General features: G+C 47.1%; 1 protein-coding gene across 3 annotated transcripts; it reads right to left on the bottom strand.

Moving 5' to 3' along the window:
- Positions 1 to 53,623: 53,623 nt before the first annotated feature.
- LOC146771208 (N-fatty-acyl-amino acid synthase/hydrolase PM20D1-like) lies at positions 53,624 to 261,561 on the bottom strand. 3 transcript variants are annotated; one of them, XM_085640295.1, is made up of 14 exons: positions 261,490 to 261,561; positions 261,191 to 261,390; positions 243,400 to 243,486; positions 242,599 to 242,831; positions 227,467 to 227,553; positions 226,619 to 226,752; positions 184,921 to 185,040; positions 169,963 to 170,038; positions 143,408 to 143,469; positions 142,145 to 142,223; positions 140,504 to 140,575; positions 103,240 to 103,405; positions 56,235 to 56,334; positions 53,624 to 55,076 (listed from the first exon to the last, which is right to left on the bottom strand). In XM_085640295.1, exons 2-14 carry the CDS (start codon positions 261,375 to 261,377, stop codon positions 54,947 to 54,949), a joined length of 1,533 nt encoding a protein of 510 aa, XP_085496421.1. In that variant the 5' UTR covers positions 261,378 to 261,390; positions 261,490 to 261,561; the 3' UTR covers positions 53,624 to 54,946. The 3 variants fall into 3 exon arrangements, with proteins under 3 accessions (XP_085496421.1, XP_085496420.1, XP_085496422.1); XM_085640294.1 differs by having other exon boundaries at positions 261,478 to 261,553; XM_085640296.1 differs by lacking the exon at positions 227,467 to 227,553 and having other exon boundaries at positions 261,191 to 261,522.
- Between the last annotated feature and the right edge of the window lie 26,797 nt (positions 261,562 to 288,358).

Here is a 288,358-nt window from a genome sequence, read left to right as displayed (position 1 = left end):
GCCATAAGTTGGCAGGGTATGCTCAGACGTGAGTCCCTTGCTCACTTTGCCACTGGATTCAAGCAAGCCTGGCCGAAGACGGCTGAAATACCAGAAACCCGTCCTAGGAAGCTTGTTTCCGGTCCAGGGAAGGCATGGCTTGGCAGTTCGGGCTGGACTGTTCCCATGAGACACAGGGTCAGACTGATTTGCATATGGCCATGTGTGAACTGGGGTGGCAGAGTGGGCTAAAGAACGGTGATGGATCAAACCCACATCTGTTGACTGGGTGTGAGTGTTTGATTGGTTGTGATGAACCGTCCATCACCACCCCCTTTTGTACCGCTTTGTTCGCCATAAGTTGGCAGGGTATGCTCAGACGTGAGTCCCTTGCTCACTTTGCCACTGGATTCAAGCAAGCCTGGCTGAAGACAGCTGAAATGCCAGAAACCGGTCCTAGGAAGCTTGTTTCCGGTCCAGGGAAGGCATGGCTTGGCAGTTCGGGCTGGACTGTTCCCATGAGGCACAGGGTCAGACTGATTTGCATATGGCAATGTCTGAACTGGGGTGGCAGAGTGGGCTAAAGAACGGTGATGGATCAAACCCAGATCTGTTGACTGGTTGTGAGTGTTTGATTGGTTCTGATGCTCCGTCCATCACCACCCCCTTTTGTACCGCTTTGTTCGCCATAAGTTGGCAGGGTATGCTCAGACGTGAGTCCCTTGCTCACTTTGCCACTGGATTCAAGCAAGCCTGGCTGAAGACGGCTGAAATGCCAGAAACCCGTCCTAGGAAGCTTGTTTCCGGTCCAGGGAAGGCATGGCTTGGCAGTTCGGGCTGGACTGTTCCCATGAGGCACAGGGTCAGACTGATTTGCATATGGACATGTGTGATTACTGGGGTGGCAGAGTGGGCTAAAGAACGGTGATGGATCAAACCCAGATCTGTTGACTGGGTGTGAGTGTTTGATTGGTTCTGATGCTCCGTCCATCACCACCCCCTTTTGTACCGCTTTGTTCGCCATAAGTTGGCAGGGTATGCTCAGACATGAGTCCCTTGCTCACTTTGCCACCGGATTCAAGCAAGCCTGGCCGAAGACGGCTGAAATGCCAGAAACCCGTCCTAGGAAGCTTGTTTCCGGTCCAGGGAAGGCATGGCTTGGCAGTTCGGGCTGGACTGTTCCCATGAGGCACAGGGTCAGACTGATTTGCATATGGCCATGTGTGAACTGGGGTGGCAGAGTGGGCTAAAGAACGGTGATGGATCAAACCCAGATCTGTTGACTGGGTGTGAGTGTTTGATTGGTTCTGATGCTCCGTCCATCACCACCCCCTTTTGTACCGCTTTGTTCGCCATAAGTTGGCAGGGTATGCTCAGACGTGAGTCCCTTGCTCACTTTGCCACTGGATTCAAGCAAGCCTGGCTGAAGACGGCTGAAATGCCAGAAAACGGTCCTAGGAAGCTTGTTTCCGGTCCAGGGAAAGCATGGCTTGGCAGTTCGGGCTGGACTGTTCCCATTCGGCACAGGCTCAGACTGATTTGCATATGGCCATGTCTGAACTGGGGTGGCAGAGTGGGCTAAAGAACGGTGATGGATCAAAGCCACATCTGTTGACTGGGTGTGAGTGTTTGATTGGTTCTGATGCTCCGTCCATCACCACCCCCTTTTGTACCGCTTTGTTCGCCATAAGTGGCAGGGTATGCTCAGATGTGAGTCCCTTGCTCACTTTGCCACTGGATTCAAGCAAGCCTGGCTGAAGACAGCTGAAATGCCAGAAACCGGTCCTAGGAAGCTTGTTTCCGGTCCAGGGAAGGCATGGCTTGGCAGTTCGGGCTGGACTGTTCCCATGAGGCACAGGGTCAGACTGATTTGCATATGGCAATGTCTGAAATGGGGTGGCAGAGTGGGCTAAAGAATGGTGATGGATCAAACCCAGATCTGTTGACTGGTTGTGAGTGTTTGATTGGTTCTGATGCTCCGTCCATCACTACCCCCTTTTGTACCGCTTTGTTCGCCATAAGTTGGCAGGGTATGCTCAGACGTGAGTCCCTTGCTCACTTTGCCACTGGATTCAAGCAAGCCTGGCCGAAGACGGCTGAAATGCCAGAAACCCGTCCTAGGAAGCTTGTTTCCGGTCCAGGGAAGGCATGGCTTGGCAGTTCGGGCTGGACTGTTCCCATGAGGCACAGGGTCAGACTGATTTGCATATGGCCATGTGTGAACTGGGGTGGCAGAGTGGGCTAAAGAACGGTGATGGATCAAACCCAGATCTGTTGACTGGGTGTGAGTGTTTGATTGGTTCTGATGCTCCGTCCATCACCACCCCCTTTTGTACCGCTTTGTTCGCCATAAGTTGGCAGGGTATACTCAGACGTGAGTCCCTTGCTCACTTTGCCACTGGATTCAAGCAAGCCTGGCTGAAGACGGCTGAAATGCCAGAAAATGGTTCTAGGAAGCTTGTTTCCGGTCCAGGGAAAGCATGGCTTGGCAGTTCGGGCTGGACTGTTCCCATTAGGCACAGGCTCAGACTGATTTGCATATGGCCATGTCTGAACTGGGGTGGCAGAGTGTGCTAAAGAACGGTGATGGATCAAACCCACATCTGTTGACTGGTTGTGAGTGTTTGATTGGTTCTGATGAACCGTCCATCACCACCCCCTTTTGTACCGCTTTGTTCGCCATAAGTTGGCAGGGTATGCTCAGACGTGAGTCCCTTGCTCACTTTGCCACTGGATTCAAGCAAGCCTGGCTGAAGACAGCTGAAATGCCAGAAACCGGTCCTAGGAAGCTTGTTTCCGGTCCAGGGAAGGCATGGCTTGGCAGTTCGGGCTGGACTGTTCCCATGAGGCACAGGGTCAGACTGATTTGCATATGGCAATGTCTGAACTGGGGTGGCAGAGTGGGCTAAAGAACGGTGATGGATCAAACCCAGATCTGTTGACTGGTTGTGAGTGTTTGATTGGTTCTGATGCTCCGCCCATCACCACCCCCTTTTGTACCGCTTTGTTCGCCATAAGTTGGCAGGGTATGCTCAGACGTGAGTCCCTTGCTCACTTTGCCATTGGATTCAAGCAAGCCTGGCCGAAGACGGCTGAAATACCAGAAACCCGTCCTAGGAAGCTTGTTTCCGGTCCAGGGAAGGCATGGCTTGGCAGTTCGGGCTGGACTGTTCCCATGAGGCACAGGGTCAGACTGATTTGCATATGGCCATGTGTGAACTGGGGTGGCAGAGTGGGCTAAAGAACGGTGATGGATCAAACCCACATCTGTTGACTGGTTGTGAGTGTTTGATTGGTTCTGATGCTCCGTCCATCACCACCCCCTTTTGTACCGCTTTGTTCGCCATAAGTTGGCAGGGTATGCTCAGACGTGAGTCCCTTGCTCACTTTGCCACTGGATTCAAGCAAGCCTGGCCGAAGACGGCTGAAATACCAGAAACCCGTCCTAGGAAGCTTGTTTCCGGTCCAGGGAAGGCATGGCTTGGCAGTTCGGGCTGGACTGTTCCCATGAGACACAGGGTCAGACTGATTTGCATATGGCCATGTGTGAACTGGGGTGGCAGAGTGGGCTAAAGAACGGTGATGGATCAAACCCACATCTGTTGACTGGGTGTGAGTGTTTGATTGGTTGTGATGAACCGTCCATCACCACCCCCTTTTGTACCGCTTTGTTCGCCATAAGTTGGCAGGGTATGCTCAGACGTGAGTCCCTTGCTCACTTTGCCACTGGATTCAAGCAAGCCTGGCTGAAGACAGCTGAAATGCCAGAAACCGGTCCTAGGAAGCTTGTTTCCGGTCCAGGGAAGGCATGGCTTGGCAGTTCGGGCTGGACTGTTCCCATGAGGCACAGGGTCAGACTGATTTGCATATGGCAATGTCTGAACTGGGGTGGCAGAGTGGGCTAAAGAACGGTGATGGATCAAACCCAGATCTGTTGACTGGTTGTGAGTGTTTGATTGGTTCTGATGCTCCGTCCATCACCACCCCCTTTTGTACCGCTTTGTTCGCCATAAGTTGGCAGGGTATGCTCAGACGTGAGTCCCTTGCTCACTTTGCCACTGGATTCAAGCAAGCCTGGCTGAAGACGGCTGAAATGCCAGAAACCCGTCCTAGGAAGCTTGTTTCCGGTCCAGGGAAGGCATGGCTTGGCAGTTCGGGCTGGACTGTTCCCATGAGGCACAGGGTCAGACTGATTTGCATATGGCCATGTGTGAACTGGGGTGGCAGAGTGGGCTAAAGAACGGTGATGGATCAAACCCAGATCTGTTGACTGGGTGTGAGTGTTTGATTGGTTCTGATGCTCCGTCCATCACCACCCCCTTTTGTACCGCTTTGTTCGCCATAAGTTGGCAGGGTATGCTCAGACGTGAGTCCCTTGCTCACTTTGCCACTGGATTCAAGCAAGCCTGGCTGAAGACGGCTGAAATGCCAGAAAACGGTCCTAGGAAGCTTGTTTCCGGTCCAGGGAAAGCATGGCTTGGCAGTTCGGGCTGGACTGTTCCCATTCGGCACAGGCTCAGACTGATTTGCATATGGCCATGTCTGAACTGGGGTGGCAGAGTGGGCTAAAGAACGGTGATGGATCAAAGCCACATCTGTTGACTGGGTGTGAGTGTTTGATTGGTTCTGATGCTCCGTCCATCACCACCCCCTTTTGTACCGCTTTGTTCGCCATAAGTGGCAGGGTATGCTCAGATGTGAGTCCCTTGCTCACTTTGCCACTGGATTCAAGCAAGCCTGGCTGAAGACAGCTGAAATGCCAGAAACCGGTCCTAGGAAGCTTGTTTCCGGTCCAGGGAAGGCATGGCTTGGCAGTTCGGGCTGGACTGTTCCCATGAGGCACAGGGTCAGACTGATTTGCATATGGCAATGTCTGAAATGGGGTGGCAGAGTGGGCTAAAGAATGGTGATGGATCAAACCCAGATCTGTTGACTGGTTGTGAGTGTTTGATTGGTTCTGATGCTCCGTCCATCACTACCCCCTTTTGTACCGCTTTGTTCGCCATAAGTTGGCAGGGTATGCTCAGACGTGAGTCCCTTGCTCACTTTGCCACTGGATTCAAGCAAGCCTGGCCGAAGACGGCTGAAATGCCAGAAACCCGTCCTAGGAAGCTTGTTTGCGGTCCAGGGAAGGCATGGCTTGGCAGTTCGGGCTGGACTGTTCCCATGAGGCACAGGGTCAGACTGATTTGCATATGGCCATGTGTGAACTGGGGTGGCAGAGTGGGCTAAAGAACGGTGATGGATCAAACCCAGATCTGTTGACTGGGTGTGAGTGTTTGATTGGTTCTGATGCTCCGTCCATCACCACCCCCTTTTGTACCGCTTTGTTCGCCATAAGTTGGCAGGGTATGCTCAGACGTGAGTCCCTTGCTCACTTTGCCACCGGATTCAAGCAAGCCTGGCCGAAGACGGCTGAAATGCCAGAAACCCGTCCTAGGAAGCTTGTTTCCGGTCCAGGGAAGGCATGGCTTGGCAGTTCGGGCTGGACTGTTCCCATGAGGCACAGGGTCAGACTGATTTGCATATGGCCATGTGTGAACTGGGGTGGCAGAGTGGGCTAAAGAACGGTGATGGATCAAACCCAGATCTGTTGACTGGGTGTGAGTGTTTGATGGGTTCTGATGCTGCATCCATCACCACCCCCTTTTGTACCGCTTTGTTCGCCATAAGTTGGCAGGGTATGCTCAGACGTGAGTCCCTTGCTCACTTTGCCACTGGATTCCAGCAAGCCTGGCTGAAGACGGCTGAAATGCCAGAAACCGGTCCTAGGAAGCTTGTTTCCGGTCCAGGGAAAGCATGGCTTGGCAGTTCGGGCTGGACTGTTCCCATTAGGCACAGGCTCAGACTGATTTGCATATGGCCATGTCTGAACTGGGGTGGCAGAGTGGGCTAAAGAACGGTGATGGATCAAACCCACATCTGTTGACTGGGTGTGAGTGTTTGATTGGTTCTGATGCTCCGTCCATCACCACCCCCTTTTGTACCGCTTTGTTCGCCATAAGTGGCAGGGTATGCTCAGACGTAAGTCCCTTGCTCACTTTGCCACTGGATTCAAGCAAGCCTGGCTGAAGACAGCTGAAATGCCAGAAACCGGTCCTAGGAAGCTTGTTTCCGGTCCAGGGAAGGCATGGCTTGGCAGTTCGGGCTGGACTGTTCCCATGAGGCACAGGGTCAGACTGATTTGCATATGGCAATGTCTGAACTGGGGTGGCAGAGTGGGCTAAAGAACGGTGATGGATCAAACCCAGATCTGTTGACTGGTTGTGAGTGTTTGATTGGTTCTGATGCTCCGTCCATCACCACCCCCTTTTGTACCGCTTTGTTCGCCATAAGTTGGCAGGGTATGCTCAGACGTGAGTCCCTTGCTCACTTTGCCACTGGATTCAAGCAAGCCTGGCCGAAGACGGCTGAAATACCAGAAACCCGTCCTAGGAAGCTTGTTTCCGGTCCAGGGAAGGCATGGCTTGGCAGTTCGGGCTGGACTGTTCCCATGAGACACAGGGTCAGACTGATTTGCATATGGCCATGTGTGAACTGGGGTGGCAGAGTGGGCTAAAGAACGGTGATGGATCAAACCCACATCTGTTGACTGGGTGTGAGTGTTTGATTGGTTCTGATGAACCGTCCATCACCACCCCCTTTTGTACCGCTTTGTTCGCCATAAGTTGGCAGGGTATGCTCAGACGTGAGCCCCTTGCTCACTTTGCCACTGGATTCAAGCAGGCCTGGCTGAAGACAGCTGAAATGCCAGAAACCGGTCCTAGGAAGCTTGTTTCCGGTCCAGGGAAGGCATGGCTTGGCAGTTCGGGCTGGACTGTTCCCATGAGGCACAGGGTCAGACTGATTTGCATATGGCAATGTCTGAACTGGGGTGGCAGAGTGGGCTAAAGAACGGTGATGGATCAAACCCAGATCTGTTGACTGGTTGTGAGTGTTTGATTGGTTCTGATGCTCCGTCCATCACCACCCCCTTTTGTACCGCTTTGTTCGCCATAAGTTGGCAGGGTATGCTCAGACGTGAGTCCCTTGCTCACTTTGCCACTGGATTCAAGCAAGCCTGGCTGAAGACGGCTGAAATGCCAGAAACCCGTCCTAGGAAGCTTGTTTCCGGTCCAGGGAAGGCATGGCTTGGCAGTTCGGGCTGGACTGTTCCCATGAGGCACAGGGTCAGACTGATTTGCATATGGCCATGTGTGAACTGGGGTGGCAGAGTGGGCTAAAGAACGGTGATGGATCAAACCCAGATCTGTTGACTGGGTGTGAGTGTTTGATTGGTTCTGATGCTCCGTCCATCACCACCCCCTTTTGAACCGCTTTGTTCGCCATAAGTTGGCAGGGTATGCTCAGACATGAGTCCCTTGCTCACTTTGCCACCGGATTCAAGCAAGCCTGGCCGAAGACGGCTGAAATGCCAGAAACCCGTCCTAGGAAGCTTGTTTCCGGTCCAGGGAAGGCATGGCTTGGCAGTTCGGGCTGGACTGTTCCCATGAGACACAGGGTCAGACTGATTTGCATATGGCCATGTGTGAACTGGGGTGGCAGAGTGGGCTAAAGAACGGTGATGGATCAAACCCACATCTGTTGACTGGGTGTGAGTGTTTGATTGGTTCTGATGAACCGTCCATCACCACCCCCTTTTGTACCGCTTTGTTCGCCATAAGTTGGCAGGGTATGCTCAGACGTGAGTCCCTTGCTCACTTTGCCACTGGATTCAAGCAAGCCTGGCTGAAGACAGCTGAAATGCCAGAAACCGGTCCTAGGAAGCTTGTTTCCGGTCCAGGGAAGGCATGGCTTGGCAGTTCGGGCTGGACTGTTCCCATGAGGCACAGGGTCAGACTGATTTGCATATGGCAATGTCTGAACTGGGGTGGCAGAGTGGGCTAAAGAACGGTGATGGATCAAACCCAGATCTGTTGACTGGTTGTGAGTGTTTGATTGGTTCTGATGCTCCGTCCATCACCACCCCCTTTTGTACCGCTTTGTTCGCCATAAGTTGGCAGGGTATGCTCAGACGTGAGTCCCTTGCTCACTTTGCCACTGGATTCAAGCAAGCCTGGCTGAAGACGGCTGAAATGCCAGAAACCCGTCCTAGGAAGCTTGTTTCCGGTCCAGGGAAGGCATGGCTTGGCAGTTCGGGCTGGACTGTTCCCATGAGGCACAGGGTCAGACTGATTTGCATATGGCCATGTGTGAACTGGGGTGGCAGAGTGGGCTAAAGAACGGTGATGGATCAAACCCAGATCTGTTGACTGGGTGTAAGTGTTTGATTGGTTCTGATGCTCCGTCCATCACCACCCCCTTTTGTACCGCTTTGTTCGCCAAAAGTTGGCAGGGTATGCTCAGACATGAGTCCCTTGCTCACTTTGCCACCGGATTCAAGCAAGCCTGGCCGAAGACGGCTGAAATGCCAGAAACCCGTCCTAGGAAGCTTGTTTCCGGTCCAGGGAAGGCATGGCTTGGCAGTTCGGGCTGGACTGTTCCCATGAGGCACAGGGTCAGACTGATTTGCATATGGCAATGTCTGAACTGGGGTGGCAGAGTGGGCTAAAGAACGGTGATGGATCAAACCCAGATCTGTTGACTGGTTGTGAGTGTTTGATTGGTTCTGATGCTCCGTCCATCACCACCCCCTTTTGTACCGCTTTGTGCGCCATAAGTTGGCAGGGTATGCTCAGACGTGAGTCCCTTCCTCACTTTGCCACTGGATTCAAGCATGCCTGGCTGAAGACGGCTGAAATGCCAGAAACCGGTCCTAGGAAGCTTTTTTCCGGTCCAGGGAAGGCATGGCTTGGCAGTTCGGGCTGGACTGTTCCCATGAGGCACAGGGTCAGACTGATTTGCATATGGCCATGTCTGAACTGGGGTGGCAGAGTGGGCTAAAGAACGGTGATGGATCAAACCCAGATCTGTTGACTGGGTGTGAGTGTTTGATTGGTTCTGATGCTCCGTCCATCACCACCCCCTTTTGTACCGCTTTGTTCGCCATAAGTTGGCAGGGTATGCTCAGACGTGAGTCCCTTGCTCACTTTGCCACTGCATTCAAGCAAGCCTGGCTGAAGACGGCTGAAATGCCAGAAACCGGTCCTAGGAAGCTTGTTTCCGGTCCAGGGAAGGAATGGCTTGGCAGTTCCAGCTGGACTGTTCCCATGAGGCACAGGGTCAGACTGATTTGAATATGGCCATGTCTGAACTGGGGTGGCAGAGTGGGCTAAAGAACGGTGATGGATCAAACCCAGATCTGTTGACTGGGTGTCAGTGTTTGATTGGTTCTGATGCTCCGTCCATCACCACCCCCTTTTGTACCTCTTTGTTCGCCATAAGTTGGCAGGGTATGCTCAGACGCGAGTCCCTTGCTCACTTTGCCACTGGATTCAAGCAAGCCAGGCTGAAGACGGCTGAAATGCCAGAAACCGGTCCTAGGAAGCTTGTTTCCGGTCCAGGGAAGGCATGGCTTGGCAGTTCGGGCTGGACTGTTCCCATGAGGCACAGGGTCAGACTGATTTGCATATGGCCATGTGTGTTTACTGGGGTGGCAGAGTGGGCTAAAGAACGGTGATGGATCAAACCCAGATCTGTTGACTGGGTGTGAGTGTTTGATTGGTTCTGATGCTCCGTCCATCACCACCCCCTTTTGTACCGCTTTGTTCGCCATAAGTTGGCAGGGTATGCTCAGAGGTGAGTCCCTTGCTCACTTTGCCACCGGATTCAAGCAAGCCTGGCCGAAGACGGCTGAAATGCCAGAAACCCGTCCTAGGAAGCTTGTTTCCGGTCCAGGGAAGGCATGGCTTGGCAGTTCGGGCCGGACTGTTCCCATGAGGCACAGGGTCAGACTGATTTGCATATGGCCATGTGTGAACTGGGGTGGCAGAGTGGGCTAAAGAACGGTGATGGATCAAACCCAGATCTGTTGACTGGGTGTGAGTGTTTGATTGGTTCTGATGCTCCGTCCATCACCACCCCCTTTTGTACCGCTTTGTTCGCCATAAGTTGGCAGGGTATGCTCAGACGTGAGTCCCTTGCTCACTTTGCCACTGGATTCCAGCAAGCCTGGCTGAAGACGGCTGAAATGCCAGAAACCGGTCCTAGGAAGCTTGTTTCCGGTCCAGTGAAAGCATGGCTTGGCAGTTCGGGCTGGACTGTTCCCATTAGGCACAGGCTCAGACTGATTTGCATATGGCCATGTCTGAACTGGGGTGGCAGAGTGGGCTAAAGAACGGTGATGGATCAAACCCACATCTGTTGACTGGGTGTGAGTGTTTGATTGGTTCTGATGCTCCGTCCATCACCACCCCCTTTTGTACCGCTTTGTTCGCCATAAGTGGCAGGGTATGCTCAGACGTGAGTCCCTTGCTCACTTTGCCACTGGATTCAAGCAAGCCTGGCTGAAGACAGCTGAAATGCCAGAAACCGGTCCTAGGAAGCTTGTTTCCGGTCCAGGAAAGGCATGGCTTGGCAGTTCGGGCTGGACTGTTCCCATGAGGCACAGGGTCAGACTGATTTGCATATGGCAATGTCTGAACTGGGGTGGCAGAGTGGGCTAAAGAACGGTGATGGATCAAACCCAGATCTGTTGACTGGGTGTGAGTGTTTGATTGGTTCTGATGCTCCGTCCATCACCACCCCCTTTTGTACCGCTTTGTTCGCCATAAGTTGGCAGGGTATGCTCAGACGTGAGTCCCTTGCTCACTTTGCCACTGGATTCAAGCAAGCCTGGCCGAAGACGGCTGAAATACCAGAAACCCGTCCTAGGAAGCTTGTTTCCGGTCCAGGGAAGGCATGGCTTGGCAGTTCGGGCTGGACTGTTCCCATGAGACACAGGGTCAGACTGATTTGCATATGGCCATGTGTGAACTGGGGTGGCAGAGTGGGCTAAAGAACGGTGATGGATCAAACCCACATCTGTTGACTGGGTGTGAGTGTTTGATTGGTTGTGATGAACCGTCCATCACCACCCCCTTTTGTACCGCTTTGTTCGCCATAAGTTGGCAGGGTATGCTCAGACGTGAGTCCCTTGCTCACTTTGCCACTGGATTCAAGCAAGCCTGGCTGAAGACAGCTGAAATGCCAGAAACCGGTCCTAGGAAGCTTGTTTCCGGTCCAGGGAAGGCATGGCTTGGCAGTTCGGGCTGGACTGTTCCCATGAGGCACAGGGTCAGACTGATTTGCATATGGCAATGTCTGAACTGGGGTGGCAGAGTGGACTAAAGAACGGTGATGGATCAAACCCAGATCTGTTGACTGGTTGTGAGTGTTTGATTGGTTCTGATGCTCCGTCCATCACCACCCCCTTTTGTACCGCTTTGTTCGCCATAAGTTGGCAGGGTATGCTCAGACGTGAGTCCCTTGCTCACTTTGCCACTGGATTCAAGCAAGCCTGGCTGAAGACGGCTGAAATGCCAGAAACCCGTCCTAGGAAGCTTGTTTCCGGTCCAGGGAAGGCATGGCTTGGCAGTTCGGGCTGGACTGTTCCCATGAGGCACAGGGTCAGACTGATTTGCATATGGACATGTGTGATTACTGGGGTGGCAGAGTGGGCTAAAGAACGGTGATGGATCAAACCCAGATCTGTTGACTGGGTGTGAGTGTTTGATTGGTTCTGATGCTCCGTCCATCACCACCCCCTTTTGTACCGCTTTGTTCGCCATAAGTTGGCAGGGTATGCTCAGACATGAGTCCCTTGCTCACTTTGCCACCGGATTCAAGCAAGCCTGGCCGAAGACGGCTGAAATGCCAGAAACCCGTCCTAGGAAGCTTGTTTCCGGTCCAGGGAAGGCATGGCTTGGCAGTTCGGGCTGGACTGTTCCCATGAGGCACAGGGTCAGACTGATTTGCATATGGCCATGTGTGAACTGGGGTGGCAGAGTGGGCTAAAGAACGGTGATGGATCAAACCCAGATCTGTTGACTGGGTGTGAGTGTTTGATTGGTTCTGATGCTCCGTCCATCACCACCCCCTTTTGTACCGCTTTGTTCGCCATAAGTTGGCAGGGTATGCTCAGACGTGAGTCCCTTGCTCACTTTGCCACTGGATTCAAGCAAGCCTGGCTGAAGACGGCTGAAATGCCAGAAAACGGTCCTAGGAAGCTTGTTTCCGGTCCAGGGAAAGCATGGCTTGGCAGTTCGGGCTGGACTGTTCCCATTCGGCACAGGCTCAGACTGATTTGCATATGGCCATGTCTGAACTGGGGTGGCAGAGTGGGCTAAAGAACGGTGATGGATCAAAGCCACATCTGTTGACTGGGTGTGAGTGTTTGATTGGTTCTGATGCTCCGTCCATCACCACCCCCTTTTGTACCGCTTTGTTCGCCATAAGTGGCAGGGTATGCTCAGATGTGAGTCCCTTGCTCACTTTGCCACTGGATTCAAGCAAGCCTGGCTGAAGACAGCTGAAATGCCAGAAACCGGTCCTAGGAAGCTTGTTTCCGGTCCAGGGAAGGCATGGCTTGGCAGTTCGGGCTGGACTGTTCCCATGAGGCACAGGGTCAGACTGATTTGCATATGGCAATGTCTGAAATGGGGTGGCAGAGTGGGCTAAAGAATGGTGATGGATCAAACCCAGATCTGTTGACTGGTTGTGAGTGTTTGATTGGTTCTGATGCTCCGTCCATCACTACCCCCTTTTGTACCGCTTTGTTCGCCATAAGTTGGCAGGGTATGCTCAGACGTGAGTCCCTTGCTCACTTTGCCACTGGATTCAAGCAAGCCTGGCCGAAGACGGCTGAAATGCCAGAAACCCGTCCTAGGAAGCTTGTTTCCGGTCCAGGGAAGGCATGGCTTGGCAGTTCGGGCTGGACTGTTCCCATGAGGCACAGGGTCAGACTGATTTGCATATGGCCATGTGTGAACTGGGGTGGCAGAGTGGGCTAAAGAACGGTGATGGATCAAACCCAGATCTGTTGACTGGGTGTGAGTGTTTGATTGGTTCTGATGCTCCGTCCATCACCACCCCCTTTTGTACCGCTTTGTTCGCCATAAGTTGGCAGGGTATACTCAGACGTGAGTCCCTTGCTCACTTTGCCACTGGATTCAAGCAAGCCTGGCTGAAGACGGCTGAAATGCCAGAAAACGGTTCTAGGAAGCTTGTTTCCGGTCCAGGGAAAGCATGGCTTGGCAGTTCGGGCTGGACTGTTCCCATTAGGCACAGGCTCAGACTGATTTGCATATGGCCATGTCTGAACTGGGGTGGCAGAGTGTGCTAAAGAACGGTGATGGATCAAACCCACATCTGTTGACTGGTTGTGAGTGTTTGATTGGTTCTGATGAACCGTCCATCACCACCCCCTTTTGTACCGCTTTGTTCGCCATAAGTTGGCAGGGTATGCTCAGACGTGAGTCCCTTGCTCACTTTGCCACTGGATTCAAGCAAGCCTGGCTGAAGACAGCTGAAATGCCAGAAACCGGTCCTAGGAAGCTTGTTTCCGGTCCAGGGAAGGCATGGCTTGGCAGTTCGGGCTGGACTGTTCCCATGAGGCACAGGGTCAGACTGATTTGCATATGGCAATGTCTGAACTGGGGTGGCAGAGTGGGCTAAAGAACGGTGATGGATCAAACCCAGATCTGTTGACTGGTTGTGAGTGTTTGATTGGTTCTGATGCTCCGCCCATCACCACCCCCTTTTGTACCGCTTTGTTCGCCATAAGTTGGCAGGGTATGCTCAGACGTGAGTCCCTTGCTCACTTTGCCATTGGATTCAAGCAAGCCTGGCCGAAGACGGCTGAAATACCAGAAACCCGTCCTAGGAAGCTTGTTTCCGGTCCAGGGAAGGCATGGCTTGGCAGTTCGGGCTGGACTGTTCCCATGAGGCACAGGGTCAGACTGATTTGCATATGGCCATGTGTGAACTGGGGTGGCAGAGTGGGCTAAAGAACGGTGATGGATCAAACCCACATCTGTTGACTGGTTGTGAGTGTTTGATTGGTTCTGATGCTCCGTCCATCACCACCCCCTTTTGTACCGCTTTGTTCGCCATAAGTTGGCAGGGTATGCTCAGACGTGAGTCCCTTGCTCACTTTGCCACTGGATTCAAGCAAGCCTGGCCGAAGACGGCTGAAATACCAGAAACCCGTCCTAGGAAGCTTGTTTCCGGTCCAGGGAAGGCATGGCTTGGCAGTTCGGGCTGGACTGTTCCCATGAGGCACAGGGTCAGACTGATTTGCATATGGCCATGTGTGAACTGGGGTGGCAGAGTGGGCTAAAGAACGGTGATGGATCAAACCCAGATCTGTTGACTGGGTGTGAGTGTTTGATTGGTTCTGATGCTCCGTCCATCACCACCCCCTTTTGTACCGCTTTGTTCGCCATAAGTTGGCAGGGTATGCTCAGACATGAGTCCCTTGCTCACTTTGCCACCGGATTCAAGCAAGCCTGGCCGAAGACGGCTGAAATGCCAGAAACCCGTCCTAGGAAGCTTGTTTCCGGTCCAGGGAAGGCATGGCTTGGCAGTTCGGGCTGGACTGTTCCCATGAGGCACAGGGTCAGACTGATTTGCATATGGCCATGTGTGAACTGGGGTGGCAGAGTGGGCTAAAGAACGGTGATGGATCAAACCCAGATCTGTTGACTGGGTGTGAGTGTTTGATTGGTTCTGATGCTCCGTCCATCACCACCCCCTTTTGTACCGCTTTGTTCGCCATAAGTTGGCAGGGTATGCTCAGACGTGAGTCCCTTGCTCACTTTGCCACTGGATTCAAGCAAGCCTGGCTAAAGACGGCTGAAATGCCAGAAAACGGTCCTAGGAAGCTTGTTTCCGGTCCAGGGAAAGCATGGCTTGGCAGTTCGGGCTGGACTGTTCCCATTCGGCACAGGCTCAGACTGATTTGCATATGGCCATGTCTGAACTGGGGTGGCAGAGTGGGCTAAAGAACGGTGATGGATCAAAGCCACATCTGTTGACTGGGTGTGAGTGTTTGATTGGTTCTGATGCTCCGTCCATCACCACCCCCTTTTGTACCGCTTTGTTCGCCATAAGTGGCAGGGTATGCTCAGATGTGAGTCCCTTGCTCACTTTGCCACTGGATTCAAGCAAGCCTGGCTGAAGACAGCTGAAATGCCAGAAACCGGTCCTAGGAAGCTTGTTTCCGGTCCAGGGAAGGCATGGCTTGGCAGTTCGGGCTGGACTGTTCCCATGAGGCACAGGGTCAGACTGATTTGCATATGGCAATGTCTGAAATGGGGTGGCAGAGTGGGCTAAAGAATGGTGATGGATCAAACCCAGATCTGTTGACTGGTTGTGAGTGTTTGATTGGTTCTGATGCTCCGTCCATCACTACCCCCTTTTGTACCGCTTTGTTCGCCATAAGTTGGCAGGGTATGCTCAGACGTGAGTCCCTTGCTCACTTTGCCACTGGATTCAAGCAAGCCTGGCCGAAGACGGCTGAAATGCCAGAAACCCGTCCTAGGAAGCTTGTTTCCGGCCCAGGGAAGGCATGGCTTGGCAGTTCGGGCTGGACTGTTCCCATGAGGCACAGGGTCAGACTGATTTGCATATGGCCATGTGTGAACTGGGGTGGCAGAGTGGGCTAAAGAACGGTGATGGATCAAACCCAGATCTGTTGACTGGGTGTGAGTGTTTGATTGGTTCTGATGCTCCGTCCATCACCACCCCCTTTTGTACCGCTTTGTTCGCCATAAGTTGGCAGGGTATGCTCAGACGTGAGTCCCTTGCTCACTTTGCCACTGGATTCAAGCAAGCCTGGCTGAAGACGGCTGAAATGCCAGAAACCGGTTCTAGGAAGCTTGTTTCCGGTCCAGGGAAAGCATGGCTTGGCAGTTCGGGCTGGACTGTTCCCATTAGGCACAGGCTCAGACTGATTTGCATATGGCCATGTCTGAACTGGGGTGGCAGAGTGTGCTAAAGAACGGTGATGGATCAAACCCACATCTGTTGACTGGTTGTGAGTGTTTGATTGGTTCTGATGAACCGTCCATCACCACCCCCTTTTGTACCGCTTTGTTCGCCATAAGTTGGCAGGGTATGCTCAGACGTGAGTCCCTTGCTCACTTTGCCACTGGATTCAAGCAAGCCTGGCTGAAGACAGCTGAAATGCCAGAAACCGGTCCTAGGAAGCTTGTTTCCGGTCCAGGGAAGGCATGGCTTGGCAGTTCGGGCTGGACTGTTCCCATGAGGCACAGGGTCAGACTGATTTGCATATGGCAATGTCTGAACTGGGGTGGCAGAGTGGGCTAAAGAACGGTGATGGATCAAACCCAGATCTGTTGACTGGTTGTGAGTGTTTGATTGGTTCTGATGCTCCGCCCATCACCACCCCCTTTTGTACCGCTTTGTTCGCCATAAGTTGGCAGGGTATGCTCAGACGTGAGTCCCTTGCTCACTTTGCCACTGGATTCAAGCAAGCCTGGCCGAAGACGGCTGAAATACCAGAAACCCGTCCTAGGAAGCTTGTTTCCGGTCCAGGGAAGGCATGGCTTGGCAGTTCGGGCTGGACTGTTCCCATGAGGCACAGGGTCAGACTGATTTGCATATGGCCATGTGTGAACTGGGGTGGCAGAGTGGGCTAAAGAACGGTGATGGATCAAACCCACATCTGTTGACTGGTTGTGAGTGTTTGATTGGTTCTGATGCTCCGTCCATCACCACCCCCTTTTGTACCGCTTTGTTCGCCATAAGTTGGCAGGGTATGCTCAGACGTGAGTCCCTTGCTCACTTTGCCACTGGATTCAAGCAAGCCTGGCCGAAGACGGCTGAAATACCAGAAACCCGTCCTAGGAAGCTTGTTTCCGGTCCAGGGAAGGCATGGCTTGGCAGTTCGGGCTGGACTGTTCCCATGAGGCACAGGGTCAGACTGATTTGCATATGGCCATGTGTGAACTGGGGTGGCAGAGTGGGCTAAAGAACGGTGATGGATCAAACCCACATCTGTTGACTGGGTGTGAGTGTTTGATTGGTTCTGATGAACCGTCCATCACCACCCCCTTTTGTACCGCTTTGTTCGCCATAAGTTGGCAGGGTATGCTCAGACGTGAGTCCCTTGCTCACTTTGCCACTGGATTCAAGCAAGCCTGGCTGAAGACAGCTGAAATGCCAGAAACCGGTCCTAGGAAGCTTGTTTCCGGTCCAGGGAAAGCATGGCTTGGCAGTTCGGGCTGGACTGTTCCCATGAGGCACAGGGTCAGACTGATTTGCATATGGCAATGTCTGAACTGGGGTGGCAGAGTGGGCTAAAGAACGGTGATGGATCAAACCCAGATCTGTTGACTGGTTGTGAGTGTTTGATTGGTTCTGATGCTCCGTCCATCACCACCCCCTTTTGTACCGCTTTGTTCGCCATAAGTTGGCAGGGTATGCTCAGACGTGAGTCCCTTGCTCACTTTGCCACTGGATTCAAGCAAGCCTGGCTGAAGACGGCTGAAATGCCAGAAACCCGTCCTAGGAAGCTTGTTTCCGGTCCAGGGAAGGCATGGCTTGGCAGTTCGGGCTGGACTGTTCCCATGAGGCACAGGGTCAGACTGATTTGCATATGGCCATGTGTGAACTGGGGTGGCAGAGTGGGCTAAAGAACGGTGATGGATCAAACCCAGATCTGTTGACTGGGTGTGAGTGTTTGATTGGTTCTGATGCTCCGTCCATCACCACCCCCTTTTGTACCGCTTTGTTCGCCATAAGTTGGCAGGGTATGCTCAGACATGAGTCCCTTGCTCACTTTGCCACCGGATTCAAGCAAGCCTGGCCGAAGACGGCTGAAATGCCAGAAACCCGTCCTAGGAAGCTTGTTTCCGGTCCAGGGAAGGCATGGCTTGGCAGTTCGGGCTGGACTGTTCCCATGAGGCACAGGGTCAGACTGATTTGCATATGGCCATGTGTGAACTTGGGTGGCAGAGTGGGCTAAAGAACGGTGATGGATCAAACCCAGATCTGTTGACTGGGTGTGAGTGTTTGATTGGTTCTGATGCTCCGTCCATCACCACCCCCTTTTGTACCGCTTTGTTCGCAATAAGTTGGCAGGGTATGCTCAGACGTGAGTCCCTTGCTCACTTTGCCACTGGATTCAAGCAAGCCTGGCTGAAGACGGCTGAAATGCCAGAAACCGGTCCTAGGAAGCTTGTTTCCGGTCCAGAGAAGGCATGGCTTGGCAGTTCGGGCTGGACTGTTCCCATGAGGCACAGGGTCAGACTGATTTGCATATGGTCATGTCTGAACTGGGGTGGCAGAGTGGGCTAAAGAACGGTGATGGATCAAACCCAGATCTGTTGACTGGGTGTGAGTGTTTGATGGGTTCTGATGCTGCATCCATCACCACCCCCTTTTGTACCGCTTTGTTCGCCATAAGTTGGCAGGGTATGCTCAGACGTGAGTCCCTTGCTCACTTTGCCACTGGATTCAAGCAAGCCTGGCTGAAGACGGCTGAAATGCCAGAAACAGGTCCTAGGAAGCTTGTTTCCGGTCCAGGGAAGGCATGGCTTGGCAGTTCGGGCTGGACTGTTCCCATGAGGCACAGGGTGTAACGGTGACCAGTCCACGGGATCGGATTGATGAATGAGGGGTCCACCTCTTGATCTAACCAAGCCTACTAGCCGTAATGGCACAGGTCAGCAGAAGGATCAAGTGGGAGAAGGAAAGGAAGGGAACAGCTGGGAGGGAGATCTGAAATGAGAAAAAGCAGAACATATAATGGTAAACATCGCCTTTAGACACACATAGTAGACAAACGCCTGTGCTCTAGGCCATGCCCGGTTCAAAAACCCCCTATACCTGTAAAGGAAAAGAATCATCCATTCAGTGATGGCGGTAGTAAACTAAAGTTAAGAGGTGGCGGACTTGTGGGCGATTAAGCGTGGGGTAGTTCTGCAGTAATGAGAAAAACAATTATCAGGCCCGCATGCACAATCCTACTCTCTTTTACTCATGCCCTGAAGTCTGGCCCGGCACCTACCCTCCTTGAGACTCCACCGTTCCACACAGGGGTAGAGCGTAGCCCTCTACCACTTGTACCAACCCCTGTTAAAGATAGAGTCGGAGAAACACCATTAGACTTTACTGTTACACTGTTACTTCACATTCACAGCAAGCCACCAGCATTCAATCGCATTGCTCTTCCCCTTGAGTGCTACTGTGACATGTAGCTGAACCTTAAGTGCTTCTAACAAACGAGGCTGTGTTTGCCCCTATACCATGTGTTATCCAAGGTCTGCGGTTATCCTGTCGTGACAGACAGAACTCCGTGTATCTGAGAGGCCTTTTGAACTATCACTGGCGATGCGCCCCCACCGGCCGACAATGCAGGCCGATCATATCCTGAGCGCCAAATAACCAGTAACCAAGAACCTCAGGGATTGTCTCTCTCTCCCCGCCTGCCGAAAATGCGGGCCGATCAAATCCAATGAGTATTAATTGTATTACCCAAGACTAACGCCAGCCTCCAGACGAGCGTCTGCTCCCCAACGGAGGTTGGCACCAAGACACGAACAAGAAGTGGTGCAAGTACCCTTACCGGACCAGGAGTACTGGGACCTTGACCTGCATCGGACGCGAGCTCTTCTGCAACAGAGAATTTCCGACAGCGTGCGGAAGCCGACTTCCTGCTTTATGCGTCTTCTCGCGAAGTCTTGTGTGACGCACTAGGCCTTCTGGGATGTGTAGTTCCTGGCTGTGCGGCGAACGGTCGGCACCGTTTCTCAGCGTGCGCTCGCCAAGACGAAACATGACAGTACATCCTTCCCTCACCACGAGCGCACCTAAGGTCCGGGTTTCAAAGGATGGGCACGATGAAAGGCCGCCACCAAACGCGCAGCATGAATGCCCAATGCCGGTTCCCACGAATTTTCTTCAGGGCCATAACCTTTCCACGCCACCAAATACCACAATTTCCGGCGGCGGAACTTAGAATCCAACACCGTCTGGACTTCGTATTCCACTTCACTCTCCACCAGAACCGGAGGAGGCGGCCTCCGGATAAGTGCCTTAGATGGTTTCAATAAGGACACGTGAAACACCGGATGGATGCGCAGATGCGCCGGAAGTTTCAGTTTTACCGCCACCGGACTAATCCATTTCACAATCCGGTACGGCCCAATGAATCGGGGGTTAAACACACTATGTTTTCGAAAGTGAATATTCCTTGTGGACAACCAAACCGTGTCTCCGGCACAATACAAGGGCCCCTGCCGCCGGTGTTTGTCAGCCGCGGCCTTATAACGCAACTTAACCGCTCGGAGATGTTCCTGTGCCTGGGTCAGAGTCTCCTGTATATGGGCCACCCTTTTGGACACTTCCGGGAGGGTGTGATCCATAACTGGATTAACGAAAGGAAGAAACCGCGGATGGTGTCCATAGTTGCAATAGAAAGGGGAAGAGTCAGTCGAACTGTGCTTGGCGTTATTATAGGCTATCTCCGCCAGCCACAAATAATCCACCCAGTTGTTCAAACTAACGTCCACGTAACAGCGGAGATATTGCTTCAGTGATTGATTAAGACGCTCCGTCTGACCGTCAGTCTGTGGATGAAAGCTGGTGGATAGAGCAGTGCTGATATGGAGGGCGGAGCACCATTTCCTCCAAAACTGTGCCGTAAATTGCGACCCCCTGTCTGATACTATTACACTAGGCAATCCGTGCAGACGTACCACATTCACCATCAGCAATCCTGCCAAGTGGCCAGCTGTAGGCACCTGTTTACAGACAATGAAGTGCCCCATCTTTGTCAAAAAGTCAATAACTACCATTATGGTTGTACACCCCTGATCCATGGGTAACCCAACTATAAAATCCACGGAAATGTGGTCCCATGGCTTCGTAGGTGTGGGAAGGGGTTGAAGCAACCCCTGTGGACGTCTACGGTCCGATTTCATTGCGGCACACGTGGCACAGGAGGACACCCAATTCAGAACATCCGCTCTCACTGATGGCCACCAGAACTGTCTCGTGATGTGGTCCCTGGACTTGTCCACCCCAAGGTGCCCAGCACTGGGGGATGCGTGACACCACAGGAAGACTTGTTTCCTCAAACGCACCGTGGGAATCAACAGGCGGTTATTCCGTATGGGGAACCCCCATGGAGATGCCATTCCGGGTGATAGCGAAGCCAGGTCTTCCAGCCGGCCGATGCCACCCCTCTTTGAACGCCTTGGAGGAAGGCGTCAGGTTGTATGGCTCCTATCACTTATCCCTTGGCAATGATACTGTCCACCGGAGCCCCCTCCTGTCTCTTGGCGGACGTTTGGCGCGTGAGAGCATCAGCCTTCCGGTTCTCCGCTCCGGGCCGGTAGGTGATGACAAAATGGAAGCCGGAGAAAAACAACATCCAACGTAGCTGTCGGGGAGTAAGATGTCTGGCTGCGGTCATGAACTGTAAGTTCCTGTGGTCGGTATAAACCGTTACCACATGTCTGGCTCCCATAAGGAAATTTCTCCATTCCCCGAAGGCCACCTTAATGGCCAGGAGCTCCTTTTCGGCTATCGGATAATTTTTTTCTCGGCCGCGTTAAGCTTCCTGGACATGTATGCCACCGGGTGGAGCTGCCCAGTGGTGGTATGCCTCTGCGATAAAATGGCGCCCACGGCGTCGTCCGAGGCATCAGCCTCCACCACGAATGGTTTGTCAGGGTCTGGGTGCGAGAGGATGGGAGCGGTGACAAAAGCTGTTTTCAAAGCCTCAAAAGCCCGGTGTGCGGACTCGTCCCAAACAAACCGCTGCGATTTCCTCAACAACTGAGTCAGAGGGGCCACCAGCTTGGAGAATTGATGGATAAACCTCCGATAAAAGTTGGCAAAGCCTATGAAACACTGCACGTCACGAACGTTTCGAGGAGGTGGCCAGTCCTTCACTGCTGTGACCCTACGTTCCGCCATCTCCTGGCCAGCTGGACTTAGAATAACCCCCAGGAACTCCACAGTGCGGACGTGAAAATCGCACTTGCTCAACTTACAGAAGAGGTTGTGCTCTTGTAATATTCCGAGCACCGTTTTCACATGTTGAACGTGAGAGTCTTCATCATTTGAATACACCAGGATGTCGTCTATGTAAACCACAACATAGTGGTCCAGGATGTGCCGCAGAACGTCATTGAGGAAATATTGGAACGCCGCCGGGGCATTACACAGCCCGAACGGCATTACCAAATATTCAAACAACCCATAGCGGGTTTTGAAAGTGGTCTTCCACTCATCGCCCTGTCTCATGCGAACCAGGTGGTACGCCCCTTTAAGGTCCAACTTGGTGAAAATAGTCGCCTTTTAGACCTGTTCCAATAATACGCTGATCAGAGGCAGCGGGTACCGATTTTTTACGGTAATTGCGTTCAAGGCCCTGTGGTCCACACAGGCCCGCAACTCACCGTTGGCCTTAGGGATAAAGAATAGAGGGGAAGCGGCAGGGGATTTGGACGGGCGCATAAAGCCCAATCCCAAGAGTTTGTCCAAATATTCTCGTAGATATTGCGTTTCGGGTTCCGTCAGAGCATAAATCAGACCGCTTGGAACCACCGCCCCCGGAACCAGGTCTATCTGACAATCATATTGTCTGTGGGGTGGCAACTCTTCGGCTTTAATTTCGCTGAACACCAATTTGTACTGCTGATAGACCTCTGGTAGCTGGACGTCCTTTTCTGCGGCGGTGGCAATTATTGAGCCCTGAGCAAAGGCTAGGGATGGTTCCTCAGGAATGTCATGACAGTGTTTCAGACAGTATAAGGAAGACATGTGCACTGTTTTAGCCGCCCTATCGATCACTGGGTTGTGTCGCTGCAACCAGGACAACCCAAATATGATCCCATATTGTGGAGCTTGTATGATACTAAATACGACCTGTTCTTTATGGGAGTCCCCATAGAAGACCTCTATGCTTTCTGTGTTGAAGCCAATGGGACCCGTACACAATCGTCTGCCATCAACGGCGTACACTTCCTCAGGTTTTTCTTTGGCCACTAAGTGAATGCCTTTACGTTGTGTCTCTCCTATATCCATGAACATGCCCGTAGCCCCGGAGTCTACCATTGCGGACATCCGGATTCTCTCAGACGCTACTTTCAACTCCACCTGTATTACTAAATGGCCCCTAGCTAACGTGTCTCCTCCGGCCAGAGAAGGGATATACGCCGGACTCCAAGAAACCCCTTCGTCTTTCTTCGAGCCTACTAGTTTTCTGAAGCCGCCTCCACGATAGCGATAGCTAATCGGGGGTTGCGAAATTGACTTGACTTCGGCTTCACTGGACACTCTCTCACAAAGTGTCCTCTCTTGCTGCAATATAAACAAAGACCCTGCTTGCGGCGGGCTTCCTTTTCGTTGAAGGTCAAAGCTGTGCTTACAGCCCCAATGTCCATAGGTTCACTGGAAGACGAAGGGCTCATATGGGTGGCCTTCTGTCTTTCATGAGTTTGCGGGTATTTATCCTTCCGCACCCCCTTCCTTTCACTCAGCCGATGGCCTAACCGGAGCACCAAGTTAATCAAATCCTCACATGAGGAAGGTTGGGGATCTATCTGGGCTATGACATCTTTACGGTCTTCCTGTAACCCCTGATGAAACAGGGCAGCCTGTTTGCTTTCAGGCCACTTGGTCTCGGCCACCAGCCGTTGAAAGGAATTCAGGTAGACAACTAATTTCTTATCACCCCGCCTTAGTTCTAGCAACTCCCTGTCCGCTGTATATGAGTCCGCTCGTCTATCGAACACCCTCAGGAATTCTGCCCTGAAGGCTTCCCAATCGTGCAGAAGGGGATTGTCACGATTCACTAACGGCACCGCCTATTGCGCCGCGTCCCCAGCTAAGTAAGAAATTAGAAACGCAACCTTTCCCTGATTCGTGGGGAAGGATTTGGGTTTACATGAGAAGTGAAGCATCACTTGTGTGAGAAACACCTGCACTGTGTCAGAACCCCCATGGTACCTTTCTGGGGAGGCTAGTGGGATTGATACAGGCATTTCCACCACTACAGCTGCGGTCGGCCCTGCCACCGGGCCTATGGTAAACGGGTTTCTCTGGATACTATCTAGCCTCGCTCGTAAATCAGCGGCCTCCTGTCGTGAGGCAGCTAATTCTCCCTGAATGGTAGCCAAGACGGCTATCACATCTTCAAGAGTGGCCATGCTCAACACAACCCGACCGGGAGGACCGAATTTCGTGGGGCGGAAATTCTGTAACGGTGACCAGTCCTCAGGATCGGATTGATGAATGAGGGGTCCACCTCTTGATCTAACCAAGCCTACTTGCCGTAATGGCACAGGTCAGCGGAAGGATCAAGTGGGGGAAGGAAAGGAAGGGAACAGCTGGGAGGGAGATCTGAAATGAGAAAAAGCAGAACATATAATGGTAAACATCGCCTTTAGGCACACATAGTAGACAAACGCCCGTGCTCTAGGCCATGCCCGGTTCAAAAAACCCCTATACCTGTAAAGGAAAAGAATCATCCATTCAGTGATGGCGGTAGTAAACTAAAGTTGAGGGGTGGCGGAATTGTGGGCGATTTTGCGTGGGGTAGTTCTGCAGTAATTAGAAAAACAATTATCAAGCCCGCATGCACAATCCTACTCTCTTTTACTCATGCCCTGAAGTCTGGCCCGGCACCTACCCTCCTCGAGACTCTACCGTTCCTCACAGGGGTAGAGCGTAGCCCTCTACCACTCGTACTAACCCCTGTTAAAGATAGAGTCGGAGAAACACCATTAGACTTTACTGTTACACTGTTACTTCACATTCACAGCAAGCCACCAGCATTCAATCGCATCGCTCTTCCCCTTGAGTGCTACTGTGACATGTAGCTGAACCTTAAGTGCTTCTTACAAACAAGGCTGTGTTTGCCCCTATACCATGTGTTATCCAAGGTCTGCGGTTATCCTGTCGTGACAGACAGAACTCCGTGTATCTGAGAGGCCTTTTGAACTATCACTGGCGTTGCACCCCCGCCGGCCGACAATGCAGGCCGATCATATCCTGAGCGCCAAATAACCAGTAACCAAGAACCTCAGGGATTGTCTCTCTCTCCCCGCCTGCCGAAAATGCGGGCCGATCAAATCCAATGAGTTTTAAGTGTATTACCCAAGACTAACGCCAGCCTCCGCATGAGCGTCTGCTCCCCAACGGAGGTTGGCACCAAGACACGAACAAGAAGTGGTGCAAGCACCCTTACCGGACCAGGTGTACTGGGACCTTGACCTGCATCGGACGCGAGCTCTTCTGCAACAGAGAATTTCCGACAGCGTGCGGAAGCCGACTTTCTGCTACATGCGTCTTCTCGCGAAGTCTCGCGTGACGCGCTAGGCCTTCTGGGTTGTGTAGTTCCTGGCTGCGCGGCGAACGGTCGGCACCATTTCTCAGCGTGCGCTCGCCAAGACGAAACATGACACAGGGTCAGACTGATTTGCATATGGCCATGTCTGAACTGGGGTGGCAGAGTGGGCTAAAGAACGGTGATGGATCAAACCCAGATCTGTTGACTGGGTGTGAGTGTTTGATTGGTTCTGATGCTCCGTCCATCACCATCCCCTTTTGTGCCACTTTGTTCGCCATAAGTTCGCAGGGTATGCTCAGACGTGAGTCCCTTGCTCACTTTGCCACCGGATTCAAGCAAGCCTGGCCGAAGACGGCTGAAATGCCAGAAACCGGTCCTAGGAAGCTTGTTTCCGGTCCAGGGAAGGCATGCCTTGGCAGTTCGGGCTGGACTGTTCCCATGAGGCACAGGGTCAGACTGATTTGCAAATGGCCATGTGTGAACTGGGGTGGCAGAGTGGGCTAAAGAACGGTGATGGATCAAATCCAGATCTGTTGACTGGGTGTGAGTGTTTGATTGGTTCTGATGCTCCGTCCATCACCACCCCCTTTTGTACCGCTTTGTTCGCCATACGTTGGCAGGGTATGCTCAGACGTGAGTCCCTTCCTCACTTTGCCACTGGATTCAAGCAAGCCTGGCTGAAGACGGCTGAAATGCTAGAAACCGGTCCTACGAAGCTTGTTTCCGGTCCAGGGAAGGCATGGCTTGGCAGTTCAGGCTGGACTGTTCCAATGAGGCACAGGGTCAGACTGATTTGCATATGGCCATGTCTGAACTGGGGTGGCAGAGTGGGCTAAAGAATGGTGATGGATCATACCCAGATCTGTTGACTCGGTGTGAGTGTTGGATTGGTTCTGATGCTCCGTCCATCACCACCCCCTTTTGTACCGCTTTGTTCGCCATAAGTTGGCAGGGTATGCTCAGACGTGAGTCCCTTGCTCACTTTGCCACTGGATTCAAGCAAGCCTGGCTGAATACGGCTGAAATGCCAGAAACCGGTCCTAAGAAACCTTTTACGCCAGCAGGAAGTCAGACGAGCCAGTCCAACTGGGACGGCTCTAAAAGAGAAAAGTGTACGTCACTGAATGCTCTTTTCCAATGGCTGGCCACCGTTTAGCATAAACGGTGACGCCAGCCAATGGAAAAGTGGTGCGGGGCTTAAACCCCGCTAGTGAAAGCTACCCAAAAAACATAAAATCTCGCCAGCGAGACTGCGCATGTGCGCAGCCTACGCTAGCCGAGAGCTAAAAAGTGGTATAAGAACCACAACTGGAATAGGCACTAGGCCTATTGCCTCTAGAATCGCTGAACCACCCAGGGTAGTGATACAGGGGACCCACGGGAGCTGTACGCAGTGTGAAAACACAACCGTGGGTTCCTATTATCTTCTATGGGCAATGTCGCGGTTGGAAATTTAAAGATTAGGGACACTTCTAATCGAGTCTGGACCAAACCCTTTTGGACTTCAGAAGTTCTAGGGCTAGCACCCACGAGAGTACCGGAGTCCTCGAGTTACCTCACCCAGGGATGCCGGGTGTATAGGTGTCTTTTGGTGTCGGGTCGCGTCGTCGATTCCAATGGAAGCCTGCCATGAACTGCTGCTGCCGTTAAGAGGAGAAGTGTCCGAAGAGATCCAAGTCTGGATCTAGGATGTAAGGAACCTGAAAGCAGAGGGGACAGAGTCTGGGTCACTAGCCAGTGACCGAGGGCAGGATGGACCAATGCCCACAGATGTCGGGTGCTTCAGGTGAGTTGATGGGTGTCTTGACTCTTCAGCCACGAGGTCCAGGAGATGTCGGCGAAGTCCACGAGCCGGATTTGAGCTGTCCCATGAAGTCTGTTGAGTGCTGCGGTGTCAGTGACCAGAAAGGACCCAACAAGCCTTGGCAACGGCAAGTCATTGGAAATCAGAGAAAGGACTGCGGTGCAGACCAGGCAGGTCTGAGGGACTCACCCAGCGAGGGTAAGTCAGGGAACATCTGGAGCAACCAGGTAAGCCCAATTAGGAAAGGAGTCGCCTTCGTGGGGACCTGCTAGCCAATGGGTTAGTGATCGCGAAGGAGCCTCGTGCGATCGCACTTGAAGCTGGCCCACGGGTCACTCGTGGAGTGGAGGCCAACAATCTTCGGTGCAGGAGGTGCTCAAGGCTGGGGCTACTTGGAGCCCAAAGCACAACTTCGAGGAGGACCAGGAAGATAGGGGCTCATTTATGAGTCCCTCCGTCACTTTTGCGCCGCCGGTGCGTCACTTTTTGTGACGCATCAGCGGCGTAAAAACTGGACCTTGTTTCACCATATCTACAAAGTGACGCATCTAGGTAGATGCGTCACTTTGTAAACCCCTGCGCTATATTATACCTGCGTCAGGTATAATGTATGTTATGTTATATGTTCTTATATAGCGCACAGCTGCCCCAGCAAAGGGGCGTCCCGGCGCTCAGACAGGCAGAATAAAAAACACCCAGAACAACAAAACGGAAAAGAAAACAGAGAGCAGCGATAAGAATGATAGCCTATGTACTAAAGCTGCAGCCAGAGGGAAAAAGATATGTTTTAATAGCCTTCATGAACGTAAACAAGTCATCAAGGGCGCGGATATGAGCGGGTAGCGAGTTCCAAAGCCTAGCCGCCAGAAAGCGGAAGGAACGCCCTCCCGCTCTGCAGCGCTTGAACCGAGGAACTACTGCTAGATTTTGGCCAGATGACCTCAAACAGCGAGAGGGAACATAAGAAATGAGAAGATGCTCCAGGATCGGAGGGGAGGCCAGCTTAAGGATCTTAAAGGAGAGGCATAGAATCTTAAACTCGATCCTTTGAGCCATGGGCAGCCAGTGAAGCTTATGGATAGTTTCCTTCGCGGAGCAAAATCTAGGTAGGCCCACCAAGGCTCTGGCTGCCGCATTTTGGACTCGCTGCATCCGGATAACGTCCGCCTGATTGGCCCCAGCCAAGAGTGAACTCGCATAGTCAAGCCGTGAAAGTATGGTGGCCTGGATTATCAGTTGTCTAGTGGGGGCATCAAAGAATTTCAGGGTTGGCCTAAGCCCCCGCAAAACCCCAAAACATGCAGCAGCCACTTTTTTTGTATGTCCACAAAAACTGAGGGCAGAATCTAGCCAGACCCCCAGATTTTTAACCTCAGGAACCGGGATGGGTGCTGGACCCAACTCTGGGGGCCACCACTGATCGCCCCAGAGATTGCACTGTTTACCAATGATAAGGACTTCCGTCTTTTTAGCATTGAGTTGTAAACAGTTGGCCGTCATCCAGCCCGCTACTGCTGTTAGACCCTCCCTGAACCTAGGGGCCTCAGAGTCGGAATCCCCATTTAGTGCAACCGCCAACTGCGTGTCGTCCGCATAGGAAACCAGAGTCAGGCCCCACTGCTTGGAGACCGCAGCCAGCGGCTGCACATATAAGTTGAACAGCGTGGGGCTGAGTGCCGACCCCTGAGGAACTCCTTGTTCGATGGAATAGGATTTAGATTCAAAAGGAGGGGTAGCGACCCGGAAAGAGCGACCTGCTAAAAAGGACCGGAACCAATTCAGTGCTGAGCCAGAGATACCGGCCTCACCCAAGCGCTGCCGAAGTATCACATTTGAGACCGTGTCAAACGCTGCACTGAGGTCGAGTAGTACCAGTGCCACAGTTTGACCGGAATCAAGCACGGTGCGCAGATGTTCCGTCATTGCTAGAAGAGCAGTCTCCGTGCTGTGACCCGCTCGGAAACCATTCTGGGAAGGATCCAAGATATTAGCAGTTTGAAGATATTGGGTCAGAATTACATTGACATAAGCCTCCGCAACCTTGGAGATCCATGGGAGAAGAGAGATTGGATGATAATTCTCCAGTTTAAGGGGGTCCAAGGTGGGTTTCTTCAAAATAGGGGTGACATAGGCTAGTTTCCACTTAGTTGGTACAATCCCTGAGCACAATGAAAGATTGATAAGTTGGCGTACAGGGGGGAAACATAAAGCAGCTGAGTCTCCAAACTGCGCGGGTCTGAGCGGGTCTGCAGGGGACCCGGATTTAACTTTGGCTGCCAGCCTATTAAACTCGGCCTCTAAGATTCCCGGGAATGTAGATAGAGCAGCAATAGAGGTAGAAACGGGTCTCTGCCCTTCACCCTGAGGGGTGGTATTAGGAAAGGAGTGATAGATGGTATGCACCTTATCCAAAAAGAAATTGGCCAATTCCTCACAATGAGATGCAGAGCATATCTCAGCAGCTGAAGCTCTTTTAGCAGTCAGATCTTTAAGAACTTTAAAAATCAGCTTGGCAGGATTAGAGCTGCGTTTGAACTCCTGGGAGTAATAAGCCGCGCGGGCTCTGCAAATGGCTCTGTGGTATATTTTAATTTTATCAAGGTACAGTTTTTTTTTCTCAGCGTCATAAGTTTTTCGCCAGTCTCTTTCCGCTTTTTTGCATGTTTTTTTTAAAAGTAATAGGGAATCACCATACCATGGGCTGGGTTCAAAAGAGCGACATTTACCCCACGTAGCAGGAATTAAATAATCAAGAGCACGACATAACATAACATAACATAACATAACACGAGAAACCCATCCACAAAAGAGATCGTAGCCAGACTCGACATCATGAAAAGAGTCAAGTGGGTGTTCACTGAGCACCCGATGGAAGTCCTCGAGTTTCAGTTTCTTCCAAGGGCGTTTAAAGACAGACCTGTCTGAGTTGTAAAGGGAGGATTTTCAGTTACAAGGTTCAGAACCACCAAAGAATGGTCTGACCAGGCTACCGGGGAGGGGGGCAGAACCTTGGCCGCAGACAGATTAGTGAAAATGGGGTCCAGGATATGACCACCTATATGCGTAGGAAGAGTGACCATTTGTCTTAACTGCAGTGCCTCTAGATCTGCAAGAGTACTACTGATATCAGGAGTGTGGCAGAGATCGAAATGAAGATTGAGATCGCCAAGAATGGTGAAATTAGCCAAGCCTTTTGCGAGAGAGCTCACTATTTCAGGAAGAGCCTTTCTAAAGGTTTTATCGCTGCCAGGGGGTCTGTAGATCAGAAGCCCAGAGAAGGTGAGGGTTAATCGAGACAGAAAAGTGTGCACTCTCACAGCCATCTATAGTCACTTTCTTCCAAGTGCAGGGGTAGCATGATTTAACTACCATAGCAATACCCCCGCCCCTAGAGTTACGATTGTTCACGAAGATGGAATAGTGTTGCGGAATGGCCAGGTTCAATTCCACCATAGACTCATCATGAAGCCAAGTCTCAGTCATGCAAAAGATATCAGGGGCTTCAGCTATGATAAGGTCGTAAATAGCAGCGTGATGTTTGACCAATGATCTAACATTGAGGTTCCATATTTTAAGGATCCGGGGAGTTTGAGACTCGCTGGGCAAAGTGATCATGGGAAGGGTCTTACAAAGTGCTCTAATGGGAGTGGGGGAGCTAAGAACAAAATTACCACAAGGGCACCGGTAGGGACCGCACAGCGGGGCAAGAGGGGTGCACTCACAGGGCAGTAGAGTCTGCCAGATATTTAGTAGATCCTCTCTCTTGTAAGGACCGGCCCCGGTGACAATAGCTCCGTTCCCCCTTGCTCCTATCGCCTCCTTAGCGCTGACGGGCGCAGACGGGCAGGACTCTGGCACGACTCCGGCGCAGGGACGGCGCGTCCGCTGAACGCGTCCGCTGCGCGGGGCCATGCCTGTCCCCTTTTATGCGCAGCTAGAGCGCCACCGACCAGTAGCCCAAGCCAATATGGCCGCCGTTTACCCCTCGTCCCACGAAGCCGGTCTCTCAGCGTCGGTACTCGGCTGAGAGTAACCGGCAACGGGGGGGAGGGGGGGAGATGACTTTCCAGGAGCTTTAGCAGGTTTCCCCAACGAAAGGTAGAAAACCCACGCGCTAGCGCACACAAAGTCTCAGTGACACAAACAATTTTTAAAAATGCACAATGCACTACAGTAAAGTAAAAGGAAGATCTCCCGGCATCCGCCTCAGGAAAGAAATTGACAGACTGCCTAGTCAAACGCCGGGCTTCCGGGAGCCCCTTTTATGCGCAGCTAGAGCGCCACTGACCAGTAGCCCAAGCCAATATGGCCGCCGTTTACCCCTCGTCCCACGAAGCCGGTCTCTCAGCGTCGGTACTCGGCTGAGAGTAACCGGCAACAGGGGGGGGGGGGGGGGGGGGAAGATGACTTTCCAGGAGCTTTAGCAGGTTTCCCCAGCGAAAGGTAGAAAACCCACGCGCTAGCGCACACAAAGTATCAGTGACACAAACAATTTTTTAAAATGCACAATGCACTACAGTAAAGTAAAAGGAAGATCTCCCGGCATCCGCCTCAGGAGAGAAATTGACAGACTGCCTAGTCCCACGTAAGTAAGCATCGTAGAAGTGACGCAGTGAAATCTACGAGATTTCACTGCGCCACTTCTGGGGTGCAAATGTGTCAATATCTTGCGCCTGCCTCACAGCAGGCGTAAGACTGACGCAGGCCCGTTCACATGGGGCTTGCCCCATGTGAAAGGACACATTGCTACAGTTGCGTCACTTTCGTGACGAACTCCAGCAATGCGTCACTTTTGCGCCTACAGATACGCTAGAAATACTGACGTATCTGTGACTCCTTGCGACATGATGCGTCATACTGTAAATATGACGCATCATTGGAGTCGCAGGGAGGGCGCAGTGAAAAGTGACGCATCACTGTTTTCACGCAGTGATGCGTCACTTTTCATAAATGAGGCCCTTAGTGTTGCTGAAAAAGTTCACGGTGTCCAGGGGTCACGGTTCCACGTCACCCACGATAACAACGGGCCTCAGCTTTGCTGTGGACTCAGGGTAGCCTCGGGGAAGTCTGGAAATCCACCTCTGGGGATGCAGAGACTTCGGCGTCCGGCGGGAGCTTCAGAATTGCAGACCAGTCAGTTGCTTCTTTGGTGCCTGCCAAGCAGGGGAGTCACTCCTTGAACCCAAGGGAGATTTCTTCCATCTTCTAGTCAGGATAGAACGTTGATGGTCCAGGATGTACTTTGCAGAGTTACGTCCAGGGTAATCTAAAGTCCTATGGACTGGATTCCTAGACTTATACTAAGTTTAGGGGATGGACTAACTCTAAGGCCAAACCTATGGGTGGGCCAGGAAAGAGGGGTGGTTACACCCATTTCCTTTGTCCAGTTTCGCGCCAGAGCAGGGGCAGGTAGCCCCTGCAACCGGTTTGAACTGGAGTATGCACAGGGACACCAAGTGTGCCCCCAGTGCAGGACTTTAAAGCACCAGAGAGTGCTCCTGCCCAGCCCCAATACACATCAGCCTGTCTGGGGAGGTGGGGACACCTCCACTCGACAAGAAACCTATTGTCCAGGCCTCCCCTGCCGGAGTTTCGGTCAGCAGCAGGAGGCCAGACCCGTGTCTGTGGCAGAGGCATCCATTTTGTGATGCCAGGGCTCAGGAAAGTCCTACCGGGTTTAGCCAGTGTGAACATGTCTCTCCCTCTAGAAGGGTGGAATGCTACCCCCACCGCCAGGACTGGCGGGGGGGTAGTATTCCAAAGCGTTTGACACCAAACACGACATGTTTTGATGCAGCCATCCAAAGTTAGCATTTACCGCGAGGTTATAATGCACTTAATAGTATATGGTATGGCTGTATCACAGAACAGCCATAAGGAAGTATTTCTGAAAGCTGCAGAGGGGCTCAGCTCATGCTTGGGCACCCTCTCACATAAAACCAAGCACTCTGCCTTCAGGATTGTCAAGGCCTGCCATAGGAGTGGCTTATAGGTTTATATGTGTCTGTATAAGGTAGTGATATAGGTAGCCTATACCATTGTAAGGGGTGCAAGCACACCCTTACCCAGGCTGCAGTAGCAGACCTGTGCTGTCATTTTGGAGTGCTTCCCAGGGGTGGCATAATATATGCTGCAGCCCCTGGTAGGCCTCTGAGGTACCTATGCCCTAGGTACATAGTATACCATATACTAGGGTCTTATAAGGCACTCCTGAATCCAATTAGAAATGTACCTAATGTACATGCAAACCATTTTACAGAGAAAGCAGATAGACTGGGGCTCTGAATGGCAGGATCCCAGTCCAACTAAGTCATAAACCAGCAAAACACCAGGACAAAAGTGGGGGCAACCGTATAGTCAGATTCCACCTTCCTACAACCTGTATTTCTTCTCATATATCCTACAAATGCTGTTGGTTCTGATCCCCAGATACATTTATGCTACATATGCAGTATCTTTAATCAGACCATGTTTATTAATTTTTTCTTATATTTTATCATATTCATTGGTCTCACTAAACACAACACATCTCATAAAAAAGGCTACATGTACATTTTAATATTTCCTTCCATGTACTGCGACGGATATCTGTTTTTCACAAAAAAGAAAATGTCATATTTTACATAAAATCAGAATTGCCCCCATAACACTCCATTCACTCACTCATACATACGTACATACAAAGGCACTCCCTATCATACACTACATTCATACTATGACCCAGCATTCCACACATACACTGGACAAACAACAACGGAAAAGCAGTTTTGATTTTTATCTGTTGCAGCATTGTGGGCTAGAATCACTTTTCCAAAAATGGTCAAAGCGTGTTTCGGTGTGGGCATTGATTACATTCAACCACCTTCTTCAGGACCACACAACAATACAGATACTTCAAAAGGTGGTCGATTGGGGGGAATTGATCTTTACAGCACACTGCTGCTTATAGCTGACAGCCGGTCACACCAATGTCTGGTAGTATGACACCTCCACACTACTACTTAGGAGATGATCTTATTATTACCAACTCCTGACAGAATTCCTCAGGCCAGGATCCTTACAATTCTTTTTCTAGATGCACTCATGTTGCGTGTGAACTCCTGTGTTGCAGCTGGTGACAATTGTCACCTTCACCATACAACCTATGGGTCACACAGGCCATTTGAGGCAACCATATCCTCAACAAAATGGCACCAAACAACACCAGCTTCTATCACAGTAAGGCAACAAGGCAACGCAATCAAATTAGGAGTAAACAAAAGCCTTGACCATTGACCCCACAACCAAATTGACTTTAACGCAAGGTGACATATAAAAACTTCCCCTACACAGCGGACTCTCGCTTCCACACAAACAGACCAAACATACCAGGAAAGGGAAATCAGTTAAACTGTTGCTAAAGCAGGCCAAATTCGATTGAATGAGCCAGGTGCCGGCCAAAACACACACACCGAAACATGACAAAATCTCTCTCAAACTGACTGGGAAATCCTCCTTAGCTCACACTCACTTGGTCAGCACTTGAGGGTCAACACCAAAAGGATGCCCAACTGAGGCCTTCTCCAGAGTGTGCAGAGAAAACAGAACAACAAGCAGGCAAACACAGACACCAGCTCCCAGCACTACCCAAGCTGTGGAGGCGAATAGGAGGAGAATTGCCAAAGCTATAGAAGCAAGCATTGGCAAAGCCAATAGGTCTTGCCTATGTAAGAGCTATTGGCTTCGTCAATGTTTTAGTCATGTTGCACACCAGCGTGGCTGCTGCTCAGCATGCCTAAAGGTTAGTGGGGTAAAGGAGACTAGCATGTTGTGCCATTAAGTGGAATAGAGTGGAGTGTTATAGAGTGGCGTGGAGTGGTGTAGAGTTGAGTGGTGTGGATTGAAGTGAAGTGAAGTGTCATGGAGGAAGTAGAGCATTGTACAGTGGAAGGGCGTAAAGTGGAGTAGACTTGATTGGTGTAGAGTGTCAGAATAGAGTGTCGTGGAGTGGCATTGAGTTTTGTGGAGGGGTGTAGAGTGGAGTGGTGTAGAGAGTGTTGCATAGAGTGGAGTGGAATGTTGTAAAGTACAGTAGTGAAAAGCAAAGTAGATTGTCGTAGAGTGGGATAGAATGAAGTAGTGTAGGAGAGTGGAATTGCATAGAGTGAAGTAGAATGTTGTAGTGCCGAGTGGCGTAGAGAGGAGTGTCGGAGAGAAGTGGCGAATAGTGGGGTAGTGTGTTGTACAACAGTGTTGAGTAAAGTGGCATAGAGGGAGTTGCATAAAGCATCATAGAGTGGAATCATGATGTAAAGTGGCATAGAGATGTGAAGAGTGTTGTAGAGTGGAGTAGAAGGTCATAGAGTGGATTAGAGTTTAATGGAGTAGAGCATCATAGAGTGGAGTGTTGTAGAGTGGAATAGAGACACCTAGAGTGATGCATCATAAAGTACTGTGGTGTAGAGTAGATTGGCGTACCGGGCATTGGTTTTGAGTATAGTGTATTGACGAAGAGTAGAGTGGCGTAGAGTGCAGCAGCATAGAGTAGAGTGGTGCAGAGTAGAGTGCAGTGGCATAGCGTACAGTGGCATAATGTAGATTGTTTTAGAGTAAAGTAAAGTGTCATAGAGAGGAGTGGTGCACGGTAGAGTGCAGAGGTGTACAGTAAAGTAGCGTAAAGAACAGTGGCATGGAGTCCTGAACAGAGTGGTGTGGAATGATGCAGACTGTAGTGGCATAGAGTTGAGTGGTGCAGAGTAGAGTTCTGTCGCAGAGAGTAGAGTGGCGCAGAGAGAAGTGGTGTAGAGTACAGTGGTGGAGTGAAGAATAGAGTGGCATAAAGTGCAGTGACGTAGAACGTAATGGTGTAGAGTGGCAGACCATGCAGGGGCACAGAGTAGAGTGGTGTTGAGTTCTGTGGCAGAGACTGCAGTGGCACGGAGAAGAGTGGGGAAGAGTAGAGTGGCGCAGACAGCAGTGGCGCAGAGTAGAACAGTGTTGTAGAGTGCAGTGAACGGGAGCGCAACAGTGAAGAGTGGCGTAGCTTGCAGAGTGCAGTGGTGCAGATTAGAGTGGTGTTGAGTTTAGCTGTACAGAGTGCAGTCTAGCAGACTACAGTGGTGTAGAGTAGTGTGGTGTAGAGTAGAGTAAGAGAGGTGTAAAGAGGTGCAGAGTATATTGATGCAGAGTAGAGTGGCGTAGAGGGGTGCACATTGAAGTAGAGCAGAGTACAGTAGTGCAGAGTAGAATAGAGTGGCATAGGGTGCAGTGGTGTAGAGTGTTACAGAGTAGAGTATAGTGGCGTAGAGTACAGTGAAGTTGGTGTAGAGTGCATTGGTTTTGAGTAAAGGGATTTAGAGTGCATTGGCTACAGTGCAGAGGTTGAAAGTAGGGTGGCATAGAGGGCAGTGGTGAAGTTTAGAGTAGAACAGAGCAGAGTGCAGCAGCACAGAGACCGGTGGCATACAGTAAATTGTTTCAGTGTAGAGTGAAATGGCGTGGAGTGGAGTGGTGCGGTATAGAGTGAAGTGTAGAGTGAAGTAGCATAGAACAGTGACATAAAGAGAAGGGGTGCAGAGTAGAGTAGCATAGAGGGCAGTGGCATAGAGTAGATTGTAGAGTGAAGTGGCATGGAGTGGAGTGGTGCAGGATAGAGTTCAGTGGCATAGAGTAGTGGCATAGAGTGCACTGGCGTAGAGTGCAGTGTTGCAGAGTATACTGGCATAGAGTAAAGTGGTGCAGAGTAGAGTGGCACAGAGTGAAGTGGCGTAGAGTGTTGCATCAGATGCCAGCAGTGCTAAAGCCTGCCCTAATGGCCATTGTTTCAGTGGAACATGTTCACCTATTTCATTGTTGACAACACATGCATCCACCAAATAGTATAAAAACTATGTTTTGACATAAGCAGGATAATTACGGTTGTAGTGTAAATAATGCAATGGGTTTCTAGTCTCCTGTTTGTAGTTTTCAGGAAAACAGTAATCTGTGTTGTCTAGGTTTTTATGGCACGGTGCTGCTGTTAGCATTGTACATACTGAGGCTATTGCTCATTAAGTGTAGATGTGTAGGCCACACCTTTTGGCTTGCCATTGAGCTATTAATAAAAGGGTTTGGTACTCGGACTCGCTGACTGTAAGCAGAAGGACCATCAGACATTCACTAGAGGGTCACCTTAAGCAAAGGCTAACAGTGATTGGATAGAAAAACCTCAACATGAATATTTTAGTGCGTGCACCTCCTCCCTGCAGGCCTGTTAAAAGGTTATATTAAAGCCTCGTAAACTGCAGCATAGGAGGGGCACGAGCTGGCTCCATGGAGAGAGTCATCTGCATTCCTCTTGCTTTTCTATAAACGTTCTCACTTTGAACTCACAGAATAAAAAGTAAAGTCCAGGCTCCCTCGAAGACAGGGCCTGACATTTGGACTTGCACAGCAAATGTGACAAGATGAGAGCAAGATTTAAAAGTCTATTTGCAGTAAGTGAGATCTAGGAAGTATTAAGTAAAGAAGGTTTGGGCAAGGAAAGGAACAAGTCAAGCTGGACAGCCTACAACAAACAGCGCAAGCAAACAGAAAGCAAGGGAATGGGAGATACAAAACACAAAGCCAATGGTGAGCAATGGGAAGAATGCACTCCTAGGGAAGCGTTCTGAATGTTCTCAAGATGTCTTCAACGAACCGCCTACAAGGATCCGCAGCTTGAAGATACCACAGCAGGCAGAGCCAAAAGAAAGAGCTCTGCACCAGAACCAGGAAAGCTGGCTGCTGTCCTGGTGGGCTCAGTGGATGAGTTGGTGGCAGCAGTGAGGGCCGCAAGCAAAACTCTAAGCCCACACTTTTTAAAGTGGATGGGCCATGTCCTACTACTGCCACTGCCGCTAGGACACGCTAAGCACACTTTGACATACTTGCCTAGCATCAAAGGAGTCCAGGCTGGCAATTTTGCAGACACAGTATATTCCGGTGATGTTGGGACCCTGCTATAATGCGGTACAAAAGGGGGTGGTGATGGACGGAGTATCAGAACCAATCAAACACTCACACCCAGTCAACATGCCAGAAACCAGTCCTAGGAAGCTTGTTTCCGGTCCAGGGAAGGCATGGCTTGGCAGTTCAGGCTGGACTGTTCCCATGAGGCACAGGGTCAGACTGATTTGCATATGGCCATGTCTGAACTGGGGTGGCAGAGTGGGCTAAAGAATGGTGATGGATCAAACCCAGATCTGTTGACTGGGTGTGAGTGTTTGATTGGTTCTGATGCTCCGTCCATCACCACCCCCTTTTGTACCACCCTGCTATAATGTCAGTACGCCCCATAGCATTCTGTGTGTTAAGGAAGATTTCACTACTGTTGTCCTCTTTGTACCTTCGTTGTGTTGTGAAGCTTGGTCTACAACTTTCCACTACACAAAATACAAAACATTTCACGTTGGCAATGCTTGTTTTAATGCACAATGTGAATAAAACACTGAACCCTCACAAAAAATGTGAGCAGAGTTTACTTGTGGCTTTCGGTGTAGACTAGACAACTTTGTAAATTGTTTAGAGCATAACTGACCAATGGCTCTATATCATGCAGAACACTTTCTGCCAATTCTGTCATTTTAGCCGACAGTAGTTTGCACGCTGGCATATTAAGCCCACAATGACACAGTTAAAAGTGAAACTACAAGCCCCGCAGTGAAACATTGTTCGCTTTGAAGGCTGGAATGGCTGTTGGTGTCGGTGTCATATGTGTGACTTGGCAGACTTGTGAAATGAAAAATAAAATGCATTTCTTGACTTTATGCATTTTTTTATTGTAAGCTTTCAAGGGTTAACCAGCCTATTGCCAGCCTATTTTCCTTTCTAGTACATCTAAGCGAACACATGATATCCCTGTACATCTGTCCACTACCTCTGGACGCCCCGACACTTGTCCCGAGTTACCTGTTCCATGTTACATTGTTGTCACTCCTCCATGACCACGGCTGTACAATTCATTTACAACACAATAATGTATCTGGAAAATACAGGCAAACTCGTGTCCACATGACTTGGAAACTTATCTCTCCTCACTTGCCACCCACAGGTCCAGCCAGCGACTTCCCCGCCAGCACCAGTTCATCCACCCAAACTCCTTCAGAAAATAGACAAGGGAATAGAAACTACATCTGAATATACTCATGTCTCCTTTAACCTCTTCAGTGAAAATAGACACATGTATGAAATGACAAAGGTTCTTGTAGGGTCTTGGGATATAGAAACTACGGGGGCATCAGTGTGTGCTTCCAAATATTTTGAAGACCATTTTGAAGCCAGGCGTGTATGTGGATTTTTTTTGGCACAGTTTTTGAGGTGGTGCTGTCTAGTGTGGGGTCTAAGAGGTCAACTGGTTTGGAGCAGTGGTTGCTGCTGGTATTGGTTAGCTCTTAGATTTTGGAGGTGGTGGGGCCGATAGGCAGTCAGAGGTGCAATCTGACGTCAATCATCTTCCTTGGTCACTTAAGGACAATGGGGTGTCTGGGTGAGCCCTCCAAACAGGGTCTCTGGGCTGCTTGGTATAGGCATAACTGCTGTCTTGCACATGACCCCCTGAAATAGACCTGAAATTGACCTGATGGACCCTCTATGAATGGCTGTGTCTGTAACAAGCTGATGGTAGGAAGGCAGGTGAAGATTCCCTCAGGAATTGCCTTTTTAATGCAGGCTGACATTTGATGCAGGCACTCTAGGTTCTGGCATCAAGAGGGCTGGATGGCACTCTCTTGGAAGACAAGTGTGAAAAAGTGCCTCTTTTCACCTGGTTAGCTCCCACTTTTTGCCTGGTATTCGATGTGATTTTGGTTGTAGTTGCTAACCAGGTCCCCTGTGTCAGTGGTTCTTCCCTAAAGCATACCCACAATTGGCACTTCTGCCCCCTGTAAGTCCCTAGTAAGTGGTGCCCTGTGTACCTAGGGCCTGGAAGTTGAAGAGGGTCCCCTGAGACTCCCCTCACTAGGACCATGCCACTGCCCTTGCGTACATGCCCTTGTGAGGTAAAAAATGACAAAGTCGACATGGCTCCCTGCCTGGGTGCCATGCCAGCCAGCACTGCCAGTATGTATAGGTAAGTCACCCCTCTAGCAGGCCTTACATCCCTAAGGCAGGGTGAACTATACCACAGGTGAGGGCAGATCTGCATGAGTAGATATGCCCCACAATACTTAAGTCAATTATTCAATATTGTAAGTGCCAGGGAAGCCATAAGGAGTACATGGATGGAAACTCGAGTATCCCAGCACCATGATGGCTTCACCGAAACCAGGAGTGTTCAGTACCAAACAGCTCCTTGTAATACATCCACACTGATGCCAATGTGAGATTTATGAAAACATGTACTCAGAGGGACCTCAGAGGCACCACCTGAAAACCTACCGACCCTGGTGTGGGCACTGACTGACTTTAGGCTTCCAGGGTGGATAGACTCCCCCAGAATGGGCCAGTGCTCAAAGGGGAAGCTTCAAAGGCCTGCCGCCTTTGTAATGAGACATCCAGCCTCTGCTGCGAGCAGCAGATGGCAGCCCCCGGTTTACACCTCCACTTTGGGCAGGAATACTCAGAAGAAGGGTACCCACCTTTGCCAACTCCACCCTTCAGGTGGAGAAGGTGAAGTTAAGCACACTTTTCAGTCCCCTCCATCCTGAAGATGAGGGGACTCCTCCAATCAGGGCTAGGTCTATGGCCCCCTCCCACAGGAGGGTGGCATACTAGTGGGTATAGTCACCCCAGGTAAGTTGTCCATTTGCCCTACCTACTACTCCCCTAAAACACCACCTACATTTCAGGTGGCTCCCCAGACCTAGAAACTAGACTCCTGCAACATACGAAGAAGGATAAAGAAGACGCCATGCAGCACAGCCTGAAGACAATTACTGACTTGGCCCCAGCCTCAGTGGCCTGTCTCCAGCTTTAAAGACTCTGGAAAGAAGACAACGCCTGTCCTGTGGCCAGCGACTTCCAGAATCCTGAAGAAGCCAGCCTGCTCTTCATCAAAGACCAGATCTCCCAAGGACAGCGGCCCTGTCCAGACGAATCCAACTCCAAGGGCTCCGGATCCAGCTGGAACTGCAACTCTTGCCCACTCTGCACCTGACGGCCGAGTCCGAGTGGCTCACCTGTCCAGTGAAGTGTCCCCAGTGATCCTGACCTCGAATCCAGCATTGGCTGACCTCTCCGGAACTCCACGATGGCGCCAGTAGACTGAATCCAGAGGCTCTTGACGTTGAAAGGCACCCTGCACCCGAAGCCCCTGGGCCTTGGTGAGCTAAACCAACGGTCCCCCTAGATCTCTACTTACCTCTGCTGTCGATCTCCCTCCTGAAACCTCCGGTGCAACACCTGCAGCCTGTTTGTCGAAAGCAGAATCCAGCATTGGGATCATGATGCTAAATTTGCACCATGCAACCGGCCGCCCCTGTACCGCTGGTGGTTTATGTTGGTGCTGCTTTGTGGCCCCCTGTGCTTGACCTAACCCTCAAAGCTTGGGTCCTGCAACCAATTGACTAACCTGCAAGCAGTGTGGCTCCAAGTACCCCCAGTGTCCATTGAAACACATTGGGCCGAACTCCGATTTTGACCTCTGCAGCCGGCTGCCCCTGTGCTGCTGGTGGTGCAGTTTTGGTACTCACCTGACCTTTTGTCCTGAAGACTGAAACTCTAAGGGTAAAACTTACCCCGTATAACCGCATTATTGTTTTCCTCCGCATGGTTACATTGAACTGCTTCAAAATTGTTCTGTGTTGATTTTGGAAAGTGAAAAGTATTTTCAATTTAAAATGTACTTATCTTATTGCAAAGATCTTGGTCTTAAAATAAAGTTCAAACAAAGCTCATTTTTCCAAAATTGGTGTGAATCTCCTTTTTGAGTCATGTGCCCATTATTGGTCAATGTTGTGCAGTAAATATCATACACTCCTCTGTGTTAGGCCTAAGGCTGCTTGCCCACACTACCACTAATAGAGCAGTTTGGTTTTTACATTGAGCCCTGTAAACTTTTGGGGAACCCCTGAACTCCTAGTGGCATACCATATACAGAGCCAGCTTCCTAAAACAAGCAAGCACCAAATCCTTTAATCTCACTCTTAAATGTTAAGGCTGAATTCCTAGGAGGTCTCCAAAGACATTCAGCAGGAGTGGCTCAGAGTTCAACTCCCTGCAGGGCAGCTTTGGACATTTGATTTTCACTTATATTTGTGTACGTCAACAAATTAAATTTGGCCGTCAGCCACTACTGCATGCCAGCCAAAAAGTCCTTGGTTCTACAGAATCCACAGCCCCTGCACCCATGGTCCACCAGGCCTTATCAAACTCTTCGCAATAGGCACATCAGGTGTGAGCACCCTGTTGATTCCATGGAATGCACCACACCCTTTTACATTTGTTTGGTCATGCTTTAACTCAACATACTTTCTGTGATTCTTTCAGTATACCTTCCCTCAATCTGTCAGCAGGTTTTTATCTTACTAGAATATGTATCTGGGCAACCAGATTTTATGTAGGCAGCCTCTTATTTCAACACACATCCTTTTGCATTTCTTCCTTGCATCCCTAGGCCACCTTGTTAAAGATACATTACTTACATAACAAATAAGATATTTTACTTCTGGTAATACGCCATTAACTACTCCCTCCCTATGTCTTTCCATTTTTATCAGCCTATGGAACAACATGTCTGCTGGCAAGTTTAAGAAATATGTCGTATAGTACATTAAAGTGGGAAACATCCTTTAGGACAAAGCCGGATTCATGCTGTGCCTTCACAGCGCCGGCCATAGAACAAAAGCATCTTCAGCACACATTTGTTTGCACGCAAGTCGTTACAACGACTTGTTTTAGGGGTGGGGGGGCATTGGTGGAACTGAGTTGAAGCCCAACATCTTCTTTACTGTTGTGCAGACTGGTATTGGAATAGTAAATAAAGCTATTCCAAAATACAGTGCCCCCCCCCCCCAGACAAGTTGTTATAACGACTTGCGTGCAAAACAAATGCATGCTAAAGATGTGTTTGTTCTAATGACGACGTACAGAAGGCATATGTGCTAAACGCATGCGGAATACCGTTATACATTCCATTTAAGTTATACAACTGTAGTTTTGCAGCCAATCTTGCCAACTTCAATGAGACTTTGGTCAGGTCAAAATGAGCTAAAATATTCAAGAGAGGTACGTTGTCTGCCTTTAGCTCAAACCTAGTACGTGACATTATCAAAGATGCATGCCATGTAAAAGCATATTTGCTCTGAAAGCCTTCGGTTCTTTATGTGTTTGCAATTACTCACTTAATAGCCTGTTTGCTGGGAAAGCATTGCACCCACCCCTAAAGCACTTGTTCTCACCGTTTTGATGCTATCCCTGCTAATGTCAACCAGACCAATGCCTCCCCTTTAATGTCCTGAAAAGCAGACTCATGTCCCTACCCCTGTTTGCTATCTGCCTACTTCATCTTTAGTGTACGCTAGTTTACTAAATTTGCTGAAGGTTTTTCATAAGGTTGAGTGGTATTTAGCTTAGCGTTATCCTTTCACCAAATTCTATCTTTGCTTAAATCTGTGTTTAACTTTAACAGGACCAAGGTAACCAATCTCGTCTTGATGTGCATTTCTATGCTTTTTATCCCTTGATTATATACGGAAAGTAAACAATGTCCTTGTCATTCCAATATAAGGGATGCGTGATTCTCTGAAAAATGGAGACAAGTTTGCATCGTTTGCTATAACCTTGATTCTGTCATGAATGCTTTTATTTGTCAGAATTCAACATGGCGGCTCACCATCTGGTATGATGACCGCAGGAATAATGTACACAGCTTCATATCTCTGGCAGTGACATCAAATTAGTAATGCTTAGTAGATGGCAGGAAGCTCTAGGATCAAATATGGCCATTCAGGGATCTAATATCGACACACACAATTGCTCACTCTTACCTTGCTTGTGCCAAAGAAAAGCCTAACTTGGGCCCTTAATTAGTTTGGCAGAAGGGTTACCTCATTACAAATGTGATGGATATCCTATCCACCTTATTACACGTTCCTTGGTATATAATGGGGAGAACGGGATATCTGCCACGTTTGTGATGGAGTAACTCGTTCATCAAATTATAAATCAGTCCCTTGGTTTTCTTTATTATTCCCTAGTGTTGCAAAGTCATCCTGTGCCCTGGGTACCCCCAACTTTTTGCTGACTGGAACTGGTGGTAACTGACTCTGACTGACCCTGGGCTCTGCCTAACCAGGCCCAGGGCCAGTGCCAAGCTGAAAGGAACACATTAGATGTATATAATATGGCAGGGGATTGAAACTACCTAGAGGTCCCCGGTATCCTGGCGCATGGCAGTTTAGAGGCCAGCAGCTTTTCTGCACTTGCATGTGTGCTCTGCTGAAGCCTGGGGTCAGTTTAAAACCAGCCCTGGTTGCCAGGACTGCTTTTAAAAAGTAAAGAGCTGCTCAAATTCGACTTTGATGCTAGAAAACCTGGTTAAGGAAGATCTGCAATATTTCTGCAGATTCAGAACCCCTAAAGTCTCCCTTAGTTGCACATGGGGTGGGGGGTCCTGTAAAGATTAGGGAAATACTTATAAAATATGTTTTTATAAGCCCTGGTGCTAGAAAACTGACCCAAGTCATTTTCCCCATTGCAAACCCCTTGGCCCATAGGTTAACATGGTAGGAAGTTAAAGATTAATAAATATTGATAGGAGAGGACTAGCGGGACCATTCAAAGACTTCACAGAATGGTAGTAGTAAATCCAACAATATTATATTGTTGAATTTCTCCTAAAGTGTACATACAAGAAGTTATAAGACTTTCTTGTTTGTAGTCCAAATTCAGCCTTCCAGTGGTCTGCCCTGATTGGTCAGAGTTAAGTGGATTAGCCAGGCTGCTTTGAAGCGGTGATAAAGAACCACTCTACTGGGAGGGAAGTGTGCTGGTCTATAGGTATTCCAGGCAAGGAGGCAAACTATGCTCTTCAAAGGCAGAGGGGAGGCCTGGGTTTCAGTTTCACTTTGACACTCTTGACCCAGAGTCAGGGCTAGGCTTAAGGAAGGTATGTGCAGATGGTAGGGGGAGAGTCCATGGAAATAAGCCATCACAGGGGGTGTGTTTAGCCAGCTCTTACCTCCTTGCTGGAAAATCAGCCATTATGGATTTGGAAGAAGGATGCACTCTGGGACAACATAATGCCACACTCTGCCGGATGTGGTCATAACTATGAGGAGTTACCCTGCTTTCATTGGTCAGAAGTGACCTGTGGCTTGACCCAGAGAATTTTGACTAAGTATCTGAGACGGGGCAGAGCCCTCCAGATCTGCTGCTTGAAACTTACTTGAAGCAAGACGTGCCCTGCTGCGAAGTTATGCTGTGCAAAGACTTCTAAGGCCTGCCCTCTGAAAACTGCGCCATCTGAAAACTGCAGCCCTGTGGATTACCTTGCTACAAAAGGAATAAGAAGTAGACTCCCTGCAAGCTACAGGTTAACAGAGCTCACCTGGACATCCCCACAAAGAATCCCCAGCCTGAAGTACCAGTGGATTTGAAAGGGTTTTGTTCAAGTGGATTGCGGAATTGAAGTTTCACACTTTCAAGGACCCTCTTGGAGATTCCAGAACCTTGGACTGTGTGTTGGATACTTTGGAACCCGCAAGCAGAACTTCAGGAAGGAGTTCTAACTGGACCTAGCCTGCTGGAGAAGGCTACACAGTGGTGAGACATTCTCCAGAACCGTTTCTAAAGGTGTGTCCCTGTCAGAGAAAACGAAATGACTAAAAGGGGCGCTGTTGGTTTTCTAAGCACTAGAAAGTGACTAATCTTTAAAAATTCATAACTCTGTTTCCCTACAGTGGATTTGTTTCGTTTTGGTGTCATTTAAAAGATAAAAATATTATGTATTTTTATAAATTGGTGTTGGATTTTTATTTTGTGCTGTGTCTTAATTATTTACTGAAATGGTGTTTTTGAATGCTTTACATACCTGTCTTTGAAGTTAAGCCTGTCTGCTCGCAGCCACGTTACCAAGGGTTGAGCATAGGAATAATTTTCTGAGACCTATGCTGGGTCCTATTATGTGTTGGTGGCCTTATTGCCAGTGGCAGACCGACATTTGCCCCTACCAATAACCCACCTTCCAACATTTGGTGGCAGCGGTGGGATGTGGACTTGCATTTAAAAAGTACACCTTTCAGTGAATGATTTAAGATTATAAAAATCCTCTAAATTGCCTTAGAACAAAACTTTTGAGTTTGATTTTTGGAATTTGGACTAAACTGTTTTTAATCCATTGTTTTGATTTTTCCAAATTGTTTTAAGTCTGTTGTGCCTAGTTTTTTGTGACCCAAAACTAGGGAACCATGGAGCTGGACCTGGCTAAACTGTCCCAGTTTGCAGTGGGTGATCTTAGGTTACAGTGTAAGCTTAGGGGGCTGCCTGCTTCCAACAAGATTAAGAAGACAGCGTTGCTTAAGTCCCTAATGGCCTGGGCCTGGGCTGGGGTAGCTGAGGAGACGCAAGAGGGGTGGGAGGATGTTCCCCTCAACCTCACCCGAGAGAGGGGTGAGGATGAGACCTCTCCCATTGTGTCTAGTGTTAGCCAGGTGAATCAAGGTGGTGGTGGGAGTGGGGAAGGGTCCCTTACTCAGGTACCACTACTGTCCCTTGCAGAGAGACAGCTTCAGGCTCAATTAGCAAATTTTAAAGCTTGAGTCATTAAGTGTAATGTGATGTGATCAATGAAGACATTGTATTTTATTTTGTATACTGCCAAACGTTTATGGCCTATGGCATAGTAAAGTATTTATAAAGACATTGTATTCTTTTAGCACTAACTACGAACCTTTCCCTCACTCTCTCCATGCCCAGATGGTAGTGGTGCTGTGCTTTGTGTGGCTAGAGGCAGAATTTAATTTTGTGGTGCACCATGGTATGGATGGTTCGGAGCTTGGGGTTATTGTTGAAAAATGCTGTCAGGCTATTTACAAGCAAGGCATATTGGCTTATTGGTTGGAAGAGATGCCACTTCCACAAAGATGTGTGTATGTGGTTTCCAATGACTTCGTGCCTCGATGGCAGGGCTGTGGACTGCTGTTGGGCTCACTGGTTGATGTTAGTGCTTTGCACTGCTGGCCCCATTCCAAAACATCTCCATCGTCCCAAGGCTCATTGACCGCGCTGTACCCCTGGCACTCTGACTTGAAAGCAGTGCAACGTGGCACATCCCCAGAAGATTATCACATCAGATGAGCCGGTAAGGATAGTCGTTGGAAGACTTGCGAGGACAAAGTTCAAAAGATGCAATACTGACTCAGAGAGGAGAGCGCCCGGACCTACCGATCTTGGACCCTGAGTGTAGCAGCCAACACTACTTCCAGGATGGAACCCTGATTCCAATGCTCTCATTTACCGTGCCTCAGTAAGGCAAATGCTACTTACCAGTATGCATCTGTTCTTGGCATGTAGAGCTGCAGATCTACACACTGTGCATAGATCGCCATCTGGTGTTGGGCCCGGATCTTTGCAGTTGTTTTTCCTCTTGGAAAGTCTTTGGAAGTCACGAGGTATGTGACTCCTCCTTTGGATCGTATTGCGCATGGGCTTCGGCTCCATCCTCAGATTGTTTTTCGCCAGCAGGGAAAGATGGAGCGTAGTAATAACAGTGAAGATGCCCATGTGTGTTGCATCTAAATAAGATGAACTGGAACAGATAAAGGTAGCTGGGGACGTGGGTGGGCGTGTGTAGATCTGCAGCTCTACATGCCAAGAACAGATGCATACTGGTAAGTAGCATTTGCCGTTCGAGGCATATGAGCTGCAGATTACACACTGTGCATAGATTATATAGCAGTACCCATCCTTAGCGGCGACTACCCATATCTGTTGCAGTGGTTTGAAATAATGTTTTGAGTACAGCCTGGCCCACACTAGCCTGTTGCTTAGTTTGCACATCTACACAATAGTGTTTAGTGAAAGTGTGCGGTGCTGACCATGTAGCTGCTCCGCAGATATCATCTAATGGGATATTCCCTAGAAATGCCATTGAAATCCCTATTTTACGTGTAGAGTGGGCTTTAGGGGGAACGGATAGCGTTCGTTTTGCTTTGTGGTAGCAAATCTGAATGTATTTGACAATCCACCTAGCTATCCCCGACTTGGAGATGGGGTTGCCTTTGTGTGGTGGTGAGAAAGAGACAAACAGTTGTTTGGTCTTACGAAAAGGTTGTGTTCTCTCGATGTAGTAGAGTAAGGCTCGTTTGACATCTAATGTGTGAAGATCTCTTTCTGCAACGGTCTGTGGTTGCGAGAAGAATACTGGTAGTTCTACAGATTGGTTTAGGTGAAAAGGAGAAATGACTTTAGGGAGGAATTTTGGTTTAGTACGGAGAACAACCTTGTTATGGTGCATTTGGAGAAATGGTTCTTGAATGGTAAGTGCTTGTATCTCACTGACCCTTCTGAGGGAAGTGATGGCTACAAGAAAGGTGGTTTTCCATGTTAGTAATTGAAGTTCACAATCCATTTGTGTAGAGGTTCAAAAGGAGGCGCCATTAGTCTGGTGAGAACGATATTTAGGTTCCACACAGGTGAGGGTGGCACTCTGGGGGAATTATTCTTTTGAGGCCTTCCATGATGGCTTTAATGGCAGGTACTTTAAAAAGTGATAGATGTTGCCTGTTTTGTAGATAAGCTGCTATGGCTTCAAGGTGCAGTCTAATGGACGTATAGGCTAAATTGCATCTTTGTAGGTGTAGTAAATAGCCTATGATGTGTTGAATGGACACATCTAGGGGATTGATGGTATTGTTGTGACAATAGACAACAAAACGTTTCCACTTGGCTGCGTAGCACGCTCTAGTGGTGGGTTGCCTAGCTTCTTTAATGACGTTCATGCAGTCAGGGGGAAGATTTAGATAACCAAATTCTAGGATTTCAGGAGCAAGGTCGCAAGGTTGAGCTGAGCTGGGTCCGGGTGCCTGATCTCTCCATGGTTCTGGGTTAAGAGGTGTGGAAAGAGGTGTAACTTTTGGTGCGTTACTACAGATAGTTTCAGCAGTGTGGTGTACCACGGTTGTCTGGCCCACGTTGGAGCTACTAAGATTAGTGTGAGGGAGTGTTGTTGTAGTTTGCGCACCACTAATGGAATGAGTGGGAGAGGCGGAAAAGCGTATGCAAATCTGCCTGACCAGTTCATCCATATCACATTGCCTTTGAACAATGGGTGTGGATATCTGGCGGCGAAGCTTGGGCATTTGGCGTTTTCGTGGGTGGCGAAGAGGTCTATCTGTGGATGCCCCCACATTTGAAAGTACGGGTGAAGAACTTGTGGGTGGAGTTCCCACTCGTGGAGATGTTGTGTTTGTCTGCTGAGCAGATCTGCCATAGTGTTTTGGACTCCTGGGACATGTTGGGCTAGGAGAAAGATTTTCTGGGGTCAAGCCCATCTCCATATGCTTTGTGCTAGTTGACAGAGCTGTGGAGAGTGTGTGCCGCCTTGTTTTTGTATATAGTACATGGCTGTCATGTTGTCTGTGCGGACTAGGACTGCCTTGCCTGAAATCTGTGTTTGAAAGATTTTAGGGCAAAAAATATGGCTAGTAACTCCAGATGGTTGATGTGGAGTAACTTTTGTTGAGGTGTCCATCTGCCCTGCATGGTGTGATATAATAGGTGAGCTCCCCAGCCGGAGAGCGATGCGTCCGTGGTCAGTACTATCTGAGGAACCGGGTCCAGGAACGGTCGCCCTTTGGAAAGGTTTTTGGTGGTCCACCACTGCAGAGAGCGATGGGTACGACCGTCTACCAACACCAGATCTGTTAATTGACCCTGGGCCTGGTTCCATTGGCGCGCTAAGCACTCTTGGAGAGGACGCATCTGGAGTCTTGCGTGAGGTACTATGAATATGCAAGAGGCCATCATTCCTATTAGTTGCATGAACACTCGAGCTGGAAGAGAGTGTTGTGGCTGAAATTTTGCGCGTAGAGCTTGAATGCTTGCAATCCTGGCAGGACTGGGGTAGGCTAGCGCTCTTGAGGTGTCTATAGTGGCACCCAGATATTGTTTTACGTATGACGGTTGGAGATGCGTGGTTTACTTGGAAGCCGAGTTGGTGAAGTAGCTGGATAGTGGCGTGCGTGTGTTGTACACACTGGTTGTATGAACTGGCCTTTATTAGCCAGTCATCTAGGTATGGGAAGACATGGATGTGTTGTCTCCGCAGGTGTGCTGCCACTACTGCTAGGCACGTGGTGAATACTCGTGGTGCTGTGGTGACTCCAAATGGGAGTACTTTGAATTGGTAGTGTTGGCTTCCCACTACAAATCTGAGGAACTTCCTGTGAGCGTTGTGAACAGAAATGTGGAAATAGGCGTCTTTGAGGTCTAAAGTGGTCAGGAAATCATTGTGGGAGAGCAGTGGAAGTACTTGCTGAAGTGTTACCATGTGGAAATGGTCTGAGTGTATGTATCGGTTTAGGGTCCTGAGGTCTAGGATAGGCCGTAGAGTGTCGAACCCTTTTTGGTATGAGAAAATATAGGGAGTAGACCCCCAAATGTTGTTGGTAGGTAGGAACCCGTTCTATTGCCCCCTTTTGTAGGAGGGAGATTACCTCCTGCTGTAGTAGTGTTAGATGTTCCTGTGACATTGGGCGTTGTCGGGGTGGAATGTTTGGGGGGTAGATATTAGTTCTAGGCAGTAGCCTGAACTAATTATTTGTGTTACCCATTTGTCTGAGGTGATCGTAGTCCAGACAGGAAGGACATTTTGGAGTCTGCCCCCGACTGGAGAGGGATGGTCTGGGGGGAGTCATTGGGTAGGTGCGGAGGCAGAGCGGGCGGTGTTTGTCTTGCCTCTGCCTTTATGGTTGTTGCCTCTGTAGCCGCCTCTTTGATAACCCCTTGTAAAGGTGGATTGGGTAGGGGCCTTATATGAAGTGGAAGCGGAGTCAGAGGAGTAGCCTCTGGATGTGCCCCGAAAGGAAGAGCGGCGAAAGGAGCGCCTGGGAGGGTGTGATTGTAAGGCTCCCATAGATTTCGCTGTATCGGTGGCTTTTTACATTTTTTCTAGGGCCTCATCCACTTTTGGGCCAAACAGATGTTCCTGGTCAAAGGGGTGGTTCAGAAATGGAAGCTTGCACTTCTGGTTTAAAACCTGAAATCCTTAGCCAGGCATGGCGACGGAGGAGGATGCTGGTATTAATGGCTCTGGAGGCGGTGTCAGCTGCATCTAGGGCACAGCGGATGGAGGTATTGGTAATGGTTTTGCCCTCCTGAATTAACTCGTTTGCCCTATTTTTATATTTGTCAGGGAGGTGTTGCATTATGGCTTCTAGTTCGTCATAATGGGCCCTGTCGTATCTTGCCAGTAGCGCTTGTGTATTAGCGATGCGCCATATGTTGGCAGCTTGGGATGCAGTGCGCTTGCCCGATGCGTCCAGGAGTTTTGACTCTTTGTCAGGTGGTGGTGCTTCGCCTGACGCTTGGGAGTTTGCCCTCTTTTGTGCTGTAGACACTACTAGGGAATCTAGTGATGCTGGCACTCTGATGCAGGCGGGATCTGTAGGGGCGGCTTTATATTTTTTGTCTATGCGCGGGTTAATGTCCCTGGCTCTGACTGGGTCTTTAAAGACCTCCGGCGCGTGTTTTATAACTCCTTTGAGCATGGGCAGTATGGAGGTGGCCCTATGCGTGGTGTCAAAAGTATCGAGAAGGAAGTCCTCCTCCACGGGGTCGGTATGGAGATCCACCCCGTGATAGTGTGCAGCCCTTTGGAGTAAGTGGTTGTACCCTAATGAGTCTTCTGGTGGGGATGGTCTAGAAGGGTAGAGATCATCTTGTGGGCCGTTAGGAATGTCAGGGATGTTATAGTCGTCCCATGGGTCTGGGGAGCCTGTGGGAGTAGGGTCTCCTGTAGGTAGGTCATGGGGTACGTCCCCTATGTCATCATAGACAGCATCATTATCATCATCCGGAGAGGGTGTGGGGGGATGATGAGTTGGGGGGGAGAAGGAGAAGGAGGAGGTGGAGGAGGGGAAGGTGGAGGGGGTGGAGGAGGTGGTGAAGGCATTCTGAAAGGGGAGGTAGCAGAGTCCTTTATGGGGCAGGCTTTTCCAGCTGTCTTTTTGATGCTGAGCATCAAATGTTCGGTTTTGGGGTCCTTGATCAATGTCTTTTGCAATGGATCAGGCGTAAAAAGTTCTTCCGAGGGTGGTTTATCCTTCTGCGCCGAAGGCATTGGGGCCGTCGGTTTTCTTGTTTTAGAGTCTGCGCTAGTCCGCTGTTTGGAACTATGCAGCCTGGAAAGGGCTGTCTGTTTACTCGGTGCCAAGATGGTTTTCGGCTTGGAGATATCGGTGTCGGTGGCCTTGTGTTTTTTGCTCGGTTCCGGGGATGGTGTCGGTACCGAGAAGCTGGTTTTCGGCACAGAGTGTTTCGGTATGGAGCTCGGTGCCGAGGAAGAGGCCATTTTCTTTTTAGGTGTCGGTGCGGAGGAGTGTTCCTCGGCACCGACGGTGGGCTGGCTCGAGCCCGAGCTGCCGGAACACTTAATAGGCTTCTTTACCGGTCCCGAAGGCGTGGTGTGGGAAGCAGTGTATTTGGTCTTTCCTAGGCCTGGAGGCAAAGGCGTGACCGTAGCCTTTTTCGGCGCCGTGGAGGGTGTGGGGGGGGGGACTTCGGTACTCACGACCCTCTGTGCCGGAGTGATGTCCTTCACATCTGAATCGTCGGCTTCCGAGGCCCTCGTCGGTGTGCTGTCCTCCTGGAGCGTCGACGCCTTCCCCGAAAATGTCGTCTGGAATCGCCGTCGATGAGTGTGCCATAGTTCTTCGTGCCCTTCGGTCTCAAATGGTTTTCTTGGACCGGAAGGACTTGCACGCCGGACAGTCTCGAGCCACGTTTTCAGGGGAGAGGCAGAGGTTACATACTTCGTGAAGGCCGGTGTGGGGGAATTTGGACCCACATAGAGGGGATTTCTTAAAGGGCGTCCTTTCCATTAGCCAGGACCGGAGCTTGGGTAGGCCCGAAGGCCGTTGTCGACGACTGGAATCGAAGGTCTTGATTGATCAGAGCCGCCCCAAGTGTGGAGATCGCGATCGAAAACAATACCGCAAATTGGTGTGAGGATTGCGCGTCGATAGAAGAACTGGAGACTGTACGGAACCGGAGCGCGAAGATCACATCCGAGCCCGATGGCGGGAAAAAACAATCTGAGGATGGAGCCAAAGCCCATGCGCAATACGATCCAAAGGAGGAGTCACATACCTCGTGACTTCCAAAGACTTTCCAAGAGGAAAAACAACTGCAAACATCCGGGCCCAACACCAGATGGCGATCTATGCACAGTGTGTAATCTGCAGCTCACATGCCTCGAACACTGTTTTTAAAATAAATATTTCCAGCAACCTGTGAACTGCCCATTTTTCACTTTTGCCTGCATTTACAGTTCAGTGGTAATGGTGTACTGACTGAAATGGCTCTAGTACATCAATGACTACCTAAAACGACATCACTCATGCAGAAAATAATTGGGATTCCCAAATGCAAGACAATGGTGGCAATTATATGGCAAAATAAATAGTAGTATTGTGGCTGCAATTGATTCTACAATTTATCCTGAAATCTCTAAATGAAGAGCTAACTGTGGTGATAAAAGTAAGTGCAACAGTCAGAGGTAGTAGTTCGAAAGAGTATTTATCACAGTAAGTAGCGAGTAAAAAACTCAACATGAAAGCGTTGTGAGGCAACAGAGAGCACCTTTCAATTGCCCTGCTCAGTACAAAGTCCCTCAAAGATTTCACCTTACACCCCTAACATTCTGGCGTACAGCATTCCTTAAAGCTATACCGGTCATGGACTCCAAAGCCACCTCCCAAGCCCCCACATTAATATCCTCTGGTAACTAGTACTACAAATTTTACGTGGCGCCCTAAATGTGGCTCTAGGCGTGAGAGAAAGAGAGGGGGTATCTTTATATGCGGTACTGGTCGTTTTGCATGTCTTAAGACAACACTGATCAATGGAGGATATCTTATACTAGACTATATGTGGATGTACACACACAACCCACACACACACACTCAACCACACTCCCTCCCCTCAAATCATTCCACCTTGTACAATGGTACTTGTACATCAGAGACAATTTAAACCCCACTAAACCCGAGGAGTCTGCCTGATTCTTCAGCAGTCCTGCTGATGCCAGTTTTCTCATAAATTATTATAAAATTACATGAAATCTATCCACAGCTGGGGCACGATAAGAAATGTATTCTAGGATGAATACATTAGATAAGTATAATTCTTTAGAACAGTGTTCCTGAAATCAGTTTCATTAATGTGTGCTACCGGATACGCCGCTCCTTCGCCAGTTTCGTTCCTGGTTTTCCACTCTTACAGTACAAGCAGGTCTAGAGAATCCCTGGTCATTCCCTGCAATCTGTTCCAGAGAATTTCAGAGTCAAACCTTTTCTTTGGCTTTATTCATTTAGTCATAGCTTCCAATTGTCTCTCTGTAGACCCTATCCAGAGGGTACTCCTCTCCGGTTCTCCTCTGTTAAGTTGACAAATTTGCACCCTGTGATTGGGATGCCCTGTTTCAGGGTCTTAGGCAGTCACCTAAGGTATGCCTTTTTGTAATCTTTGATCGCTTGACCTGAGGAAGACTACTAGAATCACAATGGTTGTTCAGAAAGCTGGAACGAAGAGTTGTTGGTCCCACTGAGACGGAAGGTCAGGCTGTCGGTGTGAACGGTAAGTATCCTCAAATGGGACTCACTCATAGTTAGTCTACCTTGTAGAACACACCCAACTTTTAGCTCAACTTTCCATTTGCCAAAACGGGAACGGTTAGCAGGTGTTGACACCGATTTTCCATCTGAAAAACAATCAGGCTTCACATGAAAATGTCCAGGTAAATATGCACGACCAGGCACCAGGGCTTCATTCCAATGAATGAATCGCAGAGCGTGGGGTTTGCTCGGTGCCTGTAGGGTGGTTCAGAGCTCATGGGATTCACAATGTGGCATAGGCAGCACCTCAGTGTCAGCGTTTTGGATGAGCTGCAGGTAGAACTGCACCAGTAATTCATAGTTCTGCACCGAGATCCTCTCATTCAGGCCGTGAATCCTGCACCAGAAAGGACATGTTAGCGCTACATGCAATATTCTGCGAGCACAACAGAGAAGCGCTAAGCCAAATCAGCACCAAGCAGAGTCCAGAACAGCATAAAGAAGATCCTTCAGTAGAACAATGTGCCCCACAGGGCCCGTGCACAACAACCTCAGGCACGACCTTAGTCTAGAGCATCACAGTCAAGGAACATGTCCTCGAGGGACCGCATAGCTGCTGAAAATACCTTAGTCACCATCTCCAACCACACAGCAGGCTCCAAAGATCTCGAGTCATTGAGCATTAAGCAACACACAGCCCCTTTCAAAACAACAACAAAGGCCTAAATAAATCAGCAGTTCTAAGTCAAAGACAACCAAAAATGCCTCTATTCATTCATTATACTGGCATAGTCTGCAGGCACTCTAGTTCCTGAAAATCATTGTTGTATTTTTAAATGGGCCAATAACATTAGAGTTATCAACTATACCTTCAATAAATCATTTGATTGATGTAAAAGAAAATAACTTCTCTATAAAGTTTACCACGTGTATAACTGGCTAACTTAGTTTCTGGCTCTTTTATGCACTTGAGATATTGTGGCTGCGTCCGACCCAAGGGAGAATAAGATCAAATGTTCAAAAAGACAACACGAGTGGACAGTGCAGACAATATCAAAGTACCAGTCAAATGACAGACCTCACCCAGTTACTAGACCTAGTGATATGGAGAAGGAGTAACTGAATGAAGCATTAGTCAATGAATGATGAGACTTGTACATTGTTACCATGGAAATTTCATAATTTCTTGCAGCTTCCTGTCTAATTTTTGCTACCACTGTGGAATTCAGGCAGGTGACCTCAGAGATAAAGTGTGATTGGATCTTGTTGGAAGTTCCTGAGCAGCAAGGCAGTGCCACATTTTACTTGGAGGATATGGAGTTGAATTTGGTTGCCAGAGTTGAGGGACTCCTCTCTAACATAGTGCATATTTGCTTGCTAAGTTGCTTCGCAGGCCTTTCGCTTGACGGTGAGCCGGAGGATGTTAAAGCAGACTTCAGATCTTACAGGGAGATGATAGCGGGAGATTAGGACTCATGTCGTTACAATGGAGTAGCGTTAGTCATACATTGTTTTCACACCCGCCGTTCACTCCATAAGACCACACTATACTCACCGACTAATGTCTTCAGGTTTCAACCAGATTGGGCTGAACCGGTATATATGTTGAGTCAAGCGCACATAGTGGCGGCTGTCTGTGTTCCCAACACAAACTCCTACATGGAAATAAAAAATAAACTTGAAATAATGACTGATGAGCAGGCAAAAAAGAAACGGCATAAATGGTGAAACAAAGCAAATGTAAAATCAATTAAACCCAATTTGCATCTCTGCAAAAATACTCGCTCTAAATGAATGACCCACAGCACATGGCCGAACTCGGTGATAAATACAATCTAACTCCAAGTCTATTAAGCATCCCTGCATAGGTACTCTCTCTCTGATCCAATCACTGCATTGTTACTTTACCTCCTAGCCAATGACTGCATGCATTGGTTTTCCACTTCTCATCCAATCACGTTTAGTCTGATCCCATCACCTGAAACATTGCTGCTCTGTCTCCAAGAGAACCCACCTAGAATGTTACTATTCGACCCTCCAGCCAGTACAATACGGACTTCCCGATTGAGCTGCCAACAGAAGCATACCCATCATACTCTCATGCCAATCACAGTTTTGGAATGCTCCTTTCTGACCAAACCAGAATGCCCAGAATGCTGCCAAGTTCAGCATGGTCACATGGCTTCCAGACAATATCAAGCCATCTACATTGCTTTCTAGCAAATGGAAGTGTCACGTGGTTTTAGGCCACTCCCTATTTACAGTGCTAAGTTAGCTCAGTCATGTTAGCTGTTAGACAGCCATCTTGTTGCTTTTGCTGCCTTTGCACCCGACACTGTTGTTACATGTTATTCATTTGAGAAATGCAGACTTGCTCTTGTCTCAAGTGAATGTTATTTATACATCCTTAACAGTTGCTAGTGCCCTTGGTCTGTACATCGAGTAAAGAACTGTTCTAGGACACTAGACGGTGCCGGCTGATTGTGTTCAGGGTGATCGTACCACTGTTTAGTCATAACATGCACGCAGCTGCAAATACCAGAAAGTCGTAGGCTTTAATATTACAGCGCAGCATTTGTTAGAGCATTCGATAGAAGAGCTGTTGCAGAGAACACTGAGCTGATCCTGTGATGTGATACACCTGAGCTGATCTATACGGTATGGGGTCCCCTATGCAAGCCTATGAGACCTTCTAATAGTCTAAAAATATATTATTAGTTGCTAGAGAAAGGAGGGTGGTTGTTTTCCACTGTCATTACAATATGATCGCTCCTTTCATTTTCTATGGTATTGTAACAATGCTAATGGTAATGATCTTAACCATTTGTCTGCTTATGTTAGCCAAAGTACTGTATAACAGGACTCGAGGTTTATGAATAAATTCTTTAAACTTTACTGTGTCTTAGTTATTCTGTTGTGGACTGATATATAAGTGCAAACGGGTATTTCGGGTTCCCACCATTCCTGAGAATAACTAAGTCGCATGTTCTGGGTTGTCTATACATTGGGACCGCCGAGCTAAATCTCGGATAACGAATGTGACACTAAGCTAGTCGGATAAGGGGTTCTTAGTTCTGAGGGGAGTTTCTGGTACACCACAATTCTCTAAGGTTCTGGTTTCCTGCGCATAGTTCTGTGCATACGCAGAATCCCTACAACATGGCGCACCTAACGTTTGGTCTTAATATCTGAGATGTTTTAGTAGTGCTTTTATTAGTCCACAACGCCCTCACTCTGGTTTCCGGATAACGGGAGTGACGGTTTAACCTACCTAGGTTTTAGGCTATAGGTTCTTTCAAGCTTGATAATAAAAAAGGTTACACTAATCTAAGCCCAAGTGCTACTAAAGATCTCGTTGTATCTTCTTTTTCGTCCTAATGGCGGTAGAAATTCCCGCTCATAGTAGGGTGTCTCTACGTGCTCATTTGAGGACGTATGGGGTGCCTGATGACGGGATGGCAGTGGTGTTTGTCGTTAGTGCAAATGCCACTTACCCTTATGAGTTGTTTTACTCTTGGGTTACCTTTGAGGCTGTGGAAGATGTCGATAAAACGTTCCACAAATACACTGCTACGCAGGTGCCTCTTCATTATACCCCATATATGGCTTTAAAAATTCCTATTTCTACCTGGCAGCACACTATTTGGTTTAATGGCGCCCTCCCCCACACGGTCACCCCGGCGAGACTGGGTCCTTTGTCTATTGAAGGAGCTACTTGGCCGGTACTGGCCGGACATACACCTCATCCACGCTACCTGACGGTGGGTGTGGATAGCTTACGTATACTACACACAACCCTGATTACGGTCCATAGGGCTTTAGTGCAGTATGTGTCGCGCACTGTACAGGTGGGGGCACCTACAGTTGCGGGACACGGGGCTGATCACCATCATGCGGTGGTGATCAGTCCTGTAATGGTAAACGCGGTTGTTGGCAAGCGCCCCCAGAATAAGGATGAGTATCCTTATTGGCTTGCAGAGAAATTCGATCAACTAGAAGCCGTGTTTCCTAACACTAGTCCTGTGGAAAAACACAGGATACTCACTATTACTTTGCCGAAAGAACTAGTCCCGGACATTGTCGATTGTGACAATTGGGGCAAGGTCTTTGCCGCGACCTATTCGAAGTGCTTCGGCACTACGTCTATGTCGGTACTACCTTCCGTTATCAAAAAAGTCCAGGAGGATCATGGTGCGGAAGCAGCTATTGAGTTGGGAATGCGGCTTATCGACAGCTTCGATATAGTATGTTCCATGATTATGGGAAATCTCAAAGGAGATGCCATGCAGTTTCAAGTGGGAAACATGATGGCACTAATTGCGGATGAAGATAAGCTGAGGGAGTTTGGAAAAGTTATTGCAAAAGCCTATAAGATGGTTGGACGTAGTGCACTAGGCGTGAAACCCGTCATCAAAATTCCTGATGTAGTACAGCACACTAAAGTGAGTTCGTCTACAAAAGACGATAAACCCAACTTTCCGAAACAAAATTGGCGAGCTAAAAAACAAGATAAACAGCAACAGAAACAGGAGACTCGTCCTGCATCCCCTGTTCAGGCGTATGTTGAACGCACTTATGATTTGCGTGATCGTTCTCGTATTAAGTCACCTGATAGGTTTCAGGTTCCTGACCAGCGCTCTTCTCGTTCTTCACAGGAAACAGCGGCTTCACACTTTGGTGGAGGAGACCGTGGGAGAGGCCGGGGTGCTCAAGGACGAGACCAGCCCCGACAGGCGGACGGAAGAGGCAAGCAGGAGGATTCTGCACGTCCACGTCCTCCGTTTCAGACAAAGAAAGTTGCTGCTATCTCAGCGAAGTATGCCTCAGATGGTACGGACACAGCTTCTGAACATGAAATGGGCGCTGACGCTGCTAGACAGCGCGGCGGAAGTTACAGTAGTGCGGGGAGCACTGCGTCCATTTCTGGAGGCGACAGCAACTAAAATCTATGTAACAGTAGAAACTGCTGATACTCGCGTAGCCCCCCCTGAGAGATTATTTGACGTAGTCCTCAATATTGAGGGTGACATACAACGAAAAATTAACGCGGTATTTTGGGATAATCTGACGACCACCTATGATATACTATTGGCGGAGAAAGATTGGCCCCCGGCTTTCGTTCTAAACGCTCCAAGGGGGGAAGAAGTCATTCTTCCTTCTTTTGGACACGTGGTGCCCAAGGAGGAGTCTGGGAAGTTAGCCGAGGAGTGGGCACGGGTGCTAGCACCTGCGTTGTATCGTAATCAGGTGGGGTGGGATAAATGTTCTACCCTCCACGAAATTCCATTGCGGTCCGACCCCCAGCCTCAACCCCAATACCCTATGCGTCGAGAGGCTAGGTCTCACGTCGCGTCTATCCTTGAACAATTGGAATATCAGGGAGTAATTGAAACGTGTGTGTCACCAATGAATAATCCTTTATTCACTGTAACGAAGCCTGACGGGTCGTACCGCCTAGTTTTGGATTACCGGCACTTAAACTCGCACTGCCGGAATTGTGCGGTACAAAATACCCATAGTTCGGCTCTCGTAGATAGTCTTGTGAGAAAGAGGTTCAAAACCACACTCGACTTGTCCAATGGCTTTTATTGCCATAACATATCCCCTCATAGTTATGAATGGACCGCTTTTACTTCGGGTGGTAAACAAAAAGTGTTCAAAAGGCTTCCGATGGGCTATAAAAATAGTCCTGGGGTATTTGCTGCTCGTGTGGTCTCTCTCTTAGAGATGGTCGACCCGGAGGCATACTCGTACGTCGATGACATCTACTTAACAGACGACGAGTTGCTTCCACACCTTGCTCGCGTGGACAACATAATTACTATGTTTGCGGACTTTGGTTACAAGTTTAACTTTAAGAAGTCTCACATTGCAGAGTACACAGTTTTATTCTTGGGGTACGAACTCAACAATGAGGGCCGAGGCTTGGCTCCGCAGTTCCTTGAGAAATGCGCACGCCTTCGTATCCCTGCGACACTGAAACAACTACAATCATTGCTGGGCTTTCTGAATTTCGGTCGAACCTACATTCCTGATTATGCCCAGCGTATCAAGACACTATATGCCTTGGTGCAACCTACTTTTACCAAATCTTGCTGGCTGCCAGAGCATTCGGCTGCATTGCACTCTTTGCAGTCTGACCTTCTTACTGCGAAATATTTACAAACTCGTGATAACCACACAAACCTGGTCATAAGAATTGTACCGGGTGTGGAGGGGTTCACGTACTTAACATACAATGAAGGCGACACTGTCCCCATTGCTTACAAATCTCATTTATATACTTCGGCTGAAATGCGTTTCTCCACTGTCGAAAAGGTTTTGACAGCAGTTCAGATGGCTATCCTGAAAGAACGAGCGCTATCACAGGGGAAACGCATGATGGTGGTGACACCATTTCCTGCCCTAGAGGCAGTCACTAAAGCAAGTGTGCCGAATTCTAAAGCTTTGCATCCAAGGTGGATACAATGGGCGACCTCCTTAGCCTCGCCTGATGTCGAATACATCTTTGACGCAGGACTACAGACTCAGGAGAGTTTGGAGTATGAATTAGTTCATCCGGCTCCACTTACATTGCGCCCGTTGGAGGAGTTCCATTGTGTCATATACACTGATGGGTCCGCGCAGCCCGCAACTGGATCACGGCACGCTTATTCAGCATCTTGCGCAATTGTTGTTGGTGCTTTCGTGAATGGAGAATTCATACAGGATGCGGTGCATACGCAGACTTTGGGTGATTGTACCGCACAATTGGCGGAGCTTAGAGCTCTAGTGCTTGCACTGGAGTTTGCTGATTATAGAGTCACAACTCTAATAGTGAGTGATTCTTACTATTGTGTTCAATCTTACAACGACAATCTGATGTTTTGGATCGCGAATGGATTTCGTGATTCAAAAGGTAGCACAGTGAAGCATAAAACGCTTTGGGCTAGGGTGGCTGAACTAAAAGGCAGTCGACCCCTTGTGAATGTTATTCACAATCTTGGTCACCAACGAGTTGGCGTCCAGGCTGTCGGTAACAGTTTGGCTGACGAGGCAGCTAAAACAGCAGTGGCAACATACTTAGTAGCAGCAGTTACAAGATCCAAAAGTAAGATCGATGATGACATCTTGGCAGCCATTGCTGCTTCAGAGACTGGGACAAACTTCCCTAGGGGTTTCCCGTCTCGATACCATTATCACTTAAGTCCTGACAACGTCCCGTTAGTGAGGATAAATGATGTTGGGGATAGAGTTATTCCCAATTCGGACTGCAGGCCAGCTTTGGTACAAGCTGCGCACGAGGGTGTTGCGTCAGCGCACGCCGGAGTGTCCGCAACTGTGTCACTGTTGCAACAGCGTTATTGGTGGTACGGTTTGTACAAACATACGCGGACTTATGTCCTCAATTGTGGTATTTGCCAACAAATAAAGCCATCTACGGTGGCGCGTCCACCACAAACGCAGCTGCATATATCTAATCAACCACTAGCGTGTGTTTATTTAGATCACTGCGGTCCTTTTTCCTCAGACACTGCGTACGAGTATATCTTGGTTGCAGTAGATTCATGCACACGTTTTCTTTGGGTGTGGCCACACAGGAGTGCTGACGCCAGGACTGTTATCAAAGCATTGCGTGTCTTTATAGGGAGTTTTGCATGTGGCACCCTTCACTCTGATCAGGGCCCTGCGTTCGCCTCTAAGGCTTACAAAGAAGCTATGAAAAGTTTGGGGGTCCAAGTCAAATTTTCGTCTCCATACCGGCCTGAGGGCAATAGTGTTGTGGAACGAATGAACCGTGACCTAAAGCAATCATTGACAGCCAGGGTGTTAGGTACTGGCAAAAACTGGCTAGCCCATTTGTATGACGTCCAACGTGCACTTAATAATCTCCCTAGAAGGTCTCTGGGTGGGAGGACCCCGTACATGATGCTCTTCGGGGTTCGAATGTTTGTCCCAGACCTTGAGGGTCTAGACATGGCGGCGGCCGCCGCGCCTTTTGACTTAGATGACCACTGTAATGTCTTACAGAATCTTCAAGAAGCAAGAGACACTCTAGCAAAAGAGCACATATCCTCTGCGACCGAAGCTGGTCTTCAGATTCCGGTAGTCGGCTGGCTACCCAGAGTTGGTGATCTGGTCCGTGAGAAGGTGGAGAAGAAGAAGGAGTTTGGCCCCTCTTATCGTGCACCAGTGCCGGTGCTTGGAGTTGAGGGTACCCGTACAATTGTTTTGCCTCCACTTCCTGGTCACAGAGACAACAGGTACATTTCAGTTGACAATGTCAAGCTACACAGGGTGGCCGATTCTACATAGTCTGACACCTTCAGTTTCTTGCCCTTCAGTGATGCGCAGTTCTGTTGTGGTGCCACCATCTGACATCGTGCCTGAGGTTGCCATTGAAATGCAAGTACTTTCTGATTCTGCTGTATCACCTGCGAATGGTGATTTGCCTGATGATGCTGAGTATTCTTATCCTGCTGATGCTCTATTGCCCCTTTTGCATTCAACAGAAATTATCCAGTCTAATTCTTCCTTTGGAACTGAATCATTGACTTCCACTGCCCCTTCCAAATTTTCAAATTTTTTTGCCTGGTTCAAGAGACAATTTTTGGTTCCCCCCTGGATTTACATGTGGCTGGTGCTCATTTGCATTTTTTTGTTCATGTCCATTGGTTTTGTGGTGGTGTTTTTTAGGCTTATAAATGGACACTACCTGAATGAACGTTCTACAATTAGGTTAATTAATGGAACTTTGGCCCCACATTCATCGTCACACATCATGAAGAGGGACCAGACTTTTGTGAATATCACCGCCTGGCCTGTCCGTGATGGAATAGCATGGGATGCAGTTAAATTTCAAATTCATGGGCCCACGGAAGTGATTAATGTACCATCTGTATATCGTGTTTCTATGGGTGATGTGGTGAAACAGAACATTCGATCTGATGATTGGGATGTAAAAACCATAGAGACACTGTTTTCTGATTTGAAATACTATGCCGCGTTTGATGCTGAGGATTTGTATTTGAATACTGAAAACTATGCCGAGCAGTTTTGTTATCAACATTATGGTACTCATTTTCTTCATAGGGCTAACACATTTCGTAGTTTAGTCAACTTTACTCAGTGGGAACATTGCCCTGTCCCGATGATTGGTAGTTCAAAGACTTTGGTCAACAAATTTTCATATTTTTCAGATTTTGGTGTGTCCAATAATGCCTCCTTTTATTTTAAAATTAAGGACGAACCTATTTCAAAGGTGCGTTTGACACACACTAAATTGTTGTTTTCTAAGTCCTTTATGGACGATTTGGCAATTGGAGGGTATGAGGTTTGGAAAGATACTATTGATCTCAAATCGGTTTGGGGAACTAAGTCTTGGCAAGTACAAGGAACAGAAGCTTTACATCGTGCCTGCCTCATCCCAAACCACATGTTATTTTTAAATTCCACAATTTTTCAGACGACCTGTTTTGGATTGGCTATTTCTAAAAAATTAAATTCTCCCTCAATCCCGGATCTGAGTGCTTATCCTGGTTGGGAGAATCACACAGATCTGTCCCTTACAATGTTGCAGTCTTTTATTTCCAATACCACCTTCAATATTAGTGCGTTTGACCCTAAAGGTTGGTTGGTATGGCAGAGAAGTTTGGATGCCTGTCAACGTAGATTTTTGGGGTTGGTTCCCGGATACATACAGGATAGAGTAGACCCACGTTTTCTGTCCTCACACACTGTCACTACCTACTCGGTAGGTAAATTGTGCCAGACATGGCTGCAACATTCCACATTAGATTCTGTTAAAATTCACTTGTCACGTTTGCATGACAAAATAGATTTGAATGATTTTGTTAAAGGTCCAGCATTGGGAAGATCCAAAAGATGGGTGTATGCTGTTTACAACGAGGTTTGGAAGTTGTCGCAGATTGAGGCTGCTTCCAGACTCTGTGCTATTGACCAGGCCAATATGGAAAAGGTATTGGCAGTAATAGATAATAGTATTAATACCTTATCTTCGAGAATATATACATTAGATAACATTGTTTCATCTGTTGTAGATATTGTCCAGGAGGACGTGTCTGTGTTATATCATGGTCAAAGTCAATTACGATCGATTATGCAATTTGCTTGGACTTTGCAGACGTTAAAGGCGGGGAAAGTACCTTGGGATTACATGAATGTTTCTTCTTTATTCCGCCCATTTAATCTGACAGCAAAGCAGCAATTCATGTCCATGAAAGATGCTACGTATTCACTACTGCATATAGAAAAGTTGGAACCTTTGCCTTTTTCAGTGGCTGAGTCTGATTATGCAGTGTGGCTCATCCATGGGATGGTCACTCTCCCGATTTCTATGTATAGGTTTAGTTCGTGCATGAAACATTATGCTTTGGGCAGATATGAAAAACTTGGTTCTGCATTCTTGCATGAAGTGTGGTCTCTCCCATTTACATATCGATGTGAGAGGGACGGCAAAGAAGTTTATTTGAAGGGTGAGGAGTGTACTACTGCTCCTGATCATTCCGTAGTGTGTAGACATATCCAATTACATGGATCGTGTAATATGAATGCCCCTAATTTAGCTTGCGTATTGAAGGGCATTCCTGTGCCAGTTATAACGCCATCATTTACGCTGCTTGCTAATGGAAGTTATCTGCTTTTAAATAGTGAGGCTTGCTGTGGGATGTTAGCTGGTATTCCCTATATTGTTTCAGTTTCACGAAGGGTAATTTGCTGTAATAACGTGCTTTTCCCACCCCCGCAAGGCCGGCTGGATATATCCATCTGGCCGACGATTACAACCTTGAAAGCAGAGTTCAATAGGATGAGCAGAATAAGGGCTCTTTTGTCTCAAAAGGAGGTTGCGTTGACTTCGTCCCGTGAAACATTTCTCCTTCACGTGGCAAACACTCGCACCGAAGTTCAAGCTCTTTTGAATACTGACCTCCCCCTGCATTTTGGCACATTAATACACACTATCTTCAATGCTTCTTCCACGACTGGTCTGGTCCATTTTTTTAAAATTGTAGGCTCTGGCCTTGTGACGTCTTTCCAGTCTATCTTTGGTATAATACCAGCTATTTTTCATTCTATTTTTTCTGGTGTCTTTGGAGGGTTTCCTCTGATTCTCGCATTAATTGCTGGCATACTCCTGTTGGTCTGCGCTCTACGCTATGGATGCACGACTTGCGCTACTCGACCACGGATTCAGCCTGTTCCATCTGCGTAGCAGGATGTGGGAATCCTATGGGACTTTACCACTGGCTACCTTGAGTGTCGCTTATGGCTTATCCTTCAGGTTCCCATTTTTCACTTGTGTACAGCCTGTTTTTCACTGTCTCGAATGTCCATTCCAATGGGCTCTGGATATGTGTTTGTCAAACTTGGTGTCACCTGACCTGGATTTTGATCGACTGATGTATCCCTTAGTGGTTCATGAGTTTGACTGTTCTGGAGTCAGGTTTATGGCCTTGGGTGCGGCGCATGGAGTCCTTGGATTATGGGATATCGAGAAGGCAGCAGTTGACTTCCTGGCTCGAAGTTACATCGAGATGCCTGTTTCTTGTCCACGTGGAGTGCTTGATGCTCATTTCCCTGTGGAACACGTGTGTTCTTTTTCTTTGCTGAATTGGATGACAGACAATTTTGCGGATGACTCCAATGATTTTCTACTGGAAGCTGCGGCTGCATATGCTGCTTATACTTTTCTACATTGACAATTGTGCTCACAATGTGTGATGGTGAGTCATGTGGAGTTACATTTTTTTCTTTCCTCTCACAAACGATCGTTGACTTCTATGGACGATGGATTGTGTTTTTACATATTTTTCTCTTCGAATTTTTTTCCTCTCATTTTCTGAACTCACATTTCAAGCTCTTTAGTCTGCATCGTTGATCTTGAACTCTGCGTTCTGTTAACATATTCGCCCCTGGTTGCACCGTGGTTCGATCAAAGGGGGATGTCACGTGGTTTTAGGCCACTCCCTATTTACAGTGCTAAGTTAGCTCAGTCACGTTAGCTGTTAGACAGCCATCTTGTTGCTTTTGCTGCCTTTGCACCCGACACTGTTGTTACATGTTATTCATTTGAGAAATGCAGACTCGCTCTTGTCTCAAGTGAATGTTATTTATACATCCTTAACAGTTGCTAGTGCCCTTGGTCTGTACATCGAGTAAAGAACTGTTCTAGGACACTAGACGGTGCCGGCTGATTGTGTTCAGGGTGATCGTACCACTGTTTAGTCATAACATGCACGCAGCTGAAAATACCAGAAAGTCGTAGGCTTTAATATTACAGCGCAGCAGGTTTTTAGGGCATTCGATAGAAGAGCTGAAGCTGAGAACACTGAGCTGATCCTGTGATGTGATACACCTAAGCTGATCTATACGGTATGGGGTCCCCTATGCAAGCCTATGAGACCTTCTAATAGTCTAATAATATTTTATTAGTTGCTAGAGAAAGGAGGGTGGTTGTTTCCCACTGTCATTATTAATATGATAGCTCCTTTCGTTTTCTATGGTATTGTAACAATGCTAATGGTAATGATCTTAACCATTTGTCTGCTTATGTTAGCCAAAGTACTGTATAACAGGACTCGAGGTTTATGAATAAATTCTTTAAACTTTACTGTGTCTTAGTTATTCTGTTGTGGACTGATATATAAGTGCAAACGGGTATTTCGGGCTCCCACCATTCCTGAGAATAACTAAGTCACATGTTCTGGGTTGTCTATACATTGGGACCGCCGAGCTAAATCTCGGATAACGAATGTGACACTAAGCTAGTCGGATAAGGGGTTCTGAGGGGAGTTTCTGGTACACCACAATTCTCTAAGGTTCTGGTTTCCTGCGCATAGTTCTGTGCATACGCAGAATCCCTACAACAGAAGCAACGCTATGGTGCTTTTCAGACAAATGCTGCATGGTTAACTGCCTCTAACCCATCAAAATGTAACTAGAATGCCTCCAGCTGCAGTGTGCCTACCCTGGCATGATTGGCAGCAGTGGTGATATACCTTCCAGCCGCTCACCAAAGTTACCAAGCCACAAAGTCAGCTACAACATGAGTGCACTGACTCAGACTTTTTCATCTCAGTCTCTCCGCTCCAGTTCATTAATGCATGAACTCCCTTCACACTCTGCAGTCTAACATGTTTACCGTGCTCACAGTCCACTTATGCATGGCTACCCTACGTCTAGTCCATGACACCATTTCTATTTGCTAGGCCAATAAAGTGAAGTCGCCATTTAGGCTAGATTACCCTGTCCCCACTTCAAAAAAAGCATGGTTACTCGACGGCCGACCCAGAAAAGCATGGTTACTCGACGGCCGACCCAGAAAAGCATGGTTACTCGACGGCCGACCCAGAAAAGCATGGTTACTCGACGGCCGACCCAGAAAAGCATGGTTACTCGACGGCCGACCCAGAAAAGCATGGTTACTCGACGGCCGACCCAGAAAAGCAAGGTTACTCGACGGCCGACCCAGAAAAGCATGGTTACTCGACGGTACCCAGAAAAGCATGGTTACTCGACGGCCGACCCAGAAAAGCATGGTTACTCGATGGCCGACCCAGAAAAGCAAGGTTACTCGACGGCCGACCCAGAAAAGCAAGGTTACTCGACGGCCGACCCAGAAAAGCATGGTTACTCGACGGTACCCAGAAAAGCATGGTTACTCGACGGCCGACCCAGAAAAGCATGGTTACTCGACGGCCGACCCAGAAAAGCAAGGTTACTCGACGGCCGACCCAGAAAAGCATGGTTACTCGACGGCCGACCCAGAAAAGCATGGTTACTCGATGGCCGACCCAGAAAAGCATGGTTACTCGACGGCCGACCCAGAAAAGCATGGTTACTCTGTCCAGCAGTCAAATGAAATATGGTTATTGGTCTACTCCAGTTGAGAGCAGGGTTGCCACCAATGGTTGACTTGAGAATTTTCTGGTGTTCTCGGCATGGCTGATGCCAAGTCACTCTACAGAATCAGTCAATGTGGGCAAGATAGCAGGTCCACAAAATAGAGCCAATAAAGGCAGAAGTAACAGCCAGTCCTAGTAACAAGGGGGCATTTTCAGAGGCATTAGAACTTGCGCTTCTGCCTCTACGGTGGGAAATTTACTGCACATACGTGGACAGCTGCTTCCACACAAACTGAGGACCTGAGCATGTTTATTTATAACGTAACCAGGAAAGTGGGAAAACTGATCCTGGCTGCATACATAATACATGATTGGATTTCTTGTATTGACACTGCATGTTGTGCACTTGCAGCGCACAATATGCAATGTCAATAAAAGAGGTTATTAGTGGTCTCCGAAGTAGGCAACCGTTTTGCTTGCTCTTTGCACTAAGAACAATATTTTTTCTTCATTGAATATATTTCATTTTTTGCGAATAATGATGTTGCTAATCAATGAGCGCAAACACATATGAATGGGGCTCTTTCAAACTGCACTTTGTCTTGTCAGAGTCCACAAACCACCAGTAGAGGCCGCTCTTCCGCTCTGCCTGGCGCATTATTGTAATCAGTCACTAACTGAACAAGTGGACACAAGCTCTGAATATCAACACACACTTTGAATTAGAAGCGTTATTCATGTAGCTTTAGCAGGACTGCTGTGGCTACATATGACGCTAGTCAGTTGTAAAGCGTTTACTTGAATGTACCTCCAAAGCTGCTTCTGCACAATGACACACCAGCATCTTATGGGGGGGAGACACTTATTTCTGCTTTTTTTCAATTGTTGACACGGTCTACAAGTGAGAGTTGACTGACCATCGTCAGGGTGGGTGGTATGCTGCACTCGCAGCTTGCACAGGATAGTCCTCGTTTGAGTTCGGATGTAGGAAAAAGAAAACGCACAACTTTATTTTCATAACTAATTTAAGTGAAACTGCAAGGCTTCCTGGAAGCCCTGAATACAGCCTCACGCAGCACTGCTGGGGGTGTGAGGGGGTGTTCAGGCCCCGAGGTGTACAAGCAGGTCTAGAGGGAAAGGAGTGAGGGGTTTGGAGCACATGAACTGAACATGTGGGGGATTGGAACATGTAGACGTGGCGCAGAGCTCTGGATCCTGGAGGGCTGGCACAGCTATGTGGGAAGACCCCTCAGTATGTTTGAGGGCAATGGGCTGCTTTCACATCTGGAAGGAACTGTCAGGAGGAAACAGATCATTTTCCTACCGTCAGATGCATGATTTGCTGAGGCAGACCAATATTGGTGGAGGCCTAAACACATTAGGGACACAGCATGGGAACATTCATCCTTTGGTCCTAGTTTTGAAAATGAAGACCTCCAAAACCCCTGCTGGAGAGGGCCACTCTTCAGAGAACCCGGTACTGAACATTTTACGCAGTTGCTTTTAGCTCCGAGTCCTACCCTGACTGACAGAGTGAGGGTACAAATACACAGAGTGATGCATCACTGTCAGACAGGACAGCGCGGGGAGCTTGGGTCACATAGGCTGACTGCAGTGTGAGGAACCTCTACAATAGTGGAAGGCAATAGATGGCCCAGGGTTACATGGAGACATTTGGTGATAAACTGGGGACACTACCAAGGTTCATTGGGCACAGTCAGACGGCGTGAAGAGCTGGGGTCAGTGTGATGGACAGTATGAGGAAGGTGGGACGCTGGGCTGAAAGAGTGGGAAGCTTGCGTCACTGGCGTTCAGTGCGGACAGGCATGTGCAGTGCTAGTGAAAGAGCTGTGTTACAGGGACAGACCGCGCGAGGAGCTGGGCCAGCAGGCAAACAGCTCGAGAAGCTTGCACTGCTATAGAGAATCGACCTTTTAGGATGATGGTTGAGCACATTTCCTGCATGCCTAGGCCAGGGGCTGTATAACAGTAACTGCCCCGGGGGCGCAACGGGCGTTTGCACCCGCTTTGTGCAACCCCGGAGCACTTTCGTATTACAGAAGGGTGCACAGACGCTTGTGCGTTCCCTTCAGTGATACCAATAGCGCTGACGAAGTTAAAGCACCAGCTCTACCTTAAGGGGTGCGTTCCCTCATTTGGATAGGGGTGTGCCCTATGCAAATGAGGGGATTCCTTTGCTTTGCACCTACAGACGTAAGCGCAGAGGCAAAGAAGCTCTCAGGGGGCGCACCCTGAGTGCGCCCCGAGAGCAGCCCTCTGGAGGGGAGAAAGGGTGTCCTATGGATCCCCCAGACATCCCTGCAGGCGGGTGCAGTAACTGACTGCACCCGCCTGCAAGGGGGTCTCTAATCCCCTTTAAAAGTGCAGGCGGGTTGCCGTCTACACTGAAAACACGGAGTGGCTGCCAGCAGCTTCTCCGTATTTTCATATGAGCGCACTGCCCTGGGGGCAGAACGAGTTTGCGGCTGTCCTGGGGGCAGAACGAGTTTGCGGCTGTCCGGGGGGCAGAACGAGTTTGCGGCTGCCCTGGGGGCAGAACGAGTTTGCGGCTGTCCTGGGGGCAGAACGAGTTTGTGGCTGTCCTGGGGGCAGAACGAGTTTGCGGCTGTCCTGGGGGCAGAACGAGTTTGCGGCTGTCCTGGGGGCAGTGCATACATCGTAAGAGGGTGCATGGTCATTGTTTGCGCATTGCGCAAACAATGACAATGCGTAATACAGCCTCTGACGTTAATGAACACGGAGTCAATTCTCAGATCTGCATGTGAAGGAATTGAATTGAGGGTGCTTCGGTTAACATTACATGTTCTTGTTTGCTAACTGGAATGATAAGCGTCGAGCAGAGAAGTACAATGTGCTATATATATATGTTGCATGTTGAAAGAGTAGTTCTCTCTCAGTTTGAACCGGCCCCATTGGAGCATAATGAATAACCACATGTAAAGTGAGTCTGCCTGGGAGTCGGAGAAAGCTCTGGACCGCATTCTCTAAAAAATCCGAAAGAACAAAAGCTACTGAAATGTACTGCAGCTGCGAGACTAGTATAGCTCCTTCTATACAGTATTGTATCTCTGGCATCCAAGTAGTCCCTTTGGGCGTAAGCCACGACCTGTGAAATCCAGAAACGGGTGTGGTGCATGTGAATGAACTGGAAATGTGAAGGCGACGAACACAGTGGTAAGAGTTGGAAGCAGAAGGGATGCCACAGATAAAGAAGGAAACATGCTCAGACCCAGACAGGGAAGGGTACATGCTCGTCTGAGGTGCTGGTGGAAGCAGACATCTGCAAATGTGTCTGGCCAGCTCTCACACACTCCTGCATGGCACGTCAGTGAGGAAATAAAAGAAGGGGGAGCCAGAAAGAAGCCGTTTGTCAACTCCTGGGGCTTCCTCGCCTCCTTCGATCTCCAGGATGCATTTGATCTTTTTTCTGACCCGACTATCCCATTAGAAGTATCTTCCTTTTTGTGTGCATTGCAAACACTGGAAGTTCAGCATGCTCGTGTTCGCCCTCAAGTGCTCCAGTTGAGCTTTCACAAAGTTGCTGGCCTCTTTAGTGGAACAGCTTCACAATTTTGGGCTGAATGGTCATCCCTACATTGACTGGCTCGTACATGCACCCTCAGGGGACAAGATGTCACGCTAGGCCTCCTATCTGCTGTCTGTACCATGTGCAAGAATGTTACGATGACCGCTGGTTCTGCACCTGCACAATCTCTGGACCCCCAACTCAGCAGGCTTCAACAGTGTTTCCAGCCCCAGCCATGAACGAGGATGTAAACCAGTGGTGGCTGATTCATCAGAGCGCACCACTGGAGACATTCTATGCCCCCAAGGCACCACTGGAACAGGATGTATCAAAATGTCTTTGTAGTGGGTCAGAATTCTGAATAATGCCTCTGCATGGAGATGGCAGCAACTGACAGGTGGGAGATGTGGAGTTCCTACAGAGTGAAAAGTCTGGGGGAAAGAAGTTTTCCAAAGTCAGACTTACACCTAGTGAATGTAAAAGGACAAGGGAGGAGGGTCCCTTTAGGGTGGAACTGAAACCCTCACACACCCAGCAAGCTAGGTGTCATGCTTCATCATCTGGGTTTTGCTCCTCGTCGGGTCGGCGGTGCAATACCCGACGGGCACCCATATAGGGGCTCTTTGTCGGAGATCTTCTGTTCCCTGCCGTATGGTGCGTGCGTGTGAGGGCCCGTGTGTGTAGACGAATATGGTTAAAAAAGGTTGGTTGATCCGAAATAAGACTTTATTGGTTCAGTCAACCAGTAAAGTATATTGTGGTTTCTAATTCCTATAATGTCATTAGATGTGGGACATTGCTTTTTTGGTTTTAATCTTCCAAGTTGGACATAATCCTTCAGCGGTGAAGAGTTGTTTCTTGTGGAAAATCATAGTAGGACTTCCAGTTTTCATTCTTTATTTTCTTATGAATTCTACTGCTGTGTTTTCCAGTGTTTCCCAATTTGTGAACTTAGCCCAAGCTTACAAAAATGCATTGATATAGAGTCATGCAAAAACAACAGTTGATGGACAGAATGCAGAACAATGTCATACATTCACCCCAGTACAGAGATCTGGGCCTAAATCCATCGTTTTTTTGCTCACCGTGCCATTCCAGTTTGCACACAGCCATGTGCAAATCAGTCTTGACCCTGTGCCCCATGGGAACAGTCCAGCCCGAACTGCCAAGCCAGGTCCTCCCTGGACTGGAAACAAGCATCCGAGGACCGGTTTCGGGCTTTCAGCCCTCGTCAGCCAGGATAGCTTGATTCCAGTGGCATTGAGAGCACGGGACTCACGTCTGAGCATACCCGTCCCACTCGGGGTGACAAATGCAAAAACAACAGTTGATGGACAGAATGCAGAACAATGTCATACATTCACCCCAGTACAGAGATCTGGGCCTAAATCCATTGTTTTTTTGCTCACCATGCCGTTCCAGTTTGAACCCAGCCATATGCAAATCAGTCTTGACCCTGTGCCTTATGGGAACAGTCCAGCCCGAACTGCCAAGCCAGGTCCTCCCTGGACTGGAACCAAGCATCCTAGGACCGGTTTCGGGGTTTCACCCCTCTTCAGCCAGAATAGCTTGATTCCAGTGGCATGGAGAGCACGGGACCATGTCTAGGCTTACCCGTCCCACTCGGGGTGACAAATGCTAAAACAACAGTTGATGGACAGAATGTAGAACAATGATATAGAGTCATACACCTCTACACGCCTACCAAGCATCCTGCCATTCTGCATGTATTTGATCTGTGACGCGCAAGCATGTCGACAACCCCATTTCTCATAACAAGTACAACTGGTGAAGAAAGAACAGACAAACTTCAGGCGTAACATGTCAAAACAGCATACGCCTGACTTTCAAACTGAAGACAGTGAAGGACACTTGTGTATGGTGAGAGCCCAGAAGGGAGGGTGGGGATTTTCAATGCAGTCTGCTTAGGAGTCATAGGTTTCTTTAAATAGCATTTATGCTACAAACACAAGCGCACATTGGTTGTCTTCTGGGCGGTGCTGGAACTCTCCAAGCAAAGGTATGCTGGTCCTGCAGAGGATCTGTCACCAGAACCAAACCAGCAGAATGCATCTCTACACCCAGCGCTGGACACAACCAACACTGGCGTTGTGGCACATAAGCGCCTTTTAAGACTCCCTATCCTAAGCTGTGCACTGGGTTAGTATGAACTATGTTGTTCTTTGTATATCACATAATTTGTAATGTATGGTCTTTTGGCACTGCGAAAATGTCTCAATTTACCACTAACAAGCTGTCACATAAGTATATTGGTGAGGTGTGCATGTTTTTATTTGTACACAGCAGCTGCACACAATAAGGGAATGGTAAATCCTGCGCACGGGGCAGAGAACAGAAGAATCAAGTAAGGTCTGCCTTAAAAGTTTGTGGATGCCTATAGACTTCTGAGTTTCTTGCCCTTCAGCAACTCCTATTCCATGCCTTTCCACTCTGGAAATGGCCGAACATTTTCTCTTAACAAGGTCTGAAGTAACATGCCTTCCAGGGCAGGAAGGGGAATGGACCCCCAAAGTGTGTTGAGTCGTGTGGGAGGGCTTTCGCCACTGGGAACACTGCGTTTACCCCGGAGAAAGTAAACTGCATGTTCACAAGGCATAGTTGTACCCGGTGTATAACGAACGCTACATTGGGAACAATGGAGGTGTCGCATGACTGACACATTTTTCCAGGCATGCTACTGGGACTATTTGTAAAATTGCCAAAGGGTGTACATTCACACCGGTGAATGTCAAAATGTGTACAGGTTTAAATAGGACTTTTGTCAATCAGGCCAAAAGCGCTTTGCTCCAGAATCGTACAATCTGATAATGTGAAACCATGGTTTTATTATGGAGCAAACAGATTTCTTTTTACATTCACAGCTGTAACACTGTTTGAACTCCTATTATTTAACTTTTGCATCCCTTTCACCCTTCCCTTCATACAACACTGCAAAAATGCTATCCTAGTGGCAACAACACCCAGGTCCAACCCACTATGACCCCAAAGTACTGCACGCACATTGCCCACCCTCCCATTCCTTAAACCAGTGGTGTACAACCTGTGGAACGAGCAATATCTTTATTTCAATCAAAAATATATTTTAAAAAAATCGTTAAACCAAAGTGCATTTACATCCTTCGTAATTCTTCAAAGTGTCCTTCTTCCCTCAGATCTAACATTTCCATGATTCTCCTGGCGATCGCACTCACTGAGAAGTCCTGCCAACTAAGGTAGGTTAGAAGCTTCACCTGTCGGTGTACAGACCGATGGACTGGTCTTCACAGTCTAGGATTCTCCAACATGGCAGCTTCATACAGCGTGCTTCAGATACCATCTAAAAAAAAAAAGGCTTTGTATCGAACATCACTGGGTTGCCAGTTGTGTTGGGGAAGCAGCTACAGCACTCAGAAAACCATGGCAGATGGGGGTGCCTTTGAAGACTTCGGACCCAGACGCGGAGAGGATTTACTCTACTGCGGTATAGGCTTAATCATCCTGCCACAGAATGGGATCTTGCCTTGGTTCTAGGCACCAGATGGTGTCTTGTCCCTGAAGATTCTTCTTGACTTCAAGCCAAAAGGCTGAGTGAATTAGTGGCTTTGTCATTCATATAAGGCTTCCCATTTAAAGGTTTTATTCTCCAATCCTCTAGTTCTTTGTTTAGCCCCACAGTGAGCTCCACCCTTCCACGGGAGGAAGAATTATTTGTTCGCGGCCTTCTGTCCATTGCCTACTTCAGGCACCTGTTGGATATCTCTGGAGAAGTTGTGGTTATCGGTTTCAGTGTTTCCCATTCCAGAACAGTGAAGCGCTAGTCATTCATTTTGTACCTGGCAAGACAGAGGTGAAAACCACTTATTCTACAATAAATAGGTGTATGTGAACGGTCCCATGTTTGCCTACGACTAAAAAAATAAGCAAGCAGCGGCATGGCGGGTTCCAGGACAAAGACAGTTGGAGTCTCTCTTTCTCATATTTATTGGGGTGCTATACAACCCACCTCTGTCTACCTTTTTTCCTCCTTATAGACTTAATGCAGGGTCCAAATTGTCCCAACACAGTAATGTGATGTAAACAAGAGGTCTAGAGATCTACTTCTGTATCATCATATTTCGCTTTCTCATGACATTTAGAGACTTCAAAGCATCAAAGGCGCTCCTGATGAAGGCCCAGTGCTGGTGAAAAAACTGTGAAGAAATGAATAACAAAAACAGTGCACAATGTAAACAATCAGCCCAACCATACGGACTATTCTCATTGGAATCCACACTATGTTGAAGTTTACGACTGCAAAAAGTTGTGCATTGTATAAATGGTTGGGATCAGAAAGTCAACGTTTCGACCCCTAGGAACAATTTTTATGGGATCTTCCTCATTCCTCGGACAACACTGCCCATTGGAGAAGGTAATAGCAGGCACGCGCGCTATGCTGCTGGAATTATAATCTACAGCGCTGCTTATATTTTAAAAATACCGTTTTTGTATTTCGTTTGCTCTAAATTGTATTTTCCCCTGCTTTTAAGTCAATCTTTGTGTGCCCACATACTTGCACCTTAAATTGGGCCCCCCACCGCGCTTTTCGCGGATCTGTTTCATCGTTCCTCTTGCCTTCGAGTTTGGCGCCTGGTCGCCATCTTGGGGGTGGCGAGTAGCGAGTGTGCCACTTGTTTGAGCGCTCTAGCGCTCACTAGGACCACAGGTGAGCCCTACTTAATGCTCGCTATCTGCGCGCAGCGGTGACGCGCAGCGGTAGCGCCGGACTCGCGCCGGAGTCAAGCCAGAGTCCTGCCCGTCTGCGCCCGTCAGCGTCCTGGAGGCGATTGGAGCGGCGGGTAGGGTTCTAAACACCAGGGATGTGTCCCCCTGGGACACCAGTGTTGCATTATTCCCCTGGGGAACTTCGCTCTTTTGACACCCTGGTCACAGGCTGTCGCACTGTCTTTCCCGGACGCTATCGCGGGAAACTCTGCTGCCGCCCTAACCGCTCTCAGTTATCACGTCCCAACAATAACACCCTTAGTGTGGGTTATCGCTGCATGCTATTAAACACCAGGTCGGCGTGTAAACATGCGCAAGACATATTTGAGCTTCTAAATACAGTGAAGCCACTATATCTTATGCTTACTGAGACGTGGTGGGGTGAATTTTCCAACCCAGATGTCGCTACGGCAATCCCGCCTGATTATAACATCTTCAGGAAGGATAGAGCTAAGGGAAGGGGTGGTGGAGTGGCATTGGTGGTCAAGAAAGGCACGCCCTGTGCGATCCTGCCAGTGAAGGACATCCGAGGCTCGGAGACCCTCGCTTTTTCTATCACTTTGTCTCCACATCAATCTGTTAAGGGATTACTCGTGTATAGACCACCTGGTTCACCCGGTACGTTCTTTGAAGATCTGGACTCCGTGTTGTTGGGGCTGGCCCTGAAAGCAGAACATTGCATCGTGGCAGGGGATTTTAACTTTCGGATGGATGATCTGTCTGACCCTGCTGCCATCAAACTTTCTGAGGCTATGGCCCCGCTGGGACTGATTCCTCATTTGCAGGAGCCTACGCACGAGAAGGGGCACACTCTTGACCAGGTATTCTCGTCTTCCCCTCTCGAGGTGATTGAGATTATACCAGTACTATGGTCAGACCACTTGCTTGCCAAATTTACGATCAAAGGCACAGTTAAACCGGTGGCTGCCTTGGCACAGCAACAGGGTCGTGTCCATAGGGCATATCATCGTGTGACCCCAGAGATGCTGGCCCAGGCTGCTGTGGATCACCCATGTTCCCTCTCTGGCGATCTGGATAGGGACTTGGAGACCCTGCAAGCTTGGCTCCTAGACAGGCTGAATGATCTTGCCCCGGAACTGACACCCCGCCTGACACCGAAACGGGTCTCTGCGCCTTGGTTTACCGCAGCACTGTCGGCCACGCGGCAGCAGTGTAAGGTGGCCGAGAGAGCTTGGCGGGCGCAATATGATACTGTAGCCAAGCTGACCTATAAAACGGTGGTCAAGGCCTATCACCGGGACATTCGCCTGGAAAAAAAAGCATATCTAGCTAGGAGAATAGAAGCTGCTTCTAACTCCTGCAAGGAGATTTTCTCCATTGTGAGAGAATTTATTTCCCCATGGTCTAACACCTCGGACGAAAAACCGTCTGGTACCTGGGCTTCGGACCTTGCGGATTTCTTTACGAGCAAGATCCAACGCATACAGGATTCTTTTCCATCGCCTGGGCCCACGGGCCAGACTAATCCTGAGGCCATTTTATCCCCGCGGGCTTGGCCTGGTGTGACGCTGAGTGTGTTTCCTTCGCTCTCTGCCCCAGACTCTTTAGCACTAATGGGCAATCTCAAATCGGTCTGCTGCCGGCTCTCACGAAGATTGTGGAAAAGCACGTTCAGGTTGTGCTTTCCAATTTTCTTGAGACCAACGAGATCTTGCACGCCACCCAGTCGGGTTTTCGTCCCCATCTCAGCACAGAGACTGCGCTCCTTGAGGTCTCAGAAACCATTAAAGGGGTTCTGGACTCTGGGGGCAAAGCCATGCTGGTGATGTTGGACTTGTCGGCGGCGTTCGACACCGTCCCCCATGATGGCCTTCTCGTAAGACTCTTTGAGATAGGTCTGCGGGGGACGGTGCTCGGCTGGTTTTCCTCCTTTCTACCCGGCCGCCGGCAAACGGTCTGGGCCTCGCCAGATTCCGCCGTGATGCCGCCTCTGGGAGTCGGGGTCCCACAGGGCTCTATCTTGAGCCCGACCCTATTCAACATCTTCATGACCCCGTTGGCGGCATTGGTGGAGTCGTATGGGGCCCAGATCGTATCCTACGCCGACGACACCCAGCTCCTCTTCTCGTGTAAGAGAGGAGGAGACTTTGACGGGGAGAGTATCCGGGATTGCCTTGGGGCTGTTTTCCAATGGTTCCAACTGAACAGCCTCAAGTGCAATTCCGATGAGTCTGAGGTACTCTTCTTTGGGTGCGACACAGAGCCAGACTGGCAGGCCTGGTGGCCGATTAATATGTTTCCTCCGTCTTGCTCCTCCCAAGTCGCCAAGAATCTGGGGGTCAAGATGGATAAGGGGCTAACATTGAAATCCCAGATCCTCGGGGTGTCGGGCACCTGCTTCGGCATCCTTAGGATGCTGCGGAGGTTCCTTCCCCTGCTGTCTGAGGAGCATAGGAAACTGACAGTGCAGGCTCTGATCGGGTCCAGGTTGGATTATTCTAACATTCTTTACCTGGGCCTGCCAGAGTATTTGCTGCAGCGGCTTCAAGTGGTGCAGAACGCTGCTGCGAGAGCAATCTTTTAATTAAATAGACGGGCCAGTGCATCGGGCCTGTTGAAAACCTTGCATTGGCTCCCTATCCGGAAACGGATCGCCTTCAAGGCTCTGAATCTGGCCTACAAAGCTCTCCACGCGGTGGGAGCAAAGTATCTTCAAAAGAGACTGGTCTTCTATCAGCCGACCCGGTCTTTGAGGTCGGAATCCCTGTTTTTGGCGATTGTCCCGCGTGTGAAGAGAGCTCGCCTGGGAGGCCGCTCTTTTGGACTACTGGCGCCACAGTTGTGGAACTCTCTGCCGTTCACTCTGCGGGGAGCTACCAGCTTACTAGCTTTTAGAAAAGGCCTTAAAACCTGGCTGTTTACCCAGTAGCCTGTTTTTCCTGCATGTATTTGTCTGGCATTTTGTCCTTTTTTTTAATGGTGTTATGTTATTGTGTTGCAGCCCTCCTTTTCCAAAAAGCGCCGGGACACTCTTTTTGAGTAGCCGTGCGCTATACAAAAGAATGAATAACATAACATAACATAACATTGCACAGGATTTGGGGATCGAGTATGATGAATCACTAGAAAGTGGTTGGAAATTGAAATCAACTCCCCCCCTCCCCCAAAATGACAAAATAATGATTATAATGATGTGAAATACACACTCTGAGATGAGAACCCGATGCAGTTTAACCATAAAATTACCAATTTGAGTAAGCAACGGAGATTAGCCTCACGGTCTTTAGAGAACAACAATCAGAAATGCAGACAAGGGAGGAGCAGCAGTGGTGATGGATTATTGTAACTATGAAAAAGAAGCTCATAGACAGGAATCCTGTTATGAAACTGACAATATCATGACGGTTAAAAGAGAAGAGAAAAATCTGAAAGTGATGTTGACCAATTGGAAATTGACAGGGTTGTTGTCAGAGTAGGAGTATCGCTCTTTAAATATTTACTCTCCCAGAATTCAAGTGATATACGTCATTGGATAACCCACAAGACAGACCTATTGTCTCTTGTAATGGTTCTCTGACAGAAAGGGTGTCAGAATTCATAAATATCTTTATAGCCTCTTTGGTGAAAGATCTTCCCTCATATATAAGAGACACCACTGATTTTCATAACAGTATAAATAATATGCCACGGGAGAATGATTTACTTCTGGTGACAATGGATGTTAAAACTTTGTACACGAGTATTAAGCATGAAGATGGCCTTTTAAGTATGAATTATTTTCTATACAACGATCAGCTAATCCTCTGACTCCCAGTAATGTGTTGGAAATGGCTGAATTTGTACTAGGTAAAAAAATATATATTATGAGAAAGATTTGTTTCATCAAACAAGTGGGATTGCAATGGCTTCCCATTTTGTACCCTTGTAGGCCTCATTGTTTATCGGCTGGTTTGAGAAAGAGCATTTGAAAATAGAAGACCTTGTTTTGGAATACCAAGTTCTTTTATGGCTAGGGTTCATTGATTATATTTTTCAAATTTGGAAAAAGAATGAAGATGAATTGTATATATTTCAAAAGTGTTTGAACCACAATTCAATGAATGGGGAATTAATCTTAATCTAAGAAGCAAATCTTCTCCATGCGTCTATGAGATTTGTATCAGAGAAATTAGTATCAATAGTAGGGTTCACAGGAATCCCACATTAGTTAACAGCATACTGCACTATGACTCGGCTCATCCTATTCATCAAAACACTAATATTCCTCATGTTGAGCTTTTAGATGACGATTATAAGAAGGACGCAACAAATAACAGAAAACACTTTCTAGAAAGAGGTTATCAGGAGAACGTTTTGAAATAGGTCTTGCATAGGGTCAGTGATACTGCGAAAAATGACTTGCTGTACAAACACAAGGTTTCTTGGAAATCTAAAATTATATCTGATAAACGCTCAGAGAGATTTGTCACTTACTTTTAACAGTGAAAGTACCAGAGTTATTGAAATATGTTTAAGGAAAATCTAAAGTGACTTTCAAACTTGGTAAATCTTGATGAGAGGAGTACTTTATATACATGGATTTCACAAATGTGGAAATTGCATCTGTTGTCCACATACAGAAGGGAAAAAAAACTGTCTTTTGGGACTGTGAAAGGGTTAAGAGTTACCCGATTAAGGAAAGTTTAAATTGCAATAGTAATGAATGCATATATGTAATAACTTGTGCCTGTTTAAACAAGCATTTGCAATGCAATCGGTCTCACCATTGGGACCTTATATGTATTTAGCTATGCAGCACATTAGCCTGGGTGCTGAAACATCTACTGTTCTTTAACATGGAGGGAAAGTAAGCACCAAACTACGTGACACGCCAGCTATGGTAACACATGGAGAGAAATAGTGCCTTTCAGTAAGAAATGGTATAGTCCAAAGCTCTGTTTTTAATATAAAAGTAGGACCTTCGGTGGTCAGATCACTGAAAATACAAGATTTGAAAAAAATATTATTGTCTACGGGTGCTCATGGAAGACAATTTCTATGGATTGGAATCTAGAGAATGCTAAAGTGATTCTGGTATTTTACTGACCTCTGCTGGTCGGTTTCTAACAAGAAAGTTAAATAGAGGCAGTTGCCAGAAACATTTAAAAAAAGAAAGACACTCAGCAGAAAGCAATTCTGGTATTTTAGTGACATCTGCTGGTCGTTTTCTATCAAGACAGTTAAATAGAGGCAGTTGAACAGAAAGAAAGTCCGTAAGCGGAAGCAGACAAGTCCTAGGGATGATCTCCAGAGCCCACAAAGTACATACACAGATAAGTATATAATAAGTATATGCTAAAGTATATACAAGAGGTCTTGAATGCTCAACCTAACAAGCATTTGCAATGCATTAGGTCTCGCATTTACGCGAGTTTGAGTAATTGACATTGCAAATAACAATGCCTATTGGCATTGTCATTTACAATGCCAATAGCTTTAACTCGTGTAACTGCGAGACCTATTGCATTGCAAATGCTTGTTATCTTAAGTGTTTTAAGCCACGCCCTTAATTACATTGGCTACTCCCCTTTGAGAGACCCCCAGTTTTTTCATCCCACTTAAAGCCCTGCTTAACACTCATAAGGTCCCAAAGGCAAGACCTATTAGCTATGCCAATGCTTGTTTTTCAAAAATGCAGCCAGGAAGCTTCGCAGAAAGGTTTCATTTTTTCCAGTCAATGTTTTCGTTTTACAATGGAAAATAATTCTCACAACCTCCTTCTCTCAATGTAGATGTGTCAGTAAGTTTGCTACGTGGCGGATATTTCAATTACCTCTTCTGCAAAGTACCAAGGCATACATTTTGAAGCGATCTCGAAAGAACGTATTTCAGAAAACCAATATCGCCGAAGCCAACATACAGGCCTCCTACTTACTGCTCTTTTATATAATGTAGCGAACTGTAAAGCGAAGGTAGTACCTAAGGTCTTGATAAAGTAAATGTTTACTCTTCCTCGTAGTCCCTCCCACCTCTTCGCCTCAGAGCTGTGTGGCCGTAGTTTGAAAGTCTGGGCCAGAGGAGATGTAATCTAGCCTTGATTAAGAAACTCAAGTGTACCCCCAGCGGGTGAAGCGAAGATTTGCCTGCTAATGTCCTGTGAACCGATGCTAATGAGACCTTCAATATGTAAATCAGGGAGTTCAAAGGGGACTACGGGGTAGAGAAGCTGCGGGTGGCAGCTCGTCGCCGAGTGAGTGTATTACTGCCAATTATCAGGGTCTTCTGATAAACCATGCCTGCTGTAGGATATGAGCTCTGCAGACTGCCCTCCCAGGGCGGTGTCCAGCCCGGCGAGATAAAGCCCCAGAGTCAGGAGAGGGGCATTTGTGGAGCTTTTCTGGCGTAATGTCCAGAGCTGCCGTCTTCAGAGGGAGGGAGCCAAGTTCGAGTCTGGGCATGGGCTGTAACAAAACAATTAATGAGTCACTGTGTAACGTAACTGCTGCTCATGTAAAGCCCTCCAATACTTTGGGGTCGAGTTCGTGCGATATAAAACTGCAATTTTTTTTTTTTCTAAAAACAGAAGAACCATCCATCAAGGTGTCAGATGTGGCAACTTGGTCCCCTGATGTAGCGAAATGCACATACTGATGTTAATCTTCGTATGTGGGACACCGGGAGTAGACATCGAATTATCCTCCTATGGAGGAAGTGATAGGAGGTGCATACTGTATTAGGAGAGTCGTAAAAACGCTTTGTTATGATATAATAAAGCCAAGTCCCTAACAGCCTGTTGGACTGCGGTTGCTGCTCCAGAGTCATGTTTGCTGTACTGTGCAGACAACAGTGGCGTAATGCAAAACAAGCGCGCACTGAAGCTGACGAAGTGGGAGTGGGGGAGTGGGGGCGGGCACGCAGGCTGCCAAATGGTGCGCTGAAAGTGATCGCGATCGCGATCACATCACGGCGAAAGTGAAAGCAAACGAGTGCTTTCAGGCCTCCAAATGGTGCGCGCGCCCGGACGGTGCACATGCACTGTACTTTTGAAATATTGCGTCATCTATCGTTGTGTTGACTGGACAGTTTTAGTGAGCAGCATTGCTCACATGGCCAAGTACGCCGCAATATTGCATGAGTGTCAAAAGCACAGTATGTAATAATGTTAACATTAAAAGCTTATGATCCTGGCAAAACTTGTGCTGTGCAAATTCGCAATGTAGTTTAATGGCACGGCAAGATGCAAATGTCTTTGAGAGTCACAGTGTCAATATTGTGATTACGTATGAATTGCAAGAAAAGGGGGGATGGCAAAGAGGTTCTACATTATTCTTGGAATCTGAAGGAAATGTATAAATGCTGTAGGATTTATCCAGTAGGCTCCTGGCTGCCCTTGTAAGTCGGCAAGGATTCTCATAGTAGAAGCTGTCTGTGACTGACAGCAGTGGAGAAACAGACACATTGGTGAAGCAGACACTGCTCTCATGGGATGCTGCATGCTGCCCCTGATGCCCTCTCCGAAGAATTTATTTTGGCACTGCAACCCTCGTCCTTGCAAGTGTACAAATAGAAGTTTCCTCCCAGCAGGCCTTTTGGGCACTTGCAACACCAGCTCAAATTAAGCACTGCTTGCAAACATCCTCTGTGCTGGATTGATACATCCTGTAAAGACCAAATAAGTGGCTGTTCACGTCGCAATGCTTCGCTGTGATAACACCCGCCTAACAGTGTAGCTGTCATTGGTGCAGCAGGGGCAGTGCCACTGAGGTCCATAGTCTTGAGGGCCCTTTAAACCCTGTAAATGCTGTTGTATATTACTATCCCAACGGCAGTCAAAGTGGCTATTTTCCATGCTTCCACTAGGGCCTGTGGCATCCTCACTACGTTACAGACCCAGACAATAATACATCAGTCTCAACATGTTCCTTAAGAAGTGTTCGATGCTCGGGGGTTTCAGCCTCGCGCAAATTAACAAGCAGGCAGCAACCCTTTCTGTGCCAGGCAGTTGCACTCAACATTTTTTGCTTACCTTTATTTGAGAATGTGCGCTTCAGGAATGTGCTTTGTGGTGCACCACCATGTTTACTAGCACAACACAAATTCCATGTGTCACGAGATAAATTAACATATTTTGTTTTCATTTCACTGGTTGAAATTCCATTCTGAAATCTGTGGAAAGGCGTTTTGCTAGTTTCAGTTGCTGCACTGGGTTTTACAGCATTACGTATTGTATGCCCAGTAGGAAAATATAAGGGTAATTTTACAAGTTAACAAAAAAATATGTAGTAGAAAGGCACTGGCACGATAAACAGTTTAAAAATGCAAGCAACTCGATTTAGCTGGAAATGTCTTCATAGCAGATCTTTAGATGTTCAAAAACTCACATCCCAGAAAACATTCACACCAGGTGCAGAGAAATAAAACAAACTTGTATCGGTGTAGACTTGTGTTTAGATGAGAATATGTCAAAATAATATTTTTTCAGATTCTCTGTTAGACACAACTTAAATGTGCAACAGCTGCCGAAAATGTAATATTCGCATCTGCGTTTATCACAAACCCGGGTGTGTGCACAACTTAATGATTCGGCATAACAATGACTGAAATACGACGACAGCTGTGCAAACGACGGTGCACAAATCAGTGTTTGCATGACAGCATATTGTTTCTGACATGGCTCCTTGACGTGTGGCACATTTTCCACATGATGCACACGGACATGTACAAATTGTTCTTTTACCCCACCCGTGCACACGTCTAGAGGGGTTGAGAGGGGTGTCACCCTGGTCCACTGTATTCACCACCCCTCCACGGAATCAGGAGGAAAGCAGAAGTCAAGAACTGTCACAAAGAACTTGAAAATGGACCAACGCTCGACCCCATCCCAAAATAGATCGTGCAAACAGCAAAGCGCCTGTTTTGGGGAAAAAGTAGGATGGAACTGTGATATTTTTGTACATTATGTAACTAGGCCCTTCAGAAGCCTGGGAGGGGCAGGGGTCATTATTCTACAGGCCCCGTGCATGTTGAGAGCCCGTGTTCATACTGTATTAGGAGAGTCGTAAAAACGCTTTGTTATGATATAATAAAGCCAAGTCCCTAACAGCTTGTTGGACTGCGGTTGCTGCTCCAGAGTCATGTTTGCTGTACTGTGCAGACAACAGTGGCGTAATGCAAAACAAGCGCGCACTGAAGCTGACGAAGTGGGAGTGGGAGGGGGGAGTGGGGGCGGGCACACAGGCTGCCAAATGGTGCGCTGAAAGTGATCGCGATCGCGATCACATCACGGCTAAAGTGAAAGCAAACGAGTGCTTTCAGGCCTCCAAATGGTGCGCGCGCCCGGACGGCGCACATGCACTGTATTTGGAGGCCTGAAAAGCCACTGTTTGCACTTCCAAAACTCGCTTACTATAAGTCTCGCCAGAACAGCGCTAAAGCGCTGGTCAGGCGAGACCTAAAAATGATGTGGGGTCCACTATGAGACGGGTGAAAGAAAGATGGACGGAGCACCTAAGGACTTTGAAAAACCCAAAGGAGAGATACCCAATGTCTCTGCATCTTAAGTTTTCTGACTGTAAGGGTAAACTGGGATGGGTGGGTGAAAATCCAAAGAGATTGCATAGTCATCAATTTTAGCAACCCCCTGACTGTACAAGCAATTGCAGGCCAGTTTTTTAGCACCCATGCACCGCGCACTGAAGTCCGAGCTCATACTCTGGACTTTTTCTATCCAGGCAATCACATCCCGCCTTGGACTCCAGTACACAGGGCCCCAATAAATATATTCCAACCCTATAGCAGGTCAACCCCTTAGACCTCTTTCTAACATCCCAGTGGCAAACAGATATGGGCCCCTCAGGGAGGTGGATTGACTCGGGTTGCGCCACAACCCTAACATTGGGATGGGGGGGTTCAAGTGGGGGAGCAGGGGGTGAATACTAGTGGGCAACAGACACCGCATACCCACAGTAGCAACGAAGATGAACCAGGGGACCAACAGCTCTCATCTCTCTGGGGACCCTTAGATCATAACGAAATAGGTGTAGCTATGCATAATAATCAATCTTTAACTCCTCTGGATCATGTAACCCCTAGCCTAGCTAGGAGTGCCCCTACAACGGAAGAAGCTGAAGTAATCCCTATAGCTCAGCCAGCTGTTATCCGAAGTCCTAGTAACAACTGTCATGATGCACTTGGTGGCAATCCTTCCGCCGTTCATAAGCTAAGGATTCTATCATGGAACATCGCTGGAATAAAAAATAAACTTCACTGCCCAGATTGGGGACAGTTCGTTGGCACCCACGATGTGTGTATGTTTCAGGAGACTTGGGCAAGAGAGGATATAGTGAGGGGGGCTATGCAACCTTCAACGTGCAGGCCACCTCAGGGGGCAGAGGCAGACCCTCGGGGGGCTTATGCACCTGGGTTGCTACCCACCTGGATTGCACTGCGGTTCAGTTGAATACCGCATCCAACGATATCCAGTGTATTGTACTTTCCCCTCCAGCTTAAAACTTGCTCTTATTAACATCTATTCCTGTCCTGTAAACATCACACAGGTATCCCCGACCATAGACTTACTTAACACCTTCATCACTACAGCACCCCTGAATGCTAGCTTGATTATTGGGGGAGACCTTAACTGCCAATACAAGCCCCTGGCTGCCCCTACTGATGCCCCCTCTAGCGATGAGGATAGTCTTTGGCTAATCCCTGATCCTCAATTTCCACCGGCCTGGACTCCTCTGGTGCTCCAGATAAATGCAGTCTGACCAGCCAGGGAAGCTAACCTTTAACAGACCAGGACAATCTTCCCTGCTGGATTATATTTTAGTGGAGACAAGCATTTGGCGGTGGGTGGTCGACTTCGCTGTCATGCTAAGACTTTACAGTGATCATTACGCCCTGATAGTGGAGATGGAGCCTCCAGAACTTTACAATCCCACGACTATTGGCACCCTTGCAGGTACCAACTTAACACTTGCCAATATTCGAAGGAAAATCAGGTGGGGAAAACTCAAGCAGTCACCAGATAAGGCAGACGCATTATATTCTCTAGTCATCCCGTCCTTAATGGAAATGGAGTCGGCTGCTGGAACACTCAACAAACCATTAGTAGACTAGAGGCCCTGCATGAAGAACTGTCAACAAGCCTGACCAATATTTATAACCCTGTGACACATTCTAAGCCCAACAAGGCTACGAAGCAAGCCTCTTGCCGCAAGGCAAAGGGTGCCCTCATAGATGCCATTAAACATAAGGATAGATCCTTAATCAAATCAAGCAAGGCCGAGTATCCAGATAGTGTCAAGCTACCCAAGAAGAATTGGGGGCTTGAAAGGTGGGATGACATTAAGGCAGCACTCTTTAATAGGGACATGAAGAAGTTTTGGTCATTAGTGAGCGCAGACGGCAGTATAGAGAATTCAGCGTTAGAGCCAAACATCGCTGCATGCGCATGGAAGTTGCACTTCCAAGTTCTCTATTCTACTGAGGAACCCACAGAGCCCAAAGACGCAGCGTCTTTAGCAACTTTAGGAATCCCAATGAAGACCCCCAATGGATTACTCTCAAAGAAGTTTTCAACGTAATTAAGAAGCTCCCCCTAGGAAAGGCCCTTGGTTTAGATAAGATCCTTGGGGACTTATTCATGTAGGAACCTAACATCTGGGAACCCTAACTTTGGGCAATATTTAACGCTATTTTGTTAGGCATGAGGATCCTGGATACGTGGCTAGAGGCTGAAATCTTCCCAATCTTCAAGAAAGGCTCACCCCTCTTGCCCTCCAACTATAGGCCGATCAGCCTGATAGATGTCACCCAGAACTTGTTCGCCAGGATCCTCCTTGAGCGACTCCACTCTTGGATGGAAGAGAGTGAAGTTCTGAGTGCGCATCAGGCTGGGTTTCGGAAGAATATTTCCACCATTGATCAGCTCTTCAGGCTCCAACTATTATACTGGAAGACTGTGTCAATAGAACGTGGCAGCCTCTAGTTGATATTTGTTGACCTTAAATCGGCTTTCGATCTGGTCCCCCGAGCCAAACTGTGGGAGGTTCTTGAGCAGCTGGGTATCCCGCCCTACCTGTTGTCACTGATTATGCGATTGCATACAGGCAACTTTGCCCAAGTCAGATATGGGAAATCCGGAGAATTGACCCCCGCTTTCCAGTTAACAGTGGAGTGTGTGCTGGCCCCAACCCTGTTTTGCCTTTTTATTAACGCGCTGGTGGCCCAATTAAACGAAGTAGCGGACAATGACGCCCGAAGCTGGTGTAAGGTAGGGTGCCAGCAATGATGTTTGCGGACAACACTTTGCTGTTGTCTAAGTCCCCTAAGGGCATTCAAAGGATCCTGGACAGTTTCTCTTTATTTTGTAAAGATCGAGGGTTGGAGATTAATACAACAAAGACCAAATTCATAGTCTTCAACCCAGACAAAACATCTCGCCCAAACCCCTCTTTACATGGCACCTTGTTAGAGAGGGTGACTGTCTTTGAATACCTTGGTGTCACGTTGTCCAAAACGTTCGAATGGGGCCCACAACTAGACAAGGCAGGCTTGAGGCTAGCGCAGATGGTGGGGGGAATCACTAAAATCTTTAGGAATTCCCTATACAAACCGCCTGGCCCGGTTGCTGAAATATATAAAGTACAAGTAAGGAGTGCTGTAATGTACGGGGCGGAACTATGGGGTCACCGCCCTTCTGTCGGATTGGCCAAAATAGAGAACCAATTTATGAGAAAGCTCTTGGGCTTACCGCCTAGCACTCCCCTCATTCCCCTGCGCCTGAATCTAGGAATCAAACTCATTGCAGAGGAGATCGGACTAAGACCACTGACCTTCTGGTGCAGACTGCGGGCGACCCCTGAACTAGCATCTTACCAAACCGAACTCAAGGGGGTCCTGGGACTTTCGGGGGCTGGAAAATTGCCATGGTTCAAGTACATCAAAGACGCATGCACCAGAATAGGCATGCCTAACCTGTGGAGTAATCCCGAGGAGGTGTCCCCAATAATATCTCGACTTCAATTTGTAAGAGCATATAGATCGCTCAAACAAGTCGATCTGCAGGGGAACACCAAACTCGGGCACTTAACGGCTGATTTTCTTAACATGAAAGCAGAGTATCATTTTGAGCCTTTTCTGGATGATATACAGCCCTTTATGACTAGGAAGCTGTATATCCAGTTTAGAACAGGGACCCTCCCGGTTAATGCTTTTACGACTAAATGGTCAAAAGATCCCTCTGTTGGGTGTCCCGCTTGCAACAGTTGTGATGAGACCGACATTCATGTTCTTTTTTTTGCCCTGGCTACAAATCTGCCAGACGGCATTGGCTCATACCATTATGTAGAAACATGGGCTGTACACAGTGTTTGGAGGTGTATAGAATTCTAAGATCTGACACCCCGCCCCCATAGTTTTTTGCCGATTCCTTAATTCTATGTGGCACAGACGTAGGGCCTTTTTTAATACATCTCAGCAACTGTAAAAAATGTCCCCCGCACTCGTCGTTTTTAGTTTTAAAATTTATCTGGTTTTAATCATCCTCGTTTTTAACTGATGTAAAGATATTGAACAAACTAAAATGTTTCTCTGGCTATATTTTATAACCTGTTATCAATGAAATTTCATCTCTCGTCTTAATAGAGCTATATATGTATACGTATTTTTTTTACTTTTTATGGCCTCTGATGACCGAAATTGTTTGTTGAGAGAGTAAACTGGATGGCATATGATTTGTAGCTATTGAAAGCATGCATAAGCACAGAAAAGCAGAAAATAAAGGAGCAGAAATTGAGAGAGCGGGAAAGCGTTTGGATTTTTAAATTCAAATCTTTTACTCATGGTTTTAACAGGGATGAAGAGCAGCATTATTTTTTAAAGGCACATTGACTCTGTAATACTAGCCGTTCTGTTTGTACAGCTTTCTTCTCCAACTCATATTTCCATGGATACCATATCTAGGAAGCTCAGAGAGAGTTGACATTGCATTTTACATATTCATATCTTGTTCCCTATGACCCTCCCTTTTGATTACATATTCGGATTGACTGTTTGTTTTGATATGAGCATTTAAGATTTTAAGAATTAAATGTAGAGGGCAAAATATGCTATTATGTACTGATTTGGTTTTCTTTCAAGATGCTGAATATGCATACGAAGAACTGGTTATTGTGCTAAAGACCCACTGAACACATGTTGCAGGTACCACTTTTCCAGTCCATTGTTCCCTTTTGGTTGATATATGTATAGGGTTGGTGAAGAAAGCAAGGAATCCAGATGAGGAGCAGGTTAGCAATCTAGTCTATTGCTCTTGGAAGGTATCGTGATCAGTCCCAGAATTGCTCTGTGAATGGCAATATGAGGGAAGGGTTGTAATGTCATGTGAGGAATCTGCATAAGTATGTACACCACTTTATCAGAAGGCATTTATCATGCCTGCGAGTTGTGGAGTTGTGCATTTAATACTATCAGTTGGATCTAACTGGGTTGATTTGGAATATTTGGATGCTTGTTGTTATGAGATATGGGAGTCAGAATGCACATGTTACTCCGACATGCCGATTATAGGATCATATGCGTTTAAAAGTGGTGAGGTTGTGTTTTTTCTCTGCACTTTTAATGGGTTTTTATGGACTTTTAGGATACGGCCCCTTAGAAAATTGCTGCTGATTTATTTGTGTTGAACTAGAGTATACACAGAGAATGGTGATCTGTCATAACACTGGAGGCAACATTCTCCGCAATATCTCGATTTAATAAATCCAAGCGTTCTCTGATTTTATTTTTCATAGGTTACGAGTAGGGTGTTGTTGGATTTTAAGAAGGAATAGGATAAGTCCTTTTTGCTGGATAATCCTGATTCAAATTTCCTCACATTTGGTTTATTGGACATGGATCTTCCTAGTTGCTTTTTAGTTTTATGCATATATTAAGAAAAGTGGATTTAATAGATGTTCTTTTTGTTTCTTCAGTCTGGCAATAAAGCTACATAAAGTATTTTTTTCCTTTTATTGTTATATTGTCATGTGTTCCCTATATAGCTCACTGTTGTTTTCCCTATGTTAACCTAACTATGTACATTGTAAGCTGCATTCACTGTGCACATATTGCCAAATATTACTTTTACGTTTGTGCCACATTGTATTTTCACACATAGGCAGCACATGTTTTTGTATTTTGTTCCCTTCTTGGGATTTAGTCAGAACAGCTCATGCAAGGTCAAACATTATTGCTCCTTGCTATTCTCTGTGGTCGGACACTAGCACATAAACATAATAGCGAAACCCAGCTTCTGTTTTTGAACACACATGTTTTATCATATAACCTGGGACTTGTTGCTTGATAATACAGAGCGGAGGACTTGCAGGCAAAGACAAAGTCCTGAGACGAATGGGCTGTGTCAGCTGAGATGTAGAACATCCATCTATGTATGCCAAGGTGTGGGGTTCGTCATTAATCCCAGAGATCTATAAATCACTTTGCTTATATAGTGGCGGTGGGCTTAGGCAAATCTGTCAGCTAATATGACAGTGATTTTTATTGTATATGGTCTTTCAGTCATGCTAATGACATTACTGACCTGCATATATTTTCCAATTGTGGCACAATTATTGCATATTAGAGCATGATAGTTTCAATAAATATTATAAGCTTCCTTCATGCCTCTTTTCTATTTAAAAGGGGATGACCTGCAACCGCAATCCCTGGAAGAGTCGAGAGTGTTGTGTTCTGGGGTGTCAAATCACTTGCCTCTCTGGGAAGGTTAGGAGGGCAAGTGAGGCACTATCAGCTAGTCGGATTCGGGCCCATAGGTACTTATGCGGTATGGGGACTCAGTCCCTACATACTAACATTGTATGGTCCCATGCATAGTTCTGTTCCTTAGCAGAATCCCTGCAACAATACTGGATGGACAGGTAACCAAACACATTTTTTTTAATTGTCTTGCACATAACTTTATTTGAGCACATTATTAGAGGCTCAGTATAGTGAAAATGTATTTTCCACAACTTTTCAGAACTACTGTTATTTTAATATGAAGAGAAATGCAAAACTTCATGATGGAGTTTAACCACTTTATGTATCCGCACTTTCACACAAAATGAGGGTCATATAAACTATTATCAGAAATCATCTGAATGATCCTTTCTAGAAAGATCGATCATCCTGTCATAGATGCTTTAGAGCAGTGGTTCTTAACCTTTCGACTGGTGTGGACACCCAACGAATCATAACTGGAATAAAAGGAATCCAATGAGTCATTACTTGAAGCTGGAGTTCCCCCGACCTACGCAATTTCTTTGATTTGAACTTCAAAACAAACACAGAAATAAGTACACAACTAACAAAGTCTCAAATATGGAAATATTTTGTTTAATTCACAATCAAATATAGAAAAGGTATTTAAATGTTAATTTTGCTTATTATTTGTATAAACTTTGTTAATTTTAATTTATTAATTTTAATATTATTTCATTTTATAAAGCAGTCGCGGACCCCCTGGGGACCTCAGACCACAGGTTAAGAACCACTGCTTTAGAAAAACAGTCATGCAGTTCTACTTTCTATTCACTGTTTTTTTCTACTTGTTAATATTGGGTATTGTTCTTTAGCATGCCACAAAGTGACAGGTTTTGTCGGACAAAACACGGGATTGCTATCTTTACCTGTTCTTAGATTAACTTTGCTATGGATCTGTTCCCATGTTTTTGGTTCCAACATCATTTTGATACATTTCCTCTGATGGGGTTTTTCACAAATTATCCCTTTGTTTTCCAAGACTTATTTATAATGAATCATAGATAAATTGGTACCTCTTATCTCTTGAATAGTGAAATTATTTTCTTGAAATTGTATCAAAAGTGTTGTTTGTTAAAGTATTTTTTGCTTACCTTTCTTTTACCTTGTTACTAATGTGACATTTTTTTGTTCGGTATTTGTTGTTAATTCAAGCCCTGATGAAGTGAAATATGAATTTAAAATGTAAGCTGAACCAGTTGGGTTTTGGAAAATGCTACTTACCAGTATGCATCTGTTCTTGGCATGAAGAGCTGCAGATCCACACACTAGCATTAGATCGCCATCTGGTGTTGGGCTCGGATGCTTGCACCTTGTTGTTGTCTTGGAAGAAGTCTTTGTAGTCACGAGATAGGTGACTCCTCCCTTGGACGATAGTGCGCATGGGCATCAGCACCATCCTTAGATTGTTTTTCACCATAATGGAAAATGATGGAGTTAGTAGAAAGAAAAAGATGTCCATGTGTGTATATCTAAGTAAGATAGAACTGGAACAGATACAGGTCCCGGAGAGGTGGGTGGGCGTGTGTGGATCTGCAGCTCTACATGCCAAGAACAGATGCATACTGATGAGTAGCATTTTCCGTTCGAGGCATATGAGCTGCAGATCACACACTAGCATAGACTGTACAGCAGTAGCTCCCCTAGCGGTGGTCACCTGTATCGTTTGCAGTAGTTTGAAAGAGTTTTAAGAACAGCTTGGCCCACAGTAGCTTGTTGCTTGGCTTGCACGTCAACACAATAGTGTTTAGTGAAGGCGTGTGTTGTAGACCATGTTGCTGCCTTAAAGATGTCTTCTAGGGGAATGTTCCCTAAGAATGCCATGGAGGCCCCTAGTTTGCGTGTGGAGTGCGCTCTAGGGGGAATTGTCAACGTGCGTTTAGCATTTTGGTAGCATATTTGGATACATTTAACGATCCACCTTGCACTCCCAGCTTTGGAGATGGGGTTACCTTTATGCGGTGGGGAGAAAGCTACGAACAATTGTTTAGTCTTGCGAAAGGATTTAGTTCTGTCAATGTAATAAAGTAGGGCTCTTTTTACATCTAGGGTGTGTAGAGCTCTCTCTGCTATGGAGTCTGGGTTTTGAAAAAACACTGGTAACTCCACCGATTGGTTAAGATGAAATGGAGAGATGACTTTAGGAAGGAATTTTGGATTTGTTCTGAGAACCACATTGTTACGATGTATTTGTAAGAATGGTTCTTGTATGGTTAAAGCCTGGATCTCACTTACTCTTCTAAGAGAGGTGATTGCAATAAGGAAAGCTACTTTCCATGTGAGGAACTGCAATTCGCATTTATGTAGAGGTTCAAATGGGGGTCCCATGAGCCTAGTAAGAACAATATTTAGATTCCATACTGGAGAGGGTGGCAACCTGGGAGGAATGATTCTTTTCAGGCCCTCCATAAAGGCTTTAATTGCAGGGACTCTAAAAAGTGACAAGTGTTGTCTGTTTTGTAAATAAGCAGCAAGTGCTGCTAGATGTAAACGTATGGATGAATATGCTAGATTACATCTTTGCAAGTGTAGTAAGTAGCAAATGATGTCCAGGATGGAGGCATCCAGTGGATCAATATGGTTGTTAGTGCAGTAAATGGCAAATCTTTTCCATTTTGCAGCAGAGCAAGCTCTAGTAGTAGGGCGTCTGGCTTCTTTAATGATGTTCATACAGTCTGGTGGTAGGTTAAGGTAACCGAACTCTAGGACTTCAGGAGCCAGATCGCCAGATTCAGCTGACCTGGATCTGGATGTCTGATCTTTCCATGGTTCTGTTAACAAGGATGGGGACAGGCGTAGTTTTTAGTGTAGAACTAGTGAGAGTTCCAATAGTGTTGTGAACCACGGTTGGTGTACCCATGTGAGAGCTACAAGGATTAGTTTGAGAGACTGTTGCCGGAGCTTGCGTACCACTAGTGGAATCAGTGGTAGTGGCGGAAAAGCGTATGCAAATCTGCCTGACCAGTTCAACCATATCGCATTGCCCTTGGACAATGGGTGTGGAAACCTGGCGGCGAAGGTTGGGCATTTTGCGTTTGGGTGTGTGGCGAACAGATCTATGTCTGGTTGGCCCCACATTTGGAAAAATGGTAGAAGAACTTGGGGATGTCGTTCCCATTTGTGAATCTGCTGTGTCTGTCGACTTAATAGGTCCGCAATCTGATTGTGAACTCCTGGAAGGTGTTCCGCATGTAGGTATATATTTTGTGGTATGGCCCATCTCCAAATGTTCTGTGCGAGCTGGGACAGCTGCAGAGAATGTGTGCCTCCCTGTTTTTGTATGTAATACATGGCTGTCATGTTGTCCGTCCGGATCAGGACAGCTTTGTTTTGTAGATGTACTTGGAATGATTTTAATGCAAGAAATATTGCTAGTAGTTCCAGGTGATTGATGTGGAGCACTTTTTGTTGAGTGGTCCATTTGCCTTGAGTTGTATGCCCGAGGAGATGGGCTCCCCATCCTGTGAGTGATGCGTCTGTTGTGAGCACTATCTGTGGAACAGGTTTGAGGAACGGCCGCCCTTTGGATAAGTTTGTGGTGTTCCACCACTGCAGAGAGTGATGTGTGCGGCTGTCTACCAACACCAGATCTGTAAGTTGTCCTTGAGCCTGATTCCACTGATGTGTTAGACATTCCTGTAAGGGACGCATTTGAAGTCTTGCATAAGGTACAATAAAGATGCAAGATGCCATCATGCCTATGAGTTGCATGAACACTCTGGCTGGGAGAGAGTGTTGGGCCTGAAATTTTGGGGTGAGGGTTTGTTTACTGGCTATCCTGGCTGGACTGGGATATGCCAGAGCTGTGGAAGTGTTTATTGTGGCCCCTAGATATTGGAGTTTATGAGAGGGCCGGAGATGCGACTTCGTGTAGTTTAGTGTGAACCCCAAGTTGTGTAATGTTTGGATGGTTTGGTGAGTGTGTTGAACACATTGGTTGAATGACTTGGCTTTTAATTAGCCAGTCGTCCAGATATGTGAAGACATGGATCTGTTGTTTTCTCAAATGTGCTGCTACCACCTCAAGACATTTTATGAATACTCTGGGTGCGGTGGTGACTCTGAATGGAAGGACTTTGAACTGATAGTGTTGTCCGTCCACTACGAACCTTAGATACTTCCTGTGAGCAGGATGTATGGGAATGTGGAAGTAAGCGTCCTTGAGATCTAGTGTGGCAAGGAAGTTGCCTTGTTGCAACAGTGGGAGCACTTGTTGGAGAGTGATCATGTGAAAATGATCTGAGTGTATATACAGATTGAGGAGTCTGAGGTCGAGTATTGGTCCTAGAGTCCCGTCCATTTTGGGTATTAGGAAATACAGCAAGTAAACCCGTTCCTTCATGTGGTAAAGGAACAGGCTCTATTGCGTGCTTTTGAAGCAGTGAGAGAACTTCTTGTTTCAAGAGCGTGAGATGATCTGTGGACATTGGATGCTGCTTGGGTGGTATGTGTGGGGGGGTAGCTGTAAGTTCCAGGCAGTAACCATACTGGATAATCTGTCTTACCCACTTGTCTGTTGTGATGGAATTCTAGACAGGTAGAACGGTGATAATCTTCCCCCGACCGGAGTGGAATGGTCTGGGGGGAGTGGAGGGAAGTCACTGTTTTGTAGTAGGGGCGGTGCGAGTGTTGTTGTTACCTCGGCCTCTCCCTTTATTGTTATTTCCTCTGTATCCACCTCTAAAATATCCTCTATTGGGGGATGTTTGTGTAGTGGTTTTAAAGGAAGATGAGGTGTCTGTGCCCATGTTCTTGGAGGCTCCTCTGTAAAAGGAACGATGAAAGGAGCCACGTGTTTGCGGAGACTAACGCTCCCATGGACTTAGCAGTCTCTGTGTCTTTCTTCATTTTTTCAAGAGCAGTGTCTACAGCCGGGCCAAATAGTTGTTCTTGGTTGAACGGCTGGTTCAGGATGGTTGTCTTGACCTCTTGCTTAAAGCCTGAAATGCGCAGCCAGGCATGTCGTCTGAGGAGTATACTGGTATTGATGGATCTAGAGGCGGTGTCTGCTGCATCAAGTGCGCATTTAATTGACGCGTTTGATATTAGTTTGCCCTCTTGGATGAGATCATTTGCCTGAGTTTTGTATTGGTCAGGCAAATGCTGTAATAGGGTTTCCAGTTGGTCATAGTGGGCCCTATCATATCTAGCCAGCAGTGCTTGCGTATTGGCTATGCGCCAGTGATTGGCGGCCTGCGCAGCTACTCTTTTGCCAGATGCGTCCAGTAATTTGGATTCCTTATCTGGGGGTGGTGCATCCCCGGAGGTTTGTGAGTTGGCGCGCTTTCTAGCGTTGGAAACTACTAGAGAATCCAAAGGCAGTTGTCCCTTAATGTAAGCAGGATCTTCAGAAGCAGGTCTATATTTTGTATCTATCCTACGATTAAGAAACCTGGCACGTACGGGATCTTTGAACACGTCAGGGGCATGTTGACTCCTTTAATCATTGGTAATATTTGCACTGTTTTTTGGGACTGTTCAAATGTCCTCCTCTGCTGTGTCTGAGTGCATTTTCACACCGTGCAAAACGGCAGCCCTACTAAGCAATTGTCCAAAACTAATATTATCGTGGGAGGTCTGGTAAATCTATTGGGACAGTGTAATCCCAATCATCTTGTGGTGGGTCGTCTGGATCTGTGAATGGATCAGGGTCTCCCCCTGCCCCTAGGTCATCATCATCATCATCATCCTGTGGTAGTGTATGTGTTGGAGAAGTTACAGGCAGAGGTGGTGTAACAGATTTAAGGATAGGAAGGAGGTTAGAAGGACATAAAGGAGAAGAAGGAGGCATAGGTGATGTAGCAGAGTCCTTCTTCTTCACAGGCTCTGGAGGGGCATGTGCGGTGTCTAACTTCCTCTTCTTGCATGGCACAGCTGTGACATGTCCTGTTTTAGGATTAATATAGATCTTTTTCTGCTTAGGATCGATAAGATCCAGATGAAAAAGTTCCTCTTCCTCGATGACGCTTTCGGTGTCGATTTTTTCGGTTTCGAGCAGGGCTGTTGTTGAGTTTTATGCTCTTTGGCCTTAGGAGGCGTGGTAGAATCCTTCGGCTTCTCTTTCGGTTCCGAGGATTTCGGTTTCGGAGCCGAGGCGGGATCTTTAGGCTTAGAAGCGTTCAAAGCCGGTTTATCCACGGGTCTCGAGGTTTTCGAGGCCGGTTTGTCTTTTGAGGGAGTTGGAACCGATTTCGGAGCAGAGTGATCCTTTGGCTTCAGTGCTGAAGGTGCCGGTGGGACAATTATATGCGGTTTGCTCAGTCCCGAGCTACCGGAAGGCTTGTCTTTTTTCTTCAGAGCTGGGCACACAGGCGGGGCTTCTGAAGTGTGTTTTCGATCGCGACTGGGGCCAACAGGCGAAGTCTTGACCAGTGCCTTTTGTTTTGGTGATGGGGTTGGGGTATGGGCAGTAGTACTCACTCGTTTACCATGAGTGATGGGGTCATCTGAGTCTTCCGCCTCCGACATGATTTTGAGATCCTCAGAATCTTCTTCTGGGACATCCGGGCCTTCATCAAAGATGTCCTCTGGTTCTGGAGCTGATCTTTGTGCCATGAGGTGATGTCGAGCCCTTCGATCCCGAATAGTCTTCTTCGATCGAAAGGATCCGCAGGCTGGACAGCTTGACTTGTCGTGTTCTGGCAAGAGGCACAGGTTTCAGACCTTATGATGGTCACTGTGCGGGAACTTTGCACCACACTGGGGGCATTTCTTGAATGGCGTCCTTTCCATGAGCCGTAGGCCTTACGGCGTCGATAGGCCCAGTGGCCCGCATTGATGACTGGAATCGGGCCGATGAAAGGCGCGTCGAAGATATCGATGTTCGAAATCAATCCGAAGAGTTTGTGAAAATTTTGCTCGCCGAAATAGTTTGAAATGGAAGTTTTGAACCGGAGCGCAAAAGTTGCATCCGAACCCAATGGCGGAAAAAAACAATCTAAGGATGGAGTTGATGCCCATGCGCACTATCGGCCAAGGGAGGAGTCACCTATCTCGTGACTACAAAGACTTCTTCCAAGACAACAACAAGGTGCAAGCATCCGAGCCCAACACCAGATTGTGATCTAATGCTAGTGTGTGATTTGCAGCTCATATGCCTCGAATATAAACTTAGCAATAATAAACAATCATAAGTCTGACTGGATGTGTGAAGAACTCCATCTTTGAAATGAATCGATGGACCTCGAAACAACTGGTCTTTTACTGCCCATTTCTCGGTAGCTTTCCAACCCGTGCAGACCTAATGCTACCCGCTTGTTTCCATCTGCATTCTGCCGCTTTCATCCCTCACTCCCACTTATATTCCATCAAACAAGTGTGATCTGAGGTTCTAAATTAGAACTGTGTAGTGTTGCCCCTTCTGCATCACATGCTGCAGAGTTGATGGACAATATGCTGAATAAATCAAACATTCATCTCTAGTCAAGAGATCTGGGTTCTTTTGTTCACTACGCCACCCCAGTTTGGACCCAGCCCTATGTAAATCAGCCTTGACACTGTTCCTCATGGGAACAGTTCAGCCCAAACTGCCAAGCTGGGCCCTCCCTGGACCGGAAACAGGCTTTCTGGGACCGGTTTCGGGGCAACACTCGTCATCAGCCAGGCTAGCTTGAATCCAGTGGCACAGCGAGCATGGGACCCATATCTGGGCATACCCATCCCACTTAGGGCGAAAAATGCTGCGGCAACAAGTCATGGATGGAATCCTGAATAGATCAAATATTCACCCCCAGTCAAGAGATCTGTGTTAAATCCATCGTTCTTTTGCTCACTACGCCACCCCAGTTTGGACCCATATGCAAATCAGTCTTGACCCTGCTCCTTATGGGAACAGTCCAGTCCGAACTGCTAAGCTGTGTCCTCCCTCCCTGGACTGGAAACAAGCATACCGGGACCGGTTTTGGGGTATCACCCCTCATCAGCCAGGATCGCTTGAATCCAGTGGCAAAGTGAGCAAGGCACCCACGTCTGGGTATACCCTGCCAACTTAGGGCGAACAAAGCAAACACAAGGAGATGATGGACAGAGCGCTGAAACTTTTCAGACACTCACCCCAGTCACAGATCTGGGTTGAATCCATGATCGTTCTTTAGCTCACTTTGCCACCCCAGTTCAGACACAGCCATATGCAAATCAGTCTTGAACTGTCCCTCATGGGAACAGTCCAGCCCGAACTGCCAAGACAGGTCTACCCCGGTCCCGAAACAAGCATCCTGGGTCCGGTTTTAGGCTAACCCCCTCATCAGCCAGGCTAGCTTGAAATTAGTGGCTAAGTGAGCAAGGGACCCACGAACAAAGCAAACACAAGGAGATGATGGATGGAGCACTGAAACTTTTCAGACACTTACCCCCAGACACAGATCTGTGTTGAATCCATCATCATTCTTTAGCTCACTTTGTCACCCCTGTTCAGACCCAGCCATAAGCAAAGGGACCCACATCTGGGCATACCCATCCCACTTGGGGCGATAAATGCTGCTGCAAAAAATGATGGACAGAATGCTGAATAAATTAAACATTCTGCATCACAGCCCAGTCAACTCACACAGTAGCTGTGTGACACACTTTTTTTCTTTTAATCATCACATGGGCACTCAGTGAGGAGACACTATCACACATTGAGGTGAAAACCCACGCACATATTAGGTCTCCAGCTTAGGTGTGGATGCTCTGAACAGCTGGGCTCCAATTAAAACTTCGCCAAGGAATGGAAAGTCATTCCAGATGAGTTGCTTATTACTGTGGGAGAAGGCAGGTGGGACTGTTTGGGAGGTGATGGGAGGCCAAAACCCCACTGTCCAGGGGCCCTGTCCCTTCTCTCTATTATGCACTTTCAAAATTATTGTTTTCAGGCAATTTTGTGGCAATCCTGACAAAGGCGCATCCTCGCTCAAACAAGCGAAGAAGATTCAATTTCTGCCAATATTGGTTTTTATTGTGTTTTTAATATGTCGTTCATATATTGAAAAATATTGCCGATCTAAAGATTGTATTTCATAATATCGCAATTTGGATGTTTTTTTATGAATGAAGATCGTTTTATACTACTATTGAACTCAATTAATTGAAATTAAAAAACCTTTTTATTGCATTTCTTCCTTTTTGGTTCTTACACTGAGCTTACGTTTAGTTATTACTTATTTTGTCATAGTATAATGTTTGACAAGTTTATCATTGCCTAGGAATTTATTGTCGATTGGAGTTGCCTTCGTTGCCTTGCACTGCGCACTTTCAAGATTGTGATTGTAGTTTGCATTTCGTATGAAAAAGGCTTTACTGCTCCTTAATCTTTAATCTGGTGCCCCTTTGCACGTCCCCCTACGAAGGCCTCCATCTACTGCACTGTACTGCAATTACATTTATATAGTGCTTACTTCCCCTGATGAGGCGTCAAAGCACTTTATGGCAGGTAGCACGCTACTCCTAAATTCAAAGGTTAATGGTTAATCCAGTGGTTCTTCTTGATGGTTAATGGGATTAGTCATTTTCTCAAGGAAAGGCTTGCATGCATTTATTGTCTCCGTGGAAGATCACGTTAATGGCTGTTAGGTGTGAGTATTACATTGAGTTTGTGAAAATTGTTGGTGGAAAGCATAGAATGGTTAGCGGAGGTGAGTTACTGTTAAAATGCAGGGATATGTTTTCCAGGAAGGAGAGGTTATGATCTAGAGGATGAGGTGTGGGCTGTTTGTATAAATGCAATAAATGAGAGTAAAGCAGACAGGCATGCACCAGAGTAGGTAACACCTAGAGAGAGTAGATGTTGCAGAGAATGGAGAATGGGTAAGAAAAAATGGAGAAGGAACAATCATATCTTTTAAAGCAAAGTCAACAATTCATGCGAGGCTTTAGGAGTAAAGGGGGAGAAGGGTTTTAGGAAAGCATGTCATCTCGGATGTACCAACTGTCGAAGAAGGATAGGCGGCTGTCACATGTGGGAAGGTGCCAATAGCTGCAGCATCTTTGGGTTCTGTTTCACTCTCGACATTGTTGAATCTTTGTTCTTTGAAAAGTAACATTAACAGTAAACATTATTCCCAATGTTTTCAACTCTATACTCTGCTCTTTTTAACATTAGGTGCTATGCTATTAGGGAAGTCCTTTGGGTTTGACAGGCAAGATTTGGAGGAGTGAATCATCTCTGCGATTGGAAGTGATCCCTCCGTTAGGCCTGGTTCTCCCCTGATCTCAGGAAGGGGATTTTGTAAGGAGTTTGTGCTGATTTGATTCTCTTAGAGGGTAATACACGTGTAATCCCTAAATACAGATTCTTAATTTGATTTGTGTGATACTGTGTGACAGCCGTTCCCAAACATCTGTCAGACTGCTGCTGCAAAAGGACATTAGGGGGAGTAGAGTCAGAGAGGGTGGCAAAGTCCTGACATAGCTTTGTCCTTGCTCATCTTCAGACATGACCTATAGATTAGCCAAAATCAAATATCTGGCTAGAGCCAAATCCCAGCATGCTTTGCCTCAGTCACCTACAATGCCTGGGTTAATCTCCACTGATAAATCAGCAGCAACTGTGGGTTCGGGGGGGAAGAGATGATGGATGTGATCTGCTTTGTTTATCTTGAGTGGTAGTAGGAAGGGGTGATAGGCCTTATATCGGATGCGGTAACCGATTGTGAGCAAAGTAATAAGTGGAATGTGTCTGAACTTACCTGGAGCGAAGGGGATGTCAGAGAATACATCACGAATGGTCCGCCCTACAATTTGATATCCAAAAGACGTTTCATCATAGGGACTGACGGGAAGAGGTTCAAAGGCATTCTTAATAGTAATTTTCACTCTGTCATCACTGATGACGTGCTTCACAGTGTCAATTACCTAGAGAAAGAAAACAAGGTGAATAGGCTTTCCTTTCTTCAATATCTATTTGTTATCAATTCCAGTGGAGTTTTTTTCAGTGCTTTCAAAAACTATTACATTTTTTTTTTTTTAAAGTTATCAGGGTTTACACTTTTTGGTCCAAACAAAATTGCTGAGATTATGGTCTTTTCAATGCTTAGAGCGAAATGCCCTTTTTTCACCCGTTCATTCCTTTTGTAAATTATTACTAGTTCTTCCTTCTCCAAACTCACTGGTTCACACCCTTTCCTTAAATGTGTTCTTCCATGTAACTTTCATTATCTCACCTCTCTGCCAGTCTAAATTGTCAGTAATCAGATACCTCTTTTCAGCAGTCCAGTCCCAATTCATGATCAGTATGCGCATGAATGGAGATTTGGTGCCATTTCATTAAAACAGGAAAGATCTACTTTATAAAGATTTTCAACTCTGACATTAAATGTATGTAAACTGTGGTGTACTCTCTACTAGGTTATTGTACGCTAGTGTCACAATGTCCTGTTCTGTGGCTCTACATACCAAGAAAAAGCGGGACTAATAAATATATTATTTCTGATGGATCTAGGCCTATTTTTGCTGTACCTGGTCATAGGGTAGAAAACTGCTAGGATATTACTACTGTTAGCTATAACGACTTTGGTGACAAAAAACTGTGCTGTTATTTGAAGCAGCTGACGTAATAAAGCAATTTCATGAACTGCAGGATGTTTAGAGTCGCTCTCAAGTGCAGTTCACACAGGGTATGAAATCTATTGTACACTGTTGGCGTAGTGTCTGTGGATTGAGGTGTAATTGAAAGCCAGCACAAGGACCTCTTAGCACTGGTTTTTACCACTCATGTGGGTGGGCTTTGTTTCTTTGAAAGCAGTGCTGGGACTGTGTGCTCAAGGCACTTTAACTTTGTGTTCTGTGCAGTGTGTCTAGTTCCAGGGCATTTTCTATTGAGCAGGAAAGAGTTAATGAGCACAGTGCAATGTGTTTCCATGAATTGTAGTCCGCGTGCTTTGTACAGGCGACGTTGCCAAGTGGCGAGCCTTGCTTTGTCCTCATACATGTCAAGCTTCATTTCGACACTGAGGCAGTAGGAATGAGAGTTGAACTCAGTGATCATCTGGCTGCATCATGCACACATCCTACTTCACTGCACAGACTCAGAATAGGTTCTTACACCTGTTTATGCTTACATTGCTCTGACATTTTTCTGATATTGCATAGACTAGTAAACATGGAGCAGTGCGAGCGTCTTCATTTTCTGAGTGAATACACCAACTCATAGATGTTCAGCATTAATGTATGTGCTAAAAGCAGCATGGTTTCCCCAAAAACCAAGGCATGAACTTCGGTGCCTGCACATACGCAACGTAGATGTTCATGCTTTGGCCCCTAATCATTTTGAATATAGGCTGCAGCTGATATGGACATGCTCGTCACACCGCCACGATCTACACCTAACCAGTGGAGCGATGGGTGGACATCAATTCAGTAAGTACCCGCATGCACGGTGATTTTTGTTTCCACAATCCTGATGTGTGAGCTTTCAGATCCAAAACGTTGTCCTGCTCTCAGAAGAAGCGTAGCATCCTTTTGACATGGCCTTGATAGCAGCAAAACAATAGCAACGCATTGGAAACTCAAGAGGACCCATTGCGAGTAGATTGGTCATGGGCGGAGCGGACCACACTAATGGCCCTACGCTGCAGACATGATAAGGACTCCCCGTTGGACACATGGGACAACAATCTTGCTACCCGTTGAAGGTAAATTTAACATTCGACCCCCTTAAGATGGCTGCTTCATATACTGTGGATTACTTCATAAAACAAATATTAAGTGTTGTCAGTGATGCCCAATGGTTTACCCCGCCTTTTGATTACATACAATGCCTGCTTGCTGGGGTGTGGGGGGAGTGAAGAGGATACTGGTTTTGTTAACTTTTAGTTTCTCTTCATTCTCACTGGTTAGTGGAACTAGGACAAACTCGTTTTGGGCGCATTACATGTATGCTAGATACATGATACTAGCAGGCATGATTCTTATGGCATACACTGCTTTTGTTAATGCATATTATCATGGTCAATAAAAAATGAATAAAGAAAATCAAAAATAGCACCCTGGAGGTGGCACATGTCCTGAACTGAGAAACTATTCATATTCAGCTGCAAATCCTCTGGCCACTACACACCAACATGCAGTAACAGTGAACAGCAGCCATGTGAGGAGAGCCCTGCTTTAGAAACAGGGGTGGAAGTAGTTCCTGGTTGTCCTGAGACCATGTGGAAGGTCACTAGGGCATAACAATTACTTGCATGTGTCATAGTAGAAGCCCCAATGACTGGAAAGCTCTTGGGGGTAAGGGCTGCACTTATACTGATTGATCTCAGGGATGCAAAAATTCAGCAAACTCCTGTTTTCCAGTTTGTACCGATAAACAAACTATTCACACGACTCAATAAGCAGATCCACACCAATTTATAAAAATAACATGCATCTTTGTATGTGTATAGGGACCAGAATCAATACGATCAGGTAAGTCCGTTTTGCAAGTTAAATATTAAGCATTTTAAATTCAACACTTTTCAGAAGCTGCAATGTTATCCTATGGGAGGAAAAATAAGTACAGCATCCAGGTACAGTAGAGCCACTTACAAGACCAATCTCCGGGACTTAAGGTGAGTATCGGGCAAGGTCCAAGGCAGCACCAGCAGGTCAACTCCAGCGACACTGGGGCGGCCGGGTGCAGTGGTGCAATACAGCGTTGGGTGCCCAACATGAGCGAATGGGGATCGGTCCTCATGAAAAGAGGCTGCAAGTTTTGACTGGAAGACCAGTCGGGTTGACCCCAGAGGAGGGTTCAAGTCTTGCGATGCTAGGAGACGTCGGGACACTGGTGGTCCTAGTCTCCAAGTGCAAGAGCAGAGGTGTTTGAAATGTTGGGTTTCTTAGTCCATTAGCACTCGTGTTGGAGGGGGCCTGCAAACAGAGGCTGCATGCGACGTCAGGGAGTTCACGAGGGGTGAACCCAAAGTGGACTCAGCCTCCTGAGGACTTGGGGACCAATTGTACAGTTTTGGGAAAGAGATCTGGTAGGGGGGACCTGGTTAGTAGGAACCAAGTACACATCCGGCTAAAATCATATCAAATACCAGGCAAAAGTGGGGGTGACCATGCCAAAAAGAGGCACTTTGCTAGAGTCATTTTATTAATTTGTATTCTATTTTTATAATTCGGTTTGGGATTTTTATGGTTTTACATTCTGACTATCACTGTTTTGGTATTGCATAAATACTTTACGTATTGTCGTACGTTAGGCATATCTGCACTGTGCCATAGTGGATATTTACTAGGGGGTTGTGGGAAGGGTAAATAGTGATTTTAAGGTTTCACCCCGTCAAAGGTTGTGTAAAAGGTTGTGATTATTCCTTGAGGTGGGTAGTCACCTACACCAAATAATACAATTTCATACACTTTTAAATTCTGATCCGCAGGGTATCGGATTTGTTCGATAATTATTGCCTCTCCAGGCGGCCATTCATAATTAGAACAATAGTGCTTTGCCATTCATAAGATTCATAACACAAGGCATGAAATGTTGCATTCTGGTATCACATTCTATCTGTCTTTCAAAATGAATGCAGATGATCACCACATATGTGTGATTACCAGTACTGGGCTACTACTGTGATCTGCGTGTAACCCGCGGTATGTGTCTGAATTCCAGAAGGTATATCTCACCCTTTCCTCTTTCTGCAATTGATAAGACGGGTATCACTGACTTCACTATGGAACACTTGCTGTTTACAGAGCTGAAAATGGCAACAACTCCTCCTGGGAGTGCCGCATAAAACACAAGTTATTTGTTACATAATAAAACAATGAAACTGAGGGTTGCAATAAATAGGTAATATGATAGCTGGCTTCTGTGGCTTAATGGGTTAAAGAGCCCACTCCAGGGATCTGTGTTTGACACCAATCAATCATCAGATTTGTATAGAGTGGCTAATCACCTGTGAGGGTATCAGGGGCTGGCCACAGGTTCAAATCGTGGCAGATGCACTTACCATTTCATCCTTCTCAGGTGGATAAAATGAAAACTACTGAGTTGGGTAACAGCCGACATCCATTATCGGTCAGAAGAGTCAAGAGAGATACTCGGGCGACCATGCACTCTACAAATATGCCAGACATGTTTATGTTAACGATGAAACACCAAAAAGTGTCTGAAGTACTGAAACACAAGCTTTCTCCACAAAAAACAACAAAAGCAATGGTGCTATGTTCCATTACACAGATGGAATAGACATGTAATAAGGCCTCAGGTTTGGCACCTTGGCATGATCATGCACACGCCTGAACTGTGCTAGTTACCATGTTAGCTGGAACAGGAAAAACATCAGCATCCTAAATCTGCATGCAGTCGGATTACCCAGGGCAAGAGTATACCCACTTAGACCATGCAGGGAACATTTAAGTCCAAAAAGCACTACATTGCAAAATCTGGTTCTAGAGAGACTCCATCATTCGGAACAGCATTACCACAGAGGGACAGGGGACGCACCACAGGCCCTGAGGCTCACGCCAGAAACCAAGCCAGCAGGAACATGATGCTGGTAGTTGGCATCCCGAGCCTTTACAGCCTACTCAGACACCTATAAAGCTCGGAGCGGAGTGCTGGAGGGGAGCACCCTGGGCCCAGAAACCCAGCTAGGGAGTCATGCAGGTCTAAACTTACCTCTATCACTGGGTGCCCTGAGTATGCGGCAGTGAGCAGTGTGGTCTGAAGGAGCACCATGAGTTCTTAGCCTCTAGCCAGAGAGCCACGAATGTGTCCATCTGTAACACAACTGGTGCTCATGTAAAGTGCTCTGATACCTTTGGGTCTAGTTCGCGCTATATAGAACTGCATATTGTTTTTTTTTTTAATGCTTGCTTGCAGTGAGCATGGTGACCAACTTGCAACCTGCACTTCTTCTAGTTAGGTCGGCCATATTTCTGACTTTGTGCCCATGAACATCTGAAATGCAATTAATAGGATTGGAAATATAAATGTGTCACATAAGGGGTCCCCAATCTTTTCTGTAAGTAGAAGCTACTTCTGCTCAAGGAAAGTGCTCCTGGGCTACTAGCAAATGTTGTCTCTGTAAAATAGTGACAACATAAGTAAACATGACACTATGACCACACTAAGGAGGATTATCAGTAGTGACCCACAAGAATTCCAGGCATAGTTACCAGCAGAAATACCAGGAAACAGTTATCAATATTAAATGCCTTCATGTGACTAATGAAGTAACATTTAAATCATCACATGCCTTCTGGCACAAAGGAAACCACAGCCTTTTGTCTCACCAATTCAGGTTAGATTATTATTCTAATTTCAACTTTAAATGTGTTTTGGAATTGAACGTTTTGTTTATGTCAGCACATCCTTTCATGAAAATACACATTTTTCTATCAAATATCACTTTCAATTTGGGGCAAACAAACTGAATATTTCAGAGGAAAAGCCTTTTCTGAAAAAAAAAACAAGTTTTGCCTTCAAATATCCGTTTTCATTTTTAGGAAATACGCAGACCCCAAACATCAGTTTGTCATTTTCATTGAGCACATACATGTACAAATGCCTCTCATGGACAGATTCTGCCTTGAATGGCCAGATATTACAATCCTAGGCCATAGATGCTCATTATACGTCAAGTTTGCCCCTATTGCTCCAATAATGCCTACCATTGCACCAGAGCCTCAATTGGGACAAAGCTGAACACCATAACAGCCAGGATGCCCACTATATATCAGTAAGGGCCATTAATATGTTAGGGGTGGCCCCCATCATGTCAAAGCTGGCTAAAAGTAGGCCAGTCATACTCGTGTCAATGATGCCTGCCAGTATGCCACGACTAGATCATGAATGTCCAAAATAATCAAGGATGACGAATATTATGCCATTGGCACATTTATGACCTGAATGGCACAATTGTGCCAGAGATAAAACCCTTTTGATGGAGTCAAGCACACTCATTTGGGGGCCCTTAGCACCAAGCATAGCTTCCAGGAAGTGATATTGTTTATCAGGAAGGAGCACAATGTTAAACAGACACACACATACATTAATGCAGGAGGCGACTTTTACATTTCTCTGATCTGAATCCAAACCCTGTTCTCCTCACTTGGGCTGATCATGTACCCAACTAATACATTTTCACACTGGCTCTTGCAGTCCCACTTCAGTGGGTCAGCATTGGTTACTGCTCATGCTACTGTCGCCACTCTTCATTCATGGTTCATTATTGACACACTTGGTGCAACTGAAAGAGTGTAGTGAGGGCTGCGATTTAGATACATACATTGCTATGTTGGCATAAGCGCGTTAGATGTTAGAAAGCCATCTTGCCACTTTTGCTGCTTTTGCACACGACACTGCAGATACATGTTATTATTTGAAAACTGCTTGCTCGCCTTTTTCTTCACATGAGAACTGTCTGTTGTTCACATCCCTAGACGTGCGCTGCGACCTTGGTCTGAACATTGTGTAAAGAAACAGTCTGGGTCGCCAGACAATGCATGTTTTTGAGTTCAGGTTGATCGGCCCACTATTTAGCCATAACACGCACACAGCTGCAAATACCTGAAAGTCGAGTGCTTTTAATATTGCAGTCTGCATGCTTTACATACATTCTGAAGAAGAGCTTTCCCAGGAGCAGAGCACACCTGATCCTGTGATATGATTCAACTAAGCTGATCTTTACGGTATGGGGTTCCCCATTCAAGCCTAGAGACCTTCTATTAGTATAATAATACTAGTTTACTAGCGAAAGGAAGGTGGCTGTATTCCACTGTCATTTATACTACGATTTCTCCTTTCGTTTTCTATGGTATTGTAACAATGCTGATGGTTTTGATTTTAATCATTTGTCTGCTTATGTTAGCGAAAGTACTGCATCTTAGGACACGTAGTTTATAAAATAAACCTTTTAAACTTTACCGTGTCTCTGATTACTCTTGTTGTGGACTGATATGAGAATAATTACGAACAGTTATTTCTGATTCCCACCATTCCTGAGAGTACTCTAAGTCGCTTGTTCTGGGTTGTCTATACATTGGGACCTCAGATAGAATACGGATAATGAATGGGACACTGATGCAGGTCGGATAGGGGTTCTGAGGTGAGTTTTTGGGACACCACAATTCACTGAGGTCCTGGTTTCCTGCGCATAGTTCTGTGCATGAGCAGAATCCCTGCAACATGGCGCACCTAACGTTTGGTCTTTTGATTTGAAACGCCTTAGTAGTGCCTCTATTAGTCCATGACTCCCTCACTCTTGTTTCCGGATAACGGGAGTGACGGATTTTACCTACCTATTGCTAGCCTAATAGGTTCTTTCAAGCTTGTTAATTAAAAAGGTTTCTTATATTTATGAACCCTTGTGCTGCTGTAAAATCCATTGTTGTATTTCTCTGTGTCCTTATGGCGTTCGAAATTGCAGCACATAGCCATGCACCTCTGCGACGTCATTTGACACAGTATGGGGTACCGGACGATGGGATGGACGTTATTTTTGTGGTGAGTGCAGATGGCTCCTACCCTTATGAGTTGTTTTACTCTTGGGTGACGCTGCCAGCAGTGAATGCCGATGATAAGACGTTTCACTCGTTTACTCACACGAGGGTCCCAGTAAATTATACGCCATACAGGATGCTAGAGATTCCCCTTTCAGCCTGGCAGCATAGCATTTGGTTTAATGGTGCCCTTCCCCATGCGGTTGCACCGGCTAGACTCAGCCCTTTGTCAATTCCAGGGGCCACATGGCCGGTGCTGGCCGGATTTACGCCTCACCCCCGCTATTTGACTCTTGCGGTGGATGAGTTGCGTACGCTCCATACAACCCTCATTTCAGTATATAGGGCTTTGGTGCAATACGTCTCACGCAACGTGCAGGTGGGGGCACCTGCTGTTGCGGGACTACCAGCTGGTCATCCTGCGGTTATTAGCCCCGTCATAGTTAATTCGGTGATGGGCAAGCGCCCCTAGAATAAGGATGATTTACCTTATTGGCTTGCCTAGAAATTTGACCAACTGGAGGCAGTTTTTCCACACTCGACCGCTGTGCAGAAACACAGGATCCTCACCATTAGTTTGCCAAAACACTTAGTCCCAGAAGTGTCCGATTGTGACAACTGGGGTAAGGTTTTTGCCGTGGTCTATTCGAAGTGCTTTGGCACTCCGTCTATGGCTGTGCTTCCCTCCGTCATTAAACGTGTTCAAGATAACCACGGTCCGGAGGCGGCTGTAGAGTTGGGAATGCGGCTTGTCGGAGTGTTCGACGCAGTTGCCTCTCTCGTCCTTGGTAATCTCAAGGGAGATGCGGTACAATTCCAAGTGGCTAATGGCCTAGCCCGCGTCGATGAGCTCGATAAGCCAAAAGAGTTGCCTAAAATTATTGCGGAGGCTTATAGAACTATTGGCCGCAGTAGTTTAGGGGTTAAACCAACTATTGTCATTCCTAACTTAATCCAACAAACTAAGGTGAGCTCATCTGTTAAAGACGATTGTCCAACTTTTCCAAAACAGAATTGGTGGACAAAGAAACAGGGAAGGCAGCAACAGAAACAGGGGTCTCGTCCTGCGTCTCCCGTGCAGCCGACTAGTGAACACACATACGATATGGGCGATCGCACTAGTTTTGAGTCACCTGATAGATTTCAGGTCGCTGAACAACGTTCTCCTCGTTCTTCACAGGAAACATCGGCCTCGCAGTCCGGTGGCGGAGAATGTGGCAAGGGTCGGGGTGCCCAACAAGGACGTGAGCAACCCAGTCAGGCTGACGGTAAAGGCAAGCAAGACGAGTTTGCACGTCAACGTCCCCCGTTTCAGAAGAAGAAGGTTGCTGCTCTAACAGCGAGATATGCCACAGATAGTGCGGACACAGCTTCGGAACCTGACATGGGTGCTAACACTGCTCGACAGCGCAGCGGAGGTTACAGTAGTGCGGCAAGCACTACGTCCATATCTGGAGGCGACAGCAACTGACACGTTCATTACTGTAGAAACTGCTGACACTAGAGTGGCTCCCCCTGACAGACTATATGATATAGTCCTCTTAATTGAAGGTGACATACAACGTACTATTCAAGGGATTTTTGGGGATAATCTGACCTCTTCCTATGACATTCTTTTGGCGGAGGCAGACCGGCCCCCGGCTTTCATTTCAGATGCTCCTAGAGGGGAGGAGGTAATCCTCCCTTCCTTTGCGCACACAGTGCCAAAGGAACACGCTAAAAAGTTTGCCAAGGAGTGGGCTCAGGTGCTTGCTCCGGCTTTGTATCGTACTCAAGTAGGCTGGGATAAATTGTCCCCCAGCCATGAGATTCCATTACAATCTATGCCCCAGCCACAGCCCCAATATCCCATGCGTTGTGAATCTAGACCCCACGTCGCGGACATCCTTGAACAATTGGAATATCAAGGTGTTATTGAAACATGTGTGTCACCAATGAATAATCCTTTATTCACTGTAACAAACCTGATGGGTCTTACCGCCTAGTTTTGGATTACCGGCATTTAAACTCTCATTGCCGGACGTGCGCGGTACAGAATACCCACAGTTCTGCCCTCGTTGGTAGTATTGTGTGTAAAAGGTTTAAAACCACACTTGACATATCCAATGGCTTTTATAGCCATAACCTGTCCTCTATTAGTAGTCAGTGGACAGCGTTTACTTCAGGCGGCAAACAAAAACAGTTTAAGAGATTAGCCATGGGCTACAAAAACAGCCCTGGCGTCTTTGCCGCTCGTGTTGTCTCTCTGTTAGAGAGCATAGACCCTGATGCGTACTCGTATGTTGATGATATGTATCTCACGGACGATGAGTTGTGGCCGCATCTGTGTCGCGTTGATCGCATTATTGTTATGTTTGCAGACTTCGGTTACAAATTCAATTTTGCGAAGTCTCACATTGCAGAGTATACAGTGTTGTTTTTGGGCTACGAGCTCAACAATGAGGGTCGAGGATTGGCTCCTCACTTTCTGGAGAAGTGCGCATGCTTGCGTGCTCCAACAACACTGAAAAAATTACAGTCTTTGCTGGGCTTTCTGAATTTCGGTCGTATGTACATTCCCGATTATGCACAACCTACTTTTTCCAAAACGAGCTGGCTGCCAGAGCATTCAGCAATTTTGCAATCTTTGCAAGCTGATCTTCTTGCTTCAAAATACTTACTGACACGTGATAACCGCACTAACCTGGTAATAAGAATCGTGCCAGGTGCAGTGGGTTTCACGTACTTGACGTTCAATGAGGGCGACACCGTCCCCATTGCATACAAATCACACCTGTACACTTCGGCTGAACTGCGCTTTTCCTCTGTCGAAAAAGTTTTGACTGCGGTGCAGATGGCGATTCTTAAAGAACGAGCGCTGTCGCAAGGAAAACGCATGTTGGTGGTCACACCGTATCCTGCCCTAGAGGCAGTGGCGAAAGCAAGTGTACCCAATTCTAAAGCTTTGCATCCACGTTGGATACAATGGGCCACTTCCTTGACATCGCCCGATGTCGCCTATATCTTTGATGCCTCATTACAGACTCAGGAGTATTTACAGTATGAATTCATTCATCCTGCTCCTCTGTCTTTGCGCCCGCTCGAAGATTACCATTGTGGCATTTACACTGACGGTTCGGCGCAACCGGCGACTGGATCGAAACATGCCTATTCAGCAGCCTGTGCAATTGTGGCGGGTACTTTCGTAAATGGTGAATTCCAATCTGATGTCGTGCATACGCAGTCATTGGGTGATTGTACCGCGCAGTTGGCGGAGCTTCGTGCTCTGGTGCTTGCACTGGAATTTGCTGATCCTCGGGTCACTACTCTTATAGTAAGTGACTCATTTTAATGTGTTCAATCCTTCAACGACAATCTATTCTTTTGGTCTCAAAATGAGTATCGTGATTCCAAAGGTAGCACAATTAAGCATAAAATGCTTTGGGTTCGAGTGGCAGAACTTAAAGAACATCTGCCTCTCGTGAATGTAATTCACACTCTTGGGCACCAGCGAGTTGGTGTCCACACTGTAGGCAACAGCTTAGCTGACGAAATAGCGAAAACAGCAGTGGCGACATATCTAGTAGCAGCAGTTACAAGATCCAAAGTAAAGATCGATGATGACATCTTGGCAGCTATTGCTGCTACAGAGAAGGGAAGTAATTACCCGAGAGGTTTCCCTTCTCGTTACCATTATCACTTAAGTCCTGATAACGTCCCATTAGTGAGAATTAACGATGTTGGTGACAGATTGATTCCCAACGCGGACTGCAGACCATCCTTGATAACAGCAGCTCACGAGGGTATGGCCTCTGCCCACGCTGGCGTTGCAGCTACTGTTTCTCTGTAACAACAACGTTACAGGTGGCGCGGGTTATATAAACAGGCTCGCACTTATGTTCTCGATTGTGACATTTGCCAGCAGATTAAACCTTCAACTGCTGCGCGTCCACCGCAAACTCAGTTGTACATATCCAATAAACCACTTGGGGTGTTTTATTTGGATCACTGCGGTCCTTTCTCCTCTGATACTGCGTACAAGTATATCTTAGTTGCAGTGGATTCGGGCACACGTTTTCTGTGGGTATGGCCACAAAGGAGTGCTGATTCCCGTACCGTCATCAGAGATTTGCGTGTCTTTGTGGGAAGTTTTGCATGTGGTACCTTTCATTATGATCAGGGCCCTGCGTTCGCCTCTAAGGCGTACAAAGGCTCCATTGCTGCTACTCCTGAGGCGAAAAGCCGGGTGGTGTTCTGTACTCGTTTTTAAACCAGCTTGTGTACTGTATTTGTTTTTAAAATACTTGCCTGACTTGCACAATCCCTGATCCCACAACAGCTGATTATTAGCTGCTGGGACTCAGAAACCACTCGTTTCTTGGCGCCATTGACCGCCGAAGGGAGACGACAGCCACGCCCACTTCTTGTTGGCCACGCCCCCTCCGCAGACATAAATAGAGCGCGCTGCACTCGAACGCTGCTCCATTGCTGCTACTCCTGAGGCGAAAAGCCGGGAGGTGTTCTGTACTCGTTTTTAAACCTGCTTGTGTACTGTATTTGTTTTTAAAATACTTGCCTGACTTGCACAATCCCTGATCCCACAACAGCTGTTTATTAGCTGCTGGGACTCAGAAACCACTCGTTTCTTGGCGCCATTGACCGCCGAAGGGAGACGACAGCCACGCCCACTTCTTGTTGGCCACGCCCCCTCCGCAGACATAAATAGAGCGCGCTGCACTCGAACGCTGCTCCATTGCTGCTACTCCTGAGGCGAAAAGCCGGGAGGTGTTCTGTACTCGTTTTTAAACCTGCTTGTGTACTGTATTTATTTTTAAAATACTTGCCTGACTTGCACAATCCCTGATCCCACAACAGCTGATTATTAGCTGCTGGGACTCAGAAACCACTCGTTTCTTGGCGCCATTGACCGCCGAAGGGAGACGACAGCCACGCCCACTTCTTGTTGGCCACGCCCCCTCCGCAGACATAAATAGAGCGCGCTGCACTCGAACGCTGCTCCATTGCTGCTACTCCTGAGGCGAAAAGCCGGGAGGTGTTCTGTACTCGTTTTTAAACCTGCTTGTGTACTGTATTTGTTTTTAAAATACTTGCCTGACTTGCACAATCCCTGATCCCACAACAGCTGATTATTAGCTGCTGGGACTCAGAAACCACTCGTTTCTTGGCGCCATTGACCGCCGAAGGGAGACGACAGCCACGCCCACTTCTTGTTGGCCACGCCCCCTCCTACGCTACCCGTGACCACTATAAACTATGTGTCAATGTCGGAAGCACAGCGGACGAGCGCAGCGGGCACGCCGATTGCGCGCCGAAGGCGCGCTTAAGGCAAGCTTGTCTGCGACGAGGACGCGCCTAGCGCCACACACCCTGTCCGGCACAGCCCATCATCCCCCGGCTCCACTCGGGATGCTTTGCTCGACCTTCGAGGGTATGCGCATGAAGGTAAGCTCTCCTTTGAAGAGACTGCCTTTCCATTAACTGACTTCACACACAAGGACCTAACTGTAGGAGGCCTCTTGAACGTAAGATCCTTACCAAAACATGCCACCGAAATTAATCTTCTTATCGAGTCACACCATCTAGATGTACTCTTTTTAACCGAGACTTGGACACATGCAAACTGTGAGACCGACCTAGCAGCCGCCTGTCCGCTAAACTTTAACATTCTTCATCTTCCTAGACCCAAGGGCCGCGGTGGCGGAGTTGGCGTCATCCTCAAAGCCTCGTGGCAAACGAACAGCCTAGACATAGACCCGACACCTGGAATCGAGCTCTTTGGTCTGTCTATAAACCGCCATCAAGGAGATATCTTTACGGTAATCATCTGCTACCGTCCACCTGGGGCCTTTTCTCTCTTGCAACAGCAAGCCCTTCTCACGACCATCACCAACATGGCAACCTCTCACAGTAAACTAGTACTTCTAGGAGACTTTAACCTCTGGCCAAACGGCAGCCTAGACGCAGGTCTAGACAACCTTCGGCTGTCCTGTGATAGTGTAGGCCTCCAACAACTGATAAAGGACCCCACTCACTCCGCAGGCAACCGACTCGATCTTATCTTCTCGAGCCCAGGCCTAACCCAAATAGGCGACATCCTGCCTATGAGTTGGACAGACCACTCGCTCATCAAATTCTACATCAATAATGCCACAACAAGCAAAGCCAAATCTCACCCGCCCCCACAATTCTTGTACCGAAACTGGAAAGCGTTTGAAAAACTCAGCACCTCCACCAGAATCTTCGAGGTGGAGGACAGTTTCACCATTACCAATTCTGTGGAAGATAACTACAGATCCTTTAGGTCGAGAATCACCTCCCTTGCGGACTCTGCTGCCCCTCTTAAACTTTGTAAACCGAAAGGTAGAGCCTCGGCTCCCTGGTACAACGACTCTTTGAAAACCCTCAAATCAGCCTGCAAACAAGCTGAGAGAAAGTGGAGACACGGATACAGTAACATCAACAAAACCCTCTGGAAGAAGGCACTCCGTGACTACAAGTCCGCTATTGCAGAGAGTAAAGTGAACTACTACTGCTCCACCATTACCAATGCGGCTAACAGTCCAAAAAGTATATTTCAGATTCTGGACAATATCTTACACCCTGACTGCGTCAAAAACTCCATCCCCCCCTCTCAGTCCCTTTGTGATAGTCTCAATTTTATCAGTAAAAAACTGAGCTATCATTAATAACCTGGCAACGCCCCCGTCTTCCACTCTCTCCACCCTCTCCAAAATTAACCTCACTAACCCTGAATCTCTGAGGCCAACCTGTCCTCCCACGAATAAATTGCTGGCTTTCCCTCTTATTCCTCAAACAGAATTTGAAATAGTCGCACAGGGCATCACTTCCGGATTCCCCCTTGACCCTCTGCCACCGAAAATATGGAAAACCTGTGGGCTCCAACTATTTCACACCCTCCGATTGATTTGTAATCAATCCCTGAGCTGCGGCGTCGTTCCCCGCTCCTGGAAGCAAGCGCTTATAACCCAGCTGCTAAAGAAACCCACGCTAAACCCAGATTGTCTGTCCAACTTCCGCCCCATATCACTCCTGCCTTTCCCGGCGAAGGTGCTCGAACGCTGGGTCAGTAAATGCCTCTCAACCCACCTCGAGCAGCACCATTTTTTGGACGAATTCCAATTTGGGTTTCGCCCAGCCCATGGCACTGAAACCGCGGTGCTCACGGCCATGGAGGAGCTTCGAATGCGCGCAGACAGGGGCCAAGCCGTGGCCCTCATTTTACTTGACTTGTCTGCCGCATTCGATACGGTCAATCATAGGATCCTGCTCCAGCGGTTGAGAGCGGCAGGGATCGACGGCACGGCCCTGATCTGGTTTCACTCCTACCTCAGCGACAGAAAACAGGCTGTTTCCCTCCCCCCTTTCAATCGGTCTTCTCCCCGGTCCCTCACGGTGTCCCCCAGGGTTCCTCTATCAGTCCGATTCTTTTTAATGTTTACTTAAAACCTCTGGTCACGTTAATTAAGTCACACAACATGACCACAGTAAACTATGCGGACGATACACAGCTCCTTCTCTCGTGGGAAGGCGAAGACTCCATCCCCTTGCAAGCCTTCCATGACTGCCTACGAGACACGGCATGCTGGGTGCACCGGAACTCACTTCAGTTCAACTCCTCGAAAACCGAGGTGATGTACTGCCCTGCGAGTCGCATACCTCGCCCTCTGCCCGCTGAGTTCTGGCCCCCGGAAAACTCCAACAACCCCCTACCAGCTACCACCGTTCGCAACCTGGGCGTCATGCTCAACCATCAATTAAGCATGGAAACACAGGTTTCAAGAACAGTCGCAACTTGCTCTGGCCTTATGCGCTCACTGCGCAAAGTCTTGCCTCTACTTCCATCCTCCGCCAGAGTCTAGTAGTCAGGTGTACTATTCTTAGTTGCCTTGACTACTGCAACGCCCTGCTGCTTGAATCCCCTGCGACACTACTGGACAGACTCCAACGAGTCCAGTCGGCAGCAGCCAAACTGGCTCTGGGATGGACCAGGAGATCCTCGGCCACTGCCGCACTGGCCGAGTTGCATTGGCTGCCTTTGAGGCAACGCATTGCCTTCAAGGCCCTTTGCCTGGTCTTCAAGGCACTACATGGAATAGGACCCAGACCTCTTCAACGTCTGTTCTCCTGGTATACTCCCACCAGAACACTCAGGTCCACTACTGCCTGCCTCGCGAGAGTGCCCAGATGTAAGAAGGCCAGGATGGGAGGAAGATCGTTCCGAGTAGCTGCAGCCAAGCTATGGAACAGTCTACCTGTCGACATTCGCCATATCCCTCACCTCCTCCCATTCAGGAAACGTATCAAAACATGGCTCTTTCCCCTGTCCCTATAAAAAAAACCGGCCAGTTCCAGTTCACCCCCGTCAATAAACCACAAGAGTAGCTACCAGCGCCAGGATACCTGCCAGGTGACAGTCGCGCTTTATAAATATTTTAAATTCAATAAATAAATAAATAAGAAGCCATGAAAAATGTGGGGGTCCAAGTCAAATTTTCGTCTCCCTACCGACCTGAGGGTAATAGTGTGGTGGAGCGAATAAACCGTAACTTAAAGCAATCCTTGACAGCTAGGGTTTTATGCACTGGCCGGAACTTTTTAGCCCATTTGTATGACGTCCAAGGTGCACTTAATAATCTCCCTAGAAGGTCTGTGTGTGGGCGGACCCCATACATGATGCTCTTTGGCATAAAAATGTTTGTCCCGGACCTTGACGGTCTAGACATGGCGGCGCCTGCAGCACCCTTTGACGTAGATGATCACTGTGCTGTATTGCAGACTCTACAAGAAGCCAGAGACAGTCTCGCAAAGGAACATATGCCCTCCACATCTGATGCTGTGCTTCAAATTCCGGTAGTCGGCTGGCTACCTCGAGTTGGTGACCTGGTCCGTGAGAAGGTGGAGAACAAGAAGGAGTTCGGCCCTCTTATCGAGCCCCGGTTCCAGTGCTTGGCGTGCAGGATACAAGAACAGTCATTTTACCTCCACTTCCTGGTCGCAAGGATAACAGGTACTTCTCCATTGACAATGTCAAACTACAGCGAGTTTCTTGCCCTGCGATGCTGAGAAATTCTGTTTTGGTTCCGGCATCTACCACCATGTCTGATATTGCCATTGAGATGCATACGGTTACTGATCCTTTGATACTACCACCGGCTGGTGGTCCACCTGAAGATACTTAGTATGCTTATCCTGCAGATGTAACATTGCCTGTTTTACAATCAACCGCAGTTACCCAGTCCTGTTTCTCCTTTGACATTATCTCAATGACTTCCAATGCCCCGTCAAAGGTTTCTATTTTTGCTGTTTGGTTAAAACAACATTTTTTAATTCCCCCTTGGACTTACTTCTGGCTGATGCTCATATGTATTTTTCTGTTCATGTCCATTGGATTTGTAGTGGTATTTTTTCGTCTTGTGAATGGACACTACCTTAAAGAAAGATCTACAATTAGACTAATTGATGGAACTTTGGCCCCCCACTCCTCATCACACATCATGAAGAGGGACCAGACTTTTGTGAATATTACTGCCTGGCCAGTGTTAGATGGGATTACGTGGGATGCTGTTAAATTTCAAATTCATGGACCCACTGAGGTTATCAATGTACCAAATGTATTTCGTGTTTCTATGGGTGATTTAGTTAAACAAAACATCCGTTCTGATGATTGGGACGTTCAGGCCTTAGAGGCACTGTTTTCTGATTTGAAATATTATGCCGTATTTGATGCTGAGGATTTGTATTTAGATACTGCTAATTATGGTGAGCAGTTTTGCTATCAACATTATGGCAATCATTTCCTGCATAAAGCCAATAAGTTTCGAAATTTTGTACATTTTACCCAATGGGAACATTGTCCAACGCCAATGCTAGGCAGCTCCCCCACATTGGTGAACAAATTCACATATTTTTCTGATTTTAGTGTTTCAAATCCTGCCTCATTTTATTTTAAAGTGGCGGCTGAGTCTGCCTCGAAAATTAGGCTGACACACACTAAATTGTTATATTCCAAATCCTTTATGGATGATTTGTCAATCAAAGGTTATGATCTGTGGAAGGCTACTATTGATCTTAAATCGGTTTGGGATTCCAAACCGTGGCAGGTAGAGGAACAGAAGCTTCGCATCGTGCCTGCCTCATCCCGAACCACATGTTGTTCTTAAAATCAACAATCTTCCAGACCACCTGCTTTGGATTGGCTACTTCGAAAAAACTAAATTCTCCTCTACTCCGGATCTGGGTGCTTATCCAAATTGGGATAATCATACAGATCTGTCCCTCGGTGCATTGCAGTTATACATTACTAATACATCCTTCAATATTTCCAAGTTGCATTCTGAGCAATGGTTGACTTGGCAGACAAGTTCTGATTCCTGTCAACATCGTTTTCTGGGTTTGACACCTGGGTATACGCAGGTTCGCGTGGACCCTCGTTTTGAATCTTCTCATTCTGTAACTACCTACTCTGTAGGGAAGTAATCAATCAATCACTGCATTTGTAAAGCGCGCTACATACCCGAGAGGGTCTCAAGTCGCTGGGGAGGGGTGGGGGTGCTACTGGTCGAAGAGCCAGGTCTTGAGGAGTCTTCTGAAGGCCAGCAGGTCCTGGGTCTGTCGTAGGATGGTGGGGTGAGTGTTCCAGATCTTGGCGGCGAGGTAGGAGAAGGATCTGCCGCCGGCGGTGGTTTTTCGGATGCGGGGGACTGTGGCGAGGGCGAGGTTGGCTGAGCGGAGGCTTCGGGTGGGGGTGTGGAAGCTGAGTCGGTTGTTGAGGTAGGTGGGTCCGGTGTTGTGAAGTGATTTGTGTGCGTGGATCAGGAGCTTGAAGGTGATCCTTTTGTTGACGGGGAGCCAGTGCAGGCCTCTCAGGTGGAGTGTGATGTGGCTGCGGCGGGGGACGTCGAGGATGAGTCGGGCCGAGGCGTTCTGGATGCGTTGGAGTCGTCTCAGGAGCTTGTTTGTAGTTCCTGAGTAGAGGGCGTTCCCGTAGTCGAGTCTGTTGGTGATGAGGGCCTGGGTAACGGTTTTTCTCGTGTCGAGGGGGATCCATTTGAAGATCCTGCGGAGCATACGTAGGGTGTTGAAGCAGGACGCGGAGACGGCATTGACTTGCCTGGTCATGGAGAGAGTGGAGTCGAGGATGACCCCCAGGTTGCGTGCGTGGTCCGTGGGTTCCGGGGCTGTGCCTAGTGACGTGGGCCACCAAGAGTCGTCCCAGGCTGATGGGGTGGGTCCGAGAATGAGGACCTCCGTCTTGTCTGAGTTCAGCTTCAGTCTGCTGTCCTTCATCCAGTCGGCTACGGCCTTCATTCCTCTGTGGAGGTTAGCTTTGGCGGTGTGGGGATCTTCGGTGAGGGATATGATCAGCTGGGTGTCGTCGGCGTAGGAGATGATGTTGAGGTTGTGTTGTCATGCGACGTGGGCGAGGGGGGCCATGTAGATATTGAACAGCGTCGGGCTGAGGGAGTATCCCTGTGGGACGCCGCAGATGATCTAGGTGGTTTTGTAGCGGAAGGGTGGGAGGCGGACGCTCTGGGTTCTGCCGGAGAGGAAGGATGTGGTCCAGGCCAGGGCCTTCTCTTGGATACCGGCGTCATGGAGGCGTGCTGATAGGGTGCGGTGACAGACCGTGTCAAAGGCTGCTGATAGGTCCAGGAGGATGAGGGCGGCTGTTTCTCCTTTGTCCATCAGGGTCCGGATGTCATCAGTGGCAGCGATGAGGGCGGTCTCGGTGCTGTGGTTGCTGCGAAAACCGGATTGGGAAGGGTCGAGGATGTTGTTAACTTCGAGGTAGCGGGTCAGCTGTTTGTTGACAATCTTCTCGATCACTTTTGCCGGGAAAGGGAGGATTGCCAATCTTGGCTGCAACATTCCACCTTGGCATCTGTTAAACTTCATTTATCTAAATTACATGACAAACTAGATTTGACTGATTTTGTTAAGGGTCCTATGGGTGGCAGGTCCAAAAGATGGGTGTATGCTATTTATAACGAAGTTTAGAAGTTATCACAAATTGAAGCTGCTTCCAGATTGAGGCCTATTGATCAAGCCAATATGGAAAAAGTACTAGCTGTTATAGATAATAGCATTAACACCCTTTCTTTCAGAATTTACACTTTAGACAATATTGTTTCCTCTGTTGTTGATATTGTGCAGGATGATATGTCTGTTTTGCATCATGGTCAAAATCCATTGCGTTCTATAATGCAGTTTGCATGGACATTGCAAACGTTAAAGGCTGGGAAAGTCCCCTGGGACTATATGAATACATCATCTTTATTCCTTCCCTTTAATCTCACTGCAAAACAACAATTCATGTCCATGAAAGATGCGACATACTCAATACTGCATATTGAAAAGTTAGAACCTTTGCCTTTCTCTGTGGCCAAATTGAATTCCGCTGTGTGGCTTATCCACGGGTTAATCACATTGCCGTTTCCTTTGTTTAAATTCAGTTCATGCATGAAACATTATGCCCTAGGTAGATATGAACAACTGGGTACTGCCTTCCTTCATGAAGTTTGGTCACTCCCATTTACATACAGGTGCATGAGAGACGGTAAATAGGTCTATTTGAAGGGCGAGGAATGCACTTCCACACCTGATCACTCTGTAGGCACATTCAATTACATGGTGCATGCAATGTGCACGCTCCTAATTTAGCTTGCGTCCTGAAAGGGATTCCAGTGCCAGCTATTATACCATCTTTCACGCTGCTGGCTAACGGTAGATATTTGCTTTCAAATAATGAGGCTTGCTGCGGGATGCTAGTGGGAATTCCCTACATAGTGACTGTATCACAGAGAGTAGTCTGCTGTAAGAATGTCCTTTTCCCACCCTCGCATGGGCGGCTGGATGTATCCATCTGGCCTTCCATTCCAACCTTGAAAGCGGAGTTCAACAAGATGAGCAGAATAAGGGCTCTATTGTCTCAAAAAGAAGTCACACTGACTTGTTCCCGGGAAACATTTGTCCTTCACGTAGCAAATACGCGCACCGAGGTGCAGGCGCTTTTGAATACTGATCTCCCACTTCATTTTGGTGCCCTGATTCAAACTATCTTTAATGCCTCGTCAACAACTGGCTTGGCACATTTTTTCAAAATTGTGGGCTCCGGCCTCGTGACCTCCTTCCAAACAATTTTTGGTGTGATACCGGCATTTTTTCATTCTATTTTTTCCAGCGTCTTTGGCGGTCTCCCGGTGATTCTCGCCCTTGTGGCTGGGGTGCTGTTGTTGGTCTGCTTACTAAGCAATGGCTGCACAGTTTGTGTCACACAACAGCCTGTCCCGGCTGCTCTATCTTCGTAACCGGATGCTTGAATACTATGGAACATTACCACTGGCAACTTTGAGCATAGCCTATGGATTGTCTTTCCGGTTTTCCTACTTTACATGCGTACAACCTGTTTTTCATTGCCTAGATTGTCCATTCGAATGGGCTCTGGATTTGTGCTTGTCGAACTCGGTGTCTCCTGCCCCGGATTATGATCGACTAATGATTCCCTTAGTGGCTCATGAGTTGGACTGTTCTGGCGTCAGGATTATGGACTGTGGAGCGGCACATGGAGTCCTAGGGAATTGGAATGCAAGAGATATAGGGACCCCCTCTCAACAAAATACTTTTCCAGAAGGTCAGGGAGAAGAGGGGAGAATAAACAGCCTAACAAGTAATTCTCCCTCAAGACCTGTGTTCTAATTTCTTACATCTAAGTCAACATGGGCTAAACAACAAATAACACCAATTTACCACTTCAATTTATTTCTTTTACTCCTGTTTATTATATTTTTTAATATATTATCCTTTTTTTGTAAATATAATTATTTTCCACGTATAAATCAATCTTCATTTATGACATCATTATATTTTGCACATAATTTATGTCAATTCCCTCATACAAAATTTATTTTTCCAAAGCGAAACCCAGAAAGAGAACACTAACCATTCATACTATTCATTCATCCATCTACATACCATACACATCCTATAAATATCCTATACATAGATCTCAATAGTTGTCCCAGTTAACGCTTATTAGTTGTAAAACAGTCTTTATAGCCCCCAAGAGGGAGCTACTACAAAAATTGTAGGATTTCCAAAAAAGACTTGGTCAACGCGTTTTGGTGGCATAAAAAACGTAGAAACCACCTTCATCAGGACCCGCTATTTCTCATATCGTAGGTTCTCAAATTCTGGGATTTCCTAGAAAGATATATATATATAAAAGTGAAATTAATCACTAGCCACAAAAAAAATGTAATATACTCAATAAATTTAAAAAGACACCGATTGGACCAATTAATACATATAAACAATACCAAATAGTGTAATGTAAAGAGAGCCGGTTTAACCCTAAAAAGACCCCAGCATATAAAGTAATACATTAGGAATTGGGTTACCTAACAAAAAAGGATTTTTTTTTTAAAGAAAATAATTTAATCAATCTAGAAAAGGAAGTTGTCCATGTGGAAATATCCTATAATAACAAGGATATGTATCCAACATATGAATTGAGTATTATGATCTAACCCTAACATAGATTTAAAGGTAAAATACTTACTATTTGAGGGAGTAATATTGACCTAGAATGGTTTCTGTTATAGATATAGGGGATAATCACAGTTTCTTCTTTGTGTGACGCTATCCTGACAGGATAGGAATAAAAAGACAACATAAGGATAATTGTATTTATATATCTGACTTTCATTTTCCTATTGTAATCTCTCTAAATCTTTCTTGTAATTCGACACAGTATTGACATACCCTCAGAAAGCGCCTCCAACGTCGTCCTACTCGTAAGGGAAAACCACGATACATCCGGTATTTATTCAGAGGTATTCCATATATCTTTGTAAAAGAGTTATTATATTCTGCATTACCACCTATCTTCCACTATGAAGGGCTTCCTTGCTATACTCTATCTCCAAGAATGGAAATTATACTGATCATAAGTACCTTTGAGTAATATATCTTATCAAGGTCACAAAGGTGTTCCTATTTCATCTGTATCCAATTCTGGAAAGGACCCCGGACCAGGTACACGATTTTTAAAATTCTTCGTAGTGTCCCTATAGCAATAAAAGTGCAAAAAAATAGATATATATTTAGCAAAAAAGTCCTAGGGGGCAGACAATAACAATTATACGCTGCTCAACAGAGACTACTAACCAAAATCTTTGCCGGCAAGAGTAAGACAGAGAGCAAAAGATTCCTAGGAAGCAGGCACCATGATTTATATGCTGCTCAACACGGATTTCTACCAAATTTATTCCCGGACGGGTTCCCAATCACAGTCTCTTAGAGATAAATATTACCAATCCCAATATCTAACAAAAAAACACCCAGGCTAGGTCAAGAAAAAGTCCGAAGTTCATCCGAAAGACAATCACAGAGTCCAACCTATTCCCTCCTGACTCACCATCTTTTAAGACATCTCGGACCTTCAATCACAACGTTGGCGTCATCGGTTCGTCTTCCCGTAGGTTCGCGAGACTTTACCCAATTGCATGTCTCTATTTATACCATTGCGGTCTACCACGATACGCGACCATAATTGCTAAAGCAGCTTCACCTGTTGGTTCCATAGTCACTGACGACAGACCAACTACTTGTACTACTGCAAGCGCCATCTTTGAAGAGTGTGTTTCATATCGTAATACCCCATTCCGAGTTGACAAAATAACTTAAGTTTGTACACGACAACCCACAAAAATGACGAGCCATCTACCAAATTGTCCGCAAACGGTATCTTAAGTAAAAATATCCATTAATACCATTTTAATCAATACCGTTCCACATGCATATTTAGTTAAGTCACGTGACCTATTAATTTCGTAGAAACTAATTGAAGACTCAGTACCTCTACCACTATACACATCATCCAAAACAAATATGTTACGAATCGGATCCCGCACGAAAGGCCACCACGAGGACCCAACCTGCTTAAGATCGTCCAAAAGGACGACAGACTCTTTGCTGAAATAATACCAGCGCCATCTTGAGTGAGTGTATAACCAGTTGTCACTACTGAGAAATGTTTCTACAACGTTCAAAAGGCCACAAAGATGAATTTTTGTATATCCAAACCCACAACGCTAAATTTCCATAGGTAAAGCAAAGTAAGAAAAACAATAGACCAACCAAATCATCTCTACCCAAATGCCTAATACATTTAAAAAATGTGTGAACACATATATATACCCCAAATCATGCATACACCCCCAAAAAAGGAAAATTAAACAAACTTTCTGAAAATACAAACGACAGTACTATCTATCATTAAAGAAGGACAGTTGAGCTTACAGTTAGATCCTATGATGAAAAGATATTTTCAAATGTGTAAACTTTACTGACTAACTTGCAAAGACCCAAATAATATCTACAAGAAAACTCATTATTACTGTTCATACCAATAGTGTATACAAAATTACAAAACAGAACCATAGACCAAAAACGGCCAGCCGCCCGTTATCTAGTTGTCAGGAAACGCTATGGGCAAATCACTTGCCAACACCATAGCAATGTGGCTCACAGCTCAATAGACAAGCATCAGCTAATATCTCAAGATAGCATTAGTAGTACCACACTTGGAACTCACCATGGTTGGGTGATATTCCATTGGATTTCCTCTTTTAGACCATGCTTCACACTGTTAAGAGTGAAGATCCAAAAGTCTCTCTCCTCTTTCGCAGAATTTCCATAGGAATCCCTACTTGGCCTTGTACTTTCTCAAGAATACACCATTTAATATCTTTTTCCGTGTGGTGTTTAATGAGAAAGTGTTGGACAAGGGGGGCAGAAGCCTTACAGGTACGTATAGCAGATTTGTGCTTGCTAAGACGTACTCTGAATTCACGTGCTGTCTCCCCTATATATGCTAGATTGCACGGGCACATGAGGATATAAACAATGTTTTGACTTCTGCAATTTGTAAGATCTTTCAGTTTAACATTATACCCCTGATACACAAATAGATCCGTGACTAAAGCAGAGTCACAGGCATGGCAGGATCCACAAATATGGTTTCCCATGACAACCGGTAAACCCGTAATGGTAGTTTGACGCATAGTATTGATGGTGCTCGATCTTGTATGCACCAACATATCACGTAGATTGCGATTTCTGCAATAAGCTACCAGAGGTTGTTCTAACTGGGTTTCTTCAGTATTGGTATTTAAGATTTTCCAATTTCTTTGGATGATGTTGTTAATCTTGAAATTCAAGGGGGAATGATTAATCACACATACCACTTGTTCCTTGGGAGCACGTTGTGCTCCCTCCAAGAGGGCATCACGATTATAGTACTTTGCCCTCTTGTATGCATGGCATACCAATCTCTTAGGGTATCCCCTCGCCAAGAGTCTCATTCTAAGGGCATCACCATGAATATAGAAATCCGACATGTTTGTACAATTTCTTCTGACCCGTAAAAATTCTCCAAATGGGATAGAGTCCTTTTGGATGTTAGGATGATAACTCTGATACTGCAAGATTGTATATTTTGCGGTAGGCTTCCTATATAGGCTGACTTCCAGGATATTATTGAATCCTGAGATCAAAATATCCAAAAATTCCACAGAGTGAGCACTGCTCTTAACTGTAAAATTCAGATTGTCATCACTTGCATTCAACCAAGCAATGTATTCGCTAAGTGAATTGTTGTCACCCTTCCAAATGAAGAAAATATCATCAATGAAGCGTCTCCAATTCTCAACATTGTCAAAGAAAGGAGCCGCCTCATTGAAAACATAAAGGATAATATATTAAAAAATATAATAAACAGGAGTAAAAGAAATAAATTGAAGTGGTAAATTGGTGTTATTTGTTGTTTAGCCCATGTTGACTTACATGTAAGAAATTAGAACACAGGTCTTGAGGGAGCATTACTTGTTAGGCTGTCCTAGGGAATTGGGACATCGGTACGGCTGCATATGACTTCCTGGCACGAAGTTATCTTGAAGAACACGCCAGTTGTCCTCTGATTGTGCTAGAGGCCCCAGTTGTCGAAGAACATGCATGTTCAATTGCCTTACTAGACTGGATGGCGGACACTTTTGCAGAACACTCCAATGACTTCCTCTTGGAAGCTGTTGCTACTTACTGTGCCTATACATTGATGGATAAACTTGGATGTCGTCCAACTTTCCTTTGCACAAACTTTTTGGTTTTTCATTCGACATTCGGGCTCTCTGAGCCTTGCCGTTAATTTTTCCATTCAAATTTTTTTCCTTTTATCGTTTTTTTTGCTCTTCGAATCTTCACTGCCTTTTATATGGACTTCCAATTCGTGCCCTTAGTTCTGTTCTATCGAACTTGAACTCTGCGTCCCTTATTATATCCCTATTTTGCTAGTGGTCCGATCAAGGGGGGAGTGTAGTGAGGGCTGCGATTTAGATTCATACATTGCTATGTTGGCATAAGCGCGTTAGATGTTAGAAAGCCATCTTGCCACTTTTGCTGCTTTTGCACACGACACTGAAGATACATGTTATTATTTGAAAACTGCTTGCTCGCCTTTTACTTCACATGAGAACTGTCTGTTGTTCACATCCCTAGACGTGCGCTGCGACCTTGGTCTGAACATTGTGTAAAGAAACAGTCTGGGTCGCCAGACAGAGCATGTTTTTGAGTTCAGGTTGATCGCCCCACTATTTAGCCATAACACGCACACAGCTGCAAATACCTGAAAGTCGAGTGCTTTTAATATTGCAGTCTGCATGCTATACACACATTCTGAAGAAGAGCTTTCCCAGGAGCAGAGCACACCTGATCCTGTGATGTGATTCAACTAAGCTGAACTTTACGGTATGGGGTTCCCCATTCAAGCCTAGAGACTTTCTATTAGTATAATAATGCTAGTTTACTAGCGAAAGGAAGGTGGCTGTATTCCACTGTCATTTATACTATGATTTCTCCTTTAATTTTCTATAGTATTGTAACAATGCTGATGGTTTTGATTAAAATCATTTGTCTGCTTATGTTAGCGAAAGTACTGCATCTTAGGACACGTAGTTTATAAAATAAACCTTTTAAACTTTACCGTGTCTCCGATTACTCTTGTTGTGGACTGATCTGAGAATAATTACGAACAGGTATTTCTGATTCCCACCATTCCTGAGCATACTCTAAGTCGCTTGTTCTGGGTTGTCTATACATTGGGACCTCAGATAGAATACGGATAACGAATGGGACACTGATGCTGGTCGGATAGGGGTTCTGGGTTCTGAGGTGAGTTTTTGGTACACCACAATTCACTGAGGTCCTGGTTTCCTGCGCATAGTTCTGTGCATGAGCAGAATCCCTGCAACAAGAGCAACATGGCCAACGAACTTGTGAATTAAGTTAGATGGAGAGTGGATACAGATGGTCCATACCTCAAAGACCGACACAGTATTGTGTTATAACTTATCCTTTTTTAAATGTATAATAATGCCATTTCATGTATATTTATCTTTAGCATGTTTTTTTGTTTTTCTTTCCTATTAGTATGTTCCACCCCCATGTCTCTGGGTCCTTGGTTTTACCTTAGAACCCTTGTGAGAGTGCACCTTAGAATGTTGGCATTCTTACTGAGGAGCGTTAGACATGGCAGTTTGGGAACTGTTATTACTTCATTTTGGTGACCTTTGAAGACTATTGCACAGGGGGCAGCTGTGGTTCCCCACCTCTGTTACGTTACCAGCCTAACCTACTTTTGAATACGCCTTACCTGGTCATCTCTGGGACTTCTCCTCACGTTTTCTACCTACTTCTGTCCAGTTGGAGTTTTACACTGTTGTCTACTTGGGCCGTGTCCTGGTGCCAAGTTTGTGTTTAGCTCCTGCCTTGAGGTAATTTCTCGAGAGTTTGCCTCGCTTTGTTACATAGCTGGCAATCCTGTTCCAGTCTTCTCTGCCACCTAAACTGTGGTGAAGATTTCTACGCATCCCTTGTGAGGTGCTTCCAGTCTTCGGCGCATGCTTTATATGCTTTTCCTGGGGCTCTTCACCGAGGTTTCCTGTCTCTTCACTGCGCAGGTCTAGAGGAGTGGTGTCTCCGCGCTGCGCCTGCCCAGTTAAATTTTCTTCAAGATTTCCAGTTCTCCTCACAGCGCACGCCTTGGGGAGCGGCGTCTGCGCTCTGCACCTGTCCTGTTATATTTTCTTCAAGGTTTCCTCACAGCGCACGCCCTGGGGAGCGGCGTCTCCGCGCTGCTGCGCCTGCCCTGTTATATTTTCTTCAAGGTTTCCTCACAGCCCACGCCCTGGGGAGCGGCGTCTCCGCGCTGCGTCTGCTTTCTCCACGCTTCCATCCAACGTCTTCGCATGCCATCACCGCTGTTGCTTCAACGGTATCCAACCCTCCTCTCCTTAACCGCTGTCACGCTTTGCTCTCTCAGCACCCTCAAGTGAAATTTCACTTTCCCTGCTGAGAGTTTGTTTGAAGTCGTTCAACTTTTGCAAGTAAGTTGGGGAAGTCGTTAACAGTGTGCTGTTTTGGTTGGAGTTACACACTGACAGGCACAGCTTAATTACGCCTGCAGTTTATCATAGTTCTGTATACGCTGGCAGGCACAGCATACCTTGTTTTCATAAGCAGTTGACTAATGTTCATCTTTACACGCTGATAGGCACAGCTTATATTTGCCTGCAGTCTTTTTTCATTAAACTTTCTTTGACAAGCACAGCCCATTTATTGATTCCATGTTAACTGGAACTGTGACTGCTCTTCTTCCTTTCTCCTTCACGTATAGTCACCTATATCATTGGTAGGGTTCTTTATTTTTATTTCTAGCTTTTAAATTTTGTGTTTCTTTTCCGTCATGTCAGTTGCAAATATGAGTCATCCGCCTCCATTCTTAAATGATGAGGGTGAACCAGAAATCCCTTGGGATAGATGGGTCAAAATACTCCATTTCGATTTAATTGCCATAGGTGGGGAAAAGTTTTCATCTGTAACGAAACAGCATATTTTATTATACAACTTGGGCATACAGGAAGAAACGTTTATGAAGATCTTGCTGATGGTGGAGAAGAGGAAGGTGAAGGTGATGTAGATGTTTCCACCACTACTTAAGGAAATTGGGTTCCCATTTTAAAGATAGGGTAAATGTTGTTTTGGAGCGACATAAGTTCTTTAAAAGGGTGCAAGGAAAAAATGAAAAAGTCACCTCATACATTGCCACATTGAGGGGGCTCACTGCCACATGTGAATTTAGAGCACTTACTGATTCTTTCATTAGGGATCAATTGGTCTGCTGCACCAATGACCACAAAGTACAAGAGAGGTTGTTGACTCAAAATCCTGATTTAGAGGAAGCTGTAGCGATAGGTAAGAGTATCGAGCACACTGCTTATTGTGTAAAAGAAATTAAAAATAACAAAGACTCTCTTAGTGATGAGAAGGATGTAAATGAAATTAAGGAGGACAATAAAGTTTTAAGAGTGTTAGATGCACACACTGTGATTAAAACCAAGTCAAAAAAAGAGAATTTCAGAAGTTACAGATGTGGGAAAAAGTCAGTGTGTTTGCAGATTCTTGTTCCCCTTATACCCTAATTGACAAAGAAACCTTTGTTTAAGGAAAATGAGCATACTTTTGAGAAGCCAGATATACATCCAGAGGGGAATAATAAGGATCCTATTCTAGGAACGGTGAAGATGCGAATCACTTTTGAAGGCAGGCATACCATTGGAAAAGACTACATCACAGAGAAAGGGAGTAATCTATTGGGGTGGAAGTTCCAAAAATATTTAGGCATCATGCTTGACCCCAATAATAAAGAACAAGTATTATTGGTTGACAGGTCCTTGGTAGGAATTGATGCATGCAAAGAATTTCCTGAAGTTGTCACTGACAATATAGGAATGTTGAAAAACTATGTACACAAAATTAAACTAAACAATTATGCTGTTCCGGTTGCGCACAAAACCAGGTCCATTCCATTGTTGGTGCGTGAACCATTAAAAAAAGAACTAGAGAAACTGGAGAAGCAGGGCATTATTAAAGCTGTGGAAAGTTCAGAATGGTTGCCCCTCATTGTAATTACATCTAAAAAAGAGAGTAAAGACATCTGCATGTGTGTGGATCTGAGAAGTTTAAACACCAACATTTGGATAGATAGATATCCGCTTCCCAAAATCAATTAAATGTTGTCTGTAATTAATGGTGCTAGATACTTCTCTGTTTTAGACATTACATCAGCATACCATCAAGTCCCTTTGCACTCTGATTCCCAGATTCTTACTGCCTTTACTACACCTTTCGGTACTTACAAATTCTTAAGAATGCCTTCTGGTCTGGCCTCGGCCGCAGCTGCTTTCCAAAGAATTATGCAACATGTATTGGGGGGAATAGATAAATCTATTTGTTTCCACGACAATATCCTTATTTATGGTTTGAATGAAGAACATAATCTCAACTTGAGGAAAGTGTGTGCTAAGCTTAGTGAGGCAGGTTTTACCATCAAGAAGAATAAATGCAAAATTGGAGTAGCATCTGAGGATTTTCTTGGTCACACCCTGTCTAGTGAAGGAATGAAACCCAAAATGGACTTAATAGAGTCAGTAATGGAAGCTCCCATTCCCGTCAACAAGGAAGAAATCAAATCCTTTTTAGGTTTAGCACAGTATATGTCTAAATTCATTAAGAACTTTTCAGAACTTGTACAACCCATTAGAGACCTTCTGAAAAAAAGTGACACATTTTGAATGGTTACCCGTCCTTAACCGTGCGTTCATGGATTTTAAAAAAGCTATTGCAACTGCACTTTTTTTTTACCACCGATGACCGTAACGGGGCATTGGTGCTACACTATCGCAAATAGAAGGTGGCAAAGAAAAGATAACAGCCTTTGCCTCCAGGACATTGAAGGAAGCAGAAAGCAACTACTGTACAATTAAGAAAGAGGCTTTGTCATGTTTTTGGGTGACAAACAATTTCAAATACTTTTTGTGGGGTATACCGTCCGTACTAAGAACTGACCATAAACCCTTAGTATCATTATTTTCATCAAAAGACATTGAACTACACCACACCCAAAATAGGTAAATGGCTCGTGCCTTTACAAAGTTTCGATATTAAAATTGAATATGTTCTGGGCATCAAGAATCAGGTAGTAGGCTGCCTTTTTCGTTTACCCATCAATAAGCAATTGGAAGAGGGTGTAGAAGATTTGAAGTTTTACAAGTAGTCATTCCTGCAATTTTGGAAGAAGATTGGGAAAGACACGTCAGATGATGGTACGTTAATGGTGGTCATTGAAAATATCAGAAATGGATGGCCCAAGACATGTGGTGCTCTTCCTCGTGAAATACAACCGTATTGGAATGTAAAGGAGGAACTGTCAATTGTAGGGACTAATGTATTTAAGTCTGACAAAATCCTTCCTCCTGAAAAACTCAGAAGGCGCATCTGTGAAATAGCTCATGAAGGCCATCTGGAAAGGAATCTTACGAAAAGTAAGCTTAGGTCAGGATACTGGTTCCCTTGTATGGACACCCTTATAGAGGATCTGGTTAAAGATTGTAATGCCTGTGGTCTCAGTGACAAATTTAAAAGCACAAGGAGAGTACCTTTGGAACCAGTGCAAACTCCCATTAAAGCCTGGGAAAAACTAGGCCTTGACATTATTGGTCCTCTACAAATTTCAGGTCTGCAAGAAAGATTCATTTTAATTTTGGTAGACTATTTTTCCAAATGGATCACTCTCAAGTTTGTCAATAGAATGGACACCAAGACTATAATACGCTTTCTGTCTGAAGTGTTTGCTAATGAAGGTATCCCTCACACTCATCACCGACAATGGTGTCCAGCTAGTGTCAGAGGAAATGAAAGAGTTTGTCAGTCTTGCCATAAAACACATATTCACCCCCTTATATTGCCCTTGTGCTAATGGGCTGGAGGAACGCTGCAACAGAATGATCAAAGACGCTTTACAATTAGCGATGGTGGCTCATAAACCCATTGTTCAGTCAATCAAAGACATGATATGGACATTTTATATTACGCCTAACAGTGTAACTGGTTACTCACCGTTTTGTTTATTGAGAGGGCGTAAACCCAGCTCAAAACTTACACCGAATTGGTTGTTTGAAGATAACTCATTTGAATGGGACAGTCAAGTGGCTAAGGAGAGAATTGTGTTTCATCAAAAGAAATACAAGCAAGAATACGATCACAGATGGGGAGCCAAACAACGCAAATAACATAACATGACGTGTATTTGTAAAGCGCACGTTCACCCAGAGGTATCTTGGCGCCAAATAACAGATGTTTCTTGTTACCCAACTCAATGGTACTCATTTTAATCGACCTCTGATGGATGAAAGGCTGAGTGGACACGCCAGGATTTGAACCTGTGACCATTAGGTCGAACACAGGCCCCTGCAGTGGAGGCATTAGTCCACTGAGCCACTGGAAAGTAGGTCAATGGGTCATTGTTAAGAAACCTCACACTAACCTGAACAGGTACAATAAACACTATGGTTCAGAAAGAATAAAGGATTTTAAGAAAAATTTAGTCATTATGGCTGATGGCCGAATGTGGAGCATGGATAGATTGGTTCCACATCCAAGGCAAGGTATCTGTAACAAGTTGGTTAATGGTTCAAAAGAGCTGTCCAACATATCTGCAGTTAAACGTAGTGACAGGAATGTAAGTTCACCCAAGTGGCATGGGGACTATGTCATGAAATAATATTTTATATAATGTTACAGCATTTTCTGTGTCCTCTCTTTCCTGTCAGACCTCCTTCCACTCTATATTCATCTTGTTTTGCTGTTTCGTTCTTCTCCTCCTTTCTTACCTTTGCTCCTATCCTTTATTTCTAATCCCTCTTTCTTTATAATTGTTTTCCTCCTCCATTTTCTCTTTCATCTACCTTCCTCCCTTTACCTCTTCCTGGCTCTTCTCCTCTTTTGTTATTTAGGGTAAGGAGATGTGTTATAACTTCTCCTTTTTTAAATGTATAATGCCATTTCATGTATATTATCTTTTGCAGGTCTTCTAGTTTTTTTTCCTATTGGTATGTTCCACCCCCATGTCTCTGGGTCCTTGGTTTTACTTTAGAACCCTTGTGAGAGTGCACCTTAGAATGTTGGCATTCTTACTGAGGAGGGTTAGCCTTGACAGTTGGGGAACTGTTATTACTTCATTTGTTTTTAAGTGCTATCATACGGCCCTGCCACTGGTGTGGTTGGCTGCCTTTCTAGGGGTCTTGAGATGAGCAGTGCTGTCTTCTTTAAAATGCCCAGATCCATTGGAGAGATACTGGACTTGGCTTTACCTCTGAAAGCTACTTTGTGGTTGCTGGTTAGCTACCAATAACTCACAAGCTACCCATTGGAGACCCCTGGTTTCCACCATAAGAATGTTTGGTTCTTTGCATATTTCACAAACATTATGTTATCTAAGCAGATCAATAATACAGCTCTTTAAACAACTGCATGCTCTTGGACAGTGGCAGGGGGGGGGGGGGGATGGGAGACGTGGGGCCAAGAGAAATCGGGAAGAGCCAAGGGGAAGACAAAATAGATCAAATGTCTCGAGAACAAAATGGATTGTTCTTCCCCGTGACATAAGAATCAGTACTCCATGGGTAGGCAGATGTATGCATTTGACCAACCGGTCGGAAGGAGTAATCATGGGAAACAGCAGAAGGCCAAAGGGAAAATTAGAGGGAAAGAAGTAAATATGTGGGTTGAAAGTTGGAGAAACTGGGATAACAGAGTTAGAAATACATGCACTGCTCCAAAAATATTAGAGAGAAAAAGAAAGACCGCGAGAGAGCCAGGAGGCCGCTTACCTGCTCCACAGTGGAGACCGCCCACTGACTCCACTGTCTCAACAGCGAGTCCTCATGTGATCTATCACTAGGACTCATTTTGCTATGTGCTCCCAGTTGAAGAAGGAAATGTTGGGATGGAGCCCGAATGGAGCTGATGGGAGAACGTAGACCAATGGGAAGGAAAATATCAGGTATCTGACAGTCTTAAGATGGAGAAGGCAATGTTGGCTGACTGATCGTGCTTGAAATGGAAAATACTACGTGAATGCATTAACGGTCTTAGAGTAGCTGCTTCCAGATGAAACTAGACAGTACCCTATTTCTGAAAAGCAAATTATTTTGGGATTGTGATTGCTGTGCAAATTTATTGCCGCCACTTCTGTGCTTGCTGCAACACAGTAGACGCTACATTGTCTTAGCATTTCACAATAGTTCAGCAAAAACTCGGTTTGCCACTATGAAGCATTCCCAGAGCAGCCTTAATGCAGGACTCAATGAAATACACTTGCTGTGCCATTCATGAATCGCAAACATTTTACAGGCTTAAATTGTTCTTCATTTATTCGTCATGCAAAGCTGACATGCATTTTCAGCATGGCACTATTTTATATTCTGCTGCTTCCAGTGTGCGTGAGTTTGCTGCAAGTTTGGGTATCTGTCGGAGCAGAAAGGCACTATGTAAACTGACAATGTGTGCTGGTTTATGGCGTTTTACAATCAATAGACAAACACTCTTGAGATAGAGTGGAACTTCCTTGAATTGCCTGAGTCGGAGGAGCTCTTACTGAGCACAAGATGGCAGCGTGCTCTTCGGCGGAGCTTGCTGCAGACCGAGGCTCCGGTTTCCCTCCTGGAGCACGAATCTCGACCGGAGTTCAACACAGGACTCAACGGGACATGCACCATACAAGGCACTCTGCTATTTTGGTTTCTCTGAGCCCTGTCTGTTTCAGAGGCTCGCTCCAGTTTTCAACTCAGCCTGACCCTAAAATGGCGACTGCTCAAAAACGTGATGGACTTAAATGTCTGACGAACAACAGTGCAGGCTGCATCGCCGTCGAAACAGGTCGGGGCCTAATTTCCATTCCGAGTGCCCGTTGCCGGATGTTCATGGCATCCTCACTTCTCTTCCCTAAGGTACAATTTTCCTCCGCTGTTATACAGTATGATCTTCGCTCCAGTGAGCACTGCTTGTATGACCTGACCCTAAAATGGCGTCCTTTTGTGAAGTGCAGGGAGCGCTTCTCCTTCCCTTACTGGTATACGTGCTGGAATCCTATGATCCTGCGCAACTGTCTCAGCTGTGGTGCCTGTTTTTGTAGGGTATGAACTATATATATCAACACAGAAAAAAGCGCCATAACCTGGTTCTGGAGAAAGAAGCTTTATTTCAATTGGCGCAGGCAACAACGATGGTGAGGCACCTGACGCGTTTCAGCGAATTGCCTTCCTCAGAGGTGCATCACATGTGCAGTGTCCCAGGTGTGAGTAATGAAGTCACCTGCCTTCCTGCTGCCATACTACATGTCCCATAGTTCATCAGGAGCCTCAGTAGAATACCTGTACAACCATAGTGATGTTCGGCCATACTGTCAGCTCCAGCGTGATGTTGCAGGTAAGTATGGTGCTTGGGCAGACACTGGTGCACACAAGTTTTCTTTTGTAGCCCCACAATATCCATAAGGCGCTGTGTCCAGAACGCGCCAAGTAGAGGCATCAGCCTCCCTCAGCTCCCTTTCTCGCCTTTCACTGCAAAAATCGCCAGTAATCCTCGGGCTCACAGTGGGACAAGCGGGTCATGCCCCCCTTATTCAATATCCAGAAACAGCTCGCTGTCGTCGGGGGCCCCCAACCCTGCAGGGCGGTCGTGGCATGCGGGAGACAAGGGGGGCATGACCCGCTTGTCCCACTGTGAGCCCGAGGATTACTGGCGATTTTTGCAGTGAAAGGCGAGAAAGGGAGCTGAGGGAGGCTGATGCCTCTACTTGGCGGGTTCTGGACACAGCGCCTTATGGATATTGTGGGGCTACAAAAGAAAACTTGAAGGACAGAATGCTGCACAATGTCAACCATTCGCCCCATGCCTTTCCAGGTCAGACCCAGCCATATGCAAAGCAGTCTTGACCCTGTTCCCCATGATAACAGTCCAGCCCCAACTGCAAGACCCTCCCTGGACTGGAAACAAGAATCCAGGGACTGGTTCCGGGGCATCACCCCTCATCAGCCAGGCTAGCTTGACTCCGGTGGCATGGTGAGCACGGGACCCACGTCTGGCCCCAAGTGGGATGGGTATGCCTAGACATGGGTCCCTTGCTCACTGTGCCACTACATTCAAGCTAGCCTGGCTGATGAGGGGTAATACCCCGAAAACGGTCCCAGGATGCTTGTTTCCGGTCCAGAGGGGACCTAGATTGGCAACTCAGGCTGGACTGTTCCTATGAGGCACCGGGTCAAGACGGATTTGCATATGGCTATGTCTAAACTGGGGTGGCATGGTGAACAAAAGAATGATGGATTTATCCAGATCTCTTGACTGGGGTGAATGTTTGATATATTTAGTATTCTGTCCATCATTCGCGTATCACTTTACTTCACAAAGAGACACCGTAAATCATCCAAGTGTGTAACTCAATAGACAAAAAATGTTACATAAGACAATTAGTTTTATAAGGTGTTAGAAATCAGATATCGCCCATACTTGTGGACATTATATGCTAAGACTGAATGGTCAGAAGAAAGACATGGTCAGGATTTAAAACTTTGCAGTGATAGGTGTTGCCTGTACTAACAAGGCATTTTTAATTCCCAACAGATCCCTTCTTTGCAACCATAGACTGAGAAAAAAACACAATAAGGATCTAAACCTATCGTATACAGACTCCTCCGTGATTCCGATAAATAGACCACGGTGCTATTTTAGAAGGACTGCAACATATGAATTGGGAGTAACAAAATGATCTCAGTGTCAAAAACAGTGGTCCCCTTACCCAGCTACATAACCCACAATTCTGTGATGCGCATGTTACAGTATGTGCTTTGTCACAGGCACATTAACCTGGTATACAATGTTTTGGATCAAAACTATGACCTGACAAAACACACAACTTTCCCAGAAATGCATTAAATACCAGAGTTATTTTACTGCGGTTATGGTCCCCTCAAAACTGCTGAGCACACAAAGGCACGTGCAGCGGATGTCTTCAAGCAGAAGATATTTTAAAATGCAGCCTTTTTGTGACCAGTTAAGTAATCTATAACAGATTTACAGTCATATTCGTCCTTGTTTGCAATTTATTTACAGCATGATTATTATTTTAATGCATATGTTGACCGCCAGAATCTGCTGTGCAAACTCCTTCTTTCGTGACACCACCCCTTTTCCAATGCCACACCTTGACCCCCAATGCATGGATTCCCGGAGTAAAATGTTTCGAGTTCTAGCACTGCCCATGAGACATTGGGACTTGGGCTTTTGAACATGGCTCTGCTCCCGCCATTCAAAATAACGTAAGCGACCCCTCCCATCACAACTTAGGGTCCAGTTGTGCGCCCATAAGGAATCTGAAACCTCGGCAGGTATGCGCCCTGGCACTGTCCTGCAAACGGCACAATATTGCCCGCTGTACGTTTGGTTGTTGATTCGTAGTCCGCCTCTGACGCAATAGCAGACCAGTGACAATGAAAATACACGATGTGAGAAAGGAACACAAAAAATGGTGCTCATTCAAGTGTTAGTTACCTCCTGCACAGTCTGGGCGGGGTGAATCCGGAAGTTCAACGTGGCGCTGGCGGAAGGCGGGATTATGTTCGACTGCGGGAAGATAGTAAATAATCATGGCTGCCCTCTAAGAACATTAAACATTTCCACGCCGTCAACTGAATTGCCTATTGTTATTTCATCATCATCATCATAATCTTTATTTCGGTCACTTGGACCATAAAAGATGCAAACAAATACAGTTACTTATTTGTACAGCAATGAAATAGACAAAAAGATTACATATAGATGAATTTAAAAATAAGCTAAGAGAAACCTAAAACATTTGATTAAAAACATTCAAGATGTACATGTAGTCATATTAGACTTGATAAAATGATTACGGAAAGACCACATTACTGTAAGAAATCTAGCGACTACAAATACAGTGAGGGCAGATAGATCTGTTTTTAAGATTCTATACGCAGAGGGATAGTTCCTGAAACCAGAATTTTTAAGAAAAGGAATGAGCCAATATTTCCGCGCTGCTTTATAAGCTGGGCAAAAAAATATAATATGTAGGTCATTCTCTTTGGGATAAGCACATGCTGGACAATGAGCCGTAGTTTGTGTTTTTGTCCAGCATTCAGTGTGTGCCCTCAAAGCGAGAGTACCGTATCTCCACTGCATATATAATTTCCTTGTTATTTGAGGGGCCATGTCGTCAAAGACGGACTCTAGCCGGTAAGAATCTTTAATGGCAAGGAAGTTATTAGATAGAGATCCCTTATGCATCGTCTCAATAGTAATCTGCAGTTTGTACTCAAAATAGACTTTTGCCAAAGATTTGCGGGAGATTCTGGGGCATGCATTTTCCGGGTTAGACCACAAATCTGGTCTTCCCAGGGCTTGAAAAGTGAGCCGAATATATTTAAGCCACGGTATTTGTGAGGCCTTGGGTATACACAAGATCTCCGCAAGTTCAGCCCTATAACTTGCTAACTCAGGTACACTCCATATCTTACGCCAAAAGGTCAAAGGTTTCAGGCCCAACTCCTCCTTAATGGATCTTAGGCCTAAATCAAATCTTAAGGGGGGGAAGTGGTGTACTGAGTGGTAGTGCTGTCAGTTGTCTTATAAAACTATTCTCAGTAATCTGGAGTTTCTGATCAGCAGTGTACCCCCAAATCTCACCCCCGTACATTGCTGCCCCTCTGGCCTGAGCTCTATAAATTTGGAGTGGTGGGCCCAGAGGTTTATAAGTCGACCTGGCTAGCATCCTGCATATCCCACCCGTACTCTGCACTAACTTTAAGTTTACCTTAATTCTGTGTGTGTCCCAGGTCATGGATTGGTTTAGGGTTACCCCCAGATAATCAAACGTGGTAACCCGCTCCAGTCTGACAGACCCTAGGATTGGGTTTGGGCGGGTTGAGGGATGCAGATTGAAGACCATATATTTGGTTTTGGACACATTGATTTCCAATCCGCGCCCCTCACAGAAATTCGTGAATCCGTCCAACACCCGTTGTATGCCTGTGGGTGATTTGGATAGCAGTAGGGTGTCATCGGCAAACATAATTGCCGGCACCCTACTGCCATTCAACTTGGGGGCATCAATGTTATTTATCCCTATAAGGTGATGGCACGAAGCCACCAAAACAAACTTTACAACAGACCTACCTTGACTCCGGCATGGAACATGGTGACTGCAGTAGTGGTGCGGACCAGGGCATTGCTGGAGGTCTTCCCTTCGAGAATCCTGCGGGGCACAGGAGGCACACAAAAAACTCAGCACAACTATTACAAACCTGCGTAATATGCATTTCAAAGTCAGGCAAGATGCCATATCGCAGTAAGAGACGAGGTGTGTGTGTTCAGAGCAATGCAGAGAGCCTCGCCCGGAACGGAGGCGCGCGCCATGGCAGCCCTCGCGTTAGTACGGTCCGACACGAATTCAAGCTTTCAATAAATTACTGTTTTTTGCCAGTGAGACACCCTAAGTGTGAAGGGTATTCCAAAATGTGGGTCTGGTGCTTGCTGTCCTACAAGACTCCGGCTGATTTGAGCCTACCTGTGTTCCTATTCAGAGTGGCCTAAAGTGCAGGGTGGATTGTTCTTATTGGGACAGGAACAACCTGATTTGCATTCGATCCCAGGTCTTCAGTGACACAGTGAGCAAACAAATGACCGAATGTGACCAGGTGCAGTTATCAAGACTGAGAGTGCCACAGAGTGGCCAGGAAATTTGAAGCATGCATTTCCCATACTTATTTTGGCACAAAAATTACAGAGCATAACATTCGGCTTATATCGAGTAGCCAGTGTGTGGAATTTCAAGAGCCAGTTCCGTTTTTACAGGATGCATACATGAAAGCAGTTTTGGTACACAATTAAGCTAAGCAGCTTTCATACACAATTAAGCTAAGCAGTTTTTATACACAAATAAGCTGTGAAATACAAATTACCCCTTGCCTTCACACACACACTCTTTGGGAAATGGGTGTGCCTCTTTCTACATAAATTAATACATATGCCTGTATATAAGAACATGCATAGTTAGGCAGGAGTTACAAGGCAATGTATGCGAATACGCAAAAACCATAGAGTACACATATGCACCGCTCACGTGTTGTATACTTTGCATGTGTAATTCTACAATATTTTGAATCAGTCTGTAGGTCCCTCTGGATACTCAGGAGGGGATATTGTGTGATTAAGCAACCAACACATTCCTGTCTGGCTCTGGGAGTCCTAGATCCAGAGATCTCTCTGTGTATTATGAACCTTCAGAGAGAGAGGCAGCTACTCTTTGTGTCTCATGAAACTAATCACTACAAGTAGATGACAGGAGGTCCCATGACTCTAGAGATGTACGGGGAGATGCGATGCCTATTGGCATTACGAGGCCGTTCGCAAAGGTGAAGGAAGACAGCGCCCTCTTACCTGCTGACGAGAGGGGTGAACAGCCAAAGGTTACTCATTATGACATTGATGGGGAAGCTGAACTGAAGGAAAGACAGAAAAGAACATAGTGTGTTAACAGTGCCGTGGATGGCAAGAGATCAACCTGCCAAAGCCAGTCCACACAATTGTTTTAATAATACCAGAATCCTGTCTTATGCTCTTCCTTCCTGGCCCTTACAATAAATAGATGTTCCTTCTTCAAAAAAAGCACACTTGTCTAAAGGGAAGCCTATTTATTCATGGTAGGGCTTCGAAGTCCTAGCTTGGGAGGCCCAAAGTAGGTCCATGAGGGCAAATCCTGTCCAGATATTTAGAACAATCACTATGTAAATAGAGTCCATTCAGATTTACTGCATGTAATTGAATCTTCTGTGGATATCATGAAAATCAGTTCTGAATCTGGCACTCCTGGGCGTCCGTGGGCTAACCTTGCCATAGAATCGGACAACATTTCTGATTTCCGCAAACAGTAAGTCTGGCCTGCCTCTTTCTGGGTGAAGAGCACCTAAATGTCCTTTTCTTTAGTGCTTGGACCGACTGCCAGGTTGGTGGCACTTTACCTAGGAGGTACATCCAATGTAAAAAGAAACGCAAGAAAACTAGGATCCTGAGTACAATGAGGGTGTGGTCAGCAATCGTGGGGGCGGGGTCAGTGAGGTGGCTAAAATGAACAAGATATTCTTTAACTATATTTTTGACCTTTCACCTACACGTAACTGTATTATAAAATATAGTGGACACACCTTAAATGAAAATTAAATGCAACTCAAATTCATCTGTTGGAAATGCATTTTTCTGGCACGAAAGCTTAGATGGTTAATGTGATCACTTCAAATTCAGTAGGAGCAGCCGGATGGTCTCTGATTTGTCTCTGGTTCATGCAACAGGGAAATACTGAAGTGTTTTATAGTGCTAAGAGGTCCGCGCCTGTTTGTGAAGGTACTGCAAATATGAAAGTCATTAGTTTGAAAAATGTTATACATGTTATACCAAAGTCTTTTTTATACACTTCCATTAAAAGGACACTGTAGGAAGGTGGAATCTGACTGTATGGTTGCCCCAACTTTTTGCCTGGTATTTGAATGGGTTTGTCTAGTCTGGCTGGGATCCTGCCATCCAGGACCCCAGCCTATCTGCTTTCTCCCTTAAATAACTTGGTGTGCATATTAGATGCACTAGTGATTTGATACTGTGATACCTTATGAGCCCTTAGTATATGGTACTTTAGGTACCTAGGGCATAGGTACTTCACAGGCCTACCAGAGCTGCAGCACGTCTTGTGCCACCCTGGGACAGCCATACCAACTGACACCACCAGACCACTATTGTAGTCTGGGTAAGGTGGTGCTAGCACCCCTTACAGGGATATAGGTACCCTATATCCCACCCCATTACAACACATGTACTCTCATGGGTCACCCCTATGGCAGGCCTTGCTAATCCTACAAGGCAGGGTGCTGAGGTATGTGTGAGGGGGGACCCCTACATGAGTAGGACCTCCCTGAAACCTTCGTAAAATCATTGCTGGGTTGTTTGTAGTGTACCCATACCATATACTCTTAACCGCATTATAAGTCTATCGCGATAGCGTGATAATGGCTACACAGAACCATATCGCGTTTGGTGTCAAACATGTAGGAATCATACCCCCAGTCCTGCCATGGGCATGAGGGCATGATTCCCCTCTGCTAGAGCGGCGATATGGGAAAAGCGGCAGAATTTAGACACCAATTTCAAAGTGCACACGTAGTACAAAATGGGTGCTACCCGCCACCCACACGACTCTGGCTGCCTGTTGCTGGGGACAATCCCAGCCTCGGCAGCTGGACAATAGGGCTCCTGTGGCAGGGGGGTGCCAGCACCTCCCCAGACAGGATATGTGAATTGGAACTGGGTGGGTGCACCATAGGATGCCTTTCAGAGTTGCACGTAGGCTGCTACAGCGCCTACATTCTGCATACACCGCCTGGAACCGGTTCAGGGGCATCCTGCCCCTCGCCCAGGCGGGAAACACACAAAGGGGAGAGGGTGTAGCCACCCTTTCCCGCCTCAACTCCCATTGGTAGGCTCTGATCTGGACCCTCCCCTAATCTCCTGGATAAAGGTGAATACTGTGTCCCCAGAGCCTCAGATTAATCTTGGACTTTACAGACTTGACCTTCGACGAGCTGCTGCCCAGCTGACTGAAGAAATCTCCCTTGGGGTAAAGGAGTTACCCCCCTGCTTGGCAGGCACCTGAAACACTGCAAGTGACCCGGTTGGAACTTCGCTGCTCCTACGGACTTCGTCGACTCCCAGCAACCTTGAGGTGGGTTTCCAAAGCATCCCAGAGGCCAGTGAGTGTGCACAGCGAGCCTGAGCACCGTGGACCGCGTGGGTGCCGAGATTCCCAATACCCCAGGACAACGGCCACCTCTTGCATAGCACACAACCCTGACCAGTGGGGAAGTTGTGCTTTGGCCCATTATTGAGCCAACCTCTAGGCAGCAACTGTGCCAAAGATCAGCGCCCTAGCCCCCTCCGGTGGCCCGTGGGCTCCCTTTTACGCACTCCAAATTGCTGCCTCCCGCGGTCCCTTGTCTTTCGACTGGTGGGCCCTAGCGGAGGTCAATCTCGACTTTGAAATGTTCCCCTGGTTGCTCCAGGCCTCCTCTACCGTCTCTACAAAGGAGACCTCTCACAAACCTCTGCACCAGTAGCTGATTTGTTCATCTTGCGTGGGTTGCGGTTGCCAAGGCTTAGTGGATCCAATCCGGACACTAACACCGCAGCGACCCTCATCCTTCGTGGGACATTCGCCCTCCAGAAGCTGGCCTTCCTTGAAGCCTCCCGGAGCCCGTGGCAGCAGATCCAAGCTACACCTCTTTCCACTTGAAGCACCCGACATTGAAGGGCTCTTTCCTTTGAGCTCCCTGGTCACTGTGCCGTGACCCAGACTCTGTCCCCTCTGCTTTCAGGTTCATCTCTACAAGATCTACAACTTAATTCTTCATGACATCATCGACGCTTTTGGCTAGCAGCAGTTTTGTACATTTTCCTATTGAAAATCAGCCCACGACCCGAGATCGAAAACGACCTATGCACCCGGCTTCCCTGGGGCAGGTAACAGTGGTACCTCGGTACTCTCGTGGTAGTGGGCTCCTCAAAGGCTTAACTCCAAGCCCTTAACTTTGAACTCCTGCTAGAAGTGTCTTTGATCTTTTAAAATCAAAAACCGCGACATTCTCCATAGGCTATAATAGAGATCCCGATAGCAGCTATTTGCGTCTCCCGTGGGACCCCTTCCTCATAACCTGGGGGGGATTCTTAAGGGGCCAGTGATCCTAAATGCCCTAGGCATTGTCTGTAGAATTGTCATGGTTCTTATACCACTTTTTTAATATATGGTTTGGTCCCCCCCTGGGGCCCTGTGATTCCAGTGCTATTTATTGTATCTATCAATGCGTGTTTGAATTGTGACTTTACCTCTAGCCTCATAAAGAGACTTGTGGGATTCTGTCTAGAATAAATACATATATTTTATATATATACCTGTGTGGACTACTCTTTCATTTGGTCATTCAAGAGGTTATCTATGGTAAAACAAGAAGCTTAACACTCCTTCAAGACTTAGCCTGAAGGCTGCTCTCCACAGCTACCACTAGGATAGCTTTCTTTAAAGGTTGTCTTAAACCTATCACCATAAGAGTAGAATTGGACTGGTGCAAGGTGGCCACTATAACTAGTGACCAGCATATGCCAGGCCAACTTCTCACAGACACATTTCTGATTCTATCAATTAAAGTCTAAAATGCCTTCCAAGCAGTCTTTAAGATTTGCTGATTAACCAATTGCACACTTTTACATTTCCTTTAAGAGCAGGGACACTGGACTTGCTTCTTCTTTAGGTGCCTCTCCCTTCTCTCACTATAGCCTTACAGCCCACTGCCTTGAGCTATACCACTTGTTAAAGGCCCTGAACCCGATTTATAGGGCTGCACCGCAGGTGCGGGCCTATAACAAAGGTTAGGGCCTTTACCAACCGGTATAGCTCAAGGAAAAAGGGCTATGAGGCTATTAGAACACTCCACACAAGGAGGGTAATATGCCCTACATTAAAAAGGCAGAAACAGAAAGACAAACATTGGAATGTTGGCGCTCCGGACTTATACCAGCCGTTATAAGCCTGGAGCCACTCGATTCATTGAAGACCATGTTCTACTTCGTGGTAGAGACCCTTCTTCTCTTCTTTCAACCTGCTGCAACTTATTCGTTCAGGATCGGTAGATTATTTAAATAAAAAATACATACAAACGGTTTTGATAAAATTATTAAAATTTGGACTGTCATTCTCCTGTCACCCTGCCCACTTCGACCTCTGGCTGTGTCCTGGGCATTGCCACATCATGGGTATTGTGATGGGTCGCTACTGCCCCTCGCCTTTCTGTCTTGGCCTTAGGACAAAATAAATCCATTATTAAAATCTTCAAACTAAGGAAAATCCCGAGGTTACAGTGTATGAGGGGGTCCCAATGTGACGTCAGTGCTCTGAAGAAAGGGACATTCGTTACACGCCTCCCGAAGTCCGCCTTGCATCTCCATCTTCCTAGCTCACCTTCTCCACCAGCAAGGACCAAAGCCATTGAAGAGCACCCAAGGCTAGGCACAGGCTGTCCAGCAGAGAGTGGCTCGTGCCTTCACGCAAGCTGTTGGGATGTGTGGTGGCACCGGGCTGCCGACCCTCATATTCTTAGGTCCACCTTCCCCAAGAGTGGACACCATCCATCATGGTACATTCTGAGCAACACCCCTCTAGGGCGTGCAGCACCAAGATGTGTTTGATGGCCCTGCACCTCTCTTCCACAGTCTTTAATGGGATAGATTTCCCTCTTAAGGGATGCTTGTCCTAGTATATGTATTTCTAGTCGTTTCAGACTAAAAGGTGCGAGCTTCTGATTCTAACCGCACCCTCTGCATGTAGACATTAAATCTGCTGGTTGGAATGTCTCTCCCCAGCTAGGGCTAGGTTTACAACATACCACTGCATGGTTTGCAGGCTTGCGCCTCAGCGCGCATCTTAAGTTAATCTTTTTTTATTTCCATCATAGCAGTGACCCCGGAGATGGCATTATAACCTCAAACACGTGCCTTAGGAGTTACTAAGCCATAACCCAAGCATCCACGCCTCGTTTTCTGTGGTCGCATAATCAGAGGGATGCAAGTGCCAATTACAACTGACTAGTGGATAAACATAAAATATCAATTTCAAGGCCCTAAATTCTAATAGTAGAATCGGAAAGGTGACCGGAAACTCACTGACTGACTATCCGAGCTGCCGGGACCCGCTTCCGCTTTCTCCATCTTCCTCTAGAATACACACTTCGTACCACGATTCTCAAAAGCACTTTCTACCACCTATTAACAGGGCCCTGTATCGCTTGGACCATCGCTCCTAATTTGCATTCTCGCTAATAACGTGGCATCGAATATTCCACAAACCTGAGCAGCGCACAGTATTTGCAAATGTGTGCTTACACCTTATGGGTCTTTGGTCTCCTCCAATCACGTGTTCTGTTCCACGAGGATTTGCCGGTATTTACGCCGAGACAGAGTTATAATGTCCTGTGAGTATACTTGCTTCAAAGACCGAAGCATAAATCTTTTACGTGGCATTAGTAGAACATTCAATAAAAGAACTGTTTGAATACCGACAGCACAGACCACATTTAGCTGTGCGGTTCAGCCTCCTGCAAGAGTGCTGCTGCCCGCGTCCCACGCAGTGGGACATCAGCAGGGCAGCTCTCTAGTGGCCGCCCGTCGCAGCCTTCCCCCTCCTTCTGCCTCGCGCGCGAGGCCACGCCTAGGGAGGATATCTCCCAATGAGTGTGAGGTGGAGGCGGGCCGTTAGGGGGGGCGAGGCTGCCCCCCCCTACATAGGTGTCCCTCTCGCCCAGTTCCTCCTCTGCTTCCTGCGCGCCGCTCCTGCCCGGACACGCGTTTCGCCCACCCGCTCCACGCGATTACGACCGGGGCCCCCTTCAGCGTCGTCGTGCTCTTCGAGATAGCAGCTGTACCGCGGTGAGTCTTGCTAACCCCTCCCACCCCGGCCCTGTCCCTGGGCATGACCAGGTGGACGGGCCTTTGTGGCTAGGATGCCATGGGTGTGGGGGGGCGCAAGCGGTGTCAGGGGGCTTCTTGCGTGGTGCGAGTGAGGCCAGGGCGGCAGGTTGCGAGTGGGTCGTTCCGGCCACGTGCGGTTTTCGTGTCGGGCGTCGGGGGGAGAGAATGATGGATAGCCGCACTTTCGCACCAAAACTCTACTCGGCCGGCCGTCCTTCAACCAACCCCTTCCCCCGCCTCCCCATCCCATCCCGCGCGGCCATCTTGCTGTGACCCTCTGGTTACTGAGGTGCGAGCCCCGCAAACGGGGCCAATGTGATATAAATTTTGCCTCTTTTGGCCCACGGGTTTGGGGGGCTAAAGCGGGGGCTTTGTGCGAGTTAACCTAGCCCGTTGATCCATCCACCCCACTGGCACGCCCCCCCCATCCCCCTTCACCAGCAACTACAGACCCGTTGACAAAAAATTTTAAGACCCTTGCGAGCGCTCGATGGTTACAGCGGGAGCTCCACGGAACCAGTCCAGAAACCGGCTCTCATGCAGTGTCGGCAAAGGCAGCGTTGAACCAGCGCGAGCCTGACTCGGTAATCTGATGACTTTTGGCCGCGATATATGGGGGGACTGGGAGGGGAGCAAGGCGCTCGCATGCAGCGCCTCCCATGCGGGCCGCGTTCTCAGCCAGCAGAATAACTGGGCGAATTGAATACTTGTTTCCGCCACCAGGAGCCATAGCTCATGGTAAGCCTGGTGCCTAGGGAAAAATAGTCTCTATCAGGACACGGGCTCGGGTCCCGCAAACGCTGTCAAAGTGTCATAAGTTATGCGTTTCTTGTTGCCTGGATAGTAACAGAGAGGGTGCTGCGTTCATTAAGGCTTTTGGCGAGGGCTCCAACCCGCAAGAGAGGGGGCGCCTTCAGTCTGGCACACGGATCACCAGGCCTCAGTAAGGGTCTGTCGACTGTCCCCGGGCTTCGGGAGGGACGCGCGGGTTTACCCCCAGCCAACCGGATAGCCTACGAAGATCTTGGCCGCTCCGTGGTGTCTGTGGCAATCGAGGTGCAACGAGCCTCCGGGTTGTGCAGTACCGCCGCCCTTTCTGAGAAAGCACGATCGCGCCGGAGTCAAGGGAGCGCAGCCCGCTGCCCCAGACGGCGTGCAAGCCTCAGTTGAGGCCGCAGCTTGGTAGTGCGTTGCAGGCCACAACACGTGCCTCGGAGTCACAGCGGTTCCCGATGTCCAATGCCAGACAGAGAGGAGTTGCTGCAATCAGGGTGCCTTGGGGAGTGTAATCACGCTGCCCCACTGTGCTGCATATCGGCGTGTGGGCTCAGGGATGCCCGTTGTCCCCGGGATTACGGCGGAGCCCCAGCACTACCCGGCCATCTTGGTCCGTTGTTCGACCAGGCCCCCCCATTAAAGAACTTTAAACTCTGGATGTTACACTTACTGAACTCCATGCAACTCATTTTATTATGATCGAAGGTATGACGAAATTGCAAACTTTGTTCGGGTGTAGCTCAGTGGTGAGTCCTGTGCCTGGGGTTATAAAGGATCTCACAGGACAAGGGTCCGGGTCCTGCAAACGCTGTCAAAGTGTCATAAGTTGGCAAAAAGTTTCAAATTCTACTTTACAGGACACGGGTTCGGGCTCCGCACACGCTGTGAATGGGTGCTTGGCCTCACGTTTATTAGGTAGAATTGTTAATTAGGGGCATAGGTTCTTAAAGCAACCATTTGATACGCGATCACGGATGGCAAATTATGTGTACCTGACCTCACGTTTATGAGGTTGAAATGTTAATTAGGGGCATAGGTTCTTAAAGCAACCACTTTGACCGTTGTGCGCTTCATTAGTTGAGGGGTAGGGGCATGAGGTTAAGAGTAAATCGCCAAGAAACCGGCATCCACGATGCTAAGCTCCTGCTGCCGGGGCAGCTAGTTTAGGGGCACCTTGTACAGATAGAACATGCTGAGTTACTGCTGTGTGTTGGTGCGCGGGTTTTGCTTGCTGCAAAGCGCGGGTGCCGTTTTAGAATGCGTTTTAGCTTCGTAAGCCATCCCTGTAAGACAAGATGGCGTCGCTGATCCCCCCCAAAGTTCGGAGCGCGGCCTTGCAGTGAGCACGGAGGCACGAGAATCCTGCATCCTACACCTGTGCCTCCCGCAACCTCCCGGCAACGCGCCCTAGCGCTGGCAACCACCCCCCGCCAATTCTCCCGACGGCGCTCGCCTTCAGCCTACCGCTGCGCGCATGGAGAGAATGCTTTCGAGGTACCGGGTGTCACACACAACCGCAGCGCTGTGGGTCATTTTACCTGGATGTATGTTTAGCACTCCTCAATACAGCGACAATACTGAAGTCGTGCGTGCAGGAATCCTTGGCCTGAATGTGTAATGTAAATGCCATGTAACGCGATCAATTACCTTCGGGGCAAGCTCGCGCTATATATAAGATATGCGAAATAAGAACCGTTCTCTGTAACAGGTCACGGAAAATGGCGGGAGGGTGGAGCTAGGCGGGAACACTAGGTGCGCTCTCCCGCTTTCGCTTGGGATAGCTATGTGTTGTATTGCTAGTTTGACCTGGCTGCATGGTCTGTGGCTGCTGTCTTAGGGCATGGTAATGCGGTATAGGTACCTTGCAGTGTACGACGTGTCTATGGGTGCATTGTTAGACCGGCGCTCACGCATAGCGCTTCAAGGCCGTCTGGTCTATTTCGCGCGATATAATCCTGCTGCATGCCAGACCCCCAGTGCCGTGATGTCGGAGTCAAGACACTTTGGTGCAGCACGCTGGCTGAACTCGCTGTGTCCATGTGTCCATATTACTGCGTGCATGCCGAGCCCAGTTGTGGCACGGATACGACGGGTATCCCCTGTCCTTGCAAGGTGGTGGTTATGTCCCCAGGGGGGTAAGTGCCGCCTCCGACTTGTGCAAGGCACGGCTTGGCACAGTTCCCTGGAGGGAGGGGCACCAATTTTGCCTTCTCGGTCCCCCTTATCTTTGGTCTGACATTCCCTTTTGAGCGGGCGCCGGGCAAATTCAGAACGTTGACCACGAAGCACACAGGAGAGGCGGGTATAGTGGTGCGGGCAGTGCGTCGAACCGCTTGGCCAGAATGAGTGAGCGGGCTTGGGGGAGGGTTCGTTATTAATAAATAATAGCTAGCAAATTGTTACCCACCTAAGCAGGAGTGAAACTCGGTCTGCCACGTTTTGGGGTGAATAGGGAAGAAGAGTGGTCCCCCCCCCCTTTGCGTAATAGTTTCCTTTCCAGTCCTGTCATGACTCCGGCCCTGGCTCGACCTACAACGGCCCGGCGGCGCTGAACGCAGACGGCTACCAGGGCTGGACCTCGGGTAGTTGAATCTAGGGAATGGGGGGAGAGGAAGCTTTTTCAATATGATACACAAGCCTTAGTTGCTGCTTAATTTTCTTATGCAACCAACAACCTTGGACGAAGTCCATAGTCCTGACTTGTTGTAGGATCGAGGCTATTGGTGCTTTAGCCACCGGGTGGCACTGCCGCATTGTGTTACTTCCGGCACATACCGTTATGACGTTAATAGGTCAGCAGGTTCTTATGTTCAAAACAAACAAACAGGGACGCCAGGCACTTGGAATGAAGCGGCCACCTTAGCGTGAAGCATTTTTGTGCTACAGCAAGAGGTTCCTTGCAGGAAAGCGGAGACATAGTACACGTTGCATGACATTTAAAAAATAAATAAATAAATAGTTAAATGTCAGATCATGAAATTTTCTGTGGCAAGTGCAAAAAACAAAAAATAAAAAAAAAAATAAAAAAAAAAAAAACGCATCGCTCGTGTAGCTTTCGATATACAAGAACGTATATTTATTTTCCTTATAATCATTATAAACATGATTAAGGTATGCTACTTTAGTAGTTCTTTTTATGCTTTCTTCTTTTACTTGCTGATGGTGTTTTTCTTAAGACTGTTGTCAATGATTGGCGCTTGTCGCACAATGGGTTTAGTTTTACTAATTTCTGGCCAATGGTAGCTTTCGTCAGCTAGTTTCGGAATAGCTGTTAGTGCAGGACACTAGAAGCGGTTGTGTGTATGTCCAATTGGGGAAGGTTTTCTGGGGGATACAGGCAGGCTTGCATTGTGGCGCACCAGTGCCAATGGCCTTCGGTATCGGCCCGGCATCATCGTGCATAGGCACGCATTTAATAGGAATAAAAACCCACATTGCTTATGCAGTGTCTTAGGCAGACTCCTGGGATTCCTGGCTTCAGGTCGAACATGCATGGCTTTGATATTGCTAACGTACCCTTTGCCAGCCACTCGTGATTTTAATAAGGAAATAGGCCTGGCTGATGGTGATTAAGATTGTCACATGAGATCGAATATTGGTTAAATATTTGGATTCGGAATACTGATTTATTATTGTGAGTTCCACGCTTAGGCCAAGAGATGCTGCTGCCTTAATTTTTAGCCTTGCTATGCGGAAACAGCTGGTGTAATGTTTTCTTCAACTCAGTCATAGTGGCAGCTTAGTCTATACAGGAAAGCCAGCAGCCTGAGAACAGCTAGGGTAAGGTTTCTCTCAAATCAGTCATAGTGGCAGCTTGGTGTAAATAGAAAAGTCAGCAGCCTGAGCTGTGTTGAGGCAAGTTGTAAGCCTGGTCTTGTGTGTCATACGTAACATCTTAAGGTATTTTGTGAGTTCCACGCTTAAATCAAGAGATGCGGCTGCCTTTCATCTTTAGCATTGCTATTCGGTAACAGTGGTGTGATATTTTCTGCAACCCTGTCATAGTGGCAGCTTAGTCTATACAGGAAAGGGAGCAGCCTGAGCTGTTTTTGAGACATGCGGAAGCCCTGGGTTTGTCTATCATGCTTAACATCGTTGAGGTTATTCTCACTGTTCCACAGGGAGGCCAGGGAAAGCACAGAGTGACACGGTTTACCGAGACTTAGCCTGGCTTGCCGCTTCTGCGACCTTGTGAGGTTTTGTTTCTGTATTGCATGAAGGTGGCAGAGGTTGTCACTGTTTGATAGGCACCAGGGCCAGATGACATTTTAAGTGCATTGTGCGCTGAAAACTAAGGAGCGGGTCCATTTAGTAAGGACAAGGAGCACGGGGGGCGTTTCTAGCTCTAAATGGAAAGTTGAGACAACCCAGTTAAGTTTCAGTGCAAGGCTACATTTGGTGGGGCAATTCCAGGCGTAAAGCATTAAGCCAGACAGCCCTGGGAATTAGGCAGGCGTACGATTAGCTAAGATTTTGTTCAAGCTGAGGGAGAGCATATCGACCACAATTAATTGTGGAACCAGCAAAAGCTTTACAAAGCAATGCTGTAGAGTTACGGTAGACTGCTGTATGGATAGGCTTCAGGGATAAGGCCATGACCTTTCTGGAAGGGGCATTCTTCTTCGACCTGTGTCGAACTGGGAAAGGAAGTAAGGCGGGCTGGATAACTCTTAATTCTACCTGCGTTGGCACATCTTGCCAGGAGGGATTGTCAAAGTTTTTTGCCTCCAGCCAGCCTGGGTTAACACCCCTCCACTCCAAGCTAATTGTTCATGGTGATATTGGGCCGCATTTACACAGCCCAGTATCTGGCCCTGGGGTTGTCAGTGTCGTGAATTACTAAATTTCACTGAACTGGAGGTGTGGCCGGGTTTTACACTAGCAGAAGTTTGGGAGTGCAAGCCTCCACCTAGGGGGTGGCTGGCTGAATTTGATGAACTACTTCAAACGTTTCACAGCACTGCACATGGGGGAGTGTCAAGGACCTGTGCATACTTCAACCAGACACCCGTGAATGGCATGCCCTCAGCTACATGGTAATAATTGAGAGAGCAGAGAGCGACCATACCTCGTGAATTTTGCACTTAAACTTTCTAGTAATGGAAAGGGCTTAACACCGTCTGAAATAAGCATGACCAGAGATGTGCTGCTCTCCACTGACATTTGACAGGTTAATGGGCAAGGCTAGCGGAAAAGCCAGATGTATTGTCATTATTTAAGGCGGACGTGACCCAGGTAATGGCAAGAGAGAGACACTGCCAATTATGAGGATAGGAACGAAAGCATAACTGGGGCTCACAACAAATTAAGTGATAAAATAAGAAGATTCCCTTTCAAGCCACGATTTTGGTGCCACGACATACCTATAGCACAGCAACACCGGTATAACAAGGACTCTAGGCAACCCTATTAACCCCTTTCAGCAGCAATAAAGTCCAAAAGCTAGCTTCTATTCAACAAGCAAGGAAATTGGATACACTGTCCCAGTGGAGAGTAAGAAAAGATTGGGATAAACAGCGGGACTGGTATAAGACTCTATCGTCCAATTTAATGTAACTTAATTTGCAAGTAGAAAGGCTTAGACGAGGAGATGTTGCTAAGATATGGGTCAGTTTATAGTAAACAATAGGATGATACGATGCGAAAGGAAGCAAATTTAGGTACCCGTGATGTCAGCCTGTGTCTATATACGTAGGTAAAGTGGTTAACCCACACGTTACCTTCTCCCGGCTTATTGTGCTGTAGCTGTTGGGAACACAATTCCGAGCCAGGAAGGCACCCAATTTGGCCAATTGGAAAATCTTAATAGGATTGCAGGTCCATAAGCGCCTATTTCACCAATGCCTTGTTACCCATGCCATATTTTCCAGCCTGAGAAGCAGATTTAGGTGTTGCTCTTCTCGCTCAGCCTTTCCTTGGAGCCAGGGAGGTGGGAAACGTTCACAAATTTGGGCCCTCGAGCTGAGAGATGTATTCTTTCACAGCTCAGTCAGTCATATTGGCTTTATCCAGAGTCATGATAAAGAATGCGTCCATTTAGCAGTTACGTTAAAATGTTTTGTCCTGCTGAGAAATCATGCAATCCCCCGCAGCAGCAATTCAGGAACCATGACGCTATCTATACATCACCTTCGTAGACAAAGTGAAATTAAAACCTTCGTGCTAGGATATGAAGGGAATCGATGGGTTGACGAATTCAGCTATGGTTCGGTTCTGGCTCCATATGTAGGTGCTAGATCTTCCCTAATTACGTTAGGAAAATCTGCAGTGGCATTGCTAAGAAAGCTAGGAACAGCAGTCACGTCTAAGCTGAACGGCAGTAGGGCCAAACAACATCCTTTGTTAGCCTGCCCTGGGCTTCTGAGTAAGGTTGCAAAGTAATGCCGTCATTTTCGGGTTACAGAACAGGACCCATAATTTAGCCCACAAAAAGCTGGCTCGCAGGGGCGGGGTACCTATAACAGCGAAGGGAGGAAGGGGGGCTCTGGCAGCGACGGTAGCCTCCCCAGAGCTGTGGCGGAGTTACAGGGCGATCTGGAGGCAGACGGGTACAGTAAGGGTACCTCTGCGACAGGCGGTACAGTAAGGGTACCCCTGTCCGGCACAGTAAGGGTGCCCGAGCCAAGGTCCACGAGCCGAAGGGGGTTCTGGGAAGACCGCAACGGCGCCCCGTTAGTCCTTCGGGCGGTTGGGGGGCCTGACCAACCGGGGGTGTGCCACAACACGCTCCGCCCCTGTCAGAAGGGGCGGGAGTAGGAGACAGATCACGTGACCCAGTGGATGATCTGAAAATAAATATGTGCCGCACTGCCGGGCATCGACCCACCGTGCGTGCTGGCTCACCAGGCGGGCGGAGCAGCGAGGGGCTGCTTGCCCTGGATCGCCCGTAAGATAACCCATTTATCGTCATACTTATGTTGTATGAAATAAACCTGCAGCAGTTCTTCACCCACAATGAAAGTGTCAGTGTAATCCTTGGGTGACGTCTGTGCATGCGTGTTGAATGAAGCGGATGACGGTGTGGTCACTATGCCGCTGCCCGCGTCCCACGCAGTGGGACATCAGCAGGGCAGCTCTCTAGTGGCCGCCCGTCGCAGCCTTCCCCCTCCTTCTGCCTCGCGCGCGAGGCCACGCCTAGGGAGGATATCTCCCAATGAGTGTGAGGTGGAGGCGGGCCATTAGGGGGGGCGAGGCTTCCCCCCCCTACATAGGTGTCCCTCTCGCCCAGTTCCTCCTCTGCTTCCTGCGCGCCGCTCCTGCCCGGACACGCGTTTTTCCCACCCTTCCGCTTACCCTGCGTGGCAGAGACAGCGCGTTATTGGAATGTTTTAATGTTTTCTTTTGCGTTACAGGGCGATCTGGAGGCAGACGGGTACAGTAAGGGTATCTCTGCGACAGGCGGTACAGTAAGGGTACCCCTGTCCGGCACAGTAAGGCTGCCCGAGCCAAGGTCCACGAGCCGAAGGGGGTTCTGGGAAGACCGCGACGGCGCCCCGTTAGTCCTTCGGGCGGTTGGGGGGCCTGACCAACCGGGGGTGTGCCACAACACGCTCCGCCCCTGTCAGAAGGGGCGGGAGTAGGAGACAGATCACGTGACCCAGTGGATGATCTGAAAATAAATATGTGCCGCACTGCCGGGCATCGACCCACCGTGCGTGCTGGCTCACCAGGCGGGCGGAGCAGCGAGGGGCTGCTTGCCCTGGATCGCCCGTAAGATAACCCATTTATCGTCATACTTATGTTGTATGAAATAAACCTGCAGCAGTTCTTCACCCACAATGAAAGTGTCAGTGTAATCCTTGGGTGACGTCTGTGCATGCGTGTTGAATGAAGCGGATGACGGTGTGGTCACTAGAGAGTTTACACTGATTCTCGAGAGTTCTGCTCAGAGTTGGGAACAGCCAGTCCATTGGCAATGCGTTGAAGCTCAAACATTTTATGCAGAACTTTGCAGCTCGAATCACTGGACGGGATGTCTGTGCACTTCATTTTCCTTCTAGAAGTTACTGATGGCAATTACAACAAGCATTGGCATAGCCAATAGGTCTCGCCTTTGGGACCTTATAAGTGTTTAACCATGCAACAGTTGCATAACTAAACACTTATAAGGTCCCAAAAGCGAGACGTATTGGCTATGCTGTGAGAGTAATCGCGGTAAAGCGCGGCGCCCGCGCACATGCACTGTAGCTCTAGGCTGGCCTGGTAGCACTTTTTGGAGCCCCTCTCTATAAGTCTCGCCGTGACCTAATCACAGTATTCGCATAGTACTTTTTAGGTCTCGCCTGACCCAGCGCATGCGCTGGTCTGGCGAGACTTATTGAGAGGGCTCCAAAAAGTGCTACCAGGCCAGCCTGGAGCTACAGTGCATGTACGCGGGCGCGAGCAGCGCTTGACCGCGATTACTTTCACTTTCGCGGCCACGCGACCGCTTTGATGTTTGATCGCGATCACTTTCGCGGCCGCACGGCCGCTTTGCATAGCCAATAGGTCTCGCTTTTGGGACCTTATAAGTATTTAGTTATGCAACTGTTGCATAGCTAAACACTTATAAGGTCCCAAAGGCGAGACCTATTGGCTATGCCAATGCTTGTTCTTTTTGATCTGGCTACAGATAGCTTTTAATTGTCTACCGAAGTGGTTCACGTCAGCCTCCTTTAGAAATTGCTTGGGTCATGCTGCTTGTGCTTTACCAGCTCACAAAACCGCGTTGCTCGATCCGCTTGTAGCTTTAACCTCACTTCACTGAACAAGAAAGTTAATGAATATGCTACTTACCAGAATGCATCTGTTCTTGGCATGTAGGGCTGCTGACATTCATATCTGTGCATAGATCGCCGCCTAGTGTTGGGTCCGGATGTTTGCACGTTGTTGTCCTGGAAGAGTCTTCAAAGTATCCTGAGATAGGTGACTCCTCCCCTGGACCACAGTGCGCATGGGCATCCTCTCCATCCTCAGATTGTTTTTCGCCATTGTGGCAGTGATGGAGTAGATACAGAAAGTGATGACCATGCTATACAGTAATTCTGAGAGCTGCAGCTGCTACAGGCGCCGGGGAGGAGGGTGGGCGATATGAATGTCAGCAGCCCTACATGCCAAGAACAGATGCATACTGGTAAGTAGCATATTCAGTTCGAGGCATGTGGGCTGCTGAATTCATATCTGTGCATAGAATACATAGCAGTACCTCCTATTAGCGGCGGCCACCAGTGCCAGCTGCAGCGGTCTGAAAAAGAGTTTTGAGAACAGCCTGTCCTACAGCTGCCTGCTGTTTTGAATGTACATCTACACAGTAGTGTTTGGTAAATGTATGTATAGTGGACCATGTGGCTGCTCTACATATTTCCTGTAAAGGAATGTTTCCCAGGAAAGCCATGGACGCCCCTAACTTACGTGTTGAGTGGGCTCGTGGGGGAATCGTTAATGTGCGTTTAGCCTTTTGATAGCAAATTTGAATACATTTAACGATCCATCTGGCTATACCTGCTTTGGAGATGGCGTTGCCTTTGTGTTGTGGAGAAAAGGCAACGAAAAGTTGTTTTGTCTTCCTAAAGTCTTTAGTTCTGTCTATATAGTACATGAGGGCCCTTTTCACATCTAGTGTATGGAGCATTCTTTCAGCGACATTTTGTGGATTCTGAAATAAAACAGGCAGTTCAATAGTTTGATTCATGTGGAACTGCGATATTACTTTAGGCATGAATTTGGGGTTGGTACGCAGTACGACCCTGTTTGCGTGAACCTGTATGAATGGCTCTTGAATGGTTAGTGCCTGGAGCTCACCAACTCTTCTTAAGGAAGTGATTGCTACTAGGAAAGCTACTTTCCAGGTGAGGAATTGAATCTCACATGAGTGGAGAGGTTCGAAGGGTGGACCCATCAGTCTGGTGAGGACCAAGTTGAGGTTCCACACTGGTGCTGGTGGGTGTCTCGGGGGAATTACTCGTTTAAGTCCCTCCAAGAAAGCTTTGATGGCAGGCACTCTGAATAAAGAGAGGTGCTGCCTGTTCTGGAGATAGGCTGCTATTGCAGTTAAATGGATGCGTATTGAGGTGTATGCCAGATTGCATCGGTATAGGTGTAAGAGGTAACAGATTATGTTTTGAATGGATGCGTCTAGCGGGTTGATGTCATTGTGGGTGCAGTAAATGACAAACCTCTTCCATTTAGCTGCATAGCAAGCTCTGGTAGTGGGTCTCCTGGCCTCCTTGATGATCTCCATACAGTCAGGTGGCAGGTTTAGGTAGCCAAACTCTAAGACTTCAGGAGCCAGATTGCCAGGTTCAGCTGTTGCGGATCTGGGTGCTGAATTTCGCCATGGCTCTGCGTTAGAAGTGCAGGTTTTATCCGCAGCCTTTGATGCGGCACCACGGAAAGTTCCAGAAAGGTGGTGTACCATGGCTGGCGCGCCCATGTTGAAGCAACTAGGATAAGCGTCAGTGAGTGCTGTCGCAGTTTGCGTGCCACCAGTGGTATTAATGGCGCTGGGGGAAAAGCGTACGCAAATCTGCCGGACCAGTTCATCCATATCGCATTGCCCTGCGATTGTGGATGTGGGAACCTGGCGGCAAAGCTTTGGCATTTTGCGTTTTCGTTTGTGGCGAACAGGTCTATCTCTGGGTGACCCCACTGTTGGAAGTACGGTTTGAGTACTGATGGGTGTAGCTCCCACTCGTGCATCTGGTGGCTGTGTCTGCTGAGCAGATCCGCCATCTGGTTGTCCTTGCCCGGGAGGTGTTCCGCCATGAGGAATATGTTCCTCTGAATGGCCCACTTCCACATGCTCTGAGCCAGATGAGACAACTGTGGAGAGTGTGTTCCTCCCTGCTTCTGTATGTAGTACATGGCAGTCATGTTGTCCGTCCGGATCAACACGACTTTGTTGCACAAGTGTACTTTGAATGCCTTCATTGCCAGGAAGATTGCCATCAGTTCCAGAAGGTTGATGTGCATCTTCTTTTGTTGTGTTGTCCATAGTCCCTGCACTGTGTAATTGAGTACATGAGCTCCCCACCCCTGGAGAGACGCTTCCGCCGTCAGTATTATTTGTGGAACAGGCTCTTGGAACGGTCGGCCCTTGCAAAGGTTTTGTGGATTCAACCAATGCAGAGAGTTGTATGCCCGACCGCTCACCAACACTAGGTCTTTTAATTGCCCGTGAGCCTGATTCCATTGACGTGCTAAGCACTCCTGAAGCGGGCGCATATGTAGTCTTGCGTGCGGGACTATGAAAATGCAGGAGGCCATCATGCCTATCAACTGCATGAACACTCTTGCAGGAAGGGAGTGTTGTGGTTTGAACTTGGAGATCAGCAGTTACATGCTGTCGATCCTCACTAAATTTGGCTGAGCTGTGGCTGCCAGAGTGTCTATAGTCGCGCCCAGGTACTGTTGTACGTGTGCGGGTTGTAGATGTGATTTTGGGTAATTTAGTGAGAATCCCAGACTGTGAAGAAGGTGAATGGTGAGGGACATTTGGCTGGCACATTGCTGGGCTGACTTTGCCTGAACAAGCCAGTCGTCCAGGTAAGGGTAGACGTGAATGTGTCGTCGCCGTAGATGTGCAGCCACTGTAGCTAGGCACTTGGTAAAGACCCTGGGTGCTGTTGTCACGCCGAAGGGGAGGACTTTGAATTGATAGTGCTGTCCCTGAATAGTGAACCTGAGATATTTCCTGTGTGATGGGTGGATGGGTATGTGGAAGTACGCATCTTTGAGGTCTAGAGTGGCTAGGAAGTCTCCCTGGCTGAGCAGCGGCAGAACCTGCTGTAGGGTGAGCATATGAAAATGCTCCGACAGAATGTAGTGGTTGAGGGGTCTGAGGTCTAGTATAGGTCTGAGCGACCCGTCCTTTTATGGGATTAGGAAGTACAGGGAGTACACCCCTGTCCCCTGCTGGTTGACGGGTACGACCTCTATTGCACCTTTTTGCAGCATACTTAGCACTTCCTGTTGCAATAATGCTAAATGCTCTGCGGACATAGGACGGTGCTTTGGCGGTATTGTGGGTGGAGTGGAGGTTAATTCGAGACAGTAACCGTGCTGGATAATATCCCTGACCCACCTGTCCGTGGTGATGGCTTTCCACGTGGACAGGAACCGCTGGAGTCTCCCCCCGACAGGTGTTACGTGGTCGGGGGGAAGGGAGAGGGCGTCACTGTTTGTTCTTGGGTGAGGACCTGGTGTTGCCGTAACCGCGTCCTCTGCCCTTGGTGCTGGAGCCACGATATCCACCTCTGTTGTTTTTATCGTAGGTACTCTGTGTGCCCCCTTTATTGTATGTCTGCTGTGACCCCTGTCCTCTAGCTGCTCCCCTATTCCCGGGGCGACGAAAGGAGCCACTACGAAATGTTTGCGTTTGCAGAGCCCCCATTGACTTTGCAGTGTCAGTGTCCTTTTTTATCTTTAAGGTGGTGTCAACTTCTGGTCCGAATAAGTAGTCGGGGTTGACAGGCTGATTTAGGATGTTGTTTTGAATCTCAGGTTTGAATCCGGAGATTCGTAACCAAGCGTGTCGGCGTAACATGACGCTGGTGTTTATCGCCCTCGCAGCTGTGTCGGCAGCATCTAGTGCGCACTTAATGGATGCGTTTGTAAGAAGTTGTCCCTCTCTGATGAGGAGCTCCGCTGCCTCTTTGTATTCGTCTGGCAGATGTTGGAGTAGTGACTCTAGCGTGTCGTAGTGTGAACGATCGTAGCGAGCCAGGAGGGCCTGTGTATTGGCAATGCGCCAGATGTTTGCTGCTTGAGCTGCAATCCTCTTGCCTGAGGTCTCCAGCACTTTGGACTCCTTGTCTGGGGGAGGAGCATCACCAGTTGTTTGCGAGTGCGCTCGTTTGCGAGCGTTAGCAACCACCATGGAGTCCAGAGGCAATTGACCTCTAATGTACATAGGGTCCCCGGGCGCAAGTTTGTATTTTTTTTCAATCCTGGGGTTCAGCACCCGTGCCCTGGTTGTTTCCTTGAAAATGTCCTTTGCTGGCTTGAGAACACCTTTCAACATGGGCAGAGTCTTGACAGTCCTCTCAGAGGAGGCGAAAGTGTCCACTAAGAAGTCGTCCTCAACTGTGTCAGAGTGGAGTTGCACTCCATGATTGGCTGCAGCACGTTCTATGAGGGCATTGAAGGCAGCAGTGTCCTCTGTGGGAGATGTTTTTGCGCCGTAAAGCTGCGTGTCCTGGGTATCTGTTGCGGCACCCGGGTCTGCAGGGTCATCCCAAGCTTGATCTGGGTCCTGCTGCTCCTCAGGATCTATATCCCTAGGGTAGGTGGTATCATCACCCATGTAATCCTCCATTGCGTCCGTGTCGGAGGGCGTCGGAGAAAAGGACCGGGGATCCGGATAGGAGGTGTGCAGGCGTTCGTATAGAACCGGTTCCGACTCTGCTGGCAGTTTCTGCTTCAGAGGGATTCTGTAAGAGTCCAAGGCCTGCTCTGGCGTGACCTTCCGTTTTCGGAGCATGAGTCTGCCGGTGTCGGCGTCGATGAATTGGGACGGTGAAGGCTCAGTAGGAGAGTGTCCAGTAGATGGGGACCTTGTCTGGCGGACACGTGTTCGGATCTCGAACATCTTCGGCGCCGTGGACGGCGGCAAACCAAAAGTGATGTTGGTTGGTGCCGAAGGTGCCTTTGGAGCCTTTTTCGGGTCGGGGCCTGACGTGGACTGGAGGGCTGCCCGTTCTCTAATGCGTTGCAATGACGCCGCAACTTGTCGCACCGAGAACGCCGAAGGTTCTTTGGTGCCGAGTGGTTCTGTAGAGGTAGGCGTGGACTGCTTCGGAGCCACTGGGTCATCGATTCGAGGAGAGGTAGTAGCGGTCGACGGAGTCGATGACTTGACCCGTGTCGCTGCCTTCGAAGTGGACTCCGATGGAGCGGCCATCTTAACTTTGGTGGTCGGGGCCGATGGCTTCGGTGCCGGGGGCCGAGGCGCTTTTGTGGTACCGATGGCCTTCCTTTTCGGGTCGGTACCGATGTCCGCAGCAGCGAGTTGGGCGCCGAAATCCCTATTAGCGCGTTCGGAGCCAACGGTTTGTGCTGGCGTCGAAGGAGTGGAGGTCTTCGAGGGCTTCGAGCCGACCACTGCTAGTTTCACTTTCGGTTTCTGTGGAACCGGTGCGACGATTGGTTTCGGTTTCGTTGAAGGGAAACCAGTCTTTTTCGGTAATAATGGCTCTTGCTGGATGTTCGAGGCCGGGCCTGAAGGCGGGGCCGAAGAACTGCGGGATTGATCTCGGGTAGGGCCCGGAGGCGATCCCTCGACCGGAGCCGTAGAATGACCCACTTTGATAGCCTCCGTTTCGATGGGTAGGCCCTGCTCTTCACCAGAGCTATCTTCTTCGGCCCCAAAGGCCTCATCGTAGTCTCCTACCTCATCGTCGGCTTCTTCCCTGTGAAAAAGCGCTTCATCGGCGTCTTCCGATCGCGAATCGCGTTCGGAAGCGGGGCTGGAGTTTATGTCTTCCACGCTTTCAACATCCTCTTACTCGGTGCTGAAGATGTTGGCCGGGGCCGGTGCCGATTGCTGCGCTTCTAATCTCGCTGCTCGTCGATGCCGGAGAGCCTTCTTGGATCGGAATCGGGCACAGGCCATACATTTCGATTTGTCGTGATCTGGCAAGAGGCATTTGTTGCACACCGGGTGGACGTCGATATGTGGATATTTGGCGTGGCATACAGGACACCATTTGAATGGGGTCCTCGATTCCATCGTCGATGTAAGGTCGATGGTTGGATTAAACGGATCCGAAAAACCTGAAGAAGTTTGCTAAACTAAGCAAGAAAGCCGTCGATACCGAGCGGGAACAGTACCAACGAAAACTAGAGGCCTTTTGGCCTTAAACTAAATTTTCCTAACTTGAGCTAAGATAAGCACATCCGAACCCAATGGCGGAAAAAAACAATCTGAGGATGGAGAGGATGCCCATGCGCACTGTGGTCCAGGGGAGGAGTCACCTATCTCAGGATACTTCGAAGACTCTTCCAGGACAACAACGTGCAAACATCCGGACCCAACACTAGGCGGCGATCTATGCACAGATATGAATTCAGCAGCCCACATGCCTCGAACCTATGTATTTCGATAAGTTTAATGAGACAATCTATTTCCGAACCACCACTCTGGCTTGAATATATTGGTATTGTAATACATATCTTTCGGACTTATGAGAAATTCGATGTTTGGACGGAAAAGTCCCTCCCCTGATGATAGACATTTATCCCTGCCCTGAGTGCCCCAGCTGCGGTGATATCTGGATCCTTGGTAACGATTTTTGGTCACGGATCATGCATGTGTGCTAGGACCTAGGCCTGCCTCATGAACTGCAGTCTTTTTATACCAGGAGGGGCACCTAAAATACTACCTCCAATTGGCAGAAGGCTACTTCCTTCACACAAGTGCAGTGGTGGCAGCATCATTTTTAGTAATCAGTAGAATGGACAGGCCTTTTAACCGGTCTCATGGGAGTGGTGTCTCCTGGGCAACTATGGTAAAGGTCTGCAACTCACCGTTGACCTGCTTTGGATTGGGTGCAGCTCTGGGGTGTACGTGTGCCTGTGGGAAGCTGCAGTGCATCAGGAAATGGCATGTGTGGTTGCGTGCGTGTTGGGATAAACATGTGCTTCTAAGAAGATACAGTGCACCAGGAAATAGCATGCATAGTTACATGTACATGCATGGATATATGTGGTCCTCTGAGCTAGTACCACACGTAGGAGATAGCGCACAGTGTTGCATGAGTGCACTGTGATGTATTGCTGCCCAGGAAAAGGTACAGTACATTTGAGGCTGTCGCATGTTTATGTGTTTATGCAGTTTGCATGTATGTTTGCAATGGACACAACACATGGAAGACACTGAGTTCCATTTTGGGAAATGCAGGGCGTGCTGGAGGAGCAGAGAGTGGTAGAGGTTTCCCCCAGACTGATTCATGGAGAGTACACAAGCTGGAGGAAGGAAGTCAAGGTTCTTCAATGCACATTAATAGGGGCTCTTTGATTCCAAAATGAGGTCACTGGCCAAAGCATCTGGAGGAAGGAAATGGAGCTGATAAGGGAATCATAAAGAGGAGGGTCCTGCCCTTTGGCAACCTTTTGATGCACACATTAATGAGGCTGGCATCAGGGTGTGAAACCCATAGTCCCGCTTTTGACCAGCATTTGGGCAGATCAAGGTTGGATACTGTCTTGTTGTGATAGACTGTACTCTTCCTCCAGAGAGCAACAAAGGAGTGGGCAACCCCCAGAACACAAACTTCAAAGATAGAGATGCTAAATCACAAGTATGTCTGGAAACGCATTATAAAAAGGGGAGCTTGTAACTCCCAAATTGTCAATCTAAAGTTGCACAACAGTGTTGAAAATCTCAGCACGAGTTCTGCCTGTTCTAACCAGCACTGGGGAGTAAGGGTCTCCCAGTCTCCCATACTGGATGAGGGGACATCGTCAAACACTCACTTGGAGCCTGTAGCACCAGCTTCTGTCTGACCCAAGAACAGTGCTGCCTGCGAGGTGAAAGATTGCTTGGAGGGAGTGAGGTCCAGTGGGGATCCTGGGAGCAGAGTGTGAGATTCAAGTCCGACGAGACTGAAGTGCTGATTGGGTTTCTGGACCATATGCCAAAGTCTGCTGCTCAGCGAGGGCCACGGTGAAGAAAAAGGTGTACCGTGTTGATCTTGCATTGTGAGAGAAGGAGGGCCATTGCCCGATACAGCTCCGAGACCCGAAGACGGTCGCCACCACATTTATGCTGTCTGCGCCTGCGTATGCCAGGTGAGGACCACGGTGAAGTCAGAGGGCCAATCACCCTCTGTGTGCTGCTGGTATCCTACTTGGGTGTCAGGAGGAAGGGACCATGAAGGAAGAAGAAGGTTGTCTCCCTGAATCCACCTGCAGCAAAGAAGACACTGCGGGCCCCGGGCCATTACCTGTGGAAAGTGAGAGCAACTACTTCAACTCCCCCATCTGGGAGCATCGGAGACCTGTCCATGGAATCTAGGAGAGGCTTATCACATCAGGGGAGTGCTGAGGATGTCGGCCACCATGACTGCAGCTTCCCAACCCTCTGGGATCAGTCAGGCTGCCGAGGTGCACCTGGGGACTCTAAACCACGACTCCGCGAGTAAGATCAACAATAAGACCACCAGGCCCTTGGGAACTTGCTCGGACTTATACACTCCATCGTTGGAACTCAGATCTTTGCAACAGAGCCCCCGTAAAACTTCCGAGACCCGAATGTATTAGCGCCGCCTAGCATGGATGGTGCCACTTGAGTATAGGGAATGACCATCAGCCAAAAGCGGGAAAGTGAGACTGGAAAGCTGATCTGGGTAACGCTAGTGGGCTTGCCTCTAGAGGGCTATGTAAATTAACCGCAATGTGTTGTATTGTAATCTGTGTTAGGAGATAAATTCTTCTTTATACATAAAAGCAAGTATTTGACTTAACAAAACGTTATCAGGGTTGCTGGATGTATTCAGAGTTGTGAGCCTGTGTACACCTTACACCAATCTCCTTCCAGGGAAGGCTTGGACTGCTCAACCCACGCTATCACTGAGAGTCAAGTGCTGAAGGGGCGCTTGACCCAGGAGAAGGCTTGGACTGCTCAACCCACGCTATCACTGAGAGTCAAGTGCTGAAGGGGCGCTTGACCCAAGAGAAGGCTTGGACTGCTCAACCCACGCTATCACCGAGAGTCAAGCGCTGAAGGGGCACTTGACCCAAGAGAAGGCTTGGACTGCTCAACCCACGCTATCACCGAGAGTCAAGTGCTGAAGGGGCGCTTGACCCAGGAGAAGGCTTGGACTGCTCAACCCACGCTATCACTGAGAGTCAAGTGCTGAAGGGGCGCTTGACCCAAGAGAAGGCTTGGACTGCTCAACCCATGCTATCACTGAGAGTCAAGTGCTGAAGGGGCGCTTGACCCAAGAGAAGGCTTGGACTACTCAACCCACGCTATCACTGAGAGTCAAGCGCTGAAGGGGCACTTGACCCAAGAGAAGGCTTGGACTGCTCAACCCACGCTATCACTGAGAGTCAAGTGCTGAAGGGGCGCTTGACCCAAGAGAAGGCTTGGACTACTAAACCCATGCTATCACTGAGAGTCAAGTGCTGAAGGGGTACTTGACCCAGGAGAAGGCTTGGACTACTCAACCCACGCTATCACTGAGAGTCAAGTGCTGAAGGGGCACTTGACCCAAGAGAAGGCTTGGACTACTCAACCCCCGCTATCACTGAGAGTCAAGCGCTGAAGGGGTGCTTGACCCAAGAGAAGGCTTGGACTACTCAACCCACGCTATCACTGAGAGTCAAGCACTGAAGGGGCGCTTGACCCAGGAGAAGGCTTGGACTACTCAACCCACGCTATCACCGAGAGTCAAGTGCTGAAGGGGCGCTTGACCCAGGAGAAGGCTTGGACTGCTCAACCCACGCTATCACTGAGAGTCAAGTGCTGAAGGGGCGCTTGACCCAGGAGAAGGCTTGGACTACTCAACCCACGCTATCACTGAGAGTCAAGTGCTGAAGGGGTACTTGACCCAAGAGAAGGCTTGGACTACTCAACCCCCGCTATCACTGAGAGTCAAGCGCTGAAGGGGTACTTGACCCAAGAGAAGGCTTGGACTACTCAACCCACGCTATCACTGAGAGTCAAGCACTGAAGGGGCGCTTGACCCAGGAGAAGGCTTGGACTGCTCAACCCACGCTATCACTGAGAGTCAAGCGCTGAAGGGGTACTTGACCCAAGAGAAGGCTTGGACTACTCAACCCACGCTATCACTGAGAGTCAAGCGCTGAAGGGGCGCTTGACCCAGGTGCCCAGAGCCCATAGTAGGCCTGGCCCCGGGATATCAGGAGTAGAAACCCTCAACCACCAGAGTTGGGCCCCGTGTCTCCTGCTTGCCCCGTGGCCCTCTGAAAGGGGTTGTGATGTTACGACATAGAGGTCTGTGCATGTTTGCTAATGTTTCCATTCATACTGTAGATAGATGTCTGCTAGGAATATGAATGGCCGAGTTGGTTGAGCTGCTTACAGAGTAGTGTTTTTAGTAGGAGCTTTGTTTACTTGACATAGTTTAACCTCTTCCATGCTCATGACGGCTCCCGGCCGTCATGAGTCACGGTGGGCGTGTGCTGATGACGGCCGGGAGCCGTCATGACCACGCCCGCGATTGGAATGTTCAGCACGCTGCGGTGGAATTTGCGCCGCAGCGAAGAGGCTAGAAGGCTTCTCATCAACAAACCAAATAGTAAATGTTAGTGAATCGAATGCGTTCTAGTATACTCAAATAATTTACTTCAGGCCCAACATACAACCCCAGCAGTAACATCACTTGTTTTACAAAACTGTGGTCTAGTCTTGTCGAGCTTTCCATCAGAGACCGACAGCATGCTTTTAAACAAAATAATGATTTCCTGAAATCTGAAGCAGTGACATCACAAAGTCAACACACGGAATGCTTACAAATATTTACGCAACACCACATCTACCACTGAAAGGAAAAGAAAACTAAGAAAGTGTTTGCGAGACACTGCAGGGAATAGAGTCTAGTATCGTGTGATGCAGAGGAGAGCGAGCAATTTTATTTCTGAACCTGCCTTGCGCACAGAAAGAGGTTACCCACAGTTTACCATTATGCTGCTAGGTGTAGAAGCAGTGTCCTGACCTCTGGAGCCAACTGCTCAAAGGTGGCCTTCTCTGGCCCGCTGCCAAACAGATTGGGCATCGGATTCTGCTCCAGCCTGGAACAAAATACAACATAAGATGGAAGATTGAGATCTTGGTTGGACAACATAATTCAAATTCACTGCAGACAAAAATTAGAAATACTGAATGGAGAGCACAATATCTCAAGCTTTCTTCTGGACAGCTACCCAGGTCTAGAACTTCCTAGCCACTCAGATCCAGCAAGCGCCATCATTCCTGCTCTTTGGGAAGAAACTGAAGACCCTCATCTTCAAGCAATGCCTCACCAACATGTAAACATCTGGGGAATGGGCATCAATGGAATTCTCTATCTAATCTGCATCAACCCCCTCTTCTCAACCACCTCTCGACCATGTCACTTTTATAGTGCCATATTAAATTTATAGGTAGACTGGCACTACATAATTCCCCATGCATACATAAAAGCTGTAGAACCATAAACTATATTAAAGAGAGTCCGTTCAATAGGGCAAACGAGGAGGGATGAGAGGTGGAATACTAAAAGAACTGAGCAGAGGAAAGGAGGTGGAAGCGTGAAGAAAGCAGATACCCTTGCAAGACGTAATGATCAATTGAATAGTGTTGTAATCTCCTATTCCTGTTTGACATATCCCTCAAACGGTGAAGGAATTGTTTATTTTGAATTCAAAAGATTTTCCTTCAGTTCCTTTAAAGCCAGTCTCATACAACTGTAGAATCAGGGAGCCAAACAGGCTATTTGTCGTTGAAGAACTGCAACAACCCGTGCCATCTTACTGCAGACAGACATTTTCCATTTGCAAGAATGGGTTCATCGATTTAAAGGTGCCTAAGTTGGGAAACTGGAGTGGTCCTCTTCATCTTAGACCCATAGTGCCCTCGTGTGGCCACTGAGGGAAATGCATCTCAGCTAAACAGTGTCTGCGTTTAGGCAAATGGAGAGAGACTTTTTTTTTAACAAGACTGGAGGCTCCTATTATGCTTTTCTTATGTTGCATTTTATAAAATAGCAGCCAAGATAAAACGAAAACTACAGTTCCCAGAAGGCCAAGAGAGCAAAAGGGCAATGGAGAAACGTGGAATCCAAGACATCAACCAATGAATGGGCAGAACTGAGTATAATGCTTGTCCTGACTGCGAACAGCCCTCTTTTCTTGCTGCTCGCAATCAAGATAAGTATATACTCTCTCAGTTTTGACGTATTTCTATTGCGCATTGTTATTTATCTGCTTGGTATTGTTTAACGTTGATTGCTGGCTTATAGGAGTTAATCCCTTTTGATAAGCCGCCGCAGGGTGCTGCGCTGTTTCCCGCTGCTCGCGCGCTCATTAGTGCGTTGCGTCGCAGCCATTTCTCCTACCGTTTATTTCCTAACGGTTTTTGGCTTCAAGTTGAGCCTCCTCGCCTGCTGTGTCTCTTGTCCTGAGCTTCTCCGTCCACACGTTGGTAGAGTCCGGACCCTTGGGAAAGGTTTTCCCTGCTAACCCGGCCTCTCTGTGTTCCTCCAAACGCTAAGGGGTGGTATTAGGCTCTCTCTCTCAGCCTGCTGGTTAACCCTTTGTTCCCCACTCTTCTCCCTTTGTTTTTGCTATGGAGGTTGACAGCTCTCCTGGGTCTGATTTTCATAATGAAGAAGGGGAGTCATTTAAGAATGATTTCAATACGTTTATTAATTCCTCTGTGGAAAATGCTGTTCAAACCTCTATGAAGAGATTTTCTAAGGATATGGAAAACTCTATGCTATCTCTAATGTCCAAAGCTTTGGCCCATTCTGCGGGGGATAGCAGAAAGAGAAAGCTTGTACCTTCCAGCAATAATTCCAAGGTGTCTGCGACTATGAAGTCACGAGTGCACAGTGAGGTTTCCTCACGCGAGGTTGAGGACGTAGTGCCTCCCAGGCCTCCTGCTAAGGAGGGGTTTAATGTTAAGAATGCTGGTAAATGTAAATCAAAATAAAAAAATGCCGAGGTACCTAAAAAATTGGTTATTTCTCAAATAATGGACACGGATGACGATCTTGGAGACGCCGATGATGCGTTTGACCTTTTAGATGCCAATGATCCTTCTTCCCCTCCTGCTATGTTATGTTAAAATTTCTTATAAAGCGCTCGAAAACCAAGTGGTTTCTTGGCGCTGGACTTAAGAAGCTTTTCTGGAGCCACGTGTTAGTTGTAAATGGAGTCTATTTATAAGCTTGGGTAAATAGCCAGATCTTGAGTAATCTACGGAATCTAACAGATTCAGTGCAAGTTCCTATATCTAAAGGGAGAGTGTTCCAGAAACGGGGGGCCAGTACTGCAAACCTGCAGCCACCTATTCGTTTCCATTTGTAGGAAGGAATGACTAGGAGGTTCTTATGAGCAGAGCGTAAGCTCCGTGGAGGTTAATATTTCTGAACAAGTCTGGATACAAATTTTGGGTTAGTTTCTTACAAGGTTTTAAAAATGAGGCAACCGACTTTAAACGCGCATCTTTTCAGGATGGGAAGCCAATGTAGCTCTTTCATAGTAGGGGGTATATGTTCCCATCTGCGTTGTTGGAATATCAACCTTGCTGCCTGGTTCTGAACCTAAAAAGAAGTCAAGAACTGATTCTTTTTCTTTTCAACCTATTTTTGGATTCGGAGGGTGCTCCCATGTTTGACCCTTCTACTAGTCGTCCCCCTAACTCTTCGGAAGGGTTCCCTGCCTCTCATGTAGGTGACTATATTTCAGCTAGGCTTTGTCTGCCTTTGGACAAATCCACCAGATCCCAGCTCAAGTGGGAATGTCCCAAACCTTCCCTTCCTTCCAATATCTCCTCTACTCCGACTATTGATCAACCCTTGTCAACTTTCTTCTCAAAGTTTGGAAAAGATACTCATAAAGGGGTGGATAGGGCCTGGCCTACCTGTCAGGACAAATTATTGGAAATTGTAGGGCCTTTGGCTCGTATGTTTGACATGACAGAGTCTGCTCATTTGGACGGATCAGATTTGGACCCCGAGGATGTTTCTTTATGGGTCCAAAGAGCCTTTTGCCTCCTGGATAATGCCAATTCGTCAATCATACGTGAGCGCCCCAAAGGCCTTCTTATCACGTTGGATCCCAAGTTGGCTAACTTGGCTACCCTTGATTCGGGTATTAAGACAGACGGTCTTTTGTTTCGTGACTCGTTAGTAAAGGATCTAAGTAAATTTGTCTCTACCTTTGCCTCCATCGATAAGGCTCAACAATCCTTAAAGACAGTTTTTACCCAGCGGGTTTTTGGACGGGCCGGTAGAGGCAGGGGTCGCTTTACCGGCCGTCCATACCACAATCAAGGCTCCAGAGGATCTTTCAACTCAAATTTCAACTACCAGAAGTTTAAACCCCAGTTCTATCCGCAACGAGGTCGCAGTTTCAGGGATCATGGACAAAAAATCTTCTGCAACAATAACCAACAAGGTGAGTCTCTCAGAGCCTCCCCCCGTAGGGGGTCGTTTAAGTCTTGTTCTTCCAAAATGACTAACTCTAACTGCAGATCCGTGGGTTCTAAGCTCTATCAAAGGTTATTTTATAGATTTCTACGCTCCACCTTTCCAAACAGTTTTCCCTCCTCCTCTCGTTTTTTCCACCGACATGGCCAATCTCGTTTCTCTCGAGGTGCAGTCCCTTTTGCTGAAACACGCTCTTCAAGCCGCTCCTCTAGACCGTCCAGGGTTTCTCAGTTCTATCTTTCTAGTACGAAAAAAGAACAAGAAAATGCGTCCGGTCATATATCTCAAGTGGATCAACCAATTTGTAGTTTATCGTCACTTCAAAATGGAGACCATCATCATCTCAGGGACTCTCTCCACTTACACGATTGGATGGTTAGAAAAGACTTGCAGGACGCGTACCTTAGTATTCTTATCCATCCTTCCCACAGCAAAGTTCTACAGTTTCAGGGGCTAGGAGTGACTTACCACTTTTTCTCTCTCCCCTTCGGGCTATTGTCAGCACCATGGTGCTTTACAAAGATCATGAAACCAGTGGGGACTTATCGCAGGTCTCTTGGGGTCAGGTTACTTATTTACCTCGACGACATTTTAATTATGAATTTGGACAAACAGACACTTTTCTCTCATTTGGAGATCACTCGGTCCCTTCTTTCAGAGCTGGGCTTTCTTCTCAATCCCCAAAAATCCATGCTCATTCCTTCCCAACAGATAAGAGTTCCCCGGTTTTCTGGTAGATTCTTCAACAGCTTCGCTTCATCTGCCTCAAACAAAGGTGCAGCCATAAAATCGGAAATTTCCCAAGTGCTTCGGAGCTCCTCGATTTCTCTCAGCTCTCTGGCCAGAATTGTAGGTCTTTTGTCTGCCTCCATTCAAGCAATCTTTCCAGGACCTCTGCACTATCGAGTGCTCCAGCGCCTAAAAACTCGCCACCTGCGTCAAGGCCTAGCTTATTCAGATCTGATTTCCTTAGACACAGATTCTCGTTTAAAGCTCCAATGGTGGATAGACCATTTAGATGCGTGGAACGGCAGGACAATCTTTGCCTCAGCCCCAGATCTTGTATTAGAATCAGATGCAAGTCTGTCCCGTTGGGGCGCCCGATGTGGTTCAATCTCGACTGGCAGTACATGGTCACAAAATCCAAGCCACTTGTGGAGTTGGCAAAGAGTCTTTGGGAATTTTGCATTCTCAACAAGATTTCAGTCAGAGCCGAATACCTTCCAGGCAATCTCAATTCCATCGCAGATTGGCACTCTCATTACCTACGGGACTCCAGCGATTGGAAGCTTCTTTCATCCGTCTTTCAATCTCTGTCCCAAAAATGGGGCCCTTTGCAAATCGATCTCTTTGCCTCTCATCTCAATTCCCAGCTTCCTCTCCTTCAGTTGGCGCCTAGATCCGCTGGCTCTTGCCACAGACGCTTTCCTCCAGGATTGGTCTCTTCATCGCAACTACGCCTTTCCCCCTATCATCATGATAAACAGAGTCCTTGCTCAGTCCAGACGCCAACAAGCCTCTCTGGTGATAGTTGTTCCCTATTTGGTTCCCGTCTCTGCTGGAGATGGCAGTGGACTTTCCTGTTCTTCTTCCTTCTTACAACAATCTTGTGATGGATCCTTTGGGTCGTCCTCACAGTCTCATTTTGGACAACAATCTGACCCTGTCCGCGTGGAAGATCCCGGGCCTAACCTCCTTGATCACTGCATTTCACAGGAAGCTTCTCTCTTTATTAGCAGAGCCTGGGCTCCAGGCACAACAAAAGCTTACAAATCAGCTTGGTCTTTATGGACAAGCTGGTGTGTGGGAAAACATGTCGATCCCTTTTCAGCAAATTTAACTTACGTTGACAATTTTCTGGCATCTGAAGCCAGTTCAGGTAAGTCTTACAGAACGGTTAACCTTTACAGATCAGTAATCTCCCTCAATCACAATACGGTGGGCGGCAAGCCAGTGGGCACACATCCTCTGGTTTGTCGGCTCCTTCGGGGAGTAAAGTTTTCCAAGCCTCCGTCACCAAGGTACTCTAAGTTATGGAATGCAAATCTAGTTCTCAAACTTTTTTCCGATTGGCCAGATAATACTGCTCTTTCTCTGAAGACGCTTTCTGCCAAACTTACTATGCTATTGTGCTTGGTTTCTATCAAACGTGTTTCTGATGTTAAGGATATGGATGGTTTCCTCTCGGCAATTTACCCTGTCTGGGGTGATGTTTCACATCAACAAATGTACAAAAACTAACTAAATTCTGTATTTTATCCTGATTTTCCTTCTCAACCTAAATTGTGTGTAGGTCAATGCCTCAAGGTGTATGAGCGTCCTCGCATTCCCATCTTCTCATTTCATTTTGCAAACCTCACAAGCCTGTTTCTTCTGCCACCCTTGCCTGTTGGGTTATGTCCCTTGCTGGTATTGATGTTTCTATCTTCGGTGCCCACTCTGCCAGGGGAGCCATGGCCTCCAAAGCCTTTTGGGCAGGCTCCAGATTGGAGGACATTCTGTGATCGGCTGATTGGTCCAATGACAAAGTGTTTTGTATGCTTTACTGTAAACCTGTTATTACTGCTGCTTTTTAAGTTGTCGATATGCTTTGAACAAGCATTATAGGAGCCTCCGGTCTGGTCATAAAATGTAGATTTTCCTAGTAATTTATGACGGAAAGTCTTAATTTTTATGTGTTATTTTTTCCCTCCCTTAGCGGCTGCAGCTCTTCCACCAGCAGCTTCCTGACCGGGGACACAGTCCGCTCAAGGTTTCTGATCTGCACCGTCCAGCTTCAGTCTGCATTCCTGGTTCTTCGAACCCAGTTCCAATTCTGAGGATGACGTTCTTGGACTTTTGTCGAGAGTTTTCTATTTGGACTCTAGCCTTTGGAGTGATTCTCTAAATTTTTCCTTTGTTTATGGATAATATCTAGTCTGCTCACCAAAGAAAAGAGGGCTGTTCGCAGTCAGGACAAGCATTATACTCAGTTCTGCCCATTTCTGGTTGAGTTCCTGGATTCCACGTTTCCCCATTGGCCTTTTGCTCTCTTGGCCTTCTGGAAACTGTAGTTTTCATTTTATCTTGGCTGCTATTGAATAAAATGCAAGATAAGAAAAGCATAATACTCGCCCCGTGTCTTTATTAAAATTAAGATCATCCGTCATAAATTACTAGGAAAATCTACATTATAGCTTCTCCTTGTGAAGAGCTATTTCTCACAATACTTTGGCAAATGTGGGGTGGGAGGAGGATACAAAGTGATCGGTACACTCCTGTATCAGATCGAGATGGCTAGGTCATGAGGAATTGAGCTGCCGCTGACAGAGCTGGAGTCAGGTCCAAACAAACTGCAATTGTGTGAAGGACGGACATTTGAGGAAAACCAGCCCAGAAGAGATGAGGACCTGGAGCACCGAAGACCAATGACCCACAAGTGGGTCAAATGCACTAACTCTGATGGAGACACAGGCGAGCAAACTTGCACGGCACCACTAAGTGACAGGCTGCAGTGGGCCTTTGACAAAGTGTTCTGGATGCGAGGCTGTCATGCATCTCCTGGTGTGGAGTGAACATCCGTTGACTTCTTGAAGCAACCACCCCATGCTCGAGAAGAAAGCAGAGTTTACCCCAGCCCCCACCCCCCGTGAGTGCAGTCCTATATGTGGATTTGGGCTCTAAACTTGGAGCCATTTGGACCAGTTGGATTTCGATGTCACATTAGCCCTAAACTAAGGAGGTTACCATCCCGCCCAATGACTGCCCCTGGGACCCCCGATACTCAAAATACTGGACTATGAACAGCCTCTGATGTTAGCTGCCACCCACTGATGCCAACCCAACTTCAGTAACACCGTGAGCACGGACTGTGCACCACCAGTAATTCTCTGCGCAATGACTGACCGCGCCCAAATGAAACCCAGCAGACACCTGTGAAAAAATCTGTATCCACAGACCCGAGGTAAATAATACTTAATTACTGGAAAATTCCACGCGGAGTCACTTTCCATCACGCTTCACCAGTACAGCCCCTTTTGGATAGGGCCCATTTCTCGTTTTGGTGTCTGAGAACACCATGGAGGGAGGCACGCGCTGAGCTCTTGCTAGGATTCTTTTGGCAGCAAGTTAAGGGAAATGTCAGCAGACAGACACAGATACCGTTGCTGCCAGAGTCCTTTCTGATCTAGGATTCATTAACTGCCCTTTTCCTTGGTAAAGACAAGCGTGTACGACCCCTTTGACATAGTAAACCCCTCCAGTCTCAAGGCCGAGTCCATAAAACTGTTTGGAGTCCTGCCTTGGCACCAGAAGTTGCTAGAACCTTCTATTTGTGTTCATTTTAACCTCCTGACATTTCTGTTCTATCTTGTACGAGTTATCTCCCACTGACCATTGTCTTTTGAGTGGGACTGCTGTATCAAGCTATATCCAGGGTTCAGATCTAAGTCACAAGTCCCAAAGGTGTGACCATGCTACCGTCAGAGAGTAAAGTGTGCGGAGAGTAACAGAAGCAAAGGCCAGGGGAACCCAGCAGTGCACAACAGCGCCCCCTACGGACACAGCCTAGTTATCACTGGCTACTCCAGGACCTGGAGAAATGGCCCCATAGGGACAATTCCAAATGAAAACCCCAGTGGGAGGACAGCAGTGCACAGAAAGAGGAGGCTGTCCATCTCGTACATGCACTTGAAGAACCTAACGTACTAGGAAGTTGGGTCCTTCTCCAAAAGGGCCTGAATGTTCCTTCCGGTTTACTCTATTCATGTGACAGGTGTTACAGAGAAGAGGAAGAACAGGAAAAGGAAAATGTAGGTTTAACAGAATGTGGTGCAGATCCTAGAGAGGTGCAGATGGTTTCAAGCATGGGCCACATAAAGAGAGGGCCAAGAACCTAAACAAGTCTATAGTTTATACTGGAGAGAAGAATGGAAGTCGAAAGGAGAAAGCACACCAAACAAGTGGCTGGAACTTCATAGAGACGGAAGGAAGGCCGAAGTCCAGTATCGGAAGTGTTTTTTTTACCACAGGAAGGGTGCGGAATGCAGAATATACAGACAGAATAAGTGAATGGGTTAGAAATGTCCTCGGCGGGGGGGGGGGCGTAGCTTAGGCGCCTCGGTGATGGCCGCCTTTCCCGGGAGCTCCGCATCGCCGTGAAGCAACGGGAACTCTCCGGGATGTTTTTGTTCATTCTCGGAGCATGAAGACCGCTCCTTTTCTCGGCTCAATTGCTGCTACAGGCATCAGGATATAAAAGAATCGGCGTGCGGTGAGCTTGGAACTGTTTTTTGCGGCCGCCATTTTGTTTTCAATTTTTGATACGCTCCTCACGTCTCTCGCTTAGGAATCCACAAGAATGATTTTTATCAAAGGAAAGACTGCCTAAACATGAATTTATCGCGCCTCCTTCATTCTACGCTAGTAGTTGTATTTTGTGCTGCATATTGAATTACCTCTACAAGTAGAATTTTCTCCACTGGCACCTCTCACACTCCCTGCCTTTGTGCTTGATAAATGCTTCCCTACTTCATAACGACTGTTTGTTGGTCTCTGCTATTGCCAACTCATTTTGGGCGAACATTTTTGGGTTTTCTGTGCAAGCTTTACCTTTGCTTTGAATACAAAGTTTTGGCAATTTTTGGAGCGGTTACCGGAGTTCTTCTCCTCATATACATTCCCTTCAGTGACGTTGTGTACATTTTATTCGCCAGATCTTGTTACAACTCACCTTTTTCAGTGTGGACCATGGCAACATCCCGGGCTAGTCGTAAGGATGCTCTACAGTCCAATGGTGCATCGTTAGAGGATCCCAATCCTTTGAACGTTTTACAAGAGAACGCTGATGACATTCTCAATGATCCGGCTGCTATTAATAGCTCCTCTTCCTCTATGACTCGACTAGGCACCAAAAAGGGGTCCAAAAAACCATCAACAACGGTCTCCATGCCTAGAAAACGAGGAAAAACGAATCCACCTTCTCCTACCAACTCTTCTTCGCCTCTTTCATTGGAACTTCTTCTTGAAGAGATTCGTGCTCTCAAACCATACATGGAAGAAACCAACATTCGTTTGCAGAGCCTGGAAGATAATTGGTCTCACACTGAACAAAGAGTCGATGTCTTGGAGAGAAGAGTCGACTCTGTTCAAGAATTCACTGTTCAAGTTCCCCTTATTCACAAAGAAGTAGAGCAACTCAAACAGCAGGTTGAAAATTTGGAAAATCGTAGCATACGCTATAATCTTCGCATTTAGGGCCTGGCCGAAGGACTTGAGGGTTCTAATCCTATCTCCTATTTTCAATCTTTTCTTCCTCCTCTTCTTGGCCTTCCTGAGTCTCCGCCATTGAATATTCAGCGTGTTCACCGTTTGGGTCATAATCCCCGTTCTGCCTCTTAATCAGCGAAACCTAGAGGTTTAATTTTGTACTTTTTAGAGTACACTGATTTACTTAAGGTCCTGCACGCTGCCAAACAACGAGGAAAGGTTTCTTGGAATGGCTCAAATCTCTTTTTTGCCCAAGACTATGCCAAAATAACTGCTGATCGCCGGAAGAAATTCTTGGATATGAGACCAGCACTTCGCAGCATGAATGTCTGTTTAAGGTGACTTACAATAACAAAACGACCAACTATGAAGATCCTGTTGTACTTCAACAATTTTTGAATTCTTGTAGAGGGGTCTCTATGGATACTTCTATGGACTCTTCTAAATCATAACATGGCATGATTATCTCAATATCAAAGGCTCACTGTTTTGTTATTTGTGTGTCCTTGCTTGTGGATTCCTTCATTTAGATATATCTGTCAGTTTTGGTGTTATTATCATTTGCTTCATTATTTAATATTTTATTTATTTATATTTTTCTTTTCCCTTTTACCAGGTTGTGGTTTCTGTGTTCCTTTGTGCTCTGTCTCTTTTATTTCGCCTGGAAGATGTTCTCCGTGTGCTTCTCGTCATGCGACCTTTCACCCGGTGTCCGGCCTTCCCATTGGCTCCACCTACCCCATCATTATTGTTCTTTTGTGGTATGCTTCTTTATTATTGTATTGGCTTATCAACTGTTAATTTTTTTTTGTCTTTTTGATATAGTCACTCCTTCCCTCTGTTTCTCCCTACTCACCTGTTTTATTTCAACTTCTGGTTTTTCTTTTACTCTTCTTATTCATACCGTCATTCTTCTCATCCTCATTTTCTCTTATATTTCATATTCTTCTATATATTTCTCATTATTATCTCTCTAAGATACACTCTTTTCACCTAATTGGTTAAATGATGGACAATGTTTTCGCTTTTATATATGACAGTCTTTTTTACGCAATGTTTTGATTATCATTATATAAGATTCAAATGTTGTTAAATATTATATCTTGGAATGTTAAGGGTTTGGGATCTCCTATTAAGCGTTAACGTTTCTTGTCACATATTGCACACTTGAAAGGAGACATTGCTTTATTGCAAGAAATTTATATTCCAGATAATGAGATAACTAAGCTTAGACGCAATTGGGTAGGCTATGTTTTCGCATCTCCAGGTTCTGGTAAACGCAATGGCGTTGCTATTCTCTGTCATAAACGCTTGGATGTTCAACTCATAAGGCAAGATAATGACTCTGAAGGTAGATGGGTTTCGCTTTCCTTGCTGATTAATAAGATCCCTCTCACCATTTTTAACATCTATGCTCCCACTAATCAGGATAAACTTTTCTGGCCCCACATCCTTTCCATTTTAATGCAATACACTGATGACTATTTGATTTTTCGCGGGGATTGTAATATGGTTGTGGATCCCTTTATAGATAGGAGATCTAACTCCAGGTTTTTCCCTTCCTTTATCATTCCCAATTCACCTCTACTATCTCTCAAAGGTCTCTTGTAGACTCCTGGAGACTTTGTCATCCTACATTACAAGAAAACACATACTACTCACCTGCCCACTCCTCACAATCTCGAATAGATTACCTTTTTATTTCTAAAGCTCTAATCCAACACATTTCCCACTCGGATATAGGATCTATTCTAATTTCCGATCATGCCCCAGTTTCCTTAAACTTAGATCTTCTTCCTCCCACTAAAGGTACTAGACGCTGGAGATTTAATAATTCTCTTTTATTAGATCCTACCTTCACGGCAAATTTTCATGATTTTGCAACCTTGTTTTTCAAAGAAAATGAATCTCCTCAGGTATCTCCTCAACTTGTATGGGGCTCCTTTAAAGCTGCTTCTAGAGATTTTATCATTTCTTTTGTTGCTCAAAACCGACGTGCAGCCTCTCATTCATCACAGTTGCTTAATACCCAGATTAAAAAACTGGAACATCTTTATTATTTAACAAAGAGCCAGTCTGATTTAAAAGAACTTATTAATGCTAAGCTTTCTTTTAATAAACTTTCTACTGATTCTGCAAATCTATACATGCTTAAATCCAGTGCTAAATTCTATAGTGCACAAAATAAATCTGCCAATCTTCTTGCTAAGTATCTCAAAATCAAAAAGGAACGTACCAAGTTTGAGTCTATTATATCTTCATCTAATTCTGTACTCCATAGGGATGAAGACATTCTTTTAGAACTCTCCAAGTTTTATAGTTCATTGTATACTCCTGAATCTCCACCGCTTTCGTCTGACATCGATCTATATTTAACTTCTATCCCTCCACCTTCCTCCTTGGATGTAGATTTCAATGCCCTAGAAGGTGATATACAAACTAAAGACATTCTCACAGCCATCCATTCACTTAAAAAAGGAACAGCTCCTGGACCTGATGGTTTTCCTATAGAATTTTACGCTCATTTTTCCAATTTACTCATTCCCAAATTACTTAATTTATTTTCGTTTTTTATAGTTTCTCAGAAGTCTGACGGTTCATTTCAAGAAGCTTGGATTTGTCTCCTTCCTAAAGAAAATAAAGACCATACATTATGCAAGAACTACAAACCTATCTCTTTAATTTGGATTATAAGATTTTTGCGAAAATTCTTGCACTTCGTTTGGACAATATCTTACCAAAACTAATAGGTAAAGAACAATGTGGATTTATTAAAGGTCGTCACCTCTCTGATAATACCCGTCTCTTTTTCAATGTACTTAGTAAATCTCATTCTTATAGTTCCTCACTAGCAGCTATTGCTTTGGACGCTGAAAAAGCATTTGACAGGGTTAATTGGCAGTTTATTTTTTCAACGCTTACTTGGTTTGGCTTTGGTCCTAAATTTCTTTCCTATATTTCACTTCTTTATTCTTTTCCCAAATCGTTCATCCTTGCCAATGGCCTTGTTTCCTCTTCATTCCCGCTTTTTAGAGGTGTTAGGCAAGGCTGTCCTCTTTCTCCTCTTTTATTTATTTTGTCTTTAGAACCTTTTTTATCTAAAATTCGGATGAACAAAAATATTGCAGGTTTTCCATATGGGGATAAACATCTCAAAATTTCAGCGTATGCTGATGATATTCTTTTATTTATATCGAATCCTCAGATCTCTTTACCTGCTTTTCTTTCAGAGGTTTCTACCTTTTCTTCAGTTTCAGGGTACAAACTTAATGTTGACAAATGTCAAAATCCTTCCGTTAAATAAGCATTGTTTTCATGCTGATTTTATATCCTCTTCTTTTCGTTGGAGTCCTGCTAAGATCAAATACTTAGGCTTATGGTTTACTCCCTCTATTAAAGATACCGTATCTCTCAATCTTAAGCATCTCCAATCATCTTTATCTAACTCCACATCACGATGGCATCCCCTATTCTTATCCTGGTGGGGTAGATTAGACTCTGTGAAAATGATGTTGGTCCCTATAATCTTATTTTTCTTGTCTAACCTCCCAGTCAATATTCCTAAGTCTTGTTACAAACAAATCTATACTATTCTATCAAAATTTTTATGGCAGAACAAAAAAAACTAGGATGTCTTTTTCCAAGCTTAAACAAACTAAACGTCTGGGTGGAGTCAATTTTCCTGATTTTGCCTCATATCACACCTCCTTTTTTCTTAAAAATTCCTCCTCACTATTATCACAGAATAAGACCGATTTGATGTCTTTACCTTTATGGGTAGAAATTGAATCTTATTTCATTCAACCTTTTTCATTTGAAGAATTCTTAACCATATCTAATACTCCCCAAAAATGTTCTCTCCCCATTCTTAAACTTGCTCGTAAAACTCTTCAGCCACTTAAACTAGATGGACTAGATGACCGAAAACGTTTTTTGCAATCCCCGATTTGGTATAACAATCACATTAAAATTAAAAATAGAACCCTCTTTTGGAAAGACTGGTTCAACCTTGGTCTTAAATGGACTAACCAGCTTTTTCTAGGGGATATTTGTATACCTTTCTCTACAATGCAAATACGTTATTCCCTTCCTTCTTCTTATCAATCTAAATATGTATTACTGACTCGGGCTGCTCAGTGTTCTTATGATAACCTTATGGCCTCTTCCACACATATTAAATCTCCTTCTTAAATTTAGCTCCCTCAGCTTCTCAAATTTATAATAAATTAAGAGAAATTGGTCATACTCGTGATAAATCAACAGTAGAATGTAATTGGGAATCTGACTTAAACACTTCATTTTCCATTCTCATGTGGGATAAGATTTGGACTAAAATAAGGAGATCTTCTAGAGCAGCAAATACTACACAAACATTATTTTTTATATATAATAGACTTTTAATTACCCCGGCCAAATTACATCATATCGATCCTCTCCATTCCCCTGCATGTTGGTCATGTCCAGCCCCAGTTGCAGACCTTAAGCATATGTTGTTCACATGTCCACTTATTCATCAATTTTGGGTTAATGTGTGGCAGCAAATTAACAAAATATTTCATACACATATTCCTTTTTCTTTTTCTCATATTGTTCTAGGTAGTGTTGCAGAAGTCTGGTCCTCCTCTATTTCTTGTAACTTTTCCATTATTGATTTACTTCTCGCAGTTGCTTTTCAACAAATTACTAAATCGTGGAAAAATGCTTCAAATGTTTCTTTTCAGGCCTGGTGGTATGGTATTTGTTATAATCACAGATAGGGCTTATGTTCACCCGATTACACTCGCCATTAAGCCTGATTTACTATGGCTACACATTACCAATTTTCTGAATATATCTGCTCAGTCGTTATCGCTACACACTCCTGCTATTGAAGAAGTTTCCAAACCTCCTTAAAATACTGTTATCTAGTTATTTATTTATTTATTTTTTTTTTTTCTTTTGTTTTTTGTTCCTATCTCCAATATATAGTTAAATGTATTATAATGAGATATTTATGATTTCAGTGTTGTACTTTTGACGAATATTCTAATTATACCAGTATTGGATATATTTTTCTCTCTCCCCTCTCCCGTCTACGTCCCTCTTTCTTTGTTGTATACAACATATTTACTCTATATTGTTCTTATATACTGTATTGTATTACTGTTTTAGCTTATACTTATACCAATAAACTTTCTTAGACTTGAGAAATGTCCTCGGCGGAACAACTGCTGTTCGAGCAGAAGGACCCATCACCTGGACACTGCTGCAGCAAGGATGCCAATGCTGGTCTCACGGGGCGGCATGGACGAGTGGCCCGGCTGCATCTCCACACTCAGGGCCATTGTTATGGAGCCTTTCTCCGTAGCACCGATCCTGGGGCAGGCAGAGCAAAACCTGGGTTACGGGGTGGTCGTTGTAGCAACAGACAAGACAAACAGCTGCCTCAATCAAAGACCTTAATGTCCACAGACAATAACTTTCAATTACTTGGGAACACGCACATTCTACCACAAGAGAAACGTCAAAATAACTGTATGAGGCACACGGGGGAGTGACTCAAACTGTCACCAACAACATTGACAACATCCTTTCATCCATAATTATCAATAAACTCATCACAAAAAAAGTCTGGGTGTCTTTGCTGACTTTACAACAAATGACTTACTCTTGCTTGAAAGAAACGCTCAGACAAAGGTGCACAGTTTCTACTCTCTTTATAGGAATCAAGTGGAAGCTCCAGCCGCACAACCTCAACCTCCTTAGGCGCACACATGACATAGAAAAAGTCTTTAGCAGAGCATGAATGCTTTTCTGTAAATGGATTGTTCACGATTTTGTAGCTGCGTTAGCAGTTCAGGACAACAAGGGAGTGTGTGCCCAAGATAATTCTCAAAATTGTAACTTACACTCGAGGGGCAGAGGGTGCCCAACTGTGCCTCTGTGTACCGGGGGCTCTAACACTTTCCTTCCATTCTGATGATGCAAAGTAGTTTAATTGGCTCTTTCAGATACATAATCGGGAAGATGCTGCTCACATCTCTCCCCCAGAACTCCTCCTTTTAACCAGAACCATTCTTTTTTTGCAGCAACAAAAAGAACTAAATATTTGTGGCATATGGCACCATCTTGAGGTTATTTGCGGTGGAGTCATAAGGCAGTTCCAGCAATAGCCTTTCTGTAGCAATGTCCCTAACCCTTGGGTGTCTCATCTTATTAAAGCAGAATAGGGTCCCATGCCTTTCGATCTTTACATGCATACAATGGTAAAGATTGATCTTGAATTCAGGCTGTAAGTTGTTTCTTACGCAGGCGACACACAGCTGTTTTTCACGCTCTCACCTGGGCAGGGTCCACAATCTCAACAATTTAGCCATTGTTTAGAAAAAGTAACTAAACGGATGGCTGGCCGCGATCTCAAGCTCAACGGGAACAAGACGAGTTCATGTTGCCGGGCAACAACCCGAAATTTCCAGACAGTGCTAGGATGGCCTGACTTTCTAGGTACAGCACCAGCCCAAAAACCCCCATAAAAAGCTTGAGGATGTGGCTAGACAAATCTCTCACAATGGAAAAACAAGCAAGGCAACTTGCTTGCCAACTGCTATGGTCTTCTTAGAAGACTCAGCAGAATTATAGATCTGCTCTCCCTTCTCTATAGAAGGATTGTTGTACAGGCTTCAGTACTTTCACACTTTGACTACGGGAACTCCCTATACCTAGAGGCTCCACGATATGTGACCAGAAGGTTACAAACCATATTCCCTCCAATTGTGTTGCGAGTGCAGCTACCATAATCAGTGCTCTTTGCTACCTGCACAATTTTGTTTACCACCAGAGAAAAAAAGGAGTATTCACCCTACCAAGACAGTATAGGGTAGGGCATTAATCTTTATAGAAAGCAGTGGTGGTGCCTTAAAAATATTCTTCATGGATGTTATGTGAGAGCCAGCGCTGCTGCCAAATCGTGTATCTGTGTAACCTGAAATAATTGCTCAGTTCTCTCAGCTGTGATCCAATTAGGACTCCGTTATAAAACAAAAAAAAGCTACATAATGTAGAAGGCTACAATAATATGGGGATCACTGTGCAGGGACAAATCTTAGTCATTGTGATCTGAATAACTTTTGCAATCTTATATAGTGCCCGATGACATCACACTTTGTTATGTACATGAAGATTAAGTGATTTCCCAGAATCATACACTGTTGAACCAAGACTGGAACTTGAGCCTTGTCCCTCAGGTCCAAAGTGACCTGCCGTTAGGCCACATCTCATCCCAGTCAGGTTGAACATATTTATCCGAAAAAGGAAGACAAAAACACAGTTACAAAAACAAGCATTGGCATAGCCAATAGGTCTCGCCTTTGGGACCTTATAAGTGTTTTGCATTGCAACGGTTGATGTTGTTGCACCAAGGATATTGTGCTGGATAACTGAACACTTATAAGGTCCCAAAGGAGACACCTATTGGTTCTGCCAATGCTTGTTTTGTATGGCTGCTGTGAGTAACCAATTAATGCTTGTTCTGTATCAACATGAAAATGGTAAATAAAGTTAGAAAAAAAAAGTTATCAATCAATACAACCACAAATAAAATCTAATAAAGGACTGTATGGTTATAACCCCAGTATACAGCGTATCACATATGACTCTATATAACCGACTTAAACATTACAAGCCGAGCTACAAAGAACTGGATACTGGAAGTCTTACAGATACTGCAGGCAAAGGAGCCAGGGCAAAGAATAACTATTGTGTTGCAGCATTGTTTAGCTCCTACTACATTTAAGGGGGGCTCTAAAGCACTAACCCACACAAATAGCAACCTCCAACGTGTAGGGTGTGTGGTTGGGCAGTGCAGTTTTTCGTTTGTGCCTATGTGGGAAGTGTTTTTATTTCTCTGTGATGACCTCCATGGTACGGTTATCATGTTATGGAAAGCAGTATGTGAAAGAGACCTTCAAATTATAGTTATAATAAGGACTAACAAGCTTAACCACAGGGGCGATGGTATGTTGTGTGCCCATAAACCAAAGAGGGGGAGAGGGATAAAAGGATAAGACCCAGTAATCCATAAAGCGACATGTGCCAGAAAGAGATACTGTCAAATGAGTGAGTCAATGGATGCCACAAGGGTAAGAATGGGACTTGGAGATATAAGCAGTGGCCATGCACCTTGTCATTTTATCTGTTTATTTACTTGACCCCGGTAGAAAAAAAGACATCCCATGAAAGAGAAAGGATGAAAGCATGTGGACGAGCGCTGAAGGCCGGCAGTCTGAGCGGAAGCTGCGCACTCTTTAAAAGGGCCAGATGTCACCTACTCCTGCAAGCCCGTAGAGCGGGGGTTCACACCCATAGCCTCTATCAGACTCTCAGAGGTTCTCAAAGGCGGGTGAGAGCCAGTACGACAACCCCAGCTAGATGGCACCGTCCACATGCGAGGGTCAGAGACAAAGCACTCAGTAGAAGCGAATTGGCCTGCCTCGTTTTAACCTGCAGGCCTCACCTTTCCAAGAGATCCCAGTACTTTTCTTGGCTCCCAGAGACCCTTGTTCTTTCTAGTTTACATAAGGCGGCGTCCTCCTGACATTCGAGAATGTCCTCCCAGAACAACTTCCACTGTCATTATTAGCGCTGAACGACGACATTTCAGGGTAAACAAGCATTGGCATAGCCAATAGGTCTCGCCTTTGGGACCTTATAAGTGTTTATCCATGCAACAGTTGCATAACTAAATACTTATAAGGTCCCAAAAGCGAGACCTATTGGCTATGCAAAGCGGCCGTGCGGCCGCGAAAGTGAAAGCGATCGCGATCACGATCACACATCAAAGCGGCCGTGGGCCGAAAGTGAAAGTAATCGCGGTAAAACGCGGCGCGCGCGCCCGCGCACATGCACTGTGGCTCTAGGCTGGCCTGGTAGCACTTTTTGGAGCCCTCTCAATAAGTCTCGCCAGACAAGCGCATGCGCTGGGTCAGGCGAGACCTAAAAAGGGACCATGTGGCGCAAGAAGGCTTACACTGATTCCATCACTTCGGCTCAGACAGCAGCATGGCGACGATTTGATAGTTCTCAATGTGTTCTTTCTTAGCCCAGCCCCTGTCCGACCTGTGCGCCTTGCGAATAGCATATGTTTCTTCACTGCAGTGTATAGTGAACAACATTTTTTATTATTACACAATGTAATAGTACCCAGCTTACCTATCTGTAAAGTTCCTAAGGATCTGTTAGCATGTCAGACATTCGAAATACTGCATGTCTCAGCAGCGAGCGTTTAACTCAATTAGACATGCTGCCAGCTACAAGGGCGAGGGGATGAGGAGTGGAGGAGGTTTAAAGGGGGGTGGGAGGGGAAGTGGGTAGCCTGGGATGTTTAAAGCTGGCTGTGTGAAGAAGGGGGTGGATATTCAAGGGTGGTCCTAGTCAGCGACCAACCACAAGCACAGCTGTGGAATCACGTCACCAGGTGAAGTGGGCACGTTTGGTAAATGCAAATCCAAACCGTGTGAAGGTGACCCTGTAAAACCTTGTGGAAATGCCACGTCCTTTGATGCTTTTCATTCCTGCTGGGTCATCTCGGCTGCAAACACGGTGCGCTTTGATATCTCTCACGCATACAAATCACCAACAGAGCGCAGGTGACCAGCGCGAGCCCTTGGTGCTGAAACCAAAAAACGTGAATGAACTCAAACACGAAAAGCGCATATCCTGTGTCTGTGATGGTTCTTCTAAAGAGGTGGATAAACAGTGGGCAGTAGAAAGTGGTTTACGTGCAGGTGGGCGAGAGAGTGCGGAACAAACCATGGAAAGCGGCTCCCTGTGCCAAGTACCAGGGCGAGCCTCCGCCGGGGCATGACGGTGACTCAGAGGCGCTGCTCGCGAGCGCGGTTACCAGATTTGAAAATGGATTCTAAGCTCGGCCATGCCTCGGAGTGCGACCTGCAGGAGATCCCCACACTTCAAGGTGCTGCGGAGGCTGTGGCAGTGCTTCCTCAGGCCCAGGGGGCTTCTTTGCGCTGGACGCTGCAGAGGAAGGTAAGGGAAGGAAGCACTTATTAAAAGGGGTTCCCCGTTAGCGCATGGTGCTTTTGTAGAGTACAACTCTAGCAATAAAAAGCTAAACTTTGAAAGAAACACGTGTAGCGCCGGGTGCAGGCGCCTTGTGTTTGGTGGCGTCATTAATTTACACGTTGTCAAATTGAAGTCACAGCCATTTAGAACTGGGGTGCCGCGAGCAAACATGTTTTCCGAATTTCAGTGACACTTTAATAAGTTAATGCGCCAGTATTTGCTGACTGTAAGATAGTTCTGGGTTTTGCATATATTTAAAAATATGTCTGTTTTTAAATAACCTGTGTTGTTGGCCAGGCATCAGCTGGGAGCGCTGTCTGGGCAGGAGGGCAGGGGTGCACTATGTACTTCCCTAGCAAGGCAGTGTGCAGGCGACAAAGCTTTTAGAAAGGTTCATCTATGGCAATCCCTCTCTGCTCGCAAGTTATCTTCAGAAGCGCTCTTTCTCCGTTCATGAAAAACGACCAGGCAGGAGTTACTTGCAGAATGCAGTCAGATGCTGTGCGCATGTGACAGTCCTGGAGTCATGTGTATGCTTCACATAGAATTATCCAAGCATCAGGGCACATGTGGAGCCCACATTAATCAAGGTTCTCGGCCTGTAATCTGTGCATCAAATGAAAGAAGCGCGAATGCAGACAAGAAAAAACAGATGTCCGTTGCGCGCGCGGCTGCGAAACGAAAACAAGAAAATAATTTTAAACAGATGGGGCCTCTGCTCGCTCCTGAGACACATAGGCCATGGAAGGGAACATACAGAGATAAGGCGGGACATACCCGAGCCTTTGGCCATTTGGGTGCTTTCTTTTGTGAAAGCCTTACGCAAATGGCCAATCAAATGCGTGGGCGAAAAAAAAACATGAGCAAAAGATGTGTTAGCTGGAAGTCCTTACTAGAAGCCTCGCAGAGCAGCGCATGCGCTGGCTCAGGCAAAACCTAAAGAGGAAGGAGACAGTTAACATGTCTCGCAGTAGAGTTTGGCTGCAGTGCACGCAATTAAAAGCCTGTCTTTGTGCGAGAAATGGAGAGAGCTCCAAGGGGCACGAACACACAGCAGGCAGATCTGTCTCTAAATTGCTCCTTTTATGAGCCACTACTTAGTAAGGAGTGTGAGCGATAAACAAATGCTGTGTTATATAGAAGGCCACAGTGATGCGAGCGTCACCATGCAGTCGGGCACATATAGACAGCCTTGCAATCTCCGTAACCAGTTAGATTGAGCATTTCAGAAAACATGGAGAATGAAAAGACATGACTGACGAAGGGGAGGGAGACAGTTAACACGGCTGCTGCAGAGCTTTTTATGGCTGCAGAGCCTAAATTGGAAATGTGCTTGAATGCTAGAACTGCTGGGACAGCCGCATTAGGCATGAAGGAAGGAGGCAGGTCCTTATCTACATTCTATAACCCAAGGAGAGGAAGGCAGAATGCGCTTCGACCCGCACGAGCATCTTCTGATAACTGATATCAGCATAGTAGAGTTCAAATCCTCCCATCAGTCCCTCCAAGCCACTGCCGCTTCACCCCAATATTAAGGGAGCAGGCGGCATATGTGGGAGACGCCTGCTCGAACTCCGCGTCCTGTTGCAACTCGCAAAGACGCTTCTCTTCCTGCTCTGCTACCAAGAAAGCGAGTGACTGGTTTTATTTTTGCCCTGCTTGCGATTTAAAGCCAACGTTCCAGAATGGTCTCTCACTCTTGTGATGCAGGCAGTGACTTTAGCAGTGAAGTGCACGCTTCGTAATGGGTGTGGGCACTTGAGAAAGGTGGGCAGCGCATACCCTACAGGGAACACTGGCTACAAGTCATCCAAAATGCAGCGGCTTGGCTTCTGCTTAACGTTCCAAGACATCTCTCAGCTAAGAATACCCTGGTTTCTCTTCACTGGCTTCCCATTGATCAGCGGGTGAAATTCAGGGCTCTATGCCTGGCTCATAGAGGACATCATGCGAAAGGCCCTCCTCTGCTAAGGACCCTTACGGTGCCTTACATACCTAGCAGGGCACTGAGGCCAACCAATGCACGACTCATGAAAATGCCTCAAGTATGCAGGACGCGATGAGGTGGGCTTTCTTTTTCTTATGTCGTTCCAAAGCTTTGGAATTCTATGTCCATTGGCCTGCGTCTGATGGAGAATGAACTTCCATTTAGGAAGCATTTAATAGCATGGCTCTATGTAGCTTAGTCCTTTTCTTGAGAGGATCCCCTGATGAGCATAGGTGCCAGTAATGATGTGGATGCTAGAGCTGGAGAGCTTTTTGGTAGGAAGGACAGCCCCACCCACCCGGGAGGAGGGATCGCCATCGTCCACAAATCCACCCTCTGCCTGAGCACACTCCCAGACGAGCCCACAGACCTGATGGAACACCTTCACTTCAAGATACTGGCCAGCCCCACTGCCACCCTCTGAGGAACCCTCATCTACCGATCCCCTGAACCCCGCGGACCATTCGCCAACTCCATCACGGACATCATTTCCCCGCATGCCATCGCATCCACCAACTACACCCTGCTGGGAGACCTCAACTTCCACCTCGACAACCAAGTGGACCCCAACACCACATCCCTCCTGGACAACCTCCACAACATTGGACTCCACCAGATCGTGACCGAACCCACGCACTCAGCAGGCCACACCCTTGACCCCTTCTTCACAACAAGAAACTCCATCACTTTCAGCCACACCACGAACTCCAGTGGACAAACCATCGATGCGTCCATTTCACCTTCAGAAAACCTACCATCCACAGACATCCCACAAAGAAACTGGACCAAAATCACTGACGACCAGCTCACCTCCTCACTCAGCAACTCCACCATAACCATCGGGGAAGACGACGACCCCAACGCTGCAGCCCGAACTCTGCACAGATGGATCTCTGACAGCGCCAACACCATAGCCCTCCTCAAGAAAAACAACAACACTCACTCCAAGAAAGCCAGATGGTTTACCACAGAACTTCGAGAGTCAAGACGCACGTGCGCCGCCTCGAAAAGGTCTGGAGGAACTCCAAATCCACAGAGGCCCACAACGACTTCAGAGCCGCCACCAACGCCCACCACCAACTCAACAGAAAAACGAGGAAAAAGGCAATTAAAGACAGAATCTCCACACACACACACACACACACGCACAACAGCAAACAACTCTTCAGCATCATCAAGGAGTTCGCCCAACCCACCAGCAAGTCTACTGACATCCCTCCCTCACAAGACCTCTGCGATAAACTCAGAACCTTCTTCCACCTCAAAATCAAGAACATTTACAACAACTTCCACGAAGACAACCAACACACTGAACCCTCACCAGCCACCCTCGACACCCTGAAGCCAACAATTGACAACTGGACAGCCCTCACCACCGAAGACACACTGAAGATGATAAAGTCAATCTACTCCGGGGCCCCCACAGACCCCTGCCCCCCACCACATCTTCAACACAGCAGCCGACACCATTGCACCCATGCTCCGCCACACCATCAACCGCTCCCTGACGAACGCCGCGTTGCCCGACAACTGGAAACACACCGAGATCCACCCCCTCCTGAAGAAGCCCTCGGCGGACCCCACCGACCTCAAGAACTACAAACCCTTCTCCCTGCTCCCGTTCCCAGCGAAAGTCATTGAGAAAGCCATCAACCGCCAACTCGCCACCTTCACCGAAGAGCACAACATCCTCGACTCCTCCCAATCCGGCTTCAGAAAAAACCACAGCGCAGAAACCGCCCTCCTCGCAGCAACAGACGACATCTGCTCCCTACTAGACAGAGGAGAAACAGTAGCCCTCATCCTCCTTGACCTCTCACCGGCGTTCGACACAGTCTCTCACCGCACCCTAATACGCAAGGCCCTCGACTGGATCCACTCCTTCCTCTCCAGCAGAACGCAGCATGTCAGACTCCCCACCCCCCCTAACTTCCTCTCAGACCCTACACCTACCGAGTCCCCCAGGGGTCGTCCCTCAGCCCCACGCTCTTAAACGTCTACATGGCTCCGCTCGCCCCCATTGTCAGAACCTACGGACTCAACATTGTGTCATATGCAGATGACACCCAACTCATCCTCTCCTTATCCAACGAACCCAACACTGCCAGACACAACTTTCAAGAAGGCATGGAAGCCTTCGCCAAATGGATGAAAAGTAGCTGCCTACAACTTAACACAGACAAAACAGAAGTATTCATCGTGGGCCCAAACCCCGAAGCCTGGAACGACACCTGGTGGCCGACTGCCCTCGAAAGCCCACCCACCCCCACGGACCACGCACACAACCTTGTAATCATCCTGGACGCCGAGCTCAAAATGGACCACCAGATCAACTCTGTCGCATCCTCCTGCTTCCACACCCTTTGCCTCCTACGTATGACCTTCAAATGGATCCCCCTCGAGCACAGAAAGACCGTCACTCACGCCCTCGTCACCAGCAGACTCGACTACGGCAACGCACTCTATGCCGGAATAAACAAAAACCTCACCCGCAAGCTACAAAACATTCAGAACGCCGCCGCAAGGCTAATTCTCAACCTGCCAAGACACTGCCACATCTCCCAGCATCTGTGCACACTCCACTGGCTCCCCATTGAGGCTAGAATCACCTTCAAGATTCTCACCCACGCACACAAGGCACTCCACGACACCGGACCAGCATACCTAAACAGAAAAACTCAAATTCCACGCATCCCAAAGGACCCTACGCTCAGCCCAGCTCTCCTACGCTGTGTTCCCCCGCACCAGAAAGACCAGATCGGGAGGCCGCTCCTTCTCTTTCCTCGCGGCCAGAGCCTGCAACACCTTTCCACTCCACCTCAGACAGACAACTTCGCTCCTCATCTTCGCGAGAAACCTCAAGACCTGGCTCTTCGACAGACCCCCTCCTTGATGGACTGGAACCTGCACCCTCCCTCCCCCCAGCGCCTTGACACCCTCACGGGTGAGTAGTCACGCTATAAAAAACTCCTGATTGATTGATTGATTTTGGTAGCCATCCACTCTATACATCATGATAGAATAGACTGAAGAGGGTAAGCCCTCTCCATTCCGAGGGACATGTTTTCAAAGAATTCTATTATCAGGTTTAAAAAATAAATACAATCTACCACTGTTTTGTGTTGATTTTTATAGTGTTTGCCGAAGTGTAAAGCGCTACAGCATCTATAGCCCCAGAGTCCTTGGGGTCTCCCCATATCTAGCCATCAAGAGCACCCAACTGTGTTAAGGACTGGCAAAACATGTACATGCTTGATAAGGGCACCTAGATTTACTAGAACTGCATAACCAAACTCCGTAACAATTAGAGCACATGTGCCTTTTCCTGGTGTGTCATGGGCCCTACCTGCTGCTGTAAAATATCAACTGACTTTCAGGCAGGTTCTGGTATTTATTACAGCAAAGGAAATCTCCCCGATAACTGAAGGCCTATTCTAGCTGACTGCAGGGGGAGCACGTACACCAACATGAAGACAGCAGCACTGTGCTATGGCCGTGGTGGTAAGTGAGCAATGCCATCTTGCTCTTGCACTAAGGTAGTAACATTCAGGCTTTCCCACGCGTATCAGAGTTCAGTAGCCCTCAGCTGTTCAACACTGAAGTATTACCTAGCTAATTGGACCTGGGAACCTCTACCCTACAAAAATGGCTTCCCTACAGGGTCTCCACCAACTCACTATAGGTGAGAAAATGGCAGCAGGGAGCCTGGTGAGATTGTGAGAAAGTGTGAGGAAGATGACCTGCCTGAACCCCATGAGGGCACTCCAACGACTCAACAAACCCATAACACCGATTGTCATATATATACAAAACCTATCACTGTGTGCTATGCACCATGCCTGGCCATACCCATGGAGTCTGAAGAAGGACCCACATATGCCCTACTCACCCACTCGGTTGCCCTAAACAGATAATTTGTCACATGATGGCCACCAACTGCCTCTTAAGAGCCTAGTTGATCTAGGTCCCACAAAAGCCAACAGCCCATGTTCCCCCCATGCTGCAGAGATGGTGTGGGACCAAGGTGGCTCAGCAGACCAAGGTGGCACAGCGGAAGCTCTGTGCTGACTTGTCAAACACTTGGGGATCCAAATGTCCATTTCATCATTCCTGTAGAGGATGTCCAAGGAGGGGTCTTGCAGCCAGCTTTGTCGACCCTTTTATGAAACCTTGAAGGCACCCAGTTTCCCAAGCCTGCTTTTAAGGCATTATCTGGATGAAGCTTGTAGCAGCATTTAATCAATTTGACAAAAAATAAAAATAAAATTCTCACTCATAGATACTCACAGCCAGCACTGCCACAGGCCCTCGCCATTTAGGTACCTACAGAAGATGCCCTTACGCAAGGTTAAGCCGATGCACACTGCCTGCAGTACTCCCTAACAACGACACCATGTGGCAACATTTCTACACATGCATGCGACCTGAGGCCAGGAAGGAAAAGGTCCCTGTACATTTGCTACCTTAACTGACTCAAATACTCTTGTCCCTTAAACCAAACACACACGCTTGGCAAGAATTGTACAACAACCCCATGTAAAATAACTTTGTGTACAGTGCCACAAGTTGGCACAGTAACAAAACTGAACATACTAAAAACATAAGTGTGTGGGAATAGCAACACTATTGGTTGTAAAAAAATTGTGTTGCTTATAACCTGTCACAAACCTAGGATTCTTCAATACATTTTGTAACGAATGATGACAAGGAAACATTTATTCCAGGTAAGTGGGATGAGTACATGCATAGCATGATCAGGTGTTGAACCAGGTAACCAAGCTTTGAGCAAGGGCACGTTTGTACCTCAATACTGGTCTCATGTTAACACATTTAATTAAAATATAACCACTTCACTGGTTATTATGCAACTTGCCCTCCACGTATCATAAAACAGACATTCACATTCAAATGAATACCCCACCTACATACAATCAACCACAGCAATTTGTTCCTTTGCTTGCTCCTGTCTTGCATTTCTCCTCACTATTTAGCAACCATCACACATCAACCCACCTACACCCCTCAACCTTTTTATCTTCCATTCAGTCAATTATCCTTCTCACCTCTCCAGCACCGCTCTCTTCAACCTACAGCCATACAGCAAGACATGACAGAACTAGGGAAGGCCTACCAGTGGGTTGGGGGCGTGGGTGGGTGGGGGGCGTGGGGGCACTTGCACATCAAGCTAAACAACATGCCTTGCAAATGTAGCATCATATACTGTCCAAATACTTTCCACCAGTATGTCCAGCACATAATTGATTGAGTGCCCTAGAGCACCGAAATCTTCTCATTACATACACGCAGAGACTTCTAGTCTATGGCAGAGAAATCAATTCACCCTGAACACCTAACAAACAAGCATTGGCATCATAGCCAATAGGTTTCGCCTTTGGGACCTTATAAGTGTTTAGCCATGCAACAGTTGCATAACTAAATACTTATAAGGTCCCAAAAGCGAGACCTATTGGCTATGCCAAGTGGACGTGCTGCCGCGAAAGTGATCGCGATCAAACTTCAAAGCGGCCATGCGGCCGCGAAAGTGAAAGTAATCGCGGTCAAGCGCGGCGCCTGCTCTCGCGCACATGCACTGTAGTTCTAGGCTGGTCTGGTAGCACTTTTTGGAGCCCTCTCAATAAGTCTCGCCAGACCAGCACATGCGCTGGGTCAGGCGAGACCTAAAAAGGCACCAATGCCATGTCCCCCACATAAGATTTGCAATTGCACACCATGGCTGGCGAAAGGTCAAAAGATCCCCCTCCGCCCTCTGCCCCCACTCGATAACCTCCCCCTGCCTCATGGCGACATCCAAAGGTAAACTCACCTAGTGCACGTTCAATTGCTCTGGGTAGAAAGAAGATACAAATGCATGACACAATACAACAAGCATTGGCATAGCCAATAGGTCTCGCCTTTGGGACATTATAAGTGTTTAGCCATGCAACACTTGCATAACTAAATACTTATAAGGTCCCAAAGGCGAGACCTATTGGCTATGCCAAGCGGCCGTGCGGCCGCGAAAGTCGATCAAACATTAAAGGGGCCGTGGGGCCGCGAAAGTGAAAGTAATCGGGGTAAAGCGCGGCGCGTGCGCCCGCGCTCATGCACTGTAGCTCTAGGCTGGCCTGGTAACACTTTTTGGAGCCCTCTCAATAAGTCTCACCAGACCAGCGCATGTGCTGGGTCAGGCGAGACCTAAAAATCACATGGCTGTGAAACCCATCTTTTCTAAATAACCCTAGCATTGCAATTGCAATCATATTATTGGGGAGGGCAAGGGCTCGCACACATCCTTTGGTTAACGGCCGCACAGCCCGATCACCCACAGTAAAACAATCCTCGAACGCAAACCAACAGGATACATTGAATAAAACCAGTCTAATGGGTTGTGTAAATGGTGGAGGCTAGGTTATACAGAAAACACACAGTAATTGTTTGCGCACAATCATAAGTGTGCGCAAGTAAACATGCTGCATTAACTAATCGTAAAACGTATTCTCTGATTCAGCAATGCCACTAGGTGGATTCACCTGGACAGTTCGGACATGAATCAAGGGTCTAACAGCACTCGTGCGGCCACAAAAGAGGGATGGAGTGACATTAGCTCTTAATACTTTTCCTCGTCCAAGTAGTAACTTAACGGACGTTTCTCCATGTCAGAGAGACATGCTAACTCAGGGGCATCAGCGTTCTGTACTCTTTCAGAAACTGGCATTCTTAAGGGGTATTAATACATGCCTTGTTCTTCTCAGCCTCTAGATACTTTAAAAGCCTGTTTATTGTCCCATGGGTGAGACTTCACCTGATATCTATCATTAGTCATGTGCTAAACTAGCAAGCAGTTTGACCTACGAATTCTAAATAAGTGTCTCGACCACGTGCAGTGGTGGTTTGTTTAACTGCAGCTGCCCCGTGAAATTCCATTTTGCCATCACCCACCGTGATATGCACAATAGACCCGCGGGCTATGGCTGGGACCTACTGCAGAAGGCCCTCTGCTCTGAGACTCTGGTAGCATAGGGGCAGGGTTCAGTACTTGAATTAGATGAAGTGGGAAACTGGCCCGTGGATCCTCATTCCATTTAACTCCCCTGCTCATAGCAGAGAAATGGTGTTTCAGACCCATACCTACACCAAACATTAGGGGTACTTGCTGTCAGAGGGTGCCATTTGGACGGGGGTTCTTGACTGAGAAAGACTGCTCTCATTGTTGGCAGTACACTTCAGAGGGATGGATAATATGGTGATAGACAGCTTAAATTGACACTTACCACCATCCCATATTCATTATAGGCGCTTGGTAACAGATCAGTATGTTTGGCTGTCCAATTTTGGACCAATTTGCCTCCCAAAAGGATGTTCTCGTGTTTAATATTTACTGATGGTTCTCAGAAGAGACCATTTGACAGATAGGTTATGTCTCTGGTCTTTGGTTCTGCTTAAGGTATTCCTGTCATTCCCACTGTTCCCTCTGCCACTTACAGATTATGCACCAGTTGTCCTGTTTCAGGAGGGAGGACGTTCAGCGGACAGTTGTGGGTCTTGCTTGAATAGTACGTTGTGTGTTCACTTGCTACAGTAGTTACAAGTGAGGCAGGAGTAGACCGTTGCCTCCTTTATTCTGGGAGACGGTCAGAAAGGTGCACCTAAAAGCCTAGAAGTTGGAAGGTTTGAAGTATCAAAGATTACTTTAAAGCCTGGCCTCGGTGGCATAAGCCTCCTGGTGAGGCTCTGCTTGGTGCATATATTTGCGACTGGACATATCTTCAGGGTTGACCTGGGGATAAGGAGATCTACTCTGGGATGGAGAGGGAAACCTTGCTTTGCAGTGTTTAGAAGACTGTTTCAACTGAGGTTAGCCCCTTCAGCTCTGCAGGTTCTATCATAAACCTTCACGGTTTAGTAGGAGGACGGAGAGGCAGTCTAGGCCAATCTGTGGGGGTTTCGGCTAGATTCCTAAATGTATTTTTCAGCGTGGAGAACTTCATTTGGTGCTTGCTTGTACTGCACAGTGAAAGACACAATTGATGGACGGAATGCAGAACAAATCAAAACATTCACCCCCAGTCAAGATATCTGGGATAAATCCATCATTCTTTTGCTCACTATGCCACCCCAGTTTAGACCTGGCCAAATGCCAATCAGTCTTGACCATGTGCCTCATGGGTAACAGTCCAGCCCGAAATGCCAAGGCAGGTCATCCCTGGACCGGAAACAAGCATCCTAGGACCGGTTTCAGGGATTCATCCCTCATCGGCCAGGATAGCTTAAATCCAGTGGCAGAGTGATCCGGGACCCATGTCTGGGCAAACCTGGCGCACTTCGGGCATGAAAGCAAAAGACACACAATTGATGGACGGAATGCAGAACAAATCAAAACACCATATGGCTGTGTTCAATATGGAATGGCATGGGGAGTACAAAAGCGATGGATTTAGGCCCAGATCTCTGTACTGGGGTGAATGTATGACATTGTTCTGCATTCTGTCCATCAATTGTTCTTTTTGCATTAGTCATCCCGAGTGGGATGGGTATGCCCAGATGTGTGTCCCCTGTTCTCCATGCCACTGGAGTCAAGCTATCCTGGCTGATATGAGGTGAAACCCCGAAACCGGCCCTAGTATGCATGTTTCCAGTTCAGGAATGACCTGGCCTGGCAGTTCGGGCTGAACTGTTCGAATTGGGCGCAGGATCAATACGGATTTGCATATGGCTGGGTTCAAACTGCAACGGCATGGGGAGTAAAAAAAGGGATGGATTTAGGCCCAGATCTCTGTACTGGGGTGAAAGTATAACATCGTTCTGCATTCTGTCCAGCAATCGTTCTTTTTGCCTAGCACCTCGACTGGGACACGTATGCCCAGACTTGGGTCCCGTGCTCTCCATGTCACTGGAGTCAAGCTATCCTGGGCTGATGAGGGGTAACACCCCGAGACCGGTCCTAGGATGCTTGTTTCCAGTCTAGGGAGGACCTGGTGTAGCAGTTCGGGCTGGACTGTTCCAATTGGGCGCAGGGTCAAGACTGATTTGCATATGGCTGGGTTCAAACTGGAATGGCATCGGTGTGGAAATGTGCCTTTTCAAGGGCACACCGGTGCAGGGTTCACCCTTAAGTTTGTCCACGGGTCCTTAGACTAACAAAGAAGAGAATGGCACTGAAGCTGGAATTCAAAATACCAAGTTTATTAATCACTCATGAGTGGGACTACATCAATACAACACCCTCAGGCGCTGTAGGAGGTAGTACATGGAATACAGAAGCCATGGGCCTTATATACACAGTTTGTTGCAGAGTAAGCATGTAGTTACACATAGAAGGTACAGGACTACACAGGAATAGATACTGATAAACATAGGCAGATGAAGATCACTTAGTCAGCAAAGTGGTAGGCGAAACAGAACTGCTTACATCAGTAGGATATAATAGACAGTTACATTTTCAAACGTGCATTCTAGCAGCTACAGGCCTTTGAGCTCATACATTGCTCTGGCTCAGTACAGAAGGAGTTAACTAAGGTTAGTGACTCAAGCAGAATAGAAAAGCAGGCAACAGTGAAGACGGCAGAATCACAAGGCTAACAAAATGGATGCTGCAAACAAGATGGCTTTAGCTCATGCCAACAGCAATTATTTTCGATTTCCACAGACGGCCGTTTTAGCATTAGCTGAAGACATCTCTAGGATTTAGAAGAAACATGAAAGATATCATGGACATCAATCATCATTAACTCACTAATTTCTTGGTCTGTTACTAGTCTGGTATTTACATTCTTGACATTTTGTTTAGCTGGTATACATGAGGTACAGGCAGAAGCACAAATGGAACAGAGCATCGGGCCACATTAGATACATAGGCAACAGATAAAAAGGATCGCAACAAATATACATAGAGCTGACAATAGTTTCCAGCCCCATTCAGTAAACATAGTCCATAGCCATCCAGTCAAAGTCCACGTTCCGGAATCCTGATGGATTTCAGTGGCTATCTTGTGCAGCTTAGAAATTGCTACAAAAACTGAAGGGGCGTGGTCAGGGATGTAGACACAGCAGCTGCTCCTAATAATGTGGCATGCTCCACCACGGTCTGCCAGGATCACATACAAAACCATCCTGTGTTGGAGTGCCACAATTCTTGCAATTTGTAGTTCTTCCGTGATGTATCCAAGTGCCATGGCTGTCTGATTTGTTACAGCCCCAACACCTGTTAAGCGCCTTATTTTTCTGCAGTTTAAGGCCGCACCAACAAAGAAGAATAGTCACAAATGAAAGTCAATATACTGCTGCAATGCAGTATCAGTTTGATCCACCTCGTCGTGATTTATTGTCCTCTTAAATCGGCTCTTAGAAATTAATTAAACAGTTTATAGTCTTTGTGGTAGGATTCAGGTGCCAAAAACACAGGTGGTAGCAAAAAGGACACAAAACAGCTACCCGACCACCCAATAGGTAGGTGGTAATAGCCTTTACTTCCACAAATGAAATGGGTGTTATGTGATGACAAAAAACTACTATTGTTTATTCCAGTAATGTTCAGTGACTTTTTATCACAGGGATACTGCCAATACTGCTCACACAAAGGTCTGCTTGAGCTCTAGTAACAGCTATAATAGGAGGCCCATTACCCTTGACAGTTCGAGTGTTAGGGAAAACATAGTGCGTGGAGGAATTTCCCTGGCGATACTCCTCCCATTTCCCATACAGTTCCTTTAGCTTGTGGACCTCCTTCCTCATCAGGGTAACAGACTCTATTTAACGGAGAGTTAAGTCTTCCTACATCAAAGTTGGTAATATTACCAATATGAGAAGCCCACAATAGTGCAAACCAGGCTCTGCAGGAGCCATGGTGTGAAAACGGCAAAGGAATGAAAGGCGTTCCTCCCTTGTTCTGATGAGCTGGCATCATTCCACACACCCAACAGTTGGTAATGTTCGTAGCATTATGGGTGTGATGCAACATTTGTATGAAAGTGTTATTGAGATATGACATTCGGTGCTTCTTTTCATGATAGGGAAGAGTAAAATATCGGTGCTCAATGGGGACAGGGTAGTAGCAGTCAGTAGTTGTTGAGCAGGAGCTACTCCCTCTACAACCCATGTTATTGTAGCAATGACAAAAATCAAAGTGAGTCCAATAATGAACATACTCTTTCGATCACAAACTTTTGCAGCAGTTGACTTCTTATCCGCAGGCATGTTCATCTTGCCGTTGAACAACAGAACAGATGGTGCCTTAAGGTCCTGGGCAGACGTTGGTTTCTTCGCTGAGGTTGAGACGAGTAGCCACTAAAAGAGTACCTCCCTTTGTAACTCAGTCTTTCACTACCCAGGACTGTGGCTCAAACAGTCTTTTGCAGCAACGACGTGTCTCTTCCAGGATCACAGCTGATATCGAGATGTACCAGGGATCGTGTGGTCCAGGAAGACTTCCTCAGGTCCTTCAGGTGACGTGGCTTGTCTGTTCTCTGTGTCCAGGATGTCGTGATGATCTGCCAACACAGCTGGGCTCACTAGGTCCTGCAACACCTTTCGACAATGGGTTACGTGGACCCAGTTCTTCCGGTTGGTCACTCAAACCGCAGTCCTGGTAGCCAAGAGCACCTGCTCAGGGCCATGCAAACGAGGCTCCAAGAAGCTGGTCCGCTGAAAGGACTTCATTAGGACAAAGTCCCCAGGCCGTAGATTATGACCCTCACCCTACAACCTGTCTGGAAGAGCCTCCCGAACCTGTTGATAAATAGAAGACAAACTGTCAGTCAACTGAGACAAATAGTCGTTCATCAATACATAGGGTACATCATGTATAGGGCGTGGCTTAGGAATCCCCCAATTATTCATTGGCCTTCCAAAAACCACCTCATACGGTGTGAGGCCAGATCGTGTATGTGGTATCGATCTAATGGACAGCAACGCTAATGGCAGTGCATCAGGCCATATCAAAGAAGTGGAAACCTGTATTTTGGCCAATTTTAGCTTGAGGGTAGAATTGTAACGTTCCACTAGCCCTGCTGATTGACGGTGAAAAGCAGCATGGAACTTCTGTTTAATTCCTAACCCTTTCATGAGGTAATCAACAACTTGCCCAATGAAATGGGGACCGTTGTCACTCCACAAAACTCGACAAATACCGAATCTGGGGAAAAACTCCTCAAGGAGCACCTTTGCTGTAGTAAGAGCTGTATTATCTTTCATAGCGTATGCCTCCACCCATTTACTGAAGGTGCAAACCACTACCAAGACATACTTTAGGTTGTTACAACGCTCAAACTGTATGTAATCTATTTGCAGGACATCAAAAGGTGCAGTAGGTATGGCAAACCCTCCTGCTGGAATTTGTGTTCCCTTTCCAGGATTATATTGGAGACAAATCAGACAAGACTGGACTATCTTTTTAGTTGTGCCGGCAATATCTGGATGATCCCAAACTTGCCTAAGTTACTTTGCCATTGAGGACGCTCCAACATGTGCCGGCCCATGTACCACGTGAATCATAGGATGTAAATAGGCTGTGGGTAACTTCCATTTTGTCATTTCCATATTCCTCCAACAGCCCTCATCATCCAATGTTCGCTCCTTAGACCATTAGTCTAATTCCTCAACAGAAGCAGATCGTTGCATATTGTCAAGAATTCCTGTCATGCGAGGGGAGGAAAACGGTAACCAGCGTAAACGGACTACATCTCCCAGGATGCTTAGCGGTTGAGAGGTTATGTAAACAGGAGAGCTGTTACATAACTCAAGGAAAACACGCCCTTATGTAAACAGGAGAGCTGTTACATAACTCAAGGGAAAACACGCCCTTATGTAAACAGGAGAGCTGTTACATAACTCAAGGGAAAACACGCCCTTATGTAAACAGGAGAGCTGTTCCATAACTCAAGGAAAACACGCCCTATAAAGGGAGGAACCGGGAGGTACAAGGCTGTCGGATATTGTGTTTACACCGACGTACCTGCTTCGTGAAGAGCAGTGTTCCGGAGTGGTGCTCCAGTAAGGCAAGAACGGAGGTAGGTCGAGTCGTTACTCCCTGGGCCGTGTCTTGCCCCATCGTCACCTGTGAAGGACCCGGAAGCTCTACCGGTCAACCATTGAGCTTCGCTTTTTGACTCGGCTGAGTCAAAGCGCAGTGGCGCTTTTGCTGGTTGGAGTCGTAACTCCCAGCCCGACCAGAGATACAGGGACTGCCAGCTGTAACGCACACCAGGAGGTGTTTGCCGCGTTACAGACTCGGAAGTCCACAGGATCGATCGAGCGGCTGCTCTCGGTTCAGTCTTCTTGCTTTTGATTGGGGTATCGGTGACGCATCACCAGGAGGTGACTCCGCGTCCCGGTGCAGTCTGAGGAAGAGGTTGAGCGGCTGCTCCCTTCAGGTAGAGACCCCGGCTGGGTGTTTCCCTGACTCCTCGATTCTCCCCAACACTCGTCGTGCCCCTCACAGCCTACCGATTGGCATTGTCGGCCATTTCATTTCTGCCCTCTGTTGGCATACGCCGGGATCGGCGTATATGCAGAGGACGGTTAGGACCATCCGTGCTGTGGGCTGGTAACGTACTTAGCCTGGAGGATTCCAGTGACTATAACTTTTGTTTATTCGTTGTATTGTTTTGCCTTCATTAAAATAACTAACCCTTCACAAGTGGTTGCGTCCTCATTATCGTGTCTGTTAAACGATCCTGGGACGTTCAGGGCGTTACACATATCCAGTACTTCTTGCCTGGCATCATGCCAACCCTCGGCCTGTGACTTAACTACATACATGGGTGTAGTACTTCGCTGCATTGCAGTCTCACGAGCTGTGTGATCCGCAAAGACATTGACTTATCCTATTTTATCAATCACTTTGTGTGCGCTACACTTAACAAACGTCACTTTCTTAGGCTATGTCAAGGCAGTAAGGAGATTGTGTACTAATTCCCCATGCACTATTTGCACCCCAAGTGAAGTATGAAAGCCTCTTTCCTTCCAGAGTTGCCAAAAATCATGACCCACTCCAAAGGCGTACCGGCTATCGGTGTAGATGTTAACGAGCAGATCTGTACTAAGCTCACATGCTCTTGTCAGTGCTATCAACTAGACTGCTTGAGCTGACGTCTGTGGAATGCGAGCTGTCTCAACTACTGTCTGAAGTGTTGTGAATGCATAGGCAGCGGATGCCGTGCCATCGGGCAACTTCAAGCAGGACCCATCAACCCAGAGTTCCCCATCAACACTAGAAAGGGGCATATCTTGTAGGTCAACACGACCCTTTGTTTGTTCTTCAGTAAGGGATATACAATCATGTAACTCCTGAGACTGAGTGGCTCGAAATGGCAATAATGTAACAGGATTCAGAGTCGAGCATCTTTTCAGTGTGATATGAGGAGCCAAAAGTGTCAATTCATATCCTGTCAAGCGGGCACTAGTCAAATGTTGCGTTTTTGTTTGATTTAAAAGAGCATCAACTGAATGGGGTACTAGCACAAGCAATCTATGTAACAAGACTATTCCCTCACTCTGACGTATGGACACAGCTGTCGCCGTCGCCGCCACTGCTCAAAAACACCCAGGCAGGGCACGGGCGACTGGATCAAGGACAGTTGAGAAATATGCACAAGGACGCTGCTTATCACCGTGTGTCTGTGTTAAAACCGAGAGAGCACAACTGTCCCTCTTGTGTACATAGTGTGTGAAAGCCTTAGTGTAGTCTGGAGTTCCTAATACTGGTGCAGAACAAAGAGCGTGACGCAACTGATGGAAAGCATGCTGGCATTTAGTCCATGGGAGGGGCATCGGAGTTACTTTAGTCAAAAGGGCCAACAAGGGTTTAACAATGTGAGAAAAGCTAGGGATCCACTGCCTACAGAAAGAAGTAAGGTCAATCAGTGCACGAACATCCTTCTGAGTACAGGGCACAGGCGTGTCTAAAATAGCTTGAATGTGATCTGGTGTAACTGCATGTCCCTCCTTAGACAGCAGGTGACCTAAAAAAGTAACCTGCTGTGTACAATATTGCAATTTCTTCCGAGAGACTTTGTGATGATGAGAGGCAAGGAATGATAGCAATAACAATGTTCCTTCTTCACACTGTTCAGGGGTATCAGCAGCCAACAAGATGTCATCGACATATTGAATAAGAGCCACCCCTTTTGGCACAGGGAAAGAATCAAGCTGCCTTTTCAATGCCTGGCTATAAATGCTAGGACTCTCTGTATACCCTTGTGGAGAGCTACAAAATCTGAATTATCGATTATTTAAAGTGAAGCCGAACAAATAACGGTTGTCAGGATGAATAGGTATCGAGAAGAATGCATTCTTCAAATCGATCACACTGAATGTAGTTACAATGGGAGGAACCATAGTAAGAAGTGTTGTGATGTCAGAGACTACCGGATATTAGGGCACTACGATCTTGTTAACCTCTCGCAAGTCAATGATGAATCTATACATTTTAGGATCAATGTCTTTTTCAAAATAGGAAGAATAGGGCTATTACAGATATAATAAGGGACTTCTTCCACAACCCCCACCTTAATCAAATCCTGAACAATGTATATCAATGCTTCTTCGCCTTCCCAAGATATTTTATATTGGGGCAGTCGAGGCAAAGAAACACCTTCCTTCACTTGAATATGTACTGGTGGGATAACCATTTGTCCCACATCGATATCTGATGTAGCCCACAAGGTATTAGGTAACATTGCCAAAGCAATATTCTCTTTAATAAGACAAGACCGCTCAACCATTGGATAGTTATCATTTAAAATAATACACACACCTTCTGGGAATCAACGTATTGTAGCACGAAAATGTTTAAGCATATTGATACCCACAATGTTATCCGGCGTATTAGGGGAAAGCAGAAATGGACATGTTGCTGTGAATTTATCAAGACTAAATGCAAGTGGCTGTGACAGTGCGCTAAGTGTAGGTGTCCCATCGAACCCCATCGGTGTTATCATTGTGCCAGATAGGGCAGCCCTAGGAACCAATTGTTTAGACAGAGCACATCGAGTAGCTCCTGTATCAACCAGAAACTGTAGAACCCAAGACGTTTGCATCGACATAGGGACCCCTCTGATCTACTGGGACCTCAACCGGTTCCTTACCCCATCCTAGGTATTCCTATGCATAATCAGAATCCTTAGGACAATCAGCCGAATAATAAGACATTTGGTATTGGTTTCGTCTATCAAAGCTATTAAAAGAATTTGGATTGTGTTCAACTGCCTTACTTCTGGTACGATTATCCATGCCTCCCCTATTTCCTGTGTTCCCTGGGCGGCTTCTCACACTTCCTCTACCCCGCTGATACTGCTGACCTTGCAAAAGGGGGCACGCAGCACGCCAATGTCCAATTTCTTTACAATAAGCACACTGATCAGAAGACAAAGTTGCTCGAGGGAAAGGGGGTACACCAGGGCGATACATTGCACGTCCACCTCTACCACCACCTCTAAATGAGATACCATAGACTTGAGCCAACATAACTTTCGTTTTTAGATCCTTAACCTTTTTATCCTCCTTGCTTCCAATTCCTGTAGCTCATAATACTGAACCATAGTCAAAAGGGAGACTGGGGAAGACGTAGTCCATGAACTCTCGCTGGCCTTTAGGCGACTAGCTATTTCTTGCAACATGTTAGCGACAAATTTGTTGACAAACAGATGCTTACCCGTGTCATCTGTCAATGACTGCCCACTAACATCATGGAATGTCTCTTCAAATCGTGTAAAGAAACCAGAAACGGACTCATCTGCTTTCCGTTTACAAGACACTAATGTAGCCCAATCTATTTTCTTAGGGGGTATAAGAGTTTTCAATTTAAATCACAAGAGCTTTGGGAAGATCTAATATCTCCCGTTGTGGTTTCTGCGCAGGCTTTCTAGCTGCATCTATTTGCTCTAAATGCACCCAAGTATCACCATAGGCTACATTATCATCTACCGTCCGAATTGATCTCCACATATCGGGGGGCAAAATAAGTCCAAAAAACATGCATGGGTTTTATAGTAACTTCAATATCACTAGTATCTTTATCTGTCGCTGTAGCTCCCTCTTATCGCTCCGGGGTCTGAACCGTTTGTTCAATTGTAGTTTTACCAGCTGCTTTTTTCTCCTCTCGCAGACGGAACATGTCAGTGCGCAACTTAACCACTTGCCTAATTAGATCAGGCACCTGTGAAGGAAGAAAGGTGCCATCACTTAATTGTTTATAATTAGAATTTATATCAGAGGGTCTAAATCATCAGAATGTTTTCTAAAACTGAGAATTACTTCCCAAGTAAACGTTTCTACAAAAAATAACTGCTTTAAATCTATCCACAGTTGAACTATTGCTATGACTTCTGGTGCGGAGGCACTCCCACGAGCTGCTTTATGAGCAGCGGATCTAAGAGTGCCTTGCATTCAGTAGTCAAAGTAGAGCGAGTCTTCAGCGGATCTAAGAGTGCTTTGCATTCAGTAGTCAAAGTAGAGTGAGTCTTCCGCGTTTCCTGCTTATCTTCATCTTTTTCTTCTGAAGACAAATGCTCTTCATCAGAATCTTCATTCTCAGGGGAACTAGAGAATTTATACGGGGGTGGAGGTCGATCTAACAAAACAGAATCATCTTGAGGTCTATTAAGTATGGGATACATGGGGCGCCTAATAGGGTACTGGCCAGTTACCTTTAAACGACACTCCCCATCTTCTTTTTCTTTTATTTCCTTCATCTCCTTATTTTCAATTCCAATGCTTTTTCATATATTGTTTTTGCTGTTCTTTTTATGCTATAGCTTCTGCTTTCCTCACTCTCTCATGCACTTCTTTCTCCCACATTCGTACACAATCAAACCTATCTTGTCGACTCTTTCGTTTAAACAGACACTGCTCAACATACTGAATCTTTTTAAAATCAAATGACCCATTTACTGGCCATCGAAGATCAGGATCCTTTTTCGTATATTTGTTCCACAGTGTACTATACATTATGGAAGAAATACTGTATTTAATATACATGTACCTATTAGGTGTCCCCTCTAGGGGAGCCGAATGACTACTTTCTAAATCCATTTTAGAACCACCAAGACAGCAACACAACCTACAAAATGTGCTAGGAGCAGGGATGCTACCAAGTTGGAGTAAAATATTACTTATCCCAGATATATCAAAGTAGATACAAATCTCCACATTACCTACCTTTATTTATTGCAATAAAAAAAAATAAAAAAAACAGAATCATGGCCAAGCAAATCCAAAATCAAGAGTGTCGCTTCAGCGACCTTACCAAACAAAAGTCTCCAACCTCCAACTGCCAATCTCTTGGTCGACCTAAAGGTCACTGCAAAACTGGCACCAAAGAAGATCTCAGGCGGGACTGCCCACCACCTGGAGGGTCAAATTAGGAAAACCGGAAAAACACTTCGGTCTGCAAAGACAAAAGGTCTCCTCGTGCAGGACGTCTCCTCAGTAAGATTCCATTCCTCCGTCAAGACCACTCCTTCGGACGGCCACGTCTCCGATGAGCCTGAGTCGGGCGCCAAACTGTGGAAATGTGCCTTTTCAGGGGCACACTGGTGCAGGGTTCACCCTTAAGTTTGTCCACGGGTCCTTAGACTAAACAAAGAAGAGATTGGCACTGAAGCTGGAATTCAAAATAACAAGTTTATTAATCACTCATGAGCGGGACTACATCAATACAACAACCTCAGGCGCTGTAGGAGGTAGTACATGGAATACAGAAACCATGGGCCTTTTATACACAGTTTGTTGCAGAGTAAGCATGTAGTTACAAATGGAAGGTACAGGCCTACACAGGAATAGGTACTGACAAACATGGGCAGATGAATATCACTTAGTCAGCAAAGTGGGAGGGGGAACAGAACTGCTTACATCAGTAGGATATGATAGACAGTTACATTCTCCAACAGGTGCCTTCTAGCAGCTACAGGCCTTTCTGAGCTCATACACTGCTCTGGCTCAGTACAGAAGGAGTTAACTAAGGCTGAGGACTCAAGCAGAATAGAAAAGCAGGCAACAGTGAAGACAGCAGAATCACAAGGCTAACAAAATGGATGCTGCAAACAAGATGGCTTCAGCTCATGCGAATAGCAATTATTTTCGATTTCCACATCGGGAGTAAAAAAAACGATGGATTTAAGCCCAGATCTCTGTAATGGGGTGAATGTATGACATTGTTATGCATTCTGTCCATCAATTGTTCTTTTTGCATGTCACCCAGAGTGGTATGGGTATGCCTAGACGTGGGTCCCATGCTCTCCATGCCACTGGAGTCAAGCTATCCTGGCTGATGAGGGATGAAACCCCGAAACCGGTCCTAGGATGCTCGTTTCCGGTCCAGGGAGGACCTGGCCTGGCAGTTCAGGCTGGACTGTTCCCATTGGGCGCAGTGTCAAGACTGATTTGCATATGGCTGGGTTCAAACTGGAATGGCATGGGGAGTAAAACAACTATGGATTTAGGCGCAGATCTCTGTACTGGGGTGAATGTCTGACATTGTTCTGCATCTGTCCATCAATTGTTCTTTAAGGCCCATCTAGTCGGCACATGTTAAAGTCAGCCAATTGGTTTCCCTGAAATTGCTTTTGCTGCCCCAGGTCTTATGGGTCACAAAGACAGCAGCGAGGAATAAAAGTAAGCTTGGCTTTGCTAATGTGTCTTTATGCTTTAAAGGTTGTGCAATGTTACCTGAGCTACCCCTTGCATTTCGGTGGATCAATTTTCAAGTGTCTTATTCTGCCTAACAGGCCAGTGCCTCTGAAAGTTTCATTTGGATGACACATACCTAGCAAAGAGCCAGACTGATACGCCTTCATCTTGTGACATTTTCCAACAAGCATTTGCAATGCAATAGGCCTCACATTTGCAAGAGTTCAATCTATTGGAATTGCAAATGAAAATGCCTTTTGTTTATCTGTTTTGATAAAATAAATAAAAGGCATTGTCATTTACAATGTCAATAATTCAAACGCTTGTAAATGCGAGACCTATTTAATTTCAAAGAAGCGGGCGCCATTGTACCAGGCTGCTTGGAAAGCAAAAGCGCGCATGGCACACTAAATGTTGCAGGATATCATGTTGTGACTAAATAAGACATACCGTGTAACAACAGATGTAAGACAGCCAGTCCTCTTCGGAGGTTACAAATGAAGACACAGGGGTACTGAGGAGGGACTAACAAGCATATTAAGGAATCAGAAGCAGCATTTACAAAGGACCACAAGACAATGAAAAATATGGGCGAAGAGTGGGCGGAGTTTAAAGTCCATACTCAAATACAATATGTCTCGCAAAGCAGCGCATGCCCTGTCCAGGCTCCACCTAAAAAGGTTACTGCTTTCAAAAGCATGTAGTGCTGGAGTAAATTCCATTGTATGTCATGCATACTTTTAGAGTTAAGGCAACAAATTTGGCAAGGCTGCATTTGAAAAGCACAAGTGATTCTAAATGGTGGAGCTGAGAGTCCTGCAAAGGCCAGCTGAGTGTTAGGGCTCAGGCATCATGCAGCATATTTTGGGACCGGAAGCAGGCAGAGTGTTAATATCATAGTTTCAGTCGGTCCACTCTTTGCAGACCTCCCCTTTTCCCCCTGCAACAAGGGAATATCCTGCATATCTTTTGACACGGCCTCTAACTCCTGTAAAGGAACACATCTGCAGCAAGCCATTGCTTGTCTTACTGATCCGATCACATGACCGCCCCCCCTTGGTTCGTTCCCTTGCTTGATTCCCACAACATTGTATCCAGTCAAGTATCGGCCCCCGTTTCCAGATTGCTTCTGTTCACAGCCGACTACGTGAAAGATCCGATTCATGTATTGCCACCAAGACTTTCCCCGCGTGTGTGAGTAACACGTACGCGCTTGGGCTCCACTCTCTCCATAGAGCCGTAATAGCGCGCTATGCTTGGGGAGACTCCATTGCCGCTGGCAGTACCCGCCATTCACACCGCCATTAGCACCACTTTTCCCTAGCCTCTAGGATCGTGCGCACCATTTCCTTCCCATCACACTTCCACCTCCCTTTCCCGTGAAGCAGGATGTTTCAATCTAGCTTTGCACCTCCCCTCCCCGTAATATTTGATGCCCCACTTACGTATGTGTGTGTGCCGCCCTTGTCCACTCCTTGCTTTCTCCCCATTCTTTTGAGAATCCTTCCTCTACAAAGACTACCGGTACCTTCTACGAACCGCAGCCCAGTTATTCTTTTGAATAGAGCAGCGCTCTTTTTTCTGATCCAGACTACGTTTATGCCACAGTGTGGCCCTTAACTCCAGACTTTACCACCGACAGTGGAGTGACGTTAACTCCTGCCTGTCAATATGGAGGAGGTTTTGAAGCTCAAGCTGGTAAGTGGATTGTTGTATGTGTCTGGGCTTGACATGCATTGTCACTATCAACTGGGGTACTAGCCACATGAGTGTTAGTGTTAACAAGGCGTGTATTTCATTTTCAGCTCTTTGTTGTATCCTGTTCCTCCACACAAGTGTCACCTGTTTCTACATCATGGGAAGAATGGTGGTCACTCTGACTCATTCCCCCAAACTTTTAGGAAAAGTTACCAGTGAGCGAGTCTCCCTATATTCTTCCAGGTGCGGTTTTCTGGGCTTTTGGGGAAACGCATCTTCGTTCTTGTGGAATCACGCTTGGTGCAGGTGGGGATTCAGAGTCCTGACCCGACAGAAAGCCAAGCCCAAGAATTAACTTCCACCTGAGCGAAGATTAACCCAGACGGGCCCTGCGCCCCTTTAGACCCCTCACTACACGCTGCCTTACAGAGTCCCTCAGTAGAAGAGCTTGCAGTAGCCTTAGTAGACTTGAAAACTGAAGTAGGGAGGTTAAGATCTGAGAATCAGCGACTCCACACAAGAGTTAAAGCAACTGAAGACACATGACCCCCTAGATACCAGAGCGCCAGGTACAACACCCAAGAGCAGAAAAAGCTACATTCAATCTGCAAATTTTCGGTGCTTTCCCATAATGCTAGTGCCTCTTCACGAGGAGAAGGCACCATACCTCCTGTAAATTTTACGGTCCATACACCCAGTCCGGTTCCTCTAGCCATGCCGGAGCGGTTTAACGGAGACAGCTCTAAGTTTAGAGTCATCTTGTATCAATAACAACTCCAGTTTCTGTGTAAGGCGTCTGCTTTCCCTGATGACGCAGCCAAGGTCGCCTTTGTTATTTCCTATTTAGCCGGCAATGCTGCTGATTGGGCCATGCCTCTGGTCGAGAATAATGACCCTTTGTTATATGATTTTACGCTGTTCCAGGAAAAGATGAGAAGTCTTTTTTGCAAACACACATTCATGCAGGCCACTGATAATGCTCTTCTTAACCTTAGACAAGGATCCAATGACCTACTCTCATATATCACTAGGTTTTAATAGGTTGGTAGATGAGACACATTGACCGGAAGAAAAAAGGACGTCACTGTTCTATCGTGGATTGTGTGACTAGCTCAAGGATCTGTTGTCCCAAATTGTAGACCCCCCAGAGGACTGCCCTGCATTTATTGATTTGACGGTCAAGTTTGACCATAGATTACATGAAAGAAAAGGTGAAAAATTCCACAGTATTTCATCCAAGTATTTGATGGTTCAAATCCTTAATCATCCCTCATCACCCAATACGCAACCTTCGATCTGCTTATCGCCATCTACTTGTCACCCCCCAAAACTAAAACAAAGAAATTCGGTGGTCGCCGCTTCTCTCACTTGGCCCCCAGTCTCTGGAACCCTCTCCCTCTCCTCATCAAATCCACCCCCTCCCTCTTGAACTTTAGGAAGTTATTAAAAACTCACCTCTTCCCTCTTTGCGGTTAACTTATGCGACTCTCGCCTTTTTTCTTCCTCACTCTCTCTGTCTTAATAGCGCCAGGAAGCCTTTGGTGTCAGTGCGCTTTATAAATCACACTTAAGATAAGATAAGACACTTAAGATAAGCTGGTTAGGACAGAGAAGAAGGACCTTAAAGACACCAAAGATAGCTGCGAACCCATGCAGATAGGGGACTCAAGGGTCCTCCCAATGGAGGAGAAATACAAGAGGAGAAAGAACAATCTCTGTTTATACTGTGGGAAAGGAGGGCATTATGCCAGAGAATGTCCAGTCAAACCTCGCTCCACTCCTAAGAGTATAGCGAGTAGTCACGTCTCAGCACACTCAACGGAAAACTAGAATACTTGGAGAAAAGAGAGACCGATTTTTCAAGTGTTGTGTTCTCTAAGGTCTCAAAACAGTCGGAGAATGCCGTTACCCTGGTACCCAAACATTTTATATTGTCTGTTACCTTGATTATATCCCCACAAAACAGGAAGAACTTGCCTATCTTATTGGACTCAGGGGCCACTGGGAACTTCCTTGATATCAAGTTGGCCCGTGATGCAGGAATCCCTTTCGTGATGAAAGCCCATCCAGAACCGGTGAGAGCGGTAGACGGAACAGAGCTTTCATCAAGGTTAATCACCTATCAAACTCCACAAATAGTTATGGTATGCGGTAACGGACATTCTGAATCCCTCATGTTTGATCTCATAGATACACCCAATTTTGGAGCTATTCTCGGTGCTCCATGGCTGCAAGCATACAACCCCCATATCGATTGGGTCTACCGAACAGTGACCTTAAAATCACACCACTACATGCTGCACTGTTACAAGGAAGCCAGTGAATGGAACAACTCGTTGTGCTGTGCTGTGAATACCGTATCCGACATATCCAGCCTTCCGGTAATATATGAAGAATATAAAGAGGTCTTCGATGAAGCAAAAGCCACTGTCTTGCCACCCCATCGTAGTTATGACTGTTGGATAGACCTCATATCACGAGCAGAATTACCGGTCAGTCGCATCTGCTCCTTAACAGCACCAGACAGAGTACTTACAAAAAATACATTGATGAGATGTTAGAGAAGGGGTTCATCCGACACTCCACGTCTCCAGTGACCTCCCCCATCTTCTTTATTCCTAAGTAAGAAGGGGGGGTTGCACGCTTGTTTGGATTACCGCGCCCTCAATAAAGTCACCATAAAAAACAAATATCCTCTTCCACTTATTTCGGTCTTACTGGATCAGGTACGAGGAGCCAAGATATTTACAAAGATTGATCTTAGGAGGGCCTACCATCTCATTCGGATTAAAGAGGGAGATGAGTGGAAAACCGCGTTTCGTACTAAGTTCGGGTTGCACGAATATTGTGTGATGCCATTTGGCCTCTACAATGTCCCTGCAGCGTTTCAATTTTTTGTCAACGAGATCCTGAGAGAATACCTTGACGTCTTCGTGATCGTCTATATAGATGATATCTTAATTTATTCACACTCGGAACAAGACCACATCTTTCACGTAAAGAAAATTCTGCAAAAACTGAAAGAAAACCAGCTGTTTGCCAAACTCGACAAAAGCACATTCCATACCACACAGGTGGATTTTCTAGGGTTCGTGATCACTCCAGAAGGCATCCACATGGACCCAAAAAAGATAGAAGCCCTGGTAAAATGGCCCAGTCCCTGCTCGGTAAAAGAAGAGCAATCCTTCATAGGATTTGCTCATTGTTATCGGAGATTTATAAATCGCTTCTCTGAATTACTGTCCCCCATAACTCGACTACTGCGGAAAGGAGTCTTGTTTGAATGGTCTAAGGAAGCAGAACAGGCCTTCGTTACATTGAAAGAACGGTTCACTACGGCTCCCGTCATCAGACATGATGACAATACTCAGCCCCACTACATAGAAGGAGATGCCTCCCAATATGCTGTAGGAGGGGTTCTCTCACAAAGAGATAGAGACACCGGACAATTGCATCCTGTTGCCTATTTTTCTAAGACAGTCTTGCCCGCAGAACAGAACTACAAAATAGGAGAACGGGAACTGCTAGCCATAAAACTCGCCTTCCAGGAATGGAGACACTATCTTTTGGGCTCCCCACACACAATCCTCATCTACCCAGATCATAGAAACCTCCACTTCAATCGATCTGCCCGCGCATACACACCCCGCCAAATGAGATGGGTCTCATTTTTTAGTGAGTACGATTTTGTCATTACTTATCGCCCTGGGCCCCAGCATGGAAAGGCAGATGCACTATCCCGAATAGGGCAAGAAAGATCAGTTGCTCTCGACTCCTATCATTCCTGGTAATAAGATCATTGGAGTAGGAGACCTTTGAGCTGTCCAACCCTTGGGTTTTGTTGATCAGTTGAAAGAGTGCTATGCTACAATACCGGCAGTTATATGGGAAAGTGATCCTGTTAATCAGATTAGAGACGGGTTATACTATCATGATAACAAGTTGTTTGTACCCACTTCTGCATTACAACCTCAACTACTAAAATCGTGTCATAATAGCTCCCTTCCTGTGCATCCTGGAAGCGATAAGACCTTACAGACATGCCAAAGGTGGTTCTGGTGGGAGGGGATGGCTAAAGATGTAACAACTTACGTCAACTAGTGGTCGACCTGTGCAAGGCAGAAATCATTGCATTGTGCCCCTGCAGGGTTGCTACGGACTACATCTATTCTCCCTTCGCCCTGGCATTCCATTAGCAGGGACTTCATCACAGATCTCCCCGGAGTCAAGGATACACCGCTATATTCATGGTAGTGGATATGCTTACCAAGATGGCGCATTTTATTCCCCTAAAAAAAGATACCTTCCTCTAGAGAGCTTGTACAGATATCCCTGGAGCAGATACTCCGGTTGCACAGGCTCCCTTCGGTCATTATAATTGATAGAAAGGCGCAATTTGTGTCTAGGTTTTGGCAAGGCATGTGTACAGCCCTTGGAATTGACCACAGATTGTCCACAGCATATCATCCTCAGACCGATGGTCAAACTGAGAGAACCAACCAGACCTTGGAACAGTTTTTACGCTGTCTACTGACCACCATCACAAGTGACTGAGTACAGGCCCTTCCTATGGCAGAATTTGCTTACAACAACACTACACATTCGTCTACTGCTATTTCTCCTTTTTACTTTTCCCATGCACACCACCCCAGGTTCCTACCTATCTCCCTTCCCTCCAGTATAGAGAGTATCCCTGCAGTCAAAACCCACCATAAATCCCTTTTGTCTATATGGGAGAACGCCAAAAAAGAACTACAAAGAGCCAAAGAAGCAATGAAGCATCAAGCAGATAAACACCATCGTCCTGAGCCCACCTATGTGGCAGGAGAAAAGGTCTGATTGTCCACTAGAAATTTAAGGTTAGAGGGACCTAGAAAGCTACAACCCCGATTTATAGGCCCTTACGTAGTGCAAAAGGTAATCACACCAGTTACCCTGAGATTACAACTGCCCAATAAAATGCGCATCCATCCCGTATTCCACAGTTTTAATAAAGAAGTATACTCCACCTTTTGAACCTGAGAACCGTCTCCTCCAGTAACAATAGACAGAGAAAAAGAGTATGAAGTAAAACACATCTTAGACTCCCGCAGATACAGGGGTAAACTACAGTACCTCATTGATTGGGTCTGTTACACCCCAGAGGATAGGTCCAGGGAACCTGCTGAACACGTTCATGCTCCTGTTCTGGTGCGCAGATTCCATGCACAACATCCCACAAAACCCCGTCCCATAAATAGGCCTTTGGGTGGGAGAAATGTTAGGGCTCAGGCATCATGCAGCATATTTTGGGACCGTAAGCAGGCAGTGTTAATGCATATCATAGTTTGTCGGTCCATTCTTTACAGACCTCCCCTTTTTCCCCTGCAACAATGGAATACCCAGCAGATCTTTTGACAAGGCCCCTAACTCACGTAAAGGAACACATCAGCAGCAAGCCGTTGATTGATCCAATCACGTGACCACGCCCCCTTGGTTCGTTCCCTTGCTTGATTCCCGCAACATTGTATCCAGTCGAGTATCGGCCCCCGTTTCCAGATGAAAGATCTAATTCATGTATTACCACCAAGACTTTACCCGCATGTGTGAGTAACACGTACGCGCTTCGGCTCCGCTCGCTCTACCATAGAGCCGGAATAGTGCGCTACGCTTGGGGAGACTCCATTGCTGCTGGCATTACCCGCCACTCACACCGCCATTAGCAGCACTTTTCCCTAGCCTCTAGGATCACGCGCACCCTTTCCTTCCCATCACACTTCCTATCCTGTGAAGCATGACATTTCAATCTAGCTTTGCAACTACCCTCCCCGTAATATTTGATGCCCCAATGACGCCCTGTATTAACCGGCAATATGTAGCTTGTGTGTGCGTGTGTGTTGTCCTTGTCCACTCCTTGTTTTCTCCCCATTCTTTTGAGAATCCTTCCTCTACAAAGACTCCCGGTACCTTCTACGAACCGCAGTCCAGTTATTCTTTTGAATAGAGCAGGACTCTTTTTTCTGATCTAGACTACGTTTATGCCACAGGGTGGCCCTGAAGTGCATACTTTACCACTGACAGTGGAGTGACATCAACTCCTGCCTGTCAATATAGAGGAGGTTTTGAAGATCAAGCTGGTAAGTGGACTGTTGTGAGTGCTTGGACTTGACATGCATTATCACTATCAACTGGGGTACTAGCCACATGAGTGTTAGTGTTAACAAGGCTGTATTTCATTTTCAGCTTTTTTTTCCCTCTTGTTCCTCCACATGAGCGTCACCAGTTTCTACATCAGGGGAAGAGTGGTGGTCACTCCTTGACTCTTTCCCCCAACTTTTAGGGAACAGTTACCAGTAAGCGAGTGTAAGAAAGTGGTTCTGTATATACTGTTCCCAAATAGATACAGTGTGCACAGAGTCCGCAGTCCCCAGAGGTTTGGCAGAGGCTAAAGTTATATATAACCTTACTCTCTAAAGTGGTAGCTTGGTCGAGCAGTAAGGCAGTATCAGAGGACAGTGCAAAGCATTTGTTGTACACAGTCAGCAAATGGTCTCACACACTCAAGAACTGAACTCGAGGCCAATGGTTTTCATATAAAAATATATAGTGGTTCAAAATATACTTTCTCAGGATAAGATGCTTTAGATAAATACTTTTCAATAGGCAATAGACTTTTGAATATAACAGTTACAGTGGTTGCAATAGGCAACACAATTTCAAAACACGATAATACATTGAGCTCAATGAGAATTTCTAATTAAATGAAATTAGTTACTTTAAGGATTACTTTTCTAACCACAGGACTGGATCCTGGATTCAGTCCTGGGACAATTTCTGTAAACAATTGAGTAAAAACTTTTTGGTTACAGTTGTGATTTTTAAGCAATATTTTTGTATTTTAAAAGTTGACACTTCGAAACTTTTTCACATAGAATCACCAATGTTATCCTATGGGATGAAATTCACTTAGCAGGTAAGTGGGGTTATTGTTACTTTTTCTAACTCAGTGTTGGATCCTGGATCCAGCACAGGGGCATCTCCTGTAAACAGTTGAAAGAATGAGTTTTTGTCATACAGGCGATTTTTAACGAATATTTGTAAGTTTGCAATATCGACAAACTTTTTCAGCAAAAACCAGGCAATGTTATCCTATGGAAGTAAATTAAAATTACAGGTAAAGTAGGTTCTCGTTACTTTTGTAATACAGTGCTGGGCTCCTAGGTTCAGCACTGGGACATCTATCTAAAACAGGTAAGCAATTACGTTTTCACAGTTGGTGCGATTTTTAAAGAATATTTGTAGTTTGCAAAAATCGACAAGAAATTTCGCAGAAAAATAGTCAATGGTTTCATATGGAAGAAAACTGGGTTAGCGGTAAGTATGGTTGTAATTACTTTTCAGGGTCAGTGCTGGGCACCAAGATCCAGCACTGGGATCTCTCCTGATAGCAGGTGAGTATTTTCGTTTTCGTTACTCGTTGATTTTAGGTGAATATTTTAAAGTTTAGAAACTCCACACTTACTCGAGAGCAGAGTGAGTTAGGCCCAATGTTATCCCATGGGAGTTAGGGGGCCCTTGGTTGGTGGCTGCTGACTAACAGGCCACGCGGCTGTGGGAGCTGGGCTCCTGGTCACTTGCCCAGGGCAAATGGGGAAGTAGGTTAGAGTAGAGGTTGCACTGCCAGGGGCACTCGTGCGGCTGGGTGCAGAGTGCTTTTGAGCCGTCGGGCGCTCAATGGATTGCAATGGAGAAGCTCAAGAACGAACAAAGGCTGCAAGCTCGGGGACGAAGATTCTTCAGATGCGACCACCACTTCGAGAGGGAAGGTGGGTAGTTGGAGGATAGGTAGGCACCCAGGAGTTGGGCACAGGGGGCCGCAGGGCGCCGGGGTGCCTTTTGGTGTCGGGAAATCTTACCCTCTGCTGGTTGGGGGGGTCCCTGGTTCTGAGGCTGCAGGCGTCGTCAGGAGCGTTGAGGTGGGTCCTTGGGTGCTGAATTCGGGGTCACAGTCGCCGGGGGGACGTCCTCGTGGTCTTTGTTCACTCCAACATAGGCCAGGCTTGGCGGGTGCAGAGTGTGCAGGGTTCGCGGTTCCTGGCTCATGCCAGGGGTCAGTTACTTGCTTTGAGCAGTACCACTGCTCGTGGGAGTCCCAGGTACTTAGAGTCACAAGGCAGTCAGGTCCTCTGGGATTTTTGAGGTTGCTGACCACTGGAGATGCCGGGGTTTAGCAGGAGCAGGTTCGAGGGTCGACAGGCCGGGGCCAAGTCAGTTGGTGTCGTCCTCTTAGCAGCTGCATGGCAGGTCTTCTTGTTTCATGATCTTCTTGCTGGTTTCGGATCGGGATCTGACCTAGCACCTCGCCCAGGATGTGCATTGTTGCAGGCCCAGGAGAGCAGATGGCTCTCTACCCAGGGGTCCAGCAACATGTCTGCTGTGTGGCAGCCTAGGCAGCCCCACAGACAAGACGTGGATTGTAGGTTAGGCTCAGGGGGCATCTCCTGTACCCACACCACTGTCATAGGGCACCCAGCTAGAGGGGTGGCTGATGTATGCCAGGGCAGTGTGTGTTGTGGGCATGGCACACAGGGATGTGTGCCATGTCGACTCTGTTTTGTTCTGTACCCAGGCACTCGGCCTGCAAGGGCAGTGTGTATGTGTGTCAGAGTACAGGGCCTCTAAGGGTTGGCACAATAAGTGCTGCAGCCCTTAGGGGCCTTCCCTGGTCACAAGGCCCTGGGTACCTAGTGTACAATTTACCAGGGGCTGACATGTGGCCAGAGATGCCAATTGGGTTTAGGTTTCAGCACAGTTTTAGGGAAGGAACATAGGCCCTGGGTACCCGATTGGCAGGAGCCCAGGGCACACTCAGTCAAAGTACATTCAGCAATTCAGCAAAAAGTGGGGGCATACCATGCAAGAAAGATGGCACTTTCTCACAGCCAGTCTCCCTATATTACTAGAAGTGCTGCTTTCTGGGCGTTTGGGGAAACGCATCTTCGTTCCTGTGGAATCACGCTTGGTGCAGGCGGGGATTCAGAGTCCAGACCCGACACTGAGAATTGTTTGTCCATAAATACACCTTCCTCAAACTTGACAGCATGTAGGATCTGATAAGACATATCAGCATACCTGCTCTCTCTAAGGTGCAGCCATATCTGGTAATCGCCAACTACTAGCAGATTGTACTTTGCACCCAATGCACATGAAGCAATCAAGGCAGTCTGCCCTGGCTGAGTGAGTGGTGCCTTCAACAACAGAAGGCGCAAAAGCAATAACTTAATTGGCACCGTGAATTGGATGAATATATGCCAATCTTCCCTCACATCTCCTGGACTCAGAACTAAGGGTCAGATATACAAACTTTTTTTTCCGAGAATCGGGCCATTTGCAACAAAAAAAAGCATTTAATGCATACGGTTTGCTAACCTATTGTGTTTGTTTTGCGAGTTTGCGATTCGGTATTAAGAAGGGGCGTGTAAAGGGAGTCCCAGCCTGATACCGAATCCCAGTGGTACGTGTGAATGTTTTGTGACCTTTAAGTAGGTGGGAACCCATTCGCATTTGGGAAGGGGTCCCCAAGAGATCCTTCCCCTTTGAGAATGTTTGTAAAAATATTTTTGAAGAGCAGGCAGTGGTCCCGTGGACCACTGCCTACTCTTAAAAATTAAGAAAAAACTTTTCATTTTTCTTTTTGAAACATATCCCGGTTTCTTTAAGCAAAACGGGCTGAATTTAAAATAACCAAAAAAGCTTTGCTTTATTTAAGAGCAATCACAGACATTGTGGTCTGCTGACCACAGCAAATCACGATCCCTGTGATTTTTAGGTCTCGCCTACGCAGCGTGCATGCGCTGCATAGGAAAGAGACCTTTAGCCGTCGATTCCCTTTTTGAGGCAAAAACGTGCACGCGTTGCATTGCTTTGAATGGCAACGCGTGCATGTTTGGAAATTACCTTGCGGGAGCGGGTGCCATCTGGTAGCAATTATCGCGCTCGCTTCCGAAGGTAAACGCTGCCAGCTCTCGGCCGCACTCCCCCCCCCCCCCCCTTGTTTAACTTTGAGCACGAAGCGCGCCCGTGCACGGCCAATTCTTTTTTTTTTTTTACCTAGTTCTGCGCGAGGCATGCATGCTTGTCTCCAATCAACAGCTCAGAGCGAATGACCTGCTTGTCCTCAAGCAGTCCTACTTACATTATTCCTAAAACCGCTAGACCTTTTTTCGCCAACAAAAGTTACACTGCGTACAGTTACATGTCAAGTACAACGAAGACAAACTGAGTGAGAAGGGCTTAATGGAGGTGCAGAGACTTAGATAAAAGGGCATGATTTCGTTACAGCTCCACTTTGTCAGAAACAGAGATTCTCAGAGCATACAGAATTGCCTGAGAAACATTATGGGCATGGGTTCATCGGTGATCAATGCCGGGTCTGCGTGACCGGGTTCTAAACATCACTCATTCGCCACCCATTCACTACTTGCCCCTCTGCACCGTTCCTTCCAGTCCTGAATTGTGGGTAGCAACAGCACAACCTACCCGGGCCGAAACCGACTGTCACCGTCCAGTTCAAGCTTGCCCCGTCCGTGACAAGCAGTATTTAAAAACAATATTGCTCAACTGCAGAGGCACGTGGGGGACTCTAGAGCCAATGAGCATTTCGGATTTTTGTGCAGCGTACTAGGATTGGCTGAGGTACACCAATCTTAGATCGTTTTACATAATATGCGCTCCTCTCGCTCCAATATGGCTGCTTTAATATGTATGGTCCTGGGTTTGTTTTGTTGTGCGACCCGGAAGAACTGAAATTAAAAGATTAATTACAGACAATGAAATTAGGCTGAATTCACGAACGGTCTGTGTAAGTAGCGTTCAGGCAGTCAGCATGTTGTACAGGCGTGCAGTGTGTCATTGTGTACTTAAGACTTGATTCCCATGACAGTTTTTTTTGTGCGCGCCGCCAGTTTTCTTGCAATACATTACAGTGTGGCAAAAAAAATTCCCAAAGCACGCACATTAACAGATTTTGTCAAGGGCTGCGTTTTCAGAGCTAAAAGTTTGTGTTCACCAAGCAACGTGGTCTTTGTGGTTATTGTTTTCCAAAAACGTACTTTGAATTGTACACCCGGTTTTGCAAGAAATATTCTTTTTTTAAATTGCCTATGAACATATCGTTATAAAGTGCCTTGCAATACTAATATTGCCCAGCTATGAACCCTGCCTTTTTAACATACATCATATCAGATGTGGAGTATTAATCAGGTATAGGTGAAAGAGCGAGATGCGGAATCTAAACTTACACAGAATGGACTAGTCATCAGTGAAATTTTCCAGAAGGTTGTTTATATTAAAAGACTGCGAGAGCCGACTTCAGTACCAACTTACTGTACCTCACACATACCGGACTTGAGCGATATGAGCCGCATGTTTGTGATTTTCATTATAAAGCAGGCAGCTTAAGTATATTTGATGCTTTATTGTTGATAGATATTATAAGTTTATTGGGTGTGGTTGGAGGACTAACCTAGACATGTTTACTTGCAAACTGGTGCATTTGACTTGCGTATTGCCCACATGGTTGTGCGTGAATTAGCTGGAGTTATCGCATAGTGGCCGCATCTGCTAGCTTGTTTTGACTGATGTGGGTGGGTTTTTTCAATTCTGTTGAGACATGTACTGTGGTATGATGGTGAATATTGCTGGTATGCTTAAATGCTTTTGTGGGAACTCTCCTATCCACCTACGTGGCAGGTCATTGCACTGTTGACTGCCCAAAGTGCTCTGTGTATAACGTTGTGTTGGACGTTCATGTGCATTGTTTCTTCTTCACTAAGAAGCAGTGACGCCAAATTGTGTTCATGCTGTCTCTGTGACACTGACAAAGTCCTCGCAATTCTGATTTATGATCCCGGTTTTCTCAACTCAGTATTATGCAAATACCCAGATGCTGTGTCATTTGGACGTATTCTGACATATGTATATTTTGTGCATGTATAATTGTGAGTTATATTGTTTATGGTATTACTATACAACCCTTTATGCATATAAGGACCTGTCACTTATCTTTACGTGTCTAAAAGTACTGATTCAATTTGTTGTGCTGTTTAGCCTTAACTGTTCCTTATATCTTTCACAGAGCCAGACTGTGAGCTTCCACTGTCGCAAAAACCTATCATCCTTTCAAATAATTTCACTGACCCTTCATTTTCTTGCTCATGTTTGTAACCAATATATGTATTCACGTTTCTGTATAAATATGGTTTTGCACTCCACCTTGTCCATATGTATGTATTGTAACGATATACATGCAATCCTTTCTGTAAAGATGATATGCACTACACCTGCTTCATATGTACTGGATGTACTTTTAAGTACAGTTCTCCAACACCCTTGAGTACTGGTCTACGCCATTATGAAAAAGTGTAAGATAAAATTGAAAGTGCTATTAGGAGCACATTGACACCTACCTATGTCGAAAGCATGCACTATGTCTTTTATAGATAGTTCTGTGTAATGTAATCTGTAGGTTGTTGGGTTATAGTTGAATGATGTTGGGGCTCCATGATGAGCCTGAAGCCTAGTGAGCCCAATGGGTGTTGCGCGCCTGGGCTCCAGTGGCAGGCCCTTCAGTGGCAGTGCCAATTAATCTTAGTTAAAGCCGTCTCTGACCTTGGGCAGGAACCTGCCGCAGCCGAGCGATGCTTATGTAATTTAACCGCAAAGAGTGTAATCACCGCCCTCATCCCCGAGGCCTCCCAACCCGGCTTCGGTGCCGGGCTGCCATGTGCTGCCACACCGTGCCGCCGCCGGAGATGGTGAGACGCCCATTAACACCAGCGCGGCGCCAACTGTTGCATGCCTAAACACTTATAAGGTCCCAAAGGCGAGACCTATTGGCTATGCCAAAGCTTGTTGCGATTCCAATAGGTCGCAAACCGAAACCTACCTCATGAATATTAATGAGGGAGGTCTATTTGCGACCCACTTGGAATCGCTAAACATGATTGTTTGCGATTACCAAATAGTGAATCACAAAAGTCCGCTATTTGGTAATCGCAAAGCCTTCCCTATGTATATCTAGCTCATAATGTAGAAACAAACTAGGGGGCTCCTATTCCAGTTGTAAGTTGAGTACATACTGTGTGTCCCTTCATTTTCGGAAAGCACCCACTACATCTTAAGACTGCCAACCATTATTCAAGCACTGGCCACAGAGCACAAGTGGGTCCATACTCTACCCCATACATGCAGAAAACCCCTCTTCCTTGCAGTTCCTTAGCTTTGGACTTTTTTACCCTTCGCATAGACCATGGCCACGGCAACCCAGAGCCCTTGAACATTATAGAGACCACATCTGTCTTCGTTTGTTAAGGGTGAAAATGGGAAAGCAGAATCTAAGTTCATTGTGCATGAAACAGCCAAAACAGATGAAACTTTCTTTTAGATCCTTAGTGTATAAATGATGGCAGCAGCCGAAAGGGTTAAGAGATACTGATTCAGTAACTTAGAAAAGTTGTTTAGGAGGTCGCTGGATGCAAATGGCGGATGTGACGCTGCACCATATTACAAGAGTGACGTGCGGTTACTTACAGCGCTATGGGACGGTTCATTCCTAGGATCACCCCGTCCAAGATGCCAAGGCCTTCATCCGTCAAGAAGGACAGACGAACACCTCGAGCTTCCAGCCTGGCAGCTATTTGTAGAGCACCTTTATATCCAGACACCTATGGGCAGTCAAAGAATAGATTATAAGAAGGGGCAAACATCTTAGGGAAGAAGCTGTGGCGGAAACCACAAGGTCAACCTACATAACATGGACTGAATAAAGGAGGTGGTTAGATTTACATGGCAAGGTAAGAAATAGTGAACAACAAATCATTTTTTGATACCACTGCAACCACAGCTACATTTTGTCTATTTAACGTTATTAAATTGTTTGCTGGCCTGCAAGAGCAGCAAAGAAGGGTGGGGAGAATGCTAAGCATGAAGTGGAGTAAGAAAGAAAGATAGGTATTCACTAGGAAAAGAAGCAAAGGTAACAACAGACATAAGGAGGATATAGGGGTGGAAATTCAGAAAGGGACAGAATCAGAAAATTGAGAGTGCAGAACAGACAAGCAGAATTACAGGGTGACAAAAACTGAAAGAATGAGGGAGTGAGAGAGAAAGAACGTGATCATTAGTGACATGGAATGGCAGAGAGAAATTTAAAAAACAGGATTTTGTTAAAAAGCAAAAAGGAGCTAAGAGGGTACTGCACATAGATAACAAGAACAAAGTGAAAAGGGCAAAACAAAGACATCTGGAGGGGTTTAAGTGAGTGGTCTCTAGAGCTACAGATCACAAGACAGTTTCGGATGAAATGAGGCAAAGAGGATCCAAAAAGGTGGTGGAAGCAGAAAGGTAGAGCCACCAAAAATGTGGATGAGGCCCTCTACCTCTTCATCGTGCCCGATACCCACGTAGAAGGATCTCCGCGGTCTGAACTTTATCTTCAGTAGGAACTCCAGGGCCTGCAAAATGCCCTATGTAGGGGACACAACATGTATCAAGTAAAGAAATACAGCATAGAGGGATCTTCACGTGGCAATGCATTGAATACAAGAGAGGACAAGGGAGTGAATGACTTAGGAAAGAGCATTGAGAGGTCAGAGAACAGAAGCAAGGTGCTTCAAGGAGCTCATGGGAGGGAGCAATGGAAAGTGGATAGGGAATAGTCTGAAGCAACTGGGAGTGCAGGTCTAAGATGTGACATATTAGCGTGGAAGCTACAGGAGGGAGCACACAACCATGCACGGGGCTTGGAGTTGCACAGTGACCAGAAGGTGTAGTAAGAGTTAGAATGGGGCTGCACAACATGGAGAATTGAGTCATGGGTAAGTGCAGGCATGCAGGGTACAGGGAGGCCTATGGAAGAAAATGCCAAGGAGAAGCATGGGGGTGGAAGATATCTTACAGTCGACCCTTAAGAAGGCGGCACAGGGTGGCGATCAGAGAGGTGTGGAGTGTCAAGCATATTGCAGCAAAAGAACAAGATTCCCATATAAGAAAACGAGGACTTGGGCAAAATACTAAAAGTGTAAGAATTTGAAATAAACAACAATATTGAATTTTTTAAATTTCTTTTACTGTTATTTTTTACTATGTGAAACATGACAAGGTGGAAAAACAAGTAACTGAAAGGCAATGGCTTTGGTCTACTTTTGTAATCCTCGACTAGGAGGCCTCCCCCTTCCCTTGCTCTGGAGGACAACCTTGATGAGGAGTGCTTAGCGGATGGGTCCACATCAAGGATTGGAGACCTTGACAGCAGGGCAATGCTTAGTTGGATGCAAAGATTCACTCTCCTCTTGTGTACTGGAGCGCGTCTTCCACCCCCATGCTTTTCCTTGCCATGTTCTTCCATAGGCCTCCCTGTGCCCTGCATTCCTGCACTTACCCATCAGTCTCAACCTTGGCTCTTTCAGGTGGAGGTGGCTGTGGCGCATCATCAGTCCCCAAATGAATGGTCCCTTCTTGAAAAAGAATGTTGTTAGTCCACTTGCTACACCAGCTCCAAGGGATGTAGGAGACCCTCGCGTCCTTTCCCAAGGGAGACAGTTAGAAAACTGTACCTAAAGGCCTAGAAGAAGGAGGTAAGGATTCCTGAGCAGCTTAACCTCAGCGGTACAAGGTTCCACCTGGGTCATTTAATTGTCACTAGGCATACATCCGGAGTGGACCTCAGGATAAGGGGGGATCTAGGAAAGAGAAACAAGGGGGGGAGTAGAGAGGTTCCACTCAACGAGTGGTGGAGGTGGATACTTCCTCCCAACCAAGCGTACTTAAACAAAGGGATCCACCCGCATGTATAACATACCAAGAGATTCCCATTCATACCATGTGTGTCCCACGGTCGTGGAGAATACACATCTGTTGTTAAAATACCCCTCACACACCAAAAGGGCCCTTGGTGTCATGCTTCATCATAGGGGTCTTCCCGCCCCTCTACGGGACGGGGCGTGCTACGACCAGCGTGTACGTGGGAGCACTGTTCTTGGTAGGACTACTATGTGTAGTGCAGGGGTGTGCAAGGAAGGGTCAGGAGTGAGTGGAGAGTGATGTTAAAAAATACCTGGCTTACTGGACTAGGAAAAAATTTTTATTCTGCCATCTAAGCTGGTATTAGTAAAAATGTGGGGATGGAGGGTGTATGCCTCAATGAGCTTGACCTCCTGATGTCGACATGTTTCGAAGCTTACCCCAAGCTTCTTCGTCAGGACCTAAGAAGATCCCTTCCAACAATGCACTGTGATGTGGTGAGAAATAGTGGGTGTAAAAATAAACATAGGAGGTAAATAGCCTCCAAAAGTTGGTACCGCCCCACTGGGTCTTACGTACTCCTTGTGACTTGCTGCAAAAAGGATAATTTCCTCATGAGCTCATTTACCGACCGGGGTGGTTTTTCCAGCAGGACATTGATCCTAGGAGGCGTAGCCTATTTTGGCACTTCAACCACCCGGTAAATGAGCTCATGAGGAAATTATCCTTTTTGCAGCAAGTCACAAGGAGTACGTAAGACCCAGTGGGGCGGTACCAACTTTTGGAGGCTATTTACCTCCTATGTTTATTTTTACACCCACTATTTCTCACCACATCACAGTGCATTGTTGGAAGGGATCTTCTTAGGTCCTGACGAAGAAGCTTGGGGTAAGCTTCGAAACATGTCGACATCAGGAGGTCAAGCTCATTGAGGCATACACCCTCCATCCCCACATTTTTACTAATACCAGCTTAGATGGCAGAATAAAAATTTTTTCCTAGTCCAGTAAGCCAGGTATTTTTTAACATCACTCTCCACTCACTCCTGACCCTTCCTTGCACACCCCTGCACTACACATAGTAGTCCTACCAAGAACAGTGCTCCCACGTACACGCTGGTCGTAGCACGCCCCGTCCCGTAGAGGGGCGGGAAGACCCCTATGATGAAGCATGACACCAAGGGCCCTTTTGGTGTGTGAGGGGTATTTTAACAACAGATGTGTATTCTCCACGACCGTGGGACACACATGGTATGAATGGGAATCTCTTGGTATGTTATACATGCGGGTGGATCCCTTTGTTTAAGTAAGGGGGGATCTACCCTGAAGCTGTGAGAGAAACCTGGTGTTGTAGTGTTTAGAGGAAGGGTGTTCAACTGAGGTTAGCCCTTTCAGGTCTGCAGGTTCAACTGCAATTCTTCAAGGTTTAGGGGGGAGGACGGAAGTGGCATTTGTGGGGGTTTCCGCTATATTCCTGAATGCTTTTTTATTCTGGAAATGAACTTCATTTGGTGCTGACTGTACTGTAGAGTAGGCCCTTCAAATAAATGATCCTTACAACAGATATGCCTTGAAATGCTTATTAAAACTGGTTATGTTGGCTAGGCAACGAGGGGAGAAGGGGTCTCTGTGCAGGACGACTCACATATACGATTGTTTCTCGATTGCATGGGGCTTTGGCTTGGATTAGGGTGCGTTTCCAAGACACATTCCAAATTTCAAAGGGAACCTGTTAATTGAAAATGACCTCTCCTCAACCACCGAGGTCACTTTGCACTCTTCAGATGTGTGTAGGATTATCTTAATGCACAGAGATAAATTAGCCTGTTATTGTCACCCTTGACTTGGCCTGAAAGGGCGAGCGTCCTTCTAAACTCAGTTATACATGGCCCTGGCCTACTCCTCGTCTAGCAAAGACATAGGAAATCTGCAGGTCTGCTACTAAGTCCAGCCCATCCACTTCCATCTACTATTGGCTAGAGGTGAGACCCTAAGTACAGGAAGTTCAGTAACAGGATTCAACAGCTGCTACACATTTGTAGTATGGTTGTGAGTAAACTGCAGTATTTTGCAACTCTCAAGATTTTTTTCTATAGATCACATTGAAACAGATAATGTAGGAAGGTGTAGATAACTCAGCTAAGTAAGTAGTGCAACTAGTAACAATAAAATCCAAGTGATGGCATTATAGGTAAATAATTGTAGCATCCCTGGACGTCAGTCTGCCAGCAAGACGAAGTACCTATTCAACACGCATAAAAATCTTGGGGCATTTTTAAGCTTGCACAAAACACGTACATTTATCACGCTACACAAAATGTAATGGTCCTAAATCGATACAGAACATACACTTTAATTCACAAAAGTATTTTGTTGAAAAAATTGAAGAGGGGGGGATTTACCTCCCCTAAGAAATGTTAATGAGTCTGTAAATCGAAGAGGAGTGTGCTTCCTGTCACTCTCTTGCCCCCTCAGGAACATGGAAAGCTCCCTGTGACTGCCTACAGGTGCAGGGGAGCCATCAACAGAGCTTAACAACTCCATATTACTTAAAGAAGGTTGGTCTTTGTGTCAGCTTCTTACCCAGTCACTTCCTAGCTTGCTAACAATTGTAAAACAAGAAGTTTGCACTCTTACCTGCTTTTCCTGAAATGCTGGTCTGTCTTCTCATTGGTTGTAGCGCATCATCAGTCCTCAAATGAGGTTTTCAGGTGGCGCGGGGCCCTCAAGACTCTAATGGACGGGCTGCTTAAAGAAGCTAAATCCTATTGAATATGGGTTCTGCAAGTAAAGTGATGTTCCTCCTTGGTCCACGTGGGCCGCCTGTATGCCAGATTTCCAGAATATCCACAAGCTATTTTGCATAGAGTGAACCAAAGGAGAACCACTGATAGTAATTGGTTACCCTGGAATTCTGGCATATCTGTGGTACACAAGGACCAGCACTGGATACCCCAAGGCTAAAACTTCCAGAAAAGCCTCCGACTTATTGTATAATTGTATAAAATTCTTCTATAGCGCTTTCTGTCACCCTACGGGTATCCTGGCGCTAAGAGACTATAAAAAACCTGAGACAGTAGGAACGTTCGCCGTTTTGTCAAGAATGTTACACTTTAATCTCTGCCAAAGAGCCATGTTTTAAGATTTTTTAGGAATTTAATTACTCCATCAACAGTATTCACTGACAAGTCATAGCCAGTATCTAGCGCATTGAAAATAGAATCACTATCTCCTGACACTGTGGCGATATCCACCTTCCTTGTAGAACGAAGAGAAACTACTGATAAAAAGGACTGAAAAAGTAGAGTGGTATTGTGGTGAACACATATAATCAATTGTCTCTGCACTGGAAAGTAAGAATGAATTTCGGGAGATCCTAAAGCCTGATGAGGTGGGCAACTCTTTTGACCAGGGAGAATTGTGGAAACAGAGTCCTCTTCCTTTACTGGAAACTGAAAAGTCACTGAAGGTTATGGACATTAATTAGAAGGGTATGACCTTTGTTTGCCTTCTGAATTAGACATATGGCTTTAGATTTAGAATGAATAGGTATCATGGGCTAAACAACAATTTTCAGTACTGAGGAGCCTGTCCCAGATTTTGTTTTAAATCCTCTTGTGTTTTAGCTTTTATTTTGTGTGCTTATAAACGGAAGGTCTGTATTGAGGCAGGCTCCTGTAGTGTTCCGCACACCCACATCAAATTTAAATATAGAATATAACCCTCTGAGCCTTTGTGATCATCTGCAAGAATCAGCTGTAGGTGTAGTCAATTGTGGATAGTTCATGGTTAGATCTGGGGGTCTCTAGTTGGCAGGGTAGGTACCACTGTCCAAGTAGGGACCCTTGCTTTTAGTCAGGGAAAGGGGGATACACTGTTAAGATAACCCCTGCTCACCCTCTAGGTAGCTTGGCCTGAGCAGTCTAGGCTATCAAAGGCAATGTGTAAAGTATTTGTACCAACACTCACAGCAACACAGTGAAAACACCACAGATTTACTCCACACCAGATTTAGAAAAATAAGCTATCTTTACTAAAAACTTCACAAGACCAAATACTACAGAAAAACCAACATACAATTAAAAAGGTTACTTTAAAGATAGTTCAAGAGTTTGCAGAAAGTACTCCAGGATGTAAAAATCAGTGTCCTGCACAATGCGACTCTCAATGCACAAAATGCGACACTCTCGTGCCCAACAGTACCTGTAGTTGCGCTAAGGTTCCCAAAAGCTATAACAAGGAAGATGGCAAAGGTGATGCGATACTCCTGAGACCTTGGGGAGGCTTTGCAGCAGCCCTGCTTCACGCAGCAGAGGTGGATGCGCCGGCTCCGATCTGTAGGGGGAGGATGCGATGACTTTGGCTTTCGTTGCGTAGGTTTCTTAGGGGGAAGCTTCACGCACAGGTACGATGCGACGATCTTCGGCGCGATGCGCGGCGCAGCGCTGACTTCTGGCACCGCAACCCTCGATGCGTCACGGGACGGGACTCTGCGTCGACACACGCAGCGACTGGATACTTTCACGCACCGGCAGTGGTGCGGCCCGCAAACTGGTTCTGCGACGACCCTCACAGCGTCAGGAATCTTCACACACCGGGACGATGCTCGACGCACTCGGCGATGTGGGGACTCCGGGTGCTGCGATGACGCCGCGATGAAATTCTCCTCGCACTCTCGCTCTTGCGACTCGCAACCGGATGATGCGTCCCTCAAATGGATGATGCGATGGGTACCAGTTACTCTTGTTCACGCTTCTGCTTTCCAGCTCCCAAACACAGCAAAACGGCCTCCTGAGGCCCCAAGACTAGGCAAGCACTCCAAGGCAGGTCAGAACTCCCTCAGCAGAGTTCCAGGGGAGCTGGTGGTGAAGTCCTTTTGTTCCTGGGACTTCTTAACAGGGAGCCAGCTCTCCTCAGGCCCTTGGAGATCAGAATCAAAAGAAGGGAACACAGCAAAATCCTTCCCCTCTCCTTGGCAGCAAAGCAAAACAGCAAGCAGGCAGTCTTCTCCTCTTCAGTTCCTTCCAGCTTTCTCCTTGGCAGAGGTTCCTTCTTAGTTCCACAGTGATCTAAAGTTTAGGTGTCTGGGGTCCTCTTCTTATACCCCTCCAAGTCTTTGTCTCTCTTTGTTTCAGTGGGGGGATTCCCCTGCTCAAACCGGTTCCTGGGTGTGCTCTGCCCTGGAGCACCTGGTTCCTTTCAGAGTGAGGGGCAGGGTCGTTAGACTCTCAGCAGGAGGTGGAGCCTTCTTTGTGCTGGCAGAGGCAGAGTCCTCAGCCTGGCCAGCAGGGGGTGGAGCCAGCATTGTGCTGGCAGAGGCAGCCCTACTCAAACCCAGGGGCTACTCCTCCCACCCATCTAAAGCAGATCTCCCTATTCACCCTGCTGCTGACTCATCCAGACTCCTGGAGCCACCTAGCCCATCACATGACACCAGTCAGCCTACCAGCACACAGGCACACAGGAAGGTTAAACAGGAGAATAGCTACTTTCTAAAAAGTGCTATTCTCACACAGTGAATTTAAAAACCATCTTGCTAAAAAGATGCATAATTACATTCTGAACACAAAGATACCAAACTTGGATTTTCTATCTTGCCCTTATGGGAAGGTAGGCATGTAAACAGCCTCCCCCATTCTATCCTATGGGCAAGATAGCCTCTCAGCAGTGAAAAACGAAAATGGCGGTAATTCACTACCAGGGCATGTTACACACCTCAGTACATGCCCTACCTTTCAGATACACTGCACCCAGCCCAGGGGGGTACCTAGGGCCACCATAGGGATGCCTGACATGTACAGAAAGGGAAGGATAAGGCCTGCTCAGTGGTTGCACTGGCCAGGTCGACATGGCAGTCCTGGACTGCGCATAGGCACTGCAAGCAGGCCTAAGACATCATTTTAGGGCTACTCCTGTGGGTGGCACAATCAGTGCTGCAGGTTCACTAGTAGCATCTGAATCACCAGCCCTGGCACATTCAGTGCACTTTAATAGGGGCTGACAGGTGAAACAAATATACCAATCATGGATAACCAATCAATATAGCAATTTATACAGAGAGCATATGCACTTTAGCACTGATCAGCAGTGGTAAAGTGCCCAGAGTCCTATTGCCAACAACCACGGGTCAGAAAAAATAAAGGAGGAAGAAGCAAAATGTTTGGGGATAACCCTGCAAAAAGGGCCATTTCCAACACAACCCCCTTCCAGCCTAAAGCCAGGGTAAACCAAGCGATACCTCGATGGGATTCCCTGCTTAGGGTGATAGAACACGGAAACTGGCCCAAACAGCAGGGCACTATTCCTGTTCTACGCCTTCCTGAACCCGGTTGGATCTCTCCATCCATACTCTCAGGGTCCACCAAGCCAACCCATGTGGAACCCTTCTCTTCACCTGTGGACACCACCTGTGCAGCACCTAGCCTTAACTTGCTCACAGATGTGTCCCAACAGAGAGACAGCAAGCCGCAGTGACCAGTGACAGTGGTCAGGGATGAGACCCAGGCCTTATGCCTCTCAGGGCCCTCAAACCCCTGTGGCGTCAGAGGGTGGGGGGCAGTAGCCCCAGGTGCTTGGCACCCTTTGTTCGCTCCCTTCCCTGTCAGGTCGGGTCTGACAACCTAGCACTGACCCACCAGCCCCGGGCCTGTATCCGGTGGCTGCACAGGAGGCTGGGGTGGCCCGTTCCATACCCGTTCCTCCTCTTCCTTGGGGCTCTGTACCCTCCCACCTGGAGCGGTACCCCCTTCTAGAAAACTCATGGCACCTGTGGCAGGTGTCCTGCACCATTCGCCCACCAGTTCAGGGGTTCTAACCTGCAACTGGGATTCCAGGTCAGGGGGGACACCCTGGACCTGGCCCTGCAACCTAGGGTTTACACCCCCCAGGTGAACCGGGGTCAGAGGCGAGGACTCCCTCCCTCTGCACCACCTTCCAGACGTCTGCACCCTCCCACTCAGAGTGATACACCTCAAAGACAAACTGGTAGAGACACTGCTTACAAATGTCCCTTCCTCAGGTCAGGAAACACCTGCACCTGGCTTCCCAACCCAGGGACCAACCCCTGCAGTTGAACACTTGCCTGGCGCATCAGGACTTCCATCACAGATGTGTCCATATTGGTAGACAGTACCCACATAGCCAACACAACGGTGTGGCCCAGTCCACCCCCAGGGTGTGACTCCTGCCCCCCCTCCAGGGGCAACCCTGTCCACCAGGACAATCAGCCACAGGGGCCACTGACAACTGTCAGTGATGAGAGCCAGGCCTCATGCCTGTCAGGCCTCTCTAACCTCTGTGGCGTCAGAAAGTGGGGGGCAGTAGCCCCAGGTGCCTGGCACCTTTCCTCCACTCTCCCTCCTGCCAAGTCAGTTAGGGCATCCTGACACTGGCCCGCCAGCCCAGGGTCTGTACCCTCAGGCTGACCTGAGGTCACGGGCGAGGCTCTCCTCCCCCTACCTCTCCTTTTGGGGTCCTGCCCTCTCCTCCCCGGAGAGTCACCCTCAGAACACAACTCACCCACCAGTTCAGGACCGCTCTCCAGCAACTGGTCTCCCAACCTAGGGTCTAAACCCTCAGGTTGCACCGGGGTCAGAGGCGAGGACTCTCTCCCTCTGCACCCCCTTCCAGAGTGCTGTACCCTCCCCACTGGAGTGCTACCCCTGGAAGCCAAACCGGTCAGGACGCAGCTTACAGATGTCCTTCCCTCCAGGTCAGGCAGATCCTGAACCTGGCCTCCCAACCCAGGGAATAAACCCTGCGGTTGCACACCTGCCTGGCATGCCAGGACTTCTGGGGACTCACACAGTATCTCCCCGAGGGTGACACATGACTCATGTGTCTCGTGACAGTCTGCCTGGCGCAGATCTCCTGGCCCCTGTCCACCTGACAGTGCGCGAAGATCCCCCAGGACAGAAGTGGTGTCACCATGGTCACTCCTAGGGGACTCAGCCCTTCTTGCTGGTCCCTGACCCACTGGTTCTCCCACTGGGGAACACATCCCCCTCTCACCCCTCAGTCTGGACTTCTGCACCCTCCCAACTGGAGCGGTACCGCCAGACACCAGAACCACTGGAGCTCTGTTTACAGAGGCTCCAGGTTCTCCTGACACTAGGAGATCCTCCTCATATGGCCTACTAGCACTGTCTAGGCCCCCAACCTGGTGTTCCCTTAAGGAACCCACCAGTCCCTGAGACTGGGTTTCTGGCACCTTGGGACCCACAGTCCCACACTCACCCCTTCTCCACTGAGACAGGACGTGAGCCCCTACACCCCTCCCACTACACTGGGACCTAACTGGGCTACACTGAACCTCTTCCAACTCACAGGTCTGGAAGATATCTGGGCCACTCCTTTTGGGATCACTCCCCAATGCCTCTTCAGACCCTCTGGCATCCAACCAGAGGTCTGCCTCCAACGCAAGCTCCCGTGAACCAGAGAACTCACTCTCCACCGGGTGTTGGCATAGCTCTGGAAAACAGGGACTTAAAATATGCTCTCCAACAAATGAATCACACAGCCCCCTACAGTTGTTAACCAAGCTACCCTTTGCCTCACCCTCCAGTGCCTCACACAAGTACCCCACACCACTCTCCTGAGGTTGGCAAGACAGTACCCGACTGTCTCTGTCACACAACTCACACTCTTCTGGGCGGTCTTCACACTCACACACCAAGGTTTCTACCATGGGGGAACCCCACTCCCTGTACCTCTCATCTAGGGTCAGTAGAGTGTCCCTCCCACCACTAGGAATATGGTCCCCTGAGCCAGTTCCCCAATCTACTTCAGGGACACTGCACCCCACTGGAACTACATCATAAACCTGAACCCCCTGGTGTATGTCAACCCCCTCCTTCAAGTCAGGTGCCACATCTCTGGGTGTTTGTACCTTTCTCTCAGCACTAGAAACTACAATCTTGCTGCCACCATCTGAGCTGGACTCCACCTCCAACTCAGTAAAGCTCACTTCTTGAGCTACCCATTTTTCTTCTTCAGCTGAGACACTCATGGCCTCAAGCCTCTCGAGCTCCAAATCAAGCTCCCTCATCCTTAGTTCATGTGCCAAGGTCAATTTCAATTCTTCCAAGGCATACATCTTCTTGCTCTCTTCTACTTTGTTCTGGGTTTCCATTTCCATCAGCTTCAACTCAAGCCTCATGACTTCTAACTCATGATCTCTAACCCTTTGGTTTTTCTCCAACTCCTCTGGGGAAAAACTTCTAGCTGAATGGTTGCTGCCAGCCCTGGAGGCTGCTCTGGACACAGGCAGTTCCTGTGACCTGAAACTATCCGCTTGTGCATCCTCATCCACCTCTGCATCACCTGTCTCCCCAGCCTCTTTGGCTTCCCACCAGGCCCTTAAGGCCTTCCGTAGCTCCTCCTTCCTGGAGCTGCTCTCCATGGGACATCCAAAGATCCTGCAGAACTACTTGAGTTGACCTACTTTGTAATCACTTAACATTTCAATATCAAACTCCAGTTCTGCAACATCACCTGCTGCTTTACCCTTCTGAGACATGATGCCTGGATGACTCAAGGATCAGATCAAAAATAGAACCAAAACAAAACACGGTATGTGGTTGCGTAGTGGTCTGCACTTAAACTAGTGATGTACACCAATTACTGTGGGTCACGTACAAATACAAGTTCAAATCCTCACCGCTGACCACCAATGTCAGATCTGGGGGTCTCTAGTTGGCAGGGTAGGTACCACTGTCCAAGTAGGGACCCTTGCCTCTAGTCAGGGAAAGGGGCATACACTGTTAAGATAACCCCTGCTCACCCTCTAGGTAGCTTGGCCTGAGCAGTCTAGGCTATCAAAGGCAATGTGTAAAGTATTTGTACCAACACTCACAGCAACACAGTGAAAACACCACAGATTTACTCCACACCAGATTTAGAAAAATAAGCTATCTTTACTAAAAACTTCACAAGACCAAATACTACAGAAAAACCAACATGCAATTAAAAAGGTTACTTTAAAGATAGTTCAAGAGTTTACAGAAAGTACTCCAGGATGTAAAAATCAGTGACCTGCACAATGCGACTCTCAATGCACAAAATGCGACACTCTCGTGCCCAACAGTACCTGTAGTTGCGCTAAGGTTCCCAAAAGCTATAACAAGGAAGATGGCAAAGGTGATGCGATACTCCTGAGACCTTGGGGAGGCTTTGCAGCATCCCTGCTTCACGCAGCAGAGGTGGATGCGCCGGCTCCGATCTGTAGGGGGAGGATGCGATGACTTTGGCTTTCGTTGCGTAGGTTTCTTAGGGGGAAGCTTCACGCACAGGTACGATGCGACGATCTTCGGTGCGGCGCGATGCGCGGCGCAGCTCTGACTTCTGGCACCGCAACCCTCGATGCGTCACGGGACGGGACTCTGCGGCGACACACGCAGCGACTGGATACTTTCACGCACCGGGACGATGCTCAATGCACTCGGCGATGCAGGGACTCCGGGTGCTGCGATGACGCCGCAATGAAATTCTCCTCGCACTCTCGCTCTTGCGACTCGCAACCGGATGATGCGTCCCTCAAATGGATGATGCGATGGGTACCAGTTACTCTTGTTCACGCTTCTGCTTTCCAGCTCCCAAACACAGCAAAACGACCTCCTGAGGCCCCAAGACTAGGCAAGCACTCCAAGGCAGGTCAGAACTCCCTCAGCAGAGTTCCAGGGGAGCTGGTGGTGAAGTCTTTTTGTTCCTGGGACTTCTTAACAGGGAGCCAGCTCTCCTCAGGCCCTTGGAGATCAGAATCAAAAGAAGGGAACACAGCAAAGTCCTTCCTCTCTCCTTGGCAGCAAAGCAAAACAGCAAGCAGGCAGTCTTCTCCTCTTCAGTTCCTTCCAGCTTTCTCCTTGGCAGAGGTTCCTTCTTAGTTCCACAGTGATCTAAAGTTTAGGTGTCTGGGGTCCTCTTCTTATACCCCTCCAAGTCTTTGTCTCTCTTTGTTTCAGTGGGGGGATTCTCCTGCTCAAACCGGTTCCTGGGTGTGCTCTGCCCTGGAGCACCTGGTTCCTTTCAGAGTGCGGGGCAGGGTCGTTAGACTCTCAGCAGGAGGTGGAGCCTTCTTTGTGCTGGCAGAGGCAGAGTCCTCAGCCTGGCCAGTAGGGGGTGGAGCCAGCATTGTGCTGGCAGAGGCAGCCCTACTCAAACCCAGGGGCCACTCCTCCCACCCATCTAAAACAGATCTCCCTATTCACCCTGCTGCTGACTCATCCAGACTCCTGGAGCCACCTAGCCCATCACATGACACCAGTCAGCCAACCAGCACACAGGAAGGTTAAACAGGAGAATAGCTACTTTCTAAAAAGTGCTATTCTCACACAGTGAATTTAAAAACCATCTTGCTAAAAAAGATGCATAATTAAATTCTGAACACAAAGATACCAAACTTGGATTTTCTATCTTGCCCTTATGGGAAGGTAGGCATGTAAACAGCCTCCCCCATTCTATCCTATGGGCAAGATAGCCTCCCAGCAGTGAAAAACGAAAATGGCTGTAATTCACTACCAGGGCATGTTACACACCTCAGTACATGCCCTACCTTTCAGATACACTGCACCCAGCCCAGGGGGGTACCTAGGGCCACCATAGGGATGCCTGACATGTACAGAAAGGGAAGGATAAGGCCTGCTCAGTGGTTGCACTGGCCAGTTCGACATGGCAGTCCTGGACTGCACATAGGCACTGCAAGCAGGCCTAAGACATCATTTTAGGGCTACTCATGTGGGTGGCACAATCAGTGCTGCAGGCCCACTAGTAGCATCTGAATTACCAGCCCTGGCACATTCAGTGCACTTTACTAGGGGCTGACAGGTGAAACAAATATACCAATCATTGATAACCAATCAATATAGCAATTTATACAGAGAGCATATGCACTTTTGCACTGATCAGCAGTGGTAAAGTGCCCAGAGTCCTATTGCCAACAACCACGGGTCAGAAAAAATAAAGGAGGAAGAAGCAAAATGTTTGGGGATAACCCTGCAAAAAGGGCCGTTTCCAACACTGATAAAAAGGACTGAAAAAGTAGGGCTGTATTGTGGTGAACACATATAATCAATTGTCTCTTCACTGGAAAGTAAGAATGAATTTCGGGAGATCCTAAAGCCTGATGAAGTGGGCAACTCTTGTGACCAGGGAGAATTGTGGAAACAGAGTCCTCTTCCTTTACTGGAAACTGAAAAGTCACTGAAGGTTATGGACATTAATTAGAAGGGTATGACCTTTGTTTGCCTTCTGAATTAGATATATGGCTTTAGATTTAGAATGAATAGGTATCATGGGCTAAACAACAATTTTTAGTACTGAGGAGCCTGTCCCAGATTTTGTTTTTCCTGTATGGGAACGGTAAAGGACTTACTACTAATAATACAGGTATGTTTTTTTAAAATCCTCTTTTGTGTTTTAGCTTTTATTTTGTGTGCTTATAAACGGAAGGTCTGTATTGAGGCAGGCTCCTGTAGTGTTCCGCACACCCACATCAAATTTAAATATAGAATATAACCCTCTGAGCCTTTGTGATCATCTGCAAGAATCAGCTGTAGGTGTTGTCAATTGTGGATAGTTCATTATGAAGGTTTTGCACCTTGACCCTGAGAGGAGTCTGGCTCAGTCACTAAAGGACGAATATTTATGCAAAGGCGTATTTGTTTTTCTATGGAGATCTTGCTTTCATAGCCTGGTTGATCCCAGACTAATCTGATCCTGTTATAGCCGTTACAGAAGCAGAAACACCCTTTAATGATAGCTTTAGAACTCTGTGAGGAATGAACGGGTCATTTGATAAGGGAAGGCCACAAGCTGGGTTCTCAACGAGAGGTATAGGGCACTGGGATATGAGAAGCAATGATCATACCAGTACCAATAGCTATTTACCAACCCAGATGGAGTACAGGGTTAGAATCAATCTTTCCAACTTTGAAGGCTTTGTAAATGATGATGCCTTTTATTGATCGGTTTTGCTAATTAACAAATGAATAAAAGGCACTGTCATTTACAGTGCTAACAGCTCTAACTCTTGTAAATGCGAGACCTATTCAAAGAAGCAGCTGCCATTAGCCCGGGCTGCTCCAAAAGTGAAAGCACGCGAATGTTGCAGGAAAGCATGTCGTGCCTGCAGTAGGAGAAACTCATTAAAGAAAATAGTGCTTATAGACTAAAAAAGACATACCATGTAACAACCGAAGTAAAAGGGCCAGTCCTCACTGGAGGTTACAAATGAAGACAATGCGGTACTAAGGAGGGGCTAACAAGCCTATTAGCGATTCAGAAGCCAGCATTTACAAAGGACAATGACACAAGCCCATGAGAAATATGGGTGGAGAGTGGGTGGGGCTTCTATTCCATACTTCAGTACAGCTTGCCGCAGAGCAGCGCATGTGCTTCCCAGGCTCGACCTTAAAAAAGAGATGGCCGAAAGGGGTTGTGGATGCAAACTTTGAGGCAGGGCCTGGTAACGTAGAAATATGTTTAGGCAGAGCACCACAAAAACCCTTAATGTTTTTCTTTTCAACAGCTTGTTCTGGCCCTGCCCATTACTGCAGGGAATTTGCAACTACTTAAGAAGGGAAGAGTGCAGGATGGCAGAGTTGGTACTACAGAAGAAGGGCAGAAAGGATTTCAAGGTTATTGAGAATAGACTGAAGCAATGAAATAAAGCAATGTGTTCATTGTTTTAGAGTGACAAAGGGTACACCTAAATCATGGGGAGTTTTGAAGATCATCTATTTCTCATGAGGCAGCCTGGTGGCTCTCAATACGTACAATAGCCGAGCCTTTGTCATCCAGTGTTCCTCGCCCATAGATAAAGCCATCAACTTCCTTGGCGGCGAAGGGTGGATAATTCCAGCCCTCGTCAGATGCGGGCACCACGTCAGAGTGGGCCAGCATCATGTAAGGTTCAAGTTGGAGGTCCGAACCTTGAACGGTAAAGAGGTGGCTGTATCCTGCAATTATCTCATGCTGAATGAAGCTGCAGGAAAACAATTCAGGGAAAACTGCAAGAAAAATAGAGCAAGTTAATTGTGGCTATAGAGAGACACTTCGGTTTAAAACAAATTTAAACGTTCAGAAACTCTAAGATAAAAGACGTTATCGAACAAAGCGCATTTAGAAGTCTTCTGTTGTAATTCAATTAAGGTTATCCACAATGTAAAGTTGCACCTCCTATGCTGCTTCACTGAGGTTACCCACGTTTCCCGCTGCAAAGTCTGCACTTATCAAGCTATGCGATTCCAACACTGCTTTTCTGATGTTACCTACATCTCCGGCTACAGTCAAAGTCTGTATTAATAAAGGTATGCACCGGTGCAGGCTGTTTCAATCATACACTGCACCTCTCCTGACACACGGAAATCCAGCATGTACCAAGCTATGCACCCCCACAGTGGAGTCAGTGTGTGTTCTTGATGTTATGCTTATGCACCTGCCCCGCAGCAGTCAGTACACCCTCAAAGTATGCATTAAGAAGGTTATGGCTCCTCCGACCATAAAAGTCAGTCTGAACCCTGTAATGCCACCGCCCCTCATAGAAAAGACGGACCAAAGGCCTCAAAGCATTAGTACCTTTTTTGATGTATGTGTTGAACTCCTCCATGGCAGTCAGGTTCAGTTTGTCTTCTGAGAAAGAGACGGTGGGGATCCTGATGGCCCCTTGGAAAGAGAAACAGACCTGCATGTCAGTACTAAACAATCCCTTGAAGGTGCAGCGTATTCTGAAAAGAAAGTGGCTGCCGATTTGACTTCTAATTAAGCCTGCTCGCACCCACAGCACTCAAATTCCCTTCCAGAAGTCCTCCAGGGGACAGCTGGATAAAAAACACCTACAAGTTTTTACCTTTACAGATACACTTTTCAGTGAGGAATCGGTCAACCTAACAATTCAGTCAGTTTAATGTTTTTTTTGCTTTAATCAGAGTAGTTCTGATAAACTGAAGCATCTGTAGTATTTTATATGGATTTGCAGAGTAGAGGTACAGACTTCATCTGAACTTGAAGCAGTGGAGTGCATCCAGGCTGGAGCACTCACAAGAAAGACACAAAGAGGTGTGAACAGTCTGTGATGGAGTGGGTAAAACAAAAATGTTGTATACCCCCCCATTCTGCATGTTCATACTAATTTGAATAATCTATTAATTATAATAAGTATTAATGTGTTTGTTTGCTATCTAATCAACCCTACTAATGTATGAATTACACGTGGGATTTGCATTTGCATGGCTAAAATAATTTGTAAACTAATATATGTATGCATACTAACACAAGAAAAATAGAATATTACATGGTATATTTTCCTTTGTGATGTAATTGTAAGTTGCACCAGATGACATCATTGGGTGAGTATAAACGCTTTAAATGTCGCCAATATGCTAGATAATTACACACACATAAGGGAATTAGTGAGGGTCAAACATTTTATTCAGACCCCCCAGGATATAGCGGCATGGAATAGGAAATTTAGCGGCACAAATATGGAAAAATAGCGGCACAAATATGGGAATTTAGCGGCATTTTTGCGGCACTTTATTTTACTTATAATTTTGTTTTAGCAGAGTATTCCACTTTGAAATAGGCATGTTTAAAGTGTCTGCGGCTCTACGGAAGCACAGCTTATGTTTTACAGTCTACACTATGTAGTTTCTGGGCCACAGGTCAAAGAAATTAGCATTCTGAAGATCGTACGGGTGTAAATTTACTCATCTCCGGAATTCACAAAAAAAAAAAATTCCAACTACAGTGGGACACCAGACTTAGCTTTGCAAGCATTACCCGTGAAAACATTTGTCGATTCTATTTTCTCGTGCAAAAATGTACACACTTTTCTCATGAGAGACCCTGCAGAAGCAGTGAAAACGCACTTGCTAATCATGGAAAACTGCTCTCCCTCCAATGCACCCAACTAATCTTCTTCCCTATTCCATTTTTTTTGCAATTTTATATAGCGTGAGCGCGACTCGAAGACTTTTGAGTGCTCTACATGGGCATCAGTTACATTACAGAAGGTGATATATATAAATAATTTGCCCAGAATCACATGACGTTGTGCCGACGCCGAGACTTGAACTTGGTTCCCAGTTCCAAAATCGGCAGCTTTCGCCCTAATGCCACGTCCTCTCCCCCACTATGAAAAGGGAACACCTTTCCCATTGACGTAAGCAATTCACCGATAAGGAGTGGGTTTACCAAAATGGAAATTTCAGGGAGAGTATATGAGAGGAAAACCAGAATTCTTTCAAAATACATATGAGCATTTGTATGTGTAAGTCTGTCCTATGCACACATGTGGTTCTCAGATAAATGACATGTTTTCACGTGCTACGTTAGGCTGCCCACAACAACTTCTAGGGGTAAGTAAAATGTATTCTGCTAAGTAATCTCTCATTACAGTCCAAGTGGAACAATTCTCTCTTCAAGGCGCTAGAATTGTTGGATTTCCAGTAAGCATGCCGCCGCGCCACTAGTCTGTTCACTGACTTTGTCTTGTCATGATGTTATTCTGGTCGGAAGCAGGTCCAATGATTCACTTAAGGCTGTTCTTTTATCAGTCTTGTGTATTGCTGCCGTGCAATTGTGTTCTGACGCTGCGTCCAGATTGCAGTCACCCGGAAGAGTTGCTCTCTGTTTACATCAGCTCACAGGCAATTTCTGAACCGCACAACTCAGAGTAGGAGTTTTCATTAGAGAGCTGAAAGCAAGAGAACGGCACACTCTGCACGCTCCCCTCCTTCAGGTACATGTCTTTATTTAACTTACTTATCTACTATTGTAAACGTGCTGAAAATGAAACAAACCAGTCCTGTCTCAAATTACAAAATGACATTTTAGAAAGCTGCGTACTGAGCCGAAGTGCGCTGAGCACCCATCTGGCAGGAAGTTCACTTCACTTATTCGACCTTTTAGGCTCAACAGAATCCAAATAATGGGCACGTGCACACATTCACTACCGGCACAGTACTAAGCACACCTCCCAGGATCACATTTTCGAAATTTCGCGGGCAGTTTTGTAAAAATCGCGGCATTTTTACAAAACTGCCGATTTCGCGATTTTTTTGCAAATCGCGAAATCGCGAAATCCTGGAGGGTCTGTTTATTAGTGATTTCCATGTTTAATTACTTTTTGTGTTTGTTTTGCTTAAGGTGACCAATTTGGCCTATGATAAAATGGCCGACCTACGGACTCGACGAAACTGCTACCATTCCACGAGGTTTCCGACTAAATGCGCATGATCCAGGCTCCTGAACAAGTGGCCTCAAGATGGCCTGTACCACTGACAAGGTCGTGACTGGACTACTGCCAAGAGCTTTAACAATGGACAATCTTAGCAAAACCGAATGGATCATGTCTGACAGTGTGACATCATAGACTTTGGGAAACCGAAACGGGCGATCTTAACCAACCAATCAAAAGTGCCTAAAACTGACTTTTGCTACATTTTATCATTAATTTCATTATAAAAAGACGGTAGAATAGTGAGTTGTGTCGCTCTTTTTCCTGTTTCCTGACGTTATGCTGACAGAGAGGACGGTGACACTGCAAGACAGCTGTTTCCCTGAATCTTTGACAGACTAGATTGCTGCCCATTTTCTTGATGAACTGAGGACTCTCAGACTGATAGGCATTGATTGATGCAGACACGTTTATGGTCCAGACCCAATCTTTGGGACTGTAGCGTGCTGCATGACGAATTGATTGACTTAAGAGGACGACTAATAGCCAGATTAAGTAACTATGATGTTCTGTGAATTGATTAAAATTCTTACTAAAAATTTGCATATATTAGATAAAAATATAATTGATTAACAAGCAAATGTGTTGGGTTATTTATTATCATCTGAATCTAAATGAAAAGGATTAGAATCACTTTTTCAAATTCAACTAAATTGATCCATCGACTAAGTGGAAGGAATATCTTGAGATTCAGGATCAAGATGTGCTGGATTGAAGATATTTAGTGGAGGTTTATGTAAATAGATATTCTTTTCACGCCAGCGTTTGCAACATCTATCTCTCCTGTAAGAACAGAACAAATGAGAGTGTGTGAGTGTTGGTGTTATGGGCCCCACCAATGAATGTATTGAGTGAAAGCGTTAGTATGGTATCTGGTTTGTGACGAAGGGAGGATAGGAAATTCCACGCTGGAGCAGTTTTTCTTGGTAGCAGAGTTATGGTTTTTATTGTTTTGGTGATTATTACTTGTAAATAGCTTATTGATTATTGATTGTGGATAGGTATTGGTTTATGTATTAACACTCTATGTTGAGTCGCGTCAAGTTCTATGTTGTTTGCACGACTTCGGCGCATTGTCTGGGTTCGATTCGGTAACATCGTCGTGTGTTGCCATTAGAGATATCTCCTGTATGAAAGAAGTGTATGGTAGCGAAGGTCACCTGTGAAATTTTGGTCTTAGGTACCAGGGGTCCAGATGGCACTCCAATAACGCTAATCACTAGAAAGGTAATAGGTGCTCCCTAAGCTTAACAGAAGGATAAAGTAGAGGGTAGCGCTACTTTGTTAACGAGTGTCATAATTCTGTAGTAGGACAGACTGTTCGGTGTTCTCGGGAAAGACAGAATTCTATGTGAATGAACTACATTTTCCGTATGAAAGTGCGTGAATGAAATAGCATTCAGGTTAATCGTGAAACTCTGGTTTTATTTCTCAGGAGAATTGGGTCTTCAACTAGGTGTCTTAATTCTGGAGAAACGGTTAGATAATGCTTGTTAGAAGGGTAAGGTAGAGGGATGTGCTACTTTAACAACGGAAGTAACGATTCCGTAGTAGGGCAGAGGTAAGCGCAGCTCTCGGGAAAGATGGAATTCTTGTGAAAAAGGTCATTAACTATCCTTGGTTAGCGAAGCGGACAATGGTGGCGTTTTATGTCGTTACTAACAGATTTGTAAGTTAGAACAAGCGAAAAGAGCTTACAGAGAAAATTTTGTAAAGAGGGGTCAGTAGAAGCCGGAGTAAGAGCAGAGGCTGCTGACGTCAGAAAGACCGCGCTGGGATTGGCCAGTCAGCTAGAAACGTAAACGGTCCGGATTGGTGCGTTAGTGTGAGTTGCGCTACGATTGGCTAAAATAACAGAATAGTCGTAAAGGAGAGACTAGTGATACGCGAAAAGACAAAATGATGTATTACGATCCACCTGAAAAAGAGAAAAAGTCCTGGTTTGGAAAAATCAAGAAGTGGTTTAAAAAGGACAAACCGATTGTGACTAGGGAAGGACAGTTGCTTCCCCCACCAAAAACCCCTGCATCCTTTATGGTTGTGAAATATGGATATCACACTTGTATTTGGTTAGACACTTGGGTAAAATATACCAGGAGTGACTGAGTTTTAGCACTGAGATGAAATGGTTCGTTTAATTTAGCGGTTTTGAGAAATTTGAGAGAAAGAATGATGAATCTAGAACCGAGACCTAGACCAACACAGTTTGAAGCACTGACAGAATGGGAAAATGAGATGAATGACAGAGAAAGACAGAGGAGTGGCGGAAGGTATAAATACATGTTTGGCAGATACGGGCATGATACTCATTTTGAGAAAATGAGAAGGTGGCGGAATAAGAGTATGACCAATGGGTTGTTTCCTGTAAGAATGGTTGGAGGGAAAAAATTTACAGAAAAAAGACATAATTTAGAACCAAAGGGGTACGGAGTGAACGAACTAGAGGATGATGTTCTTGATGATGTTTTATAAAAATCCACCTCCGCATCAACCAGAATCTGAAATGTTGACACCAAGTGCCCCAGTGAGAGAAACTTTGCGAGTCATTAAGACAGAGCAAGTACCTCAAGAATTAGGGGAAAGTAAAACAATGGGAGAAATAGAGAGAAAATCAGATGATAAAATGAGTAGTGAGAATTCAGCAGAGTTGCCAAAAACAACCTTAGAATTAACTGAAAGGATAAGAGAATTGGCCAAAAATTTACAAGCTGTAACTGTTCCAGTGACTATAGGCCCTGTAAAGCCTATTTTTGACAAACAGAAGGATAGTGAACATTGTTTAATGGTTCCTTATAACAGTAATAAACAAATTGAAAAATCAAGGCAGAGTTCAAATGAGAATCAATGGAGACAGACAATGGGTATGATTGAGCCAAATGCCTCAAATAACCCATTTCTATGCCCAAAAGTTGCAGAAAGCCCTAATGTGAAGATGGAATCAGTATTTGAAACCCAAAGGGACTTAGAACAAACTAATGTAGAAAAACCAGTAGGCCCATCTTCAGAAGAACTGAGCGAATGGTTGAGAAGTCTGCAGAGAAAAGACAAAGAATCCCAATCAATAGATGTAGCCAAACTACGAATGGTATTGGAAGAATTAATAGTAGGAACTATTCCCACAGAGAAGTTAAAAACTTACCAGGAGGAGGGGTTGTTGTTTCTGTGTAAAAGCATAACTTGGAGAGCAAAAAAATCTCCATGAAAGATTAGAAGTAGCAAATTAAATGGGTATAGACATTGAAAAGGTAAAGGCCCTACAGAAACCATATTGAATAGATTTCACTGAAAAAGATATTGAAAATTTGAATACCACAGGACGAATGAGTCAGATTAAGGAAATAATTGTCCTGCTGAGGAAATGGGGAGATGTGGACAAATGGAGAAGCAGATGGTATCGAAAACGAGATGATGCTTTAGACAAAACTTTTGCAGCTTTCCCTGTAAGAGAAAAGGAGAAGGTAGTAACAGAATGTCCTATGAGAGAAATTCCAGGAGGAGGATATGTACATGTCCCATGGACTAGACAAGATATTTTGTCATTCCCAAATGATTTCCCTCGACTACGTGAAAAACCCGTCGAGTGGTATAGGCAGGTAGACAGATTTGTAAAATTGTCCAAAGTATTATGGATTGATCTAAACAGCCTGTTTGACATAATAGTACCAGCAGATTTATGGACGGAATGCAAACTTATGATAAATTGGCCCACACAAGAATATCCTAGAGATCCAAAGACAGGAGCCCCAGACCCCGAGGTAATGAAGAAATACGAGCAGGTCATTGTCTTTTTGAAAAACAAAGTACCTCCTAAAGAAACAGATTGGGTAAAGATTGACAGAACTCATCAGGAAAGTAAGGAGTCGGTACATGCTTACTATGTGAGGTTGATTTTGGCTTTTAAACTATTTAGTAGTGATGAAAATTTGAGCGAAAAGGACTTGAGTCATTTTGTATATAGATTTGTATATGGTCTACGTCCAGAAATTAGTGAAATGATCAAACAACATACTGTAGATTGGCAAAACAAGACAATAGATGAAGTATTGAGACATGCAAAATATTTCAGTGATGAGATTGAGGCCAAACAACGAACGCATCTGCACGTATCAACAGCCAGCTCTGACAGTGATCAGGAAGTCAAGAGCTTACCACTTTCTAAAAGGACCATTCACTTCCTTACACAGTTCTCGAAGTCCTACTCTAAACCCCTGACATCAACTAAATGGCAGGCTCTGGAAGCTTAATGAGCAGCCCTCTGTATCAGAATGGACCTAATCAAATTTCGAAGCGGAAGACCGTCTCCTCTTCCCCTAGTTCAGTGCCTGGGCTCCTTCCCTCAGTCTCAGGAATGTCAACAATACACTTTCACAGTCTGGGAAAGCAACCTCGCCTTCATCTTGTGCACATGAACAGGCTTGGGATGTTCAAAATAGCACAAGTAAAGCACACACAATCTCAGAGCTAGGATTTTGGGCTCGCCGGTTCCAGCAGGACACATAAAAATACACACACACTACCAAACATGTCTCACACTCACTGCACATTAAAGCAATTGACAGGCACACAGGGGTTCACATAACAGAGGAACATTACACATAGTGGCAAGTATAACCATAAATGGTGAGTAGAACCATAAACTCTTTGACATAGATAAAAAAAAGAAAGTGTGGTCACAGTAATGAGTCTTAGAAACTCCGTACGCTCCCATCACCGCTCAAGTGACCTACCCAAGGCATGGACAGTAGTCTATGCTCACAAAGAAGGCCCACTTGGTGCGCCCTTCCAGGTCATGGAACAGATTCTGTATCTTGCATTACCATGCACAAGCCTAAGGCTATTTAAACATATTAATTAGTGTGATACCAGGGCTAAAACAAAAAGTCAGGATACCGATTGGACTTGCATGTCCACACAATCAATCAATCAATGTTATCTTTATTCGATATGTAAAAACATAATCATAAAAAGTACAATAAAAATCATGATTTAAAATGTCATAAAATAGCATAAAACTTTAAGATGAAAGATTGCAGTAAGCGTAATTTCAATATTTTAGCAGCCCTTGTCATAAACATTTCAAAGAGGAAAGTGCATAATATACATAAAAACTATTATCGTCTAAGGCTGCATCGAAGCCCTTAATCTGACAATCACTTTCAGATAAAAAGAAACCACAGCTTTAGCTAGTGGACTATCTAATGTCTTCAATTTATGGTAAGCTGTCCTGCAGGAACGTATCCCCCATGATTTGAGCAATGGTTTCAGATAGGAGACCCTTGGCAATTTATAAAATCTACAAAATAAAATGCAATGGATGTTGGATTGTGATGACAGGCCATCACATGGACATTTCTCCAGATTTCTGGACCAGCAGTTCTGATTGGGAAAAGTTAACTATCTAAAAAAGGTATCCGTACGGTAAACGAGTCACAAGCATGCGAATGAAAGGGGATGAAATTAGAGATAAATACTGTTGCGTCCCTTCAACAATAGTGCAGTGTTGGTACTCCACAACCGTACACTTAGATTTTTCAAGGGACCAGCGACGGTTGGCCAGATGGGCAGCAACCAATCGTTTCAATGAAACTCTAGATATTTTGAGTAAGGTAGGAGGATCAGTAAAAAATTCTGGATGCCCTATATCAAGTGACAGGTTTCTTACGTAGTTCAACCATTTAATATTATAAACCTCATTCAGGCTGAGACAGTCTCTTCAACAATAGTGCAGTGTTGGTACTCCACAACCGTACACTTAGATTTTTCAAGGGACCAGCGACGGTTGGCCAGATGGGTAGCAACCAATCGTTTCAATGAAACTCTAGATATTTTGAGTAAGGTAGGAGGATCAGTAAAAAATTCTGGATGCCCTATATCAAGTGACAGGTTTCTTACGTAGTTCAACCATTTAATATTATCAACCTCATTCAGGCTGAGACAGTCTCTAATAATTTCCCTGTTAAAATATGTTTCATGAGTTGTCCAGACTTTATGCCATAAAATAATGGGAGAAGATTTTATAATGTCCAGAATATACGTCAGGCCAAGTTCATTATGCATTGCATATGTTGAGGTGCCGCGTGGGGTAGCCAAGAGATAACGAAGAAAAAGATTCTCAGAGCGCTGGATATAATCAGCCTGCTCGATTCCCCAAATCCCAGATCCATATGTGCCAGTCGAGACGCACTTGGCCCTATAGATCTGTAATAAGGGATTGATCGGGCGTCCCCCCAATTTGTTTGAAAAATTAGTTAGTGCTCCTAAAGCTTTGGAGAATGCAGCTCCTCTGGCTTGAGCGGCAGCCCGCCAAGTGCCCTTCTTATCAAAGGTGATGCCAAGGTAAGGAAACCTATCAACATTTTCCAGCTTACTACCGTTTATAAAAATGGAACATTGTTTCTTTCCAATTCCTAGCCCACAAGACATAGTAAAGGTTTTAGAGGCATTGATTTTTAGGTCTCTTTGTGACATAAACTCGGTGAAATCTTTTACTGCCCTTTGAAGGCCCATACGAGTCTGTGACATTATTGCTGCGTCGTCCGCATAAAGGAGTATAGGTATGGGTTTCCCATTTATGGTAGGGTAGTCATAATAGTTTCTGTTCAGGTAGTGGCCGACAGCGTTTATATGAAGGGTAAAAAGCAGGGGAGCTAAAATGCAACCCTGCCTAACACCTCTCCTAATATAAAACCTGTCGGAACACTCTCCCCGTCTACCATATCTAACACGTGCTGAGGCACCCCTATAAAGCTCCTTAATAAATGCAAGAATAGGGGGCTCAATACCGATCTCAGCAAGGGATTCCCAGAGAAGCTCGTGGTCGACGCAGTCAAATGCGGAGCTGAGGTCTACAAAAGTCACAAAGAGATTCCCCTTTTTTGCCTGGGTGTATTTGGCAATTATAAGGGTCAGGTTCAGACCTTGCTCAATGGTGCCTCTACCCTGTCTGAAGCCATACTGTAAGTTGGAAATTATATCTTGCTCACCCAGCCAATCGTGGATTCTATTTAGGATAATTCGTCCCGCAACTTTCATTAGAGAATCCAACAAAGAAATAGGGCGGTAATTAGAAGGGTTGTTCCTATCGCCTTTTTTAAAAATCGGCACTACAACCGCCCCGGGCCATGTATCAATGAAACCTGTAGTGTTCAAGGAGTTTAAGACATTAGTAAGCAGGGGAGCCCATAAGTCCAACTGTGATTTAAAAACATCGATTGGTACACAGTCCGGACCAGGGGCCTTCCCGGAGGGGCTTTCTGTTAGTGCCACTAATACCTCAGCACAATCAAAAGTAAGGTCCAGAGGAAAAAGACTAGAGACGTTCAGCTCTTTATGAGGGTTATGGTAAGTATCCAGCTTACCCGCGTGCACTGTAAGATCCAATAGATCATATAAATTGCTAAAATGGTTAACCCAGGATTCAGCGGTTATAGCCATATCAATTTTAGTTGACTGAGCACACTGCAGGAACGGTGCGTTAACTGCTTTCCAGAAAGCGGTGTTATCCCTGCTACTAGAAGCTTCCTGTAAATCTAACCAGGCCTCTGCTTTCAACTGATTTTTTCTGGTTAACCGGGCTGCACGATACTTTTGTCTAGCCTGCCGTATTTCTGACTGGTTTCTAGGGTTAGTTTTTAAAGTAGTTTCTAAGTGTTTCAGGGCTTTAGAGCAAGTCCTGTTAAACCAGCCTGTGCTGCCATGTGAGATTTTCCTTGGGCCTCTTGAGAGTAATTTTTTAATTTCCGATGAGATGACGGAGAAAGAATGCCTAATGGTTTGAGGACTTTCGGTAGTGGACAGACATATCTGTATGTGCTCATATGTATTATTGATCAAGGAGCTAAGAAAAACTGGGGGGGGACTACTTTATCCCATTTTAAATAGAGCCCCGTGGTAGTTCCCAAGTTGAGTGGCGGGGTATGGAACCATTTTGCCCTTATTTCATTGTCAAAAGGTGAGATTAATTTTAATGTCACCGCAATTGGATAGTGATCACTGATGGCGCAATCAAGAGTCACCCAGTTTAATATGATCTCTGAAAACCTGGAGGATAGCAGGGCATAATCAATTATAGAGTCACAACCTCTCCCATTGCAAGTAGGTTTAAAGCACTTTGGTGGGGAGCACAGCTCATTTATATAAGATAAGTTAAAATAAGACAATAAGCCGATTAAAAGGTCTCCTAGTTTGGTGTGCGAAAAATGGGAAGAGGTGTCACTACTAATAGAGTCCAAACCACAAGTACCTCCATTACTCAGTGAGCACAAAGAACAATTGAAGTCTCCGGACCAGATAAGCAACATGTCGGTTTTAAGGTTAGTCTCAGTTTTTATTAAGTCCGCCATTAGGCCATTAAGGACCGATTCATACAGAGAGCTGGAGATGTTATTATAGAAGTTAATCAGGGTGATATTTTTTAAACGACCCCCTATCAAAGAGATAATCTGGTAGTTTTCAGTCCCGATGAAATTTGTGTGTGATAATCCAGATTCTACAGATATATAAGTCACGAGACCACCCTTGTTTCTGCCAGATAAGCTAGGAATAGCTGGGGTATGTAAGGTCTTATATCCCACAAGGTGAAGTTCATCGATGTTCCAGGTTTCCTGCAAGCAAATAATGCTATAAGTGGAGACAATTTGTACCCATAGGGGGTTAGTCAATTTGTCCAGGAGACCTGCCACGTTCCAGGACAATTGGCCAACATCCAGTATGGTGTTATTAATGCCGTTTTTTCCGTACATAGCGCCCTTTGGAATCTCAATAATTTCCTGAGCCTTGCAAGCAAACGATGAGCGTAAAGTATCGCTCATCGAGTGGTGGGTCGGCAGAGAATTGAATATTGAACTATTACTTAATGGGTTAAGCTCAGAGTTTAAGGAGTGGGGATCAAAAGATTTATTTTTTGACTTTATCTCGGCCTTACCAGAATTCGTAGGGTTGGTCTTATGATTTAAAAGATCAAAATCTAAGATGGTTTGAAAAGGTCTCACGATGGCAGTGTTACCAGTCTTGTGCACGGGATTTAAAAGTCAATCTAAATCGTCCAGGCCAGAAAGAATAGCATATCTGTTTGAGGTTGGAAGAGGAAAATAATGAGCTTTTGTGTTAGCCGCAGATAATGAGTGTAATTTCGGTGGATTTAATAAAAGAGAGCGAGGGTAAAAATAGCTTAGGGTATGTGTCTTAATGCTACGTCACTAGTTGGAGTGTACCAGTCTGCAATATGATGCAATACCCTACGATCTCTGAAGTTTATGATGATCAAATCTCCCTGGATATCCTTCGGTCTGTAACCCACCCAACCCAGTCTTCTTACGTGAAGTATTTCCCCATTGATGTCATTGGGAAGTGGCCAATTTTTACTCAACCAGTGAACTACCTTGTTTTTTAGTTCTTGGTAGCCCTCAACTTTGCCCGTAATCAGCTCCGGCACGCCTGAAAGTATCACCACATATGGGGCTGCTTCTGGAGGTAGATCGATGTGGTGAGTTGATCCCTTCCTGATGTTCTCTGGTGGCTGCATGGTTGCGCTATCACAGTAAAATTCAGCAGGATTATGCATTAGTCTGCTGTGATATCCACCGGGGGCACTTTTCTCCAATATAGGTGTAACAGCAGGTGTATTCAGCTTTCTATTTGATGGAATTGACTGACTAACTCTATGATCAGATAGGGGGAGCCCAATGTTAGAGGAGACAGTCGGATTATTTAATAAACAAGTGTTCAAATCCCTATTAGTTGCGGCAAGTAATGCAAGTGATGTTTCCAGAGATGATAGCTGTAGAGCAATATTTTTAATCCTCTCCGTCAAGAGAGAAAGTAAAGATTTTACTAGATGCTCAATATCATGTAATAAGTTAGGAGGATAAGACATAGGCATCTGAATACCATCTTGCATAGATTCTGCAAGTGTAGGGATCAGCTGGGTTGAAAGGGTGGATTTAAGGGACTCTGGGTGTAGGTTTTTCGTCCCTTTTATTTTTTTGACTATAGTCTTCACTGAGGATTTAAGGACAGAGGGTTTACTTCTAATAACCTTTTTCTTATTTTGTCTGGGGATTTTTATTAGAGTCTGGTCCACAGAGGAAGTATCCGTTAGAAGTTGGGTATTTGAAAAATTCATAACGATAGCCTTATGCGCAGCCAGTGTGTCTATTACATCATGAGGCTGCAGAGTGGAACCCACGTCAGAGGCATCAGAGGCGGGGGCCATGTCAGTATTAGAGGTCGTGGGTGAAAGAGCGTGCTCAATGTGACCTGAGGACGAACGTTTGTGAAACAGACTCGCAATGTAGTATATGAAAAAAGCTATCGCTTTTTTTGCGACTCGCTATTCAGTCGCAGCGCAAATTTTCAATTTGTGAGTGCATATCTTACATTGCGTACAGCCATTTTTGCATGTGCAAATCAATTTGCAACAGATTTTGCACATGCAAAATGGTAGTACATTTGGCCTTATGTCACTCGGGAGTGACTAGGAGCCCTGGAAGACGAATGTCATCCGATGTCGGGTGCTTCAGGAAAGATGACGTTGACCTTCACTTTGCAGCTGCGAGGACCAGGCGGCCTCAGGATGACCAGGACCCGGAAACGAGCTGTCCCACGAAGGATGTCGACTGCTGAGTGGTCGGTGTCCGGCAGGAGCACCAACGAGCCTTGACAAATGCAACCCATGCAGGAAGTCAAGAAGGTGCACAGTTGGGACAAGCAAGGTCCAGGAGACTCACCACAAGTAGGGGAGTCAGGACAGGCCCCGAGCAAGCGGGGGAGCCCAAGGAAAACAAATGGACCCACAAGCCGAAGGCACAGGAGTCGCGAGAGGACCTCAAGCAGCTCACCAAAAAATGTTGGCCACGATTCACACGATGCGGTGGGGCCGAAGATTCTGGTCACTGGAGGTGCTCGAGTTTGGGGCTACTTGGAGCCCGAAGATCTGCTAACAAAGATGTCAACAAGCCTTTCCAACTGCAAAGGGGACATGGTACCCAGGGGTTCGGTTATTGCAACCCGACAAGGACTGCTGGCCTCAAACTTGGAACGAGGGTCGAGCAGGCCTCGGGAGCTGAGGAAAACCACCACCTGTGTTGCAGAGCCCAGGGAGTCCGGAGGAACTCGGGAACTGCAGACCGGTCATCTTTGGTGCGGTGCCTACGAATGCAGGGGAGATTAGTTTTGTTGTCCTTGATGCTTCACAGGCCTTGGAAGGTTCCTGTATGATGCACAGGCACATACGATGCAGCAGGCTGGAAGGGAGACAAAGTCAGGCCCAAACGAAGTCCAGAGTGCCCAGACTGTAGAAGGGCATTGGTTTCAGTTCTGAATCTTATCCCATGACAAATCTAGGGACCTACACCCAGGTAAGCCCTTAAGTACCCTAAGGAAAGGGTTGGGAAGATTCAGAGGACCCTCCCAAGGGAGGGTCTGGACGGGGGGAGGTTACTCCCATGTCCTTTGTCCAGTTTCGTGCCACAGCGGGCGCCAACGGCTCCCAAGACTGGTTTGAACTGGACTATGCACAGGGACACCAAATGTGCCCCTCATGCACACTTTCAGGCACTGGCATGCGCACCCACCCAGCCCTAACACACTAAATCCTGTCTGGGAGGTGGTCACACATTCCTTTGACAGGATGTCTATTGTTCTGCCTTCCCATGCTCGAGCTTGGCTCAGCAGCAGGAGGGCAGAAATATGTCTCTGGTCGGCAGCAACCATTTTGTGCTGTCTGGGACTAGAAGGTTGGTACCGGGAACAGAGAGCTTAGCGGAGGGCTCTTCCAGTGCTTGGAATCATACGGTGTGGGGGTATGATTCCAACATATTTGATGCCAAACATGAAAGGATTAATTGCCGCCGTTTTCGAGACGGCCATCACGCGATTACGCGGTGCCCCTCTATAAAGTATATGGCTGTTTCAATGACAATCCGGGAGAATATATTCCGTAGGCTGCAGGGGTGTCCTGCTCATGCAGGGGCACCCTCTCACTTAGAACCAAAGCACCCTGTCTTCAGGATTGTAAAGGCCTGCTGTAGGGGTGACTTATAGGTTTTAAGTGCAGCGACCCTTAGATATAGTAAACCTATATCTTTAGTAAGTGAAACATGCACCAACTTATACAGGCTGCAATGGCAGGCCTGTAGTTCCATTTTGAACGGCCTCTCATGGGTGGCATAATACATGTTGCAGCCCATGGGAGACCTCTGGGGTACCTATGCCCTGGGTACCATATACTAGGGACTGACAAGGGTACCGCAGTATCCAATCTTGGATGTACCCAAGTACTGAACAAAACAGTTTAGGGACTGGGGTCCTGGTTACCAGTATCCCAGTTAGACTAGTCAAAACACAGCTTAGTATCAGGCAAAAAGTTAGGTACCCATGCAGAAGGATCCTACCTTCCTACATGTATCATTGGAACATCACCAAGTAAAGTGTCTTGGTGCTTTGATCCTACTAAAACTCTGTTTCGAGCACACTTCTGAATTACAAAACAAGTGGTCCATTTATGGTTTCCCAACTGCTGATGTGTTTTGAAACATTTGCACAGTTTATTTACAGATATTTAAAAGCTGTTGTGGGTTACAAACAAACTGACAACTCACAGCCTTTGTTTTCGCACCCCCACGAAAATTTGGGAAAACATGGTGCATTCTACAACACATAGATCAATTGTATTAGCTTCTAAAGCATAGTAAATAATGACTTTACTGTGCACCAGGATACAAAAAATCTTTGATTGGGCTCTTCAATGATTTCCTCACTATCACTCATCCATCCATCCATCCACTCATCCATCTATCCTTTTACCCATCCATCTGCCCGTCCACTCATACATACATCTATTTACCTTTTCTCTCATCCATCCTTCCACTCACTAATCCATCCTCTCACGATCCATCCATCCACCCATTCATTCATCCACTCACTAATCCATCCACCCCACACCATCCCTTCACTTACTTACTCACCCACCTTTTCACAATAATTATGAGCTGAGCCTTTGTCTGCAGAGTTGCAGACAGAAGAGACCCATCAAGAACTCCACCTTTGCTGTAGTTCCTAAAGCAAGGGGTGGAGTGTGAGGGGGGTGGGGGGTTCATTATGCCCCTGCACATAGGCAGTGCCAGGATGGGATGCAGCTGTGGCATCATGTTGTTTCCAGAGCTTTAAGTGGGATGAAAAAACAGGGGGGGGGGGGGGGTCTCCAAAAGGGGTGTTCGATGTAATTAAGGGCATGGCTTAAAACACATAAGCTGAAAATCTGTGCTTAGCATAGTGTGCCGCCCGACTGGTATTTTGCTGCTTCTGTCATTGCATCCAGATATATAATACAACAAGTAACGTTACACCTGCAACAAGCCAGAACTATTGGCTTTTTCAATAGTTGTTAGTTGCATAAAATAAAAAAGCAGCAACCATGCCTTTGTTAAATATAATACTGAAAATACGTCAGTCCTAAAATGAAGACTGTGAAAGAACTATAATCTTTTCTTTTAACTTGTTTTGCCGCCTAATTTGCATGAACTGGATTCTCACGTACAAGTATTGGCGTTTTTGTACATTTCTTCCATCTGACAGAATGCCCTGCCCTAGACCGAGGCTGGAGGAGGTGACCACATGCTTTAACAGCCCAGACTGGCCCATTGTCATTCTGTATGTGGCAATCTGCCGCATATAGATGAAGATGGGCGAGGTGGGGCTTCTCTTGTGCTCAGAGGATGAGTACGAGGCAGCCCCATCAGGGAGCTTAGTAAGTCTAGGCGCTCGCAGAGTTTTCCGCTTTACGCAGAGCTTCCAGAGTTCCGAAAAACTCTGCTTTGTGTTTCGGAGCGGAGTTTTTTTCCTTCCTCGCATTCGTCAACGTCATGTTGGCGAGCGTGAGAGAGGAAAATCCACCTCCCGGTGAGATTTTTCCTCGTTCACGATCGTCAACATCAAGTTGGCCAGCGCGAGCGTGGAAAAACAACATCCTGGTGAGATTTCTAAACGCAGGCGGTCAGATTTCTCACTACGAGTGGTCGCGTACGCTCGCGTTGAGAAAGCTGCCGCACGAGTAAAAATCTACTCGAGCGGGAGAAAGGAAGCAGCGCCTGCCCATGCTGTGCATTGTGCCGTTCGCGATGATTACACAGTGCAGACAAGCATCTGGCACTGAAAATCACTGCGAACGGCATTTAACTAATGCACTCCGCTGCTCGCGGAGATCCGCTTAGGGTGGCTGACTTTTTTTTGCACTTCGAGGAACTCTGCCCAGGCTTAGAGCTGAGGCTTCTTGCAGGAGAGCAGAGATGCTCCCTGCAATGCCCAAAATTATGGACAAAAGACGTCCATAAAAGGGATCCTCCCAGACAACGGACGTGAGGTCCAAATTACGGACGGTCCGTGAAATTTACAGACGGTTGGTCACCCTAGTAATCACTGAAACATCAGGAAGATAAAATGCATTTTCAGCCACTCATTCATACAAATATGTGTAGGCACACCAACCCATTAACTGTTTCAACTGTTAATGAAATAACATTTTAAAGATGAAAGTATCAAGCGGAAGATAATACAAGGTATCTTTTTGTGAGAAACCGAGGCGAGGTGGATTGGAGTGGAGAGCGAGTGGGCCAAGTCTCTTGACACCAGCATCTTCCTCCAGCACAAGCAGCCACTTCATGCTGTGCTTGTTGTACATAGCCTCGCCACGCCACCAGGGGCCCAGTGAAGTGACAGTAGACGTTGAGGCACGCACGTGCTGCATGGCTACGGGTCCCAGAGGCGAGAGCTCCTGGCTATGCCAACGCTTTATTTATCATGTGGCCTGCTGAGAGGATTGCACGACGGGTGTTTGGACGAGGGCTTGATCGCACTCTGCCCTTCCGGGGTGAGCAATATCCCTGCTGCGCCCAGTCTGAATCTCCACGCGAATGCTGTGGTTTGAGAACAATAAAGCTTGGAAAGAACGAGAATCCAACCACAGAGCAAAGCGAGCACTAAAAGATTGCCTGAGAAAAGTGAATAAAATACTTACAGTAGGACACTTTAATTTCCAACATTTTTTACAATATATTCAAGACGAAAACAAGTATACAACTACTCAGACCCCGGAGTTCCTCTCTTAATTTCCTAAGTGCTCCCCGTACTCACCCTTAAGGTTTTCCTTCCAGATTCTCTGCTCATCAGTGCCCGGTTCCACAGGGAGCTGCTTCCTGGGGCCCCAAGCGGGGCCCGCCGTGGAGCTCTGTGAACCATAAGTTCGGAGCAGTAAGACAACCAGCAGGAACCCCAGTGCGGCGAGGGGCAACGCCAGGAGGCCAGGGGAGCAGCGGGGCATGTTAGACTGAGAGCTGACAGGTAAAGAAAGACACGAGGATGAAATGGCACATGCACGCAGAAAGGGCACGCCCACAACAGACGATCACACAGAGACTCACGCGCCCACTCGCCATATTATCACAGAGAAGAGCCGCCCGCAGGCTATTACAGCGCCCTTTCTATCAGCGGAGGCCCCGCCTCCTCGACCCCAGTCTTCACCCCGTGTCCGCTGCGTGCCCGCGCCATGCATCTGAAATGAGCCGCTCCTGCGCCAATAGCAACCCTGGAGGCGACAGGCAGCCACAGGGCCGATAGGAAGTCCATAAAGAACTAGACTGCTAACTTTTCTTCAAAACGTTTCTACCGGAGTTCGTCCAGCCACATTGTGTATGTGGCCGCCGATCGAACCAGTCTAACGAATGGTTCGATTTCCTTACGCAGCATCTGGGTAGCTGACCAGTTGAAGAGTGAGCGTTTGGAGATAAGCGGGGATGGGGTTCGCAAGCCGACACGAGACTAACTTTCTGTGTGTGAAAAAGGGCACTTTATTGAAACGGGTGCTTATCACAATTTCATCCCTTGGCAACTGCCTTCCAAAACTAAAAACCTCACTATAGATGAATTTCCTGACCCCTTGTTCCTCCCCCCACCCCTACAATCCCCACATCAGATCCCCACCCCACAAAATACAACACAACATTCCATAACCATAATATTACTCAATCCTACTCAAACCTTACTATAGATGAATTTCCTGACCCCTTGTTCCTCCCCCCACCCCTACAATCCCCACATCAGATCCCCCACCCCACAAAATACAACACAACATTCCATAACCATAATATTACTCAATCCTACTCAAACCTTACTATAGATGAATTTCCTGACCCCTTGTTCCTCCCCCCACCCCTACAATCCCCACATCAGATCCCCCCACCCCACAAAATACAACATAACATTCCATAACCATAATATTACCCAATCCTACTCAATCTAGCATTTCTAAATCCTAATCCCCCTGACCCTAATCCCTACTTGCCTTTGTGCTACTGTAACTAACCAACCTCTAATCTAAACGTATCCTACCTGGTTACCCTTTCCCTGCTCCTGCTCACAAACTACCAACATATAACAAAAAAATACAGCCAATCCCGGCCAACTGTCAACCACCCCGCCACCCAGAAAAAGGCGGGAGTGTAGGCGGAGACGCCGCCTCCCCCCTTTTTCTGCTTCCCCCACCAGCCAAGCAAACACCCCACCCCCCTTTCAACGCCTATGAACTCCTAGCAATCTGGCCAACACTTCCCTCAATTCCAACAAGTACAAGTTCATACCCAACCGGGATAGATGGACCCTGTCACCTCTGAAAAAATCCGGTGTGTCATTCCTAATATCTTTATGCGCAATCCTGCAAATCTACGACTGCCGACAAAATCTCACCATTTCTGTGTTCAACTTACGCCTGGCTTTGTCCACCGCACCCGGGTTAACCGCCCCTCTCCAAACCCTGCGAGGAACAAACTCTGTCCATACAATTGAACACTGAGCTTTAATCAAAGCCAAGTCCCGCTTCATGCAACGCATAAGTGCCAGGTCCGTCTCCCTGACCATGTCGTTTTCCCTTAAGTGAAGTACCAGCACATCCGGGCACCTACCAGCCACCAAAATCCCGTTGAGAACCTGTAACAGCTCGTTCCACCACATACCACCCCTGCCACGCCAACCCACAGAATATAGGTCTTTATTAAACCCCAAACTTTCCCCAAAATAGCTGGAGCGGGCCTGGAATTGCACCCGTTTCACAAAAGAATGGCCGACAATCCAAATGGACATCTCCCTGGCGAGGGGACCCATCACCGAACCTGCAACGAGAAACATGAATGAACAACAGGAAAAAAGGAACTAACGCGCTATAACCATCCCGGGTACGCTGCGCACATAACGCTGATAGCAGTCCGAAGACCACCTGCCCAACCTCATAATGTCCCCTCGCTCCCAGCCTCTAGAGTGAGCTTCTGAAGCTGCACCAATCCAAAATAAATGTGTCCCAAAATCCTTCCCTTCGAACCCCAGCCTACCCAGCGCTTTCCGCAGTACCGCTAAAAGCTGTGAAGCCTTGACACACCGACCGTCCCCGTGCCCAAAGACCAAACCCCACAAAGCCCCAGAAAAAGACCTCCACCTCAGACCCCACTGATAAGGACAAACCTGCGAAGCCAGCCCCTTTTGCAAAGAAACCCATTTTCCCCTGCCCCTCTGATCCGTCTTTGCCTTCCTCAGCCATATGTGAACCCTATCGGCACTAAAAGAAACCTCCCTCCAAGACAGCCCCTGCTCTGCTTTGGTTCCCAACAACTCCGAAACCCGAAAGGCCCCGAAAAACATCCAGGACATAAGTGTGGAGAAAAGTACCACTTCCCCAATGTCAAAACACAACCCAGGCAACATCCCAATCACCCCCTCCAACAGCTCCCATGACAAAGGATTCCGCACCCGGGTTGCGCGTCCGCATTCCCGTGCCCAACCCTCCAAAATGCGTGCCCCAAGTTCCCCCGCGGAGGGGGCATAGACCCACAATAATTTCCAGACGAAAGCAATCCCTGCCAGTTTGCCCGCTATCGTGACCTTCGTAAGACCCTTTGACGCAGTTTGTGATTCTCAATTCCTCTCTATTACCACAGACAGAATGATTTCTCAGTCACACACATCACAATTCATACGCTGGTGGGGCCCATAACACCAACATTCATTCTGTCAAAACATCCGCACCTAACGAGAGGAAAATTGTTTCCCAATACTGTTCTGGAAGGAAATACCTTTTACCCTAAATCACACTTAGCATCCCTTCCATCCTAAGGTCGATCGGACCAATCTAGTTGTTTGTATTTAATGAAACATTAACACTTCTAAATAACCAGACAATACTTTCAATGAAATAACAACCCAACACATGTGTCAAATATTTTATCTAATTAAATGCAGGTTAAATCTTAATAATTCAATCTCACTTTGTCATATTTACCTATTCTGGCTAACTGTCGTTTTCTAAGTCAGAGTCTGGTCCTCAGTCAATTCGTCAAAGTTCTGTTCTGTCAAGCAGAGTCACCGTCCTCTCCGTCAGCATAACATCAGGAAACTGGAAATGACGTTCACGATGCAGCTCTTTTACCTCTCTAGTCTACCATGTTTTATAGTAAAATTTGCATTCCAAATGTTGCAAATAAAGTTTTGAGGGGCTCCTATTGGTTAATTAAAATACATCTTGGTGCATCAGGAAACATTCGATGTAGTTCCCATGTGGGAAATGTATCGATGAATAGGGACACGTCAAGTTCAACAGTTCAAATGTAGCTTTGTTGCACATCCAGAGGAACTGGCGCTTCGCCCAGGGTGGCCTTCATGGGCACAGTCTGTCCGGTCACACAGGGGACACGGTTGCTGAAGTTTGCGCAGGCGCACTTCTCACTGTTCCGCCCATGATGTCACTCAGTACAGTCAGATTCAGTCGGAAGCCATTTTGTAGTAGGCCCAAATGGTCAAGTTAAGTAAAGAAGCATAAAAACCGTAATTAATCCATTAAAAATTGTAAAACAGTGTTATTCCCGTACTAATACCCTTATGTGTGTGTATTTATCTAGCAAAGTTCAACATTTAAAGCAGTTTATACTCAATATATTAAGCACAAATTACAATAACATCACAAAAGCAAGACTTATCATATTAATTTGCATACAAGCTCAGTTCACGTATTATTTAGCCATGCAAATGCATTCCCACGTGTATTCTTTCTATTAATACGGTTGGTTAAACACCTCACATCAAACTGTTAATAAAATTATAATTAACCATTATTCGTTTTAATATAAACATGCAAAAATTAAGTGGGTACACAAAAAAGAAAAATAATACCCGCTCCAGCACCTTCTCCACCAAGTCCAAGATAAACTGAATAACATCCTCCTGTCTAGTCGCCGCCGTGCACCAGAGCGCAAAAATTCCTCCCATGCTGCCTGATACGCTGCTTTCGTGGAGTGAGCTAGGGAACCTAGAACCAGTTGCAACATCCTGTGCTGCCTACGTACCACAGCTGGTGCGGCATTCTGGTCGGGGTCCTGTCCGCGTCCTTGGCGAGCCCATGGAATCTCCCCCACTGTGAACGAGACAATGCATCCGCAATGTCAATTGTCCATACCTGGCACATGCACCACACGAAAAGCAATATCATGCTTCAAGCACCCCAACACGAAGACCCTCAACAACTTCAGGACCTGTTCATCTCGGGCAGACTGGCGATTTACAATGTGCACCACCGCCATATTATCAATTCGGAAGGTGACTTTCTTGTGCGCCAAGAGTTCCCCCCAAAGTGTGATTGCCACCACCAGGGGGAAAAGCTCCAAAAAGGCTATGCTCCTGCCCCCTTCCAAGCACTCCTCAGGCCAATGCTCGGCAAAACCACCTCCCTTGCCAGTACAGACTGAAACCACTACTCTCTGCCGCTTCCGAAAAAATTTGGACATCCCACAACATGTCCGCCTCCCTCATCAAAGGTATGCCGTTGAAATGTTGCTAAAAAAACTTCCACATCCTCAAGTCCTCCCGCACCCCGGCTGACAGACGTACATGATGATGTGGAGGCCTCTGCCCTGCCAGTGCCCTACCCAGTTGCCTACAAAAAGTCCTCCCCACTCTGACCACCCGACAGGCGAAATTGAGGTGACCTAGCAGTACTTGAATGTCTTTAACCGTGACCTTCTGCTTTGACAACATGATCTCCAGCAGCCCCAACATTTGCTGCATTTTGTCCGCAGGAAGGCGTGCCTCCATCAACCGTGAATCCAACTCAATCCCTAAAAAGGACAGGGCCGTACTGGGTCCCATAGTCTTCTCAGGTGCCAACTGCACGCCCAGTTCCCTCATGATCTCATTGAAACTGTCCAGAGCCCTCTGGCAGTCAGTGGAGCCTGTGGTGCCCACAAAAAAGAAGTCATCCAGGTAGTGCGTAACTCCTTGGTGACCTGTCCGTTCCGTAAACAACCATTGTAGGAACGTGCTGAAACACTCAAAAAGCACGCATGACATAGAGCAGCCCATCGGCAAAGCTTTGTCCACGTACCAGTGACCGCCAAATTGGATGCCCAAAAGATCCCAGTCATCAGGGTGAACTGGAAGCAGCCGGAAAGCCGACATTATGTAGCACTTTGCCATCATTGCTGTGCGCCCACGGTCACCACCAGTGACATGGCTACGTCAACAGATGAATAGGGAACTGTGGCCTCCCTTTCGTCGATGAAATCATTCACCGAACCTCCTTCAGGCCACGACAAATGTTGAATGAGGCGAAACTGACCCTGCTCTTTTTTAGGCACCACTCCAATGGGTGACACAATCAAATTTGGCAACGGCCAGTCTTGAAAGGGACCCGCCATGCGGCCCTCACGCACTTCCTTATCGAGCTTGTCTTGCACTACCTTTGAGTGCTCTCTTGCCGATTTCAGATTGTCCACCCACCTCCTCACCCTTGGTCCCTCGTACCCCAGTCTGAAACCCTCCAGAAATCCCAGTCAAAACCGCTCCGCAGCCTCCCTCTCCGGATACCCCTGCAAGGCTGCCAACAAATTGTCAACGTTAACCGGAGTACGAGCCCTTTGGCCCAGGCCCCTTAGCCCCTCGACCCCCTCCCAGCTGCTGCTGCCCCCCTGCCTTAAAACCTCCCGTCTGCCACTGCTGGGAGCCCTGCAACTGCCCCTGGCCGCCCCAACAATTGACCAATGCGTGTCTTCCTCCACACCCGGAGCAATCGTGCCGGAAACGGCAGTACTCCCTGGTGCACAACCCTTTGTTATAATCCCAGCAAGCCCCTTTTGCCCCTGGCTGCCCCCTGACTGCTCCCCCCACACCCCCACGGGTAGGGCCTCCTCAAAAGGGCCAATACACAAGCGGGAGCCCGCTGGCCGTAAAAATAGATTTCCCAGACCCAGCTAGCCCCATCGTATGTTGCCACAAGCTCTCCCCATTTCGCCTCCGGGTCCCACGCCATGCGTGCCCGAAACTCTTCATCGTACTGCGCCCAGGCGTAGCCGCCCCCCGTAATCTGAGCCTTCCTGATCACGTCCATGTATTTAAACATGGCCACTGACCTGTCCGGGAATTTTTCGCAATACACGCTAGCGTAAATGAGAAACGCTGCTGTCCAATTCTCAATCGTCAACGGCACCTTTGGCCTTTTAGCCAACTCGAATTCCTCCTCTTTCGAACCCTCTTTTGCCCTCTCCTCCCTATGGAGGAGTTTAAGCATCTCGACATATTCCTCTTTCCAAATCCTTTCCTTGGTGGACAACATTAGATGAGCGCCCAAAGGCTTAGTAACACCCATGTATGGCAACCGTTTTATTTTCACCTCCTTACTCTCCAATTTGGTCTCCTCTTCCACCGTCTGAATTTCCACCGTCACCTTCTTGTCCGTCATGCTCTCCACACCTCTGGCTATCTTACCTGACCCGTTGACCGCACTCTTACCTGAATCCTCAGTTCCTACCCCAACGTCCACCACATAAGCACCCTTGTTCAACCGACCCCCGCCCTCTCCTCGTTTTCTGCCCCACCCACGCACACCGACATCATCACGGGATGCCTTTTACCTGGCGCCAAGGACTCAGTTTGCCGTTCCACCCTGCGTCCTGGCCGCGAGGCCGAGCTGTCCTGCCATCGCAATGTCTGACCCGTGGGCAGCGCCTGGCGTTGTGACATCTGGGAAATACTAGACACAACATTACTCGGCCCCCCCCTCCCTCCACGTCAACATCTCACACCTCTCCCTCTTCCATACTATCTTCCTCATAATCTAGCTCCCCCTGCCTCACGTCCCCAGTGCTCCCTGCTGGTGGCGCAGAAGGAACCCTACGAGAAAGATAAAACTCGTCTTCAGCGTCGCTCCGTTGTCCGCGTTGTCCCCCGGGACGTTGCGTACCCGTGAGTGTTGGGGTACTGGGTACGCCGCCCGAGGCTCCACCCTCCCTTCTCCTTGGTGCCAATGGGCCGCTCCCAGCCCTACCAAGTCACCCCGCGATGGTCTGGGCGTCGCTCCACCGCCTGCAACAAACAAGCATTTGCAATGCAATAGGTCTCGCATTATAAAAGTGTGAGCAGTTGGCATTGCTAATAATAATGCAACACTAGCTATTGGCATTGTAAATGATAATGACATTTATTTAAGTGTTTGTTTTATAAAATAGATAAAAAGGCATTGTCATGAACAATGCTAATAGCTTAAACTTTTGCAAAAGCGAGACCTATTGCACTTGTTTCAGTACTGAAGGTTTTTTTAAAGTTTTAGTCACTACTCAAAATGAAATCCAGTTTATCAGCATTGCCAGTGCTCCTTTATGTTTAATGCCATAAATGAAACACAGTGTTCTAAGCAGATTGCTAAATAGCATCTCCAGCCCCGATCACAATGTCTCACTTCATGCTGGACAGTGGGCACCCTGTTTACATGCAGCGCCAAGTCGGGGTGAACTAATGCACAGGCTGAAGTCTGTCAGCCTCCGAGGCTCAAAGCATTGCTTGCAACAGTCCGCTGTGTCAAGGTATTGCCATGTGTACAGCACACACTCTGCAACAGCAAGTGGTTTCAAAGTTGAGGGTGACTTCCTAAACTTTCCCGAGGTGTTCATCGTGTTTGGTGACAGCCTATTTATGCTGACAGCCCAAAAAACTGTTTGTGTGTTGTGTGTGTGTGTGGTTGTGTGTGTGTGTGTGGTTTTGTGCATGTGTGGTTGTGTGTATGGCTGTGGTTGTGTGTGGTTGTTTGTGTGGTTGTTTGTGTGGTTATGTGGTTGTGTGTGTGTGTGTGTGTGTGGTTGTGTGTGTGGTTGTGTGTGTGTGTGGTTGTGTGTGTGTGGTTGTGTGTGTGTGTGTGTGGTTGTGTGTGTGTGGTTGTGTGTGTGTGTGGTTGTGTATGTGTTTGGTTGTGTGTGTGATTGTGGTTGTGTGTGTGTGTGTGTGTGGTTGGGTGTGGGTGTGTGGTTGGGTGTGGGTGTGTGGTTGGGTGTGGGTGTGTGTGTGGTTGTGTGTGTGGTTGTGGTTGGTTGTGGTTGGTTGTGTGTCTTGACCTTATTCTGGAGGACCATACTATGGTTAAGTGTTTCGTGGCAGCTAAAGATCTGGTAACTTACACAAACATTATGGGATGTAATACTTAACAAATTGCACTATTTTTACCAGACCTCTGCAGAATGGAAAGTAAATAGGACTGGGAACTTGGTGTGGTGAGATGATAGCACCAGCCAAAAGGGCATAATTAGAAATTATGCCTATTTCACTTGTCACTTATGCAGATTTTTGGGACTGGTGATATTTCAAGAGTATTAAAGCGCCACATGATCTTTTTCCATAGTTAATAGCAAAAATGATCAATAGGTGAGGTGTCACAGTAGATTTTAACCGCAGATGCACCCCAAATGGTGACATGCATGTTTAGCCTAGATGTACCTAAAAGACTTTATAACACTAGAAAAGAGCTTTTAAGAGCTCAGACCTATCTAGAGGGTGTGGTAAAGCCAAGTGTACTCTTCATTGCATTGGGTTCTAGGTGGCGTAGGCATTTGTATTTGTTTGCCGTTTGTTGGAGTAAGGTGTTGAGGTGTAGTGTCTGCAAGCCAAGTGGATGTGTGTATGAGCTAGTTGCCACAATATGCTATGCATTGCTTTGTATACGGATTTAAAAGTGTGCCAGTGTATGAATGACTTGCAGAAGTATATTAAGTATGCAGAAGTGGGATTCAGTGCGGGGTGCAGTGAGTGTGTGTGTGTCAGTGTGCTATGGACAGTGCTTCAGATGTGTCAGTCTGATGGTTCAAGAGAACGAACAGTGGGGCTCTTGGTGTGTTGGTTTCACAACGATAGTTTCTTAGAAATCTGATTTGGGTGCTACACAAATGTGTATCTGTTTATTTTGTTAATAAATAACAGAAATTAGTGCTACTCCGGAGCACTATTTGTAGAGCTTCCTTGCGGCCATTTCAGACATCGTAACACATGGATACATTTTCAAAAGTAACGGGGAGAGCACGCATATAATGTGCTTATCCACAAGCAGTGAAGGCTACAGAATTCGCACAGGCCTCCTTTATTGCCATAATCACTCTTCCTTATCAGCCCCATCAGTGCCCACATGCAACAGTCAGACGTTTAGGCTCATGTTTCAGGGAAATTCTTGCAGCTGAAAACAGAGTACACATCTAGCATTTGATTGAAATGGCTTCCATGAAACATCCATGGAGAGGGCTACAACAATAAAACCTGGTAGAGAGCTTTATCTAATGACCAGACTGGACTTGCATTTATTTTATTTTCAGCTATGAGGCATGTCTGTGGCCTGTTATCTTGGTGCCAAGTCTGATTCCGGGGCGAAGTGCACGCAATTTCTGTGGAAAAACGGCGCCCCCTTTAAATCGGCTTCTCTGTGCTGTGGACTGAGGGAAGAGTTGGATGTGCTGAGCTGGGAGTGAGCAGAGAGTGTTTCCAAGGGTCAGTGATCGGGACTGGCCAGAAACAGAACCGTTCTTGTAATTTGAAGTGCGCCCGAGTTTTTATTCATAAAGCTTTATATAGCGCTGGCGAGAGCCGTGGGTATCAGAGCGCTTTGCAAACAAATAAAAGAGGGTGCGAAATGAAAGCACAAGGACAGACGAAAACTCAAGCAAATGTTACACTTTAAATGTACTCGCGCTGCCTTTCACCATCACATTTCCCTAACTACGAAAGAGAAGAAAACAAAACAAGTGTATAACAAGCAATGGCCGAATGTGAAAGTAATTAGGCCTAATAAATAATTTGACTCAGGTACGGACACTGCATTAAAACATTGGAAGAAACGTCCATTATAGCACCTTAACTAGCTCAGAACAAAACATTCTTCAGTCACACGCCCTGCATTCTTTCCATTAGGAAAAGCCCTCTCCCCGGTCTCCCCCTGAAAGAAGGAAAACACGCAGGAAGATCGGCAAGAATGTGAAAAGAAAAGCATCATATAGATCATCTTCCTCAACTCACAAACCAACAAATAAATAAGCTGCGAGGGGTTAGGGACGGAAAGCGATGCTATTCTGAAATGTCCAGGCTGCAGGAAAGCAAGGCTCCACTTGCAAAATAAAAAAAAAGAACAAGTCACTCTCTGCATAGGTAACCACCTTTCCACTCCAATAATGATTTATTTTATACTCAATACCACTGTACACCCAGGATCCCAGCAGAAACACATGCATTTCCATGTGAAGAGACTATCGAGATTACTCCTTTCAGATATGCAATGTGAGCTGCAAAAACGGGGGAGGCTAACATTTGTAAAAGTCACTTACCTCTTGCTATGACAAAACTCAAATACTGAATAAAAAGAAAAGGCCAGGGCTAACGCTCACCGGGCTAGGAGGAAATCAAGAAGCAATGAGATCTAGCCAATTTGAAAAAAAAATTAAGTCCACAAAAAATGTTGGGTAACATGGATTAAAGTGTTTTTTTTTTTTTTAAACGAGTTTTGCTGTGTCACAGCGTTAAAAAAATCAAAAAACTTGAATATGCCTCACTGCACAAGAGCACACGTATGCCTGCCGCCTACACAATTGCACAACTCGGAGGGCACATGGGGAGAAGAAACGGGTGGGCTCTCAGTTTAATGTGCCTGAATCTTCAGAGATGTGTCCTTTTCAGTCGGAGGCTGGGAGTATGTGCGCGGTGGCGAATGCGTTTATTATTTATTTGTATGCAGATAGAGAGAGCCATACGAGTAGGAGCTTTCAGTGACACCTCGATTAAGTGGCCCCTTCATCACGTCCTGTTGCCTGTCTATTGTACAGAAATCAATGAAATGCAATGAGCCATATTTATTATTTACCGGTTACCTTTTCTCAAAATAAACGAGTTTTTCATAAATCTCTCAGAAAAAGCAAAAAATTAGTATAGCAAAAGTTATCTTGCATGGAATGCTCAGTATTCGATTTTAGATTCAAGTTTTGGTTCAGTGCAGTAACGTTTATTTATTTACTCTTAATCAGTACTTTTACTAAGAGTTAAAAACTTCTATGTGAGTGCATGCCAGGGAGTAGAGCGATGACGTACACAGTAGTGATTTTTGTAAACCAGGAAACGGGTGGGCGGTAGGAATAAGAAAGATGGGGTTGGTTTAAAAGAGAGAACCAGGTATTGAAGAGCTATAAAATGACTACACACTGGGTGTGAAAGAAAGAGTGAATAGTTTTTGTGCATGGAAATGGTGCTGGGTGAGTGTGTGTAAGAAACAGCAGAAGGACTGTACCTTAAAGAATGCATACATCTTGACTGTTCCTAGGTAGACAAATCAGTGAAAAAAAACAGCAGACACACAACCCCTCTGTCCTAAGACCACAACCCAGGCAGCCTTTCGCATCACCCCTCCACGAAGCGCCTAGAGGTGGCTCAGTACACAAGCCCACTCAGTTCTATTCCAGGCCCTCAAAAAGGAGGTAAGTGGCGAGGCATCCAATACCAAGCAACGAAGGGAGAGGAGACCGGCACTCCTCTGAAGGAATGCACCTTTAAGTAACTAAAACAGCCAAGATGCCTGTGCTCGCGTCACACGTCATAACTCCGAAACCATTCACTTCTCATTTTCATTCTGTCCCAACCTTTCACACTAGAAAAAGGTGATATGTTCTAAAAAAATGTATTAGAATGGTGTGTGCAGTTTTTATTGGGAGCTCACGCACTGTATTCAAAGTTTCACTTAAGGAAAGCACAGATACAGTGCTCATTTAGCTGGCACGGTGCTTCTCACATGCATGTGTGTGTGTAAGTATACATGGGCATGTCTTTTCCAGAGTATCTTACTTTTAGCACCTCTGCCTCAAATTAAAAATGCGAAGCAAAATGCTTAGGCAAGTTTCAGAACCTTTTTCATCAATACCTGAATTTATGCAGTTTTTAGAATTTGGAGCAGATATATCAGTGTTATTTCCACCCATTAGCTTTCCAACTCAGACAGCAGCTCTTTAACCAGGGATATTTCGAAACTCACAACATCCATGATGTTATGGGGACTCTTAGCCTGACAGAGCGGTGCTGGGCAGGGTTGCGGGATGAAGCAAGCTGAGAACAGGAAACATCAAAGACGCTGATGACAGGGGAAGGAAAAAAACTCAAGCGGTGCAGTGCACGTAGTCTCTGGGGCCCGAGGTTTTACATGCCGGAGTCCTTGCAGGACTGTCGTGCGTGAAGCACAATAGATGCAAATCCAGTTTATTGAGTTTAAAGCTAGATGTTTCTTAAAAGTATACAGAAATATGTCTGCCACACATGAAAGGTCGATGTGAAAAAATGATGGTTGGACATTTGTTGACAGATCGGATACAAAAGTTTTGACTTGACTTGTATATGTGTGTGTGTAAGTATATTTATATCATTTGTACAGGGCACTTTCTGACATTGGGAAGGCGTGGAATAGCTGTCAGCAATTCGGTAACTTTCCAGTGCCAACAACATAAAAGTGTAAAAATACTAAGCCTGGCCCCATTTAGAAAAATAAACCAGCCCCAATACGGAGAGAAGCAGAAATGTCCCAGTTCCCTGCTGGATCAGTGTGTGATCTGTGAGCTAAGACACTTGATACAGACACCCCACCACTGACTCGTGGGAAACACAGCAACAAGTCCTGCTACTTGACACATGTGTGGCACTGCGTTCTTTTTAAACTCGACAGCTCGTGTGTGATGCAAAAAAAACCTAGGAGAGGTGTGCCAGCAGGGTGCCACGCAGGGCACTGCACTCTCCAGGGCACTGCCTACTCGCAGAGCACAGCTATAAAGATAAAACACAAGGACAAACATCTAAAGATAAGCATCGCGATCACGATAAAACATCAAAGCGGCCGAGCGGCCGCGAAATTGAAAGACAACGAGTGCTTTCAGGCTGCCAAATGGTGCGCGCGCCCGGCACACATGCACAGTAGTTGGCGGCCTGAAAGCACTCGTTTGCACTTCCAAAAGTGCTTACTATAAGTCTCGCCAGAACAGCGCTAAAGCGCTGTCTCAGGCGAGACCTAAAAAGGATGGTCTGGTGTGCTGGGCCTACCTCTCTTCTCCCTCCCATCCCAACACCTCTTACTTGCGGCCCCCAAAGTGTTCGCAACCCATGCCCACCCTACCGCGCTCAAATCTACTACCTCCTCCGCGTCCCCCACGTCCCCCACATCCCCCTCCCCATCACTCCACTCCAAATCCCCCACCCCAGACCCCCCCGGAAACTCGGCACCACCCACCCACTGCGCCGGACAGTCTTCAACACCCCTTCCTGAAACCTCCGGTGGTACCCCCAAGCGAAACCCATACTGCCACCCCCTCCCAGGGGCCCCAGAAACACCCTCCACCCAAGAAGGAAAAGTGTCCAAACTCGCCCAGTCAAGGTCGCTCCCATCCGAATCGATGAGCAAAGGAGAATCCCCACTATCTGCCTCCCCTTCCACCCCCCCAGAGATACCCAGAACCCCCAGGCCTGACTGCTCCCCTGCCTTCACAACACCCCCCCATTGGGCCTGCCTCCCAAGCCCATACCCCCACCCTCTCCCCCTGCCGCTAAAGACGACTCACTTGCCGCCACCTGCGTCTCCTCCACAACTTGGCTCCCTGCCCCCCCCCCCCCCGTGGGCTCCAAGACAAATTTCTGGCCTATTGCTCTAGTCGGGCCGCTCTTCTGACATGCGAGCGGCCCCTCTCATTTTGTGATCTCTGAGGGGAGCTACACGACGGGCTCCCCCTCCGATCACCAGTCTGGGCCACACTTTTAACTGCCGTGCCTTTTTCCCTCCCGCCCGCCTCTCCAAAACACTCCCCCCGCCGCCTCTTGTAACGGGGCCGCTCCACTGACCGAGCGGCCCGCTGCCAACACCGCAAGAGAATGCTCTCCCATTGGGGCCGCTTTTCTAGCATACGAGCGGCCCCCAGCAACATGCAGGTCCGGCGGATAGACGCGAGACGCGCTCTCCCGCGGATCCACATTGCCCACAGCCCTGCTCACAGAATGCGCCTCCCCCGCGCCTCCCGCGACCCCAACCGACACTGCCCCATCCTTCGGGGCAGCGCTCTTAACAATCGCGCTGCCCCCACCGTTCACCTTTGTTTTTTTGGCCTTCCGGGGGGGCGAGCAGGCCGCGATGGCAGCCGCCACCCCGACTGACGCGCGCCTCTGCAGGGGCGCGGCAACAGCGGGGATCAAAAGATCCATCCGCCCGCCTCGCGGAGCGGCCGCATCGCTTCAAGGACTCTGGAACCGCCGCCAGCCATGACCAAATGCATGCAATACCAAGCCTCAAAAACACCACCAAACTCACTAAACCTGACCTAGCTAACACAGCGCTCCCAGCCAAACCTAAAATGGTGGCTGGGAAAGCGTGAAAAATGTATAAATACCCCTTGGGCTACTCTAAAAATATTGGGCTACAATTGGGCTAGTCCCAATGTAGCCCAAAACATACAAAATGGCCGTTTACCGGCCACTCCCCCCCCCTCCCTTTCCCACTCCGCCCGGGGGGCAGACCTCGCCGTGCTCGGCTGCCCCCCAAGCCCCCCATTCTCAAAACATTCTTGAGGATAACTTAACAGTTAGACATGAAACATGAGTTTTTGTTTAACTCTGTAATTTTGCAACGCTAGAGTTTACGAACGTCTTCACAAACCTCGTACCCGACCAGTACTTTCATACCTACCAACGTTTTAGTGGAGGAAGGTGGGAGGTATATAAAACAAGCATTTGCAATGCAATCAATCTCGTATTTGTGAAAGTTAAAGCTTTTGGCGTTGTAAAGGACAATGTCTTTTGCTTTTGATTTTTGTTTGCTGTGGAGTGGCTGTATGTTGTTTGTAGGGGAATTAAGTGGTTTGATTTGGAATTGTTGGGTGTGTGTTTTATCCTGCTGGACACGTTCTAGTGTCTCAGCAGACACAGCGTTTGTTAACCCCTATGCTGCTCGGCCTCCCCCCCAAAGTTCTCTTACTCAGAATCCCCTGCAAACCTCAAATGTAGCTGAAACAATCACTTTTTCCACACATTTTTGTGTGGGAAAGTTGTGGCATCACCGGGCTGACACAAATTTTCTACCACCCAGCGATCGCCCAGGTCTCCCGATAAAAATGGTGCCTCACTCATGTGAGAGGCCCAAGTACCTGCGACAGGCAAGGGCCCAAAACGTATTGAGGCGACATCATAATTGCCTATCACAAAATAACCTGGTTTTGCAAATGGGGTCACTTGGGTTTTTGGCTCTGTGCTCGGCAGCCAGCTAAGGAAACCTACCAAACCCATACATTTCTGACAACTAGGCACCCAGGGGGTTATAGGGAGGTATGGTTTGCGTGGATCCCCCAACGTCAACCTAACCCAGGATCCCCTACAAACCTCAATTTTAGCTGATAAAATCACTTTTTCCACACATTGTTGGGTGGAAAAGTTGTGGCATCACCGGGCTGACACAAATTTCCTACCACCCAGCGTTCCCCCAGGTCTCCCGATAAAAATGGTGTCTCGCCCGTGTGGGAGGCAGAAGTACCCACGTCAGGCTAGGGCCCAAAACGTATTGAGGCGACTACAAAATTGCCTATCACAAAAGGACCTGGCTTTGCAAGGGGGGGTCACCTGGGTTTTTGGCCCCGTGCTCGGTGGCCAGGTAGGTAAACCTAAAAACCCATACATTTCTGAAAACTAGACACCCATGGGATTATAGGTTGGTATGGCGTACGTGGATCCCCCAACTTCTTCTTACCCAGAATCCCCTGCAAACCTCACATTTAGCTGAAAAATCACTTTTTCCACACTTTTTTGTGTGGAAAAGTTGTGGTATCACCGGGCTGACACAAATTTTCTACCACCCAGCGTTCCCCCAGGTCTCCCGATAAAAATGGTACCTCACTCGTATTGGAGACCCAAGTACCCGCGTCAGGCAAGGGCCCAAAACGTATTGAGGCGACATCAAAATTGCCTATCACAAAATGACCTGGTTTTGCAAGTGGGGTCACTTGGGTTTTTGGCTCCATGCTCGGCAGCCAGCTAAGGAAACCTACCAAACCCATACATTTCTGACAACTAGGCACCAAGGAGGTTATAGGGAGGTATGGTTTGCGTGGATCCCCCAACGTTAACCTAACCCAGGATCCCCTACAAACCTCAATTTTAGCTGATAAAATCACTTTTTCCACACATTGTTGGGTGAAAAAGTTGTGGCATCACCGGGCTGACACAAATTTCCTACCACCCAGCGTTCCCCCAGGTCTCCCGATAAAAATGGTGTCTCGCTTGTGTGGGAGGCAGAAGTACCCGCGTCAGGCTAGGGCCCAAAACATATTGAGCTTTTTTCACAGTAAAAACCAACCCTTTTCTTGCAAAGTGCCTAGCTGTAGAGTTTGAACCCTAGCTCTGCCGGCACCTAGGGAAACCTAGCAAACCTATACATTTTTTAAAACTAGACACCCAGGGGAATCTAGGGTGGGGTGAATTCACTGGCTCCCACCAGGTTACTTTACCCAGAATCCTTTGCAAACCTCAAAATCTGTCAAAAAAACACATTTTCCATATATTTCTGTGGTGGAAATTTCTGGAATCTGCGTGGCCCCACAAACGTCCACCTACCTCGCGTTCCCCAAAGTCTGTTGAGAAAAATGGTACCTCACTTGTGTGGGTAGGCCTAGTGCCCGCGACAGGAAGCGGCCCAAACGCAACGTGGACACACCACATTTTCACAGTGAAAACTGACCCTTTTTTTGCAAAGTGCCTAGCTGTAGATTTTGAACCCTAGCTCTGCCGGCACCTAGGTAAACCTAGCAGACCTAAACATGTTTGAAAACTACACACCCAAAGGAATCCAGGATGGGGTTACTTGACTGACTTTCACCAGGTTCTGTTACCCAGAATCCCTTGCAAACCTCAAAATTTGTCAAGAAACCCACATTTTCCTCACATTTCTGTGCCTGAAAGTTCTGGAATCTGCGTGGATCCACAAAATTCCACCCACCCTGCGTTTCCCAAAGTCTTCAGAGAAAAATGGTACCTCATTTATGTGGGTAGCCCTATTGCCCATGAAAGGAAACGGCCCAAAACGCAACGTGGACACACCACATTTTCACAGTGAATGCAGACCCTTTTTTGCAAAGTGCCTAGTTGTAGGTTTTGAACCCTAGCTCTGCCAGCACCTAGGGAAACCAAGCAAACCTATACATTTTTTTTTTTTTTTTTTTTTTTTTTTTTTGAAACCGTTTATTGCAGTTCGTAAAAGTTACAGGTATGGGCCTACAACCATCCGGCCGGCCGCTAGAATGACAAAAACATATTGCACACATACAGTAAAAGTCTCTAGGCAGTGTAGAACAGTGAAACAGGAGTAATCAATGGTGCAGGCCACACAGCTCCAAGCCCACAGTACGGTTCCCTTTTCTTGAAACAAAACAACACCAAAAAACCACACCCGCAAGGCAACCCGCGATCCAAAATAACAGCACGTGCTCCATAAGTGGGGGATCCAAACCAGCAGCAGAACTCTGGAGAGGGGAATGGGAATAGATCAGGGACTGGGGGACCGCGCGCCCGCTGCTGAGGGAGGGGGGCCGTCTAGGGAGACGGAGCAGGCGAGGCAGCCGGTAGCAGTGGTGGCTCACAAATACCCCCGCGGTAGGCGTTCCAGGGGCCCCAGATTTTCACCCACGCCCCAGGCTTACCTCTCGCCACATACACCACCTTTTCACGAAACATACACCAATCCATATGCTCTTTCCAGGCCGACACCGCAGGGGGCCTCTGGGATCCCCACAATTGAGCAATGTCGCGCTTGGCTATCATGTATCCCAGAGTCACCCACCGCGTCTGCGGGACCGAATAGTCATTCGGTTCCCATACATTCAGCAAGCATCTCCTCGCTTCAGGCAGCAGCGCAACACGCGTCACCACACGCAGGACCTCATGCACACCACGCCAGAATCGCTCCACCTTCGGGCACTCCCACAGTATATGCATGAAAGTCGCCAACGCACCACAGCCACGCTTACACATTCCGTCACCAGCATAACCCATACGCAGAAGCCTTGGCCCCGTCACGTAAACCCGGTGAAGGATCTTGAGCTGGACGAAACGAAGGCGAGCCGGGATGGCCACCTCTTTCGGAGAGGCCACCGCGGAAATCCAATCCTCATCGTCCAGCTCCAGCCCGTCGGCAACCCAAGCCTCGCGGAGACTAGTCAGCAGGCACGATCTATCGTTGATCAGTTTTTTGTATATGAGGGAGATCGTGCTGTCCGGGACATGGCCATCTAGGACTCTGTCCTCCAGGGGGGAAGACTCCGGAATGGATGCGACATCCGGGAAGACGGAGCCCAGCGCATGGCGGACCTGTAAGTACCGAAAGTACTCACTGCCCTGCAGCTGGAACTCCGCTTGCAGCGTCTCAAAAGTTTTGAATCCCCCCCTCGTCCAGAGATCTCCCACCGTGCTGATTCCGATCGTGTCCCACTTCTCGAAGCCCTTCGACGTCCACAGGGAGCCCAACCTCTCAGACGCATACAGCGGTGACGCCCGGGTCAAACGGTCCTTCCACCCCATAGCTGCATTAGCCGCGTGCCAGACACGCACCATGACACGCGTCGGTCCCGTCAAACGGGAGTCGGGCACGCCAGCGTAGAGCGCTCGATTGTAATCGCCACCGGGCAGGAGCATCTTATCCATCTCGAATGCCGGGTTCAAGGCGGGCCCGTAAAGGCCATGATTAATTGCAGCTAGTTGGGAGGCCCAGTAATACCGTTTAATGTCAGGGAGGGCGACCCCCCCATCATACCACGGGAGCGTCAATTTAGCCAGAGCAATGCGCGGCCTCCCGTCCCAGAACAGGCGCCGCTGGAGGCCCTCCACCTCACGGAAATAGCGTGCCGGGACCAAGTCCATAGTATTCTGGAGGGCGTAGAGGAAGCGTGGCAGGGACATCATTTTAAACAAGGCCGCTCGGCCGAGCGGCGAGAGCGGCAGACGCCGCCAGCGCACCACGTCCTCCCTCAAACGCCGGAGGGGGGGTAACAAATTCCGCTCGTAGCGGGCCTCCGGGTCAAGAGTGATATAGATACCCAGGTACCGAAAACCTTGGGAGGCAATCTGGATCGGACAGTCCCGTGGTAGGGCCGGAGCCTCCCCGGAAAGCACATATACACAGGATTTCGCCCAGTTGATGACCAGGCCTGAGTTGCGACCGAATGAACGCAAAACATCAACCAGGACGAGCAGTGATTTACGCGGGGAGGCGAGATACAGAAGGATATCGTCAGCATAGAGGGACACACGGTCCTCATGCTCGGGGGTCCAGCGGAGACCACGGATAGAAGGGTGCCACCGCAGCCACTCCGCCAGGGGCTCCAGGGCCAGGGCAAACAGGAGAGGCGACAGGGGGCAGCCCTGTCGCGTACCCCTCCCCAGCGCGAATGGGGCCGAGACTCGCCCATTCACTACCACCTGCGCCAATGGGCCCGAATATAGCAATTTGACCCAGCTAATGAAACCCGGGCCAAACCCGAATTTTGCCAGCATCGCCCAGATGTATGGCCATTCAAGCGTATCAAACGCCATGGTGGCGTCCAAGGACGCCAAGATGGCCGGCTCCCGCACAAATGGGACACGCGCGAGCACCCCGTGCAAGCGCCGCAGATTGAGCGCCGTGTTGCGGTGCGGTATAAAGCCAGATTGGTCTTGGTGGACCAAATCGCCCACCACGCCAACCAACCTGTTGGCCAACACCTTGGCGAGGATTTTGGGCTCCGCGTTCAAAAGCGAAATCGGCCTATAGGATGTGACCCGTTCACGGGGCCTCCCCTCCTTGTGGATCACCACAATTGTGGCTAGACGCTGGTCCGGCGGGAGGGAACCCCGCGAGTGGCCCGCCAGGAACATCGCGCGCAGGTGGGGCGCCAACACATCCGGGCGTAGCTTGTAGAGCTCGATGGGAATACCATTGGGGCCCATGGCCTTGCCGGATGCAACCGAGCGAATAGCCAAGGCAATTTCGTCCGAGGTGGGAGGGGCGTCCAGCGAATCCCTGTCCTCCACCGTTAGGGAGGGCAGTGCGATGTCCCGAAGCAGGGCATGGGAGTCTGCCTCCGAGCAGGGAGAAACCGGGGAGTAAACTTCGCGGAAATAATCCGCGAAGCAGGAGACAATGGCTTCCGGCTCAGTGACACACGCACCATCAACGCTCTCAATCAAAGGCACCACACGGCTAGCTCTCTCCCTCTTATCCAACCACGCAATCAATTTGCCAGCCTTATCACCCACATCATACAATCGCCCCTGCTGCTCTCTACTGAGGCCCCTGGCCGCCTCCGTGACGAGGGCCCGATAGGCCGCCTGCTTTAGGTGTAGAACATGCAACTTGTCGTCTGTTACCCCGCTTCCCAGGTCACCCTCCAGTTCTGCAATCTCGGCCTCTACCCGGGTCACCTCCTCCCGCTCGCGCCGCCGGGCATGGGAGATAAAGGAGAGGGCCTCCCCTCTAAGGACTACCTTGAAAGCCTCCCACAGGGAGATGGCCGAAGAGACCGACCCCACATTCTCATCGAAATATCGCTGTAGGGATTTGATCAAATCAGCACGAATGGTGGGGTCGCGCAAATACCATGCATTGATTGGGGCCACCCTGCCATCCCCCCTCGGGAAGACATCGAGGTGCAACAACAATGGGGAGTGGTCTGAGATACCCCGCGCCAGATGGCGCACCTCCCCCACCCTCCCTGCGTGGGCCGCCGGGACAAGGATGTAATCAAGCCGCGAGAGGCTACCATGGGCACCCGAGTGGAAGGTGTACTGTCGCAATGCAGGATGCTTTAATCGCCAGCAATCCACCAGGCCCAGCGTGTCCAGAAGGCCGGGCAGCCACGCCTGTGCCCGGGGGAGGTCCCTAGGGGGATGGCGATCCATAGACCCAGAGGCTACCGCATTAAAATCCCCTCCAACCACCAGCAGGCCACTCGGAAGGTCCAGAAGGAGGCGCCCCAGGTCAGCAAATGTGGTGGCTTGTAACCCAGGCGGGACGTACACTGATATAAAGATAAACACTCTACCCTCCATTCTTCCCACCAGAACCGTGTAACGTCCCCTCTCATCATGGCGCACCTCATCAATCTCCAACGGGAGCGAGTTCTTGATCATAATACCCACCCCCCGCGAGCCCGAGGTGAAGCCAGAATGGGCCGCCAAACGATATCCCCGCCGGTTCATTGCATGAAAGGAGTTACCTATAAGGTGCGTCTCCTGCAGGAAGACAACATCTGGTGAAATACGTTTTAAGTACTGCAGGACCACACCACGCTTAATCCTATCCCCCAGGCCGTTAACATTCCATGACAACACAGCCAAATCCCTACCCCCCATCATACGTCGAAACAATCGGTCGTCCCCCATCGAGCATCCTAAAAACAACAACATAGTAGCGGGTTTGCCCTGCGGTGCTAACAAACAACACACCCCCCCCACCCCCCGGTCCCAAAAAACTCCCCCCTCCCTGCACCCCTGCATGAGCCCAGACAGCCCCCCCAAAGTGCAGTGTGCCTGTCGCCCCATAGCTAAAATACTAACTAGTCCCCCAGAGGAGGAGGGAAGCCCCCAACAGACCCCACACGACCTCCATAGGAGGGGAAAATATGCAATCAATAAATGGTGAAGGAACAACGTCCAGAGCACGGCCTATGCAGTCACCCCTCAATTCTGCTCCGGCGGGCCCTCCTCGCCAGCCGCGCCCCCCCCGCCCCCCCGGCCCCGATCTCCAGGCAGAGTGTCCAGCCAGTCCCCAGCCGCCTCGGGCCGGTCGAAGAAGTGCGTGCGACCATCCACCTCTACCCTCAGCTTAGCTGGAAAGAGCATTGAGTACTTGAGGTTCAGGTCCCTTAGGCGACGTTTAACACCAAGAAAGCTCTGCCGCTGCTTCTGGACCGCCGGGGTAAAGTCTGGGTAGAAATGTACCTCCATGTTGTCAAGCTTGACCGGTCCCTGTTGTCTGGAGGTCTGGAGGATAGCATCTCTGTCCCGGAAATTAAAAATCCGGGCAATGAGAGGCCGCGGCGGGGCACCAGTCTTAGGTCTGCCCCCGGGGACCCGGTGAGCACGCTCCACCGCAAAAAGCTTACTCAGCCCCCGGGGCTGGAGATGGGTCAGGATCAACTCTTCCACGAAAAGATCCGCCGCCTCCGCCTCTCGTCCCTCCGGCACCCCCACAATACGGACATTATTCCTCCGGGCCCGACCCTCGGAGTCCTCCAGTCGCCGGTCCATCAGGGCGCTCGCCTGGCCAAGCCGGCGCACCTCCTTCTGGAGGGCCACCACGTCTGTCGTGAGGCTCGTTGTGGTGTGGGCCAGGGAGTCGACTCGGTCGTTTGTTTTGGACAAGTCTGCCCTCACAAGGCTCACATCCACCAGGACCGAGTCTATTTTTTGCGCTAAGGTGTCGAAACGCTGGTCCACCGAGGCCTTCATCTCTGCGATGGCGCCCATGACGTCCCGGAGGGTCAGATCCACCGGATGAGCGGATGCCTCCGTCGGGCCCACCGGGGATGCACGCGATGTCTCCGGAGAACCCTTCTGGAGCGTGTAGCGGTCCATACTGTTGGCCTGGTGTGCCGTGCCACGGCGGGTCGTCTTCACCTTCGCCCGGTCGCCATCTTGTTTGGTGGACATGCTGGCTCTTCCACCGTCGTGCCAAGCACCCCAAACGGGCCGCTATACCAAGTCACGGGTGCCAGGGGGGGGGCAGGGGCGACCACCGAACCGCGGGTCAACCCACCGCCGGCGGGTCAGCCGGGCTCCTGGACAAGGCCACACCACCACACCCCGCTCCGCAGTCCGACCCCGCTTGAGAGCTAGGAGGGCGCAAAAGCGAAAGTGAAAGTGCGGGGTGCGCCAGTCGCCCAGCCCCGTTCGCCGCTGTTATTCACTTTGTCCCCGGATCGCCCCACTACTCCAATCCGGGGGGCCGGCGAGGAGAAGGCCACAACCTTCGATCGATGCTCCCACCGGCGTCCGGGGTCCGATTCGAGCCCAAAAAACGGGTGGCGCCTCAGCTCCGGTTCCCCAACACAGTCCCCTCAACAAGGACAGGATACCGCCAGGATTAATTCAGGAGGTCGCGGAGGTCCTCGGGAGCCTCGCACCTACGCGGCCATCTTGGTTGCGCGCTAGGCTCCTCCTCCAACCTATACATTTTTGAACACTAGACACCCGGGGGCTTCCATGGAGATATGGCTTGCGTGGATCCCCCAAAGTTCTCTTACTCAGAATCCCCTGCAAACCTCAAATGTAGCTGAAAAAAATCACTTTTTCCACACATTTTTGTGTGGGAAAGTTGTGGCATCACCGGGCTGACACAAGTTTTCTACCACCCAGCGATCGCCCAGGTCTCCCGATAAAAATGGTGCCTCATTCATGTGAGAGGCCCAAGTACCTGCGACAGGCAAGGGCCCAAAACGTATTGAGGCGACATCATAATTGCCTATCACAAAATAACCTGGTTTTGCAAATGGGGTCACTTGGGTTTTTGGCTCTGTGCTCGGCAGCCAGCTAAGGAAACCTACCAAACCCATACATTTCTGACAACTAGGCACCCAGGGGGTTATAGGGAGGTATGGTTTGCGTGGATCCCCCAACGTCAACCTAACCGAAGATCCCCTACAAACCTCAATTTTAGCTGATAAAATCACTTTTTCCACACATTGTTGGGTGGAAAAGTTGTGGCATCACCGGGCTGACACAAATTTCCTACCACCCAGCGTTCCCCCAGGTCTCCCGATAAAAATGGTGTCTCGCCCGTGTGGGAGGCAGAAGTACCCACGTCAGGCTAGGGCCCAAAACGTATTGAGGCGACTACAAAATTGCCTATCACAAAAGGACCTGGCTTTGCAAGGGGGGGTCACCTGGGTTTTTGGCCCCGTGCTCGGTGGCCAGGTAGGTAAACCTAAAAACCCATACATTTCTGAAAACTAGACACCCATGGGATTATAGGTTGGTATGGCGTACGTGGATCCCCCAACTTCTTCTTACCCAGAATCCCCTGCAAACCTCACATTTAGCTGAAAAATCACTTTTTCCACACATTTTTGTGTGGAAAAGTTGTGGTATCACCGGGCTGACACAAATTTTCTACCACCCAGCGTTCCCCCAGGTCTCCCGATAAAAATGGTACCTCACTCGTATTGGAGACCCAAGTACCCGCGTCAGGCAAGGGCCCAAAACTTATTGAGGCGACATCAAAATTGCCTATCACAAAATGACCTGGTTTTGCAAGTGGGGTCACTTGGGTTTTTGGCTCCATGCTCGGCAGCCAGCTAAGGAAACCTACCAAACCCATACATTTCTGACAACTAGGCACCAAGGAGGTTATAGGGAGGTATGGTTTGCGTGGATCCCCCAACGTTAACCTAACCCAGGATCCCCTACAAACCTCAATTTTAGCTGATAAAATCACTTTTTCCACAAATTGTTGGGTGAAAAAGTTGTGGCATCACCGGGCTGACACAAATTTCCTACCACCCAGCGTTCCCCCAGGTCTCCCGATAAAAATGGTGTCTCGCTTGTGTGGGAGGCAGAAGTACCCGCGTCAGGCTAGGGCCCAAAACATATTGAGCTTTTTTCACAGTAAAAACCAACCCTTTTCTTGCAAAGTGCCTAGCTGTAGAGTTTGAACCCTAGCTCTGCCGGCACCTAGGGAAACCTAGCAAACCTATACATTTTTTAAAACTAGACACCCAGAGGAATCTAGGGTGGGGTGAATTCACTGGCTCCCACCAGGTTACTTTACCCAGAATCCTTTGCAAACCTCAAAATCTGTCAAAAAAACACATTTTCCATATATTTCTGTGGTGGAAATTTCTGGAATCTGCGTGGCCCCACAAACGTCCACCTACCTCGCGTTCCCCAAAGTCTGTTGAGAAAAATGGTACCTCACTTGTGTGGGTAGGCCTAGTGCCCGCGACAGGAAGCGGCCCAAACGCAACGTGGACACACCACATTTTCACAGTGAAAACTGACCCTTTTTTTGCAAAGTGCCTAGCTGTAGATTTTGAACCCTAGCTCTGCCGGCACCTAGGTAAACCTAGCAGACCTAAACATGTTTGAAAACTACACACCCAAAGGAATCCAGGATGGGGTTACTTGACTGACTTTCACCAGGTTCTGTTACCCAGAATCCCTTGCAAACCTCAAAATTTGTCAAGAAACCCACATTTTCCTCACATTTCTGTGCCTGAAAGTTCTGGAATCTGCGTGGATCCACAAAATTCCACCCACCCTGCGTTTCCCAAAGTCTTCAGAGAAAAATGGTACCTCATTTATGTGGGTAGCCCCATTGCCCGTGAAAGGAAACGGCCCAAAACGCAACGTGGACACACCACATTTTCACAGTGAATTCAGACCCTTTTTTTGCAAAGTGCCTAGTTGTAGGTTTTGAACCCTAGCTCTGCCAGCACCTAGGGAAACCAAGCAAACCTATACATTTTTGAACACTAGACACCCGGGGGCTTCCATGGAGATATGGCTTGCGTGGATCCCCCAAAGTTCTCTTACTCAGAATCCCCTGCAAACCTCAATTTTAGCTGATAAAATCACTTTTTCCACACATTGTTGGGTGGAAAAGTTGTGGCATCACCGGGCTGACACAAATTTCCTACCACCCAGCGTTCCCCCAGGTCTCCCGATAAAAATGGTGTCTCGCTCGTGTGGGAGGCAGAAGTACCCGTGTCAGGCTAGGGCCCAAAACGTATTGAGGCAACTACAAAATTGCCTATCACAAAAGGACCTGGCTTTGCAAGGGGGGGTCACCTGGGTTTTTGGCCCTGTGCTCAGTGGCCAGGTAGGTAAACCTAAAAACCCATACATTTCTGAAAACTAGACACCCATGGGATTATAGGTTGGTATGGCGTACGTGGATCCCCCAACTTCTTCTTACCCAGAATCCCCTGCGAACCTCACATTTAGCTGGAAAAAACACTTTTTCCACACATTTTTGTGTGGTAATTTTGTGGCATCACCGGTCTGACACAAATATTCTACCACCCAGGAATCCCCCAGGTCTTCTGATAAGAATGGTGCCTCCCTCGTGTGGGAGGCCCAAGTACCTGGGACAGGCAAGGGCCCACAACGTATTGAGGCGACATCAAAATTACCTATCACAAAACGACCTGGTTTTGCAAGGGGGTCACCTGGGTTTTGGGCCCCATGCTCGGCGGCCAGCTAAGGAAACCTACCAAACCCACACACTTCTGAATACTAGATGCCCGGGGAGTCCAAGGAGGTATGGCTTGCGTGGATCTCCCAACGTTTTTCTTACCCAGAACCCCCTGCAAACCTCACATTTAGCTGAAAAATCACTTTTTCCACACATTTTTGTGTGGAAAAGTTGTGGTATCACCGGGCTGACACAAATTTTCTACCACCCAGCGTTCCCCCAGGTCTCCCGATAAAAATGGTACCTCACTCGTGTTGGAGACCCAAGTACCCGCGTCAGGCAAGGGCCCAAAACGTATTGAGGCGACATCAAAATTGCCTATCATAAAATGACCTGGTTTTGCAAGTGGGGTCACTTGGGTTTTTGGCTCCATGCTCGGCAGCCAGCTAAGGAAACCTACCAAAGCAATACATTTCTGACAACTAGGCACCCAGGGGGTTATAGGTAGTTTTTGGCTTGCGTAGATCCCCCAACTTTTTCTTACCCAGAATCACCTGCAAACCTCAAATTTAGCTGAAAAATCACTTTTTCCACACCTTTTTGTGTGGGAAAGTTGTGGCATCACCGGACTGACACAAATTTCCTACCACCCAGCGTTCCTCCAGGTCTCCCGATAAAAATGGTGCCTCGCTCGTGTGGGAGGCCCAAGTACCCGGGTCAGACAAGGGCCCAAAATGTATTGAAGCGACATCAAAATTGGCTATCACAAAACGACCTGGCTTTGCAAGGGGGGTCACCTGGGT

This window comes from Triturus cristatus, unplaced genomic scaffold (genome assembly GCF_964204655.1).
Source record: "Triturus cristatus unplaced genomic scaffold, aTriCri1.1 SCAFFOLD_255, whole genome shotgun sequence".
Taxonomy (NCBI): Eukaryota; Metazoa; Chordata; class Amphibia; order Caudata; family Salamandridae; genus Triturus; species Triturus cristatus.
This window is presented reverse-complemented; position numbering and strand designations above follow the sequence as displayed.

Bases quoted from the DNA above. Each gene is read 5' to 3' on its own strand.
- LOC146771208 (XM_085640295.1), bottom strand. From the start codon at position 261,377: ATGCCCCGCTGCTCCCCTGGCCTCCTGGCGTTGCCCCTCGCCGCACTG. The intron at 143,470-169,962 runs GTCAGGACACTG...TCTTTCCTTCAG, and splicing joins TTGAGCAGTTGGCTCCAGAG to TTCAGCTTCCCCATCAATGT. The intron at 56,335-103,239 runs GTAAGTTCAGAC...ATTTCCATGTAG, and splicing joins TGACATCCCCTTCGCTCCAG to GAGTTTGTGTTGGGAACACA.